The sequence below is a fragment of the Euprymna scolopes genome, chromosome 18 (genome assembly GCF_053919585.1).
Source record: "Euprymna scolopes isolate OS-2025 chromosome 18, ASM5391958v1, whole genome shotgun sequence".
Taxonomy (NCBI): domain Eukaryota; kingdom Metazoa; phylum Mollusca; class Cephalopoda; order Sepiida; family Sepiolidae; genus Euprymna; species Euprymna scolopes.
In genome coordinates this window covers 3744272-4032629 of record NC_136499.1, presented here as the reverse complement: position 1 = coordinate 4032629, position 288358 = coordinate 3744272, and the positions used below count along the sequence as shown (strand labels likewise).

General features: G+C 35.0%; 1 protein-coding gene and 1 long non-coding RNA gene across 3 annotated transcripts; both read left to right on the top strand.

The window, feature by feature from the left end:
- The first annotated feature begins 56963 nt into the window (after positions 1–56963).
- On the top strand, positions 56964–57425 carry LOC145297927 (mediator of RNA polymerase II transcription subunit 19-like). Its single transcript, XM_080144267.1, has one exon. It carries the CDS (start codon positions 56964–56966, stop codon positions 57423–57425), a length of 462 nt encoding a protein of 153 aa, XP_080000393.1.
- Positions 57426–72451: 15026 nt separating this feature from the next.
- Positions 72452–250797, top strand: LOC145297485 (uncharacterized). Of its 2 annotated transcripts, XR_013870253.1 has the most exons (4): positions 72452–72663; positions 172507–172658; positions 235325–235373; positions 250384–250797. It is a non-coding gene; the product is annotated as an uncharacterized LOC145297485 (long non-coding RNA). The 2 variants fall into 2 exon arrangements; XR_013870252.1 differs by lacking the exon at positions 172507–172658.
- Positions 250798–288358: the final 37561 nt, after the last annotated feature.

The window sequence follows — 288358 nt, the reverse complement described above, 5'->3', positions numbered from 1 at the left end:
TACATATTTCTCTTGTTTATCTCTCATCATCATCATCATGACGGGCTCCTTGTTCGGATCAATGTGACTCTTCCCTCCAGAGTTTCCTGTTTTCCATCAGCTGCCTCAGATCTTCAAGTTCACAGTTGGCGTCGTGTGCTATTTGCTGGATGTATGTGAATCTAAGTTGTCCTTTGCTTACGCGTCTGTGTCGTGGAGTCCATAGCAATACATCACTCACTAATTCATCCTTGCTCCTCAGACAATGACCAGCAAATCGCAGGCGTTTTTCTCTGATAGTATTAGATATGGCAGGAAGGTTACCATAAAGTTGCTGCTTCGTGGGATGATTTTGCCAAGATATATTTAATACTGTTTGTAGCATATGGATGTATGTGCCATCTAGTTTTCTTTCCAATCTTTTGGTGAGTGCCCAGGTTGTAGCACCGTAAACAAGGACAGACTCTACCACTGCCCTGAAGAACTGCCTTTTCAGTTTGTTAGTTTATCCCGAAGTCCATACTGAATGCAGCCCATCCAATGCGGCCCATGCTTTTGAGATGCGAATTTCGATATCTCTCTCTGCGGAAGCTATGTTACTGCCCAGATATGTAAACTCAGCGACTTCTTTCAGTGTTGATCCAACCAGAGCGCTTATCTCTCCTTTCATATTGAAAGTCATAAACTTTGTCTTATCCGCATTAATATGGAGACCAATGTCATTTGCAATATCGTCTGCGTAATCTGCATCAGTTATGTGTGCTGATTGATGACGTCTGTTTCTGGATTCATTTAGGGTGAAGCCTAGCATGTTATCAACAGAGGTATGAAATACAAAGTCAAGACAGACAATGAAAAGAAAAGGAGCAGAGTATATTTTACACAACCTAACATAACAGGTGCATTTGAGAGGTTTTATAACCTCGCAAGTCGAAATGCCCGACATATAAAATCGACAGTAGGTTCTTTGATATCACAGAAGCGCATTCAAAATGAATATTTCTATTTAAAGCACAACTGCACCATAATACTTGATTTTTTCATTTTAAACTTTAATTCAAGTCATTATCACTGCACAAGCATTAAAGCCAGGAATATGAAATCAACAGTAGGTTCTTTGATATGACAAGGCGCGTTCGAAAGGAATGTTTCTGTTTAGAGCACAATTAAAACAATTCACAACAAAAATTTCAACTTTGATGTTTTCTCTCAGCTGTCAAACACAACTCATTGTCCTTCATAATTCATCACTTTTAATTGTATCTGATTGTATATTCATTTTTGTACTATTATTATTTTTTATTTTTTTGTAAGGACTCGGATAAATATATGCGCAGGCTTGGCGTCTATATTAAAAGCACCCTCCCTTTAACTAGAGAGCAATGTCTGGAATCGGATGACCAGACTTTTAAGTATATTTGACTATCCTTTCATAACTGTGTTAGTTACTTATATTTTCTCTAATATTTTCCCTCAAGTCAGGACTACTCTAATCGATCATGTCCCTGATAGTATAGATGTAGCACTCTCCTTGGATACTAACACCCAAATACATGTGTTTGGTGACTTTAATATCCACCATAAAAATTGGCTTGGTTTCTCAGATTACACAGATGCAGCTGGACACTCTACTTATAGCTTCTCTGTAGCCCATTCCCTCACACAGACAGTTATGCTCTCAACCCGCCTCCCAGGTAGTGAGTACCTGTCAGTTTCACTTCTAGACCTACTCTTTATCACAGTACCTGAGGATTATGTAATGCCTACATTCTACTCGGAAATACAGACCACCTAGTTGTATCAGTAGACATTGCACTCAAATCCTAACTCCAAGGTAAGGAGCTATTGCTCAAAACAATGAGGTACTACAAAAGAACTGACTGGGAAGCCATCAGAGAACCTATCATGAACCAATATCTTCTCTCTTCCTGCTGAACAGTGTGCTAATAAGACAACTGAATGGTGCAAAGCAGGCATTGAAGCACATGTCCGCATAGAAGCAAGCCCCACTCATTCTCATGGTTCACTACAGATTGTGCAGCTTCCATTGCACAAAGACAGCATTCACTCCACCGGTTGGTACTGCAAATGTAAATTGGTAGTCAAATGCAAATAGGCAAAAATTTATAGATGCTAGAAATTATTCTAAGAAAGTAATAACTACAACCAAAAGAAAACATGCTGAGATAACCAGAGAATGCAAAAAACCGCAGAAGATAGGAAATAGTGATTTCTGAAAAATTTATTTAATTTTGAATTTGAACTGTTATCATTTATTTCCTACACTTTTGCAAGCAAAATCCGATCCCGCATTTTGCTAAATCCTACACTCTGATGAGAAGGAAAGTATTTCTTTGAAACTCTGCGGATTAAGGACTATCCACTTATTTTGTGCTTCCTTTTTAAAAATTAAATATGTTTTTAACTCTTGTTCAAAGTGTTTTTTAACATGTTTTATTAACTAGCTGTTCTCTTATATATATATATATATATATATATATATATATATATATATATATATATATATATATATATATATATATATATATATAGTAATAGGAGCAAAATTCACAAGATAAGAGAAAAATCTTTTCAAATTCAAAAGTGTAGAAATATAAATAAAGAAGTATATATTCATAGAACAACAATCTGATCCATATTTAAAACGCTCAATATCAGTGATTGAGCCTGATATAAGTAGAAAAGGTCAAGATATTGTAGAATTAAATTTACAATATTTTATTCAAAACAAGGAATACAAAATAAAGGTGAAAGGTTTCTTATTCCATGGAGTTTCAAAAAAAAGCTCTTCTCCTCAGAGAAAAAAGTTAGCAAAAGGTAAATAAAGATAAGTACTTATTTTTGCTGGTTAGTTCAATTTTTGAAAACATTCGAGAAAGGAAATTGAAAGAAAAGTATAAAGTTATGGATAAAATGAAAGGAAATACTCAGCAAAGTCCAATATGTATGGTTTTAAATATCCAGTGATATCCAAAAGTTCGCAATAGGTGGTGCGATTAGTGAGTTCAAAAAGAGTTCCGTAAGATATTCTTTAGAATTTCTTTTAAAAATATCCGGGGTTAAAGAAGGAATGAAAAGTCTGTGTAAAAAAATCCTATGGTCGTCAGAGCATTCACCATTAAAGTACTTGTAGAACAGGCAGAGAGATGCAACATTTCGTCGATGGGACAGACGTTGAAACTTAGATGACAGTTCAGAACATATCAGTTTGGCGACTCTCTTTTGAAACCTGTCCAAGAGTGAGATGCACCAACTCAAATGTGACAACAATACTCCATACATGGGCGAATGGTGGCCTTATAGAGGTACAGGATACTTTCAGGTGTAACTAGCTTTCTAGTATGGTAGAGAGAGCCCATCTTCTTTGCAGCAGCCTTGACAATCTTCTCAATGTATCTGTTCCAACTCATGTTCCCTGTGAACGTTAGGGCGAGGAGTTTAAAAGAAGTACTTTCAGATAATACATCTTTAACCATTGCTATTAGTGGTTGAGAAGGTTTCTTGTAATTATTGAAGGAAACATGCTTAGTCTTGGCAGCATTGTATGTGACCATCCATTTTTGTCCCCATTCCACTACAGATCTTATGTTTCTGTCATTTTCTTAGATATCTGTTCATTTTTTTCCCCCTCATGGCTGGTATAGAGTGTTGTGTCATCAGCAAATATACTCAGCTCACAGACAATTTTATGAATATTAGGAATAATAAAGGTCCAAGGATAAACCCCTGAGGTACTCTCACATATATCTCATATTGTTTAGATGTACGATCGTCAAGGACAATCTGGATTCTTCTCTTACTTAAGAAAGATTTAATTATGTTAAGTATTCGTCCAGTGATATTGTATGATCTGATTTTCCTGAAAAGACAATCATGCCATGCCCTGTAAAAATCCTTAGATATATCTAGGGCTACCGCTTTACCCTCCCCTGCGTTGTCCAGTGTATGGTATATACGTTCATAGATTACAGTTAGGATATCTGCTGTAGAACAGGCTTGCCTTACTCCATATTGTTGGTCGGACAGAAGTTTAACATCTGTAAGGTGATGGACTAGAGCTTGGTTAATTATGGACTCAAATATTTTGGCGAAAAGTGAGAGGAGGCTAATGGGGTGATAATTTAATGGGTCAGTTCTTTTGCCAGAATTCTTGAAAACTAGTACCACAGAAGCAGTTTTCCAGCAGTCAGGAAAGCAAGATTCGTTAAGGCATTTGTAAAGTTTGGAGAGAATTGGAGCAACCTCGGCAGAGCATTTTTTTAATAGCACAGCTGGGATGAGATCAGGTCCACATACTGTTGAGGTTTCAGAGTTTTTATAATATCATGCACCTGAGAAGGGGTGATTTTCGGATCATTTAGTGTAGTGTCTGTCCGCAACTGAAAGTTAAGGAGGGAGTGGTTTCCTAGGTTCAATGTGGATTTTGAGGCAAACCAACTAGCTTGTTGCCGTGCAAACAACCTCATGATTGTTTGATAGTGGGGGAATCGTTGACTGCCCATTATTTACTACACTGTTGTAGATTTTCCAAAAATCACGGGTTCCTAATTTCTGTGCTTTGATATGTTTTTTGGTGGTTTCAGTAAATTCTCTCTTAGCTGTCGCTATTTCTTTCTTACAATCACTTCTAGCTTCTATAACCTTTTGTTCTATAAACTTCTGTTTGTTTGAACTGGCTTTATGTTGGTTGAATCTGTGGTATGCATGCTGCCTTTGAGCAATGGTAGCTGTGCAAGTAGAAGTAAATCATAGGGGAGAGTGAGGCTTGCTATAGAATTTCTTGTCGTTTTGAGCAATGAGTTTTCAGTTTGGGGTCGAGAATTTAGGGCCATTTCTGCCGTTATCACAGCATGATCACCATTCTCTAGTGGGCTGTGGGCATTCGTTACACAATCATTGGGAACTGTGGTCAGAAATAGATCTAGAAGTGAGGCATGTTGATCTTACTGGTCCGGGAAACGTATCAGAAAACATAATCGTTTCTGATAGGGAATGAGATATAGAGAAGCTATGTGTTATGCTACCAGTTGCATCTGTGTAAGCAAAGAATCCAAGCCAATTACTGTGGTGGACATTGAAGTCACCAAATACATGTACTTGTGCACTAGTATCGAGGGAGAGTGCTGTATCTATGCTGTCTGAGACTTGGTTTATTAGGGTACAGTCCTGGGTCGAGGGAGAGCAGTAGAGAAAATATAAGGAGTTAATGTTATGTTTCATATAAAGTCTAAAGCACATAAAGGCCTGGTCGTCTGATTTTAGTTTTTTTTCTCAAGTCAAGGGGAGAGTGTTTCGAATATAGACTCCAAGTTCGTGCATATATCTGTCTGAGTCCTTATGGAAAAGTGGAAAATAACCAGGCATGTTAGAGTGGTTAGAGGGGATGGATGAGTGTAAGTTAGTTTCACAGTGCTAAGATACCCGGAGTGTTTGCTAAAAGAAATATTCATAAATGAATACCTGATAAAATTGTCTCTGAGATGGGTATATTTGCCGATGACACCACGCTCTATAGCAGGCACGTGGAGAAAACTAATGAGCACATATCTAAGGTAATAGCTGAAATCCTAGAGAGAAGACCTTCAGTCTGTAGTGGAATGGGCTAAAAAAATGGACGGTAACGTTCAACGCTGCCATAACAAAGCTCATGTCCTTTAATAATCACATGAAACCTTACCAACCACCAATAGCTATGGCTAGAGATACTTTACGTGAAAGCACTTCGTTCAAGCTCCTTGGCTTAACGTTCACAGGAAACATGAGTTGGAATAGATACATCGAGATTATTGCCAAGGCTGCTGCAAAGAAGGTGGGCTCTCTCACTCTACCATGCTAGAAAGTTATTTACGCCTGAAAGTATCCTGTACCTCTACAAAGCCACCATTCGCCCATGTATGGAGTATTGCTATCACATTTGGGCTGGTGCATCTGCTATTAGTTTCTCGTTCCTGAATAGAGTCCAAAAAAGAGTCGCCAATCTAATAGGTCCTGAACTATCATCTAAGCTTCAGCCCCTGTCCAATCACCGAAATGTTGCATCTCTCTACCTGTTTTACAAGTATTTCAATGGTGAATGCTCTGACGAACTACAAGCCCTTGTACCCCCTCGACGAAAATACCCCCGACAAACCCGACAAGCAGCAAAGTCCCACCCCTAAACAGTTGAGATCCCTAGATGTAACAAAGCCTTCTACTCTAATAGTTTCTTCCCCAGAAATGCAGGACTTTGGAATTCTCCTCCAGTTTCCTGCTTCCCCAACTGTACTGTCATGCAGAAGTTCAAGTTTAATGTGAACAGACATCTTGATGCTAAACTCCCTATATAGTATCCCTGCAACTTAGGTCACTGATAGTAGCCCCCTACACCAAGGTGGCAATGTGCCTTGTTTGGGGTGAAAATGTAAAAAAAAATAAATAAATAAAGTATGGAAATCTCCAATCAAGAAAGAAACCAAGACCAAGGTCTCCAAAGCCTGCATAGAGTCGATCCTTTTGTACGGCTCAGAATTATGAACGCTAAGCATATCACGCTGAAAACATCTCGAGAGTAATTATACAAGAATGCTTCGAATCACCTACAACATATCCTGGAAAAGTCATCTCACAAACAAGTCATTGTATGGTTCCCTACCTTGCGTTTCCAATATTGTGAAACGGAGACGTCTAGCACTTGCCAGTCATATTAGTCGCCATGATGAAACGGCAGGAAAGCTCATACTTTGGACTTCAGATGCAAAAAAGGAGTTGGACGTCCATATGTAACACTGAAATCCATTATTGAAGAGGAAACTGGTCTGGCAGGAACTGAGCTGGTTGCTGCAATGGCCGACCGAGAACTCTGCCAATCGGAATTTGTTCACGTTTCACCTGCACCCATTAGTATTGGCTGAAACAACAACAACAACAACAACAACAACAACAACAACAACAGTGGAGAACTCAGGAATATACAACTTGTCTAGCTGAAAAGCTGATATTGAGAAAGGGAAGGAGGGTCTCATTTTAAAATAACAACCCTGTTATTTCCTAGGCAGAAATCTACCGATGTAGCAAATTATGTCCAAGTGAGATAAGTGTATCCCAACAGAACTTTTGTTTAACAAATTTCGGTGCAACTCCACTATAATAGCGAAATTCGGAAAATGAAAAAAATAATTTAAAAAACAAAACAATGGTATCTTTTTACTTTTTTGTGTCAATTTCAACTAAAAACAATCATATCTACTTAATTGACATGTATATTATAATTAAATATTACTGAGTTACTAAATAAAAACAAATTTTCGATCTATCATAAAAAACCTCGCCATATTTCTTTGGCAACACGTGGTATAATAACAAGGAAAGTAAAAATGAATGCTAAAAACAAGACAAGTAACTTATATTTATGATTGTTAATGCACAATTTATTTTTAAAAAATTCTCTAGATTTGGCAATATTTACGTGCCATTTACCTTCTCTTGAAATTCACCAGTGTTTTTTTATTTTTAAACATTTTAAACATATTATTTTTGCTAATTTTCGTCTAAAAAATGTTTTCTTTAATAATTTTTTTGACCTGATTGTTTTTCGTAATTTTTGGATGTATTCATTACTTTAATATGGCATTAAGTAGAGACCATTGGTTTGCTTTGAAATTCAATGTTAAAAACTTCGAATTTCGCTATAATAGTGTAGTCGCACTCAAATTTATTCAAGTTAACTTCAACATCAAGTCAATGTCTTCCTGCTTGGATCCTGCATAATGTATGAGACAAAATCTATAGATTAGTTGCCCAATGTCGCCACAACACATTAAAGATGGCTGCCAATATAAGAAAGAGTTTAAATAGATTATTGCCAGCAAGTGTAAGTATTGATCTAGATTTTAACAAATTTACAATCATGTTTAGATCGCTGACAAAGCCAGCATTTTTTATATGTGATGATAGATGTTATTGCTAAATAACAAAAATATGTGATGATAGATGTTATTGCTAAATAACAAAAATATGTGATGATAGATGTTATTGCTAAATAACAAAAATATGTGATGATAGATGTTATTGCTAAATAACAAAAATCACTTTGAATGGATTATGTCCTTGGGCTTATATTTCAAACTCGCTCTTTTTATATATAAAGTTATGTGTGTTTGTATATTTGTATGTACAGGATTTGTATACGGCATAATCATGTTGACACACCGGTTCTCGTCTCGTCAGATCACTGAAGTTAAGCAACGTTGAGCCTGGCTAGTACCAGACGGGTGACGATTTGGGGATTATAGGTGCTGTATATGCTTTCTGCTTATCTCGGCATTGTTTCCAGTCGTCCTGAAGCTCCACTTGCCACTGGTATTTAACATTGTCGCCTCAGGAGAGGTGTGGTTGGAGATTGTGCACCTCTTGTCACAAAAATTTCATGCGGAGGCACCCTTACAGTGGGTATCCATAGTCTGTCAAGACTGAATGAAGCCACCATGTACAGAATGAATTTCTAAATCAATTAACCGATCATTATAAATTTTGGAACACAACTGTTAGGCGTAAATGTGAGTTATATTTAATTTAGTTTTATATGAAAGGAGTAAAAAGGAGCTGAAAGACTTTCATGAAAATATAAGTACAATTTTACTTTCTGTGAAGTATTTTAAAAGTATTTTAGGGGCTATGGATGCAACCTTGCATTTGAAAATTTAAATATATCAGATTTTCACTGAATTTCATCCATAGTCATTTGATATCAACTCAACAAAATTCTCTGAATTTCAATTTCTTTTCAAGACACCTTAAGCAAAATCATTAAATTTTAGACAATTTCATGAATCAAAATCCTGTAATGGACTTTGATCAGAATTGGAATAATGATTATGAAACATACGATTTAGTTTTATTATGTCTTGGTTGTAATCTTTGTAAGGAGGCATGAAAGTGATGTAAAGCAATTCAGGTTAGGGACTTTTTTTTACATATCCTGGAACGGCTAATTCTTCTAGCTTATATCAATCTATATATCTATAAAAGTGAGAATGTGCGTGTGTGTGTGTGTGTGTGTGTGTGTGTGTGTGTGTGTGTGTGAGGACAACTCGTTATCTATGTACAAAACGAATCTTTGATCTACAAACTTGAAATTTGGTATATAAGGTATTCAGACATGTGGAAAACTTTTTAATCGGTTTTCATCCAAAGAAAAGGCTTCTAAGGGGTCAAAATTAAAAAATTGGTGTGTGAGGGGCGAGTCATCGGATTTTTATCTGTTTGTCAACTGTTTCACAACTGTGCATGCATGAGTGGTTCACATGACAGCTTCTTTATGTTAAGAATAAGCAGGTTTAAAAACACTTTTTAAAGATGTGGCAAGCTGGCCTAATGGTAATCGTAATGGACTCACTGTCTGAAGGTTTCGGTTTCGATCTCAGCTCGAGTATTTTTTTTTTTTACTTACAAGAAGAGAACTGAAAGTGAAAGTAAAAAAAAAAATGATTTTTTTGTCTGTCATGTTACATAATGAGTCATACTTAAACGTCAGAGGTGACATTCAAGGATAAGAGGTAACCAAGAACAGAAGTCGATGAAACTTTTGGGCGGAGATTTTTTTTTTTTTTACTTACAAGAAGAGAACTGAAAGTGAAAGTAAAAAAAAAAAATGATTTTTTTGTCTGTCATGTTACATAATGAGTCATACTTAAACGTCAGAGGTGACATTCAAGGATAAGAGGTAACCAAGAACAGAAGTCGATGAAACTTTTGGGCGGAGATTTTTTTTTTTTTTACTTACAAGAAGAGAACTGAAAGTGAAAGTAAAAAAAAAAAATGATTTTTTTGTCTGTCATGTTACATAATGAGTCATACTTAAACGTCAGAGGTGACATTCAAGGATAAGAGGTAACCAAGAACAGAAGTCGATGAAACTTTTGGGCGGAGATTTTTTTTTTTTTTACTTACAAGAAGAGAACTGAAAGTGAAAGTAAAAAAAAAAAATGATTTTTTTGTCTGTCATGTTACATAATGAGTCATACTTAAACGTCAGAGGTGACATTCAAGGATAAGAGGTAACCAAGAACAGAAGTCGATGAAACTTTTGGGCGGAGATTTTCTTTCTCTTTTCTGGTGACACTTAAAACAGAACAATCGTGTCTAGGACACTGTCCCCAATGGGGAGCAGAAATGCACTATGTAGCTAAGATATAGCGAGACAAGTTATCCGTCTGTTTCTCTCTGTCTCGTTCTGTCTCATCAATCAAACAACATTATACATAAAACCGTAAGACGGGGTAAATGTAGTAACCAGGGGCCAGAAAAACATTGTATTTCACATCATAACCTGAAAAAACTGTATCCTAGGGCCACCGTATTCCGAGGTTCTACTGTATAAGAGATAATCTGTCGTATGTCTCAGTTGGAAGCATAAGTAAAATAAAATCCGTTTCTTTTGTGTCGTAAATTTGTTAATTTAGCAAATATCAAATGATATTTATTTGGTTATAAAAAGTAATTTGTATTTATTTTCCTTTATTCTAGGACAACGTTTTCTACTTAAAGAGGGTAAGTTAAAATTTTCTAATAAAACCGATTCTATCAAGCATATGTGCACAGTGTGATGATGTATGAAAGTGGAATCTGACCAGTGAGGGTTAAGGACATGCGTTGCATGGAGAGAAATGAGATAATACATAGACGTATAATGTTAGTATTAAAGACAGGCTTAGTTCTGATGACTTCAGAGGAAAATTAAAACTAAATTGTATAGGGAGATGTATGTAAAAGAAGATACTTCAATTGAAAGAATGAGCTAGTTATTGCATTAGTAAGTAAATCGGATGTTCAACTGATAATGATGATGATGATTCAAAGTGAAACATGTTTTTCTGCTGGAGATGATGTGCAGGAAAAGGAAGACTTGAGAAACTTAACATAGACAGGTACTTCAACTCTATATTTAAATTTTGTGTTGATATGTTGAAATGAAGAGGATAAATTTTCACTTTCCAAAGAAATTTTATGTTTTGCATTCATATAACAATTTTTATTAAATCGATCCAAATAAAATATTTTCAGAACACTTACCATGTAACAGAGCGTGTATGAGCACATGGGAAAATATCAGCAGGAGCTGTAGGATAGATGGCTTGCGAAGATAAAAAAAAGCACATATGCAAATTAGGAAGTGTGTGCGAACTTGTACACCATGTTGTCGACAGAAGAAAAAGTGCGGTTGAAAAAGATGGACGTGTAAAGTCGAAGACAAGAAATGGTGTCTACAGCTGGAGTGTAGTGGAGCAGAAAGTAAAACGTTTGCCAAGAGAGATAGATATGTGGCCCTGCAGTGGCAACAAGAGACTTTTTAAGCTGTTGTTGAGATGGTGGGGTTTTATTAATCTCGTGGTAGATGAAATGAACAGTTAGAAAAACCAAGAAGTAAGCATTGTTTGAAATGTAATGATAATAAATAATGATTTGCTAAAACAGAAAGAAAAAGCAGAGTCAGATTTATTATTTTTTTTGTTTTTGTTTGGTTGTTCCTTTTCGACAGTGCTGAATAGTGTGGGTGTCTGAGAGAGGTTTGAAGTGTCATGAACACGATTCAAGTGTAACGGCCACGTTACAATTCTAGCACTATATTATTCAAATGATTTTATGTTGAGCTCAAGTTCTAGCAACAACTTTATATTCTCGTTTTTATTGTGTTCTTAGATTTTCATGATTTCCTTTTATTCTTTATTTGTGTCATCCTCTCACTTTTCTCTTATGTTTACACCCACCCTCTATTTCCCTCTTTCCACCACCTCTTGTCTAATTTGCCCTTCTTTTCACCATCTAAAACATTCAAAGTGCAAACAAGTAAACAAGATTATCAGATTTTGCATTATATAGATTTAATATGTTAGCCTATAAATGAGTTATCAACAAATATACTCTTTTTCTCGAGAGTAATAAATCTATTTCATTATTACTCCATCTACATACCATGAAATGAAGTTTTTCCTCCTTTCTCTGGGATTCGTTGATTAATATATTTAACTGCCTGAACCCTAATCCACAGCAGTCTCTTACATCTCAATAGCAAACTGCCTTGTCCGGATTGAATTTTTAAAAAAATAAAGAAAGTAATAAAAAATAAAAAAATAAAAAATTCAATAAATTTAACATGATACAAATGTGAAAAATAAATATTATTTAATGAATATTAGTTTTGAAGGTTCACAATTTTTGTGATGATTATAAAACTAACATTATATGTCATTTTTATACAAAAAAGACATTAAATTCAACTTTATAAATATGCAGTGTGGTTGTATGGTCTGCACTGTGTAGGTCAGCAAGCGATAGAATGTGGATTGAATAATTAATAGGTTTGCTCTGAGGCTCCATTATGAAAATGGTATAGATTTGTGTGTATGTGTGTGAGAGAGTGAGAGGGAGAGAGAGAGAGAGAGAGAGGGGGGGGTCAGGGGTAAAAATAATATGGGTGTTTATCAGGCTAGACGGTAGGCTGGCCAGGCCAGGTGTGATTGTGTTTAAGCATACTTTTTGTTCAAGTGGGAATTAGGGCAGCTCCATAAAGTCTGAAGGAAAACACAATCATAACCTTAATTTTGATCTAAAATTTTGATTGTATAATACTGAATCTAGGCTTGCTGATTGCTATTTTTGTATATATATATATATATATATATATATATATATATATATATATATATACTAGCATTTCAGCCCAGCGTTGCCCAGGTTGTTTGGATGTGTATGTTGAACAAAAAAAGAAAAGAAAAAGTGGTAGTAGGAAGGCAGGCTCGAACCCGTACCGTAAAGGAGGAAAAGAACGGGGAAAAAATCTGATGTCTTTGCTGTTACGACCACCGCCAAACCGGAAATGACGTAAATTTAAATTAAGGTTAGACAATCGAAAGGAGAGTATGACTTTAAAAAATATTGGAAAAAAAAAGCAACCGCCCCCGTGTAGAAAACTGCCCAGTTGAAGGTGAAGAAATTAATGTTTTTAGCCAATTTTTCGATATTTGTCGTATGAAAGGTCGAATTCAAAACGATACTGATCTTGGTAAAATTCGTCGTCTCTGTCGAAAGTTTTAGGCAGACATGCAAACATACATACATACATACATACATTTATATATTGGTAACTAAAGATTTTCGACCCAAACCGATTAAAATACTTGCCCTATCTCTGAATACCATTTATGTAAAATTTAAAATGTTTAGATCAGAAATTGTCTGAGTAATTTGGTAGAGACAGCAGAGGTAAAACCTTTTTAAACTTTGACCCCTATTATGACCCCTTAACATTTACTGTTTTGGGGTCAAATCAAGTTATTAAGTTAAATCCATGTCCAAGAGCCTATATCTAAAATTTCAAGTGTTTAGACCCAAAATTGTCAGAGGAGTTTGGTAGAGCTCTCAAAGGTCAAATCGTTGAACTTTGACCCCTTAACAGCCAAATTTCTGGCCCAAAACCAATTCCAAAGATTTTCCCAAATCTCAGTATCCTGTATATCAAATTTCGAGTCTATAGACTTCAAATTGACAGAGTTATTGTGTAGACACGTTCACTTTCATATATATATATACTAGCATTTCAGCCCGGCGTTGCTCGGGTGTTTGAATGTGTAAGTTGAGCAAAAAAAAAAAAAAGTGGTAGTAGGAAGGCAGGCTCGAACCCGTACCGCGAAGGAGGAAAAGAACGGGGTAAAACCTAACGTTTATGCTGTTACAACCACCGCCAAACCGGAAGCGACATTTTTTAAAATTAAGGCTAGACAATCTAGAGAGGATAACTTTAAAAAATATCGGCGAAAAAAGTGACCCCCCCCCTGTAGAAAAGTGCCTAGTTGAAGGGGAAGATATTAATGTTTTTAGCCAATTTTTCGATATTTGTCGTATGAGAGGTCGAACTTTAAAACGATACTGATCTTGGTAAAATCCTTTGCCTCTATTGAAAGTTTAAGGCAGACATGCAAACAGACATACATACATACATTTATATATTGTTAACTAAAGATTTTCGACCCAAACCAATTAAAAAGCTTGCCCTATCTCTGAATACTCTTTATGTAAAATTTCAAATATTTAGACCAGAAATTGTCTGAGTAATTTGGAAGAGACCGCAGAGGTCATTTTTTTTAAACTTTGACCCCTATTATGACCCCTTAAAATTTATTATTTTGTGCTCAAATCAAGTTATTAAGTTAGATCCATGTCCAAGGAACCTATATCTAAAATTTCAGGTGTGTAGATCCCAAATTGTCGGAGGAGTTTGGTAAAGTTCTCAAAGGTCAAATCGTTGAACTTTGACCCCTTAATCGCCAAATTTCTGGCAAAAAACCGATCACATCGATTTTCCCAAATCTCAGTATCCTGTATATCAAATTTCAAGTCTGTAGACTAAAAATTGACAGAGTTATTGCATAGGGAAATGTACACAGCCACACACACAGACAGACACAGACAGACACGTTCACTTTTATACATATATATAGTAATTTATAAAATATATATGGCGATTAACCTACACTGAATATTCGGCGTTTCATCCACTCTAGGATTCCTCAGGCTTATGCGCGAATTCCGTGGTTGTTTATCGTTTTTAAATAGTCCTTTTCTATTGAGGATTTAGTTAGCCAATCAGCTTTCTAGTATCCACCGCGCCCCTTCCTATCAGCCAATGGGCATGCATTTTATCGGACAAAGGATGCTCGACTGTTTCAGGAGCTAAGTATATATAAAAACGATAAACAACCACAGAATTTGCGCATAAGCCTAAGGAATCCTAGAGTGGATGAAACGCCGAATATTCAGTGTAGCTTAATCGCCATATATATTTTATAAATTACTAACTAGCTCTACCTACGTATTGAGCACTTTTGAAGTAAATACTTAAAGTTTACGCATAAATCTATACTTTCGTATATTAATTTTATGTGAGTAAATGAAGTATATATATATATATATATATATATATATAACTACTTCATATATATTGAAATTGATTTTTCAATATTTTTCCATGAATCTTTGTTAATTTTAACTGAAAATTTCTATTTTGCAGATCATTATCATTATAATATATAATAATAAATGTAAAAATTAATCCTAAACATGGTAAAACCGCATCTTGGTGAAGATATAAAAAACCGAATTGCAGGATTAAAGCAGTCTAAAATGACTTACAAGCAGATTTTTTATATTTTAAGAAAAGAAAATGTGAAAACATTTCTCTCTGTAGTGAAGCGAATTGGTCAAAGATTTGAAGTCGAATGCTTGGTAAAAGGGAAATCTGGATATGGTCGCCCTAGAGCATTCACTTTGAAGGACGACCACAGGCTTAAATTAACTGTTTTGAAGGATTGAAAGAAAACTTATGTTGACAATAGCAAAGAATTCAAAACAGGGGCTAGAAATTCTCTTTCTAAATATGCAATATCTAGATGAATGAAAGAAATGGGATTTTCTTCTAAAAGGTGTGCAAAGAAGCCATTTTTATCTAAGAAGAACATCAATGATAGAAAGAGATTTTTCTCGTATTATGGCAAGAAAGATACAGACTGGTTCAGGAATGTTTTCTGGTCAGATGAATCAAGATTTTGTCTTGTTATTGATGCTCCTGATGCCCCCAAAGAACTGGAGAAAGATTTACACTAAGTTGCATAAAAATGACAGTTAAACACCGGAATGGAGGGATAATGATATGGGGAACTTTTACTGCAGCAGGAGTTGGGGAACTTATTAGATGTGAGAAGTCAATCAATGCAAAGGAATACATTTGAATATTAGAAACAGGACTGTTACGAAGTATCCAGAAGCTAGGAATATCCCAGAACATTATTTTTCAACATGATAATGCCCCTGCACAAACTGCTAAAGTAAAAAAAATGGTTTTCTGATAATTAAATTAATGTGATGTTTAGGCCAGGTCAAAGCCCCGATTTAAACCCAATCGAGAATATTTAGTCCATAATATCTCGTGCATTGGCTGGAAGAACTTTTTCAAACAATGACAAACTGTGGGAAGCTGTGCAAAGCGAATAGAATAGCATCTCCTCTTCACAGTGTTCCACTTTGGTTGAGAGCATGTCTAAAAGGATTGATCTTTTAAAGAAATCAAAAGGGAATGCAATTCCATCCTAAGCATTTATTAAAGTAAATGTCTTGTTCTGTGTTATTAGTCTCATTTAAGTTTCCTTGTTCAATATAGCATTTAGTGCGATAAAATGTATAAAATTTGTTTGCCCCATTTTTTTTGCTCATGAGTATATATATATATATATATATATATATATATATATATATATATATATAATCCGAGGTTATTATTTTCCAGAGGTAAAGTAACCAATGAAGTTTAACGAGGTTAATACAAGAGTGCTTAATACCAAAGTAGAGCAGGGTATACTCTTTATTTGTTTTTACATAAGCAGTAATATGTTGCTACACAATTATGAGCATATTTCAGTCAGCTAGTTACTAGTAACTAGAAACCTCTTCAAGCAATGCAACGTATACGAAAGCAAATATTGCAAACTTTGCTTTCATATAATTTGTAATGCCTGAAAGGTCTCTAGTTACTAAGAACTAGCTGACCGAAACATGTGTGTAGCAACATAATTCTGCTTATGTAAAAACAAATAGAAAGTATATATATATATATATATATATATATATATATATATATATATATAGTATATATATATATATATGCATGTTTCATTCAACAGCAATGATAATTCCTGTTTGTTTTCCTTGCAATTTGTCTTTTCCACTTGGTGGGCCAATGTTTGAAAGCTCTGTTCCAGTGTAAAAAGAAATTCGTCATAGCTGGGAACGTTTTCAACTCTCATGAGTCGTCTTCAAGCGCATGATGAATTAAAAGATTGCATTTAGTGAATTTGTTGAAAAAGTCAATTAAAATCATTTGAAAGCACTTAAGCATATCCTCTCCTCCTTCACATTGAGCCTGATTGATGGTTGATTTGTTTATGCAAATGAGTAGGGATTTCACAATTAGGAGGCACAGGTTATATGTGAGACAGCTAATACAGCAGTGTTTTTCTTAATATGTTTCTAAATTCGGTTTGGGGGTGTCATGTGCTACAAAGTGCTAGTGAGACACATTCTCCTGTAGCACATTTGAAAACACACACGGTATTACTAGTTTTTAGTAAATTGTCGTTGGGTGTTAGGTAATTATGCATTAATAAGTTAGTCATTTTGGATTTTTTAAAAATAAATGATAAATTCCAGTTTTTAGTTTTTTTTTATGGGGAAATGTGTTTATACACAATATTTTTTTATTATTTTTTCGTCGATTTTTTAATTAGGATGCATTTGGTTACAATAGAATAGGTTATTATTATTAAAAAAAATTTTTTTTTGTTAATAGTGTTTTTTTGTAATGGCAACTAAAATGTGTTTAATTTGTTGATGGACGATATAATTTGGAGAGTTGTTAATAAGGGTACCCCTCCACTATAGAGGTCCCTACATACTAAAAAGCCTCCTACTCAAATAGTTTCTTCATTCAGACTGCCAGATTTTGGAATTTCTTCTCTATTTCCTGCTTCCCTGACTGTACTGACTTGCAGAAATTTAAATGTAATGTGAGCAGACATCTTGCTACACAACTTCCCACAAGCCCGTATTATGCATGATCCTAAATAGTAGCTCCTTACGTTTCAAGGGACAATACACCTTGTTTGAGTAAGTAAAGGAAAAGCAAACAGTTATTTTTATTAGGAAATATATTTAATTATCTGATAAACAATGCATTCAAACATTTATATTTAGTCCTAATAATTATTTTTTGTTTATTAAAATGGTTGTTTCATTGTGTTTTTAATTGCATAGGATCCAATACAGAATGTTTTCAAGTAATATGATTTTATTCAGTTTGCAAATAAAAAATACCACAGTATATTTTGTTGTGAGAGCATAAATTTTTAGTTGTCTTTTTTAGTTGCGAAAGCAATAGATTTTTTAAGCTAGTTGTCTTATTTTAAAACGTATATAATAAAAATTATGTTAAAAATAATAAACTAAAATATAAATAGAAAAGGTCAAAGTCAAGAATATATTTGCATGGTATTAGAAATATGATTGGAGTTGATGTATTTGTTTAAATGTTATCCAGGTACTCCAAACGTATAAGTTTTAAGCACTAGGAATTACAGAATGGAATTCCCTGAATCTAGAATTTAGCGGCGCAATTATGGAATGTTTTGCCTCTTTTACACTAAGGACATGGTGTAAAAGAGTAAAAAATGCATATGGAGGGAATATGACTGCTACTTTCTTTTTGGACGACGTATTTGGAGAAGCAGACATCTCGGAAATCTAATATATGAAAGGCTATATGTCTGTTTGTCTGTCTTTTCAAACTCTATCTCCTCCGAAACTAAAAGACACAGAGCGGCGCTAGGGGCCTCAAATGATAGGATTTTTTATGGGCCGTTCTTTTATGGGTCTTTAGTCGGTTAAAATTGTTTTTAAGGGATCAAAAATGGGTAAAAATTAAAAGTCTTTATACATTTTGTTCATTCATCTTAGTTAATTTTTGATTTTTAATCGATTTATATGCATGTCATGTTAGTACAGTGGTAACGTCGCCAGCTTCGAATGCTACAGTTTCGGTTTCGATTCTAACTGATGGGACCTAAATACTTTTTTTTTTTTACTTTTGAAATCACAACTCTATAATATATACAAAATCTGGACAAAAACAAATAAAATATTTAAGCATATTTTACAACCGGGTAAAACCAGATGCCTCCCTCCCCCACTAGTCTACTATATATATCTATAAAAATGAGAATGTGTGTGTATGTGAGGACACTTCTCAACCTATTTACTCAACGAATTTTTTATCTACAGACTTGAAATTTGGTATATTAGAGATTTAGACATGCGGAAAACTTATTAATCCACAAAAGAAGGGCTGCTAAGGGGTCAACATTGAAACATTGGTACGTGGGGGTCGTCGGATTTTTATCTATTTGTCAACTGTTTCACGAATGTGCATGAGAGGCCGGAAAGTATGACAACTTCTTTATGTTAAGAATAAGTTGGTTTATAAAACGCTATTTGTAGATAATTTCAAGCTGGGTACTGATTATTGTACTTGACACACTGTCTTCAGGTTTTGGTTTCGATCTCAGCTCGAGTATTTATTTTTTACTTACAAGAAGTGAACTATTTAGAAAAAAACATAATATTCACATGCACATGTTTCAGTTTCTTTACAGTTTTTACGCCATGTTTTTAAAGGAATATAACGTTACGTTTAACACCGGGCAACGCCAGGTACATTGTCTAATAGTGTAATAAATTTTGTAAATATAAAAATATGTAGGAATATTTTCGTGAAACATGCTTAAGGAAATGCTGTGAGTGATAAGTGGAAAGACATTTGCATTGGAAATCTTTGGTTATTTTCCTGTTGTGACTGCAGGTTCATGGGGAAAAATTATTTTATTACAATTTTCTGCTCACGAAAAATTAGCTTATCATCATTATTCATCTATTGCTTTCAGATATAACATAAACCGATTCAAGTGCTTTTCCTAGTAAATACACGCATGGGTTGACAACATTGTAACTGTTCGTATTATTATAATTAGCATACCACAATAATGAGATGATATGATGATAAAATGCAAAAATTAATTAACTCGTTTTAATTAAGCTCTTAAATGATGTGAAAGTATTATCCAGTGAAGAAATCGAGACACAACACAAATCAGTTATTTGCAATTTCATGATGAGTGAAATTTACGAGGTAAAAAGAACGTTTATTACCAGGACAGAGGTGCGGAAGCTGAATAAAAAATATGCTAAACATTAGTTTACACATCAAGTGATGGAACGTTCTACACACTGTAAACTTAATACAGTATATAAGCAAAATATTATTAATTCAAAGACGTTTAAATTATTTACATATTTATATATATAAAAGCGAAAATGTGTGTATGTATGTATGTATGTAATGTATGTTTGTTTGTATGTATGTATGTATGTGTGTTTGTGTGTCCGCTAAAAACTTTCGACAAACAGAACAAAAATTCACAAACTTGGTATCATATTGAAGCCCCATCTTTCGCCCGAAAAATATCGAAAGATTGGCCAAAAACGTTAAATGTTTCACCCCGAAATCAACAATTTTCGACAGGGGGAAGTCAACAAAAACAGTCCTCTCATGACGACGACCGGTTCTACGCATGCGTCAGATGACATCATGACCTGATTTACTTTAAATAATTGAAGAACTGACTAAATTTCATGTACGTCGCGTTAGCTCAGTTGGTTAGCGCGTTGGGTCATTATCTAAACGTTTTGGGTTCGAATTGTGGTGTGAGATGTCTTTTTTTCTTTTTTCGATTTTTTAAATTTAAATATTGAACCAGTGTTATTTAAGCCATTTTTCACGTAACGTTCCTTTTTCTGTTTTTTTTTTGTTTTTTTTGATACAGTGGTAACGTCACCATAACATATCCACCCCCGACCGCACACCCAAAAACACCCGGGTACCCACCGATTTTTTAAGTTTTAATATCGAAACAGGCTTATTTAAGCCATTTTTCACGTGTTTTTTTTTAACGTTCGTTTTTCTGTTTTCTTTTTTGTTTTTGTTTTTCAGATTTTTACATTTAACAGCGTTCGTTTGCCTTACGTTAGTTTATTTGTGTTTTTTTTTTCGATGTTTTGATTACCCCCCCCCCCGCTTAAGTTTTAACGTTTGTTTTTATGTTTTCTTTTTTTACTTCGCTTATAACAAACAAACCTGGTCATTGACCTCATTTGCTGAATAGCTATTGCTTACCTCGTCGTCGTCGTCGTCACGTTCGCACAAAATCTTAACTCTATGACTTCCGTGCGGGCACCTGTCAATTTTGTTCTTACTTAAATAAATTCAAACATCTTTCAGTAACTCATTCTGGCTGGCAGAACGGTTCATGTTTTTTTTCACATTTTATTTTCAAACTTCGCCTCAGGGCTTCGGGTTCGATCCTACCAACTTACCCAAACTTTTTACCCCCTACAGTTTCTTTTTTATTTAAGAGCACACACACCTCGAAACACCCAGGCAACGCCGGATACCCCCGCTAGTCTATAATATAAAAGCGAAAATGTGTGTATGTATATTCGATTTTTGTGTATGTCCAAGAAAGGCTTTTTTCAGAGAAGCGGTCGGTCGGCTCGCAACTTCTTAAAACTTTCATGTCACATAGAAATCATAATATCTCAGAGTTAACAATGGAGCTCGCCTGTCTATTTAATTTTCTCAACTTCGGGAAGATAAATATTCAACATTTGTCGCTCGCCACATGTGGATTAGTCTTTTTCCTATAATAAAAGCGACACTTATTCTGGCGGTATTTTTCCGGTGGCGATCGCCGGAAATGTCCAAAAGCCATCAGCTTTGATCAATGTGGAAATATTTTCCTTATATCAAACAATTGCTATTCAATTTGGACAAGGGGAGCTCGTCCCCCACCCCCACCAACATCTTGGGAAAATAAAAATAAAAAAAGGCGTTCCCGCAGTAAATAAAATATTATCCCGCAGTCATTAAAACGTGCACCTACCAAATCTAAGTAATTAAATAAATTCAAACGCGTTTCCGTTAGTATCTCGCGGTGGGCCAATGGTTAACGTCGCACTCTTTTTTTCACACTTTAATTTCCAACTTCGCCTCAAGGGTGCGGGTTCGATCCTCATACTCACCTACCAAAACTTTTTTTATTTTACCCCCCCCCCCCCGGAGTTTTGATTTACCTAAAACCACACACACCTCCAAACACCCGCTAGTCTTATATAAATAAATATTTTTTGCGTCTGTCAGTCAAATTTTACTTTTGATTCTTCTGAAATACGTTTGAATTATTTATACATTTAACAAAATAAGTTTGACAAGTGAAAATCAAGAAAAAAGCTATATACATGCATTATATTATTGAGGTCTTTTAGGATGGATTCATTCAGAAATCAAAAATGACCAGAATCGAACTATAATAGCAGCGAATTCTGTTGACAACTGTCTAGTTTATACGGAGTTGTTTACATAGTCTGTCAACGGCTACTCTATAAACCTGTAGAACTTTCCAGAATATAATTTTTCTAAATCTAGAAGGTTTTATATATGTAAAGTTTGTGTATAATTGAAAGGAACTAAGTGGCTACCAAATTAATACAGTATTTAGTATAAGATAATACTATTTGATAAGACAGCAAGAACTCGTTTGGCTATAACAACAGCAAGTAACTTTCCCCTTTCTCTCTCTTTCTTTCTCTCTCTCTGTCTCTGTCTTTCTCTCTCTCTCTCTCTCTCTCTCTCTCTCTCTCTCTCTCTCTCTCTCTCTGAACAACACCAAACGAAACTTCCATGAACAAAATTTCTTTTCTAGAATATCTCATCTGTGAAATAAAATACAACCGACTGCAACATGGTTGTTTTCAAGTCTAACGTAAATAAATACCTCTTAAGCTACCCCTTGAATAATCGATTCCACTTAAGTAATCTGTCCATTCCACAGACTGTTTCCAGGCATCTCATGGTAACGATAATCGTTCAACTGACAATCTCTTTAATTCTTATCCTCAAGTGGCTTTTGGGCCTTGATAAGTGGTGACCCATAAGTGCAAAAATAGAAAAATAGTTTCACAGTAATTTTTACTCATGAAACTCACCTCTTCTGTTAAAGTTTTCTATACGATAAGTAATAACTGAACATGTGTCTACCTTCGATATCGTTAAGGATTGGGGAATTGCATGAAAATAAGTACAAAAGAAGTCATCTATGCTGATCTTATCAGATACACTCCATGGTCTTTTTATCTGTTGCTAATGTATGCCAAATCATGTCTAAAAATGTAATTTTTTTTTTCAATTTTCTTTTGTTCTAGCTGGGGATAGGACATCTTACCAGATGCCAGACATTCACCCACTATCTCATACATTGCAACCGAGGGATCTTTTTAAGATTCTAACCAATCCTGTAATTGCTATTGTTTGTATCTCTTTTACACTTGTTTCACCGGATATATTTACCAGGTAGTTTTTTTAAATTCTTTTTCATGAGTTCAGCTGCTCCATAATTACTAAAATGATGGAAATCTTCCTAAGATTCCAGTTTCTTTTCATGTGTTTATGTGCTTAGCAAAAGCAAATGCACTCACTAATTTTGTTTAGGCGTAATCAGATTTTACATCACTAAAGTTAAGTGACATGTAACTTGACCAGCACTAGATAGGTGACCATTTTGAAATACCACATGATTAAGACGTCGATAACACCCTGCAGAAAACTGCCAAAACAACGTCGTCATCTCTTAACGGGATGCACATGCGACTAGGAATCGCTTGTGACTTTAATATTTCTAAGAATTCTTTTAAGAAAGCAGGCTAAACACACCCAGGGTGAATACCGCACTAGGTACCGGTACATTCATTACCTCATGACAATAAAGGGATCGAGCATATTTATTTTTCCAGATAACCTATCACATCTTATTGTAGTTTACATAAACAGCCGGGAAAAGCTGAATGAAAACTTTGTGATCTCAAAATGAAAACGAAGCGACGTTATCAAACATGGGAAATTGACGGAGAAAATATGTATTTTTTGACGAAGACGCCATTAAACTCGAAGAATTAATGAAACAATATTTAAATCAAGAAAAAAAAAAACTAATCAGATAATTTTATAATATCAGAAAAATATTTGTCTTTTAATGAAGAAAACATAATGAAAAACTGTTAGCAAAATTATTTTCTTTTACCGAAAATTTTTACTGGTACAGCTTTTGAATCAGACCGATTAGATAATGATTACTGTGTTTTTTTTTGTTTTGTTTTTTTACATTTAGGGTTAGATTTAAAAATACAACAGCAGTTTCTTACATATTTTTAGAGTTAAGAGTTAGAGTTACAGTTTCAAATTTTTTTTTTTTTCATTTTGCAAAGTTTTTCTAATTTTCTGTTGAAATTGTTGCAGACGAATTTATGCGATTCACTTGCTTCTTAGTTAAAAATTGTCACCTGCTATCTCGCAATTTGATTGGCTTCCGAGTGTTTATGACAAAATGTCGGTTTTAGCATGGGCCAAAACCCTGTACCAATACCGTCATTTCGTATTGCGTTGATACCTAAAGATATTTTCTTTCATCTCTATTTAAAGACAGTTTCATGGTTCCAATTTTTTTTTACGCTAATGGAAAAACGCCGTCTTTTTATGTTTTTTTTTTTATGTTTAAACTGTATTTAAATTAGTATTGTATTGTATTATAATTTTTAAAAACTGTACTTAAATAACGTTGGGTAGGTGAAAACGCGTCATTTTGTGTGCGAATTTTGAAGAACAATATTCAAAACTGTGGGCAAATGATGGGCTAACTTACCAAAGTATAGCAACTGTGGCTGAGGAGGCTTTTTTGTGTTTAAGACGAACAATAGTTTGATGGATATTTATATTAATAGTTCATCTCTCTCTCTCTCTCTCTCTCTCTCTCTATATATATATATATATATATATATATATATATATATTGTCACGACCTGGTTAATGGATGACCGAATTGATTGGCAATCAGATCGAGACACATAAATTTATTTTATTTGATATCCAATGGCTCATCACTTATCTTCGGTTAATCGTCGGATGTCGGATCAACCAGCGAAATATATCATTAAGGGGAATGGAACAGCAGAGCAATGAATGACGAAACAAACACTCAATCAAAGTTTAAAATTCAATAAAGACTTTTATATACAACAAGGAAGAAGAAGAAGAAGCCACGATAAAAAGAATGAGCGAGATAGACGTATCTTTGGAATGTTTGCCAGATGTATGCGACATGCAATTACAATATAATATGTAGAAAAGTTTGTGGATAAGAAAAGATATTGGCATGAGATAGGCCAAACTTAGCTGTTTTGTCCGTTAGGGTAAAAACGGATCATAAGTTCACAAACACGATAACCAAAAAAAAAAGTTGAGATGGCGAAAGTCTATCTTTTCCTCGAATCATAATTCCAAAGAAGAATAAATGTTGAGTTCAAGCGGCAATACGGTATTTGAATAATAATCCGCAATTCAATTAAGTCAAATCTCAATCTTCGATGAGGTTCGATTCTCGGAGATAATGTTTACACACCGGGCTGGGCCACTTTTTTTACGCCAACTGCTGTACATCTTCCTATTTTCCAATCCCCTCGTGGTCCGCTTTCCCGCCTCAAATGTTCGCTGTCTGGTTGCCATGACGACGTATTTCCGTTCGTTACAGCGATTGTCACACCCAACCTCTTCCCCACTTCCCCCGGCCAAGTGACTGCCACGACATATCTTCACAGAGAGAGGAGGTTGCCTGGCTGATTAGATCTTAGGAAGAGAGAGATAGCGAGATATATAGAGAGTAAGTATTAACGCCAGATAGATAGATAGAGAGGTAGAGAGATTGAATGCTCGCTTTGCTCTGACGTCACAATATATATATATATATATATAAATGCAAAATATGTGTTAGTGTGTGCACATTTTTTGTATGTCCGGCAAAGTCTTTTTTCGAGTGGACGGGGGGGGGGTCTTGGGGCGGTACTGTTTCTTAGAACTTTTTATATACTAGCTAGATTATAATATCTATGATTTATGAAACGAGGTCGCATCTATCTTTTATTTGAGCGACTTTTACATACTATTTTCATGATATTTTTTATTTTCCGTGTGTTTCTTTGGCGTTTCCGTATAAAAAAGCAATACTGAATCCGTAGAAAACAATCTCCCTTGCCAGGTACTTCCAGAAAAGCAATAAGCTTTGATCAATGCTGGGAAAACCAGTCATATCAGAAAATTGCTATTCATTTGGACACTCCCTTTTCTGGGGAGCTGGTTTTCCCCAACATCTTGGGGGAAACGCAGAAACTGGCTTGCAGCCAAAGTTAAGTGTGTGATTTCATTCCCCTATGGCGTGATGTTTGACCTCATTAAATTTACGCACCTGTCACTTATCTTTTTAATCGTTTAATTTCAACCATTCTCATTCAACTGCCCTCTTAGCGTCGAGGTAAGTTATCACACTTTTTCTTTTCCACCTTTGCTTCAAGGGTTCGAGCCTACATGCTTCTCAAAACTTTTTTCTTTTACACCAACAAACACCCGGGCAATGCTGGGCACCCCCACTAGTCTATAATATAAAAGCGAAAATGTGTGTGTGTTTGTGTGTGCATGCATTTTTTTTTGTATGTCTGGCAAAGGTTTTGGGTGGGGGGGCACCCGGAGGATCACTCATTCTTACAACTTTTTATATACTTGCTGGATCATAATATCTTTGATTTATGAAACAAGGTCATTTATATCTTTTATTTGAGCGACTTTTATGTTATAAAATTTGCGCTGTGATTTCATTTCTGTATGGCGTGATGTTTGACCTAGAAAACAACGCATTGACATTCGTTTAACCACCTGCTTTTTTAAACGTTTAATTTCACCCATTCTCACTTCTCTGCTCACTTAGCCTCGCGGTAATGTGTCACACTTTTTTTCCACCTTAGCCTCAAGGCTTCGGGTTCGAGTCTACCTCCCTACCAAACCTTTTTTTTTTTTTCTCTTTTACACCTATAAACATCCAGGCAAAGCCGGGCACCCCTGCTAGTATAATATATAAAAGGCAAAATGGGCGCAAGTGTTTGCATCGGGGTTCTCACGTCGGTTAGATTCAGTGAGAAGTTTTCACATACTTCCCAGATTGTAATAACTCAGATTCACAAATGAACACTGTCTCTATCTTTTTTGATCGAGTTAAACAAAATTCCCACCGTGTCATCGTCTGTTTGTTTGGCTTTTTTGTATAAAGCAAAACTGTTCGAACGCAAGCAACAGAAAGCAAGAAGGTATCTGTTCTGATGCTTCACTTAAGTAATTGGTCCATGTAGGGGAAACCCTTCATACTAAGACAATTACTATTTATTTGGATACTGCCAAAGTGACCCCTTTAAGGGAGAGCTGGTTTTCATCCATGTTAAAAACGATTTTGTGTCTAATTTGCTTTCGTGGGGAAGCAAATAAATACTTTACTTGACCCTCGGCCAGATTTAAAAGCAACGTTCATTTCTGTGCATGCGTGGCGACTCCTATGATTCTTAACTTAATTACCAACTCATTCAATTCACTATCCTCTTTGGCATAATGGTTAGCAGTGAAGACTAATTACTCTACGTTTTTTAGTTTGATCCCACCTCTCTTTTTTTATTTCTTTATTTCCTCTTGTGCCAATGTCCTCCACCTGGACAAAAACACACACTTCCAAACACCCGGGCAATGCTAGGCACCCAGCCTAGTCTAATATATAAAAGGCAAAATGTATGTGTGTTTGTACTTTCGACAGAGGCGACTGATCTGCCGAAACTGGTATCGTTTTAAACTTCAAGCCTTCGAACGACAATATGGAAAAATTGGCCCCAAACCTTAGTTCCTTCACCTAAACTCGCCCGTTTTGTACAAGGAGGGGTCGGTTTTTTGCATCGCCATTTTAGAAAGTCATCGTCTTCTTTTCGATTGACTATGCTTAGTTTCAACATTTTCCACTTCCAGTCGGACCATGGAGACATTGGCTAAGATGTCACTTTTTTTTTTTAACCATTTTTTCTTTCTTTCGCATTACGGGTTCGAGCCTGCCTGCCTACTACCACTTTTTTTTTTAACACCTCTGCCTACTGTTGTTTTGATTCGCACCCCCACTACTACCACTTTTTTTATCAGGGTTCCTTACTACACCATCTACACACAGCCGGGCACCCCCGTTACTGTTGTTTTGCGCCCCCCCTCAGGGGTCCTTACTGTTGTATATTGGTTTATATTGGAGGAGATGATATATTAAAACGTGTCATGTGTTATCTAGTGGATGTAAGATATTGTTCTTTTAACAGACAGATAATAAACGTATAGATCGTATGTATGTTGTTTAGCCACGAGGACATGATATTGACGTGTAAATCGAGTCATGTTGTATCAGACTTATCACACGGCATATCATGTTGTATCAGACTTATTACACGGCATATCACACGGCATATTTTTACAGTTCATATATAAGAAGAATAATATATGCTTCATACTTTTTTCTTGAAGAGTTCTTCTCTGTCTTTCCGCTGCTCCGTGACGAACCATGAAGCGATCACCATCCAATTGAGACATCTGTTCTTATTTGTGAAACCATTAAAACAACTCTTTATATTTTTATATTATAAATTTATCACAGTTGTCTCAAATGGTTTTCACAGGATCTGCAGTTAGTCTACATTTTCTGTTCATACACCCCTCTCCTAGCTGTCTGTCTACCCCTGTCTAGACGTCTGTCCGCTCTGGTGGTCAATCTTTAACTCTCTCAATCTCTCCAAAACTAACTACATCATGTGTTCTCTTACGTCACCTAATTACGTGTCTCATACCAATCTAATCCACAACTAGTTATTTGTTTATTCAAAACCCCAAAATAATGTTAGCATATATTTTCTATTTTCACATTCCTTTTGCGATTCACACGTCTATGCACAGTGTTAAGTAATCATTTTTTTTATATAACAAAACATATTTAAACATAACCATTATTGTTTTTTATTTTTCTTTCTGTTTTTTTTTTATATATAGAAAAAATCTTCACATTTTATTTAATGGATTTTATTGTAGCGATACGCCAGAGACATTAAAATGGATCGATAAGGAGCATTTCATTTATGCGTACATTTGTCGTATCCTGTAGAAGTAAAAAATAAAACTGTGCCTCTTCGCGCGGACGTAGGACAAGGCAATACCGCGTGACACGGTGTCCATTTTCTGTCCAATCAACACTCAAAGAAAACACTTTCTAAACCTTTTGTCACATCAGGCACATTTATGGAGAAAAATTATTACATTACTGGAACTAACTTAGTATAACAAATTTTATTTCCTTTTGTTAAAAAAAAGAAGAAACATTTTTCTCTAAAGAAAACATGATTGCCTCAGTCGGAGGAAGAGTTTAATTTCTTCCTCTCTTGGGTACAGATCTTTTACTCAAGTTCTATCAGACTCTATTTAAGAAATACATATAAAGTCCTCACGACTATTCCTGGTTCTAAAACCTTACATTTATTTCCAAGAAACTGTTTCCAAGAACTATGAACATCTCATAAATCATTTAATGACTTAATCTTTCTCTTGCGTGTTGGCACGGCAGATGCATAAAAATACAACAAAAAATTATTTATCTTTATTGTTAAATACAACTTTATTATAGATGTTAAAGTTCGTTTGACTATTATGCAGAATCTAACACTTTTATTGTTTTTGCTTATGGTGAGGTGTGAACGATTTTTATCCATGTGCACGTCGCTGATATGAGGCTAGCATTGATGAGGATCGGTCATTCCTCTTTACCAGCTATTACGCTCACTCCCCTTACCACTACACTAGCAGTGTCAGAAACTGATCTTAAGAATGCATAAAAAAAAATTGAATAATTCTACCTCCTATATTTACAAGCTTAGAACTACTTGAAAAATGTAATTCAAGCCCTATTCTTTTTTTCAATTAAAGGAGCAAAGACCAAATTTTCAACAAATAACAGGTTTAATAGCAAATTATGCAATATTTGTTTTTTTAAATCGGTTTTCTTTAAAAAAAGATTTGAAGAAAATCAACGAAATTTTACTTACTTCAGTTATAAAAAATCGATATAAATTCGAAAAAATCACTTACCTATAAAAATACTATTGAATGTTTAGTTCCATTCTTCATTGTTCAAAATTTATCCATATTTATATTTTAAATTCCATTTATCTTTAAAAGATAAATGGAATTTATAATATAAATATGGATAAAATTAAAATAAAAGAATTTTTTAAACGACTGCATTTTTACGTCTTTATCGAAAAACCGGAAGTAGCCGTTTGTTCTTGTTTAGAACTACAGATGGCCAGAAGGCAGTAAAAACCAAACGTTCGCATTAGCCGTCTAGCCTTGTGCCTGAAGACATATGTGTTCCTATAGTATAAAAATAGTCAAATTTTACTTATAAGTTTTTGCCTTAAAAAAACACTCAAGGAATTTTTTTTCTTTTCTCAAAGAAATACATAAATTTTTGATTTATTATATTTTCATTCTTCTTTATCGAGTGAAATTTTTTTTTTAAATATCTAAAGAAAGAAAACATTGAATGAAATAGAAAAAATTGTCGTCAACGTCCATTACTTACTGGACAATATAAGCAGAACATAGGCTTCCAATTAAAAAAATCAACGTGGTTTTTTAAAAAAAAGGTTTTACACTTTGGACTTTACAGGTAAATTTCGAAAAAACACTTCTTTTTTTTGTTTTAATTTACAATATATAATTTATTGATCTTTTATCTTCAATTTGTGATACATAAAACTTTGGTGAGTAAATTAATTATTAAAATTTTAATAGACATTTCAAAATGGAGGGGTGAATAAAAAAAAAAACGTTTGTCTAAAATATTATTAAAAAACGTTTGTCTAAAATATTATGTTCGATGTATTGGAAAGAGCATAAAATTTCACATTGACCCTTAAAATATCGTAAAAATTTAACCAATAGAAAAATGTTGATAGATTTTTAAAGTTTAAAAATTGAAAAAAAAATTAACTCGTAAAATTTAATTGATTTCATTACGTAAAAAAATGGCTGCATGAAGGCGCGCCGGCACTTTGTAAACACTGTTTTTTAAAAAATAAAAAATAATATTTCTATTATTTTTTAAACAACTTTAATAGTTTATTTTGAAAGTATATTCCATAAAGAAAATAAACAACCCACTTTTAAAAGAGAAATTATGAGGGTTTTTTTTTTTTAATATTTTATTCGCAGTTTCGTGTTAGGAGTGTCAAAAATTCCCCCCAAATTCTGATACACCTACCAATACACTGGTGACTCCTCATCAGAATTTGGCAAAGCAAGCAGGAAATAACGAACATAGAATGAAAGGTTCACACACTCGCAACTGACACTTTTATTTTGGGGAGCGAATCATGATATTCATCGATACCAACTATCATGAGATTGCGCATTGAAGTATCAACGGCCCAGAGATCTCCACAGCGAACTAATCAAACTCTTACAATGGATCCCGCCGTTAAACATCACTATGAATCATTCAATGACTAACCATTTTTTCTATTGTGCGACGACATTACCAAACGATATCGGCTGACCAGAACACTTGCTCAGCCCAAAAATGGAAAACGCCACAGTTTCATCGAAGTCGACTATGCTTTCATTGGTTAATATCCCGCCTTTTTGAATAGACGATCCCGCGCTTTGGTTTCTCAACTCAAAGAAGAAAAGAAACGACCACTCAGAAAAAGAAAGGAAAAACGAACGAAACCGATTTTTCTTTCCCAAGCATCTAATACATCAGTAAATCAACCACGTGCATCCACAGATCTTTTTTTACGTAATAACGATACTGATCTAAAAAAAAAAAAAAAAATTACCGATTTTTGCGAATAATCGCTCAAAAATCGAAAATTAAACAACACGGTTTTTCTACGAATCAAACTCTGAAAACAGCCAATTTGCGCCAAAAACATGGATGTCTTATGGATCAACATTCCTGTAGCCAGCACGTTGGAAAGTATGTAAAAATAACATTAGAAACAAATGTTCTGTCATTTTTAGCATTCTCTTTTAGCCAACAGACAATTTACTTAAAATAATTGTTTGTACTTTTCACATGAAATTATCGTAATACTTGACATATCGTTTACTTTGAAAGGAAAATATTTATCTTTTTAAATTAAACAATGAACAACAATTATTTGATAAATGTTTACTAATATATATTTTAGTATAATAAAACATTTTTATTTTATATTTATGCTCTTTTTGTTAGACAATCGAGCATTTGTGCACAAATAATTTTTTTTAAATTTAAAGAATTTCTATGAATTGCCAATCTCTTTTAAGAATCTCAAATGTTTTTAAAGTGAATATTGCAACTTTTAAGATGCTCAAGACAATCAAGCAATAGGAGAGAAAGGACAAATGCAAGAATTAAGTGGAATATAGAAATAACCAGTTTATCTCTCCAAGGGGAACATTTACCAATTTGCTGTGTCAAGTACAAGATGCCTTCAATAAGTTTCCAGATTTTTTTTGTACAGCCATTTAAAATTGTTGTAGACTCTTGAAAATTCAGTGTTATTGCTAAACATCTCATGAAATGACTAACCAATGTTTATGATTTCAGGTTCAAAAGAAAAGCTAAAACAGAAATTGGAATACACCCCACTAAAGCTTGTTTGTCACTGCTGTTGAATTTCAAAAATGCAATCTGGACGTGCAGATAGTTTAAAAGAACGATATGCAAGAAAATTCTATTTTAAACTTTGAAAAAATGCCACAGAAACGTATGAAATGCTTCAGATTGCTTTTCAACCATCTTGTATGAATCGAGCATCAGTTTTTTTAGTGGCATAAGAGATTCAAGGTAGTGTGTGAGGAATGATGAGAGTTGTGGGAAGAGTAAGGAAGTCAGAACACCATTGATTTATCAAATAAAAACTTGCGTGGATATCGACCGTCATGTGCCTATAGAGATATTAAGTGCACAGTTTGATGTCAGTGTCGGAACTGTACACACAATTATTCACAAGCAATTGAAGATGCAAAAGATATGTGCGAAGTTTGTCCCAAGGGTGCTCAGAGAAGATCATCCTTGTCACAGACTGTTTGACCAAGATGGGCATCAAGACACCCTCCCTATAGTTCAAACCTTGCTCTCTGTGACTATTGGTTATTTCCTAAGCTCAAAAAAAATCTTAGAGGCTGTCATTATGAGACAATTGAGGAGATGAAAGAGGCTATGACAAGGATTATTGACATGCTGACACAATAGGATTTTCTTGGGGCCTTCCAGAAGTTGTTGGAACGGTTCAACAAGAGCATTGCAGCCGGAGGAGATTACTTCGAAGCAAACTAGAGATTCATGTGTGCATTATCAATAAAAGTGCCCATATGAAAAAGTCTGGAAACGTACCTGGTCGATTTGCTTTTCCAATGATGCTGTTTGAAATATTGACACTGGACAAGTGGAGTTAGTTAATAGCTTGATGGAGTTGTTGGAATATGAACAGGAGCAGCTGATTGACAATGACACTAGTCATCAATGAAACGAAGTTTCAGCAACCATGACTATAAAGGCTGATTATGTACAGTTAGTGCAGTTCCTGTTGCTAGACCGAAACAAAATTAGTTCAGTAATTTAATATAGCCTCGTAACATAGTGCAATTGAATAACAGATCAGTGAACTGAATGAGAAATGGTCCTATTTCCCTGAGGTTCAAGGATTGATCGAGTTAACGACTGGACCAGCGAAGCTAGTTAATAGCTTGGTTCAGTAGTTCAATGTAGCTTTGGAATATATTCGAAACAGGGTATCAAATAAACGCTGTGTACATAATGTTATTTACATCATGTATGAGAGAAGCACATGAAAACTAAGCTTAACACGCAAATAATGAACAATGCCGCTTTAATAAAAGCCTTAAGCTCTCATAATATGAAAGTAGGAATCATAATTACATGAGTGAAATGAAAACAGGATACAACAGTCAAAATAAATGTTAAAAGTAAAAACAAAAGTAACAAACGTAAAAAAGGTAGAGTGGCTAATATGTATTTATGTAAAAATATAATTATGTATCTGAAATGAGATACAGGTATAGATGTCGTAAACTAATTACAAAATAAGATTAATAAAATACATGAGCAAAACAAATGCCGCTTGCAACATCATTCTTAGACAACATTCTAATTAGTTGATAAAAATCAAATTAGTTTTCTGAGTTTAGGATATTCATGTAAATAAAAAATAATTTTATTCCTTTAAGACAGAATTCTTTATCTAAAATCTGACACAGGCATGTGAAAATGTTTTGTTTAATAATTTCGTAAACAATGTGCACTTTTTAGGTCATAAACAAGAAAATGCCTCCATTCTAAAAATCGTTTTTGAAAAGAAACTTGCAAAGAACATAGAATGAAGAATGGAACAAATGGTCTTGTCAATGTCAAATTCTTATCTTACATAATTTTCTCATGAAAAGCTTGTGAATAAGAATAAATAAAATAATCAAACAATTTGTCAGATGCAATGCTCTGCATGCCTTATGTCGCGAATCCAGCTATTTTTTTTTCACATGTATACAACTGCAGTAATTGTCATCTCCTAAACTGAAGAGAACGTAAGGTCAAAACACATGTGTCTGTAGATTTAAAAATAATTGTTTATGTTTATTTTAAAAAATATAATAGCTATAAGGCCCCTTTAAGAAAAAGATTAGCACTATTTAGGTAATTAAGAATAAGTGGTCAGCCGAAGTGCAATGCGATGTTCGGACTTTCTGTTGTTGAATATTATCTGACTGTATTCCTATACTAATTACTGGTAAATTAGTGGTTGAATATACAGAGTCAAAAGTTTACTTTGTGACTGGGTTCGAATCCCCTGACTGGAAGTAATTATCATCTTCTACTCATGAGAAGGTAAGTTCGAAACCTTTTTTCTGTAGGTTTAAAAATAATTCTTTATATATATATATATATATATATATATATATATATATATATATATATATAATGATCCCTTACTATTTACGGGGTTACATTCCCTCCCTGTGAATATGTGAATAGCAAAAAACTGAAAATATTGGATTTAAAACGTTTATGTATGAGACTATACATGGTACTAAATGATTCTCTAACACTTTCTAAAGATACTCTTATTCTTATTAATATTGTAATAATGTAGTAATGCTGCATGCAGTTATGTATTTCAATGATGTTCACATTGTACCTACTTGCTAAACGTATCGATGGCGCCTCTCAGAATATTTACAGTTGAGTATTAAAGCCTGGAATATTTTGTTTGTCGCTGTCTGGCGTGCATATCATCCAAATTAATAATTGTTTTTTTTTTTTTTGTGTTTGAAATTCTTCAAACCTTACTGGCATACAAAATGTCCAGATTTTAGAGGTTCAAAATTTACTCGCTATATTCCAAACAAAATCTCCAGAGAAAATAGATACATTACCATACTGTTTTCCTAGCATTCCTTTTTATGACATTATGACGTTTTCCCATGTATACCGACATACGAGGCAATAGGTTTAAGAGTCTAACCTGCCAATATGCAGAACCGCGAATGGGAACAGATGAAGTTATAATATATACATAAACATATATATGTGCATATATATATATATATATATATATATATATATATATATATATATATATGTTTAGAGGTACAGAATTTAAATAAAGTTTTAAATATAATGGGCGGAAGTCTCTCGAGAGCTCTTTCAGCTATCATCTCATCAGGAGAAAATCGATAGCATAAAAATAATACTATGTCGAAAGTAAAAAGTTCTGATGGGGAACTATTCAATGTGCCAAAAATTACGGGGACACTAAAATAAAGTTTATTAACGTTTAAAAACGATTAAAATAATGGCACAACGAGGGGAAAAACGGGACAAAAGATTCACAGTTCACCAAAAGAGAAACAATGTGTTAGATGTTTCTTTCTGCCGGCACAAAGAAGGTTTCTGCACCGCGATAGAGACAGACTCCAAAATCTTGAAATGGTTTCTGGAGTCCGCTCTATGTAGCACCTCGAACCATTCAATTTTATATCTATCGGCACAGCACGGGTTGTCAACCAAATGCTGGCCAATAGCAGAGTCCAAGGCTTCAGAAGGAGGGAGACTACCAGACCCCATCCTCCCTTGTCTGATCTTCGATGGAACATGCTGGTTTATACGAGTCAAAAAATACAAGGATGTTCGCCCAACATAACCAGCATCGCACTGACATTTGAATTGATATACAATATTGCTATTTTGGATGTAAGACAAACTATCCTTGCGAAAAGAAGGAAATGCAGGTCTCGTAGTATTTACCAAATGCAAGGACACAGAATAAAAGCAGTCACAAATACTTCTGCGAATCTGTTTGAAAGTCTGTTACTCTTTTCCCCAATCCACGGTAATTTTAAATAAACCGGGCATTTCAAAGGTCCAAACTTTTTAGGGGATTTAAAATCCGCAACCTTTTTGAAAATACAGTCATCAATAAGGTCAACAGGATAATCATGATTGATGAATATTTCCCTGATCTTATCGAGTTCGGCGTCCAATCTGTTAGGTGAACAAATCATCAGGGCTCTATGTACCAAAGTATTAATTAAGCCGACCTTACGTGATTTTGGTACAAAAGACAACCAGTTTACATATAGGCCAGTAAATGTCGGCTTCCTATAAATTGTAGTGAGAAAGCCCCCCCCCCTTGAACGTTTGACAAGAACATCCAAGAAGGGAAGCGAATTGTCCTTCTCACTTTCTATAGTGAACTTTAGAGCTCCATGCAAAGAATTCAACCATCAAAAAATATCGACGCTTCACTTTGCGATGGAAAAACAGCAAAAGGGTCGTCAACATATCTGAAATATGTAGTGGGTTTTGTTATAAAATTAAACAAAACGGATTCATTGTACCTGACGAAAATATCCGCTAAAGTTGGGGCCAACGGACTCCCCATTGAAACTCCGTCAACCTGACAGTACATAATATCACAATAATATAGTTATTGTGATATTATGTACTGTCAGGTTGACGGGGTTTCATGTCTATAACATTAAAGGGACTGTTCACAAGACATATACAGATTTCAAAACATTGAAAGGGACAATACCTTCTCGTACGATAGTTTCCATTCAGCCGGCTCTTGGTTCACCCGTTTGGACCACTGAACCTGGAATAAAAATCTTCAACAAAAAAGACCAACACAGAATCATCGATAAAATGATATTTACACTTCTTTATCCCCGATAATCCGTTTCTTCTCGAAGTTGCAAGCACAGTTCTTATTCACATTTCCAATCTGTTGGATTCGACTTGCACCCTGATCGTTCAGAGAACCAAACTTATCTTGCCAGCTCCAAAAACACAGTTCGTCTAATTAATTCAATCTTCACGTATCAATCTAACATCTACGTCATCTTAAATGACCTCTATGTTAGACTGCTAGAGGTCAGACTTATTTTTAAATTATTTTTATTAATTTAATTGTTTATACCGTTTCTCTAAACATTATCTTTCTAGTTTATATTTATATAAACATTTATTTCAACTAGAATTTAATTTCAAACAACGAATTTATCCTAGGCTAGCAAGGTTATCTGGCATCGTTCGGCATTGCTTATGCTACAATGTGGATGCATCTAAAAATGCTATTTTAAACAATGCAATCAACAGAACTTTTAAAAGTGCACCTAAAGTTCACATAATCAATATGCATCGAGTGCCTATGTTTATTACCCATCGGAATAAAGCTGATAACACCCAGAAATGAAGCGGGAAGAATCGTGTACAAACCTTGGTTGAATATTTATCAAGACATCATTTAATGCTAATCCTCTCAGACAACTTCTCATCTTATGCAAAGCTATTAATGCTGAGAACATTTCAAATTCAAAACATTAACGTATGGAATAACTTGGTGAAACAATAATGTTCTTGAAGACATTATATGAACTGCCATCCATTATCTGCTGACAGCTAATATTCTGTAACGATAAACAATGCATATTCATAAATAATTATTTGCTTCTGGTACATATTATTGATCTACTTTGTTAACTACCGAATGGATCTGACGTTGTGTAAAATACAATGAAAGATGAAACTATGTCCCAAAGCCTAGCTGGAGTCCGAACGCGGTACCCCCGTAATAATAATAAAGGGTTGGGTTCGAGACTCCTAACAAACGGTTCCCCAGTTCGATACAAAACACCTGACGAAGGCCAGAGGGCAAAACGGCCAAAACGTTGTGACAATAACAACCAAGATGAGGAAGTCAGTCCGACAATCTCAATCAATGAAAACACCTCATCTCCAAAAAAAAAAAAAAATACAGACAATTATTATACAGATCTCATCTCTACTATTATATGAAAGTCACTTTGTGTGTGTCTGTGTGAGAGTTCATTCCTCTTAGGTTCCGAAACAATAAGAGATGTTGCGAGTTTGTCTCTGATGTATCGTTATTTTCATGGAAAGTGTTCAACTGAGCTTCAATCTATGGTCCCCCCTCGCAAAACTTTCACAAGAAACACTCGTCTAGCTGTAAACACTATCAATAATTTCCCCCACTCTTTATCTGTGCCTAAACCTAAACGTAGATTCCATGAACAAAGCTTCTTTCTTAGAACTGCACGCCTGTGGAATTGTCTTCCGTTTTCCTGCTTTCCGGCTGACTACAATATGGTTGTGTTCAAGTCTAAAGTAAATAAGTTCTTGATGAGCCGTTCCATATAAGTTATTAAATTTACCAAATTTTCATTACTAATGATTACTATATTGACCAATTTCTACTGTACACTCTTTAACCCTTATCCTTGAGTGGCCTCTGGGCCTTGATAATGTGGTGACGCCTTTGTAAAAAAAAAAAAAAAAAAAAAAAAAAAAAAAAAAATTGAGCAAGTCACACACAAAGGTAATTCAATATCTGGCAGCTATGTTTCGTACAGAAATTCATTGAAAAAAATCTTAAAAATAGTTTTCCTCTCTTATAGATAAAAAAAAAAAGAATTTTTACAGAGGAATATTTTACGTTAAACCGGCCAAAGGAAATGATAAAATCTCAGTAAATCATGTATTCTTAAAAAAAGAAAAAATAGATTTATTATAATCTGGAGATATAGCTTAGTGGCAGAGCCTTTGACTACAGTTCGAATGATCCCCTGTTCAAGCCCAGGTGTACCTCATCATTTTATTTTAATTTTTTCTTATTAATGAGTTCAATTTACGATAAAAGAATAGGTACTATTTAAAATCGTTGCAAATCATTTCTTCGTTTGTATATTTTAAGACTAAACATTAATCAGAAGTGACTTTTCCAGGGTATTCACCATCAAGCCCAACTATGAGCTGATGTGATATTGTAAACAAACACAGACAGAATTTGATGAACGACATTATTATTATTTTAATTTTATAAATTTATGCAAATATGTTGCAAAGAAAAAAGAGTACACAAAACCTCAGCTCACTGCAGCAGCGTCGTCCGTCGGTACTTTCCATAGACTCGTTTTCACGTCTATCCCATCTGCTCCAGCAGCCTGTTTTTATAAAAGACAGAGTCCTCCAAATTTGCATATGTGCGCGAGAGCACATGAGATTCTGTGAGACTGCATTGTTATATAAGGCCGCAGGCGCCATCTTGGACCCTTTTCAGCATCATGATGCTGCATCGGCAAAGCGCACACCGAGGCCGTTTAAGAGGTAAGCCTGTGTCCCCACAATTTTCGCCACCCTCCCACCTGATATCATCATCACAGAGAGGGCAGGAATGTGGTGGCCTTTTTCTTCCGGTGTTTCTTTGGAGAAGGAGACTTTGTCCTCGCCTGTGCTTTCGTCCTTGGTTTCAGGGTCGGTGAACCAAAAGCTGCTAATCTCAGGATCACTGTCTGACGAAGTTGACATAACCCAGAATGATGGTTCACTAGTCTCGGATCCAGTCTCGCTCTCATCACTTAGTGGCGGCTGAGCTTGTGATTTCAATCGAAGATCCTTGATGTGACGGGGCACCTCGTCAACCCGCACCAATTGCAGTGTGTGGTGCACTTGCACCACACACTACGGAACCCAGACATGATTCCCCCTCTTTGATACTCTCTCTTGTTGTACATCCCTTCTTAGCTGAGATGGTCTTGACGGTCCTGTGGTTTCTCTCAATAATTCCATTCTAGGCACATGGGTGCACCGAAATCGCAGTGGTATATCCCAGCTGTCTGTGAACTGTTTGTTGTTTTTAAAAATAAAAAAAAAGAAAGGTAAAGTCTAGGAGGATTGACCTCCCAGAAATATTTCCTTTATTTTGTCCTTCAGTCCTTCCTTTATTTCGCCCTTTAGTCCTAGTATTCCATGAGTGATGTTCCTGACAAAGGTAAGAATTGCTGTTTTTTGAGTAAAAATTTATGCATCTAATACTTATTGTTAGTTAGTCTTTAAAGTAGGAAATTTTTTAGCTTTTTACATCAAGTGGCTTCATATCTTGTCTGGAGCGATTTTTATAAAAAGTTCAGAGAACCAAGTTCATCAGCTCAAAAATGGCTCAGAATTGATATTTTCTGTGTCAGAATCCATCTATCTATCTATCTATCTATCTATCTAATACATTGTTGGTTAGTTTTTTACTTTAAAGTAGTATTTTTTCAGCTTCTTATATCAAGTGGTGTCATGCCTTGTTTGGGGCAATTTTTATAAAAAAATTTTTTTTTCATGCACAGAACCAAAGTCATCTATTAAAACTCTGTTGAAGTGACTGTCGAGGACATATCTGTATCCTTGACTAATATAAATAACACAAAGTCAGATTGACCTTTGGTTGATTTGTATTTGATAAAAGTGTTTCAAGCTTTAAATTCTTCATTTATTATGCAAAACATATTGCTCTTTATTATAAATTAATCTGAAAGATTTCTGATAATATCATTAGAAGAAGTCATAAGATTAGCAAAAACATGATGCCAATTGAAATTCTGATGATAATGATGCTTCAACCAGACAGATAACATCTGCCAATTATTAAATCTATCTTAAAAAATCTTTATTGGAAAAGAAATCACAAGAAAGAAGTAATTGAGATGTCGAAATAAAAAAAGATTGCATGAAAAAGATATTTGATTAAAATATGGCAAATGCTCGAAAAGGAGGACATTTTGGTGAGTAACCATGGTGATTGTGAGTTACTTCATCAAAGTTATCGTAATTGAATTACAGGAGATGCAAATTTGTTATGGGACAAGGATGAAGGAAAATTTCTGTAAGACACGATATCTATTTATTCATACAGACATTTGCTATGACAAAAATACTTTTTTAGCAATAATTATTATTATTAAGCGAATGATAGCTTTTTGCCTTAAAAATATCAGATCTTGTTGAAATCGAGGGGTAAATTACTTGAAGAATACACCATTTTTATGACTTTTGAGGGTTTCGAATTTTACATAGATTGTGCAGGTACTAGTTTGTTTACACATACTTTATATGGTTTGTTGAATAAATCTTCACCAGCAGGATCATGTTAATTCTATTCTTCTTGGAAGGTCGGTAGTACTTCGTGAACAGTAGTCTGAGATGCTGGAAATTTTCTGTCTCTATGTCTATCCTTGCGGCCATGTCACTAGTAAGGGTGCTGGAGGTAAACGTTTTCATCTGGGCTGACGTTAACCGCCTGATAGTCAAGGACCCGAACCTTGGATTAACCACTAAGGAGGCTGTCCTATCAGCAGGTGCAAAGTACTGGGGCTGCTGTATTGTTATTTGGTGAATGGATTCTGGACTATGCAGTAGTCTCTGGTGGGGCCTCTCGATGCCATACTAGTGGGAAATTGTTACGGCTTTACCTTATAATGTGCTGCAAAAAAAAACAAAAAAACTTCCCGTCTTTTCTCTCTTACTTTCCCTCTCTGTACTGCTCTAACCAAGTATGCTGACCTGTTCCACAAATCCCAAAATCCACAACATGAAATATCTAAAAAAAAAAAAAACACGAATAAACCTAGAACCCCATCCTCCAACGTAGATCCCTACTACCATGTCTCCTTCTTCAACGTCAAGGGTCTACGTTCCAACCTTCCAGAGGTTGAAACCCAATTACAGGAGACAAAACCAGACATATTCTTTCTAAGTGAAACTGGAATAGGGCCGACCAACTCCCTAGATGAGTTCATAATTAAAGGATACTCTAACTTAACATCTAAATCTGACCCCCAAGATCGCCATGGGCATGGAATATGTTCCTACATTAAAGATGGCTTCCCGTGTGGCAGGGATATCTCTAGAGAAGACCCTAATTTACCTTATATGTGCTTCCAAGTTGCACTTGCTTACACCACCGCATTTATATTTGCCCTCTATTGCCCCCACAACAGCGGAGTTACTATATTTAAGAGTATATCGGGGAAAATTGACCACATCCTGTCTGCTCATCCCGCAGCTAACATTCACATTTCCAGTGACTTCAATGTCCACAATGTGGAATGGCTGACCCACTCAAATAAGACTGATGATGAGGGAAGATTCTGTCATGATTTTGCCATTGCCTATGACCTCATTCAGATTGTTCGTGAGCCCACCCGTATGCCCGATACTACCGGTCAGTACGCAAGCCTTCTAGACCTTTTTCTCTCAACATCCCCTGAGCTATGCTCATCAACCACTCTGTTGTATCAATTAAAAATGAAATATAATAAGTCTACAGACGTACCTCTCCACTGTACTGTATACTGATACTCTATGGCTGACTGGGATAGCTTCCGTATATTCATATCTGATCTACCTCTCCATTCCATGTTTAAAAAGGATGTGTCCTCTATAGTATCAGACCAGACCGAATTGTTACTTGTAGGCATAGACGAATTCATACCATCCAAAAAATTCCAGCAAAAACCTAACAGCCAGCCATGATTCTCCCCTGAATGTGCTGCTGCCATCGCACACAGAAATCACTTTTTCCATAGCTACCAACGTAATAGATGCACTGGGACTAAAGCTGCTTTCAGGACCGCCAGCAACCACTGTAAAAGAGTAATAAAAAACGCAAGAGAGCTATATGCTCAATCCCTTAAATCCAAAGTAGCTGAGCAGCGGCTTGGTTCCCACTAATTCTGGCAAATAGCAAATAGGATCCTGAACAGAAGCGTGCATTCTATCCCAACCATTATCAATGAACCAGAGGTTATCTCGTCAGCATCAGACAAGGCCAAACTATTTGCCAAAAGCTTTGCGGCAAATTCTGCCCTATGCCTATGCGACGAAGGCCATCAACTCCCCGTATTTCCTCCTACAACACACAACACGCTAGGTAACATACAAATATCTGTGCGTGAGGTCGCCAAGCTAATCAAGAACCTTGATTCCAGTAAAGCAACTGGCCCTGATGGTATTCCAATTATAGTGTTAAAAAAGGTACAACCAGAACTTGCCCCCATACTTACCAAACTGCTTAAGCGTTGCCTTAAGGAGAAGTGCTTTCCCACACCCTGGAAAACCTCATCAGTATGCCCTGTATTTAAAAATTCAAGTGATAAGTCATCTCCCTCTCAATACAGACCAATAAGTCTCCTGAGTTTCATGAGTAAGTTGCTGGAATCCATATTAAATAGAGAAGTAGTCAACCACCTCAGCAGAAATAACCTTCTTAGTGACACGCAATATGGTTTCCGCTCTGCTAGATCTACAGCAGACGTGCTAACGGTTATATCTCATAGAATTAGCGGATCTCTCGACAAAGGCTTCATTTCTAGGGCAATTGCTCTTGACATATCAAAGGCCTTTGACAAGGTATGGCATAAAGGCCTACTTCACAAGATTTCCAGCAACGGTATAACTGGAAATGTTTTCTCTATCATTAAATCATTCTTCTCTGATAGGCTCATAAGAGTAGTGGTGGGCAGAAATCAGACACACGGTATTATTGCTGACGTCCCTCAGGGGTCCATCCTGGGCCCAACTCTCTTCTTGATCTACATCAATGACCTCCCAAAACACATACTAAAATCTTTCGTTGACATCTATGCTGATGACACGACCATCTATGGCGACACATCAAAGGCCGTAAATGACAATGTTCTCTCTGATTCTCTCTCCTCAGATCTTGAGCGCATGGTACAGTGGGGGAAGATGTGGCTGGTTACCTTTAATGCATCTAAGACCAAGCCCCTATCATTACATCATAAACGATCTAATCCCCATCTGGCATCGATTGAAATAAATGGCTCTCTTCTAGGGGGGGGGGCCCATGTTTTGATAAGCATCTGGGTTTGACCTTTACTCCTGATCTGAAATGGAACACATGCATCAAGTCTGTTGCTAAGGTCGCTGGGAAAATGCTGGGATCCTTCTACTGCTCTAGAAAATATCTCACTAATGATTCAATTCTCTATCTATATAAAAGTTAAGTACGTCCAAGGATGGAGTACTGCTGCCACATCTGGGCAGGAGCTGCTAAAAACAGCCTATCCTGCCTTGACAGAGTACAAAATAGACTTCGTGGTTGGTGAGGGATGCCCTTTTCTCTTCCCTGCAACCCTTTTCCCACAGAAGAGACGTTGCGAGCCTGTCTCTGTTTTATCGTTATTTCCATGGCAAATGCTTGTCTGAGTTCCATTCTCTGGTCCTCCCTCACCAATCTTTCACGATAAACACCCGTCTAGCTGAAACCACTGTCAATAATTTTCCCCACTCTTTATCCGTGCCTAAATCAAAATGTAAATTCCATGAACAAAGCTTCTTTCTTAGAATTGCACGCCTGTGGAACTCTCTGCCGCTTGCCTGTTCCCCCACCCGACTTCAACTTGGATATCTTCAAGTCCAACACAAACAAATACCTGATGAACCGCCCCCTTAAGTAATGATACCTTATCAAATCTCCAGTATTAACTATTACTACGATACTATCCCATTGATTCCTGTACACACAATAATCCTTATCCCCGAGTGGCTCCTGGGCCTTGATAAGTGGTGATCACCATGTAAAAAAAAAAAAAAAAAAGTAGTAATTTTTATCCAATCATACGGCTTATTTATAAGTGTGATTCTTATGACGGTTATCATATTCACAATATTTGGATGGGTGTACTCTCCTGCCTTTTGCAAGTGCCTTTCTTCATGATATGTTCCACAAAAGGGATATATTCGTTTGAAGTAGCTGGGTGGTCTTGGTTATGTATTTGAGTAATAATATAATAAGTTGCACCACTGAATAAATGTTTGTAGTCGGAACTGGTATTCTTTAGTGTGAAGCTTCTGGGTACCTTTCAATGTCTCTCTTAGGCCACTTTTTCTGTTGGTATTTATGGCTTAACCAGCCATCATATTCTTGCAAGGAGGAAAACCCCAGATGTACTGATCTGGATACTTCATTCAATTAGAACATATCCATAATTCTTTATATGAGAAACAATATTCAAAATAGTTTGGGTTCTTCAGTGATATCTCTTAAGAGTCAGACCCTTCATGGAAGAGAGTAAGACTTAAGACATGGAATATAAAAGTAAAACATTTTGAAAGTAAATCTGGAGAAGCAACAGCTGTAGTCCAAGGAGACAGTATAAAACCAAATAGAACCAATCATGTATTGAAAGGAAAAGGATCTCACCAACTCAATTAAATAGCATACAGGCTGCGGCTGGTGTTTGAGAACATCACTTATTTTACCAATTCTTTCCTGTATATTAACTCTTACTTATTTTTACAAACAATCAATCATCGGAGATAATAAACTAACACATGAAATGAAAAGGCATGTAATAGTTGCAATAATGGTAGAACACAGCGATTTGCAAATTGAACAATTTCTTAAAGGCGCACGATCGTTTGTTTTTAAAGTTCGCAAAGAGTTACAAGATAATGATGACCAAATTTCTCCTGTTGCTAAAACATAAAAAGCACCAGCAACTCTCTGACACGTTACAACACACAAGTTTATTCAACAAGTTCAGAATATCATTGATGAGAGCCTCCAGAAGTCAATGAGGCCAATTGCACAAGATCTCAGTGTTTCGAATTCGAATTCAGAATTCGAAGGACTGTCCATGTGATAAAAAGAGGCCAATTTATGTCCGAGACCACAAAAGAAAATGGTTTAGTGGGATCCAAGAGACTTTAAAACAAACTGAAAAAACATCCTGCTGAACAAGACATGCTTTGTTTTTTTGTTTTTTTTTTTCAAATAAAAAGAACTTTGACCAGAACTGAAAGGTAAACAAGAAATGACAGATGGCTATGCGCTGACCCCTCCGAATTTCCAAGAGTCATGCACACAAAATTTCCTGCAACTGTTATGGTTTTGGGGGTTGTTAGCAATGAAGAACATGTGATGTCACTATGTTTCTTTCCAGAATGACTAAGAGTCAATTCTGCTGACTACATTGATGTCCTGGACACTGTTGTTAAGCCAGATATTGATAGAGTAAGAAATGGAAAGCCACATATTTTCAAACAAGACTCTGCACCATAACGTAAGGCTCAAACCACTTCAGAATGGTTATCAGAACATTTTTATGATCATATTACCTTCAATTTGTGGCTTCCAAGCTCTCTAGACTTTAATCTGTTGGATTATTACATGTGGGGCGTTGTTGAGAGAGATGTTAATAGACATCCTTACAACACCAAAGATTCTCTGAAATGTTTTGTTGTTTGTATTTTTATTATCCTTAAAATGTAATAAATGTTCTCAAACATTGGACGCACCCTGTATATATAGAGAGAGCAATATTGGAATGCAGGATTTTCTGCAAAAAACGATCCCTAATGATAACGTTCCATGTTGAATGTCACCAACGGAAGATATGTTCACAAGAAAAATCAAGAATATTTTCAACAGGCTGTTAGCAATTGATCAGAAACCGGAATGGAAGAAAAATAAAAAATGAACGTTTTCAAATCAGAGAAAAGGTTTATTTAAAGATATCAGATCATTTTGAGAAATTGGGATTGTAGATTCCAAAATTGGGGATATGCAAAATTGAGGATATGATGAAAGGACCAAAATTTACCGACAAGAGAAATTTCACCCAAAACTAAAAAAGATATTTCAATAGTGTAAACAACACTCAGAATCAATCAGAGAATCAATGGGCGTTGTATTTGACATGTTCGAGTTACCAGTCCTATAAATAATTTATCAAAGGCAAAAGGCAAAGAGGACAAGTAAAACACAGATTTCATGGAAGTCAACCTCAAGAGAGAAAAATATTGACTTCCTAGGCTAAAACAGTGTATGTGGAGGTTATAGTGTAAATATACTTACACTTGAACATTGGGGTACGCTCCCCCTCGGTAGTGTGCTATGTCAATAGCTAGTCTCGTCCAGTTCGTTAAAACTCCAATTTCCCCAGGATTATGTATATTTGGGGCAGGATCGATCGATTGACACCGAACACAGTTATTTACTATCATCTGAATTTCTTCCCGTTAATTCAGCTATGTTAATGTGATTAAAGTCATCACTTTTCCTCAGCCAAGTTGCATCTTCTGCCACCACACCGCCAATCTCGACAACCACGCCAGTTGCAACATTGCTTGCATCACACCACACGACTCCTGTGCTCACTTCAGGTATGTGCCAAGCGCCATTAACAGGGTCTTCTTTTTTCACCTCAGCTAGAACCTCCTGCATCACTTTAATGGTTTTGCAATCAACTTTTTCTTCCCAATCCATTCCATTTGCTCTTCTTTTCACATAACTGCATGCTAATCGCAGCTATCCAGCAATTGGATAGTGCCCCAATAATTTACCACAGATCGAAAATAGCTCCCGCCTACTAATTTCTCCTCCCATCTCTGGGATCTCGTTGCCTCTCCTGAACATTAGTACACCCATCTTATTTTTCATAAGCTTAAGGCCCAGTGCCCCTCCTCCGTCCAGGGATTCCGGAGATTTTGCTGCTAACCCAAACCCCTTCAAATGTTCCACAACTTCCTGTGTCGATATTTTCGTTACGTCTACCATTATATCATCAATGTATGAATCAGTGGCCTCTTTCGTCCTACTTCCTTTCTTTAATACTGTTTTTAAAATGGCTGCCATAATCTTTGGTGCGACATTAAGTCTGAATCCTAATCGTGTTAGGCAATAGGTTTTTCCTTTATAACAGACCAGCTGGTACTGCCATAGTTCCTTTGCCACATGTAGTTGCAGGTAGGCAGACTTAAGGTCCACTATTGCGGTCCCTCCTACCAACTGTCTCCACTTTCTTATCTTTTCATCACACACATCTATTATGTCGCTCCCTGTATGACACGCCACAAAACGGTTCAACTCACGAAAGTCGAACACTGGCCTAACTTTCCCTTTTGTGGCCTGAAATACTGCCATCAATGGCAACACGCCTTTTCTTTCTCCTTTCCATCGTAACAGAATACCATCCGATATCCATCTTTCCACCTCTTTCTCGAATTCTAATTTCTTATTGCCTTCCAGAGAGTTTTTATAATATTGGACTTTGTTCTGCAATACTGGAGGCTCTCCCTTCCATGTCCATCTTACTGTCCATTTATCTCCATCGAAGTTTGCTTCAAAGTCTTTATCCTCGATTTTGCAAACATTCAGCTGATGGGCAGCCACGGCACATTGCATATCTCCAAACTTCACTTTGGCTTTCTTTATAGTTACACCTCCCAGCTCATTAATCACGTCCATTCCAATTATGATGTCGATCCCATCAACGATGTGATTCATCAAGATTGCCCTCACCTTTACGTGCATTCCACAGACTTTTATCTCCACTTGTCTGTCTCCTTTACATTCTATATTCCTCCCATCAACTGCTTTCACTGTACCGCTCCTTCCATATCCCTTCAAAAGTTTGGAATTGATTAAAGTAGTGGTGCACCCAGTATCGACAAGTGCAGTCATTACAGAATCATTCACCTCTACTTCTATTATAGGAAGAGGCCAGTATCGCGCCTTCATTTCATTGCTAGGGTAGCTTGCGGCGCAGAAGCTCTCCCTTGCCCGTTTCCCTGAATCTGAGGACAATATCTCGCAATGTGGCCAAATTTTCCACAATTGTAGCATGTTGCCCTGGCCCTAGGGATCTCTGTGCAATTTTTTTTTAGGTGCGGTCTTTGACATCTAAAGCACTGAAGGCTTGATTCTTTCTTTCCCTTATTAGTCTCATTAGTTTGCGCACTTGCAGCCAATGTCCGAGTTTCTACGACCCTTTTGCTGACTAAAAGCCGTGCAGTCGGTATCAGTTTGCTGACATCCATTCTCTCTATGTTCGGTAGCTGCTGTAATGCCACAGATACATCGTCTGGGAATCCAGTTATGAATGCCAGTTTAGCTGTATGTTCCAGCCCTCTTCCCAGATATCCCGCCAGTCCAGCCAATCTTTTGATTTTATTAGCATAAACATCCACCGATTCTCCTGTCCACTTGAATCGTTGCAGTTTTTCGTATGCCTCAAAAGGCCCCTCAGTGAAGGCGGTCACGAGTCTCATCTCTATCAGTTCTGCATCTTCTTGTTATGCATTATTCATCTCAAGATAGAGAGCGAGTGCATCTCCCTGCAAAAAAAGTGGAATAAAACTGGCAAGATCTGGCACATGTTGAAGCTTAGCCACCAGTTTTACTTTCTTTATCCATCCGGCTACATCACCTTCTCCACTAAAAGGTGGTATCACATCTTTTCCCAATCTCAACATCCCAGATTCCATGATCTGTTCTTAGCTGAAATAGCTTGTGGTTAAATACAATGACCCCACAACTCAATCTTCACTCTTCAATCCTGCAGTCCAATGCACTTCTGACAGCAATTGCTTCTGCCAAACAAAAAAGACACCCTCTCTCCCAAATACAGGCTTTTTATAGGACAAAACCGTCCAAAATTATTTGCATACTCTTCCCATGATCTCTAGTCTATAAATAGACGCAGTAGCCATTCTCTTCTTCTTCTTTCTTCTTTCACTCTCTGAAGCGGGCGTTGCCAGTGGTAAAAGGTTTGCACGATTTTTTTTTTTTCTTTTTTTTACTACACACCAACATGTTGTAGAAATCTGGAAGTGTAGCAAGGAGATGCACAACTTTGTCTTATTCGTGTATCAGAGAGGCGGTAGCACTCTCTATATAGGGATGGCCCGTACACGCCTATATACGCCTACAAAACAAAACTATCCAAATCTCAACTAAAATCAACTTATAAGTTTCAAAAAGCACATATTCTTACAGAGAAGCGTCTGACGAATCCAGCGAGTGTCAGAACGTCGGTTAAAATGTCAAAAGAGAGCAAAAAAAAGGGTACAAAAATGGCCAATTGTTGTTCTTTCTTCTTTCTTCTTCTGCTTTCTTCTTTCTTTTGAGACGATGTATCTCGATATACGAACGGTCTCTGACAACAGTTCAAGCATCAATCGACTGCTCTTTACACGGAGAAGTGCAGTGACCCATCGCTTTTTAGCTAACACCATAATTAAATAAGATTACGTGTAATAACGAGTTTTAAACACTATATACCCAATGTAGACAGACCACTTCGAACACGGAACTTCTCTCAAAAGGGACAGCTCCAAATAATACACCGGATGCTCACAGACGTTCCAGTTTGCCAGTGGCCTATATTTCGTGGACGCTGAATATTTGAGGTGAACGTTAAGGTTTTTTCTTTAAACAGTAACCCACCAGCGTTAATGAAACCACGAAATGTTTATCTCAGTTGATCAAAATTGTTATAAGAGTAACCTATCAGCAAGTACGACGTCAAAAAACAATGTTATAAAAACAAATAATTCTTCAGATTTTGGACTGTAAAATATGTACAAAATGTCAATGCTGTGACCAGGATTCGAACCTAGGTTAACACGGCCACAACGTGGGGTCCTAACCTCTAGACGATCACGGCTAACACTGACGTCTGTCGCTCTTGGCAGAAAGATACATGACTACTGTCAAACTATTGAAAAATAAGGAGGAAACTTGAAATTCTCACGCATGCGCAAAATACACTATAGCAACCATTGTTAAATGCAGCTGAATCTCTTCGCTCGCTAAGAAAAGTAGATCATACCAGTTCTTCTAAGAACTCACCAAACGCCAAAGGAAATAAGTTAAATTAACCGCAAAAGAAACTGCAAGAAAGTCATCTTCTAAGAACTCACTGGAAGCTGACCAAAAAGAATCAAAATCCAAGCCCTAGCCACAAAAATAACCAGATATTGTGGCTACTATACACAATCTACTAATAAAAACAAGTAAGTTTTCTAAAATAAACTACAATAAATTAACCAAGTAACCTCACACTGTCACTGATTAGGACTTCATATAAAGATAACAACTACACTATTGGTGTATATACCGTTCCGCACTTTAACTATTGGTGACGGGGCAGTATCTCAATTCTACGAGAGTTGTCTTGCTATAAGATAAGTGATATTATAGTAAGATACACATAAGTGTTATATGTTTACATTTAATAAAAAATGCCAAAGTCAGCACGTAGTAAAAAAGCTCAGAGAAATATAGACTATGAAAAAAACAAAGTCAAGGTATTATCTGAGCAAAAAGAATACTATCAGAAAAATGCTGAAATAATAAAAATTAAGTATCATGCAAATCTTGAGGCAAAGAAGGCTGCCTCACGTGCTGACTCAAAAGCACGGTATAACAGGGATCCCGAGGGGAAAAAAACTGCCTCACGTGCTCTTTATAACAAAGAACCAGAAAAAAGAAGGCTGCCTCACGTGCTGACTCAAAAGCACGGTATAACAGGGATTCTGAGGAGAAAAAAGCTGCCTCACGTGCTCTTTATAACAAAGAACCAGAAAAAAAGAAGGCTGCCTCCCGTGCTGACTCAAAAGCACGGTATAACAGGGATCCCAAGGGGAAAAAAGCTGCCTCATGCACAAACTATTATAAATATAAATATCAAAAACTGCCAAAACGCCAAAGAATCAACCAAGAAAAATTTAATAGTGAAGGTATGAACATTTTAGAACTTTATAATACTCTAACTGTTTTATCAGAGAGGCGGTAGCACTCTCTATGTAATATAGAACCGATGGAGGACCAAGAGGCAACTCCTAAGGCCCAAAACCCAAAGACCTAAAACCCAGCAGGAAGCGACCTGCTACTAATGGAGGCGGCAAAAAAAAGACAATACTATCATGAATGTAAGTTTAAAAATAAGACTGTAAGTAAAAATACTAATTAACAAGAATAAAAAAGCATTGGAAATGCAAAAGGATATAGGGATGGTATGCCAAAAAGTATACAAACAAGATAGCTATGAATGGCTAGGCACATGGAAATAGAATTGCATCCAAAGTATAGCCCTATAGCTTTTTACAACCGTAATGATGGCACGGAATGAAGATTGGAGAAAAGCTATAGGGCTATACTTTGGATGCAATTTTATTTCCATGTGCCTAGCCATTCATAGCTATCTTGTTTGTATACTTTTTGGCATACCATCCCTATATCCTTTTGCATTTCCAATGCTTTTTTATTCTTGTTAAGTCGCCAATGACTGCCAAACTCATCAAATATCTCAACCATAGTTTTGATGTGTTCATTAACAGAGTCACCCTCTTTTAATTTAAGGGAATATAATTTTCTTCTTAACGCTAATTTGTTAGCCCACGTTTTCTTTTGAGATTGATCAGCCAATTTCTTCCAAACGATCATGGAATAAGTCGGATCTTCAATTAAATATAACAGTGACGTTTTCACTGAGAGAACAATTGTAGCTAATGCACGGTCGCTCCTTAACATATTCGTCATGTGTGCTGGAACAGCAAGGCTCTGTTGCTATGTCTCCTGATAAAACTGGTATTTGGATATGTTCACTTTAAAAGTTAATGGAACAATTTCAACTATTATTGCTAATTAAAAACTATGTCATTCAAGAATGAAACTTCTTTTTTATAAATAGAAACAACTTGCTTTTTTTTTTTTTTTTTTAACTTTGTTTCACCTGAAACAAGGCACATTGCTACCGAGACAGACGTAAGGGGTTACTGTAAATTATGGACCAGATTTATAGTGAGCATCCTAAGTGGGGAGTTGTGCAGCAAGATATTTGGAATACTGTTGCCATAGCTGGGCAGGAGCTGCCAAAAACAGCCTATCATGCCTTGACAGAGTACAAAATAGACTTCATGGTTTAGTGGGGGATGCTCTTTTCTCTACCCTGCAACCCCCCTCCCACAGAAGAGACGTTGCGAGCCTATCCTTGTTTTATCGTTATTTTCATGGCAGGTGCTCGTCTGAACTCCAATCCCTGGTCCCCCCTCGCCAATCTTTCACGAAAAACACCCGTCTAGCTGAATCCACTGTGAAAAATTTCCCCCACTCTATATCTGTGCCTAAATCAAAATGCGGATTCCATGAACAAAGCTTCTTTCTTAGAACTGCACGCCTGTGGAACTCTGTTCCGTCTGCCTGCTTCCCTCCGGACTACAACTTGGATGTCTTCAAGTCTAATGTTAACAAATTCCTGATGAACTGCCCCCTTAAGTAAACACTTCATCAAATCTCCACACTAACGTAATGTACTTGCAATAACCCTTATCCCTGAGTGGCCTTGTAAAAAAAAAAAAACATGACATTTAAATTTCTGCATGTTGATACAGTCGGGAAAAATTAAACAGAGAGGGAATGCCAAAGGCAAGTGGGCCGAGAAAAGAAACTACTTGAATAAAAAAAAGTTTTTTTTTAGACTTTTATAGTGAAAAGGTGGAATTTTGCTGCTGGTTGGGTTGGTCGGGAGGTATTTACGTTGCAGGGGTACGAGTGCAGCAGACCCGTCAGGACATATTCTATGGAAATACTAGAAAAACAAACACAGGGATGCAACATTGCAGTGATGGGACAGGGGCTGGTGTTTGCTAGTGCAGGTAGGTTAGAGACTCCTTTTGGGCCCTTCCACAGACACAATTTGTAACCCCCCACCCTCAAATGATCAACAAAAATTAATAATACTAATAAATGAATGATCCTCTGTGTTAATGTTGCCTGGATTATCTGTGTATAATTGCATATGTTACGTTATTTATTAAAATAAAAATATTCTGTTGTGTTCAATCTTCAATTTGAAATATTTGCTTTATATCAATTTTCTGTGACTTATTTGAAGTATTTTTTTTTATTGTTATTCAGATTTGATTCATTGGAGAATAGGAAGGCCTGCAGTAATAACATTTTAAGTAAAAACTAATAATTTTAATTAATTTAATGTTAACAAATCGACAATTGTTTACCTGGATTATGAAGATCAAAATCCAACTTAAAACCAGTTTTATGAACGGATGCTTCAGAGTGACATTTGGGTACTTATTCAGAATATGGACCATACTTTTTTATTTTTTTTTTTAGATATGATTTTCAAGTCCAAGTCAATTTTTACGGTATCTTTTGTTTATTAAATCGTTAGGTGAAAGTACAGAATAGTTACAAAACGCCTTCCCCTCCCATGTTAAGAACGGTATTATTTCAGCACAGTTCGTATTCTATATAAGTACCGATATTTAAGTTGATTGCTTATATAAAGCAGTTTAAACTGGAAACGGACATATTTTTCCCCCGAGTGAAAAAAGTTCTATATCTCCGTTCTCATTTGTTTGATAAACAAAAATGGGGTTTGTATTACAATACACAGAGGTACGAAAAAGTGGGAAATTTTTTAAAATATATAACAAATAAATATTAAAAAATGTTATGAAAGGCAAGATAAGTTATTCTTCTACCTACCTGGACAAGTTTTTAGTGATTTTTACTCACTTTAAAACGTTTAATCAGTTTAAAAATCATACAGTGTTTATCGATATATGTGAACAAGACAAATGGCGGCGAGCTCTCTGTTGAATATGTTAAGTTTGGGAAAATGAGTTAAAACTAAAAAATTATACAAAATACTGTTAGGAACCTACTCAATATATGTTACCGTGACATAGACTGACATATATTCGGTTTCTAATTGTATTTTGTATAATTTTTTTTAGTTTTAACTATGCCAATAAACACTATGAATTTTAAACCGATTAAACGTTATAAAGTGAGTAAAACCACTAAAAAACCTTTCCAGATAGGCAGAAGAATAACTTATCTTGCCTTTGATAACATTTTTTTTTTTTTTTTACATTTTCACCCTAAACAAGGCACGTTGCCACTTTGATGTAGGGGGCTACAATCGGGGACCTAAGCTACAGGGATACTTTGTAGGGAGTTGGGCAGCAAGATGTCGGTTCACGTTACACTTGAACTTCTGCATGTCCGTACAGTTGGGGAAGCAGGGACCAGGAAGGGAATTCCAAAGTCTAGCAGTTCTGGGGAAGAAACTACTGGAGTAGAAAGCTCTCTTACATCTAGGGATCTCTACTGTGTAGGGGTGGGATTTAGCTGCTTGTTGAGTTTGTCGGGGGTAATTACGTCGAGGGGGTATAAGTGCTTGCAGTTCGTCAGAGCATTCGCCATTAAAATACTTGTAGAACAGGCAGAGGGATGCAACATTTCGCTGATGGGACAGAGGCTGAAGCCTAGATGACAGTTCAGCACCTATCAGGTTGGTAACTCTCTTTTGAACCTTGTCTAGGAGCGAGAGACTAGTAGCAGATGCACCAGCCCAAATATGACAATAATACTCCATACATGGGCGAATGGTGGCCTTATAGAGGTACAGGATACTTTCAGGCATTAGTAGCTTTCTAGCATGGTAGAGAGAACCTACCTTTCTTTGCAACGTTCCAGGAAATGCTCTCAATGTAATTGTTCCAACTCATGTTTCCTGTGAACATTAGGCCGAGGAGTTTAAAAGAAGTACTTTCAAATAATGAGTATTTGGCCATTTATATTTTATAATTTTGACCATTTTTTCATACCTCTGTGTATTGTAATACAAACCCAAAAAACACGAACATAAAGATCCAACGTCCATATTGAATAAACTTTAATATAAATCTCACCTGTGTTTAAATGTGTGCATGTATGTATGTATGTCTACCAAAAACTTTCGACAGAGGCGACTGATTTTCACAAAATTGGTATCGTTTTGAAGCTTGGCCCTTCGGATGACAAATTTTGCTAAAAACATTAATTCCTTTATTCTCAACTGGGCACTTTTCTACAAGGAAGGGTCTGGTTTTTCGCCGATATTTTCGAAAGTCATCCCCCTCTTTTCGATTGACTTGCCTTAATTTAAACATTTGTCACTTCCGGTTTGGCGATGGGCGCAACAACAAAGACGTCACATTTTTTTTTCACGTTTTTTTTTCTTCCTTTGCGATACGGGTTCGAGCCTGCCTACTGCCACATTTTTTTTTCTTGCTCAACACACACCTACAAACATCCGGGAAATGCTGGGCACACAGGATAGTCTATTATATAAACCTCACCTGTTTGTTTAAATGTATGTATGTATGTATGTCTGCCTGCCTAAAACTTTCGACAGAGGTGATGGATTTTCACGAGATGGGTATCGGTTTGAAGCTTGACCCTTTGGACAACAAATATCGAAAAATTGGCTTAAAACATTAATTCCTTCACCTTAACTGGACACTTTTCTACAAGGAGGGGTCGCGAAAGTCATCCCCTCTTTTCAATTGATTAGTCTTAATTTAAACCTTCGCCACTTTCGGCAAATACGTCACGTTTTTTTTTTTTTTTTTTCATGTTCTTTTTCTTCTTCGTGCTACAGGTTCAAGCCTGCCTGCCTAATACCACTTTTTTTCTTTTTTTTTTTTTTGCCCAACACACACCTCCAAACACCCGGACAAGTCTATAATATAAATCTCGCCTGTTTATTTAAATGTATTTATGTATGTATGTTTGTATGTCTGCCTAAAACTTTTGACAGAGGCGATGGATTTTCATGAGATTGGCAGGATTTTGAAGCTCAATGTCTCGGACGACAAATATCGAAAAATTGGTCAAAAACAATAATTCCATCACCCTAAACTGGGCAGTTTTCTACAAGAAAGGGTCGATTTTTTGCGAACCATTTTGCAAATCATTGTATCGGTTGGACTGAGTCTGCCTTATTTTAACATTCCGAACTTCTAATCGCCCCATAGAGCCGCGGTAAGACGTCAGATTTTCTTTCACTTTCTTTTCCACCTTCGCGTCATGGGGTCGAGCCTGTCTGCCTACTACTACTTTTTTTTTTTTACTTAACACACACCTCCAAACACCCGGGCAACACCTGGCACCCAGGCTAGTAATAAATAATAATAGCTTATTTTTTCAACTTCAAACGAAGAAAAGAAAAAACGCGATTTTAGATTTACACCCCCTGAAAAAAAAGAAGGTATTTAAAACAATCAAGCTTTTATTAAATCATTTCGTTTTAAGCCACACAAAAAATTACTTGACCTAAGACAAATTCGTTATCTTAACTTTTAAGTGATCCGTTCATAATGTCTTCCGAGCCCCAATATAAATACAATTTTCAACAATATTCGCTGAAGATTTCCGACAATGAGCCTCTTTCCTCCTCATCAATTTCTTCTCCAGACCGGCCTCCCCTAATAACGAGGATTGTCGGAATAAGAAATGTACCAAGAATTCTAATAGAAAAACCCTTTTACTTGGTGAGGTCTCTTCCCGCTGAAGCTAAAATAACAGGGAGCACCAATTTGCTAGCATATCATGGCTTTTCTAATTCCGACATAAAATTAAAAAAGAAAGTGTACACTCAAGAAAAACTTAGTCATTTCCTGCCGAAATTGCTCGGCAAAGACATTAACAAGCCGGCTGTTAAAGGTGATAAGTCTTCCTTGCGTTCGATTGTTGAAAAACCACCGGCTTCAAGACAAGAACTGATTCCCCTTTCAGCTCGACAAAAAGCTGGCTGGATTCCATCTACAACTCTCAGATGAAATTTTCGATAAGATCAAAACTGGCTTTTATCTTGCTTCGCATCTCTTCCTCATTTTACTAGTTCTTGAGTCTTAATTTCTTTCACTCGAAAAACGAACATGTTATACGCAGCTGGGCCATTTATGCTTATCTGATGCGGTATGAGTGCATGAGAATTAATGTTTTCATTAGGCTTAGGAACAAAATGGAACGTCGAGAGTTCTTGAATAAAGTACAGAATAGTTAACAATTGAAAATATGTACACATGTATGTATAACAAACTCATTAGGATTGATATTTACCAAACCGTACTGTTTTAATGATACTCGAAAATCAATAATAATTGCTTAACTTTATTAAACGTGAGCAATTAAGTGTTGTTTACGTAGGGGTTTTGTTGGAGGAGGACACTTATACTTAAGTTTTTTTTATCTGTTTTTACTATTTTTGCAGCATTACAGGTAGTTTATCATCTTTGCCACCATTTTTAATTTTAGTTGTCAAAAAAAAACAAAACTTCAAAGTAAAACTTTGAAACTTTAGTTTCCACACGATAAACATATACAAGTGCGGTACATGATTTAATTGTATATTACATTTGCTATCATTTTTTTTTTTTTTTTTTTGTATTTTTCTCATAACTTTACAACTGATAACTGTTTTAGATTTTTCAAAGTGTACAATCAACTTTGCTTGAATTGAAAGCAAACGTCCAGTGTATCTGGTCATATATCCAATGTTGACCATTGTGCTCCTAAATCAATATAACGCGCGCACCTGTCATCAACGAAGAGAACGATGAATTTCCTCACAGCATTTTACTATTTGTATTTTAACGAATTTGCGCGGCTATAAATTGAAAATTGAATCTAAATATTTTAACTTTTTTTGTAGACATTTAACTTGTAAAATATATGGGTTGACTTTAATTTGGTCCATCTTGTCATTTCTATTTCAAAGATTTTGCCCTTCAGTCACATTTTTAACCGTTATTGCGTTTGCATTTTAAGAATCTCATTTGGGGGTGGCTAAAATATGACGGAGCTCTTAAAATGCAAACATATGATTTGTTTGGAAATAGTACCCTGCGTAAGTGCCAAAAATTAAATACCCCTCCCCCGAAAGAGAAAAAAAAAACCTGAAAAGTAAACCAAGATTTTCTGCACAAAAAAAAAAAAAAAAAAAAAAAAAAAAAAAAAACACAATTTTCTTAAGTGTGCGCAGAAAAAAAATCATAGAACATGAAACCGGGAATTTCACAACGAGACTTACTCCTCACCAAGAACCCATCGCTATCTTGATTCAAATACTCTCGTAAAAACTGGATTTTTGAGATCAAATAAAGATCATTAAAGCCTATTGAGCCAGATAGGTATAAAAGTAACTTTTATTGCTTATGGTCACTTTTTTCTCGTATAGTCGTTTGTTAGCTTCTCTTCTAAACGCTCTAACTATTTTTATACCTGAATTATTGAATTAATTGTAAATACCCCCCCCCCACACACACACACAAATGACCGGAAATTGAAACCGAAATCTTGATCTTCATTCTGGGTTTTCACAAACTAACCTATTTGGACTTTCTTATAAATAAGCGCTTAAAACATTACCTTAACAAAATAATGGGTATGTTTTACTGTCCAGTTCTTCGAAAAAGTGTTAAAAAAACAAATATATAAACAATGTTACCAAAGGCAAGATAAGTTACTCTTTTACCCAACTGGGTAGGTTTTTAGTGTTTTTACTAAAATGTAAAATGCTTAATCGGCGTAAAACAAGCAACCCCAAAGGGTGTGCGACCACAAGAAAAAGTTGCCACAATGTATTTGTTACGTGGCCATTTTATTCTTGTGGTCGTGTACCCTTTGAAAACACTTGTTTTTCGAGTCGAATATAACATTATTAAGTAAAACACTAAAATTCTACCTAGTTAGGTAGAAGAGTAACTGATGCCTTTAGTAACATTTATTTTTCAATTTTTTTTTTACCACCTTTTTGAAGGACTGTGGACAGTAAAACATACCCAAAATGTTATTTAATTATTGGAATTATTTGAGATGAGTAATTTGTATATTTATTCGGGGCCCGTGGCACAGTGAATAGAAACCTTGAATCTCTACGGTTCCAGGTGAGCATTGTATGAGAATAGCAGTTTCAATCCTACCCAAAGCCGGCCAAAGGATTAGTTGGCCAAAAACGTGGTGAGACAACAACAACTATGGAAAGCAGTAATTGCTGGGGATACAGTTAAGAGATTCGGCATTCCTATCCCGTCGCGGTTGACCACTTGACGAAGTCCAGAGAAATAGTTCGCCAAAAACGTCGTAAAACAACTATAAAGATTCGAATAATAGTCCGCAAATAAAAAATAAATGTACCCAAAATAATTATAGCTTTTGCTTGACGTTGTAGATTTGATTGGTGATCACGCATATTAATCTACCAGAGTCATTGCTTGATAATACGCCATAGACGGGGTCAGCCAATTTGGTTATCCCATCCAAATTATGTTTCACAATTTCTTGTTTCATTTCAATAGTATCATAAAATAAGAATATTCGTAAACTAATTTTGTAAAATAACTGTGTATTGAAACACATTTTCACAGAAAGATTAAAAAAAAAATGCAAATAAACATAAAAACAAGTCTACTAATATATATATATATATATATATTAGCTAAAAAGTCAGTATTTTATCAAAATATTTCGCGGAAATGAAACTAGCAAAAAATCGTGGAACGTAATTGGGTGAAATAAACTTTTAAAAAATCATATTGAAATGAAAGAAACAAGAAATCGTGGAGTGTAATTTGGCCGGGGTCATCTATTCAACGTCTATTTCCTAGCAGTGGTTCGAGTAGGTTAATATGCCTGACCACCTTATAATTTACATGCTTCAAAACCTGAATTGAAATATTTTAATTGAAAAAAAAAGTTTTTTTTTTTTTTTTTTTTTTTAACTTTCGTTTCGCCTCAACACTCGCTTTTTAAAATGACGACTTTGGAAGGTTTTCGGGTATGCTGAAAATGAATATCACATTGAAATTTGTTGCAGACAAGTAGTTTCCTGAATATTGTTTATTATCCAATGTAATCCGTTGTTTTCACTGGTTGCCATGTTTTCCCCAACCGAACAAGTACTAATGTGCATGCGTGTAACAACATACCTCATCCTCCTCATTAAGAATGGCGAATGCCACTGACATTTATTAAGTAATACAAAATGGCTTAATATCCAGAAAACGTAAGTTCCAAACATTTTAATAACACGTAGAAACCGTTCAAACCTTGGGGGAGGGACTTAAAATTTATTTCACAATTTTCACTTTTTTTCTTTATAAGATTTGCCTTGAAAAGATTTTACTGTTAAAATATTATTTCCTTATATTTTTAAAGTTATTAACACACACAAAAACGTATTCTTTTTTCGTCTTTTTCTACGGATTATCGATTGGACATTAATCTACCCTATTATAAAAATAAATATATAAAATTTCAGAAAAGCAAAAATTTCAATTTTTATAAGGGGTGCTTGGTTTCTAATACAACATTCCAGTAAACCGATCCCCCATATTGGAACCACTGAATGAGAATATGCACATCGTTATTATAAAGGATTTTCCAGTTATTAATGATATTAAAGCCTTTATTCTCCAATGTATTCCGTGTTGTTTTCACTGGTCGCTATGTTTGTTTTCGCGCACGCACATTCAAATCTAAAAGTAGACTTTTATTTCTAAGACGTAAACTACGTTGGGTTGGGTTGTAAAAATACCGAGTATTTATTGGTTTCTTTCTATGTGAACTTCCAAAGATTTTTCTTTTTTTTTCTTTAATTATTTTGAAAAAAAAAAAAAAGATTTATCATTTATTTGATCTGCTTCATCGGCCACCCAAGGCACTCAAGCGTGTGTGATATTCACCCCCTCGTCCCACTAACTTAGACAGCCATTAACCAAAACCAAAAATTTCTGTTGGATTTTTTTTTTTTTTGGGGGGGGGGGATAAATAACGCTACATATATAGAGGCGATAGATCGTATTTTTTTGGTACTAATGCAGAGAGTGATCCGCGCTATTTTTTAAATCGTATTTTCACGTTTAATTAAAGGTTTTTTTTTATTCAATTGTAAGATTAAAGTACAGAATAGGTACAAAACACCCTCCCCTCCTCATGTTAAGAATGGCTTTTTAAATAATTCATTATTTCAGTACGGATCACTCTCTGCATGAGTACCGAAAATTCATTGAAATTCCAGAAACTGGGGACATAACAGAAAGCATATTTTAGATTACATCGTAATGGCGGCCAACATCGCTAGCTGATATCGAAAGACTTTTTTTTTACTAAAAACATAATAGCAGTTGTTCTACTCGATGAATTTTCGTAATCTTTGGATATATTATCATTTTCGACATGACAATTCAGTAAGTATTTAAAAATATCGATCTGCCGCCTCTTTTTAGAAGCACCGAAATAACAATTAATCCTAACGTTTGGTGCATTTTGAAACTCGCGTTAGTCCTATCGTATTAGGGGGGGGCATTAAAAGTTTGCATTGGATAGCAAGTCGGACATATCCTGCCTCGAATATATAAAATGTATTTTAGGAAAAATCCTCCACTCTAAATGAAAAGTAATTTTCATTATTTATTCATGATTTTTTTCCAACTATATATATTCATGTTGACATATTTTCCATAGTTTTTATAGCCTATCCAAAAACTAGATAATAGTCAAGATTAGAAGCGGATAAATATTTTTCCCCCAAAATGCGATGCAGCCAATAATTTTATTTATCTATATTTAGAGATATATAGTGAATGTTTTGATTTAAAATCAAGTTAGTTGAAACAAAACCCTTAACACGATTAATTAGTTCATAGCTCATCCTAGCAAATATGGCGTCATGTTGGAAATATGCCGAGAATAGCATATTTACTCATTTGAAAAGTGTTTTTTTCTTCAGACGTCATGCGTAATACTAAATTAATTATAACTCCAAAACGTCCAGCATACCAAAATCTTAAAAAAAAAAAACAGAAAACCTTTATACCGCTTTTTAAAAAGATCTTAATCTGTCTTTAATCTTGACTTTTTTTTATCCCAAAATGTCTAACCATTTCAAGATATATTCATAAACGTGATGAAAATTTAGTCAAAATAAAATTCCAGGAATTCTAACATAAAAGCAGGTGAAAATAAATAAACAAAAAATAACTGTTACTTAAAACAATAAAAATTACTTTTCTACCTAGATGGATCACCTTTTTCGTGTTTTCAAGTATTTAAAAACGCTTTTGATATTTAATTTTTGCATTAAAAATGAGACATAAACTTTGCAATTGCCACCGTTGATTTTCCGGAAATAATTAGTTTGTTGTTTTTCGTCTTTTTTTATTTTTTTTTTTACAACAATTAACTGTTCAAAACGGAATAAAATGTACTCTTCTATCTAAAAAAAAAAAGAAAAGAAAATAACTAAAATCGACACTGGGCGCAGTCGGCGGCGGTGACAATCGCAAAATCTAAGTCTAAATTTGAAAGGAAAATTAAACAGAAATAAAAACGTTTTAAAAGTAGAATGATTCAGATAGATAGATAGATACATTATTCGTTGACTTATATTTTTACCTCTTTTTTTTCTATTGGAAATTCTTGACGATTGACAACTATCCTTTCACAACTTTTTTAATAAAATATTATTCTGATTGTTTTTAAAGTGTGCACAATAGGTGAAGCAATGAAGCATACTGTGTTCTCCGTTTATCTCTGCATTGTTTCCAGTCGTTCTGGACTTCTTGCCTCTGGATTCAAGCAGTGTCTATTTAGGAGAGGTGTGGTTAGAAATTGCGCAACTCTTGAGTCACTATTACTCGTGCAGCAATCCTTACAGAAGGTATCCATTGTTTTTCGAGACTAAATGGAGGCATCGATTAGCTGAAGAAAATCAACAAAGGCAACCAGCAGTATAGATTCAATAACAGTTGTTATATATATTTTTTTATTATCGGAACTTGGAATTGCCCGGGATCAATAACTTAGCCCTTGAAATGTTTAAAAAAAATTTAAATCTTATTTTTTACTTTTTTCATGCTGGCATTTCATGAAGCTTTCAACCTTTTGCTTTCCTATGATTGGAATTTGAGACATGCATGGATTCATTAATGTAATCACTTGTCCATATGGATTTGTCAAAAGGTAAACCAAATTACTGTTCATTTCAGAGGTTATATAGGATTTTTTAAACTTTTTTTCACTGCAACTGTCGATGTTTGTTGACTAGCTTACGACATCAAACCCGAGTTACATCTCTATAAAAGGTTCAAAGTTATTGATTAATATGTTACACTTAAGTCCTCTCTTGCCAAATGGAAGTGCAATGAATGACCTATGATTAGACAGACCTATGATGTGAAATGTGACCAAGCCAACGCATTATATTTGCGAAATTAACTGAAAGTATTACATTTGTCCAGCATAGATGTTATCCTAAGGATGAATCTGTTACACAAGTATAGCCATGTAAAACTTTCATCCTCTTGGATAAACAATTAAAGATGTCTTGAATCGAAGGAAGTTTGGCTGTCCAAGGAAAACAATTCAGAAGTTAAACATTTAGTCAGAATGTATGTGGCAGACATCAGGTATTTGAAAAGCCGGCTAGAGTGGGAAGAGATATTTTTGGTTGTGGCATTAAATGAAAGAGATGAAATAATAGATGTCATAATTAAAACAAAAATTGCTGCTGAAATATTTTCATTAATAAAACAAAAACGTATCCAGTTTGAAAGTAAAATTTTAAAAAAATCAGATTTAAAACAAAAAGTAAACAATTTAAACTGATATTTAGAATTTTTTTATATTCATTGATAAAAATAGATTTCATTCATTAAAGCAATGTTAACTGTTTGTACTATTTTTCTTTTAAATAAAAATTTTGTCAACGAAAAAGTTTTTTAATGTCTCTAAATTTTAAATATTTTTAAAATCATGTATTTGGTTTATATATTTCATATGGGGGCAAAAAAAAGATTTATTTTACAATTTTTTTTTTTTTTGTAATTATATTTTTTAATAACCGATTGATGAAGATAAACTTTTTTCCAAAGACTAAACCAAATGAATTTGGGAAAGAAAAACAAGCGACAACAGCTTAAGTAGTAAAGGCCAAGATTAAAAATAGTTAATGATTACTAATGATTACTATATTGTCCAATTGACTACTGTACACTCTTTAACACTCATCCTCGAGTGGCCTCTAAGCCTTGATAAGTGGTTATGCCTATGTAAAAAGAAAAAAAAACCTTAGGACCTCTGACGGAACAAGAGCATGCTACCCCCATGAAGTAAATAAAGCATTCTGCTCAAAATTTCTTCCCAATTCCCGAGTTTGACAGAAACATTCCAGAGTTCAACAAGATACACCTGAAGAAGGTCGGAGGTTAAATCGACCGAAATGTTGTGAAAATCACACTCAAGATGAGAACAGTATTCCGATGAATCCAAATAATACGAATAAACAATTCTTATCTCAAAAATTCAGAACCGTCAGAACAATCAGTATCTAGAAATTATGACAAATGTTAATGATTTAACTGATACTATAATACTTGTGATACTACTTCCCTGACTGTATTGACATGCAAAATTCAAATGTAATGTGAACAGACATCTCGCTGCCCAACTCCATAAATAGTGTCCCTGCAAATCTGGTCCTAATAATAGCCCCTCACGATTAAGTGCCCCAGTGCCTTGTTTGAGGTGAAATGACAATTAAAAAAAATGAATAAACCTATTATTATACACAATTAAAAGTATGGTCTTGGATATGACCTTTAAACAATATCCGATGGTGAGGCCCCAGCTTGCGGGCTTTGAGGAGTGTGGAGCCACCCTTTAATTGTCATTGCTCCCAGGTCCACTCTGACCCGGAGTGGTAGTACCTGTTAGGGTTCCAACTATGGGTTAAATAGAAATCGACTTTGAAAAAAAATATTCTATTAAAAAAAATGTCTTCAAAATAACTGGATTCGGCATTAAATAACCTGAAAAGGCTTGATATGCTATAAAACAACCAACCAATTAAAAGTATAGAATACCTTAAAAAAATAATTACAGGAGATAGGATTAATAGATAAGCTGGATCAAAAATGTGTATTCTATTTGAGGATTTGATTTCATGTCAGAAAACTAATATCAGAAAACTGAACAAGTGTACCATATAAATAGTTTAACTACAATTCATTAATTCTGTTTATGTACCATGTCCCTTAAGAAAGAAATATATATATCCTATATTTTTTAGCCTGTTAAAAACAAGCAAGTTAGTGCTCATTGACTTAGAATTAGTGCTGTATTCAAATTCGATGGTTGAATATACTTTTCTTTGTGCTCATTTTGGCATTAAATCCCTATTAATTCCTATTACTTCTTAACTGTGCATTGAACAAATACCATAATATTGAATTCGCTGAACCTTGTTATATAACAAAGATCAATAAATTTTTTTTTAGCCAGATCACACCAGTAGTTTCTGAGAAAAAATTGTAGAGTAAATGTGGTATTGTGATGACTTATCCCTATTAATCCACACGTTTTGGTATTACTGCTAATCTTTGTCGGTGCAATGGGTGCCACAAAACAGAACATTATATATATATATATATATATATATATATATATATATATATATATATATATAAAAGAAAATTTGAAAAGTTGAAAATGTTGAGAAATGATAAAATCATTTTTTTTTATTTACTTTTTTTTTTTTTGGTGTTGTTATTAAATTCCAAATTTTCACCAATAACATGGCTTTATCAAGGAGATATCAGTCCGATTGAGTTTTTTTTTCTTCTTCATAATGATGTAATGAGGAGTCGTAACCTCCAGAAATTACAATAAAGAATATCATAAAGAATAAAATTTGGATTCATCTCATTGTTTAAGTCGTCCAACTCAGTCAGATAATGTAATCGCAAATTACACGTTGCGTTTCTGTCGACTGATTATACTTCATATATAAGATCTTTATTTTAACAGAGAAGGGAGGCACAAAGAAAAAACTCTATTTTAAATGGAAATATTAGTTATTCTTAGACATTACGGTCGAGGTTATTTGGTTGTCATTATTTGTGAGGAAGAAATTTTAGGTTACATATTAAAAGTTTTTTTTTTAACTATTATCACTGCATTTGAAGTAAATATATTTGGTTGTCAATTGTGCCCGCGTGTGTGTAGGTGGGGTAGAGAGAGGGATGGGGATATGTAATGAGTGTGCATCAGACTACATGCTGAAGAAGAGGGTGGGAGCAAGCCTAACAAACGGATCAACCAGGCCAGCCACTTATGACGGCTATAAAAATTCCTATGAACGGTAAATTCAAAAGATTGAAGAGCTAATTTTCCTACTTTTAAAAAAGAAGAGTCATGACCTGGATCTAAACTGTTTTTTTTTACTTTTTATTATTTATTTATTTTTTTTAAGAGTTGTTGCAAACAATGTTCAGTTTTAGTCTGAAGCATAAAAATTGTTTGCTAGATCATAAGGGACTATTATCTATTCATTAATATGCAGTCATCTATATACTTTTCTATCGTCTGACCTCGTACATTTGTAAACATTACATTGTCATATGCACCTATATACTTGCAGAAAAAGAATATGGAGGAGTGAAACATTTAGTGAGAGGGGTGCATACAGATTGGAGTAGGAGGAGAGTTATTTATCCAATAATGCCTCCTACGTTTTATTTCGCCCAAATGGATCAGAGGAGATTGCAACTTGCTTTGTTATGATAACTGAACTTATGCATTCATAGCATGAAAGTTTCATCTCTCTGTTGGTGCGAAATTCTAAGAAAGCAATCTCTGTCACAGACGTTCGTCAGAAACACAGATGCGCCATTGAATTCTTGGAAAACGTGCATTGAGAATAGTGGTGACTATGAAAAAAATAAATTCCAGAGCACAAAAAGTCACTCGTTTTAAATGGTATCATTCCTGCTGTCGTAGTTCTTCAACATTTTAGTTAAAAAGTAGGAGGTTTTACTTTTAGAACAACCCTTGTATATATATATATATATATATATATATATATATATATATATATATATATATATATATATAAAATGGGAATATCCGCCCCAGGATAAAATTCTCTGAACAAACTCGCTTAACACCACTTTTATGTTCCTGTACGCTGATTAAAATCAAGATATAATGATACTATACCTTATGCCTAGAATTCTTATTCAAATTTACATTAAATTCCATTACATGATTTTGATTCCAGAAAATGGTTAAAAATTTTTACTTTAGCTTAAGGAGTCTAAAGAAGAATTCGAAATTCAGGGAATCTTATTTAATTAGTGTTTAATGATGATAGATCAAATTTCTCCTAAAATCCCTTAAAATAAACGAAATTGTAATTTGATGAGCATTCATTAATGTCTTATACTTACTTAAAATGTTTGTGAAATTAAACAATATCTGAATTTTCACAAAGGAGTTCGGCCACCTTTTGTTCTTTTCATAAAAGTAAATGAAAAAAATATAGCACACATTATCCATCATTACATCTAGCAGCTATTGTTCAAAAGTCACAATGATCAGTTAGTGGAGTATACTTAACACCTGTGGCATAAATGTGAGCCCAATCCAATCTATTACAACTGACACAACCTCAGTGAGTGAAGGTACTAATTCTAGCTTACACAATCTCTTATCCGGCCACAACTGTACATTTCTTTTCCTAACTGCGTTTGCTGCACCAACCACCACGTTCTTCCAAAACACATGATCTTCAGTCTTTTCTCTCGAGTTATCGTACTCATTGATGCTCTTTAGATGTCTCTTGTACACGTCTTTGTAGTTTAGTTGTGGTGCTCCAGCTTTTCTTTGAGCCTTCATTTAGTTCTCCATGGAAAATATTTTTTGGTAGTCTGCTGCTCTCCATACATATGACATGTCCCATTCACCTTAGCAGACACTTAGTGATCATTTCCTCAACACTGGGCATTCCTGCCCTTTACTGGATTTGGAAATTTGATACATGGTCTTTCCATGAGATGTTCATTAGTTAGCAAAGATGTCTCTTTTGCAGCTTTTTCAGTCTCTTTATGTGCTGTCTTTCAGAGGATCCAAATTCCCGAGCTGCACAGAAGTGTTGGAATCACAATCACTTTTATCTTGTTTTTCAGATGGATTCCTCTCTCATCCCACAGACGGCTTTCCAGTTTCCTGAATGCTGAAGCTGCAGATTGAATTATTTCTGCATATATAGTTCCGTTGTTGGAGATGGTATTGCACTAGTAGGTGAACTTGTCTACTTTGATCAGTGGGATGCCATTTAGGAAAATTTCTTGAAGATTTAACTTATGGATTTCTTGGATTAGAAGTACGAGTTGAAGTAAATTCTATACATAGAAATACATAAATCTATAAATATATGCACGTCCCTAACTTTATATAAACAGAGGTATGCACAAAACTGAACATTGGTAGTATATATAAGGCTAAGAATTTATCAGTGCGATTTTGATTCAGGTCAAAGTAACAACAAAGGTAGACTAGAGAAATAACAAACATGGAGAAGGAAAAGGGGCCGAGACAAAGAAAAGAAATCACCCAATAGGCGTCGTATGAAACAAGACAGTGAGGACGGAAGAAATTTATTAGTGATAGGACGATTGCAATGTTTTTTCCGATTCCGATGCAATTATCGAATCCGATTCTGATTTTTTATAAATCTCTAAATATTTAACTATAGGGTTGTTATTTTTCCCCAATTACCATAAAACACATGTTAAATGTGTAGATATTTTATCAAACATACAAATACACTTGTGGAGGATGATCTATAGATTTAATTGTTACTGGTAGTTTAAAATCAATAAATATTTATTATTTTATCATTGCTATTAGTAATAGAAAATTTTGCTTTAAACAAAATCAAATAAAAAAAAAGACAATAAAAAGAATCGTTTTTGGCATTGGAAAATAGACACAAATTTTTCCGATTCCAGATTCTGATTCCAATCAATCATCCCAACACTAGAATGTATGAGCTGAAAAAAAGATTTATGTTTTTTCTATTTTTCTATTTACATAATAGATATCTGTATTTATCAGCAACTAGCCTGGGTGCCCGACGTTGTCCGGGTGTTTGGAGGTGTGTGTCGAGCAAAAAGGAAAAAACAGTTGTAGTAGGCAGGCAGGCCCGAACCCTAACCGTGAAGGAGGAAAAGAATGTGAAAAATCAATGTGACATCTTTGCTGTTGCGCCCATCGCCAAACCGGAAGTGACGTAGGTTTAAATTAAGGCTAGATAATCGAAAAGAGCTAATGACATTCGAAATTATCAGCGAAAAAGCGACCCCTCCCTTTAGAAAACTGCTCAGTTGAAGGTGAAGAAATTAATGTTCTGGGCCAATTTTTCGATATTTGTCGTCCGAAGGGTTCATCTTAAAAATCGTACCAATCTCGTGAAAATCTATCGCCTCTGTTGAAAGTTTTAGACAAACATACATACACACATACATTTAAACAGACAGGTGAGATTTATATTATAGACTAGTGGGAGTACTTGGCGTTGCCCAGATGTTTGGAGGTGTAAAAGAAAAAAAAAAGTTTTGGTAGGTAGGAATGCTTAAACCCGAACCCTTGAGGTTAGTAGGCTGATGACTTACCGCCACACTATTGCAAAACTCATTAATGTTCTGTAGGGCAGGGGACAAAACCAATGAAATCCATTATAGAACAACCAAACAAAACCAAACACTAAAAACTAGCGATTGAAGATTATTTTTCACCACTTATCAAGGCCTAAAGGCCACTCGAGGATAAGGGTTAAAGAATGTATAGTAATTAATTGGACAATATAGTAATCATTAGTAATGGAAATTCGGTAAATTTGTTAACCTAAGTGGAACGGCTCATCAAGAACTTGTTTATGTTGGACTTTAAGACAACCATACTGTATTCAGCTGGAAAGCAGGAAAACGCAAGACAGTTCAACAGGCGTGCAGTTCTCAGAAAAAAAGCTTTGTTCATGGAATTTACGTTTAGGTTTAGGCACAGATAAAGAGTGGGGGTATTATTGATAGTGTTTTCAGCTAGACGAGTGTGTCTTGTGAAAGTTTGGCAAAGGGGGACCATAGATTGGAGCTCAGTCAAGCACTTGCCATGAAAATAACTATAAAGCAGAGACAAACTCGCAACATCTCTTCTGTGAGAAAGAGGTTGCAGGGAAAAGAAAAGGACATCCCCTACGAGGCTACAAAGTCTATTTTGAACTCTATCAAGGCAGGATAAGTCCTTTTTAGCAGCTCCTACCCAGATGTGGCAACAGTACTCCATTGTTGGACGTACCTGGCTCTTATATAGATAGAAAATTGCATCAGCAGTGAAATACCTGCTGGATCGATTGAAGGATCCCACCATTTTTCCAGCGAGCTTGGCAATGGATTTAATTTCAGATCAGGAGTAAAGGTCAAGCCCAGAAGCTTGTCAAAACATGAGGCCTCCCTAAGACGAGAGCCATCCATTTGAATTGATGCCAGTTGGGGATCGAGCGTTGATGATATAAAGATAGAAGCTTGGTTTTAGATACATTAAAAGTAACCAGCCACCTCTTTCCCCATTATAACACATGCTCAAAATCAGAGGAGAGAGAATCGGGGTTGTTTACGTTCTTTGATGTGCTACCATATATGGTAGTGTCATCAGCATAAATTTCTACGAATGATGTAAGGATGTGATTTGAAAGATCATTAATGTAGATCAGTAAGAGAGTTGGGCCCAAAATGGACCTCTGAGGGATTCCAGCATTAGTACTGTGAGCTTCTGATTTCTGCCCATCATCCACTACTCTTCTGACCATATCAGAGAAAAATGATTTAATAATTGAGAAAACATTTCCAGCTATACCATAGCTGGAAATCTTGTGAAGTAAACCTGTATGCCATACCCTATCAAAGGCCTTTGATATGTCAAGAGCAACTGCCCTAGAAAGGTTGCCTCCATCGAGAGATTCACTAATCCCATGAGATATAACTGTAAGCACATCTGCTGTAGATCTAACAGAACAGAAACCATATTATGTGTCACTAAGAAGGTTATTTTTGCTGAGATGGTTGATTACTTCTCTATTTAACACAGATTCCAGCAACTTGGTCATGATGCACACTAGACTTATTGGCTTGTACTGAGAGGAAGATAAGCAATCACCTGAATTTTTAAATACAGGGCATACTGATGAGATTTTCCAGGGTGATGGGAAGCAATTCTCCTTTAGACAATGCTTAAACAGCTTTGTAAGTATGGGCACTAATTTTGGTTGAAGTTTTTTGAGTACTATAATTGGAATAACATCAGGGGCGGTTGCTTTACTGGAATCAAGGTTTTTGATTAGCTTGGCAACAACACGTTCAGATATTTGTATATCGCATAGTGTGTTTTTTGATGCAGGAGGAAATATTGGGGATTGGCGGCCTTGGTCGCAAAGTTCTTGGCAAAGAGTTTGGCATTGTCTGATGCTGATGAGATTACCTCAGGTTCATTGATGATAGTTGGAATAGAGCACATGCTTCTGTTCAGGATTCTGTTTGCTATTTGCCAAAACTGGTGGGAACCAAGCTGCTGCTCAGCTACTTTGGACTTGATGGACTGAGCATACGACTCTCTTGAAGAATAAAATCCTTCTACAAAATAACTGGATGCAACATGAATACTATTTCCAAAATAACTAGATTTAGCATTAAATAACCCTGAAAGGCTTAATATGCCATGAACAACCAAACCAAACCAAACTCTACAAATAAATACTTGAAGATATAAAAAACTTGAAATATAAAAACTGTTTCCAAAATGACTGGATTCGGCATTAAGTGGCCCGAAAGAGAAGGGGTTGATATGCCGGAAACCAAAACAACCAAACCAAAACAACCTTGATTATTAATGATTCTCTTCATTTTCAGAATTGTCAGTGTTTGGAAACAATATTCATTTTTTTTTTTCATTATTTTTGTCAACAGGAAAGGCGGTGCGATTCATTGTGAGGAGCGTTTACGATTGATGATGGGACAAGATGGCGGTTCTCACTTTACAATTGATGCAAAAAAAAAAACACACACACACAGACAATGCTACAATGTGGATCTGTTGAGCAGCACAAATAGAAGAATCAATAATGTCCGCCTTTTTCAAAAACAATATTACAGCAGTGTTGCCATGGCAACCATGTATGTAAAGGTAAGTGATTTGTTCCTTTTCTTTTTCTGCTTCTTTTTGGTTTCAGAATATTGACAGATTGTCAGCAAATATTTTTATTTTGTTGTTTCAGTATTTTTTTATTTCTATATCATTATTATCAATTGAAAGCCGCACAAAAATTCATTTCTATTCGATATTCCCTGGACCTGGCCATCGAACTGCATTGAACACTCTTTACTTTTCTTTTTTTATTTTACACTTAGTAACCCCAAATAATGGATATTGCCTCTTGGACGTCAGGAATTTCTGTTTGGGATCATGTCTACAAAGGCTATGTGAGAGATTGTCTGTCCACATTACATTTACACTTTTATGTGTTAATACAGTCAGGGAAGCAGGAAATAGGGAAGGAATTCCAAAGTCTAGCAGTCTGTGGGAAGAAACTATTAGAGTAGAAGGTTTTCCTTACGGCACAATCACGTTGACACACCGTTTCTCATTTGGTCACCAAAATTAAACAACATTGAGCCTGGTCGGTATGACATGGGTAATCAATTTGGGAATTGCATGTACTATATGTAGGAGGATATGGAAACCTCCCTGCAAAAGTTGCAAAAACCTAAAGTCATCATCTCCCCTAATGGAGATATTCATGCGACTGGGGACCACTTGTGAATTTCATACTCCCATGGAACTTCCTCCTTTAGAGGAAGTCAGATAAACTAGCATACTATCCACCAGACGTGTTAATAGTATAAGAGAGGAGAATGAAACCCAAAAACCTCCAACGGTCTGCCTACCATACATATGAGGCATCTCCGAAAAGATTCAGAGAATATGTGCCCCTTACAACATCAGGACGGTATTCAAAAGCGAGTCAACACTCAGACGACACCTGGTATGAGTGAAGCCCCGCATGGATGAGAACATGACCAAAAACTGCATATACTCCATCCCATGAGTTGCAGAAAGGTTTACAAGGGTGAAACATGCCGCCCCCTTAAAGTAAGGGTGGAAGAACACCGAAAAGTGGTAACTAAAGGGGAGACGGAAAAATCGGGTATAGCCAACCATGTCTGGATGGAGAGCCCCCTATGGGATGAAGTAAAAATAATAAACAGAGAGACCCACTGGAAAGTGAGAAAACTTAAAGAAACAGCTCACATGCTCGGACATAACAACCTACTGAGTAAACCAAGCATAGAGCTGAATGCAATTTGGACACTTCTGATAGAGAGAGAAAACCTTGAATAACAACATAGGTTTAAGATTAACAAAAACCAACCAAGAATTGTTCTAGTGACATATGGCCGAGTGGTCCTAGACGTTGTATCGAAGTTTACAGTTACCCAAAAGGTGCTGAGTTCAATCCTGAACGAAGGCAGTGAAAAAAGTAACTTTAAAAACAGAGAATCAGCAACTATGTCCCAAAGCCTAGCTGGAGTCCGAACACGGTACCCCCGTAATAATAATAAAGGGTTGGGTTCGAGACTCCTAACAAACGGTTCCCCAGTTCGATACAAAACACCTGACAAAGGCTGGAGGGCAAGACGGCCGAAACGTTGTGACAATAACAACCAAGATGAGGGAGTCAGTCCGACAATCTCAATCAATGAAAACACCTCATCTCAAAAATACAGACAATTACTAGCATAAGATTAGTGGCGTTTCCATTATTTCTGGCATCCAGGGACTTCAAACAGTGAATAGGTGGACAAGCTGTCTGTCTTCTATCTTCAATCCATCTTTGCCAGGCCTTTCTACTTTCTTTTTTATTCTTCTTTCTTAAATTTTTTTCTTATACTATCAAATACTCGACCCAAACTTGTTCCATATATGATACAAAACTGTATCTAGTAATCAGACCCAGTGTTTTTGAGCTTTGAGTTTATCATGAATATATTACAGCTTAGTCCACTCTGGCTTTCAATGATAATAACCGTCTCATCGTCAAATAGGATATATCATTTACAAAATATTCATTTCATATGAAAAAAATATGCTTACAAAACAAATTGAACTCATCTAAAAACGGATATGTCGGTAATTATAAAGGCTGATAGCAATGCAGAAAACCCGAAACGATAAAAAAAGTATTAAAAAAAACAAACACTCGAAAACCATATTTGGATTACGAATGTTCAGAAAATCTAAAAATCTAAAGTGCATATAAAAACTACGTTTACAGAATTATTTGAAGATTTTATAATATTTGGAGCATAAAAACTTTTAGCAAAAAATATTGAATTAAGCTTTGAATGGCGTAAAAAATACACACTAAAAACTTAAATATGCTGTAAATTAAAATAACCTTGTATAGTTTCCGTTATTTCTTCTAGTTGAGATTCATTTATTTGAGGTGTTTTGATGGATACTAAGTTTGTCTACAAAGCAATGAGATTTTTATTCTTCAGGTTAGTAACACTTGTTAACAACACATGATTTGTATTGATAGTTCTTTCCTGTTCAATGACCTTTGGATTTGAAGTTACATTCTGCCGTAAAATAAAAGTCTCTCTTGAGAAAATTTGCAGATAATCCACACAGGACAAAAAAAAAAAAAAAAAAAAAAAAATTAGAATGGAACAGATCTTCACAAAATACTGAAATGCCAGAACATCGGTTCACACGAAACAAACTTTTTTTTTTTATTGAAATGCAGTTAAACGTTGCTAAACATTGCTTGTCATAAACACATTTACTCACTCAGCGAAGTCACGTTGAAACTTGTCCAGTTGTTATTGTAACGAACCACATCCGCTTAACCAATAAACATATGTCGTTATTTAAACACACACACACACACACACACACACACACACACACACACATTCAGAAAATGTCGAATCTGGGTTTAAAGTAGATATTTTCTCTTTTCATGTTACAGAAAATGGCACCTTGATTTAAGATCATCAGCATAATTTTTCATTGCAATATTTAATGATTCATAAACGAGTTTTCAGCTGTAAACAAAGTTTCTTCCCCTTTCCCGTTTTCTCCCCTCATTTTTTTTTTATCTCCTATCAATCATAATGATAACATATCAAAAATTAAAAAAAATATATATATACATCTGGTTAAAAAACGGATAACACGTGAGCCTGTCTCTGCTCTATCACTATTTTCATGGAAAGTCCTCGACTGAACTCTAATCTATGGTCTCTCCTTGCCAAACTTTCACAAAAAACACTTGACTAGCCACAACCATATATATGATTCCCCCCACTCTCTATCTGTGCCTGCTTTTTTCCTAGAACTGCCCGCTTTTGGAACACTGTTCCGCAGGCCTACTTTCCAGTTGAATACAATATGGTAGCCTTCAAATCCAATGTAAACAAGTTCTTGTTGAGCCGTCCCCATAAATAATCAAAATCTACCCAATTTACACCATTAGCGATTACTACACTACACCTTACATTCATTACTCCTTATCCTCGAGTGGCATTCGGGCCTTGATAAGTAGTGACTCTTAAGTAAAAAAAAATACTAAAACGAGAAACTTCTTACTTTTATAAATAGTATGTGTCTAAGAACTTACAATTGGTTGATGGATTTAATTAAAAATTTAATCGTAATAAGTTAGAAATTATACCCTCCCCAGAGTTCCCAAATAGTTAAATGATCTTTATAATTCGTGTAAACTTACTTCCGACTAGATCCAAATATGGAAACCTTACAGTGCAGAGCGACCCCCTTCTTAGTCCTACCAAAACATGCGTACTGTCATAGAAGGCGTTCTTATTTCTTTCTTCCTCTTGTCTGTTGACCCCATCGAACTGCCAAACAAATAAAATACTTTGAACTCACTTTTTTTTTGAGAGACACTTTTATTTCCGGTTCAGGCTGTTCATTTTACACAATAAATTTTCACGGAACTGTCACCGGCTCGCGAAAATTTTATGTCGTCTGCTCTCTGTTCCTGCTGTTCATGTCGTCACGTCTTTCCCACTCCTCTCTCTCTCTCTCTCTCTCTCTCTCTTACTGCCGCTGCTATCTCTGCGTGACGTCACCAGTCCTGCTAACTCCCACTGCTTCTCTCTCTATTTCACTGCAGCTACTGCTGTCTACGTGACATTATGGTATACATGGTGACTTTTACACCTGAAGAAGGTAAGAAACGTTGTGCAAATAACACTCAAGATGAGAACAAATGTCTGAATTATCTAAACAATATAAAAGTTCAAAGCATTGCACATTTTCTGTAGTTCATTTAATCTACAATAAACAATCTGAACCTTTTATTGTCAAAGTTAAATCAACATTGTATTCTGCATTTTGATTTAAATTGGTAGTAAATTAAAATCATCCATGACTGTTCAAACTTAGAACTTTTTAGAAGATTAAAAATGGAATGTATTACTATAGTTTATTTTTTTCACGGTCGTGACATGCATAAGTAACTGATTTTAAGTGTATTTCTATTAAATAGTGATAAAGTGGTTGATTAAGTGGGAAATGTTTGTACCATAATGCATTGGGTGGCATACATATACAATTAAAGATAAAACAGAATCTGTTCTGGGTATGACATGAAAGTGCATTCGATATTATACATCAACATCTACATCATTAACTATTTATGATCTTAATTATGATGTAGATGATTAAAAAATATGTATTGTTAATTTTAATCAGCTTAAAGCTAATGACACTATGATTGTATTCAAAGTGGAAAAATTATGAAGTTTGAAGCATATGTTCCCACATGGAAGTTCTATAGCAAATTGATTTTATTGTTTTTATTAATCTCATTTACTAACTTGTTTAAAAAATATCATGATCATGATGTTTATAATCATCATTAATGCCAACATTAAGTGTTGATATGTGCTGAATGGTTTTTACAAATCGACTTTCAAGCTAATCAATCTCTGTCCTGGTCTGTTTATCTCTCATTCTTTCAAATCCACCCTTCTCACTTCCTCCCATGTTTTTCTTGTTCTTCCCTATGAACTGATCCTAGTTACCTCAGTTGTCCTACATCTACATCAACCCAAAACTATCATTCTTTCAACATGGCTGTACCATACACATGTATTTTATCCAGATTCAATCTTCCCCTGAAGTCATCAGATTTAAGCTTGTCTTTAAGACTCACATTATACACTCATTATATCATTCATTTTTTTTTTACAAATTCACCACTTATCAAGGCCCGGAAACCACTCGAGGATAAGGGTTAAAGAGTGTGGGAATAGGAAAATGTCGTAGTAATCATTAGTACTGGAAATTTGGTAAATTAGATTACTTAAGGAGATGACTCATCAAAAACTTGTTCATGTTGGACTTGAACACGACCATATTGTATTCAGTTAGAAAGCAGAAAAACGGAACAGAAAACGGACATTCTCATATCATTTTTCACCATGCAACATATGTCCTCAACCATCACTAGCCATCTATCGCTTTCATACAGAATTACACTCCATACACATGACTGATAGACTCTTCCCGAGAAAATTCAATGGATTAATAGATTTAGGTTTTGGAATCGGCTTTAATAATGCATATGAAGATCGAGGGTAAATATTTTCTTTCGTGCTGAGTTAAAAATCCTTTTCAGTTAAATCACATCTTATTCTTTTCTCTTGTAAAGTCATGTCAATAGATTAAATCTCAACAGCGAATAGAACAAAAGGGCTGTCCACACGTTTTTGCTGTCAAATTATTCTCGACAATTGCTAAATGTCAAAATGTTAAATGTTCACACAGCTAGTCCTTCTGACAGAACTCATTTTGGGCAATCACATTTATCTGAAACATGTCAGGTTTTCAGAAAAATGATTTCTTCCATTTGAAATAAGATCGTTAAAAAGAAAGCAAATAGATGTTGCACATAATTAATTCTTTCTTCCTCTGAACACAAGCTGATATGCAATTTGAATATTCGTATTATTTGCATTATTCACACTACTGTTTTCATCTTGAATGTTGTTCGCTCAATGTTTTAGTTGATGTAGCCTCCAACCTTTTTCAGGGGGTATCTTAGCGAACTCGGGAATCTTTCTGTCAAACTTATGACTCGAAATTTTGAACAGAACTCTTTATTTAATCCATGGAGGTAGCATAACACTCAAGATGAGAATATTAGTCCGAAGGATTCAAATAATCAATCCTTATCTAAAAAATTTAGAAATCTGATGCAATTTGAAGTTTTCTAAAGTTTTAGTAATAATCCATATAATAACTGTGCTTGTTCCTCTCTTAGCTTTAGTCTTTTTAATAAGTATCTACTGTTTTCGGGATAATCATTTTTCATGCTTGTAAGCTCCTTATATCAAGTGACTTCATATCTTGTCTGGAGCGATTTTCATAAAAGCAAAAAAAAAAATCAAGTTAGATTTTATCATGAAAGTGGTAGTTGTGTAGTGTGTACGAACATGAATTGTGGACTTTGTGTGCAGTGTTCATTTTCTTGATACTGTTGTATAACTTTCACAAACATAAATTCTTCATATTTTATGTGCATGACATAAATAAATATGAAACTTATTTTTTGTCTCAGTCGTTTATTTACTTATAATTTACAAACAAATAACATATTTCCACTTCGATTCAATTTTTTTCTACAAAATATTACTAATAAGTTTCTTACCTAAAACTTGTTTCATTAAATTAACATGGTAAAAATCAGTTGTCGTCTGCTTCTTGTTTACATTTAAAAATACTGCATTAATACTACTACTGAGTTGAAATGAATTTAATTTAACACATGTGATTGGCAGTGTGATGACTGCCAATGAAGCGGAGGGAAAGCAACCAGAATAATTTAAGAATTTTAGATGATAACTGCACAGTTTTATTTTTACACATCTTTCTTTTACAAATTTTGGCTTATAACTTTCTTAGTTAAAGCTTCTTGATTAAATCAACTTAAAAATCAGTTGTCGTTTGTTTCTCATTTATTTGTACAAAGAAGACTGTATTAATACTGCTACTGCATCGTGTTTGAATAGGCAACATCTCTTTCATTTTACCCATGCACATCAGAAGTGTTATGTTCTTGCTTAGTAACTACATGAGAAACAAGCAGAATTATTACAATGAAGGAATCAACATGGAATTTCTACAGGATATTTTTAGTATATATTAATATGCATAACCGCTACTAACTATATAATAATATCTGTCTTCAATGTTCATACATGTATCAGCAAAAGATTGTCATACTATGCACTCAATAAAAGCCATACAGACACCTGCATGCAGACGGTGTAGATGAAGAAGATATAAACATGTAGTAAGGGATACGCTTATAGATAACCGACGGAAGAGAGCAATTAACCTGTGTCCATCATCATCATTATATCATAGGAATCTGAAGACTCTTTTATTAGTATTGGTTTCTCTGACATTTTTCTTGAGTTGTAAGCCATGTTTAGTTTCAGAACAATTTCCGATAGGTTAGTTTTTCTATACAAGTCGTGTAGATGACAAATTCTTAGTAGACAGCTGTTCTGTACAGGCCCAGACTTTATAGTTTTGCAGCCAAAGAACAAAAGATCATTCTCTTGTTGACACGAAAAAAAAAAAAAAGAAAAAACATATGCAAGGTTGCTAAATAGGTTTAATTTATATGGAGCAAGTCTGGTTGTTAGCAGAATGTGAATTAAATATTGCAACAGAATTCTTTCCGGAAAGACATCGACTACTTACACGAGAACCACATGAAGTTTGCCAACATTCTAAGTTAAAGTAATTTTTGTAGAACAAACTAAATTCGAACTTGAAACATCCACATTGTGAGTCCGTGTCTTTAACCACTTGACCATCGTCACTTCCCATTAAGTTGTGTTGAAGCAGAAGTACAGAAGCGGAAAAGTATTATTTCATTATATTTAATTAAAAGCAAAACAAATATGTAATAAGTAGATAATATTAAAGTCTATTTTCGTTAATTGCGGAATTTCCATTGACCTTTAATTAATATTAATAGTATTAATAATTATCCTGTAAATGTGTTAAAAGGTTTTATAACCACAGAGATCATTATCAAACTCCTCTGCAGCAGTAACAAAAAAAAAATATCTATATCATTGTGGCAAAGAAAATGACACTGCTCGTCATAAAAGACTTTGCTCTTCTCTGTTGTCTACAAAACAAAAAAGGTAACATAAAAGTCTGCGATATTTCTATAAACGTGGAATATGCTAATTCTCATCCATGACGACTGGCTTCTTGTGGTAAAAACTTTATAAGGGTACTGCTTATACCCTCATTCCAATCGAACAAAAAACTAATTAATGAACTGATTAGAAAGGTGAAAATGTTCGGTTTATATCGATCCGGAATCTCATTGATTGATTGTCTAAGTGAATTATTTGCATAAACGAATACGGCTCACTTCATTGTCCGGAAGTTTGTCTACAATAACATTTTTTCCAAGGGGGGGGGCATCACTTATCAAGGCCTGAAGGCCACTTGAGAGTAAAGGTTGATGAGTGTAGGGTAGTCATCAGGACAATGGCGTAGTAATCGATAGTAGTGGGAATTTGGTATAATTTAATTATTTAAAAGAACAGCTCAGCAAGAACTTTTTTACATTGGACTTGAAAACACCCATATTGTAGTCAGCTGGAAAGCAGGTCAGTAAAACAGAGTTTCACAGGCGGGTAGTTCCAAGAAAGAAGCTTTGTTCATGAAATCCACGTTTAGATTTAGGCACAGATAGAGAGTGGGGGGAAATTGTTGATAGTGTTTGTCGAGTGTAGTGGTTTTTTTTTGTAGAAGTGTATGGTTATTTTCTTCTGTGGGAAAGAAGTTGCAGGGAAAGAAAAAGGCATCAACCACCAGGTTCTAAAGCCGGTTTTGAACTCTGTCAAGGCAGGATAGGAACTCATAGCAGTTCCTGTCCTGATGTGGCAACAGTACTCCATTCTAGGACATACTTTCCCTTGTAGATACTTCACACAAGTCAGTTGGACTTCAATCACTAGAGGTGGGTATAGTGAGCGATTGATCCTTCGTATCAACTCCACTATCTTTCTTTTATAAAAATATATGGTATATTCACTTTGACACGCTGGTTCTTGCTAGATTTCTGAGATTAAAAAATATTCAGTCCGATCAGTACCAGATGGATGACCAATTTGGGAATACTCAGTGCTATATATAGGGACGTCGATACTTCCCTGCAAGAGTTGCAAAAACCTAACATCATCTTCCCTAATGGGGATATACTACATGTGTGACGTGACTATCTCCGGAAGCAGTAGTGCTACCCATTGGGGGAGGTTGAGACTCCTGAAACATTGGAGAATACCGGGCAGATATGCTTGTTTTATTTTTTAAGTATTATTGTATGCCCGGACAACAGCAGCCGACCCTGCTGAAAGGAAGAGTTAAGTTATAAATTTTATTATTTTTATGAAACCGACATGTAAATTTTATTGTTTGATGGAAAACTGGCAACTTATGTCACCTTGAGAATAGGTAACGGAAATTGAGGTTATGAGCTTAACCTTTTGGGGCCTGAGAAAGCAGCGGACAGCAGGCGCACACACAGGGAATCGGCGATTCCCCGGAGATGACATACTTACCGGTGATTGGTCTAGGCGGTAACAAAATCTACCCCTGACTTGACTACATAAGCGAGTCCCCGCGCTAAAATTGGCAGTTGAAACACAGTTGGAGCTGAGATTTGAGTGAATCTAATACTAATCAAAGAGTCGTCATCCCCCTCCTCTTCCTGGACTATCACCACCGCAAAACTGAGAGTAATTAAATCTAATTGGGACTCTGTCGATTTTTGTTAAATCAACATCTGAACAATTGTATATTAGTTATATTTTGTACATCTATCTTGAATTAACCAGTAGAATAGATATATCCGAGTCTTTCTTTTATGTGCATGAAACTGATTCATTTCCAGTGTGACATATCAATGAGGCAGCGGCCTATCAACTCGAAGGTGAAGTAATTCCAACCAGATCGACTGAGTTCCCTGCGAAGGACGAGCATAGGTCACATTGGGGTCTGTGACTGAGGATTGACTCGTGTGTGACGAAGGAGATCCCTATTAGGGATCACTGATCATGCGACTGGGGACTGCTTATGAATTTCTTCTCCCATGAAACTTCTTCCTGTTGGAGAAGTAGGTTAAACTCGCATTAGGTTTAGTGCCACAGTTTGGTTTTATTTTTCAAACTGAAAATATTCAAGAAAATGAAATTATTAAAATGTCACCAAGGTGACATCTCTCACAATTTATGCAAAACATAAAAATGCCCTAAAACGGTAACTGCTTGGAGTCACGTGTTCAAATTTTCAGGATTTTTTAGTTTTTATGAAGTCCATCTGTGGTGCAGGTTCCAACAAAATCTAAGCATATAGTTTTCAAACCCATAAATCTCTGGATGATTTGATATAAAATTTACCCACATATATTGTGTACATATATTTATAATCTATTCCAGTCAATTTTTGAGAAGTGGTTCTATCACTCTACAAGTTGTGACTTCGATTTTTTTTTCAGTTTACAACCTTCAAATTCTCGATTTATTGTCTGCCACGTTCATTTTTATTATTATTTTAACACAATAATTTATAGATTGGTGCTTGAGATGGGGATCAAGAATTCTTGCAGATTAGCAAGTATCAATGTTGCACTGCAGTCCTCTAAAAATATGTATGTATTTATTTTCTTACAGTAGATATTATTCCTATATATGTTTCTCGAAATAATATAATTGGATGCAGTTGTGATACGCATAGATAATATTAAATATCAAACAAATTCTCATATATTATGTGCTAGTGACAAAAAAAGCAAAGCATGGCTTATCCTTAAGTAAGTCTGTAAATATAGATCATATGCCTATATCTCGCTTCCATTCAGCATATTCCTCTTCATTTACCAAAAACAGGTGTTTTGTAAATGAGACCATTCTTCTTTTGTTGAACAAAACAGTTTCTTATCACACACACAAAAAGTTTGGCTACCAATGTTCATTTACTTTTTACATAACTCCAATGACAGATACACGGCCGTTTATCCATCTTTGTTTTTCTATCATTGAATCTACAATAACAAGTAAGGGAGACCACTCTAAGAACTTAGCACAAATAACAGAACCCCTTTTTTCTTAAGACAAAGGGAGACAACTTAACATATTATTATATTATATTATTAAGTATATCTACCTGGCATTGACTGAAATTCAATCAAGTCATTCTTATTTGATTGCACAATAAGGTAGGTAAATCTTATTAAAGGCTTCAATTTTCAATATAAGTCTGCACTGATTTTAGGCGATTAGTGCAAGTGAGTCTACACTGTTGTTAAAGCGTGTTCATTTTAGTTGAGTCCAATTGTTGTGATCGATAGTGCACTATGGTCGAAGTCATATGTGCAAGTGGATTTGCATGGTTGTCGAAATGTAACGTTTTTGAATGCGTCTGCAGATTTAAAGAGACAAGTACAAGTGGCTCTATACTGGCATTGTGGCATTGTAAGGTTTGTGACTGAGTCTGTATTTAAAGAGACAAGTTGGCCTGTATTGATGTTGGGCTGCGTTGTTTGAGTTGATTCGTTCTCATATTGTAGAGTTGAATGCTTAATTACTGCAGATGAAGCTGTAGTCGTTTTAAACTGGTGCAACTTTTACCATAGTGTTGTTAGTGATGATTTTGTAGGTTGAATTACCGGGCATTTTTGTTGCTGAATGAAGGTTTGGTTGTTGTGTCGTTGATGGAGAGTGTTGAAGGCTGATGTTGGTAGTGTCGTCGCCCATTTTAGGTTGAGATGGAAGTTCTCTATTTTGAGTTTGAAAGGCTTTCAGTATAGATCTGAGTTCGTTCAGTTTAGCCTTTGACTCTTGCAACTCGTTGTAATTCGCCGAGGTTTCAAAGAGGTCGTTGGTAGCAGTAGTATCCATAATCAGCTTTGGGAAAGAGAGAGAAATAAAAAGATTCTAGGTAAGCATTGTCTGAAGATAGCGGTTTCAATCCTACCCAAAAGCAGGAGCCAGAGGATTAGTTGGCCAAAACGTGGTAAAACAACAATTATGGAAGGCAGTAGTTACTGGGGATAAGTTACAAAACTTAGCCTTCCAATCCCGTCAGGGTTAATCACTTAAAGAAGGTCAGAGAATGAGTTGACTGAAACGTGGTGAAACAACAATATCTATGATATAAAAAAAGGTTTACTTCTCCTTTTCCCATCAATAATTACCGTCTTTCCCATTCCTCCTATTCTAAAAGAAAAGCCCTGTTCAATTGGACAAGGCGTTTCTACATGGCCAATCAATGGCAACTCTATTTATCGTACGGAATGCGAAAAACCCCTGTTCTTCCTCTTTTTCGAATTGGATGCCCCACTGTCAATAAATAAGAACCTTCTTCTCCTTTACTGAATGTGACTATCTATTTGAACATTTTAAGAACCGTCAATTCATGGACGTAAAAGGATTTTCTGTAATTATAGTTGGACTTCAAAAGCCGCAAACACAATCAATTTTGCAAGGACTTTCTTTGTTATTGTTCTATTTAATTCAATACAAATAGTATCCTTATCTTAGTCGTGTGTATGTATTTTATACATATTTTTAAGCATCTATAATATAAATCTCACCTGTCTGTCTGTCTGTCTGTCTGTATGTCTGTCTGTATGTATGTATGTATGCCTAAAACTTTCGACAGAGGCGACGGATTTTCACGAGATTGGTATCGTTTTGAAGCCGACTCTTCGGATGACAAATATCGAAAAAAATTGGCTAAAAAACATTAATTCCTTCACCATCAACTGGCCACTTTTCTACAAGAAGGGGGGTTGCTTTTTCGCCGATATTTTCGAAAGCCATCCCCTCTTTTCGATTGACTAGCCTTAAATTAAACCTTCGCCACTTCCGGTTTGGCGATGGACGCAACGTCAAAGACGTCTCGTCTTTTTTTTTTTTCACGTTCTTTTCCTCCTTCGCGGTACAGGTTCGAGCCTGCCTGCCTACTACCACTTTTTTTTTTTTTTTTTGCTCAACACACACCTCCAAACATCCAGGCAAGCCGGGCACCAGGCTAGTTAATATATATGAGAACTTTATGTAAACATACCGCACACGCGGCGAGAAAAAAAAATCATTGTCCTTAAATAAGGACAAACTTCTCAGGTGTAACTTTAAGTAATATATTTGTTTCTAAAAACCAAACCATTTTTAAATGTCCCTGTGACGGGCGAAAAAACGTCGTTTTAAAGAATAATGACTCGTTTCTAAAAAAACATCCTTTTAGTTATTAATTAATGTCACGAAAAAAAAGATCGTTTTTAAAGAAGAATACTTTGATTCTAAAAAAAAAACAAATATTTTTAATCGTCCGTGCAAACCTTTATCTTTAAATAAGGACAAAAATCCCACGTATGACTTTAGGAATACATTTGTTTCTAAATACAAACCATTTTTAAATGTCCGTGTGACGGAAAAAATTAACGTTGTCTTAAAAAATGAATACTTTGTTTCTAAAAACAAATCTTTTTTAATGGCCCTTGTGATGAGAAAAAATAGCGCAAAATATATTTTGTCTATTTCACACTCCACGCATTAAAAGGGTAGTTATCCTACGTAACCTTTTATTTCTAAAATTTATTGTTAAGAAAATATGATAATTCTCAACGACTTTATCTGATTAAAGACAGAAACTGTTCTTATTTTTTATTTTTATTTATTTTTTTTTACAAAAGAATCACCATTTATCAAGGCCCAGAGGCCACGCGAGGTTAATGGGTATATTTTTCGTATCCTTTGAAGATTTGAAGCGAATTAGTATCACGCTTTGAAATTTAAAACAAAAACCATCAACCTCACGCACCCACGCACACAGGAGGGCATCTTTTCAAATATTCCGAGAGTTCACGAGTGCCTTTACACATTTCAACACCTTGAAGTCTTCCATTTTTTATAGTTCACACCTTTCAGATGTCCTCTTTCTTTCTTTCTTTTTTTCATTAAAAAAAGAGGACATCTGAAAGTGTGAACTATAAAATGGAAGACTTCAAGTCATTGAAATGTGTAAAGATACTCGTGAAATCTGGGAATATTTGAAAAGATGACATTGTCCTTAATATTGAAATGTTAGAACGACGCGAAGAATTAACAAAAAAGAACGGAGAAGCCATCATTAAAGAGCTGCAAATGGAAGTTCGTTCTTTAAATGATAAAATTAAAAGACTGTGTATTAAGGCTGATCTTGACTTAAAATAGTGTGGATTTGTGGAAGAGCAAAGGAAGGAGGATTGGTTTTCGAACTAGTACCGATGATCGTCTCACTGACATTGAAAATTCTATTCAAGAAATCACTCCATCGGAAAAAACTGAAATTGCCCCTGTACTTTTGTTTTCGTCTCTAAATTGCAGTGTACAACTTTTAGTGGAATCAATCCTTCCAAGTTCGAGTTCAAAAATGTTATCCCTCAATTTTAAAACTGCATTGAGAAGATATTTAAGCGATGATGCTTTGCAATTGGATTCACATCTAATCCTGGAAGATGAAAATTATACTGTAGCTGTGGACCTGCTAATCAAGGAATTCTTAGATGTTCCCTTTATTTTGAATGAGATTTTCAAGCAGATCTGTTCCGCTTCTCCTCAATATGTAGTAATCCCTTACGGGTCTCACTTTGTTTTTATTCGTTTGCACTACCGCGATTAAGACTTTAGCTGGACCTAACTCTACTTCTGGATATAACACCAACCATCCATTTTTCAGCCAGAAATATAGTTCTTTTTCAGATTCGGCTCGAAATCGCTTGGCCGTGCGGTCGGGGTACATTCCATTATTCAATTGCCCATCTGGCTATTTCCATGCAGCAGTCCATTCTTTCTTTTGTTTGTCAAATACAGCAATGAAGTCTGGCTCATCAAAGTTATTCACAGCACACTTAGCTATTCCTGCAAATTATATTTTGTTGGCATATACGTCAACGCGTTCTCCAGTCCACTTGGCTTATTTAAGTTTCGAATACGCAGTCGGCAAAAGCCTTCTTTAACTAGGCTTCAATCAAGTTGATGTTCGTGCAAAGACCTTCATCCATCTCTAGATAGATGTGGAGCGCATCTCCCGCCAAATATAACGGTAGAAGGTTAACCACATCATCTATTTGCTGTAGTTTTGCAACAAGTCGCACCTCTTGGAGCCAGGCTACCGCGTCTCTATTGCCGTAGAAGGGCCTTATTATATCACTGGTGTGCTTTACTTTTGCCATGTCCAGCAACTCTTTTTTTTTTTTTTTTTTTTTACATTTTCACCCCAAACAAGGCACATTGCCACTTTGGTGTAGGGGGCTACTATCAGGGGAAACATATACTGGGGTACTATGTAGGGATTTGGGCAGCGAGATGTTGGTTCACGTTGCACTTGAACTTATGCATGTCAGTACAGTTGGGGAAGCAGTGACCTGGAATGGAATTCCAAAGTCTAGCAGTTCTGGGGAAGAAACTACTGGAGTAGAAAGATCTTTTACATCTAGGGATCTCTACAGTGTGGGGGTGGGATTTTGCAGCTTGTCGGGTCTGTCGAGGGTGTTTACGTCGTGGGGGCACAAGTGCTTGCAGTTCATCAGGGCATTCACCATTATAATACTTGTAGAACAGGCAGAGGGATGCAACGTTTCGACGACGGGACAGAGGCTGAAGCTTAGATGCCAGTTTAGGGCCTATCAAATTTGCGACTCTCTTTTGAACCCTGTCAAGGAGCGAGAGACTAGTAGCCGATGCACCAGCCCAAATATGACAGCAATACTCCATACATGGGCGAATAGTGGCCTTGTAGAGGTACAGGATACTTTCGGGTGTTAGACGTTTTCTAGCACGGTAGAGAGAGCCCACCTTCCTCGCAGCGGCCCTGGCAATGCTCTCGATGTAATTGTTCCAACTCATGTTTCCTGTGAACGTTAGGCCAAGGAGCTTGAGAGACGTACTCTCAGATAAAGAGTCGTTGGCCATTGCTATTGGTGGTAGAGAAGGTTTCTTTTAATTATTGAATGAAACCAGTTTTGTCTTGCCGGCATTGAACGTGACCATCCATTTTTGTCCCCATTCCACTACAGATTGGAGGTCATCCTCTAGTGTTTCTGCCATTTCCTTAGATATGTGTTCGTTTGTTCTCCTGTCGTGCCTGCTATAGAGTGTGGTGTCATCAGCATATATACCCATCTCAGAGGCAATTTTGTCGGGGAGGTCATTTATGAATATCAGGAACAGCAGAGGTCCAAGGATAGATCCCTGGGGCACTCCCGCATTTATATCATATTGTTTAGATGTACAACCGTCGAGGACAACCTGGATCCTTCTCCTATCCAAGAGGGATTTAATTATGTTAAGTATTCTACCAGTGATACCGTATGATCTAATCTTCCTGAGGAGACCCTCATGCCATACCCTGTCAAAAGCCTTAGATATATCTAAAGCTACCGCTCTGCCCTCTCCCGCTTTGTCCAGTGAATGGTATATGCGTTCAGAGATTACAGTGAGGATGTCTGCCGTGGAACGGGCTTGTCTAAATCCATATTGTTGGTCGGTCAGAAGTTTAGCATCTGTAAGGTGCTGGACTAGAGCATGGTTAATTAAGGTCTCAAATATTTTGGCCTAAAAGTGGGAGGAGGCTAATAGGGCGATAATTTAATAGGTCAGTACTTTCGCCAGAATTCTTGAATACTGGTACCACAGAAGCAGTTTTCCAACAGCCCGGAAAGCAAGATTCATTAAGGCATTTGTTGTAGAGTTTGGAGAGAACTGGAGCTACTTCGGCTGAGCACTTTTTAAATAGCACAGCTGGGATGAGGTCGGGTCCACATGCTTTTGAAGTGTCAAGGTTTTTTTATGATAGCATGCACCTGAGCAGGGGTGATTATTAGATCGTCAAGCGTGGCGTCTGTCCGCATAGGAAATTGAGGTAGGGGGTGGTTTAGAGGGTCCAGTGTGGAGTTTGAGGCAAACCGACTGGCAAGCATGTTAGCCTTCTCGGTTGCTGAGCAAACAACCTCGTGATTGTTGGTTAATGGGGGAATTGTTGATTGCCCATTATTTACTACACTGTTGTAGATTTTCCAGAAGTCACGAGTTCCTAGTTTTTGTGCTTCGATGCGTTTTTTAGTGGTTTCCGTAAATTCCCTCTTAGCTGTCGCTATTTCTTTCTTAACGTTACTTCTAGCTTCTATATACTTCTGTCTGTAAAGTGAAATGTTAAATAAATAAGTAAAAATTAGACGCCAAAATAGCTTGAATGAAACTAAGAGTTAAAAAAATAATAATAAATGTTCGTCGAAACTCTTTCTTGCCAAATCTCGACTTCAACTTCACCAACCGTTCTCACTGTCTTTCGCTCTCTCAACTGTCAAAAAAAAAAAAGAAAAAGAAGAAGTCTGCGCTGTGCTTTCTCCTTCGTTCTTTTCACGGCAGCTATTGTCCTCATATGCAAATTATTGCCATATGTATATTAATAGACCGTCTATATTTTAACTCGTAGTTTCATTCATTAGTTGGACTTCAAAAGCCACAAACACAATCAGTTTTGCAAGGACTCACTTTGTTATTGTTTTATTTAATTCAATACAGATATTATCCTTATCACAGACTTGTGTGTGTATTTTATACATCTTTTTCAGCATTAACTCCAACTTCAGTACGCGATAACCGAATCGCTTCCTGTCAAATCATTTTAATGAAAATGGGGATAACAGAGCGTATAAAGAATAAATGCACAAAATAAAAAGATGTTGTTTTTTTAATTATTTACTTTATTAAATTATCGTGTGTTGTTTGTTTTTATTTGTTGTTTTTTATACTTCCGTTTTGGGATGGTTTTGTTTTGAAAATTTGAATCTTTGTATTGAGTATTTGATTAAAGACGATATACGTTGTATTTTCGTTCTATTGGCGAAATAATTATTTTTAAAAATTCAGTGCATGGATGTTGTGACAAAATTTGAAGTTCATGTTTGCCGGTTGATAATTTGCATTTCATCATGAAGCTATGCCGTGTATTTTTTCATCTTTGTTTGCTGAATTAGGCGCTCGTTGTATTTTTAAAAAATATTTTTGCGGACGAATGATATGAGAGTTATAATTCTTGTAGCTTGTAGAAATAAATAGTATTTTATTTAGCTGGTTAGAAAGGATTTAATTTTTGTGTGTTGAGGAAAAATGGATTGCAAGTCTAGAATTACACCCAATTAAAAATCAAATTTTATGAAAAATCAAGAACTTGTATTTTTATCTGCTATGTTTAAAACATAAGGAGAGAATAACTTGATTAGAACAACCGAGATCAAAGTTAGCCCTGTAATGGCTACAATTTATTATTAAAATTTCTAAAATTTGCTTAAAATAGGTACGGGCATAATGAATGCCGATGCTTAAAATGTATAAACATTTCGACCCCTCCTTTTACTTAAAAAATCACCAAAAATCATGAAAGTAACCAATTTTAATGAAATTTTCAGTATTTATCAAATGATGATCGTGGAATATAATGAATTAATTATTTTTATTTGAATCCGAGTGGAAATGTATTACTTTGTTCAAACAGAAAACACCTTTACTAAAATTATAGTTTTCAGTAGTAAATAAAAAACGCAAGACTTTATTTTTGCTTTTTTATATAAATAAATCATCGTAATTTGTAATTTGTAACAATAAAAATAAAATAAAATAATTTTTATAGGAACATTACGAAAAAAGCCCCGAAATTCGTATTAATGAATTTTATATAACTTGAAGAAAAATGAATTTCTCGAACTACCGATATTACCATTGAATTAAGTATTGCGTATTTAATATTTTCACACAAAAAAAATTATAATTGCAAAAAATATTTCTACTGTTTTTTTTTTTAAATTACGGGTTTTGCATAATTTTTATATGCAAGATTTTAATAATGTTCTTGCTCGCAAGAATGTGAAACTTTCGGCGTAACATATTTTTTATATAATATTGAACAATAATTAAGAAAAAAAATTAATTTAAAAATAGGAACATAGAAAAATAATTAAATTAAAAAATGCAAAAATTAATACAAACGTTCAAAAAAGGAATGTACGGATGCGCGACTGGGGAAAAAAAACTTCCTCCCTTTTAATTACATGACGTCATTTTCACAGTCTTTCGACTGCCTGAAATTTTGGGCCTTCGTAATTTTCGTATTTACAAAATTTTAGTTTGTTGCGTTTTGTGAACGCCAGAATCACTCGGTTTGGGGCTAATTTATGTTTTGTACAAACAAGGTGTTTTTTTAATTTTAATTCAATATCATAGGACTTTACTAATTATCTTTGAAATAGACCCAGAAAACTAATATTTATCCTTTTAAAGGAGTTTTTACAATGAATTTATTTAACTTCAAAATTTAGCTGAATCGGGTAGCTCGACGTGAAAACATTTTCATAACTTTTTTTTTTCACATGTACAAATATTTTTTTCTTTTGTAAATTAACTTTAGTCCCTAATCTTTCAAATACAATCAAAAAGTAGTCGGAAACCTACAAAAAAATTATGATAAATCGGCTTTCAAAACGAGGTCCCCCATTTTGTCCGTCCATTTTTTGCCCGTACCTAGCTTAAAAATAATTTTCTTCAATTTTTTTTTAATTAATTTACGCCAATTTTGGAATATGGCATTTTCGTTATATGACGGGTATACATATGATAAAGATTTTTCTGTATTTTTTAAGAACCGAACAATATTGTCTCACTCTGTTTTTGTTGTTGAGGGCGGCATTTTATGCCTCTTTATTGTTCTTTGAAATCTAAAATTATATATCTAATATGTTACAAATTTGAAATAGGTGAATATATTTTGGTTTAATAATGTCGGTTTCAAGTGAGGGATTTCTGTTTTTGTTTTGCTTTTTTCTTCATTTTTTTTTTTTTCGTTTGGTTGTTTTTTTACCATTTTGATTCACGTGGCAGGAGAAAATGATGGCACCGAGAGGTTGTTTTTGTTTCACGCACGTGTTCACGCATAAAAGTAATGACTTTATGTAACTTTGTTTATTCTTTCAGCTCTCACTAAGTCGCTCTCCGACTCGTCTCCTAACTAACTCGAACCCATCTCAATATATAGAGAATCTCCTTTCTTGATGACGTCAGAGGCGCGGCAAAACAATGTGACTCCCCCACGTTTCAAATTACACGTGCGTTTTGCACATGCATCTACACGCCTCTGGTAAACAAAGACATTTTTTAACCTATTTTGTTAATAATTATTTCTAAACTCGTATTGTCCATTCTTTTAACTGGCATATTTAATATCCAGTTATTTCTAAAAGAATGAACAATCGACTGCAATTCCTAAATTAAATATCTATTATCTTTTTAACACTTGCCTACTGCGTTCGATTCTAACCTTTTCCAAATATCATTTTCAAACTTCTCTAGTTTGCTCTTTTACTTACTGGGGTCTGTTCCTTTCTACATAGCATATACATGTGTGTGTTTGTGTGTGTATTTGTGTCAAGCGAAGTCAAATTCCAATGACATGTTAATCAACCAACACATTTGCTGTAATATATTTTATTTTTTAAAATACTATTTTAAAAAGAAAAACATAGAAATATAAAAAATATATAAGTTTACCAATCCGTCTCTTCTCCAAGTTTTCTTTGTAACAAATTACATGCAATCGCCTATAAGTAAATAGAACAAAAAAAAAAAAAAACAATTACAAAAAAAAAAACAATCACAAAAAATACAAAATTGCCTGCATATTGTTTATATTGATGTTAGAACATTTTATTAATTCAATTATAATAGAACAATTAATGCTATTTTTTCTGCCTTGTGAGATTCATCACCGCCTCTTTCTCGTCCTCTTCCTTGTTTCATAAAACAATGACACGATAATTGATCAATCAAAATATCAATATAGTCGATGTAATCAATGAATTACATGTGATTTTAAAAAGTGATTAATAAAAAACAAAAGACCTTTCTTTTCATAATAGATGTTATTTCGTAGCATGTTATACAGCCATTTGTGTGTTCTTTTACATACAAGAAAATTCAGTGTACGCATTATTTCGATGCATCGAACTACTGTTCTCATCTTCAATGTCATTTTTACAACGTTTCGGTTGATGTAACCGCCGACCTTCTTGAATGTTGAAGGTTCAATCCTCAGTGTGGGCAACCAAAAAATACAATTGCGAATTACTTAGGACCTCTATCCAGTCTTGGCTAATGGAACAAAAGCATGCTACCCCCGTACAGTAAATAAAGGGTTCCGTTCGAAATTGTATCCAAATTCTCGAGTGTGATCAGATATATCTGAAAAAGGTCGGAGGTTATATCGACCGAAATGTTGTGAAAATGACGCTCAAGATGAGAAAAGTAGTTCGATGAATCCAAATAATGCAAATAACCAATCCTCATCTAAAAAAATCAGAAACGTAATTCAATGTACATTTCTAAGATCTTTATCATCTTATGCAAAAAGAAGATAATAATTTCAGGATTAACGTTGCAAAAACAGACAATGATATTAATGTATTAAAGACAGATACTTAACTGCTTTAGAGCTGAGTATTTTTATAGCTACTCTCTATATAACATGTTTGTCTAACATACGCACAGAATTCAATTTCCCCCACTCTATATCTGTGCCTAAATCAAAACGCGGATTCCCTGAACAAAGCTTCTTTCTTAGAACTGCACGCCTGTGGAACTCTGTTCCGTCTGTCTGCTTCCCACCGGACTACAACTTGGATGTCTTCAAGTCCAATGTTAACAAATTCCTAATGAACTGCCCCCTTAAGTAAACACTTCATCAAATCTCCACACTAACGTAATGTACTTGCAATAACCCTTATCCCTGAGTGGCTTCCGGGCCTTGATAAGTGGTGATCACTGTGTAAAAAAAAAAAAAAATTACTCTCGATTCCTCCACTTCCAATCTTCAGTAAATAAAACAGCCACGCATAGCGCGCATAGGTCATTGGCAAAAGAAAAAGAAAGAAAAAAAAAAGAGAGCGCAAATTTTCTCTTTCTTTTTCTTTTTTTTGGCCAATGATTTATGCGTGCTATATCTGGCTATTGGATTTGCTGAAAGTGGAAAGAGGGAAGCGAGAGTAAAATTGGGGTTCATGTATATGTATGTTAGAGGGAAGGAGGGAGCAACATTTTTTAATTGCTGTCACTTTGCTAAAAGTTCTTTTTTTTATTTCATCTATGTATTTATTTTATCTATAATTTTAAAATTTTGCTTTTTATTTTATATTGATTTTCATTTTATTTTACTTTTTTATTAATTTTAAAAAATTCTTCAAGCATATTAGCTTTTCATTTTTTTTTTTTTTTTTTTTTTTTTTTTTTTTACATTTTCACCCCAAACAAGGCAAATTGCCACTTTGGTGTAGGGGGCTACTATCAGGGGCAACAACTACTGGGGTACTATGTAGGGATTTGGGCAGCAAGATGTCGGTTCACGTTACACTTGAACTTCTGCACGTCAGTACTGTTGGGGAAGCAGGGACCTGGAATGGAATTCCAGAGTCTAGCGGTTCTGGGGAAGAAACTATTGGAGTAAAAAGATCTTTTACATCTAGGGATCTCTACAGTGTGGGGGTGGGATTTAGCAGCCTGTCGGGTTTGTCGAGGGTGCTCACGTCGTGGGGACACAAGTGATTGCAGTTCGTCAGAGCATTCACCACTAAAATACTTGTAGAAAAGGCAGAGGGATGCAACATTTCGTCGATGGGACAGAGGCTGAAGCTTAGATGCCAGTTCAGGGCCTATCAGGTTTCGACTCTCTTTTGAACCTTGTCAAGGAGCGAGAGACTAGTAGCAGATGCACCAGCCCAGATGTGGCAGCAGTACTCCATACATGGGCGAATGGTGGCCTTATAGAGGTACAGGATACTTTCGGGTGTTAGTAGTTTTCTAGCACGGTAGAGAGAGCCCACCTTTCTTGCAGCGGCCCTGGCAATGCCTTCAATGTAATTGTTCCAACTCATGTTTCCTGTGAACGTTAGGCCAAGGAGGTTGAAAGATGGGCTCTCAGATAAAGAGTTGTTGGCCATTGCTATGGGTGGTAGAGAGGGTTTCTTGTAATTATTGAATGAAACTAGTTTAGTCTTGGCAGCATTGAACGCGACCAACCACTTTTGTCCCCATTCCACTACAGATTGGAGGTCTTCCTCTAGTGTTTCTGCCATTTCTTTAGAAATGTGTTCATTCGTCTTCCTGTCGTGCCTGCCATAGAGTGTAGTGTCATCAGCATATATAAGTTAAAACATACATTAATTTGCATAGAATTTTTGTTTATCTCATTTATATATTAGTGGCCTGGCAAGGCCACCGGGGAAACAACCAAGCAAGGAAAAACCCTAAGCAAAATCCATCCCAAAGCAGCAAAACTGAGGCTAACCTGCCAGGACACTAGTATATATATATATATATATATGTATATCTATCTATATGTATGTGTGTATGTCTATATATGTATATGTACGTATGTATGTGTGTCTGTGGGTATATATATATGCTTATATTTGCACTTATGTTTAGGTTTGACAGGTGGATATACAAGTAATCATTATGTAAATACTTCAAATTAACCACGCCTGGGCGACCACATACCCAGCCCCACATTTAAATCAACTCTCCCCTATATATATATATATATATAACCACAGTATATAAAGCACTCACTTAAACATCAATTCCAACTCAACAAACAACAAAAACACATCCATAGATCGCCTCCAAACAGAAATATATGTATTTTAAATAAAATTTAAACAAACACAAACTAGATCAAACTACGACAACAAACGTATTTAACTGACTTATCTCAACTAACCGAGTCACCTTTAAAATATACACTAAAAATTGAAAGAACCCAACCTTAAAGTCACTTAATTAAGTAACCCTCCAAACATTCCATATTTTCACACTATGACTCGTCTCTATCTCCACCTCATCAGCTCACTCATCCCCACAGCAAAAACAGCACACCCACGCCCTATCACGCACACTCCCCATTGAAAATCATAAGAATATCCATTTCCCACTTGAACTTAAAATCAAGAGGTCAACCCTTTTAAAGAATACTAAAACACAATTCCATTAAGAACTTGTATGCTCGCCCAACTTTAACCCTCCCCCTCTCTCTTTATCCTCTCTATTTCACCCAATTCTCCTCTTTCCTTCACCTAAAAGGCATCCCTCATCCACTATAAACAAGAAAACGAACTATCTTTCTAAGAGACTTACACCTCAAGCAAGCCGTTCCAACGTACGTTCCAAATATCATCTCCAGGATTATTTTGCTATCTTTGGTATTTTGATGACTATACTATTGGTTCCAAGGTCCATTGCACACTTAACTCAATGCTCAAATTCTATTACTTATGGGGATAATTACAATGGAATGGTATATCCACCCAATTTCAGATATACTCTGTCAACACCGAGAAAGCATTTTGACTACAGCAACCAACACACAATCAACGCAACAACGAATAAGGCTGCCCGGTATACTTTTCGAAATATCAATAAGGAGCAGTACGCTTTCGCTGTATGGGAATATCACTTTCTCCAATGGGCTTATTTTCTGCCCACCTGGATTTATAACCCCGAAAGACATTGGACTCCTTCAGATAATGGACTAACCAGGTTGTCTCAAAATTTTCTATATATAATTATCCATAACCACTCAAAAAACTATTTTCAATAATTGTGCTTAAAAGCAAAATAGCGTCCATTCGCAGCTGAACATTTTGCTAAATGCGTTTCATTTCCTCTGATGATATGAGTCATTGTTGAAAATCCATGGATTAAGGAAATTAAAATAACCTCTTCTATATATTCCTTTTGTCAAGCCATAAATTCTTAAATCGAATATATGTCTCTATATGTTTTTTTCTTTCAGAATTAAAAATTTAACCAGGAAACTTATATTGCTCTATTCTTAAATATTGAGCTTTTCCTTTTTGGCTAGGATCTCCTTGAAAGTATTACTTCAAGTAATATCTATCAGAATTTTTCATCTGAATTCTATCAGTGTCTTATCTCGCTTATATATATATATATATATATATATATATATATAAATGTAGGCTAATTTGGGCATATTTTATTGATTTGAAAATATAGGTTCTTTTTTACCAATTGTCATAAAATTTTAACCATAGAATAGTATTATAATCTTCAAAAAGCTTGCAAATTATTATGCAGTTCTGTCCCACAGAACCAAGGATATGAGCATTTCAATATTCAATTTGGCTATGCTATATATATACAAATGTAGGCAAATTTGAGCATATTTTATTGGTTTGAAAATATATACACAGTTTTTTTTTTTGCCAATTGTCATAAACGCCTAAGCTCTATTTGTTTATATAAAGAGCATTGCTTTGTGCGCTATTTCGCTACCCAATATGTTCAGTATATGTTTGCACTTGTTTGTGTGTGTTAGTGTGTATATGGGTGGATGTGAGAAGAAGAAAAACTAAAAAGTCAGAACAAATAAATATTATCGATACCAGGAATAAATTATGTAATATTGTAATCGACCATAAAGCAGGGAAACATAAAAAATCTGTGTAATTCTTATTGAAGTGAAGCCACCGAGAAGTTTTATATGAATATTAATGTCTCTTCCTCTACTTCACAATTTTTTTCTATCCGTTTCAATCTTAAAACTTTTAAGTCGGTCTATCGTTGAACTGCGACCACATATGTGCAGCTTTTATTCCTACGTTTATCATTCAAACTTGGTGCACACTATATATAAGGAGTGTCGAGTTATTCTCAGGTTCTATCTAATATGGCGTACATGGCAATAACATTTTAGTAAAAACTTATCAATCAAAACTACTGAATTAAATTGAGTAACCATTTCATGTATTCAACATGATTTGAATTGAACTGATTTGAATGTTTTGGAATTTTTGTTTGATTTTTTACTCATGAGTTGTCACTTATGAAAACCTAAAATCACTCAAGAATAAAAGTTAATGAGATAGATAGATTGTCAGTTGAATGATGAATAATATTATGAGAGGATAAAAAATGATGAATGGAATTAACAAAATTTTAATATTTATGAAGACAGTTTATGTGAACATTGAATAAGAAGACAGCCATGTTGTAATCAGCAAGGAAGCAGTCACAGAGGCAATTTTGTCGGGGAGGTCATTTATGAATATCAGAAGCAGTAGAGGTCCAAGGATAGGGCACTCTCGCATTTATATCATATTGTTTAGACCATCGAGGACAACCTGGATTTTTCTCTTATCTAAGAAGGATTTAATTATGTTAAGTATTCTACCAGTGATACCTTATGATCTAATTTTCCTGAGGAGACCCTCATGCCATACCCTGTCAAAAGCCTTAGATATATCTAAAGCTACCGCTCTGCCCTTCCCCGCTTTGTCCAGTGAATGGTATATATGTTCAGAGATTACAGTTAGAATGTCTGCTGTGGAACGGGCTTGTCTAAATCCATATTGTTGGTCAGTCAGAAGTTTAGCATCTGTAAGGTGATGAACTAGAACATGGTTAATTAAGGTCTCAAATATTTTGGCAAAAAGTGGGAGGAGGCTAATGGGGTGATAATTTAATGGGTCAGCACTTTCGCCAGAATTCTTGAATACTGGTACCACAGAAGCAGTTTTCCAACAGCCCGGAAAGCAAGATTCATTAAGGCATTTGTTGTAGAGTTTGGAGAGAACTGGAGCTACTTCGGCTGAGCACTTTTTTAATAGCACAGCTGGGATGAGATCAGGTCCACATGCTTTTGAAGTGTCAAGGTTTTTTATGATAGCATGCTCCTGAGCAGGGGTGATTTTCAGATCGTCTAGCGTGGCATCTGTCCGCATAGGAAAGTCAGGTAGGGGGTGGTTGGAAGGGTCCAGTGTGGAGTTTGAGGCAAACCGACTGGCAAGCATGTTAGCCTTTTCACTTGCTGAGCAAACAACCTCGTCATTGTTGGTTAGTGGGGGAATTGTTGATTGCCCATTATTTACTACACTGTTGCAGTTTTTCCAGAAGTCACAAGTTCCTAGTTTTTGTGCTTCGATGCATTTTTTGATAGTTTCAGTAAATTCTCTCTTAGCTGTCGCTATTTCTTTCTTAACATTACTTCTAGCTTTTATGTACTTCTGTCTGTTTGAACTGGACTTATGTCGGTTAAATCTGCGGTATGCATGCTGCCTTTGAGCAATGGCAGTTGCGCAAGTTGAAGTAAACCATTGGGGAGAGTGGGGCTTGCTATAAAATTTCCGCATGGGAACATGCGCTTCGATTGCAGTTTTGAACCATTCAGTGGTCTTGTTTGCGCACTGTTCCACAGGAAGAGAAAAAATATTTCCCCATGGGGCATCTCTGATAAGATTTCTGATGGCTTCCCAGTCAACCTTTTTATAATATCTCGTTGTTTTAAGCAATGGCTCTTCAGTTTTGGGTCTAGAGTTTAGGGCGATTTCAACCATAATCACTGCATGATCAACGTTCCCAAGTGGGCTGTCGGCATTCGTTATACAATCATCAGTAACTGTGGTCAAAAACAGATCTAAAAGTGATGCGTGTTGTTCTTCCTGGTCAGGGAAACGGGTTGGAAATGTAACAATTTGTGATAGGAAGTGAGATATAGAGAAGCTATGAGTTGTGCTGCCCGCTGCATCCGTGTAAGTAGAGAATCCAAGCCAGTTTTTGTGGTGGACATTAAAGTCACCAAATACATGTACTTGTGCGCTAGTGTCGAGATTTTACAATTTTGCCTAATCTTAGTCACATAGAAAAAGAAAGCAAAGTTTTTTTTTCCATTTTTTTTTTTACAAGGTGGTCACCACTTATCAAAGCCCGAAAGCCACTCGGGGATAAGGGTCATTGCGTATGCAATACGTTAGTGTTGCATTGTCTGTCTCTCTATAATGATTTATCTGTTTATCGCTCACGTATGTATAATCATATTTGTTGCACTTCTACGAAGATGTGTGTAGCTAAATAAATATATACACTCTAGCTTGTTCCAGCCATTTGACAATTAAAAACACAGACGGTTTCATAACAAAACTATTTTTTAATTTAATTATTATTTTGCTTGCAGTGGTTGTCAGATGAATCGAGCCAGGGTGAAAGGTGAGAGGGTTGACAAGCTAATGACGTAACAATCGTGCGTCTCTTTCCATCTCTCACTTTCTTTCCTCTTTGTACGGCGAACTGCCTGCTTTCATTGATAAATTCTTTCTTTGTTCCATCAGAGGTCAGTATATGTGTGTATAAGTCCTGGCATGGTATTTTCTTTGTTTCATCAGAGGTCAATATGTGTGTCAAAGTCCGACGTGGTATTTTTTTTTTTTTTTGTTCTCTGCTAATCTGAAATTTGTATGTATGCACAATCTCCAAGTTCCATTGTGGTAGAAATGAGTTATTTCTGTGAATGTCTTACAGGAGCTTAGTTGATCACCATCCATGGAAATGATAATAGAGTATAGAAAGACTATTATCCTTTACTAGATTTCAAAGTCGAATTTGTACTCTGCCTTACTGTTATATATTGAGATCATGCGCCCGTAAATAGCAATTGAGTTAATTTGTATGAATTTCGGTGAGGGTCAGATTAGTACTTGTAAGAATAACCTGGCAGAAAATGGAAATATATCCAGCTGCATGTGGCATGATTGAAGTGGGTGTCAAAGGTTAGCTATTCAGACAAAATGCGCTAGAAATGCAGGTGTTAAATGAGCTGACGATAAAGATGACGGCATGTGTTTGAGGAAACTGAACAAAGCTTATAAGCAGTCCCTTGTCAGGAGCGGTACAGATGAAATGTGTTCGACAATGTAAAAATCTAAGTGAATGTTGCCCCGAAACTCTGCCTGTGCCTTGCCATCGTTAAGATAAGAAAATAAAGTAAATATGTACTTAGTTACATACTCTCTCTCCCCAAGAACGACCTTTCTCTCTAAATAAAACCTTGAAAATTTCACAAGGTTTTATTGTGTTTTCATGCACGAGTGGTTATTCATCTTTAGTTAAACAGAAGGTCAATAACTCCGAGAGGATCACAGCATACACATAAAAAAAAGTGACAATCAAAAAAATGAAAGACCAGCACGTGCGCATGTATGTACAAAAATATCGTTCTATGGTTTTCCTGATTGCTCACGAGCCACAACATACATGTGCAAAAACATGTAATTACATTAATATACCATATGCAAGTTTTTATTTAATGTTAAAATCTTGCATCAGCAATGAAGAGTGGTCTAAGCAAGACATCCACAGATGTGAAAGCAGTACTCCACATTAAATATGCGACAAAATTTATATCCATATAAAGTGTCCATCAAATTCTATTATCATTCTTATTATAATATCCTTCTACTCAAATTTGATAGAAGATGCTGCCAAGTTTGCTGCAAAGAAAGTAGGCTCTCTCTCTACCGGGCTAGAAAACTTCTCACATCTGCCAGTATGTTATTTATTTATTTATTATTTACATAGGAGTTACTACTTATCAAGGCCCTGATGTCACTCGAGGATAAGAGTTAATGAGTGTACAATAGTCAATGGGACAATATCATAGTAATCATTAGTAGTAGAAATTTGGTAAATTAGATTACTTAAGGGGAACGGCTCATCAAGAATTTGTTTACATATGACTTGAAGATAACCAAACTCTAGTCAGCTGGAAAGCAGAGAAATAGAAGAGAGTTCCACAGGCGTGCAGTTCTCAGGAAGAAGCTTTGTTCATGAAATCTACGTTTACATTTAGGCACAGATAAAGAGTGGGGAAAATTATTGGTAGTGGTAGCAGCTAGATAAGTGTTTTTCGTGAAAGTTTGACGAGGGGGACCATAGATGGAGATCAAATGAGCACTTGCCAAGGAAATAACGATAAAGCAGAGACAGGTTCACAACGTCTCTTCTGTGGAAAAGAGGTTGCAGGGACGAGAAAAGGCATTCCCCATTAGGCTACAAAGTCTGTTTTGAACTTTGTCAAGGCAGGATAAGGTCTTTCTAGCAGCTTCTTCCCAGCTATGGCAACAGTACTTCATCTTTGGACATACCTGGCTCTTATACAGGTAGAGAATTGTATCAGCAGTGAGATATCTACTGGAGTGGTAGGACGATCCCACCATTTTTCCAGCCACCTTGGCAACGGATTTGATGTACATATTCCATTTTAGATCAGGAGTAAAGGTCAAGCAAAGAAGCTTGTCAAAACATGGAGCCTCCTCAAAACGAGAGTCATTCATTCCAATTGATGCCAGATAGGGATCAGAGCATTGATAGTGTAAAGATTTTGCCTAATCTTAGTCACATAGAGAAAGAAAGCAAAGTTCTTTTCCCTTCAGTGTAGAGGTTTCTAGATGGCGAAACATTTTCTGCTCTAATAGCTTTCTTCCTCAGACTGCTTGTCTTTAGAATTCTCTCTCTGCTCCTTGTTTTCTAGGCCATGCCAACATGCAAAAATAAGTGTAGTGTGAACAAGCATCTTGCAACCCAACTCCCCATCTAAGTTTACCCTCATAAATGTGATTTCTATCACAGTAAGTCTTTACTTTAGTGACAACATTCCTTGTTTGGAGATGAACAAAAGAAAAAGAAATTCTTAACTCGGTGCTTAAATGATTGAACATCTTTTATTTCTACTTTCATGACCTCCTCTCATTTTCATATTATATTTCTTCTTCAAAGATTTTGCTAACATAAAAGTGTTCCTTCATCAGATTTATTATACATATTACCAATCAATCAATAACAGCTCCTTGTAACCATGACAACGTAACCAAAATAAACACATAAAACTAAAATGGTTTTGTGCGCAAGAGTTTATCCTCCTTTTTTTTTTTTTGTTGTTGTTTAATATTTAAACTTGCCGAAGGGATCATTGTTGTATATTATTTAGTAGTAATATGCCTTTGAAAATAAGTGTAGGTATGATTTGACAAATGAATATGGAAAACTTAGCTTTGGTTAAGATAGTTTGATTGGTTTAGTCATGTGACATAAGGGGGGGCTGAAGCTAGATGCGTTACAGTTTTGGTTTTACTTAAGAAACAATTAAATGATAAATCAGGCTAGATAGGAGCTTTATTTAAACTCTTCATGTTCATCTGTAGATAGCCATGCTATATATTAGGGATCCTACGTCAATAGTGATTAAGTTAGCTAGTGTAAATTTTGACAGGGGTTACACTGAGTGCATGTCAGGATAACCCAGATCTATAAAACAGGATTATTCTTAAGATTGAATGAAAGATGGGTGATGTAAAATTGAAGCAGGGAATAGAGGTCAGAAAGCCGCATTGCGTCAATGTTTCCAATTACGGCATATCAACCATTTTGGTTTTTTTATAAAAACGAAACAGAACGTACCTTTTATAGCCTGCTCTCTTGCCCTTTGGCTATGTCCCCGAAAAGATTGTGTCTTGCCATCCATCGCATCAGGAACAAAAGCTCTCTCAGTGCATAGCAACAGATTCAATCTCATTTCTTTCTGGACAAATGGGTTTTATCCAGTCACCATAGTATTCTACGGTTGAAGTTGCGTCATTGTTTCTCTTCTTTAGAAGGAGGGTGAGGGGGGTCTCTATTTTGTTATAGTTTTAGCTGCCATTTATTCCTATCTCGTCGTCTTCACAAGATGTCTGCCAATCCGATCTGCTCTCTTTGACTCTCCAAAACATACTCTTTCTAACTCGTATCAATCTTCTCCGAACGTCATGTTCCACAAATCGTTCTGTGACGTCGCGATCCACATCACGCCATGTCAATAATAGCTCTACATGTTCGACCCGTCTCTCTAATTTTGTTATAAACAAACAACCTGCCTGTGCTAATAATTTTTAATCTAAAAACAATAAGTTCAAATTTCTAATTCTATATACTGCACTGACCACAACTGCCAGTCCGCCTATGGTCAGCCTATTATATGACAAGACGTTATAGACAAAACAGAGAGACGACGAAGAATGACGTCACGTTTTCGAATGGAGAGAAAACTAACGTTTTTTTTTAGCTCAGTCTCTCTGAGAAACCGAGTGAATGAGAGACTACAAATAATGTAAGAAGCTTGTAATCCAAGGCGAATGTTATCCTAATCTCTGTTCGTATGCGTCACTTATTTCAGTAAGTTAGAAAGTTAAGGTTAAAAAGTAAATAACTAGATAAGATAACATTAGTCTCTTTCTCTCTCCTAGGTCAATTCTCTCCAAATAAAACCTTGAAGAAAACTCGGCGAATGTCTTCTTGTGTATTTCATGCGTGAAAAATTGTACTCGTCTTAATTAAAGAGATGAGATGATCCACGGCCACGCACGAAATGTTGCAAAGAGAAATAGTGGCGTTAGACAAGGTGATAAAAGACCCCGCATATATGTATAAAGGCATTTATTTTGTTTGTTACAACCAGACGCAACTAATAGTACAGGAAAATGGATTCATAGTTAAAATGAAATGTTGACATTTATTTGTTCGTGTATCAACATGCGTGATCTGTCTGTTCGAGGAAAAAGTATTCAGATTACGTAATCATTCCTAGACCGCAAGAAAGAAAAATGAACAACATACTTGGGAAACATAACATTTGGATTTTTCTTATTTATTTTCTGAAAAATTATCATTTTTTTTTTTATTTCTTGTGAAGTCGTTATGTATTATTTCACCCCTTTCCTTTTTGTAATACTTTTTCGTATCAATAAAGGTTTAAAAAATATATTAGCATTTAACTGGACTCATGTGAATTAAATAGTATAACTGTTTTCCTTTCATCTCTTTTTTTTTTTTTTTAAATCATCAATTAATCTTTGTCTGCCGTGGGCGTAACTATATTTTATAAAAGAAAGATTAAAGATAATTTTTCTGTCAATATTATTTTAGTTTTCGGATATAATTTATGTTTCAGACTTTTTTAGATAAGGATCGATAATTTTTTATTATTTGGATTAGCCAGACTACTGTTAACATCTTAATCGTTATATTCACAATATTTCGGCTGTTACAACCTCCGGCATTCTTCAGGTATGTATTGTCAAACGCAGGAATCTTTATCTCAAACCCAAGAATTTGTACAAATTTCGAATAGAACCTTTTATTTAATCCACGGAGGTAACATTTCTATCCGGTCATGGCTGATAGAAATTATCAGCCATGACCGAATAGAAGTCTTAATTAATTTGTAATTATATTCTTAGTATCGGCCATATTAAGGATTGAACCATCAACCCTACAGATTACTGACACTTACTACTGATTATAACTTAACACTTTTATCTATTGCGTCACAAGTCTTTATTGTGAAATAAAGATGTTTTTAAAGCATAAATATATATTCATTCTTTGAAATATTAGAATTTAACAAGAAAATAACTGACATCTGACGTAATCTTTTACCTGTATGGATGGTTCTACTCAAAACTTGTTGGTCGTTCTTTTTCATCAAATCTTTCCTGGAGTTCATATATTAAATCCATTGCTTTTTCTGTTTCTCATAAAGAAAAGATGATGCTAGTTTTTTTCTCAACTCTATCAGTATATTCATTCGACTGAGCTCCAATATATAGTCGTCTTCTCCACAGTAAAGCATTCACACAAAAAAAACATTGTCTAGTTACACTCACTACAAAGAACTTTCCCTTATTCCATTGTGCATCAAAAACCAAATGGAGTTTCTATGATCAGATTTTCTTTCCAAGAACTTCCCATCTACAATGCAATCTCATCCATCCTATACTACATAGTTGTTTATGTTAAAGAGCATCTCTCCCCCCTCTCTGGCTTTCTTACTCTTTCTATTTTCTCTCTGTGTGTCTCTATTAGAGAATAGAGAAAGAGAGAGGGAGAGGGAGAGAGAGAGAGAGAGAGAGGTGAATAACGTGGACAGTGGACACGTTTGCAAAAGAAGGGTCAGCTGACCAGATGACGTGGTATCATGTGATGAGGTTAGCTGATTCTTTCTTGGCAGTTGGTTTCGGGAGTTGAATAAGACAGACGGCTTTTCAGCTGTCCCCCCCCTGGGCTGGGGAGGACGCTTACGTGTATCATCAAACAAGCAAGGTTCACCTCCATTCTGTGTCGACCTTTGGAAGGTGAATAAAAACTATAAAACCATTTCATCGTCTTGGAGTGAATTCTTCATCCAACAGGCCAGCTCCCCTCCAAGAGACAATGAAAACCAGAGGAACAACTGACGACACATGAATAAAGGTATGTTAAGAAATACATGTACACAAGCACACACTCACGGAGACATCAAAAATAAAACCATTAGAAACTAGACGATCACGTACACGAATCTCCTTGACAAAATCTCCTTTATGACCCCACCGAATATATAACATATTCGTTTTGGTGCTCGTGACTAAGTCGCATCACCGATGCGATAATCGAACCTGTGTTTAAGAAAATACAATGTGGAAGCATGGAGATTTAGTGTCAAGAAAAAAGAAATAGACTAAAAAAAAAAAAAAAAAAAAAAAGGACAAGAAAAAACAATAAAATGTATGGAAAAAAAAAGAAAAAGAAAGAACAGTAAAAAAAAAAAAAATAGAAATCAACACACACACAACGTAGGGTCCATTAAAACACTAGGCGAATTAGAAAAATAATTAAGAAAAAAAAAAGAAAAAAAAGAAAAGCAATACACACGTACAACCTTTTCACGAAGAAAGAAAAGGAAGACATACAGACACACAGATGTAAAACTTTATATATAGAAAATAGTTAAAAAAAAATATTTATCGTATTGGGAATTAGCTCGATATGAACGAAGAAAAATATCACTTAATGTCAAAATTAGAAGGGAAAACGAAAAATGACCTTATTTTGTAAATTTTTAACAACGGCCAGTGAGAAAACCAAAAAGAAACGAGCCTTACCACAAAGATAAACATGTCAATCAAAAATATGTGTTATGAATATTTCGTGTCATTTTTAAATTGTGAACTAAATGTAACTTTTAATGAAAAACAATATGTACTTTTGATGAAAAACAATGGATAGGTTCTGAAATGTGATTTTTTTTTTTCCTTTTTTCACTAATTGAACGATTTTATTTCTTAGGAATTTTTTTTTTTCTTACATGGACAATTTTAGTTCTATCGAGTTGTCTGAGACTTTATAAGTGAGTCGTTTTATTTTATTTTAGAAACGACTGTATTTTAATTGTAAATGTTTAGGTATTTTTTTGTAAACGACTGTGGTTTTTCTTTAATTTTGAATTATGTGGAATGGTAAAAGATGATGCACTATGCAGCCGACCTACTTGCTGACGTGGACAAAATTTTGTTGTTTGGATTTTTGTTATTGCTAAGATGGGACTTTGTGATTGCTTATAGGATATTTTTGTATTTTTTTTAATTTATTATCTTTATGTAATTGATGTGTTCTAAAATGGTATTGTGCAGGATTTTCTTACTCTGTGACATGTATTTTTTTTTCGCAGAATGGGGAGGTGGAATCTTGCTTGTGGGGTCTATGGAAAGAAGGATTAATAAAAGAAAAAATGTGTTTTTAATTAATTAAATAGTAATAATAAAATAGGGAGAAAGAAATAAGATTTAAACAGTGTAATAAATGATTTAAAAAAAAAAAAAAAAGTTTCGGAAGAGTCAAAGGTTCAGTCGGTATTAATTTCAATTTTCGAAAAGTAGAATAAATGTTCTATTCGACATGAGTGACGTTTTGACCACATAAGTAAGGTAAAAAAAAAAAAAAAAAAAGGATAAATATAGGGTTAAATAAACTATATGAAGAAATGAAAGAAAAAAGTGGGGCGTGAATGGAATTTAATTTCTGTGGCAAGCATGTTAGAATTTTGGAGAGGTGTTGAATTACATGGGTAGTTATTAATTTCATTATTCTCGGGAAATGATTCGAATTTTATTTTTTTTTATCGTGATTTCTGTTGATTTCGAGTAGAATCAACATGGAGCAAGTTTGAGTACTTCATGTGTGGAAATCCGATGTTTTCCGTGAAGCTATGTGTCTTCAAGGCAGGTTGCGCTTACCGACTTTGGAAAAAAAAAAAAGAAAGTTTTTTCTGACATAGCAGTGAACGGAATGTATTCTGTCCAGCGTGAGCGGATCTAGTTGTAATCAACTTCAGGGAGCAAATGAAATGCCCTCTGACATGGTGTAAGGGGCAGAGGGGGTGCAATGGCTGACGTGGCCATTATGTTACGAATCGCTCAAGAGAAGATGAATGAAATATGTATGCAAGTACTTAGGAAAATAAAATGTTACCATATTGAGAATTAAAGGTACCAAAATTAAAAAAAAAACATGCTGGGTGAATTTAATTGGTATTATTAAATTAAATTATTTTGGAATAGATTTGGTTGGTTTAGTTATATTTTAGGGACGTTTAGCGCGTAGTTGCATTTTTTTTTCATGAGAATTACAAGGCGATTAGGCTGTAGAAAGCAGTTTTTTCTGTTGTTTTATTTTTTTTTATAAGCCACGGTATTGTCACAAATTAGAAAATTTGGCAGGGGAAATACTATTTTAGAGTAATGAGAACCCTGTTAAAACAATACTAGTGGTTCCAGTGAGTTGGAAGATGCCACGTAGGCCCAAGCAACGGCAATAAGTCTTGTCCAACAAAAGTCTGGCGTGCGAGGTCGCGATAATTCCTCAGGGTACGGAGCGACTGGACAGTCGGTACCAAGCCTAATCACGGGGAGATAGAAGAAAGGGAAAGATGCAGATTACGTAAGGGACAAGATAGAGCCTTATTATTTTTTTTATTTTTTTAGAGGAATGTGTGAGGGATATCTGGGTTGGAATCTTGGGACTTGCTGGGAATGCGGAAAAATCACAAAGGGAAAACTACTTAGTTAGAAATCGATGGCGCATTAGTTAGGGAGTGATGATTCCGTATCTTGTCGGGTTCCAGGAACTCAAACAGGCTCCGAGTGAATCAGTGTGAAGGCGTATCTTGACTTAGACCAACCAAGGGAGTTAGTAGAAGAGCTTTGTGAAGTCCCGAAGTAGTAGATTGAATAGAACAAAGCTCCAGTAATAGGACCACTCAGAGAAAGACGTCAGGGCATTACAGTAAAGGAAAAAAAAAAACAAACTGGGACTTAGGCCTATGCTGAAAGTCGAGAACGCGAGTGGGATGGTTGGGTCGGTAGAGCATCAGACTTTTAATCTGAGGGTCTGGGGTTCGAGTCCCCATGCGATAAAGCTACCACCAACATGGAGCATCCGACGTTCTGGTCGTAATTGCGATATGCTGGCCCCATTTCGAAAAAGTGATCGAAAATGGAGTCTCCATTTGTTTGGCCAAGTGGTCCAAATAAAGAGCAGAGTCAGTGGAAAATATCCAACAATGCGACCGCCTAGACAAGATGTATATCTGCAAAGCTGTATCTTTGTCTAACTTGGAAGCAAGTTAATGTCTAGGAGGGACTTTCGAGAAGCAGCAGAAGGGTTGATAGTGTTGTAGAAGAGTACTGGTGCCTGATCTTTCTTGGAAAAGGGGTGAGTCCGGAAAGTGAAAAAATAAAGATGTACTTCGGACATAATAATTTTTTTTTAGTTAGTTAGTTATTAAAAATGTATGGCTTGCCATACATTTTGATAAAAAAGGGGTGGAGGAATGTTAAAGAGCATCTCTCCCCCCTCTCTGGCTTTCTTACTCTTTCTATTTTCTCTCTGTGTGTCTCTATTAGAGAATAGAGAAAGAGAGAGGGAGAGGGAGAGAGAGAGAGAGAGAGAGGTGAATAACGTGGACAGTGGACACGTTTGCAAAAGAAGGGTCAGCTGACCAGATGACGTGGTATCATGTGATGAGGTTAGCTGATTCTTTCTTGGCAGTTGGTTTCGGGAGTTGAATAAGACAGACGGCTTTTCAGCTGTCCCCCCCCTGGGCTGGGGAGGACGCTTACGTGTATCATCAAACAAGCAAGGTTCACCTCCATTCTGTGTCGACCTTTGGAAGGTGAATAAAAACTATAAAACCATTTCATCGTCTTGGAGTGAATTCTTCATCCAACAGGCCAGCTCCCCTCCAAGAGACAATGAAAACCAGAGGAACAACTGACGACACATGAATAAAGGTATGTTAAGAAATACATGTACACAAGCACACACTCACGGAGACATCAAAAATAAAACCATTAGAAACTAGACGATCACGTACACGAATCTCCTTGACAAAATCTCCTTTATGACCCCACCGAATATATAACATTTACATCAAATACTTGTCAATCTGTTCTCTTAAGTAATCAAATTATGTCCATCTTACTCATCATTCCTAATCCTCTCATAATATTTTTCATCATTCAACTGACAATCTTATTGACCTTTATCCTTAAGTGGCTTTTGGCCTTGGGAAGTGGTGATTTATTATCAGTACTTAGATGGTTAACTAATAGGTGCTATAAATTTGAAAATGAAATTGGGACTAAATGTGCTTTCTCTAATAATCATGGGAAGGTATGAACCCATTTGTCCTATTTATAGGTTAAGTAGTAGAGTAAACTAGACTCTAAAACCTTAGTAGAGCATGTAGTCTCAGAAAAGGAAAACTACAATAACATAAGTCCATTTTTCACTTATTCCAGCATTGCTTCTGGTCGTTTTGGATTTCTTCTTGCCACCGGACTTAAGCAATTCTGGATAAGAAGTGCAGATCTTGTTTTAATTGAAACTCCTCATCACATGAGTACACTTTTAGAGATTCACTTTTTAGAGACAGAAGAATGAAAACAAATCTAACTATCCAACAGTCAAGTTCAATAACAACAAATACTTGTCAATCTGTCCTCTTAAATAATAAAATTATGTCCATCCTACCCATCATTCATAATCCTCTCGTAATACTTTTCATCATTCAGCTGATAATATTATTAACCTTTATACTTGAGTGGTTTTGGCGTTGGTAAGTGGTGATTTATTATCAGTACTTAGATGGGTTACCATTTGAGAGGAATAGGTGCCATAAATTTGGAAATAAAATATGGTATATGTTTTCAGAAGTTGCTATTATTTATCTCACACGTCAAATTGTAAATATTAAAACACACAACTCATTACTGATGAATTAATCTAACTAATAAAAACGAAATACCTCAACATATGCTTTAATTTAGTTGTGTTAGTATTTGTAGCTTCCCCATTTTATTAAAACTATTTTAATGCTTGAGAAAATGATGGACATAGAGACAGAAGAAGGTGAACAAATCCAAGTATCCAACAGTCAAGTCCAATATTAACAAATACTTTTCGATCTGTCGTCTTAAATAACCAAATTATATCCATCCCACCCATCATTACTAATTCTCCTATTATATTGTTCATCATTCAACTGACAATCTTATTAACCTTTTATCCTTGAGTGACTCTTGGCCTTGGTAAGTATTAACCCATTAGTATTTTTTAAAGTCTAACCACTAAACAAAGCCTCCTAAAAATGTTTGAGTATCTATAAAATTGCATTTTCAATAATTACAATACGATCACCTAAAAACATCTTTTATTACCAAGATGATTTTGAGTCAGAATTTTTTATGCATGCATGCAGCAGGGCAGCCCTGCTATTTTTAAAAGCGTCGGCAATTATGGCTGTCCAAATTGTAAAGCCATAGTAATCTCTGAAAGACAAGTAAAGACGGCAGCTTCCTGTTGCTTTCCGTTTTGATTTGTAAGTTAAACGCACCCCCAGATACTAACCCGGAAATTTCTACGACTCTGCACACTACATACAGTGCCTAGCCTTCCCAAGTAGTCACTCATCTGGTACTGGGCAGGCTCATCGTTGCTTAACTTCGGTGATCTGGAGAGAACCGGTGTGTCTAGGTGATTGTGCCGATTTTTTATTGGCAAAGCTAACAATTCAGAAAAGTTTTTAAACTCCAAATCTTTTTGTTTTCGTTTCGAAGAACAATTTTTAAATGCACAGCAGTGTTTCCAATGCGAACGCAAATTTTCTTTGATTATTATTATCTTTTTACATTTTTTTTTTTTTTTTTTATTATCAGTTTGATTTGTAATTTCCCGTTTATAAATAGAAGGGAATTAAATCTTCGACATTTCACCGAAATAGAATCTACAATAAGAAATCAAGTAATAAGAAATTTACAAAACACGACAACTTGAATATAAATGAGAAAATAAATGATTAAAAACATAAGAATGAAAATATTTAATGACACTTAATAAAGATGCGTCTATTTAAAAAGCTAAATTGCAAATCAGATTTAAAAAATGAAAATATTGAATTTAATACAAGTAATTATCTTCATGGAGAAAATTAATTTATGAAGAAGATCGAATCAGCTTAACTCATCTACTCAATTTGAAGGTCAAGATTAAAAGAAACATTAAGGGCAAGGTCAGGTAATAAGCAATCGATGGATAGATGAATTTTTAGAGAAGAGATGTCTGCATCCACAAAACTCTTATCAGACATATTTCTGTTCAGAAACAAATTTGATGTGAAACCCAGATAAAGCAAGTGTGTGCGATTACAAAATGAAGTCACAATCAATACACAGTTTAAGTTTGTTGTATTTCAGGCTCTTTCTGACGTTTAATCCAGATTAAACGTCTGTTTGATGTTGATGACTGAATAATGTATTAATTAAAGATCGCAAAGAATAAAAATCATTTAATAATGACTTGTTTTAGAAATGTTTTAGATGAGGATGTATTATTTAAATTAGTTGGATTATTCAAACTACTGTTTTCATCTTGGTTGCTATTTTCAAAACGTTTTAGCCGATGTAACCTCCAACTTTCCTCAGGGGCATCTTTTCAAACTCAAAAATCTTTATGTCATACTTGTAAACTTAAATGGAATTTCGAGCTGAATCCTTTATTTAATCCACGAGGGTAGATTGTCCTCATTCCTCCAACTATGACTGATGAAAAAAATAATATTTTATTCTTAGTTATAATCACCTGGAGTGAGGATTGAACCTTCAACCTCTAGAAGACTATCACTTAGAAGTGATTGTTACTAGGCATCTTTATCCATTGTACCACATGTAAACAATTCTAGTTGGAATTTTGTAAACTTTATTTTGTTTGACATGCCTATCATTTTTACTTATTACGGTATACGTTCATCATATATATATATATATATATATATAATATATATATATATATATATATATATATATATATATATATATATATATTCATTTATGTTGATTATTTTCCAATTATAGTTCACATTTTATTTATACATATCCTTTAATATATCAAGCTCAATGTAATTACAGATCATATAACAAATTTATTCCTTTAAGTACATTGACATGCATCAGTCTTGACAGCACGAGTTAATGGCAGAATATATTCATTGATAGATATGATAATTAAACGAAGGATTTTGCGCTTACAAAACACGTGCTGTCAAGAACTGTGCATGTCAACGTACTTAAAGGAATAAATTGTAAGATCGACAACATCTTGAAATTTGAAATATAGACGTTTGTAATTTTTTGTTGTTGTATATATATACATATATATATATACATATATATATATACATATATATATATACATATATATATACATACACATATATATATGTATACATACATATATATACATATTTATACATATATATACATATACATACATATATACATATATATGTATATACATATATATATACACACATATATATATATACATATATATATACAGATATATATATATATACATACATATATATGTATATATATACATACATATATATGCATACATATATATATACACACATACATATATACATATATACATATATATATGCATATATATATATGCATATATGTATACATACTAGCAAATGTGCCCGTCGTTGACTGGGTTCAAAAACAGCATACAGAAAATGGACTCTGATTTATGAAAGTATGATAGGCTATGAAAACGAAGGGTTGTAAAGAGATATCTTCGAATTTGGGGATATCAAAACCAAAGCAAAATATGATGAAAGTAAAAATAAAGATAAACCCCATAATTTATTATACCATACCTGTTCACACTGAAACACTTATCACAATATTCTGTGGATCTATATTAAAAAACCTTGTTAAACTTTGTGATATATTTCCATTCTATGGAGGTCAGGCGCGAACGAACACCCCATAATTTTATTATACCATATTTCTTCAAACTGAAACATAATTATCAAAGTATACTTACGCAGATAGATATGAAAAGTCTTTATTAAAGTTTGTGCCTATTTCCATTATATGGAGGCCAGGCACGAACGCAGACCCCACAATTTTATTATACCATCCCTATTTAAGTTAAAACATACTTATCAAAGTATTCTTATATACATCTATATCAAAAACACTTGTAAACGTTTTTTTTTTAATTTTAAAATTTTTTATTTCCATACTTTGTGGACCAGGCGCGAACGCAGACCCTACAATTTTAATGAACCACGGTTCTTCTAGATCAAACATACCCATTCCTCTGTCTCGATACATCTTCTATCATTATATGTAATCAGTTTTTTAAAATAGTCAACCATATAGGAGCCTATTCGTGACCAGACCCCCCCCCACACACACATTCAGCTTTATATTTTATATATATATATACTAGCATGGGTGTCCGGCGTTGCCCGGGTGTTTGGAGGTGTATGCCCCCCCCCCAAAAAAAAAGGTCAATTTTTTAAAACTTTGACCTCTATTATGACTTCTTAACATTTATTGTTCTGGGCTCAAATTAAGTTATTAAGTCTGATCCATGTCCAAGGAATCTATATTTTAAATTTCAAGTGTCTAGATCCAAAATTGTCGGAGGAGATTGGTAGAGTTCTCAAAGGTCAAATCGTTGAACTTTGACCCCTTGACAACCAAATTTCTGGCCGAAAACCGATCACATCGATTTGCCCTAATCTTAGTACCCTGTATATCAAATTTCGAGTCTGTAGACTTTAAATTGACAGAGTTATTGCGTAGGGAAATGTAGAGTTCTCAAAGGTCAAATCGTTGAACTGTGACCCCTTAACAACAAATTTCTGGTTGAAAGCGATTCCAAAGATTTTACCAAATCTCAGTACCCTGTATGTCTAATTTCGAGTCTGCAGACTAAAAATTAACAGAGTTATTGCGAAGGAATATGTACAAAGACACACACACACACACACACACACACACACACACACGTTCATATACTAGCGCCTAGTTGAAGCGGAAAATATTAATGTTTTTAGCCAATTTTTCGATATTTGTCGCATGAAAGATCAAACTTTAAAACGATACTGATCTTGGTAAAATCCGTCGCCGTTATTGAAAGTTTAAGGCAGACATGCAAACAGACATACATACATACATTTGTATATTGGTAACTAAAAATTTTCGATTCAAACTGATGAAAAAGCTTGTCCTATCTCTGAATACCCTTTATGTAAAATTTCAAACATTTAGACAAAAAAATTGTCTGAGTAATTTGGAAGAGACCGCAGAGGTCCATTTTTTTTAACTTAAAACCCTATTATGACCCCTTAAAATTCATTGTTTTGGGCTCAAATCAAGTTATTAAGTTAAATCCATGTCCAAGGAACCTATATCTAAAATTTCAAGTGTTTAGACCCAAAAATTTCGGAGGAGTTTGGTAGAGCTCTCAAAAGTCAAATCGTTGAACTTTGACCCCTTAATCGCCAAATTTCTGGCCGAAAACCAATCACATCGATTTTCCCAAATATAAGTACCCTGTATATCAAATGTCGAGTCTGTAGACTAAAAATTGACAGAGTTATTGCGTAGAGAAATGTACACAGACACACAGATACACAGACACGTTCACTTTTATAGATATACTAGCATGGGTGCCCGGCGTTGCCCGGGTGTTTAGAGGTGTATGCTGAGCCAAAAAAAAAGGGGGTAATTTTTTAAACTTTGATCCCTATTATGACCCCTGAAAATTTATTGTTTTGGCCTCAAATCAAGTTATTACATTAGATCCATGTCCACGGAACCTATATCTAAAATTTCAAGGGTGTAGACCCAAAATTGTCGGAGGAGTTTGGTAGAGTTCTTAAAGGTCAAATCGTTGAAATTTGACCCCTTAACAGCCAAATTTCTGGCTGACACCCGTCACATCGATTTTCCCAAATCTCAGTACCCGGCATTTCAAATTTCGAGTCTATAGACTAAAAATTGACAGAGTTATTGTGTAGGGAAATGTACACAGACAGACACACAGACAGACAGACAGACAGACAGACAGACAGACACGTTCACTTTTATAGATATATAGATATATATATAGGTCATTTCATATGCTACTGGTACCATGTAAGCCAGTATTACCTGTTTTATGGTCGGGTCACCGGCGACTAAACTGGTTCCCCCACCAGACTTCTTTTGTGAGGAGGGTGGTTAGTCTCCCTGAAGGATTAAAAACAAGACCATCAAAGGGCGAATGAACCCTTTTTCAGGGTCAACGGCCAACTAGCACCGTGTGTTTGTCTGTATGTATGTGTGTGTTGGGGTGGAAAGGGCTCCCATAAGCCGTGGTCGAGGCAACCTTTCTAGGAGAAGCAAATCTCATTTAAAAAACCATAAAGCGAGAGACCATTACTCGCATTAAGCTGGTCTGCAGTTTAATTTGTTGCTGGCTATCTTGCTCGTGTTTGTTGCTGCATCTTAACATTTGAACTGAGAGAGAGACTTAGCTGACGTACAAAGCTAAGACTCAACATCATCAGTGTATAGATACTCCCTCAGGCATTTGTCTATTAAAATGGTCCTGTGGCGATGGAAGTTATTTTTGGGCTCATGGACTTTAAGTGTCTGAGGGAGTTGCACTCGTCTGACAAGACGTTGCAATCAATCAATCATATATATATATACTAGCAGTTCATCCCGACTTTGCACAGGCCCTATGTTTTGTTCATTACTTGATGTGCATATGTATATATATATATTAAAAAGTTTGACTCATGTCCAGGTAACCATTTTTTTTTTTTTACATGGGGGTCACCACTTATCAAGGCCCGAAGGCCACTCAGGGATAAGGGTTATTGCGTGTACAGTAATCAATGAGATAGTATTGTAGTAATCATTAGTATTGGGGGTTTTGATAGAGTGTCTTACTTAAGTGAGGGGGCGGTTTGTCAGGAGTTTGTTTATGTTGGACTTGCAGACGTCCAAGTTGTAGTCAGGTGGGAAACAGGCAAGCGGCAAAGAGTTCCACTGGTGTACAGTTCTAAGAAAGAAGCTTTGCTCATGGAATCTACGTTTGGATTTAGGCACAGATAAAGAGTGGGGAAAATTATTGACAGTAGTTTCAGTCAGACGGGTATTTCTCGTGAAAGATTGGCAAGGGGGGACGAGGGATTGAAGCTCAGACGAGCACCTGCCATGGAAATAACGATAAAACAAAGACAGGCTTGCAACGTCTCTTCTGTGGGAGAGGGATTGCAGGGAAGAGAAAAGGGCATCCCCTACTAAGCCACGAAGTCTATTTTGGACGTACTTGGCTTTTATATAGATAGAGAATTATATTAGTAGTGAGATATCTTCTGGAGCGGTAGAAGGCTCCCACCATTTTCCCAGCGTCCCTGGCAACAGACATGATGTACATGTTCCATTTCAGATCAGGAGTAAAGGTCAAACCCAGAAGCTTGTCAAAACATAGAGCCTCCCCAAGACGAGAGCCATCCATTTCAATTGATGTCAGATGGTGATCAGAGCGTTGACGATGTAAAGATAGAAGCTTGGTTTTGGATGCATTAAAAGTGACCAGCCACCTCTTCCCCCATTGTACCATGCACTCAAGATCAGAGGAGAGAGAATTAGAGAGAACTTTGTTATTTACAGCCTTTAATGTGTTGCCATAGATGGTCGTGTCATCAGTGTAGATGTCAACGAATGATTTAAGTATGTGTTTTGGGAGATCATTGATGTAGATCAGGAAGAGAGTTGGGCCTAGGATGGACTCCTGGGGGACTCCAGCATTAATACTGTGGACCTCTGATTTCTGCCCATCAACCACTACCCTTATGAACCTATCAGAGAGAAATGATTTTATGATTGAGAAAACATTTCCAGTAATACCGTAGCTGGAAATCTTGTGAAGTAGGCCCTTATGCCATACCTTATCGAAGGCCTTCGATATGTCAAGAGCAATTGCCTTGGAAAGGAAACCTTTTTCAAGAGATTCATTAATCCTATGAGATATAACCGTTAGCACATCTGCTGTAGATCTTGCAGAACGGAAACCATATTGCGTGTCACTAAGAAGGTTGTTTCTGTTGAGGTGGTTGACTACAGTCTGTTAAATCCAAAGTAGCTGATCAGCGGCTTGGTTCCCACCAGTTTTGGCAAATAACAAATAGGATCCTGAACAGAAGTGTGCGTTCTATCCCAACCATTTTCAATGGACCAGAGGTCATCTCGTCAGCGTCAGAAAAGGCCAAACTATTTGCCAAGAACTTTGCAGCTAATTCTACCCTATGCGACGAAGGCCATCAACTCCCCATATTTCCTCCTATAACACTGAACATGCTAGGTAACATACAAATATCTGTGCATGAGGTCGCCAAGCTAATCAAGAACCCTGATTCCAGTAAAGCAACTGGCCCTGACGGCATCCCAATTATAGTGTTAAAAAAGCTTCAACCAGAACTTGCTCCCATACTTACAAAACTGTTTAAGCGTTGCCTTAAGGAGAAGTGCTTTCCGACTCCCTGGAAGACCTCATCAGTTTGCCCTGTATTTAAGAATTCAGGTGATAAGTCATCTCCCTCTCAGTGCAGATCAATAAGTCTCCTGTGTGTTATGAGTAAGTTGCTGGAATCCATATTAAATAGAGAAATAGTAAACCACCTCAGCAGAAACAATCTTCTTAGTGACACACAATATGGTTTCCGTTCTGCAAGATCTACCGTAGATGTGCTAACGGTTATATCTCACAGGATTAGTGAATCTCTTGACAAAGGCTTCCTTTCTAGGGCAATTGCTCTTGACATATCGAAGGCCTTCGACAAGGTATAGCATAAGGGCCTACTTCACAAGATTTCCAGCTACAGTATAACTAGAAATGTTTTCTCAATCATTAAATCATTTCTCTCCGATAGGCTCATAAGAGTAGTGGTCGATGGACAAAAAACAGAGGCCTGTAGTATTGATGCTGGAGTCCCTTAAGGGTCAATCCTGGGCCCAACTCTCTTCCTGATCTACATCAATGACCTCCCTAAACACATACTTTCATTCGTTGCCATCTATACCGCTGACACAACCATCTATGCCAACACATCAAAGGCCGTAAATGACAAAGTTCTTTCTGATTCTCTCTCCTCTGATCTCGAGCGCGTGGTTCAGTGGGGGAAGTCGTGGCTGGTTACCTTTAATGCATCTAAAACCAAACTCCTATCTTTACATCATCAACGCTCTGATCCCCATCTGACATCAATTGAAATGGATGGCTCTCATCTAGGAGAAGCCCCGTGTTTTGACAAGCTTCTGGGTTTGTCCTTTACTCCTGATCTGAAATGGAACACATACATCAAGTCTGTTGCCAAGGTCACTGGAAAGATGGTGGGATCCTTCTACTGCTCCAGAAGTTATCTCACTACTGATGCAATTCTCTATCTATATAAAAGCCAAGTACGTCCAAGGATGAAATACTGCTGCCATATCTGGGCAGGAGCTGCTAAAAACAGCCTATCCTGCCTTGACAGAGTACAAAATAGACTTCGTGGCTTAGTGGGGGATGCCCTTTTCTCTACCCTGCAACCTCTCTCCCACAGAAGAGATGTTGCGAGCCTATCCTCGTTTTATCGTTATTTCCATGACAGGTGCTCATCTGAACTCCAATCTCTGGTCTCCCCTTGCAAATCTTTCACGAAAAACACCTGTCTAGCTGAATCCACTGTGAAAAATTTCCCCCACTCTTTATCTGTGCCTAAATCAAAACGTGGATTCCATGAACAAAGCTTCTTTCTTAGAACTGCACGCCTGTGGAACTCTGTTCCGTCTGCCTGCTTCCCACCTGGCTACAACTTGGATGTCTTCAAGTCCAACGTTAACAAATTCCTAATTAACCACCCTCTTAAGTAAACACTTCATTAAATTTCCACACTAACGTACTGTACTTGCAATAACCCTTATGCCTGAGTGGCTTCCGGGCCTTGATAAGTGGTGACCACCGTGTAAAAAAAAAAAAAAAAGAACTTCTTTATTTAATATGGATTCAAACAACTTACTCATGACACACAGGAGACTTATTGGTCTGTACTGAGAGGGAGATGACTTTTCACCTGAATTCTTAAATACAGGGCATACTGATGAGGTTTTCTAGGATGTTGGAAAGCACTTCTTCTTAAGGCAATGCTTAAACAGTTTTGTAAGTATGGGGGCAAGTTCTGGTTGGAGCTTTTTCAGGTTCTTGATTAGCTTGGCGACATCATGCACAGATATTTGTATGTTGCACAGCGTGTTGTCTGTTATAGGGGGAAATACGGGGGTTTGATGGCCTTGGTTGTATAGGGTAGAATTAGTTGCAAAGTTCTTGGCAAATAGTTTGGCCTTGTCTGATGCTGACGAGATGACCTCAGGTCCATTGATGATAGTTGGGATAGAACGCACACTTCTGTTCAAGATCCTGTTTGCTATTTGTCAGAACTGGTGGGAACCAAGCCGCTGCTCAGCTACTTTGGATTTAACAGACTGAGCATATAGCTCTCTTGCATGTTTTATTACTCTTTTGCAGTGGTTTCTGGCAGTCCTGAAAGCAGCTTTAGTCTCAGTACATCTATTACGTTGGTAGCTATGGAAAAAGTGATTTCTGTGCGCGATGGCAGCAGCACATTCAGGGAAGAACTATGGCTGGCTGTAAAGTTTTTGTTAGAATTCTTTGGATGGTATGAATTGGTCTATGCCTACAATTAACCATTCAGTCAGGTTTGATACTATAGAGGACACATCCTTTTTAAACATGGAATGCAGAGGTAGGTCAGATATGAATGTATGGAAGCTATCCCAGTCAGCCATAGAGTATCGATATACAGTACGGTGGAGAGGTACGTCTGAAGAATTATTACATTTCATTTTTATCTTAACTGCTACAACAGAGTGGTCAGAGGATCCCAGAGGAGATAGAACGGAACATGAACACAGCTCAGGGGAAGTTGTGAGGAAAAGGTCGAGAAGGCTTGCATATTGACCGGGTGTATCGTGCACACGGGTGGGTTCGTGAACAATCTGAGTGAGATCCTAGGCAATGGCAAAATCATGACAAAACCTCCCCTCATCATCGGTTTTATTTTAGTGGGTCAGTCATTCCACATTATGGACATTGAAGTCTCCGCAAATGTGAATGTTAGCCGAAGGATGAGCAGATAGGATATGGTCAATTTTCTCAGATATGTTCTTAAAGATAGTAACCCCACTGTTGTGGGGGCGATAGAGGGCAAATATAAATGCAGTGGTGTAAGCTAGTGCAACCTGAAAGCACATATAAGGTAAATTAGGGTCTTCTCTGGAGATATCCCTACCACATGGAAAGCCATCTTTGATGTAGGCACATATTCCATGCCCATGGCGATCTTGGAGGTCAGATTTAGATGTTAAGTTGGAGTATTCTTTAATTATAAATTCGTCTAGAGAAGTGGTTGGCTCTATGCCAGTTTCACTTAGAAAGAATATGTCCGGTTTCATCTCCTGTAATTCTGTTTCAACCTCTGGAAGGTAGACCCCTGATGTTGGAGAAGGAGACCTGGTAGTAGGGGTCTACGTTGGTGGATGGGGTTCTAGGTTTATTCGTGTTTCTTTTTTGGAGATTTGTCATGATTGAGGTTTTGGGGCTTGTAGAACAGGTCGGTAGACTTGGTTGGAGCAGGACAGAGAGGAAAAATAAGAGAGAAAAAGACAAAAAAAATTTTTTTTTTGTAGCACATGATAAGGTAAAGCCGTAACAATTACCCACTAGTATGGCATTGAGAGGCTCTACCAGAGACTACTGTATGGTCCAGAATCCATTCACCAAATGGCAATACAGCATCCCCGGTACTTTGCACCTGCTGATAGGACAGCCTCCTTAGTGGTTAATCCAAGGTTCGGGTCCCTGACTATCAGGCGGGTAACGTCAGCCCAGATGAAACGTTTACCTCCAGCACCTTTACCAGTGACATGACCACAAGGATATACATAGAAACAGAAATTTTCCGACATCTCAGGCGACCTTTTACAAAGTACTACCGACCTAGAAGGCAGTTTTTACTTCACCCTTTGTCAGAAAAATCACTCATTGGAAATGAGGACTGAAGGACAAAAAAGGAGAAGCGAGAGTTACCAGAACTACTGATAACACATCCACATGCATTATCTACTCTCCATTGAAAAAAAGATAAATAAATATATAAACTAAAATAAAAATAATAAAGGTGAGAAGGACTTATTAATATCTACTTAGTATAAGTCCGTTGCCCCATTCACGGCTTAGGATAGTACTTGAAGATAGTCTCCCCTCCCATGTTAATGCATGAATACTTTTTGTCTTTATCTAGGTCGAGCTGGGATGTTTAACCGTTCCAGCTCCACCCCATAATAAATATGCTATAATGGAACTTTTATCAAATTGAAAAAGTCTGGTTATTTTTAACTCGTTTAAAAAGCTGGTTAAGAAGTAATACGTTTAGGGTTTTGTATTAACTTTAGCTAGAAGTAATGGATACTTAAGAAAAGAAAAAACTACAAAAAAAGCCGCATGTTTTTGAGTTCAGATAATATGCAGATATAATTTGGAAAATGTTCAATTTCATGGGAGACTTTTTTTTTTTTCGTTTTAAATATAAGAAAAAGTATTGGTTTATAATAGTATTTTTGACAAAAAAAGATTTAGGAGAAAGATAAGAAAACAAGACAAATATTCAGGATTAAAATCAAACCTGTAATAAGGAAAAATAAAAAAATAAAAAACTAGATATGTTAGTGTCTTTAGATTAGTAGGCTGCAAAAGTTACGGCCAGAAAAGTTTCTACATTTACAAGTGTTTAGACCCAAATTTTTGGAGTTTTGTAGAGTTTGCAAAGATCAACTCTGTAAACCTTGACCTGATTAAAAGCTTGCTGCATGTCTAAATACCCTTTATGTAAAATTTCAAATGTTTAGACTCAAAATTAGTTGAATAATTTGCTAGAGACCGCAAAGGTCAAATCTTTTGAAGTTTGACCTCTTGGCAGACAAATTCTCGACCAAAAACCGATTAAAAAGCTTGTGCGAGGTCTGAATACACTTTATGTAAAATTTCAAATGTTTAGACCAAAAATTGGCTGAGTAATTTGGTAGAGACCGCAGAGGTCAAATTTTTTTAAATTTTCACCCCAATATTGACCCCATAACATTTATTGTTTTGGGCTCAAATCAAATGAAAAAGTTTGATCCATGTCCAAGTAACCTATATCTAAAATCTCAAGTGTTTAGAGCCAAAATTGACGGAGGACTTTGGTAGAGTTTTCAAAGGTCAAATCGTTGACCTTTGACACTTGACAGCCAAATTTCTGGCCGAAAACCAATTAAAAAGATTTTCCCAAATCTCAATACTCCTTATGTCAAATCTTGAGTCTGTAGACTGAAAATTGAAATTGGTAGGAAAATGTACACACGCAGACAGACACACACTCCAAAACACACACACACACACACATACACAAACAATTTCACTTATATATATATATATATATATGTATGTGTATATATATATATATATATATATATATATATATATATATATATATATATCTTCTGATGAGTTAAGGGCATAATAGATTCACTGATTGATATAATAATTAAGTGACTGATTTTGCGCTACGAAACAGTGTCAAGAATTGTATAAGTCAACTGAATTAAAGGAATAAATTATAAGATGGTCAACATCATGAATTTTGGAATATAACTTTTTGTCATTTATTCTCTCTTTCTCTCTCTCTCATATATATATATATCACTTAACAACTCATTAGAGACAAATATATGTTCCTCAAAAATTGTTAGGAAGGTTTTATGCGGAATTAAAAAGTATTTGGATAAGAGAAAAAGATAAAAAGAAAATGGAGATGTGTAAAATCTGCAAAAACATAAATTAAAAAAAACTTATTGTAATGTTTATAGACACCCTCCCCCCAAAATATTGAATTCAAAAAACACAAGTGGGAAAATGTCTTACATCAGCATACTGGATTTCAAAAATTGTGTATATATATATATATATATATATATATATATATATATATATATATATATATATATATATATACACTTGTGCCCGATATTATTCATACCCCCCCTTGAAAATTGAGTTTATTAGGTGTAACTTTGTAAGAATTTATTGTTTACGTCCATATTGATTCATATTCTTAATAAACCTCTTCTGATCATTTTCGTCATTTTAGAATCTCGGGATACTTGTAATAAAAGAAATATACAGCTATTTATAAAATCTGCAATGTTCAAAAATAATCATACCCCCTTATTTTTTCACTATTAATCGAGTTTCTGACTGTTTGTTTTCTGTTTGATTCTTATTTTGAATGCTTTTATACAACCTTTGATTAATTTCATTTCGTTTTTTTGCATTTTTCAGAAATTAAAATGATATCAACTGAAAACCAATGAAAGAATAAAAATTATTAGAACGAGGAAGAAAAAAGAGCTCAGTAATGATCTTAGGACTAAAATTGTGAATTCACATAAGGATGGTTTAGGTTACAAGTCAATTTCCAAGAAATTCGAGGTCCCTACAGCAACAGTACAGAGCATAATCAAAAAATTCCAGAGCCACCACACAACAAACAACTTGATTGGTAGAGGAAGGAAAGGGAAACTGTCTGCTAGAGCCACCAGGAATATTGTAAGAAGTGTTAATGCAAATCCAACCACCACTACTAAGGACATTTTAGAAAATCTGGAGTCTTCTGGCATAAAAATATCAAGGCAAACATTGCAAAGGACTCTGCATGAAAATGGTCTGAAAGGAAGAAGACCACGAAGGACTCCATTGCACACCGGAAAACACATTGCAGCACGTCTAAAGTTTGCTAGGACCCATGTGAATTCTCCAGAGTCCGTTTTCTCAAGTATTTTGTGGACTGACGAAACAAAAATTGAATTGTTTGGCCATATGGATGAAAAAAGGAGAAGCTTACAACCCAAAGAACACCATACCCACGGTGAAACATGGTGGTGGTAGCCTAATGTTTTGGGGCTCCTTTTCGGCTAGTGGCCCAGGTAGTTTGATCAAGATAGATGGAACCATGTAGAAGGAGCAATATTTGGAGATACTCCAGAAAAACATTAGCCAGGATGCGGAGAAGCTCCATTTAGGACCAAACTGGGTCCTTCAACAGGATAATGATCCAAAACATACTGCCAGAATAGTCAAGAAATGGTTTGAGGATAATCAAATTAATGTTTTGAAATGGCCTAGCCAGAGTCCCGACCTGCACCCTATCGAAAACCTCTGGCACATATTGAAAACTGAGGTTAAAAAGCGGAAACCTAGAAATTTGAGGGATTTGGAGAACTACTGCATTGAAGAATGGTCAGAAATCAGTGTTGATGCTTATAAAACCTTGTTGATAAATATCCCAAACGGTTACAGGCAGTTATTAAGAATAAAGGGCATGCTATTGACTATTAGTAAGAGAGGTATGAATAATTTTGAACTAGTGCCATTATTGTTTTTCTTTGTATAATGTTTCAAACTTGCATAATTTATTTATTTGTTGAGTTTAAATTAAATGCTTATGCTTGATTTATTGTTTGAAATCCCTTTAATATTGTCTACCTTCTGGTTTGAGCAATATTCTTATAGAAATCTCAAAGATCCGAGGGGTATGAATAATATCGGGCACAAGTGTATATATATTGAAGTAAATACTTAAAGTTTACGCATAAATTTATACTTTCGTATATTAATTTTATGTGAGTAAATTAAGTAGTTATATATATATATATATATAACCACTTATAGTTTAATTAAAATAAGTAAAATAACAATTTTCAAGGGAATGTCAATCCAGCGCCCCCTTCCCACCTACCTTCCTATTCCTGACAACCGCATCCCTAACCTAAACTCCCCAACAGTCGACTGTGAGCGCCCCATCTGCACCCCCTCCCCTCCTCTTTCACATCATCCTTCTACTTCTCTCCTTCAAAATTTAACCCTTACAAGCCTGCTAACAACTTGTGTGACCAAGATACACCAAGTCATTTCACTGAATAAGCTAGAACGTAAATAAATTAAACAAATAAATGAATAATACATAGCAGCAGAAACAAAAAAAAATAATAAAGACAACGAAATAGACATAGAATATACAAAATTTTTTAAAAAGCCTACGCTAAAGCAACAAGTTATAAACTAAAAAAATATATAAATATATACAAAAAATTTTATAAAAAAAGGAACAAAAAATATGTTAATTACCTAAACACGCCATACATATAACCCCCCTCCTTACATTTTCTCTGAGGCTCCACACAGTCATTGGATATTGTCGCAGACATAACAAGTAAGACATTTGTATCTAATACAACTGAATAAATATATGTATATATAGAGATATATGTATGTACATATTGATTTGTAAATCGCCACTTGTTTTCGTATTCTCTCACCAATACCGACTACATCTCATCCCTTGCATTGTGATAGCCTTCTAAATCTCTACTACATATATATATATATATATATATATATATATATATATATATATATATATATATATATGTATATATATATCTGTCTGCATCTATGCAATGCTTACGATTTCTGTACTCACCCGAATTTGGTGTTTAATAGTTCTTAATTCCCTTCATTCCTGTGGCAGTTGTTTGGTGGTCCTGAGGTAGACAGCTAATGATGCAAAAGGTGGTTTCGTAATTGGGTTCATGACTGGCAGGAATTGTTACCCTACACTGATGATTGCGTAAGCAAAACGCTCGAGTACATATAGGCAGAAATGAATAATTATTTAATTTATATATATATATATATATATATATATATATATATATAGTAATTTATAAAATATATATGGCGATTAAGCTACACTGAATATTCCGCGTTCCATGTACTCTAGTACATTCAAGAATAAAAAACACCGTATGAAAACAACACTAGTGAATAAATACTGGGAACTCAAAGAAAGTGGACATTCGCCGGTAGTCGAATGGAAAATAATAAGACAAGCTACCACGTGTAGGGAACTAGGCGACCTATGTAGATTATGCCTTCATTAAAAATTTGCTATCCTGTACTTTAAAGAATCCCAACATCTATTAAACTGTAGAAGAGAAATAGCAAACAACTGTGTTCACAAGATAAAATTTACTCTAGGATAGCGGTACAAAATAGTTTTAAAACTAACAAAAACAATAGAAAATAAACAAACAAATAAATTAAATAAACATGAATATACATAAACGATCACACATATATGTATGTATATATATATGTATATATATGAACAAATGATTAATAAAACATGTTAAAAAACATCTTGAAAAAGAGTTAAAAACATATTTAATTTTAAAAAGGAAGCACAAGATAAGTGGATAGTCCTTAATCCGCAGAGTCTCGAAGAAATACTCTCCTTCTCATTAGAGGGCAGGAATTAGCAAAATGCGGGATCAGATTTTGCATGTAAAAGTATTTAATGCAACCACAAGTAAGTTACAGATCTTACTTGGTTAAAAAAAAGGTGAGCTAAGGGGAATAGGAGGTAAAAGAAAAAATGATAAAAAGATTTCACATGAATGGATAGTCCGGTGAAGGATAAAAAATCCAAGAATTGTAAAATCCAAATACGGTCGAATTAAAAACTTCCAATCCAACAGGTAAGTTTCAAAAGAATCGCGTAACTGGAAGATGGTCCAAAATGATCCAAAAGGCAGAATTCCTTGGAAAAAATCACAAATGGAATGAGTTCAAAATCATCAAAAGAAAAGTTTAAACACGTCTGCCAAGGCCGGAAGAATCAAGTAAATTAAGATTTAAAAAAAAAAACGGTGAAAGTTTAAATTTGAAAAAGCAAGGTCAAAATGACCCAGACAAAAAGCGCAAAAGTTAGCGTTAATAATTAGGTCAACTTAAATACGGACGTGAAAGTCCCAGAATGAAATTAAGAAACACGAGTCAGTGAAACAGGTAAATGGCTGTTTATGAAATGGAGCGTCTATTATATTAAGAAGAGTAAAAAAAGTGAATAAGTAAATAAAAAAATAAAACAATAAAAAAATAAAAAATAAATTAATAAAAATGAAAATAAATAAATTAAAAATTAAAAAGTTAAAAAAAAGAAAAATTAAAAAACCTATACATACATATATACACACACATATGCATATATATATATATATATATATATACATATACATATATATATATATATATATATATACATATACATATATATATATATATACATATATATATATATGCACATACATACACATATATATATATACATACATACACATACATACATACAGATACACAAATGCACGCATATATATACATACATACACACATGCATATACATATATATACATATATGCATACATATACAATAACACACACACATATATACACACATATATATATACAAACGCACACACACGTATGCATACATATATACATATCCAAAAACATATACAACATAAACACAAATACATACATACATACATACATACATACAATTTAAGGGGAGGGAATGGCCGGTATCTACAAACTCCGGAATAAGGCAAATAAATGTGTATGTAAATGCATATAGTAAAATATAAGTAAACAAATACATAGAATAAAAATGAGTAGGCTGATGCATATATTTAATTAGTAGGTATACTTATACAATAAAACGGAGACAGCTGATGGGAAACCGGCCAAAGAAATAAAGAAAAACAAATAAGATTAAAAATATAAAAAGCTTAGAAGGTAAGATAAAAAAAAAAATTATGGGAAAAGATATATATTTGAAGGGTTAACTTAATAGCTATGTAATTTCAAATTTACCATATTTAAATTTGGACATATGTTTGCAATAGGAGATCACTTCGTTTTTAGAGTTTATTATATTACTACTTTGAGGGGGGTGATAATAGTTATAGCTTCAGATGTACAGAGGTGACAAGACTTAGATCCTGGAGTATAAGTATATACTTTTTTTAGGATGGTCCATTTAATTGAAAAGTGGATATTGGCAGAATTAAGCTTTTTAACCAGTGTAGTTAGAGAAGTTCCCTGGTTATTATTTGAATTTTGGTTATTGAAAGAAAAAGTGTGGTTTGAAATTCTTTTCTTTATTAAAGTTGAAGTAGCACCAATATATGTATATGTTTTATTAATAGCTCGGGGTCGAGAATTAATATTAATTTGTTGATTTATACTGGGAAGAGAATCTAAATTTTGTTCATTTTGATGAACAGAGGGTAGGAAAATGATTGTAGCAGGATTGTTTTGGAGGGGATAATTAGTGTTGTCAGTGTTAGGATGGCTGCTATGAAAAATATTATTATTATTATTATTATTATTATAGCTGCTGGTAGGATTGAAAATAGAGGGGCTGGTTGATTCGTTTGTTGGATTAATGATTATATCAGAGGGAGGGTCGGAAGAAGGATAATTTGGTGACAAAATATTAGTGTCTCTTATGGGAGAATTTCGTGGGAGCTCTGTAATTGTGCATGAATATATTACATCTTTATGGATGCAATCATTATTGAGTGGGCAGAATGTTTGTTAATACAATTGCAGTTGCTTTTGGGTTGGATTGGGAAAGGGATTTTTTGGGCTGATTTAATTTTTTTGTTATTAGATGCTAAAATTAGGCATAGTAGAATAAGAAATTCTTATTGAATTTTTATCAAAAATTGAACTATATCTGTGTTGGTATTAGAAAGAGTTTTCTACAATATTGAAGAATTCTTTAGGTATATTGGTTTTAACATTTACGCTAAATGGAGGATTAAACCAAATATTTTTCTTTCTCCTAGTGCGACAGGGTGGGTTAGAAGTATTACGATTAGCATGTTGGTTCGGATTATATTTGTGGAGTGGACCATTGCTATTGATAGCAGCAGATCTTGTTATTTGAACTGGTTTCTTGCGAGTCATAGTGTGTGTGATTACAGATTTAAGACGGCCTACAGGTGGAGCATAATGGTTATATTGAATCTTTTCATTGTATCCTGAATTTCTTAAGGCATTATTGAAGAAAGTAGCATTTTGATTAAAGGTTTTTTATCGGCTGAGGGCGTAGAAATTCTTCTAGAGACGGATGGTACTATAGATTTTATAATTGAATTGGGGTGGTTAGAAGATTTATGGACGTATAAAAGCGTAAGGTTGGGTTTATGATAGGAGCTGTAAGTTTCGGTATTAAGATTAAGTGTAATATCTAGAAAATTTGAAGTTTTTTTTATTTGGTTCAATAATTATAGAAAGGCCAAAATTGTTAAAAAAGTTATGTAATTTTTTAATTGTATTATTGTACTCTCTTGGCCTGGCTGCTGTTGTAAATAGAGCATCGTCTCTATAAAGCCCCCCCTTGGATATGTTTAAAGTGGTATTTAAGTTCTTTCAATAAGAAGAGTCCCACTAAATCTGTAACCTCAGCAGAGTCAGAAGGACCCATCAAGATGTCAAAATTATTGGGGGTATCTTTTCTAGTCCAAAACTTATTGTTAAATTGTATAAGGGATTTTCTGGCTAAATCTGGCTAGGAGAATTAATTTAATTTCCAAATGAGTTAAGTCAGAATTCCTTTTAGCAAGGTTAGAGCCTTATTTAAGAGGATCGGTGAAATTGATTGATAATAATTGTTGATGTTAAAGGTTATGAAGTTAAGGAGGTGTCTATTTTTAAGGGAAACAAACCAATTACAGAATTCGAATTTTGCCAAAGGGGGAAGCTAACTTTTTCTTTAATAGAGGGGATGATTCTATCTAAGATATGTATATATATGTGCATATATGTATGTACACACACACATATATATATATTTATATATAAACTAACATAAAAAAACACTAACCTAATTTTAAAACAGATCAAGAAACTAAATAGAGAACACACAAAGGAGCAGGTCAACCAGAGGTCAAATAGGCCTTTGTCCGATAAATGCATGCTCATTGGCTGATAGGAAGGGCGTGGTGGATACAAGAAAGCTGATTGGCTTACTAAAACCTCAATAGAAGATGAGCATATAAAAACGATAAACAACCGCAAAATTTGCGCATAAACCTGAAGAGTCCTAGAGTGGATGAAACGCAGAATATTCAGTGTAGCTTAATCGCCATATATATTTTATAAATTACTAACTAGCTCTACCTATGTATTGAGCACTTTTGAAGTAAATAATTAAAGTTTACGCATAAATCTATACTTATATTAATTTTATGTGAGTAAATTAAGTAGTTAATAAAAAAAGTAAAAAAACCCAACGATGCAATCCATCATGTTAGGATTTTAAAGAAAAGAATTGTTGTGTAGTATTGTTTATAAATATGTAATTCTGTTCTTGTGACTCATGCTGCAGTTTCTGCTTTGATCGGATGTGTAAAATGAGTTTTGAAGACAAGACTAGTTTTGATGACTTCAGAGTAAGATTAAATCTGGACAGTGTAGATACAGAACAGTAGATTTAGATAGTATAGCCACATTTTAAAAAAATTTTTTATTGCATGTTCACCTCAAACAAGGCATGTGCCACTTTGATGCAGGGATGCTATGTAGGGAGTTGAGTAGCAAGATGTCTGTTTACATTATACTTCAACTTCTGCATGTCAGTACAGTCGGGCAAGCAGGAACCCAAAGGGAATTCCAAAGTCTAGCAGTTCTGGGGAAGAAACTATTAGAGTAGAAGGTTTTCTGGCATCTGAGGATCTCTAGTGTGTATGGGGTGGGATTTTGCTGCTTGTCGGGTTTGTTGGGGGTATTTACGTCGAGGGAGTACAAGGGCTTGTAGTTCTTCAAAGCATCTACTATTAAAATATTTGTAAAACAGGCAGAAGGATGCAACACTTGATGGGAGAGAGGCTGAAATTTGACTTACAGTTTGGAACTTATCAGCTTGGTGACTCTCTTTTGGACCCTGTCCAGGAATAAGAAACTGGTAGCAGATGCACCAGCCCAAATGTGACAACAGTACTCCATACATGAGTGAATTGTGGCCTTGTAGAGGTACAGGATACTTTCAGGCGTAAGTAACTTTCTAAGTAACAGTAGAGAGAGCTCAGCTTCTTCTTCTTACCAATGCCCTCAATGTATCTGTTCAAACTTATGTTCCCTATGCACATGAAGGCGAGGAGTTTGAACAAAGTACTTTCAGGTAACCTATCATTAGATGGCTATTGGTGGTTTAAAGGTTAAAAGCATGGATGAGAGGTTTTTGGTTAGTCGATGTAGAACAGTGGAGGTAGCATGTTCATTTTACAGTGAAGGTCAAGGAAAACATGGGAAGAAATGATATAAATAGAATTTAAAATAGAAATTAACACATGGGGAGTAGTATACTATCGTTCTGTCAGCTATGTCTTAGTAGAAGTCCAAAATAAAATCTGCAAGGACTCATGACACAGTTGAATATGGTTGTGATCAAATGCTTGAACAAGAAAATAAATAAGAGATCTACACGAATGTTATTGTAAAAGCAAATAAACACAGATAACGGGAGTAGGGTTGAGGAGGGTTTATTCAACACGTGCGTACAGGTCGCGCCATATTTTCGAAAAGTCCCGTTTACACCGTCGCCGGTAGGGAAGTTAACTCTCTGTTGTGAAGAGTGTTCAAGGGACACAACTGGGTAGAGTTAACAATACTTCCCCCTTTTTCTTGTCTTCTAGATGACCACTGAAAAAGAAAGAAAAGAAAGAAAAGAAAAAAAAATTATTTTTAAATATCCGTTTCTTTGGGTTCAGATACGAACTCAAGTATCTTAAATGAAGGGACTCCCTTCTTGGTTAAGCAATCAGCTACCTGTCCATTGGTGGGTATCCAAGAGAACTCTGCTATTTCTTTTCTTTCCAGCATTTCTCTCAAAATAGCCATCTCAATACGAAGCCTTTTATCTAGTATTTGGGTGGATGAATGCACAGAGTCAAAGAGACAGGAATTGTCAGTTTTGCAGATTATTTTTATATTTTCGGGTTCATCCTTCAATTGCAGTATTTCTAATAGTAGTTTCCTATAAAACAGACAGGCCTCCGACATGTCAACCATGGCTAGGGTTTCAGCAGCCAGTGTGCTTTTGACCACTCTTCTAATGCGCTTGGACTGCCAGGTTATTGGTGTATATTTGTGGTTATTGCCAACTAAAAAGATTATGTAACCACCTTGAGATCCTCCGTCTGTCAGGTTGGCGAATGAGGCATCACTGTAGGCAACAATCTTGAGATGACTGAGATCTCCTAAGTCAGGAATATCTACCTGGGATTTTTCTTTCTTGGCTTTCTTTACTACTCTATTGGCATGTTTTATACATTCCACATTACTTTGTTTGAGGATGGAGCTTAATGCACTGACATCGTAGCTGAGATCAGGTCTGGTCTGGGTAGCCAGCCAGTTAAGTTGGCCGATAACTTTCCTGATTTCAGAAATTTCCGCTGTGGATATTTTGTCATTAATATTCCTGCCATTTTCCACTGGGATATATTTCAATTTCTTTACGTACTCATTCTGTCCAAGTTTAATATTTTCCCTATTCTGTTTAATGTCTAATCCTATGTACTGAAACTCTGCAGTTTCTTCAGATTTAACTGCAAATATTTGATGGATTTTGTCAATAACTTTTCTATGAAAAATCTCTGACCCTGCAAAGCAAAAATCATCCACATGGGTAGCAATTATCCCTTGCAATTTGTTTTTGAAATGCCATGTAAATATAGCCTGATCATATTTTGAAGCTATAGCTCCTGACTTCATCAATTCCTCCCTGAGTGTGAGATACCAGGACCTAGAGGCATCGGTCAGGCCATATACACATTTGGAGAGTTTCCAAATATAGCCTTGGGGTACATTAGCTTCTTTGGGAGGATTCAGATAAACCTGTCTTTCCAACTTCTTGCTTTGCAGAAATGCTGTTTTGATATCCATGGATTTACATACCCAATGGTTGGATGCCATTATAGCTAATGCTACACGTAAACCTTCTTTGGAGCATGTGGGAGAATCATTTCTTAGATTCTCAGCATCTTTATCCTGAAAACCTCGGGCGACAAGTCTGGCCTTGAATGTTTGGGAATTTTTGCTTGTGTAAATCCATCTGGTGGAAATTTTTGGTTGGCCCTGATCCGGTACTTGAACATAGACTTTATTTTTATCCCAGCTCTGAAGTTCCTTTTGTTTAGCTTCCTCTAGTTCCAGGCTATCGTCAGCAGAGGTGATCATTACTTCTTCCTCAGTGCAGGAATCATGGTGCTCTTCATTTTCTTCAGTCTCATCAGCTTGCCAATCGGAAACTCCATGTTCAAAGTCCAACCAAAATGCTTCACCCTGTTCCATAACTACATTCATCAAATGTTTATTTCTGCCAGTGGCTTTGCCTGCTCTACTTATGACATTTAACTTCTTCCAGTCTGATTCTGTGTCGTTGGCAAGCTTGCATTTTATGATTTGTCCAGGTTTGGGAAGTTTGACTTTCCTGGTGGTGGTGTCGCATTTATTGGTTATGTCTTGAGTCTCCATAGTAGGGCGTTGTTCAGTGTTGTCTGCCATTTCTAAATTTTCTTCTAAAATGTTCTCTTCGAAGTTTAACACTCTTGGGGATCCTTCAGACTCTTGTTGGGTGCTCAATTCCTCGTTGTTGCCCTCATTGTGAGTCTGGTATGTTTCGGGGTAGAAAGTTAAACGAGACGGATGTACTCTAACATAGGTGCCGCCATGCTTGACAAGCACCTGTTTGTTTTCACACCCTATGACTGTCCCAGGGCCAAGCCACCTATCACACAAGTTCCTATTGTAAAGAACAGCATCTCCATTTTTATAGGATTGGGTGATACCTGTTCTAACTTGGTGGCGGAGAGCTCGTCTAAGCTTTTCTGAAGATTCACTCGCTATGAAGTGTTTCCTGGCAGCATGCATAGCGTTAAGATTATTTGCCACAATTTCACTGGTAGAGACACCTTCTAGTGCAGGGAGTTTGTCATTAAGAAAACCAGGTAGGTTGGGATTTCTGCCAAAAACGAGTTGGTTGGGACTATATCCATGGACACTTTGAAGTGTATTTTTGGCACTTACTGCTCACGCGAGAGCCACCTCGAAACTGCAATTTGTTTCTTCTAGGGTTTTCTTCACCATTTCCCCTAAAATCCCATTGTGCCTTTCATTTAGCCCATTACTCCATGGGCTTTCAGCAGCAGTGGTACGAACGACGATATTCATATTTTGTGCCATGTCTCTAAACGCCTAGTTGTTGAATTCTCTACCATTGTCAGTGAGAATAAATCCAGGGGTACCAAAATAAATAATCCAATTTTTGAAAATAGTATTAATAATATCGGAGCTCTCTTTACCCGGAATTTTAGCTGCAACACTGTACCTAGTACCATGATCAATAAGGTGTAATACTTTGTTACCATTAATTTCTGTTATGTCCATGGCAATGCTCTCATTAAAATATGTTCCCAGTGAAAACCCCACGACAGGTCTGGGTTCAACCCTTTTGTATCTCATGCAAATTTCACAAGAATTGGGAATTTCCTGAAGTATCTTAATGAATTGCTTGTCTTTCATTCCGGTGCTCCTGACTAAGTCACATAGCTTTTTACCGCTAGGGTGACTAAATTGTCTATGAAGTTTGGTGGCGATTTTTATTTTTTCTTGCCTATTTTTGTTGGAAATTTCTTTGGTAAACAAAATATGTTTGAACTTACCTCGGTCTGGTGTAGGTCTTGTTATGGGAATGTGGTAGTGCCCTGAAGAAGTACATTGCAGTGGGATTTTTTTTCCAAACATGGTGACACTGTCGTTCTCGAAATTGAGGCTTGTGCCGGCTCTTTTCATCGACTTTTTGCTCAGTAAAAGCGGTATTTCGGCGTCCACCACGTCAGTGATAATACTGACTTCAATGCCAGCAATGACACATGGTAAAGTTGCTGTGTGAGTAGATTTAATGGTGTTCCCATCACCAAATTTGTAGCTTTTCCTTCCATCTCGAACTTTTATTTTTTGTTTTTCTGGTAGGGTTTCTAGAAAACACTCGAACCATTTTCTTCCACAAACTGTCCCAGACGCACCACTATCCAAGACAGCGGATCCGAGCGTTTCTCCCAAAAACGTGCTGGTGCTGCCATATTCTTCACGCTCGTTCATGAGGACGATGTTGGAAACGAGCAAGTGGCCTCCTTTATCGGTCTTGTCAATTTCATCATACGGACAGTCGCGAATCCAGTGGTATTTACACCCACACTTGAAACAAACACCGCTGCTGCTGCTGTCGCTTTCAACCTTGTGGTTTGAATTTCTTTTGATGTTGTTGTTGTTGTTGTTGTAGTGGGTTGAATTTTGGTTGCGACCCCTACCCCATCTGCCAGCCCCACGACTGGTGAGACTGGCTGTTTTATCACCGTGGCGGCGACCTCGACCACGACTACTGGTGTAGTGGTGAAAATAATGTCAGATTCGGTTTTCATAGCAACCGGAGGAGTTTTCGGCGGTGAATGAGTTTCAAAGTCATTAAGAATTTTTTTAATTGTCTAGACATTTCTCCGAGTGTTAGTTCTCGAACGGTGGCTTTTATTAAGCGTTCGTTTTCGGGGGTGAGGTTGGCGCTTTTGAGAGCTCTGAACGCTAGGACCGGCTCCGGAAGAATTATGTTGAATTCTTTCAATTTGGCAATGTGGCGTTCAAATTCAATTAGAAATGTATCTATTGCCATGCCGCTCTTTCTTCGGTGACTTTCGAATGCCTCGTACGCCCTAAATGCTGCCTGGTTTGCGTCTTCTAAAAAGAGGGTGTCCAACTTTTGATATACTATCTCCATTCCGTTTTTGGCATTGAGTAAAGTGATATCCAATTCAAGCAGCGCCTCTCTCGCTTTTCCTTCCAAGGACAAAAGCACGACGGGGGCCCGTTTTCTTTCATCTAAAGTAGTGGCTAGTTCCCATATGCGCATTTCTTTCTTCCAGGAATTATATTTTTCCGTGTTTATCGTTGGTAGGGGAATGTATTTAGAGGCCATGTTTTTTTTGTTTGTTAGTTTTGATACGCTCTGCTACCAATGTAGAAGCAAATAAACACAGATAACGGGAGTAGGGTTGAGGAGGGTTTATTCAACACGTGCGTACAGGTCGTGCCATATTTTCGAAAAGTCCCGTTTACACCGTCGCCGGTAGGGAAGTTAACTCTCTGTTGTGAAGAGTGTTCAAGGGACACAACTGGGTAGAGTTAACAGTTATGATCAGATTCTTACTGAACTGACAGCAAGATTTAACTATGTTTCATCGGCAAACTGTCTTAGCTGGACAATCGTTACCAGCAATTGTAGAAATCACTAAGGTGAAGTTGCAACAAAAATCAAATAGTCTCCGCAAATAATATTTGGGGGACTTAGATGTTTCTATATTGTTTATGGAAGTTCTTAATTTTCAGGGATTTTGCAACTTCTGATTTGCGTTGCTCAGAGCCTTACTAGAATGTCATCTAAGTAGGTTGTTGTAAATTTCTATAAATATTGAGGTAAGTTGTAAATTTCTATAAAAATCCATGTAGGTTGTTGTAAATTCCATAAATGTTAATCTAAGTTGCTGCAAATTCGATATAAATATTCAGGTAGGTTGTTGTAAATTCCAGACATATACAGGTATGTTGTTGTAAATTCCAGACATATACAGGTATGTTGTTGTAAATTCCAATAAATATTTAGGTAGGTTGTTGCGAATTTCTATAAATATTTAGGTTGATTATTGTAAATTACATAAATATTAATGCAGGTAGCTGCAAATTCCATAAATATACAGGTAGGTTGTTGTAAATTCCAGACATATATAGGTATGTTGCTGTAAATTCCAATAAATATTTAGGTAGGTTGTTGCGAATTTCTATAAATATTTAGGTTGATTATTGTAAATTACATAAATATTAATGCAGGTAGCTGCAAATTCCATAAATATACAGGTAGGTTGTTGTAAATTCCAGACATATATAGGTATGTTGCTGTAAATTCCAATAAATATTTAGGTAGGTTGTTGCGAATTTCTATAAATATTTAGGTTGATTATTGTAAATTACATAAATATTAATGCAGGTAGCTGCAAATTCCATAAATATACAGGTAGGTTGTTGTAAATTCCAGACATATATAGGTATGTTGCTGTAAATTCCAATAAATATTTAGGTAGGTTGTTGCGAATTTCTATAAATATTTAGGTTGATTATTGTAAATTACATAATTATTAATGCAGGTAGCTGCAAATTCCATAAATATACAGGTAGGTTGTTGTAAATTCCAGACATATATAGGTATGTTGCTGTAAATTCCAATAAATATTTAGGTAGGTTGTTGCGAATTTCTATAAATATTTAGGTTGATTATTGTAAATTACATAAATATTAATGCAGGTAGCTGCAAATTCTATAAATATACAGGTAGGTTGTTGTAAATTCCAGACATATATAGGTATGTTGCTGTAAATTCCAATAAATATTTAGGTAGGTTGTTGCGAATTTCTATAAATATTCAGGTTGATTATTGTAAATTACATAAATATTAATGCAGGTAGCTGTAAATTCCATAAATATACAGGTAGGTTGTTGTAAATTCCAGACATATATAGGTATGTTGCTGTAAATTCCAATAAATATTTAGGTAGGTTGTTGCGAATTTCTATAAATATTTAGGTTGATTATTGTAAATTACATAAATATTAATGCAGGTAGCCGCAAATTCCATAAATATACAGGTAGGTTGTTGTAAATCCAATAACTATATAGGAAGGTTGTCATAATATCTATACATATTTAGATATGTTGCTGTAAAGTCCAATTAATATTTAGGAAGGTTGTCACAATTCTATGAATATTTATATAGATTGTTGTAAATTCCTATAAATATTCAGGTAGGTTGTTGTAAATTCCATGAATAGTTAGGTTGATTGTTGTAAATTCCATAAATATTAATGCAGGTTGCCGAAAATTCTATAAATATATAGGTAGGGTGTCATAAATTCCATACAGATTTAAATTGTTGTTGTTATAAATTCCATAAATATATATGTAATTTGTAAATTATTATAAATATATAGGTAGGTTGTTGTAAATTGCATAAATGTTAATCTAGGTTGCTGCAAATTCGATAAATATAAATATTCAGGTACGTTGTTGTAAATTCCATAAATATATACGAAGGGTGTGCAATAAGTAATGCCCCTGACCCATTTCCCATAGCAGTAGAGCAACGAAACTTGGCACAGTTATTAGTCTTTCTCTACATAAGAACCACACAAAGTTATGCATTTCTCCCATCGTTTGATGCAGCTCTGTTTTTGCTCTATCTAATCGTTTAAATTAAAATCGTTTTAAAACAATTCTGTCTTCTTTTCAGAACGTTGAATACAAGATGGAAAAAAGCAAATTCTCACAATTTTCTTATTTCAATTCAAGCTAGGCCGAAAAGCTGCTGAAACAACTCGTGATATCAACGAAGCATTTGGCCCAGGATCTACTGAACGCACAGTGAAACAAAAGGTGAAAGCACAATGGTGGTTTAAGAAATTTTGTGGTGGTGAGAGAGTCTTGAAGATGATTAGTGTAGTGGTCGGCCATCGGATGTTGACAACAATCAGTTAAGAGCCTTAGTCGAAATCAATTCACGCACAACTGTTCGAGAACTTGCTTCTGAATTAGACATAACATATATGATAATTTCCAACCACTTAAGCGAGATTGGAAAGATAAAAATCTTGATAAATGGGTGCCTCATGAATTGAACGTCAACCAAAAGAAATGCCGTCATACAACACGATTTACCTGTTTCTCGACTGAGTTGTGACTTATGATGAAAAGTGGGTTCTTTACAAAAACTGATGATGCTCAGCTTAGTGGCTAGATGCCATCAAAGCTCCACAACACTTCTCAAAGCCAGTTACACCAAAAGGTTCGTTTAGTGGTCTGTGACCGGTTGCATCAATTGAAGTTTTTTGAATGCAGGCGAAACCATTACGGAGAAAAAGCAGTGTCAACAAATGGATAAAATACAACAGAAATTTCGACAACAACACCCAACATTAGTCAACAAAAAAGACCCAATTCTCCTCCACAACAATGCCTGATCATACGCTGCTAAACCGCCTTGCAGAAGTTGAATGAATTAAACTACAAAACTCTACCTCATCCGCCATACTCTCCAGACCTCTCATCTATTGACTACCACTTTTTCAAGCATTTCGACAACTTTCTATATGAGAAATGCGGCAAAAACCTAAGCAATATCAAAAACGCCTTCAGCGACTTAATCACCTCCAGAACGCAAGATTTTTACATTACTGGCATAAATACACTTGTTTTGCATTGGCAAAAGTGTATTGATTCTGATTATGCTTATTTCGATCATTAACTTTTGTTTGAGTGAAGATATGTTCATCTGAATTTAAAAGTTAAAAACCGCCAGAACTTTCTTGCCAACCTGATATTAAAACGATGCAGTCCTTATCCATTGTGATATTGTATTGGTGAATCAACTCATTAAAATCTAAAATCTTGGTCATTATTCCTACTTACTCTTTAGAACATGACTTCCAGTCAATTTTGAAATTATATCAGTTTTTCTGACGAAGGTGTCCATCATAATCAATCAGTCACAACTTCCTTCATTTATTATTGAATAATCCGGAAGCCGATATGTTGCCTCTTTCCAGACATAAATCTCGACTGTTTATTATCACAGGACATACATTGCAATCAGTGCTTTCCGTATCGGAGCCAATCGTAAGTGATGGCAGCAGACCATAAATCTTTGAAATGTATTTGCTTTTCTTTAACAAAGACTTGTCGTTGGTGTTGAGTCGATGTTTCCTCATAATTTATGCCTTGCTTGAAGCACACATTTCGAATAAGATTGATTCTCTACTGAACAAAGCCAACAAGAGATCAAATGAACCAATCACATGTGACTGAACCATTGTTAGTTAATTAGAGATCTTGTGTCAAATCGAACCAACAGTATTAGATAACAAATTAGACAAGCACTGAAAAATGGCAAAGTGAGTTTGGCTTTTAGATGCGTTCTTAATTTTTTATGATAGATTTCTTTATTGTTTGTTTGTTTGTTTGTGTTTTTTTTTGCACAGTCAGTCTGTCGTGCCTCATATTATTACGTTACGTTTAAGTTTTTTAAAATAAATTTTAATATTTAAAAAAAAAAGTGAGTTTTGTTTCTAGATAGGTTCTTACATATTTACGATATATTTTGAGTTTGTTTTACAGCCACAGAGATAAAAAAAATTGTAAAAAAAAACAAACAAATATATACCAAATAAATGTTATCAAAGGCAAGATAAGTTACTCTTCTACCTAACTGCTTCAATTCGAGTAATAAATATGATATGTCACAGAGTGGACGAATATTGTAGTTAAAACAGATTTCTTAGTGTAAGATTTGTGTACCATTAGATGTTTCTTCCAAATGTTTCTGCCAGCCGGTATTTATAGCTTAACCAACCAATCATAATATTGATTTGGGTTGGTTGTTTTGTTTTACGGCATAGAAAGACCCAAATGTACTTATATTCATTATATCACCCCCCCCCCCCGCTTCCTGAGCTAAATTTTCCCTTAAAGTTTAGCGTTAATATTTTCTCTTTTTAAGGTCTATATACTTTTTTTCTGTCTTTTCTTACTCAAGTCTTGCCGTGGTGAGCTTTGACCCATTGGTATTTCTGACCTCAAGTTTAGGGATATCTCAGTTGAGGAATTCTGACTTATTGGACAGAAGTTTCAAACAAGTCATATAGTATTTCCATTGGTATCTGTTCAGTACTTTCCGTGACCTCAGTAGTATGCCTGGGTCTTAACAGATTCTAATGCCTTTACCTGGAAATTTGTTTGCTTTTATGTCATACATGACGTGCCCAATTCTTTTGGTCACTATTCCTCTTTCCCAAAAAATTATCCCAGCCCTAAAGTTTTTCTTTTATTGAGGGTGTCTTCGCCAGAATAGGCAACAGTTTATCAAATGCAGAGCATATTTTCCTTGCGATAGCAGTGACGTCATATTCAGGTTTGGTGGGATTCTGTAAATTGACAAAAATTTTTGAATACTTCTTTTATTTGTGTCCACGCCTTAATTCTTCTTCTGAGCTCGTTTGAATGTGTCTGCAAATTTTTTCTGCCATTCCGTTAGATCTTACATGGTAAACTGGTGTTGTCCCGTGCTCAATGATTTACAGTATTCCTTAACTTTTTTTTCCCATGAACTGGGTTCCATTGTTGTTGACTGAAATTCTTACATATTCCCTACATACAGCGCCTGGAATTCCCAAATTGGTCACCCATTTTAGTAATGACCAGGCTCAACATTGCTTAACTTTGGTGATCTAACAGGGACCGGTGTGTCAATGTGATTATGCCGTACTACTAAAGTGAATCCCTTTCTGCTAGTTGGCATCCTCTACATTGTTTCACCATTTCTATGTCCTGGTTTATCCTAGGCCAATATTTGTAACCTCTAATTAACGATTTCATTTGTGAAATCCTCAGATGGCCTGTGTGAAGTTTTTTGAGTACTCTCTTCTATGGAGTAACCGGCATTTACTACTCATGAGAATATAGCAATATGCAGTCACATATAGAAGAAGATGACACACTATTTTCCTTTTTATATTTCTCATTTCACCAGACTTTTTTTTTTCATTTTACTAATGAAATCATTATACTCTGCTGTTTTATTTTACATCCTCTAGCTTGACAGAAAATTCACACCTGACAATTTATTTTCGTCTCTTAGCACCACTATTACCGTTTTTTTTTTTTTTTTTTTTTTTTTGAGTGGTTCCAGATATTTAGGTATCAGTCTTGATAACTCATCGATGTGACCTATCCTTTTTGATTTTTACATATTCTATTTTAAAATTTTTACATATTCTATTTTAAAATTTTTACATATTCTATTTTAAAATTTTTATATATTCTATTTTAAAATTATAAATCAATAGAATTACACCTCAGCGTTGTAGTCGATTTGTAGTGTGCATTAGTATACCTTTTTGAACTAAAAATTGTTATCAGCAGTTTGTGGTCTATTTGCAGAATAAACTCTCTTCCATATAAAAATCTGTGATTGTGTTGATTTTACAGTGAAAATTATTGCTAAACTCTCTTTTTCAACTGATAATTTCACTCCACAAGCAGCAAGGTTCTCGAGGCATGTGCTATTGACTTTATAGATTCATCCTTGAATTTGTAAAGCAGTGCAACACCTAGACCCTCATTGCTAGCATCCGCCACTGCAGGAACGTGCAGAGGGGGGGTGCTAGAAATACCAATTACCTATCTTATAGGTATCAGTAATGTTTTTGACCCTTGAACCACTCCAACTGGTTTCTTGCACAGGAATACAGCATTCTGTGATCCACTTAGATCAGGGTTTCCCAACCTTTTTCGGCAAACGTCCCCCTAGAACACTCGACCCCCTACTACCGCCCCCTCCCAACATGCATCCTTACATAATAATATTAGTAGTTGTTGTATTACATAATTAAAGTTAAAATAAATAATTAAATATTCATATTGTATATTCAACAAAATTCTACACTGTCGATCAAATGGGAACAGTAACAACTATAAATCAAATGGGTTGATTAATATATCAAACAATTTGTTGTGAAGGAACATAACTGGCTATACACCGGTTACAAACTGTATATATATATTGGACTGTTTGGCAGACAGGGGAGACAAGCAGTCGCAGTAAGACGGATAGTCTTACGTGTTGATTATCAGACTTTCTTCCCCATACTTGTTACTATGTACTTCTATTTACCTTAGGCGAGCAGCCTTACGTTTCTGTATTATAAATAAACCCCATTACACATACCACTCGGTGTAACTCACGTTTGTCTTTATTTCCTAAGTATTTAGGAATATAACAATGGCGACGAAAGGATGTTCTTTCTCTTAACAGAGATAAATTACCGTACCAAGGACTGTGTACAATGCAAGGATTTTTTGTTTTACGAAAAAAACAAACTACACAAGGATTTTTGACCACGTGCGTCAATGAATTTAAAAATTTTTCCTACCTAAAGTAGCGAAAAGTACGGATTTTTCTTCGTAAAGAACTCACAAGAAATTATAGAAACATGTTCAAGGTAAAGTGGAATTTATATTTATTTTGACAAGTAAAAAAAAAAAAAAAAAAAAATGGTCGCAAGTTGAATTCGAAACTACACTAAAGGATTACGAGTTTCGAAAGAAAAAATATAAATACAACGACTATTGTACCATTTTATGCCACGTGGGAACGGCAGCCATATATTTTTTTTTTTGGAAAATTAATTGTTTGTTATTGCCTTTATATAAATAATTGGAACTATTTGTCGTGGGAAGTAAGAAATATTTTGTGTATGAACTTACGTTGTTGAAAAAAAAAGAAAAAAAAGAATTATTTTACAAAGCCTGTTGAATTACTATGGATGAACTTTGTTGAAACGTGTTGTGTCTGCATATTGCTACTAATTTACGATATACGTAAATTTACGATTTTTCTTTGGAATTATTGTGTAGAATTCGAAAAGACATTTTTGTACTAGAAGCTAACATGGAACAATTAGCAGAGTTAACTAAGGCTCTAGCCCTTAGCATCCAGGAACAGACAAAAATGACTCAACAATTTTTAGCGCAACAACAACAACAACAACAAATTCAACAACAACAGCTACAGCAACAGCTGCAACAACAACAAGAAAGAACACAAAAAACTTTAGAGGCACAACAAGAACAAACAAACATACTACAACGACAAATGTCGACACAGCAAAAGAATTTAGAAAAGCTAATTCTAACGTCGACCGGGAAGAAGACTAATTTTTCTGCCGAGGGTATTTCAAATTCACTAACGGAATTTCGTTACTCCCCGGATACTGGTGTTACTTTCCCTGCATACTACAGAAGATACGAAACAATTTTTACGAAAAGATGTTTAGACTGGACCGATGAGGAAAAAGTTACCCTGCTACTACAAAAACTGGGTACTGATGAAAACACCAAGTATGCAAATCTAATTCTACCAAAAAAACCGGAGGAGGTTTCGTTCGAGGAAACAATTAGTACCTTGTCGAAAATATTTGATAAAAGGGATAGCCTATTTCACTCTAGATACAAATGTTTGAACATTCAGAAGGCAGAAGCTGAAGACTATCTAGAATATGCTTGCACTGTGAACTGTTTATGCGAATCATTTAAATTGAATGAAATTTCCGCAGACCAATTTAAATGTTTAATCTTTGTACAAGGTCTCACAGCACCAAGGGACAAAGATATACGTTCACGGATCCTAACAATTATGGAGGCGGATCCTAACATAACATTGCAAAAAGTCACTGAAGAGTGTCAACGTCTGATTAACATAAAGAAAGACAACACTCGCATTGAAGAGAAAAATATTTTTAAGGTGCAGCAAGTAAAAAGGCAAGGGACCACAAGAAAGTCCAGGTTCCAAGAACACAGGATCCTTAAAGGATACAAAGACCCAAAGCTAAAGTGTAAATGTTGTGGTAGTTTAAGACACAACAATAAGACATGCTGGTTTAGGAACAAAATATGTTATGAATGTGGTCTCAGAGGTCACAAGGGAACATACTGTGCCCAGAAGAAAAGACAAGGGACCGATAATGTAAATACGCTTCGCATGAATAAAGAAAAAAGCTGCGAAAGACGGAAATATGTTGATGTTCGGATAAATGGACATCTGGTTACATTGCTTCTGGATAGCGGTGCAGATATTAGTATTATAAATGAAGATATATGGAAAAGGATAGGTCGACCTGAATTAACGAAAACCAGAAAGACGGCGAGAAGTGTGTGCGGCAAAAGATTAGAGTTCAAGGGAGAATTAAAATGCAAAGTGACATTCGCTAACCAGACTCATAAATCCAAAGTGTACGTCGTACCAGGAAAGAATACATGCCTGTTTGGGGTAGATTGGATTGTCCTGTTTAATTTATGGGAGAAACCCATAAATTCGTTTTGTAACGTTTTAACTGCAGAAAAAGCAAACCAAAGGGAAGACTTCCTGAAGGATTTGAAAACTGAATTTCCCAATGTTTTTGCCGAAGGACTAGGACTCTGTATTAAGACAGAGGCAAAATTTGAATTAAAGAAAAATGCCACTCCAGTATTCAAACCTAAAAGGAATGTGCCTTTTTCAGCGATGGACGCAATCGAAAAAGAGTTGGATAGACTTCAACAACTGGAAGTCATTGAAAAAGTTAACCACACAGATTGGGCAAGTCCAACCGTGTATGTAAAGAAAAAAAATAACAGAATAAGGGTCTGTGGAGATTTTTCAACGGGTTTAAATGACCATAATTATCCCCTTCCGTCCGCAGAAGATCTGTTCTCTAAGCTTAACGGAGGAAAAATTTTTTCTAAGATAGACCTCTCAGATGCTTACTTGCAAATTAAGATCAGCGATGAATGCTCCAAATACTTAGGCATAAATACTCATAAGGGCATTTTTAAGATAAAGAGGCTTCCTTTTGGATTAAAGGTTGCTCCTGCTATTTTCCAGCAAATTATGGACACGATGCTGGCAGGGTTGGAATTTTCAATGGCCTACCTTGACGATATCCTAATTAAAAGTGAAAATTTGCAAGATCATAAGAAGCATGTGAAAGAAGTATTCAAAAGAATACAGGAATTTGGTTTTAAATTGAGCCCAGAAAAATGCGATTTTTTTATGAAAAAAATTAAATATCTAGGTCAAATAATCGACAAAGAGGGTCGAAGACCGGATCCACAAAGGACTGAAGCAATTGAAAAGATGCCTGCTCCAGATTCAGTGACAAAATTAAAATCGTTTTTGGGATTAGTTCAATACTATGCAATTTACATCCCTAACATACATAATTTAAGAGCTCCTCTTAACGAGTTACTGAAAAAGGGTGTTAAATGGAACTGGAATAAGGAATGTGAATCTGCTTTCCAAAATATCAAAAGATGTCTACTGTCAGACTTAGCATTGGCACATTTCAATCCAGAAAAGGAACTAATACTAGCAACGGACGCCAGTGATTACGGTGTTGGCGCTGTATTACTTCACAAGTATGAGGATGGTAGGACAAAAGCTATCGCCCATGCTTCAAGAACGTTGGTTGCAGCGGAGAAAAATTACAGCCAAATTGAAAAAGAGGCGCTGTCGATAATATTTGGAATTACAAAGTACAATCGATTTCTCCATGGACGATCTTTTATTTTGCAAACCGACCATAAACCCCTACTTACCATATTTGGATCAAAGAAAGGCATTCCCACACATACTGCGAATCGATTACAGCGATGGGCTGTAACCCTCTTAAACTATCAGTTTAAGATGGAACATGTATCCTCAAAAAAGTTAGGACACGCAGATGCATTATCACGGTTGATCCCTAAAAGAAGCGAAAGTTTCGAAGAAACGGTAATTGCTGCGCTTAAAGACGAAAGTGAATGTACAAGTTCAATGTGTAATATGATACGTGAACTTCCGGTAACTTTCGAAAAAATAAAAAAAGAGGCAGTAAATGACATTTTCATTAAGAAAATGAAAAATCAATTGGGATGGATAAAAAAAAATAAAAAGGTAGATCAAACAACGCCTTTTTCCATCTGTGAAGATGTGCTCATGTATGGTGAGAGGATCGTAATTCCACTAACGTTACAGAGGAAAATTCTGAAGGAATTTCATACAGGTCATCCGGGCATTTCGAGAATGAAATCCATTATGAGAGGATATGTGTACTGGCCTGGTATGGACAAGGAAGTTGAAAAATGTGTCAAGACATGCAGAGGATGTCAATTAGCAGCTCGAGATCCTCCAGTAAAAACGACGCCATGGCCAAAGACGGACCTACCCTGGTCACGTCTGCATATTGATTATGCGGGACCTATAAATGGTTATTTTTACTTGATTATTGTAGATTCTTTTTCAAAATGGCCAGAAATATTTAAGTTTAGACATCCAACAGCAAAAAACACTGTGAGTGCGCTTAATGAAATTTTTAGCCGTTTTGGAGTGCCAAAAACCTTAGTGAGCGATAGTGGAACAGCATTTACTGCTCATGAATTCAAAGAATTCTGTGACTCACTAAATATTCTACATATGACAACACCTGTGTACCATCCACGATCGAATGGGTTGGCCGAAAAATTTGTAGATACGTTTAAAAGGGCACTTAAGAAAAATCTTACTACGGACACAGACGAACAATGTATTCAAACATTTTTAGCAATTTACAGGGTGACACCAAATCCTAATAATAATGTCAATTCTTCCCCGGCTGAGCTAATGTTTGCAAGAAAGATAAGATCTGTCTTCGATAGGCTGCTACCAGAGAAAAAGAAAGTTTTCAAAAAAGAAAACCTTAATACCAAGTGCTTCTCCCCAGGTGAAAATGTATATTTCAAAAATTTTCAAAATGGACGAAATCAGTGGGTTGAAGGTATTATCAAAAAAAGGATTGGGAGCATGGTCTATACCATCCAAGGATTAAGTTTTGTCTGCAAAAGACACAGAAATCAAATACGTCCCAGACTGTCTCCAAATGTGGAAGAGACACCAATGGAAACATTGTGCGATATTTTTGATATACCAAAACCAGCGTGTGTACCGCAAACAATGAATATTTCGCCTGAACCGACCATACGGGCTGGACAGAAACCTTTACCCCGGGTAACGCTGACCAGAAGGAAAAGCGCAAGAAAGAGAAAAGTTACCAGGAGATTAAGCCCTGACCCTAAAAGGAAGAGGTATTAAGCTAAAATCAGGAAGATTTCAGCTTCAGGGGGAGGTGTTGTGAAGGAACATAACTGGCTATACACCGGTTACAAACTGTATATATATATTGGACTGTTTGGCAGACAGGGGAGACAAGCAGTCGCAGTAAGACGGATAGTCTTACGTGTTGATTATCAGACTTTCTTCCCCATACTTGTTACTATGTACTTCTATTTACCTTAGGCGAGCAGCCTTACGTTTCTGTATTATAAATAAACCCCATTACACATACCACTCGGTGTAACTCACGTTTGTCTTTATTTCCTAAGTATTTAGGAATATAACACAATTGCTAATACAATAATCAATAATCAATAAAAATCAAAATAATAATCACAGAATCACCAATCAATGCGCAGATTGTTGTTGATGATCAACAATAAGTTTTGGAATATTTGGTTCCATATTTGATAGAAAAAGTTTTAGATCACCACGTTTCATTACATCCATTCGGTTTCGATTCCTAGGCAATGTTGCCAACTGAGATTTTAAAAACACGCTAGATCAGGGAAAAGAAATTTCCAGAAAATCGCTAGATTTTTAACTTTTGCCATCTGAAATTCCCAAAAAACCCTAATTCAAAACAAAAAAAAATCTCTCAAAAAAGAAAAACAATAGATTTTAACTTCATACCATTCATAAAATATTACGAATATACAAAATATTCTGTGTTTTCTTACAATGTAGTTTTGTAATTATATTGAAGCGGTTAGCTCTCCAGAAGGCTTCCAAATTTTATTAGCTAGTTTTATCTGTTTTCCAGACTAATCTTTAATGTCTGTATAACTCTAATTCTGACTCACAATGTCATAAAACCACACAAAATCACTTTAAAAAGTAAAACATGCAGAATTTATCTCTCATAGCAAAAAAAAAAGAAGAAAAAAAGCTTAACAGTCTTGAATCATTAACCGTTAAAAAGTCTTGGAAATAAAGGTGTTACTTTACATTAAATTAGCAGCACTTCATACCATCATTCACAATCAAGTATATTTTTTTCTGCTCGGAATATTTCAAAAATGAAAAAAGAATTACGATTTAAATATTTGCCAATTTTACAATATCTTTTATTTTCGGTTTATTTGTATTATTTTTTATTTTTCCAAATAAAATAAAAGTTAAAGTATAGTAACTGGTGTGATACTATACTTTCTCTTTTCTATCTTTGATCAATGAAGGAGAAATCCGTTAAGATTGAGAATTGAAAAAAAAAAATGTTGCCTTAATTCTGAGTGCCTCTTTTTGGGGCTAGCAGGATTTTCACTACATTAAAATCCTATCATGGTGTCTAACTGTGCATCGTATGAAGGCAAGTATATATATTTTTTTTACATGTGGAAAACCTTCTGTTTTTAATGTTTGCTCAAAAGTAAACACAATAAACTATGCTGCATCTTAGAAAAGGTGAAATAATAAACGTAGTAAAAAATAAGTAAACTCATGAATGTTGCCTCTTTGGGGGGGGGGAGCAAGTAAGTAGGAACAACACTGTTATTCGTTAAAATGTAGAGTAGATAATAGTCGAGAAATTGCAAACAATAACAAAAATCAACAAATGCCTTATACCAAATGCAGTAAAATTCAAGTATCTTTTATGCATGCTGAAATTGTGTTTACGTTTTTTATTTCATTTCTTTTAACTGTCTTTGCAACTAATAACTCGTTGCTTGTCACTTAATATTGGGGATATTTTTCTTGAAAAATTGTAAAAAAAAACTAACTCTGAATTTGGGAGTGCAACTCGAACTTAGGGTTAATTATAGAATAAGTCATTTGTTTACAACTTTTCAGGAATGTTCCACCTGTTGAGCAATAAGCAGCCATTTGTTTATTTTTTTAGCCATTTGTTTATTTTTTTTATTTAGTGTGTTTATTTTTTTATTTAGTGTGTAAAAACAACTTTGAACAACATATTTTATAATTAGAAAAACATAATTTTAGCACGTTAAATCAGTAGATAATTAAATTCTACTGCCTTTGGTATATACTTTTTTGCTGTTGTTGCTTTTTTTTTACAATTTTTTACTGTTAACTTTTCTGCACTTTTACCAAGTGAATAAATACTTTTAAATTAAAGAGGTTGCGTGGATCGTATTTTATTTATAGAAGTTACAATGCCCCCCACAAAAAAAAACATACTTGGAAAAATCGATTTTATAGCAAGTTTAAAAATGGTTAATCGGAAAAAAATGGTGAAAAAACAAATAGTCAATAAATAATTGTTATGAAGGTTAATAAAAGCTAGTTTTTACTTACCTAAATAAGTTTAGTTTATATTTTCAAGTATTGTTAAGCGCTTTTCTTTATTTTTTAAATCTTAAATTGCGGGTGTGCAGGCGTCAAATATCTCCAGATTTTCTCGAAAAAAAAACCATTAGCCGCTAGATCAAAATTTTACCCGCTAGACTGCAAACGAAATTTCCAGATCTAGTGGGAAAACTGCTAAATTGGCAACACTGTTTCCAGGACACATTCGATAGATGAGAAAGACTTGTTGAAAATGTGAATCAGAAATCAGATTCAGGAAACACGTAAAGAGCTTTCTTAACATTATAGAGTGTGATTCTTGAATTCATTTTTCCATTCCAATTAAAAATGTGTGATGTAATCAATTTCCACATGAATTGTGAATCCCAAAGAAAATGGGTTGAGAAACACCTAATCTTATTCGAAGTTCTCAGTTTTTCACCGACCCCCTAAAGGATCTCAGGGATCCTCTGTACGATAAATTTATCCATCGCCCACCTGAAGTATGTAACGTCATCTGGTGGGTGGTACGGACCCCATCGGGAAACCCTGACTTAGAGCAACAACTAATTCATTTAAATGGTTCATTCATTCAAGGTCGTATACTGGGATCAATGGACTTGTTCCGGTTGTTCCGGTTGTGCATTGATTTTGTTTGGGGTGTACTTTTACATTTGTTTGTAACAGTTGTGCTCTGGCCGATAGTTTACTCCATCTGTTGCCAATAAATAATATCCATGTTAATATCAATATTTTTATAAGTTAATTTCTTTTAAGCAATAAAGAGCTTTTTTTTTTTTTTTTTTTTTTACAAGGGTGTCACCACTTATCAAGGCCCAGAGGCCACTCGAGGATAAGGGTTAATAGGTATACATTAGTCATTGTGATTTTAGCATAGTAAACAGTGGGAATTTTGAAACTTGGATTACTTAGGGGGGACGATTCAATTAGAACTTGTTCACATTGGACTTTTCCTTTTTTTTTTTCATAGGTATCAACTCATTATCAAGGCCAAGAGGCCACTCAAGGATAAGGGTTAAAGAGTGTACAGTAGAAATTGGACAATATAATAATCATTAGTAATGAAAATTTGTTAAATTTGATAACTTATATGGAACGGCTCATCAAGAACTTATTTACGTTAGACTTGAAGACAACCATATTGTAGTCAGCCGGAAAGCAGGAAAACGGAAGACAATTCCACAGGCGTGCAGTTCTAATAAAAAAGCTTTGTTCATGGAATCTACGTTTAGGTTTAGGCACAGATAAAGAGTGGGGGGAATTATTGATAGTGTTTACAGCTAGACGAGTGTTTCTTGTGAAAGTTTGGCGAGGGGGGACCATAGATTGAAGCTCAGTCGAACACTTTCTATGAAAATAACGATACATCAGAGACAAACTCGCAACATCTCTTCTGTGAGATAGAGGTTGCAAGGAAGAGAAAAGGACATCTCCTACGAGGCTACGAAGTCTATTTTGAACTCTATCAAGGCAGGCCAAGTCCTTTCTAGCAGCTCCTGCCCAGATGTGGCAACAGTATTCCATCCTTGGACGTACCTGGCTCTTATATAGATAGAGAATTGCATCAGCAGTGAGATATCTACTGGATCGATAGAAAGATCCCACCATTTTTCCAGCGGCCTTGGCAACAGATTTGATGTACGTGTTCCATTTAAGATCAGGAGTAATGGTGAAGCCCAGAAGCTTGTCAAAACTTGAGGCCTCCTGAAGACGAGAGCCATTCATTTCAATTGATGCCAGATGTGGATCAGAATGTTGATGATGTAAAGAGAGAAGCTTGGTTTTAGATGCATTAAAAGTAACCAGCCACTCCTTTCCCCATTGTACTACATGCTCAAGATCAGAGGAGAGAGAATTGGAGAGAACTTGGTCGTTTACTGTCTTAGATGTGCTACCATAAATGGTAGTGTCGTCAGCATAAATGTCTACAAATGATGTAAGGATGTGATTTGGAAGATCATTAATGTAGATCAGGAAAAGAGTTGGGCCCAGGATGGACCCCTGAGGGACACCGGCATTAATACTGTGGGCTTCTGATTTTTGCCCATCAACTACTACTCTTATGAACCTATCAGAAAGAAATGATTTAATAATTGAGAAGACATTTCCAGCTATACCATAGCTAGAGATCTTATGAAGTAAACCTTTATGCCATACCCTATCAAAGGCCTTAGATATGTCAAGAGCAATTGCCCTAGAAAGGTTGCCTCCGTCGAGAGATTTGCTAATCCTATGAGATATAACTGTAAGCACATCTGCTGTAGATCTAGCAGAACGGAAACCATATTGAGTGTCACTAAGAAGGTTATTTTTGTTGAGATGGTTGATTACTTCTGTATTTAACACAGACTCCAGCAACTTACTCATGACGCACAGGAGACTTATTGGCCTGTACTGAGAGGGGGATGAGCGATCACCTGAATTCTTAAATACAGGGCATACAGATGAAATTTTCCAGGGAGATGGGAAACTATTCTCCTTAAGACAACGTTTAAATAGTTTTGTAAGTATGGGCGCTAGTTCAGGTTGGAGTTTTTTTGAGTACTATAATTGGAATACCGTCAGGGCCAGTTGCTTTACTGGAATCAAGGTTTTTGATTAGCTTGGCAACATCACGTACAGATATACGTATATCACATAGTGTGTTTTCAGATACAGGAGGAAATATTGGGGGTTGGCGGCCTTGATCGCAAAAGGTAGAATTAGCTGCAAAATTCTTGACAAAGAGTTTGGCTTTGTCTGATGCTAACGAGATTACCTCAGGTCCATTGATGATAGTTGGAATGGAGCGTACACTTCTGTTCAGAATTCTGTTTGCTATTTGCCAAAACTAGTGGGAACCAAGCCGCTGCTCAGCTACTTTGGACTTAACAGATTGAGCATACAACCATCTTGCGCTCTTTATTACTTTCTTACAATGGTTGCTGGCAGTCCTGAAAGCGGCTTTAGTTTCCATACATCTGTTACGTTGGAAACAGTGGAAAAAGTGATTTCTGTGCGCAATGGCAGCAGCACATTCTGGAGAGAACCATGGCTGGCTGTTAGGTTTTTGCTGAAACTTTTTCGAGGGTATGAAACGATCAATACCTACAATTAACCATTCCGTCAGGTCTAATACTATAGAGGAAGCATCCTTTTTAAATATGGAATGCAGAGGTAGATCAGTTATAAATGTACGGAAGCTATCCCAGTCAGCCTTAGTGTATCGATATACTGTACGATGGAGAGGTACGTCTGGGGACTTATTACATTTCATTTTTATCTTAATTGATACAACAGAGTGGTCGGAAGATCCAAGAGGCGACAGAACAGAAACTGAACATAGTTCAGGGCAAGTGAGAAAAAGGTCTAGTAGGCTCGCATACTGGCCGACATTGTCGGGCACACGGGTGGGTTCCTGAACAATCTGAGTGAGGTCATAGGCAATGGAGAAATCATGACAGAACCTCCCCTCATCATCGGTCTTGTTTGAGTGGGTCAACCATTCGACGTTGTGAACATTGAAATCTCCACATACGTTAATGTTAGCTGAAGGATAAGCAGATAGGACTTGGTCAATTTTCTCAGATATGCTTTTAAATATAGTAACTCCGCTGTTGTGGGGGCGATAGAGAGTAAATAAAAATGCCGTAGTGTGAGCTAAAGCAACCCGGAAGCACATATAGGGTAAGTAAAATGTAAAATTCATGTATACTTCAAGATTATCTCAACATTGAGAATAATTACTCTGCAAAACTTTAAATCATGTATTTCTATATTTATTAAATTATAATAAAATATTTAATATAAAAACATTTTCGTTAAAAAAAATTTTAAGTATAGAAAAATGTTATATTGTAACAGTTTAGAATTTTTCAAAAGAACTAAAGAAAAATGCTAAAAATACTTGAGTATTTTTCTTTTAATAATGACTGACCAATTATCAAAACTAAACACTACTCAAAGTTACAACATCGATTTTAAACTTTATTAAAACAAGAAAGGGAGCACCTCCCCAGATATAGCCGTAGCACACCATTTTAGGATGTATATAGATAGAGGATGACATCAGGTGTCAAATAGTTTTTAGAGCAGTAAAATGATCCAACCATTTTTCCAACAACTCTGGTTAAACTACTTCCTGTATATGATTTGATTTTGCAGGGAAAATCATAACTTACTTGGCACGCATGTGTGTGTGTGTGTGTGTGTGTGTGTGTGTGTGTGTGTGTGTGCTTTAAAGGATCAGTCGTGTAACAAAAAAAAGGAAAGAAAGGCTAAAATGTCAACACCCAGTTGACAATCACGTTAGCAAAACAGACTATTGCCGTTTCTATGCAAATGAGACAGGCGAATAAAAACAGACGTGAAGCAAACAGATGGACGAATTGGAAGAAGGCGTGCTACGTACGTAGTCGTGTGCAGGTCAACTTGAAACAGTGTCGAATTTTGGAGTTGGAAGTTTTGACAACAAAGTGTTTTGGAGATAGAGGTTTTGACAACAGAATGTCAAGTTTTGGAATTGGAAGTTTTGAGAGCAGTGGGTCGAATTTACCCGATAAATTGTTAGCTTAATCATAGATTTCAAATTTAAATGCAATCTTTCAAATTCATTTTTATTCGTGCAGGAAATCTTTATTTACAGGCATCTCCATGAATACAAAGTTAAACACAAGGTTAATTTTTAATATGGGAAAATTTACCTGAGGCACTCTGGATTGCAACAACAATAAAATGGATTTCTCCTTCACTGACTGCAAACAGAATAGATTATAATAAATGTATTATTAAAACAGATACTACACTTTTCTCCTTGCAAAAAAGAATAAGAAGCAAGTTTAGCCTATCTAAAACTCTTGAGTGAATCCAACTAAACATTAAAAACTTATTTACGAGTATTATAAGTACACTGTGTTCATAAATCATTGTTTTTTTTTATCAGCATGCACTATGCATGCATAATACCACCAATCCATCTCCCATAAAGCGAATGGTTGTTGTTCAAAACCTGACCCCATCTTTCTCTCTCTCTCTCTCTCTCTCTCTCTTTCTCTCTCTCTCTCTCTCTCTCGTAGTTCTTGATATAATAAAGTAAGATTTTCTCAGCTTATCTACACTGTGTTTCTGGCACTTCCTATCTAATAATAATAACCTGATATACAGCCTTAACTCTAATTTTTATCTTCTAATGGAAAATTCTATTTCCTTGCTTAAACTAACTTTATGTGGAATTTTCCGTTTTTTGCCATATTTTTTTCACACTCAAATTCAATATTGCCATGCATAGACACAAACACGTAACTCATCAATATGGTTGTTGATATGATTAGTATTCATTAACTTTAGTAAGAATCAGGGAAATCTTTCAGAAGAGATCGTGCTCTACTGTGCTAGAAAATCACTTACACCAAAAAGTAACCTATATCTTTACAAAGTCACAATTTATCCACGTATGAAGTATTGTTTCTAATTCTGAGCTGGTGCATCTACCACTAGGCTCTCACTCTTAGACTGTACTAATCTGCTGAAGTTTAAATGTAATGTGAACAGACACCAATGTACCTTGTTTGGGATGAAAAAGAGAGAGAAAACAAGGATTATACCAAACACACAAAGCATTATTGATTCGCATAGACGGATCTTATCTGCTAGAGGAAACGCTTTTTGTATACGATTCTAATATTTATCGTTCTTATCGATTCTTACAATGTCTCCTGAAAGAAGATGAATAAAACAAGACCTTGGGAAAGATACTTCCATTGTAATCATCATATTTGCAAAAAGATAAAAATCCAACCAGTTGGGTCAAAATAAGAAGACATTTTTTTATATCTTTTATAGAAATCTATTAAGTAAACGAGTATTGGTGTCACAAAAATATGAATAAAAAGAAGAAATAGGGATTTTTCTTCGTCATAACGGCAAAATCCAAGAGTTAGCAAAAAATAATTTTGCCATGGTTATTTGTAACATGTGACGCAAACATAAGGGCAATAACTTATTTCTCCCGAATTGGTTTAAATTTTTTGAAAGTTTTGCTATGATGTCCACTTTTCAGTCCATACGTAAGCAAAACGTGCAAATATCTCCGAAAACTATTTTTTTTAGTAATTAATTTTCTACCTTGTCAGTTTTTGTAATTTTTTTTTTTTTTGATATTTTCATTACTACGACATGACAAGTAGATACCATTGGTTTTACTTGAAATTCAATATTTCGATTTTCGAATTTCGCTATTATAATGAAGAAGAACTAAGAAATATTAGTAATCACTATCTTCAATCTCTTAGCAATTTTCTCCATTGATTTTTTTCAAGTACTGTAATGATTGCACCATGGGTCCTCCCGCAAGGATCTGTGGCACAGTGATTACAGTACTTGAAAAAATCGATTGTAAAAAGTGATATTCTCCTGAAGGTTGAAAGTTCAATCCTCAGTGTGGGCGCCCCAAAAAAAGACAATTGTGACTGACGGAACAAGAGCATGCTACTTCTGTGTTGTGTAAATAAAGGGTTCCGTTCGAAATTCCGTCCAAATTCCTGAGTTTGACAGATACATTCCAGAGTTCAACAAGATACACCTAAAGAAGGTCGGAGGTTACATCGACCGAAACATTGGGAAAACCACACTCAAGATGAGAACAGTAGAGCAACGATGAATCCAAATTATACAACTAACCAATCCTCATCTCAAAAATTCAGAAATGTCATATCGATATCTTTCTTTTTTCAACCATTACAATTTCTTTTACTCGGTTATGCTTCTGTTCCGATGACTACAATACACACATTAACCCTTATCCTCGAGTGGCCTTCGGGCTTTGATATGTGGCAACCCCTTTATATATAACAAAAGAAAAACAACTCTAGTAATAATTATTATAAGTGGTTGGACATGGTACACAATGGTATACAATTCTGCAGTTTAATATTTTTTATTTATTTTTACTTTTTTTTTTTTTAAATAATTTTGGAATAATATTACATATTAAGTTACTTAGTAATATACATACATATTACTCTAAATCTACAAAGGGGAGATTTCTGAAAACGTGCTTCCATTTTTACAAACACAAGGCAAGAGAAAGATCTGACTAGCTTATTCTGCTATCGACTTCCTGTGGCGTCATTTCCTCTAACACGTTAGCTAAAATCCTACTAGAAATTTCCTATAGGTAATCTAATTTCAAAATCAAAATTTATTTTTCTTCGTCACTACCAACTGTATTACTACTCTTCTGTTGGTTTATCATACTTAAGTTTACAATAGCATTTTTTCTGAAGCATGAATGTCTTAAATGATCACATTCAATGCTGCTAAGATCAAGCTTCTTTCTTTTAATAACTACAAGACAAGAAACCTGCTAAATAATTAATAGCCATGGCTAATGGCTTGGTGGGGAATGCCCTTTTCTCTTCCTTGCAACTTCTCTCCCACAGAAGAGACGTTGCGAGCCTGTCTCTGTTTTATCGTTATTTCCATGGCAAGTGCTCGTCTGAGCTCCATTCTCTGGTCCCCCCCTCGCCAATCTTTCACAATAAACACCCGACTTGCTGAAACCACTGTCAATAATTTTCCCCATTCTTTATCCGTGCTTAAATCAAAACGTAGATTCCATGAACAAAGCTTCTTTCTTAGAACTGCACGCCTGTGGAACTCTCTGCCGCTTGCCTGTTCCTCCCCACCCCACCCCAACTTCAAAATGGATGTCTTCAAGTCCAACACAAACAAATTCCTGATGAACCGCCCCCTTAAGTAATGACACTTTATCAAATCTCCAATACTAACTATTACTGCGATACTATCCCATTGATTACTGTATACACAATAACCCTTATCCTCGAGTGGCTTCTGGGCCTTGATAAGTGATGACCTCCATGGAAAAAAAAAAAAAATGATACATTACCTAAAAGGACGTCGTTCAAACTCCTCGACTTAATGTTCACGAGGAACATGAGTTGGAACAGATACACTGAGGGCATTGCCAAGGCTGCTACAAACTAAGTGAGCTCTCTCTACCGTGCTAGAAAGTTAGTTACGCCTGACAGTATCCTGTACATCTAGAAGGTCCCCATTCACCCATGTATGGAGTATTGTTGCCACATTTGAGCTGGTGCATCTGCTACTAGTCTCTTCCTCTTGGATAGTGTTCAAAAGGGAGCCGCCAACATAATAAGCCCCGCACTGTTGGCTAGGCTTTAACCACTGCCCCATCGACAAAATGTTGCATCTGCATGTTTTACAAGTATTTTAATGGCAGGTGCTCCGACAAACTATAAGCCCTTGTCTCCCTTTCGATGTAAATACTCCTGCCAAACATGACAAGCAGCCTAATCCCACTCCTACACAGTAGAAATTCCTAGATGTAAGAAAGCCTTCTACTCTAATAGTTTCTTCCATAGGATTGCTAGACTTCGGAATTCCCTTCCGGGTTCCTGTTTCTCTGGCTGTACTGACATGCAGAAGTTCAAGTGTAATCTAAACAGACATCTTGCTGCTCAACTCTCTACATAATACCCTTGCAAATTATGTCTCAAATAGTAGTGCCCTACATCAAAGTAGAATGTTTTCTTGTTTGGGGTGAAAATGCAATTAAAAGTAAAAATGGCAGGAGGATTTAACAATCAAGGAAAACTTGAAAGTAAATGATTAAGATGAAAACTGCACAAAATGGGATTTAGAGACAGGTGACTTGGTTAACCGTAAGAAGTGGAGAATGAGCTTTCGTAAAATCAGAAAACGTTTGACTCCTGAACAAGGAAAAAGTGACGTTAAATGAATAGAAAATTGAATTAACGCATCTTCTTTCAGATGTGACTTTCAGTCAGTGTTTTGTTCGTCTGTCACACTTAAGTTTGAAATACTATTTTCGTCATTAAACGCTCAGATAGAATCTTATTTTATATGCATCCAAACATCTCTGTAAAGGTTCATGCATGTCAGTACGCCTTTTAATGATAGTAAGACTAAGCTGCTCTCTTTTAACAATTACAAGAAGCCTCTCCAACCATTAATATCCATGACAGATAACACCCTACCTGAGAATTCTTCCTTCATACTCCTCGGCTTAACATTCACAGGAAATATGAACTGGAACAAGTACATTGAGGACATTGTGCAAGCCGCATGGAGTATTCTTGCTACGTCTGGGTTGGTGCATCTACCACTAGTCTCTCCCTCTTGATAGGGTCCAAAAAAGGGTCTTCAATCTAATAGATCCCACTTTGTCAACTAAGCTTCAACCTCTGTCCCATCGCCGCAATGTTGCATCATTGTTATTATTATTATTATTATTATTATTATTATTATTATTATTATTATTTTACGTATCTACATAAAATTCTATTTGTCTATTTTCAGTATTTACTTCGACAGTACTCAATACTTGAGTAGAACTAGGTAGTAGATTTAAAAAATATATATAGCAATTAAGCTACACAGAATTTTCTGCGTTTCAAGTGATGGTGGTGGCGAGATGATGATGATGATGTCATCGTCTCTTTGAGAATGTCCACTTATCATTTCCATAAAAAGAAAATATTGTTGTAAAAATGTTTTATTCTATTAATGCAATAACCAGCTGTTTCAAACACCATACGGTAAAATAGTTGAATTAACCTGAACGATAACATATTTGTTAAAACAGAGTTTGAGGACATCAACCAAAAAAAAAAGAACAACTTTGATGCATGCAAAGACATTCGGTCCATATTTTCTTCTCGTATTCAGTTTGGTAATCTGGGATTATTATAGCATGTCTGCGGTTTTCTCTAGTCATCTTCATCGTTGTAATATGTCAGCTTGTATCTCCATGACTGAAGTTTTAAGTGAATTGAATTACTTAGGCAGCAAAAGGCAAAAACGTTGTTTTCTTGGGATTTATTCTGTGTGATTCTTAATCTTATGAATTATTGTTGTTGCAACATTTTTGTGTGTGCATGTGTGTTTTTTTGTAAGTTTGTGTGTGTGTTTTTTGTATGTGTTTGTACGTGTGTACGTTTGTGTTTGTTTGCTTATGTGTGTATATACTTATATGTGTTTGTATGTGTTTATGTGTATTTGTGTTTGTTTATGTGTGTGTATGCTTATATGTTTGTGTGTGTTTGTTTATATGCGTGTATGCTTATATGTATTTGTGTGTGTGTGGTTTTGTGTGTTTGTTTGTGTGTGTTTGTGTGTATTGGTGCATGTTTTTGTGTGCGTTTGTGTGTGTGTTTGTGTTTTTGTGTTCGTGTGTTTGTGTGTGTGTTTCTGTGTACTTGCTTGTGTGTGTGCATGTGTGTTTGTGTGGGTTTTTTGTGTGTGTTTGTGTGTGCATCTGTGTGTGTTTGCATGAATGTGTTTGTGCATTTATGGGTATGTGTATTTTTGTGTGTTTGTGTGTGTTTGTGTGATAGAAAGACAATGAAAGAAAGACATGTATGAAATCATCATTTAAGGCAAATGTCACCAAAATATTTTTAAAAGGCAAAATTAACAATATGTTTAAGTTTTGCAAGCGAAAAAACCACAACCAAAGATATCATTTGGCTATCAATATTAGGTAGGTTTCTATCAATATTTTGTTTCACTTTCGATTTTGGAGCGATTATCAAGACTCCAAAGATGACAGCCTCATGTCCGTCATCTTGTTGTACTTTTAACTTAGCAACTCGGCACTACTTGTGTTTCAAAGTAAATAAACGCTTTAAAATCACTCCAGACAAGACATGAAGCTACTTAATGTTAGGATCTAGCATAATTAATCAAATCTATTTGTGATAGAAAATTATTTTATGGAAATATTAGATGAATAGACATAAATTAAGCTAAATTAACTCAAGGTGAGACCAATAATAATCCAAATAATATGAACCGTCAATCCTCATCTCAAAAATTCAGAAACAAAAGTTAATTTGAGAAAATATAATAATGTTTCCAAAATTGGGAAAACATGCAATAGATAATCTTTTGCCTCATTCTCTTCGTAGATACTCGACCTCCATATGGATCGCACAACAACACCCACTAATTTTCTCTTACTCGCTCTTCATTTAACATCCATTTCTTCATTCATTCATGGATCAATTTCCACGTATATAACATTCTTTTTTTTTTTTTACAATAATGCTTTTTTACACCACAAATTGGAGTCGTTTTAATCGAAATATTGTTTCAACTTTATAGATGAGTTTGTGTTTTTATTTTTACTAACCTGCTGCCATGCATATCCACTATTCCATATGCTAAACATTCCAAAAATAATGTATATACAATCTTGTTTATTATGACTTTAAATAACTATAAAAAATGTATATGACCTCATTTCGTGTATGTACTTGCCGGTAGTGATGATATTCAATGTAGACTTATGTTGTTGTTGTTGTTGTTGTTTTTTTTTATGTTTTCTGTGCGAAATCAATACATTGACTCACTCCTCAATAAGTTGGAATAAAAGAAGCTTCCTTTCAAATCAATCGTTTTATGAACAAATGATATATCTGTTAAAGGAGTTAAGTTAAGGAGTTTACTCCAATAACCTTACAAACGGATTTTCCTTTACGATAGGGGTTAGAACTGAAGCAGTATACTTAATATGTACAATACGTGCGTACTAAACTAAACTATCTTTGCTACCTATATATAATCGCCTATACTGAATCCTCATCAGCTCACAAATTTCTGTATCCTCAGACTCTTAATTTCTCAAATCTTATATCACCAAGACATCCTTCTGAATAGATACAAGAATTCTCCTGAGCAGTTCAACATCCAGTGATCATATATCTAATCCTCATGAAATTGCTTATATCACTTTGAATATTACCTAAAATTTTCATTCTATCCCTAAGCTAAGTAGAACACCTCATAATACTCTATTCAACTACTTTTAAAATTAGATAAACCCAGTTACAATATTAGAAGTGCTTCGTCCCTGACCTAGACTACAGACTTGTACAATAAATCATGAAACTATTGTACCTATAATTCCTCTCAAAACTGCAAAATACCGCTGCTTGTATACTAAGTACATCCTATAGATACTTTACCTCCAAGATGACTGCCTTGTCTGTTTTGCATGACAAACCTTTTTCTTTTTTACTTAAATTTTCTCTCTCCTGATCACTAACAAATCAAACTGCTCTATTTCCCAAGTTGCCACTAAATCTAATCCGTTTCACGTAACTTAGAGGGGTTCTTGCTCTCCGCCCTTGACCCTAACAGACTCGTAAATCGATGACCATTAACACCTAAAGATTTCTTAGGCATGCTCCTGATTATAACTCCTAACCCATAACTAAGCTTCTAAGTAAATGCTTACTAGCCATAGTCCTATACATAGACTTAAAGTAATCTATAATGAACAGCAACCTTTAATATCTCTTTGTTAAGAGATAGTATTGCAATGATTATTACACAAACTAAACCGGTACTCATTGAAATACAAACTTCCGGATATTAAGAGAAAGGCGAAGTCATCCTCCTCCGTTGAAGTCTGAAGGCAACTTACTCTAATTTTCTAAATTTCTATGCATTCGTATACAATGAAACATACTACTTATCCATCCATCTATATTTAACTATACTTACAGAATACGCAATAACCTATATCTATCAGGCATAACTGTACTCCATATCAAATGTTCTCTTGTATCTATACTGAGCATATATCTTATCTTTCAGTCATATTAAATATTCAGTTTGAGCACCAAATCATAATTTCTATTAGCAAGTAAATCATACTTTAACACTTTATCCTAATCCTAAACTTACTAAACCATATCTAACCATACATTCCTAAACTTACTAAACCATATCTAACCATACATTCCTAAACTTACTAAACCATATCTAACCATACATTCCTAAACTTACAAAACTATATCTAACCATACATTAACTCGTCTCTCTCAATACAATGCTGTTACAAATATAGTTGCTTCCACTGCATGAATTTTTACCTATACCCTCTCCCAGTAAAAATGAAAATGGAAAGCATAGTAATGTCCTTTTTTAACCACGTTTGAGAAGTGAAAATTTTCTGTAGAAGTTAACCTAAATACCCGATTTTTTCAGGAGATATTAACCTAAATAACCAATCAATATTAACTACCCATGCGGGGTCGCAGAAATACCTGGATTATGACCCAGGCGCTGGGCAAACCCTCTTGGAGCTGATGGACCCGTAGATCTTCCCAGGTCATCCGTCTAGGAGAAGGAAAACTCTGAAGCTAAACCGGGGGGGGGGGGGCCTCTTCGGTCCTGGACGACAACCTTCCTAGAGCTGGTGACTCAAACAAATCACTGGTTGGCAAACCTAAACTGCTTAAGGAGGAGATAGGCTCTGTCTATTGCCTGGCTTTCATACTCCTTCTTTGCCTATTGGCCAGGCGTAGAAGTACTATCACAGGGACTCGTCTGAATCACCCAGTGGTTGACCTTGTTTCCTGACTAAGGCAATGAACGCCGCTTTTCCCCGCTCTCGCCACCGCCACATCCCATCCCCCTAAACTGGACACAGTGGGGTGCTTCAGTGCCATATATGACGGTGCAGTTGGACTGGGCTGGCTTTGTCAAATGGATTGAGGGTACCGGATTGACAGTTCCTGGCTGCTGTTTCCGAGCCCTAACTCTTTAGTAGCGCTTAGAGCGGTTGCTCCATCAACAGTTGTATAATATCGGGATGTTTGTAGTGCCATGTCGCACATGGAAAGGGACCCTGCACTCATCCCCGGTGGGCTTTCCTGAGGCCACAAAGCTGTGGGTGAGGACAGCTGATGGTCTACTTGTATTGCATGTCTAGTATTCTGCAAAACCACTTGTCCAGCATCCCCTCACTCACTCACTCACCCTAACTGAAACTTTTAAATTAAATAAAATGAAATGACAACTCAAGCAAAAGTTACGTTTAAACCAGGTCCAAACTCAAAGAAAACCAACCTGCCTCCTCCCTTGAGGCTTGCATTTATGAATATCTGCGGGCTTAGAACTAACTTAGATGATGTTGAGTCATTTCTCCTTGTAAACACTCCAGATATCTTAGCATTAAGTGAAACTAACCTTCACTTCTCCATTTCCTCTAACCACTTTAACATGCCTGGTTATCTCCCACTCTACCGTAAGGACTCAGACAGACATATGCATGGGCTTGGAGTCTATATTCGTAGCATCCTCCCCCTGACTAGAGAAATAAAACTAGAATCAGACGACCAGGCTTTTATGTGCTTCAGACTAAATATGCAACATAATATTAGCTACTTTTATTTTCTCTCTCGCTCTCCCTCAACCCAAGACTGTACCCTAATAAACAAAGTCTCAGACAGCATAGATATAGCACTCTCCCTCGATGCTAGCGCACAAGTACATGTATTTGGTGACTTCAATATCCACCACAGTAACTGGCTAGGATTCTCTAATCACACAGACGTAGCTGGTAGCACAACACATAGCTTCTCTATATCCCATTCCCTATCCCAAATGGTTACATTTCTGACACGTTTCCCAGACCAGCAAGATCAACATCCCTCACTTCTAGATCTCTTTCTGACAACGGTTCCCGATGATTGTACAACAAATGCCCACAGCCCACTCGGGAATGCTGACCAGGCTGTGATAATGGTAGAAATCAGCCTAAATTCTTGCCCTAAAACTGAAGACCCACTACTCAAAACAACGAGGTATTACAAAAAGGCTGATTGGGAAGCCATCAGGGAACTCATCAGAGATGCTCCATTGCAAAATATCTTTACTCTTCCAGCGGAACAGTGTGCAATTAAGACCACTGAATGGTTCAAAACTGCAATTGAAGCACATGTTCCCGCACAGAAATTCTATAGCAAGCCCCACTCTCCCCAATGGTTTACTTCTACTTGTGCAGCTGCCATTTGTCAAAGGCAGCATGTGTTCCACAGATTCAACTGACATGTCCATCTCAAATAAACAGAGGTATATAGAAGCTAGAAATAATTGTAAGAGAGTGATAGAGACAGCTAAGACAGATTACTCTGAAGCCACCAGAAAACGCATCGAAGCACAGAAATTAGGAACCTGGGATTTTTGGAAAATTTACAACAGCGTAGTAAATAATGGGCAGTCAACTATTCCCCCACTATCAAACAATCATGAGGTTCCTTGCACAGCAACTGACAAGGCTAATCTGCTTGCCAGTCGGTTTGCCTCAAACTGCACACTGAACCCTGTACACCACTCCCTTCCTGATTTTCCTTTGCGAACAGACGCCACACTAGATGATTTGAAAATCACCCCTTCTCAGGTACATGCTATTATAAAAACCTAGACATTTCAAAAGCATGTGGACTAGATCTCATCCTAGCTGTGCTATTAAAAAAATGCTCTGCCGAGGTTGCTCCAGTTCTCTCCAAACTTTACAATAAATGCCTTACCGAATCTTGCTTTCCCAACTGCTGGAAAACCGCTTCTGTGGTACCAGTCTTCAAGAATTCTGGTGAAAGAACTGACCCACTAAATTATCGCCCCATTAGCCTCCTCCCGCTTTTTGCCAAAATATTTGAGTCCTTAGTTAATCAAGCCCTAGTCCAGCACCTAACAGCTGCTAAACTCCTGACTGACAAACAATATGAATTCAGGCAAGCCCATTCAACAACAGATATCTTAACTGTAGTTTCTGAACGTATATATTCATTGGACAAAACAGGGGATGGTAGAGTGGTAGCCCTTGATATATCTAAGGCTTTTGACGGGGTATGACACGATGGTCTTCTAAGGAAAATTAGATCATATGGAATCACTGGAAGAATTCATAATGTATTTAAATCCTTCTTAAGTAAGAGAAAAATCCAAATTGTCCTCGACGGTCATACATCTAAGCAATATGACATAAATGCGGGAGTACCTCAGGGGTCTATCCTTGGACCTTTATTATTCCTGATATTCATAAATGACCTCCCTGATAAAATTATATCGGAGATGGGTATATTTGCCGATGACACCACTCTCTATAACAGATATGAGGGGAAAACAAATGAACACATATCCAAAGAAGTGGCAGAAACACTAGAGGATGACCTCCAATCTGTAGTGGAATGGGGACAAAAATGGATGGTCGCATTCAATGCTGCTAAGACTAAGCTTGTTTCCTTCAATAACTACAAGAAACCTTCTCTACCACCAATAGCAATGGCCAAGAACACATTGCCTGAAAGTACTTTGTTTAAACTCCTCAGTCTAACGTTTACAGGGAATATGAACTGGAATAGATACATTGAGAGCATTTCCAAGGCTGCTGCAAGGAAGGTTGGCTCCCTCTACCGTGCTAGAAAACTACTTATGCCTGAAAGTATCCTGTACCTCTATAAGGCCACCATTCTCCCATGTATGGAGTACTGTTGTCACATCTGGGCTGGTGCATCTGCTGCTTGTCTCTCACTCCTGGACAGGGTTCAAAAGAGAGTCGCCAACCTGATAGGTCCTGAACTGTCATCTAGGCTTCAGCCTCTGTCCCATCGATGAGATGTTGCATCCCTCTGCCTGTTCTACAAATACTTTAATGGTGAATGCTCTGACGAACTGCAAACACTTGTACCTCCCTGATGTAACTACCCCCGACAAACCCGACAAGCTGGTAAGTCTCATCCCTTTACAGCTGTACTGATATGCAGAAGTTCAAGTGTAATGTGAACAAACATCTTTCTACTCATCTCCCTTCATAATGCCCTGCAAATTATGTCCCTGATAGTAGCCCCCTGCTTCAAAGTGGCACTGTGCCTTGTTTGGGGTGAAAATTTGAATAAAAACAAAAAAGAAAAAAAAAAGAGTTCTTCAAATGATGAAGAAACTTGATTAAACTACGAGGTACCTTCAATAAGTTTCAGACTTTTTTGTACTGGCATTTAAAATCGTTGTAAACTCTTGAAAATTCAGTTTGTTATTGCTATACATCTTATGAGATGACTGAGAAATGTTTATGATTTCACGTTCAAATGAAAAGCTACAACAGGAATTGGAATATATCCCACTAAAGGCTGTTTGTCACATTTGATGAATTTAAAAAATGCAATCTGGACATGAGAACACTTTATAAGAAAAAATTGTGTTTTAAACTTTGAAAAAATTACACAGAAACGTATGGAATGCTTAAGATTGCTTTTGAACCATCTTGCATGAATCGAGCATCAGTTTTTGAGTGGCATAAGAGATTAAAGGAGGCAGGAAGTCTGTGAGGGATGATGAGAGGTGTGGGAGGAATAAGGAAGTTAGAACATCGCAGCTGATTGGCCAAATAAAGAATTTCATGGATAAGGACCGTTGTGTGACAATGAGTGGACAGTTTGGTGTCAGTGTGGTAACTAGACACAATTATTCATGAGGAACTGAAGATGCAGAAGATTTGCACGAATGCATCAGTCCACAACTCCATCCTTGTCACAGATTATTTGACCAAGATGGGCATGAAGACAGTTCCTTACCCTCTCTATAGTCCAGAGCTTGCTCCCTGTGATTTGTTTGTTATGCCTAATCCTAAGGAAAACCTTAAAATCTGTTGTTATGAGACAATTGAGGAGATAAAAAAGGCTGTAAAGAGGGTCATTGACACACTCACACAAGAAGACTCCCATGAGGCCTTTCAGAAGTTGTTGGAATGGTACAACAAGTGCATTGCAGCCGGAGGAGATTACTTTGAAAGGGACTAGAGTTTCATGTGTGTACTATGAATAATAGTGCGCATACAAAAAAGTCTGGAAACTTATTGAAGGCACCTCATATTAAAAACTAGTGCTTGTTTTGCTTACTCAACAGATGACATTGACAGCAGTTCAAAATTGTGAATCCAAAAATGATCGCTCAATATTAAACATAGAATTGACTTTGCTGGTAGCTGAAGTCCAAATGTTTTCATTTCATTATGATTGAAAAGATCCACTCCTGGCATCAAATTCTGAATTTTGTTTAATTTTACTTCATTCAAAGTTCTCAGGACTGAAGGGGGCCCCGTCCTGGGGCTGTCATTTGATCTCTATATGATACATAGATATTCGATTATTCTATTAAAGTTCTTTCTTACCTCTCAAACACCGAGTTAGTAAATGTTGCAATATTTTTTATATAAAAGTGGGGTAGGATTGAAGAAAATTGGAAGGTTCTACTAATAGACACTGGCGATAGGAATTGACCAATCAAATGGAGCCATGTTTTGCTTGCAACCAATCAGAAACCGGAATCACTCAATAAAACATAGCAAATATTTTATATTTACACATAATTTTTACTCTTCATCTTTTATAGTTCAAGACTTATACAGATTAGCTACCCACCAAAAACTCTGCTTTTTATCTCAAGACTTATACAGATTAGCTACCCATCAGAAACTCTTGTTAAAAAAATTTATTTTTGCATTTTCACCCCAAACAAAGCACAGTGCCACTTTGATGTAGGGGCTACTATCTGGGACATCATTTTCAGGAATACTATGTAGGGAGTTGAGCAGCAAGATATGTGTTTGCATGACACTTGAACTTCTGCATGTCAGTACAGTCAGGGAAGTAGGAAATCGGAAGGAAATTTCAAAGTCCAGTAGTTCTAGGAAAGAAACTATTAGAGTAGAAGACTTTCTTAGATCTGCAGATCTCTACTGTGTAGGGGTGGGACTTTGCTGCTTGTCAGGTTTGTCGGGGGGTATTCATGTTGAGGAGGGACAAGGGCTTGTAGTTTGTTGGAGCATCCACCATTAAAATACTTGTAGAACAGGCAGAGGGATGCAACATTTCGTCGATGGGACAGCGGTTGAAGCGTAGCTGTTAGTGCAGGACCTATCGGGTTGGCGACTCTCTTTTGAACTCTGTCTAAGAGGAAGAGACTAGTAGCAGATACACTGACTCAAATGTGGCAACAATACTCCATACATGGGCGAATGAGGCCTTGTAGATGTACAGGTAGGTGTATCAGAATTTTTGTAGGAATTTTTGACATCCCTAACACGAAACTGCTAATAAAATATTAAAAAACTCGTAATTTCTCTTTTAAAGGTGGGTTGTTTATTTTCTTTATGGATTATACTTCCAAAATAAACTATTAAAGTTGTATAAAAAGTATTAGAAATAATATTTTTTTATTTTTTAAAAAACAGTAATGAAATTAATTGAATGTTACGAGTTCAGTATTTTTCAATTTTTAAACTTTAAAAATCTATCAACATTTTTCTATTGATTCTACGATATTTCCAGGGTCAATGTGAAATTTTATGCTCTTTCCAATAAATCGAATATAATATTTTAGACAAACGTTTTTTTTTTTTTATTTACGCCCCCTATCTTGCAATATCTATTAAAAAGTAAATAATTTATGTGCCAAATTTTTTTATATCACAAATTGAAGATAAAAGATCAATAAATAATATATTCAAATTTAAAACAAAAAAAAGAAGTTTTTTGGAAATTTACCTGCAAAGTCCGAAGTTTAAAACCTTTTTTATTTAAAAAAAACACGTTGTTTGTATTTTTTTTTTTTTAATGAAACCTTGGTCCTTGCCCCTTTAATTGAAAAAAAAAATAGGGTTTGAATTACATTTTTCGAGTAGTTATAAGCTTGGAAAGACAGGGGGTCGAATTATTCAATATTTTTCACGAAGTTTCTGACACACCTAATGTACAGAATACTCTCAGGCGTAAGTAACTTTTTAACATGGTAGAGAGAAACCACCTTCTTTGTAGCAGCCTTGGCAATGCTCTCAATGTATCTGTTTCAACTCATGTTTCCCATGAACGTTAAGCCAAGGAGTTTGAACAAAGAGGTTATTTATGAATATCAAAAATAATAAAGGACCAACGATCGACCCCTGAGGTACACCCACATTTATATCATATTGTTTTGGCATACGACCATCGAGGACAACCTGGATTCTTCTGTTATCTAAGAAGGATTTAATTATGTTAAATATTCGTCCATTAATACCATGTGATCTGATTTTCATGAGAAGACTATCATGCTATACCTTGTCAAAGACTTTAGATATATCTAGGGCTACTGTTCTAGCCTTCTATGCTTTATCAAGTGCATAGTATATACGTTCAGTGATTACAGTTAGGATATCTGCAGTAAAGCGGACAGAAGTTTAGCAGCTGTGAGGTGGTGGACTAGACATTGATTAATTATGAACTCAAATATTTTGACGAAAAAAAGGGAGAGGGTTAATGGTGCAATTTACTGGGTCAGTTTTTTTTTTTTGCCAGAATTCTTGTAAACTGGTACCACAGAAGCAATTTTCCAACAGTCAGGAAAACAAGATTCAATAAGGTATTTGTTGAAACGTTTGGAGAGAACTGGAGCAACCTCAGCAGAGCATTTTTTTATAGTACAGAAAGGATGAGATCAGGTCCACATTCTTTAGAGGTTTCTAGTTTTTTTTATTATATCATGTACTTGAGAAGGGGTCACTTTCAGATCATCTTATGTGGTTTCTGTCTACAGAAGAAAATCTGGGAGGGAGTTGGTTGGTGGGTCCAAAGCAGAGTTAGAGGCAAACCGATGGGCAAGCAGATTAGCCTTCTCGGTGGCCGTGCAAATGACTTCAAGATTGTTGGATAGTGAGGGAATTCTGGATTGCCTATTATTTACTACACTGTTATAGATTTTCCAGGATTCACGAGTTCCTAATTTCTACACGTCAATGCGTTTTCTGATGGTTTCGGTATATTCTTTCTTGGCTGTGGCTATTTCCTTCTTACAATTACTTCTAGCTTCTATATACTTTTGTTTATTTGTACTGGATTTATGTCGGATAAATTTGGTGAATTTCAGGTGCTGTATGTAGGACGTTCATACCTCTCTGCAAGAGTTACAAAAACCTAATGTTGTCATCTTCCCTAACATATGCAACTGGGGACCGCTTGTGAATTTCATACTCCCATGGAACTTCCTCCTTTGGAAGAAGCCAGTTAAACCCGTATAAGGTTAGTGCCGTTTCCATTTTTTCCCCCCATGTATGCGTGTGTGTGTGTGTTTTGTCTATGGAAAAATATATTTATGTATATTATAGGAAAATTTCCCAGCAATGTTCAATATTTACATTTAACAACAAAGTGTATAAATATGTAAACAATGGTATTTTAAATTCCAAAGATTTTAATCATATTTTTACAAATTAAAACAAGAACAATGTAAATATGGATAATTGTTTCCAGGAATAAACGTATTATTTTTTTTGTCACTTGGGTACTTTGATGTTATATTGACTAGCATATAGAATTATCAGATTTTTCGTTCATGAAGCTCATCAGAAGATTATTAGATCTTTTCAGGAAAAAATAGATAACAAGAAAAGAAAGTCATGAATTTCCTACATGAAAACAGTTCCTTAAAGGAACCAGATATTTCTAATTTTTACAGATTCAAGCTTGAAGTCAAAATCCCTAATTCCTACAAAAACGTCATGTAGACATGAAATCTTTAAACTACACAGGAGATTCATCTTGAACACAATATTTTTACGCATGTAGTTAGCAACATATCAGTTCGTTTATTCCTTTAAACAAAAATAAATATTGCATTTGTTGCAATCAATTTTGTAAAAGTCATCAGGCCAATGTCAACAACATTGGGGTTTGTTTTTAGGTTCTGGTCGGTGGTATGATGGGTTAAATCTGTTATTAACATGCTAGAAAGAAACTGAATAAAAATGCATGATTAGTCATCGCTTATTAAAGCTCAGAGGCCACTCGAGGATAAGGATTAATAAGTGTCAACGTGATGATCAGTTGGAAATTGGGTAGTAATTGATTATTTAAAAGGCCAGTTCAATAAAAACTTGCTTATGTTGAACTTGAAAATGGCTATGTCATAGTTAGCTTGGAAGCAGTCCCACGGTATTGTGCCACGGTGGATGTTTTTCTTCTTCCTTGTAGCAAATGTATGCGACACTATCGCATTTTTGTTTCAGACAGAGAAAAAAATCAAGACAGATTTCACCAGCTAGATCTGTATGATTAGAGTAGGGCAGCCATTTAGAATGATGAATAAAGTCACCAAAAACAGAGATGCAGCTTGATGGATGAAGTTGTAATGCATTATCAGTATTGCTTGACATAGCATCAAGAATAGAGCAGTTACAAATGCATGGAAGCGTCTAAATGGACAAGAGACAAAAACCATGAATAGCAGTCATTGTCAGAAGGTGAATGATACAATAAGAATAAATAGGAAGTGAAGTGTAGCAAAGACAATCTAAGACGGATAGAAGGACACCCATTAGATTCAAGACTGGAGACACATGATATGGGGAGATCCTTGTGAAGAAAAACAGCAAGGTCATGTAATTGCATAGAAGAGTCCAAGCGCATAATAGGCAAATAACCACGTATCAATCGTTACTATCAATAGATTAAACTCACAAAGAGCAAAGATATGTGGAGATTTGCAAAAGAGAAAAAACTTTAGTGCATGTCAAGATAACCTTAATCTGCAAACAGAATCGTTCTGAAAGACAAGTGACAGCGCAGAGGTCAAACATTGTAGGCGAAACAGGAGTCAAATGATGATAAATGATGAATTGTCATGTTTGCAGCATTAGATGGGACAGAGACTATGAAAAGAAGCGGAGAGCACATAAAAGACCAACATCTATAAACACCCACACACGTATGTATAAAGACATTTATTTGGTTCATTGATTGCTCATTAATGAAAACATTACACTACGTTACTCATATTAGGGACAGCTAAAGTAAAGTTGCATCATCATATGCCTGTTCATGTCATCTATAAAGCTTAAGATTTTTCTTACTTTTGAGATGAAAGTTCAGTTTATATAACAAGAAACAGATGAATAGAATCAGATTTGTTATCTTGTATGGGTGATTGTAGTGATAGGGTTGGGGGTCAAGTAATTCTTAAATTGAAATTCTTTTTAGTGCCTCAAAGCCATTTGTCTACAAAATAATCAAGCTGATTTTTCAGGATGGGGAAGGAGGGATCAAATTGAGACGTTCCAAATAATTAATGGAATTTCTAAATGCGGAACACAAATTCTTTTAATAGCTCTTCTGGAAATTTATTGGCAAGAAACATTTTAAAATTTAAATCTATCAAACAATTAGATTTTCTTTTCTAATAGAGTAATATCATTTTGGAACGAATTACCTAATAAAGTCGAAATAGCATTAGTGTAGAACATTTTAAGAAGTAACTGAATTAATTAAAAAATAATGGGAAAAAATATTTTACAAAGACGTTTTCTAAATTTATTCTACGAAGTAGTTAACCAAATTAGATATGTATTATTAAATATTGTGGCACTGTATATATATATATATATATATATATATATATATATATATATATATATATATATATATATATGAACAAATGATTAATAAAACATGTTAAAAGACATCTTGAAAAAGAGTTAAAAATATATTTAATTTTAAAAAGGAAGCACAAGATAAGTGGGTAGCAAACTCGCTACATCATCCACCTGCTGAAGTTGTGCGACAAGTCTCACTTTTTTCAGCCACGCTACAACGTTTCCCTCGCCACAGAACGGCTTGATAATATCGCTGCTTATCCGCACCTTCGCCATAGTCGGGCCGAAATAGCTTGAAACAAAAATGTAGTAGGCAAAACAAAAAAATATATACAACTAAAAACAGACGGAACAAAAACTCGCTTCTCGCAGACACGTGGGTCGTAACAAGCACAATCTACTCGCCAGAATCACCTACACACAATGTGCAGAACGCCCCCTCTCCTTTCCAGTGTCCTGCCTTTATAGCGGCCGGGAACGAAATATTTGCATAATCTCGCGAGAGCAGACGTTATTCAACGATAATCACATTGGGTAAACGCTAATAAAAGCCCATGGACGCCATCTTGGAACTCTCTCTTTCGCTCAACCCAAAACAGACGTATCCGAGGTAAGCTCTATTTCTCATTTTGGTTACTGCTAATTCTGCTACACATGAGTTGTCCCAAATTGTCATCTACCCTAAACGCTTTCCTGATAATGCCCTTCATCAACCATCCTTATTTGACTCTTTTCTCACTTGTGTTCCTGAATCCTGTTCTGTTTTCTATTCTCCTCCATCAGGTTCTTCTGATCATGTTTATGAAGGCAGCTCTTTATTTAATTGCTGAGAACGTAATGTGGATTGAAGTCAGCAAATGCTATTCCTTAATGCAAACAGTATTATGCATTAACTAGTGAACGTATGACCTCCAAAATCCGTTAGGTGGAGAAAATAGCAGTTGGTGTGTAATACATCGTTTTGAATATTGTATTTTGGCATAAGATGAACATCACCCCCTTAAAAGAGGAGAAGCAGGGCAGCACTTAGATGCTTTGGTTTTACTACACATCAATCTTTTTTGGAGTTGATGTGTGTTGAAATTTATTACTTATAGAAACGAGTAATTAAACACAAGTTTTTGTTTTTAATATGACCGTTTTGTCTCAAGAGACAATGGATACTCCCTGTAAGAGTGCCTGTGCAAGAATGGTTCAGTCATTTGTTCTGTTTAACATTATAAAGCCACACCGTTTTGGTTGTAATTCGCATTTGTATTTTGAGTGTCGCATGCACTGAGGATTGAACCTTCAACCTCCAAAACAGTGTAACTTTTACAATGGAATTTTGCCAAGAACTCTATCCACTATGCCATGAATCCACAAGGACCCGTGATGTAGTGGATAGAATACTTGATAGATAGAGTGGATAGAGTACGCCAGGGCTGTCAGAAGAAGAACATGCTACCCACATGGATTAAATAAAGGGTTATGTTCAAAATTCCATACATATTCCCGAGTTTGACAGTTTCAGTGGATTTATATCTAGGAAACTACAGCGATGCAATTATTACAGAACACTGTTATATAAAAACCAATTGTGCTTGTCTTACAAGTACTTCCATACACTTCAATAAACTTACTGCATTTATATCCCCTCAAAGTAAATATCTCTAACAAACTCGACTAATAGTAAAATCCCACCCCTCATTTTAAAGGTCGATCAGGTGCTGGAAAAATAATTCTACTCTAACAACTTCTTTTCTCAGACCGCTTTCCTTTGGGATTCCTTTCCCTGCTCTGCCAGCATGCAGTAATTTAAATGTAAAGTGAACAAATATCTTGCTGCACAACTCCCCACTTAGGATGCCCCCTAAAAATCTGGCTTCTAATCACAATAGACCTTTACGTCTCATGGACAAAAGAGTTAATATAATTTAAATAAAAGAAAAGAAAACATTTTCAAAGTGAGTTTAAAAAACCGCCATTATTTCCTGAACAATGTTTTTGTTTTGACGTTTTGTTTTGGTCTCTATGTCATGAATGATTGGAAAACTCCATCATAATTGTGGACTGCTTTCTTCTTCTTCTTCTTCTTCTTCTTCTTCTTCTTCTTCTTCTTCTTCTTCTTTATCTCATTAATGAAGCTGATCGGATGACACACTCTGATTTGTTACATGAATTCATGACAATTGTTCAAGTGAATTAGAAAATTATCATTTCTTTAAACCAAGATTGTTTTTGTATGTTGTTTAATCCTCAACGTTCAATTCTTGAAGAACTACTTGAAATGAAAATGTGTTGATTTGTCGGAAGTATTAGTTGGACGATATTATTGATTGAGGGGGGAGGGGGAGTAGATTTCTTTTCTTTCTTTATCTTTGTCTTTCTTCATAATTTTATTCACCGCCATTTTATTTTTGTCTAACTTTCTTCCTCTACTTCTCTCCCTTTTCACACCCTCTTTATCTCTCTCCCCCCTCTCTGTCTCTCTTTCATTCCCTTGCTCTTTCGCCTCAGACAATATTGTTCAAAATGTTCGCCCTCCCCTCCACACACACCTTAACATTTAACGTTTTTACTCTTTTTTTTTATCATTATTTCATCAATTTCCACCTACCCTACTTTCCAACGTTATCAAAGACTCAACCTCTATCTGCCTAACCAGATTATGGGTTTGATCTTAAACTACATCGAGTGATTCATATTATTTGAATTCTTCAAACTACTGTTTTCTTATTGAGTGGTATTTTCACAATGTCTTGGTCGATGTAACCTACGACCTTCAGCAGGTGTATCGTCGAACTCAGGAAACTTTTTGTCGAACCGAAGATCTGCACAGCATTTCGAACAAAACCGTTTATGGGGTAGAATGCGCCTGCAAGGACATGTGACGTTGTTGATAAAGTAGTTGGTAAAATTCAGTCATAAAAATTACACTTTTTTGGAGGTTGAAGGTTCAATCCTCAGTGCGGGCGACACTTAAAATATAATTGCAAAATACTTAGGTCTTCTACCAAGTCATGACTAACAGAACAAGTTCATGTTACCCCCATGGATTAAATATAGGGTTTCATTAAAAAATTTGCGCAGATTTCCAAGTTCGACAGTAAGATTTCCAAGTTATACAAATACTTATGAAGAAGGTCGAAGGTTACATCAACTGGAACGTTCTGAAAATAACATTTAAGATGATAACAATAGGTCAAAGAATTTAAATAGTACGAATAATTAATCTTTATTTCAAAAATTCATAATCGTACATAGAGTGATAATACCCAATTTCTAAGCTCTTCAGGATGTGGAGTTTCTCCTTATTTACCATTTCTCCCAGATCCACTGTGATTCGAAGTGGTAGTCCCGCTCATAGTCCGAATTATGGATTAAATATAATTAGATACTATTTGTTTACAAAATACATATTAATAAAATACATCTGCAAAAAAACTATAAATATTTGAAGATAATGAGAACTTGAAGAACAAGGCTCATTTGGCATAATACCGAATGGAACGATAATGTTGTCGCCTTAAAGAAAACACCATTACTGCTTTATTTTAAAACTTTTATTGAAAAAAAATCAATTCAAGTCAATCGATTATGTAGTAGAGCTGACATCTATTCAATGTAACTGCTTTCAGGCTCAGTCACTGCCTCGATATAGGTTTGGAACTGGGAGCATGCCTTTTCCACAAGCGCCAGCAGGAGCTCAGCGAATACTGCTGCCACGCTCAGGGGTCTGCCAACGACCACCTGATTGCACCAGGGGTATCCACCACACTCTTTAGCACATCCAGGTACACTTTGGTGTTCACTTTCAAACTGACTTCGAAGATGTGAAGTGGCATGATGTGGCCCTCACTTAAAACCACACAAGAGACCATGACCATGGCTGGAAATTTTGTTTTTATCACCAGAGCATGTTCCTGTTATTCCTGACAATCCAGCGATGCATTTTGAGAGTGCTGGCAATGGTCCTGTTGTCATAACTTGGATCGGTAGAGAGCATGAGTTGTACAGTGGCGCATCTCCGATCTTGCTCATTGAACATTATGTCACGTTTAGACATGATAAAACGCTCCTATCACTCTTGAGATTTGCACACAAATAGTCAGCTAGTTAATGGTCTGCAATAAAAAAAAAAAAAGAAAAAACCGCTTTTCATTAAATGGAAATAAAATAATGTCGTCTTTTCTAGGGCGACAATTTTATCATTCCATGTTGTAGTAAACGCGGGATATAAGGGTTCAATACTTGGCTAAGCCATACCAAAGGCTTAAAACATGATACTTAATGCTCCCTTGTTAAACTCGGCATTATAAGGTGAGGATCAAGGGAAAGTGGAGTAATCCTGGGAAAATAATGGCACTCTCTCCTACTCCTACACTTCGATGTAGTATCTCTCTCTCTCTCTCTCTCTCTCTCTCTCTCTCTCTCTCTCTCTCTCTCTCGTTTAGATTTTCTTTTGTTGCTCTTTTTTGTTTTCATTTTAGCATCTGACTTCCTACCAGTTTTCACTTTCACTGTCCCAGCTCTCTCTCTCTCTTTCCCCTCGCTTTCTCTCTTTCTCTCTCTCTCTCTCTCTTTCTCTCTCTCTCTCTCTCTCTTTCACTCTTTCTCATTCTGCTTTTCTCTGTTTTTCTTTTTGTTATAGTTTTTGTTTTATTTCCCTCCTCCTATTTTTATATTTTCCCTTTACTTTCTTTCTAAGTTTGTACATATATTTTTGTTCCTCCACTGCTTTATTAAATTTTACTGTTTCTCTCTTTCTTCTTCATTCTTTTCATTTTCATTTATAGTTTCCTTTCTCTCTTTTCTTTTCTTCTTTTCTTTATCACTCTCTTTCTAATTTCCCTCTATCTTTATCTTCATTTTTTTTCTCTCTATCTCTCTAAATCTTCTTTCATTCGTTCTTAATCTCCTTTTTTCTTTTCCTCCCTATCTTTTTCATTGGTTTCATTCTCTCTTTCCCCCTTTCCCACTTCTTCACCATGTTTTTCTTTCTTTTTCTCGTTCTTTTATCAATAAGAATTAATGGAATGGTGGTTATTTCTGGCTTCCAAACTACTTCGGTCACGGTTGTTCAACCTTCACTTCCATCCAGATTCGTTGCACTCTGATAATATTTCGCATTGCACACACACAGACATGCATTTTCTGACGGAACATCAATATGCATTTAACACAACACAAATGCTTGTCTACACATGAATATCTATAAATCAATAGCAATTTTGTATACTCATCGAATCGAAGAGGGTATTAATGTTGCTCACTGGTTGGGGGTCACCATTGAAGATGCTTCAGATAACGAGAACACTTATAGAAAGAGAAAAGCAAACACCATCATTCAATATCTTATCAATCACATGATTCTATTGATGGCATTGGTTTCTGTTGTGGTCTTCGTAAGAAAAAAACTCAACTTGTTATTTAGTGGAAACCAAATATATTCAACAGAAAGAGAAATACAACAAATAAAGAGTGATGGGACGATTACAATATTTTTTCCCGATTTCGATACAATTACCGATTCTGATTTAAATTTCCGATTCTGATATAATTACCAATTCCGATGGCGATTCTTTTTTTAATCAATAAATATTTTGCGATACGGCTGTTTTTTCTTGCAGTGGAGGGAGAGGAGAAATAGTCGTAAATATCTAATATGTACACACATTTGTGGAAACATAAAAATATACTTGTTGGTAGTAGGTATATACAGATTTTAGGTTTACTGGTGGTTTAAAAAGATATGAATATGTATTATTTTATTATTAATACAAGTAATGGAAAATTAAGTTCTAAACAAAGATAAAGATGAAGCAATTAAAGAATCGTTTTTGGCATCGGAAAAAAGGCAAAAAAAAATTTCCAATTCTGATATCGATTCCGAAACCCCCAAAGTTAAGATTTTTCAAATTCCCAATTCTGATTCCGATTAATTATACCAACATTAATGATTATAGATTAGTCTGACTGCCACATATGCATGACTCATGCAGAACTTGTGCAACGCTGAGAAATATATTACTCTGGTCTTTATAGTGAGTGAAAATGTTCATTATTATCCACAGAGTTGATACATCACAACAGTTTCCTCAATAACTTTCTCATTAGAATTCTTTTCTAGAAAGACATCAGGTAGTTATGAGAGGGACCACATGAAGGTTGCCAACATCTTAAATGAAAGTGTTTCTGTAGAACGGCAATGACCAAGATCTCTCTGATTTCCTCTCTTCTGACCTTGAGTCCATGGTGCAATGGAGAAAAAAGTGGCTGGTTAATTTTAATGCATCTAAACGCAAGCCTTTCTCTTTCCATCATCAACGCACTGATCCCCATCTGTCCACAACTGAAATGAATGGCTCTCATCTTGGGGAAGTACCATATTTTGACAAGTTTCTAGAACTGACCTTCACTACTGATCTGGAATGAAACACATACATGAAATTCATTTATTCATTGCGGACCATTATCCTCATCTTTTAGTTCTTGTTTCATGACGTTTCGACCAACTATTCCTCTGACATTCATCGGGTGGGTACCGTGATGGGATAGGAACTCTAAATCTCCTAACTACATCCTCAGCAATTGCTGCCTTCCATAATTGTGAGACAACAAAAATAATCGTCTCGTTACAACCACTATCAACAATATCCCCCACTCTCTGTTTGTGCCTAAATATAAACGTAGATTCCATGAACAAATCTATTTTGAAGCCCAAGAAAGCAAACAGGGTTATCTGCTCCTACATTTAGGTGCGCGCACATGCATTGAAACGTGATTTGTTTGTTGAACTGAAATATTTGAAAATCATATCATTATTATAAAAAGAATTGTGAAAAAAAAACCTCCGTCATACAGTTTTTACTTTCTTAAATTTAAAGGGTATTTTTAATAGTAACTATAAATAACTATATATTGAATTCAAAGAAAGCTATTTTCTAAATAAAAATATTGAACTAAAAATAAAAAAACTAAACCTTAAAATCACTTACGAGAACCACGCAATAAGTGAAAACAAACATTATATTCCACGAGTTTCTTCCTCCTTATAACTTATTTAACCAAACATGTCTGCCTTTAGTACTAAATAGAGAACCCTCACCGAATAAGAATCGAGAGGTTCCCTCAAAGCATAGTGTGAACAAATAATGGAGATAAATTTGAACCTTATTTAGAGGACCTCAAAACCTGGAGCAATATAGCAAGTGGCACCCCTCATAGAAGTTTCACAGCTGATGCACAAGAAGTCAATGGGAAAAAATTCTCAGCAAAGAAAAAGGTTATTAACCTAAAAGTGCTGCTCTGGTTTATAAGTATTCAAGCCCCAATTATTAGTGGTGTCTTCATTAAAGAAGAGGCACATAGTATAGACGAAATATTTGAAAGACTCCGACAATACTATGATTATCACAATTTCGGAACGAACATCATGAACATGTTCAATTTCTAATGCAGTGCCACTGAAACAAGAGAGGCTCTCTGGGAAAGGTGCTACTCGTTCATGGAAGATAGTCTCATTACAAAAGCTTCAGCTATCAAACATTGCAGAGCAAAACTAGAGAACAATGAACGCCTAACTCCTACTTTACAGAATATCACAGTGATGATTTGGCTTGATGCAATCCACCGAGACCTACTCTCCATTGTTAAACAAAGATTTGCCATCACCTTAACGGATTCTACACTGTATTCTATTACGACGGTGATCAGTGATGCAATACTGTCCCTGCTACAAAAAATAGATGATAGAGAGGGCAACATATCATACTCTAGTTCCAGTTATAGAAGGAAAAGACCAGTGAAACCAGGAAATCAGAGTCACCTAGGAAACAGACCAAAATGTTGCCTCTGCGATGCTGCCTATAGACCAGGGGCAGAAACTCACTATTTCCAAAACTACCTTTTTATGCCAGCCTCAGACAGAAAAATTCTTTGGTTGAAAATTGGAGATATCGAAATCATATCAGAAACAGGAAGATGACGAAGGCTTGGAGTGTTGTAGATCCGATAGTAGCAGGGTTCAAATCAAAAGACTCAAAAGTCCCAAAGTCAACAGATAAGACATTATATCGTCAACATCTATGGAGGTAGAAGTAGACAAAGAAGATGCGGGCATTACACTAAATACCGACACAGAAAGTAACCTAATTAGAAAGAGTGAAGTAAAATACCTCAATCTGAACATCTTACCTACCATCTACAAGGCCAACATGGCAGAAGGTGTCTCTCCCATGGAAATAGCAGGTGAGGTTCACTTTAATGTTTCCAGAAAATATCCTGTCACAAAACAAACACACCCCTTCCATTCTGATGAACTTGTGATAAAAGATTTAAATTGTGCAATTTTGGGTGGCATGCCATTCATGGATAGAAATGATATTTATCTTCGTGCAAACACAAACTGTGTATACCTGGGTGATTTCGGTGGAGCCCAGACACACTGATAACCATAATGATTGCGTCCAATAAAAAATAACCAGAATACGACAAAATAACCCTCACAAACAATTCAACCATACCCATACTTATGAAGTATTATGAACAAATATGTCAGATATGCTATACTACTGAAATGCCCCTTACTCATACTTCGAAGCCACCTTCACTGATTCTTGCCTCTGAGATTGGTGGAAATTTCTGTGGACCCTTTAAACATCCTCAATCAAAATGAAAAGATCATCTTTCATGCGACAAATAAAAAGTACACTCAAGTATTTTCACTAACACTAGGGTGCTACAATGAAAAATCTGGTAATTTTCAACATAGAATTAATATGAGTACATCACTACCATCACAAAGAAAGAGATGCATTCCTATGTATAACCGAGTGAATCTAGAACTCTTCCAAACAAAGATTGATGAATTATATGAGCAGGGTATCTTCATGCGACTAGAAGACATAGCCATCATTTCAGAATATGTAAGTCCTTAATTTTCCATTGCAAAATTTTCAGGAGGCCATCGACTAGTAACTGCATTTACAAAATTGGGCCAATATACCAAACCACAACCTGCTCTCATGCCTAAAGTTGATGATATCATCAAACATATCAATCAGTTCAAATACATCATAAAAAATGATTTAAAACAAGCATATTTTCAGATACCCTTGACCAAATCATCAATGAAATATATAGGTGTCTGTACCCCCTTCTGTGGAGTATATATCTATATGAAAGCAGTGATGGGTTTCCCAGGCTCCGAATCCGCTTTAGAACAATTAATGTCCAAAGTCTTTGGCGATTTGATGATTTTATTGATGATGGTGTTTAACAGTATATGGGAATAATTTAAGATTATCCCCATCAAAACTATTTGTTATCCGACATAAACAGAAATCCTAGATTGAGAGTGGACCAAGGGAACACTGAAGGCTTCAAGCCATCGTCTGAATATTTTGGCTGCCTGTGATCCCCCTGAAATCATCAAAAACATGAGATCATTCAAAGGAATCTATGATTTGCTGAGTAAAGCACTCAGATTTTTTAGCACCTCTAGATAACGTTTGCAGAATCCAATGGATGTCAGACCTGGAGGAGGCATTCTTCAAAGCATAAGAACACCTTAAGCAAGCTAAAATCATAACCTTACCTATCAGAGAGGACCAACTATAAATAATCATGGATGCAACTACGACTTCTGCCGGTTTAGCAGCATCCCTTTTCATCTTGAGAGGAAGTTTATTCAATGCTCATTACACATCTAACCATATCCCATATACCAGAAAAAAATAATATATCAGATTTATCAATGCCCTGGAGGCATGAGTAGTTAGAGAAATCACTGTAAAAGACATATTAGCTGGTCATTGTCCCATCCCATACATGACTCGTAACACATGGATCCAGGCTCAACAAAACTGCTCGGACTTACAACAAGTGTATAGACTACTACGCGATGGCAGAACTCTATCCAAGAAGAAGAAAGGTTTAACAACTGTTAAAAGGTATTTACACAGCTGTAAACTCTCATCAACCCCGGCAGATGGGTTAATCAAAGTAACACAGAAGGAAACCTTGCACCTTGCTAGACAGAGAATCGTCATTCCTCAAGGAGTATTAGATGGACTTTTAGTCACTCTACATCATGCCAGTAAACACTAGTTAAAGCAGATCTTTAATATGGGATTCTATGCATTGGATGTGGATAAAACCATCAGTCGTACCATAAATAGTTGCCACACTTGCATGTCACTAAAGCAAATACCAAGCCAATTCAAGAAATAATCATCAACAAAACCACCAGATAAAATTGGGAGCTGGTATACTAGTGATGTCGTAAAACGTGAAGGATAACGGGTGACGAAGTAAAGATCAGGGTCGATGGCACTTCGGGATTTCAAGCCCTCTCACCGATAGTTTACTGGAATCATTCTATATTAAAATAGTGATTGGAGAGATAAACTTGATTATGTAGTAGAGCTAACATATATTCAATGTAGCCACCTTCAGCCTGAATCACCATCTCCATAAGGGTCCAAAACTGGAAACATGCCTTTTCCACAAGCGCCGGTGGGAGCTCGGCAAATACACACTGGATGGCGGCGATCAGGTTGGCTTTAGTATTGTGGGAAGGCATGTTGGTGATGTTTGCGATGTATGAAGAAACAAAGTAGGGGGAGGAGAGGGGCCAGTGAGAGAAGGATACAAAGTCGTAGCACTCCTTCTGAAACCAAGCCTGGGTCTCTTTCAGCTTGTGGGCCGGTACCGAGTCCTGCTGCCATACTCAGGGTCTGCCACCCGATTGCATCAAGTGATCACCACACTCTTCAGCACATCCAGGCACAGTTTGGTGTTGACTTTCAAGCCGACTTCGATGTGAAGGGGCATGATGTGACCCTCACTTGAAACCACACCGAAGACCATAACCGTGGCAAGAAACTTTTTTTTTCCTTTGTTTTATCACCCTGGGCATGTCACTGTTATCCGTGGCAATCCAGCAATGCATTTTGAGAGTGTTGGCAATGGTCCTGTTGTCATAACTTGGATCGGTTGAGAGCATGAGTTGTGCAGCAACGCATCTCTGATCTCGTTGAACATTGTGTCACTTTCAGACACGAAAGAATTCCTATCGCTCTTGGGATTTGTATACAACTGACCAACTAATCAGTCTGCAATAAAAAAAGAAAACCGGTTTTCATCAAACAGAAATGGAATCATGTCGTCTTTTCTAAAGCGCCAATTTTTTCATTTCACTCTGTATATGTTTGATTTAATTAGTTTACTTGTGCTACTGAATTTCTCATTTGTGTGCAATGAGTGTTAATGGGTTTTTGATCATGGGGCTGATACTGTTGTTAGTTCGATATGTTTGGTTGATGCGTGTGATGCTGATGTTTCGTGTCTGCTTCCGAGTTTCACATACATAAAAAATATAACAAATATATTTTTTCATCAGAAATTTAAGCGGAAATCAAAGTTGCGTGAGTCTATTGAAGATAAATAAATGAATTGTTTTGATGTAGAGTCATTCCGGTGACAATTTGATTAGTCTTTCGATTGTCTTAGTTTTTTTTTTTTTCACCCGTAACAAAGCAAGTGCCACTTCGATGTAAGGAGCTACTATCTGGAACATAAATTGAAGAGATACTATGTAGGGAGTTGAGCAGCAAGATGTCTGTTTACATTACACTTGAACATGTCAGTACAGTCGGGGAAGCAGGGACCCAGAAGGGAATTCCAAAGTCTAGCAGTTCTGGAAAAGAAACTATTAGAGTAGAAGGCTTTTTGACATCTGGGGATCTCTACTGTGTATGGGGTGGGATTTTGCTGATTGTCATGTTTGTCGGAAGTATTTACATCAAGAGGGTAGAAAATTGCATCGGACATTCTAAAATGCTGATTGGTTAATTATTGTGCAAGCATTTTGTTTGTACATACACATTGTCATTTACTGTAAATGTAGTCAAACTGATAACATCTCCAATGCAATCTTGACAAATAAAAGACTATGGTTAACAAGTGTTGGTAGAATTTAAAAATTTGTGGCAAAATCTTTGGTAGATGATGGTATAATGCAGTTAAACATTGTTGATAAAATCCAAGTAGTGTGAGAATTTTTTCAATATAAACTGTAAACTGTAACTGTAGAATACAAAAAGATCATGGTTAACCAGTATTGGTAGAACCCGTGGTATTATAAAATCTCCGGTCAGTGATAGCAAAATACATAGAAAAGGTCATTAGCAAGTGGTAGTAAGTCAAGAAAAGGGTGGTAAACTATCCAACTGATGGTAGTGGAATAAAAGGAGGGTGGTAAACGAGTTAATCAGTGTTGGTAGAACTCTAGGTATTATAATATCTCCGGTAGTAATAGTAGAACGCAAGAAATGGGCTATTATTACCCAGTGGTGATAGTAGACAAGAAAAAAGTGGTAAATTATCTGAAGGAAATTGAGATTTAAAAATAAAAAAATATTTGTCCAAACTCTTTTTTGCCAACTCCCCCCTTCAACTATAATCTTCACCGACCGTTCCCCCTCTCTCTCTCTCTCTCTCTCTCTCTCTCTCTCTCTCTTTCTCTCAGGTGTCCAAAAGAAGACTACCCTGTGCTTTAGCTTCATTCTTTTTCACAGCAATCATTGTCCTCACATGCAAATTAATGCTATATGTATATTAATAAACTATCTCTCGACGAAAGTTTTTCATTTCTTGATTCCGTCACCAGACAGGATAGACAGAGGCGTCGTCGCTTGCGTAAGTCACATTTTGCTTTATTTTCGGTACACTATCCAACTGGTGGAAGTATAATATAAGAAAGGTGGTAAACGTGTTAACCAGTGGTAATGGAATGCAAAAACGGAAATGATGATAAAATAACAAATCCGAAAGAGATGTAATGTAAAATGCCTCTGTGTAAATGTTTATTTCCTTTTGTGCTTTTTTTAATGCCATTTACACAGGCTAATATGAAACCATGTTATCTTTGATGCTATTCCAATTTTGAAGTGACACTTCAAATAGAAAAAAACATCTATTAATCACTAGAATTGGCGCACTTGCCCATTCATCTTTCTTTCCCCCATCTTACTCCTCCCTTTACCGTTTCTTCTTTCCACGCACCTGCTCCCCCTTCCTCTCGTCTTTTACCCTCTTCTCTCTTCAATCTTCTGTTTCCATTCTATTCTCAACAAAACTGTTTCTCACTCTGTATGGGCAGTAATTTCCAACATTGGACACATTTGAAAATTGACAACGACCAGTTTAGTTTTATATGCATCTACATACTTAGAAACGAAGCTTTGTCTGTCGGTCAGTTGATGGTTCAGTCTGTCTGTCACGCTTGCATTTAAAATAACATTTTCCTCTCTGAGTGACCAGATTGAACGAAATCAGTGAGCATAAGTAGTTTATGAAATGTGGTGCATCCTAAAAAGTTTTGTTTGTCAATCTGTCACACTAATTTGAAATAGCAGTTTATCGCTAAACACATTGCCCTTTTTTGACGCATTAACGCATCTCTAGAAGAGGCTTTGTCCTTTTGTCAGTCATATATTTTTTTTTACTCATGTTCACCCCAAACAAAGCATATTGCCACTTGGACGTAAAGAGCTGGTAACCAAGTTTACAGGGAGCTGTGTATGGAGATGAGCGAGATGCCGCTTTACTTTACATTTAAACTTCTACATCTTAGTACAATCAGGGAAGCAGAAAACAGGGAGGGAATTTCAAAGTCTAGCAGTCCAAGGGAACAAGCTATAGGAGTAGACGGCTTTCTGGCATCTAGGGGTTTCTACAGTGAAGAGGTGGGATTTTGTTGCTGAATGGGTTTGTTGGGGGTATGTAGGTCGAAGGAGTACAAGTGTGAGTTCATCAGAGCACATTCCATTAAAATACTTGTAAAATAGGCACTGAGATGCAATATTGTGGTGATGGGACATTGAGATGCAACATTCTCTATCCGTGTTTCTACTCTGGAAGAAGCTATCATTATAGGTCAAGACGATGCCTACCATGTTCAGACTGAAATTGATCTTGGACAAATATTCAAAATGTATATAATTCTAAATATCTTTTGTTTTTTTACATGACTTGTTGCATTCTGCTATTTCTGTTACTAAATTTGATTTGATTTAAAACAACATTTTCAACACTAACTTGAATGCATATATGTGTTAAGAACATCCGTTCTGTCTTTTCTTTTTTTTTTTCATGCTTCACTTCAAGTAGAAATATTGTGAAATATTGTAGTCTAGAATGCTACCAAAGGCAAAATAAGTTGCTCTTTTGTTATTAAGCACTTAAAAAATTAGAACAAACCTGTTTGTGTGTAAAAGATTGAAGAAAAAAGAAAAAAAATGGCTACCTTTTCTCTTTATATGCTTCTGATAATGTCACCTAACATGCAAATGGAATACTTCCGCTTGGATATCAAAAGCCTGATTTTTCAGAGACTGCGTTAATTTTGGATTTGGATGTTGTCAGCAGTTCGTCGTGTTCTAGAGTTGAGTTTTGACAGTAGAGTGTCGAGTTTTGAAGTTGAGTTTTTGATAGCAGAGCATCGAGATTTGGATATGAGTGTTACAAGAAAAGGTTCCCCTTTTCTTGTAAGAAAAACATTAGACCGAGATTCGAACTTTGTAAGCTTTCAGAAATAGATTCAGAAATGGAATGTGGAATTTCGCATTGTTCAGTTTCACATAAAATAGTTTAGATATGTGGTTGTAAAAGGAATTTTGATTGTTCAATTCTTTTTATGAAAATGAATTAAAATAAGGTCAGCTAGAAATTAAAGAACACTGCAATTTAAATATGTTGAAAAATAGGTTAGGAAAAAAATAGGAATGAGAATTCTTTGTCTGCAGAAATGGTTTGGAAACGTGTTGAACCAGGCATGTTAAGGCCACGTGGGTCGATCACGTTTTTGGACACACATATGACGTCATGGCAGAAATGAATTCTCAATATAGCTAGAGTCGAGGATGAGTTAGAGAGAGTTGGAGACGAAGATAGGAGAAAGAGCTGACATGGTCAGAGGAGGGTCCCTTTAGAAGCGAAGGTTAGAAAGTTTTTAACATGTAGAAACAACTTTGAATTCCTGGATATCATCATCATTTCGACCGGTCAAATGGAATAAAAGAACATCATCATATTTTTGTAACTGCCGTTTTCATGTCGTCTTTCTACAACAAAGGTGATGTGTAATCATCTTTAATGAACTTTGAATAACTCATCATAAGTAATGTGTTCCCCTCTCTATCATAAGTAATGACTGTCACTCCTCTTGTGATATAAGAACTGATCACCCTCTCTCGCAGTCGCTATGTTATAAGAAATTACAGAACTGTATAAATGTCTCCCCCCTCTGTAATATCTGGTATAAATGCCTCTCTCTTCTCCCCATCATCAAGTTGTATTACATGTCTCCTACGTAACATGGTGGGCTCTCTCTACCGTGCTAGAAAACTTTTAACACCCGAAAGTATCCTGTACCTCTATAAGGCCACTATTCGCCCATGTATGGAGTATTGCTGTCATATTTGGGCCGGTGCATCGGCTACTAGTCTCTCGCTCCTTGACAGGGTTCAAAAGAGAGTCGCAAATCTGATAGGCCCTAAACTGGCATCTAAACTTCAGCCTCTGTCCCATCGTCGAAACGTTGCATCCCTCTGCCTGTTCTACAAGTATTATAATGGTGAATGCTCTGAAGAACTGCAAGCACTTGTGCCCCCACGACATGAACACCCTCGACAGACCCGACAAGCTGCAAAATCCCACCCCCACACTGTAGAGATCCCTAGATGTAAAAGATCTTTCTACTCCAGTAGTTTCTTCCCCAGAACTGCTAGACTTTGGAATTCCATTCCAGGTCACTGCTTCCCCAACTGTACTGACATGCATAAGTTCAAGTGCAACGTGAACCAACATCTCGCTGCCCTAATCCCTACATAGTACCCCAGTAGATGTTTCCCCTGATAGTAGCCCCCTACACCAAAGTGGCAATGTGCCTTGTTTGGGGTGAAAATGTAATAAAAAAAAACAAAAAAAAACATGAGTTGTGACAGCAGAACATCGAGATTTGAAATAGAGAGTTTTTCATCCGTGTGTCGAGATTTAACATTTGATTGTTTTAACCACAAATATTTAATATGAATTCTTGATTTTCTGTTTGTTGATTTAGTAGATTTTATGTGTAGTGCGTGGGCGGGTTGGCTTATTATGTGCATATCCGCTACCCACATCTTCTTTTCATATCCGGGTTTTAAATTGACATTAATGCTATCTTATTATTATCAATGTTTTTTTTTTTTTTTTTTTGTCTCCATTTCTTTATTTGCAAATGCTCACTTTTTTTTAGTTTCTCTCCGTTTTCCTCTTATATTATTTATTCTCCACTCTTTTCTTATATTTTTTTAGATGCGTACTTGAATCTCTATAAGAGGCACTGTCCGTCAGTTCGTCATGCTTCCATTTGTAATAGCATTTGCTTTGTTTTAAAATATGCCCACGCATTTTAGAGGTATCCTTGTCCATTAGTTTGAAATAGCATTTTAATCACGACCAAGCAATCAGAGTGAACGGACACTTTTGAAGAACAAACCCAATATTGTTTAATTCTCTTTGTTTTGGCAAAACTCAACTGACAACATATAACAAGAATCGTATATGGAATAAACAAAATAAATTTTATTATTATTAAAAAGGCTTAACCAACATAAGGAGTGAACACATCGTAGGCAATGGCGGAAACCCTAGAGGATGACTTCCAGTCTGTAGTGGAATGGGGACACAAATGGATAGTAACATTTAATGCTGCTAAGACTAAGCTTCTTTCCTTTAATAACTAATCTCAGCCACTAATCATGCATTACCTGAAAGTACTTCGTTCAAACTCCTCGGCTTAACGTTCGCGGGGAACATAAGTTAGAACAGATACATGGAGGGCATTGCCAAGAAAATGGGCTCTCTCTACCGTGCTAGAAAGTTACTTACACCTGAGAGTTTCCTGTACCTCTACAAGGCCACCATTCGGCCATGTATTGAGTATTGTTGCCACATTTGAGATGGTGCATCTGTTACTAGTTTCTCACTATCAAATAGGCTTCAAAAGAGAGTCGCCAACATAATAAGCCCTACACTGTCAACTAGGCTTCAACCACTGTCCAATCAACGAAATGTTGCATCCCTCTGCCTGTTTTACACGTATTTTAATGGTAGGTGCTCTGACGAACTACAAGCCCTTGTACCCCCTCGATGTAAATACTCACAACAAATCCGACAAGCAGCAAAATCTCACCCTTATACAGTAGAAATCCGCAGATGTGAGAAAATCTTCGACTCTAATAGTTTCTTCATTAGGACTGCTACACTTTGAAATTCCCTTCCGGGTTCCTGCTTCCCTGACTGTACTGACATGCAGAAGTTCAAGCGAAATGTGATCAGATATCTTGCTGTTCAACTCCCTACATAGTATCTCTGAAAATCATGTCCCAGATAGTAGACCCCCCCCCCACATCAAAGTGGCACTGTACCTTGTTTGGGGTGAAAATGCAACAAGAAGTGAAGACGTTGTACGTTTTATGATGAACTGAATTGTTAAGAATTATTTTTGGAAGAATCACATGGATTTAATGTCAAGACGAAATGCTGATGAGTTGTGATTAGAATCAAAACAAAAGATGGTTGGGAATTGCAAATAACGCAATCACAAATTGGTTTTATGCATTTAGCAGACATCAGGGGTTTTTTATGTTTTTTTTTTGTTTTTTTTTTATATGAAGTTTGAGTTCGGAAGGCATGGGATATCTTGAAATTATTTGAACACTGTCATATTTTTTTTTTTACTTTCATGAATAAACCCTTTCTGTCTCTTTTTGTCTGTCTGTCTGTCTGTCTGTCTGTCTGTCTGTCTCTCTCTCTCCAATAATTCACTCTCTGCTTCTCTCCCTCTTTTTGCCTTTCTCTCTTTCTGCACCACTTTCTGCCTCTCTCTACCCCCTCTTTCTCCCTCTTCCCTCCTTTTGTCTGTCTGTCTCTCTCTCTCTCTCCCTGCATTTGTCCCTTAAAATCTATCTCACATTGATAATTCCGACACAAAAATGAATAATGATAGTTAAGTAATGACTATTAATATCTGCATGGTACGATTGTACCTTCTTTAGAAATACAACCACCTAAAATGATCACAGCTAAAGAAAAAAATCAATCAGAATGTACATTTGTATCTTAATGCACACACAAAAACTTATTAGCAGTATATTAGCAGATATCCCAAAGTAAAGTTTAAGCTATTTCTGTGATTAAATGCCTTAAAAATTGGTACAAACCTGTTTTTATGTAGCCTGTAGTGTCTGTTGGCAGAACAGAAAAAAAATGACTGCTGCTTCTCTTTATATGTTTGCTATCTTGTCACTTGATATTCAAATGAAATGCTTCCGGGTTTGAATAAACAGCCTGATTTTTCAAAAACTAATTCAGTTTGGATTCGGATGTTGGAATAGCAAGTTTTCACTCTCTGACTGCCAGTTGAAAAGAAACTCTCTGACGTTTATCCCACGTAGATTGCTTCTATGCATATTTGAATCTTAAATAATTTCGTATAGAATAAAGAGTATGACCCCCAAAAATATGTGCTATAAAATACGAAATATACAAAGCAAAATATGCGGAATTCAAAATATATAAAAAGTACAGAATAGATAATGTAATCAAGTTAGATGATTACATGATTATCGGTAAAAAATCAATTTATGGAAGTACAGTATAAATATGGTGGTCTTTAAAACAGATGCCAAAAATTAATATTGAAGATTTTGAACTGATCTGCATGATATCAGCATGGTTTGGTATGGTTTTCTATTCAAAATCATGCATATTAAATGCAAATTGTTTCTCCTCCACAGAATAATTCTCAGCAACCAAATCCTCAATAACAAGCTGCAATAATTCAAAAGAATCCATGCTAAACCTTTTAATTTTTATTTAGTAGAATTATGGTCTGGTAGTCATGTAATATTTTCTTGCTATGTTTGTCTACCTTCTTTATACTTCAAACACTCTTAGTAATTTGACTTGAGACAACTCTCAGCATAAAACAATATATATATATATATATATATATATATATATATATATATATATATATATATATATATATATATATAAATTTAATACTTACAGTCACTAGTGTTTCATCCTTTCAGCAATCCTCAGTGCAGGGAGTTATGATTACAGCCAGTCGAGAGATTCAAACCTGACCACAAAGCCGTCTCTGACTCCATTAGCAAGGAACACGTTAGCTGTGAGAAATAAAGTTGAAATTAACATTTATAAGTGTAAATGTCAAGACAGCCGAGAGTGATCCTATGATTATAACATCATAATTTGTGCATGTGAGCTTAAGTGACTGAAATTGCATTTCAACTTTGAGTGCTAAACAATAAGAAATAAATACCGAGTTCTTAAAGGAGCTGACATGATATATATATATATATATATATATATATATATATATATATATGCATGTATATATGTATATATATGCATGTATATATGTATATATATATATGCATGTATATATGCATATATATATGTATATGTATATATATGCATATATTTATGCATATATATGCATATATATATGTATATGTATATATGCATGTATATATGTATATATATGCATATGTATATGTATATATATATATGTATATATATGCATATATATATATATATATGTATATATATGTATGCATATATATCTATATATATACACATATATGTATATATCTGTATATATATATGTATATATATACATATATGCATATATATATGTATATATATGCATATATATGTATATATTTCATTTTTCAATTTCATTTTTATTTTTTATTTTTACTACTCGCCTGAGGATGACCAATGGAAGTCAAACACGTTCGCGATTATGGGAAATTTCTTTTTTCACTCGGAAAAAACGTTCGAAAAATGGTCCGACAAAGAGAAAAGGAGGATTACAAGAAAAACAAGCAAGAGTTGTCTGTGCTATTTAATGAAACGTGCATAAAAGAAAAAATGCTGCCTAAATTTACTAATATATATATATATATATATAATTTGGGAAGTTTTTCAACCGTTAAAACTACATTAAACAACCTTTAATCCCAAGTCCTTTGTTGTAAAACTTATTTATCAGTAAGTTAATTAATCTCTTGCAGTCACTGTATTAATTTGCTTCATGAGTTTTTATATTATTGTAGGGATCATGAGTCGTTTATCATGATAAAACTATTTCAGAGATTTAAAAATAAAGCAGTATTTTATCTCATGGCTCATCAGCAGTTTTAATCAAACACTGCCTCCCTTAAAAAAAGAACAGAACAAAAACGTTCTGGATATCAAATCTAATGTTTTGCTCCAGGTGTAACAGATGGCGTATCAGCGCATGTAAAAATATCAGCAGCAGCCAATGGATAAGTAGTTAGCAAAGGTAGTAGCAACAGCAACAATATCAGCCGTTTGAGCACTATGCAAATTAGTGTTTGCATGTGGCAATAAAAGTGTGCATGTGGCAATAAAAAAAAAAAATGACTCCATGTGATTAGGCAAGCGAAGCAAAGTCCACGCCCGAGAAGATGGACGTGTAAAGTTAAAAGTGAGAAATGGCTGGCTAATGCCAGCATGAGGTTGGAGAAGAAAAGTCTATGCTTTGCAAGATGGACATGAGGTCCTGTGATGGTGACGAGAGACTTTCAAGCTGGTGTTGAGACGGCGGGGTTTTATTAATTTCATGGCAGACGAAATGAACAGTTCAAAAAACAAGAAGCAAGGATTGTTTGGAAAGTAATGATAATAAATGTCTTTTGCTAAAACAAAAAAAAAAGCAGAGTCGGATTTATTTATTTTGTTTGTTTGTTCTTTGTGACGGCACCTACGTTACACAGGTTAATTATTTTACTAAAATCTTAATGTTATTAAATTTATGTTTCTCTCGCCTACATCATTCGTTTTTGTCTCTTCAAAGAAGTGTCTATTATTTAGAAAACTGCTGTAATTTTTTTAAATGAATCCATTATACAACTTATCCTATCCCCCTTTTTTGGTTATTTATATTTTTTAAAAATATATTTACATTATTATTTACGTTATATTATCTTTAAATTCATTACAGTTTATTAAAAAATATATAAATATTTTTTAAAATATGAATATATATACAGTTTTTTAAATTTTTTGTTTATACATACACACATGCACACAATATATATATATATATATATATATATATATATATATATATATATATATATATATATATATATATATATATATATATACTTGAGGCTGATGGTAAACCCAAAATCTTTACAAACCTCTGATAACTTGTCCATAATCATCTTTGCGTTGAGACGTCTCAGGTCAAAAAGTTTAGCTGATGTGCAAAACCGAAACCTCACTCCAATATCGCAATTGTTAAAAGCATGCACCAGCATCACAGCGAGATATATGGAAAATAATATCGGAGAAAGTATATCACATTGTTTCACACCGTTTTCATCTGAAAATTGGATCAGACAGAGATCCATTAAAATTTACTTGGGTTTTCATATTATGGTGTAACTGCTGAAGCAACTCCACAAAACTAGTAGAACAACCTAATTTCCTACTAATCTTCCAGAATGCATTGCGATCGATGGTATCAAAAGCTTTTGTCAGATCAACAGAACCTTGATACAAAGGCACTCGATGCTCCATACATTTTTCCATTAGCTGTCGCTCAGAGAATATCATGTCCATTGAGCTGCGGACAGATCTAAAACCACATTGATTCTCTGGGATGACAGAGGGACAAATCCATTTCAGAAAACGATTTAACAACATCTTTGCTAAAACCTTTCCCACTGCTTCAAGCAAGCTAATGCCTCTATAATCACCACACTTGAATTTTGACCCCTTTCCTTTATAAATTGGCATCAATATTGCATGAATCCAATCTTGAGGGATAGTATTACCATGCCAAACAGCAAGGATAAGTGCATGGACTGCGTTGATAACGCTATCACCTCACAATAGCAATAATTCAACAGGTATTCCATCAACTGCTTGTGCTTTTCTCTTATTAATCTCTGTTAATGTGGTTTCAATCTCTTCAATGTTGCGATCAGTTGTCATCTCACCAACGACCTCCTTTTGAGGGAGACTATCAATAATTATATCACTTACTTCAGACGAATTATCAAAAAGATCTCGAAAATTTTCTATCAATCGTTCCATCATCCCCTCAACTTTGTTGAAAAGGGCAGAACCACCTTTGGATTTCGCAGGTATCAATGTTAGAGGCTGCGACTCAAAAGTTTGTTTGATTTTGTAATACATATCTTTTGAATTTTTGTCAGTCATAACCTGTCTAAATGTCCGGTGACATTTTGGCCAACCACTTGTTCTTCATTCAACATGTCTCACGGTGTATTTTTAATTTTGCTTCTTTATACACTTTTTCTGCAGTTATTTTAGCTGATCCATTAGAACACAAACTGGTGATTGTAGAATCATTTTTTTATTACATTTTTTTTTATTTCAATTTCACCCCAAACAAGGTACATTGCCACTTTGCTGTAGGGGGCTACTATCAGGAACATAAGCTACAGGGGTACTGTGTAGGGAGTTGGGCAGCAAGATGTCTGTTCACATTACACTTGAACTTCTGCATGTCAGTACAGTTGGGGAAGCAGGAACTCGGAAGGGAATTCCAAAGTCCAGAGGTTCTAGGGAAGAAACTACTGGAATAGAAGGCTCTCTTACATCTAGGGATCTCAACTGTGAAGGGATGGGATTTTGCTGCTTGCCGGGTTTGTCGGGGGTATTTACGTTGAGGGGGTACAAGTGCTTGCAGTTCGTCAGAGCATTCACCATTAAAATACTTGTAGAACAGGCAGAGGGATGCAACATTTCGTCAATGGGACAGAGGCTGAAGCTTAGATGACAGTTCAGAACCTATCAGGTTGGCGACTCTTTATTGAACCTTGTCTAGGAGCAAGAGACTAGTATCAAATTCACCAGCCAAAATATGACAGCAATACTCCATACATGGGCGAATAGTGGCCTTATAGAGGTACAGAATACTTTCGGGCATTAGTAGCTTTCTAGCACGGTAGAAAGAGCCTACCTTCTTTGCAGCGGTCCTAGCAATACTCTCAATGTTATTGTTCCAACTCACGTTTCCTGTGAACGTTAGGCCAAGGAGTTAAAAAAATGTACTTTCAGATAAAGAGTCTTTGATGATTGCTATTGGTGGTAGAGAAGGTTTCTTGTAATTATTGAAGGAAACAAGTTTAGTTTTGGCAGCATTGAATGCGGCCATCCATTTTTGTCCCCATTCCACTACAGATCGGAGATCATCCTCTAGTGTTTCTGCCATTTCTTTGGATATGTGTTCATTTGTTTTCCTATCATGTCTGTTATAGAGCGTGGTGTCATCAGCATATATACCCATCTCATAGACAATTTTGTCAGGGAGGTCATTTATGAATATTAGGAATAATAGAGGTCCAAGGATAGACCCTTGAGGCACTCCCGCATTTATATCATATTGTTTAGATGTACGACCGTCGAGGACAACCTGGATTTTTCTCTTATCTAAGAAGGCTTTAATTATCTTAAGTATTCTTCCAGTGATACCGTATGATCTAATTTTCCTGAGAAGACCTTAATGCCATAACCTGTCAAAAGCCTTAGATCTATCTAGAGCTACCACTCAACCCTCCCCTGCTTTGTCCAGTGAATATGTTCAGAGATTATAGTTAGGATGTCTGCTGTGGAATGGGCTTGCCTAAATCCATATTGTTGGTCGATCAGAAGTTTCGCATCTGTAAGGTGATAGACTAGGGCTTGGTTAATTATGGACTCAAATATTTTGGCGAAAAGTGGGAGGAGGCTAATGGGGCGATAATTTAATGGGTCACTTCTTTCGCCAGAATTCTTGAAAACTGGTACCACAGAAGCAGTTTTCCAGCAGGCAGGAAAGCAAGATTCATTAACGCATTTGTTGTAAAGTTTAGAGAGAAATGGAGCTACTTTGGCAGAGCACTTTTTTAATAGCACAGCCGGGATGAGATCAGGTCCACATGCTTTTGAAGTGCCAAGATTTTTTATGATAGCATGCACCTGAGAAGGGGTGATTTTCAGATCGTCTCGTGTGGCATCTCTCCACAAAGGAAAGTCGGGGAAGGGGTGGTTAGTAGGGTGCAGTGTGGAGTTGGAGGCAAACCAAATGGCAAGCATGGTAGCCTTCTTGGTTGCTGAGCAAACAACGTCATGATTGTTGGATAGTGGGGGAATTGTTGATTGCCCATTATTTACTACACTGTTGTAGATTTTTCAGAAGTCACAAGTTCCTAATTTTTGTGTTTCGATGCGGTTTTTGGTGGTTTCAGTAAATTATCTCTTACCTGTCACTATTTCTTTCTTACAGTTACTTCTGGCTTCTATAGACTTCTGTCTGTTTGAACTGGACTTATGTTGGTTAAATCTGTGGTACGTATGCTGCCTTTGCGCAAGGCAGCTGCGCAAGTAGAAGTAAACCACTGGGGAGAGTGAGACTTGCTATAAAATTTCCACGTGGGAACATGCGCTTCAATTGCCATTTTAAACCATTCAGTGGTCTCATTTGTGCACTGTTCAACAGGAAGTGAAAAGATATTTTGCCATGAGGCATCTCTGATGAGATTTCTGATGGCTTCCCAGTCAGTCTTTTTATAATATCTTGTTGTTTTGAGCAATGGCTCTTCAGTTTTGGCCCTAGTGTTTAGGGCGATTTCAACCATTATCACTGCATGATCAGCGTTCCCAAGTGAGCTGTGGGCATTCATTGCACAATCATCAGGAACTGTGGTCAGAAACAGATCTAAAAGTGATGTGTTATTCTTGCTGGTTTGGGAAATGGGGTTGGAAACGTAACCGTCTGTAATAGAGAATGAGATATAGAGAAGCTATGTGTTGTGCTACCAGCTGCATCTGTGTAAGTAGAAAATCCAAGCCAGTTTCTGTGGTGGACATTGAAGTCACCAAATACATGCACTTGTGCACTAATGTCGAGAGAAAGTGCTTTATCTATGCTGTCAGAGACTTTGTTTATTAGGGTACAGTCCTGAGTCGAGTAGAGAAAATAAAAGTAATTTAATGTTATGTTGCATGTTAAGTCTAAAGCACATAAAGGCTTGATCGTCCGATTCTAGTGTTGTTTCTCTTGTCAAGGGGAGGGTGCTTCGAATATAGACTCCAAGCCCGTTCATATGTCTGTCAGAGTCCTTATGGCAGAGTTGGAGATATCTGGGCATGTTAAAGTTGTTAGAGGGGATGGAGGAGTGTACGGTAGTCTCCATTAGTGCTAAGCTATCTGGGGTGTTTGTTAGGAGAAATGCTTCTACATCATTTAAATTACGAATGTTCGTAAATAAAACCAAAACAAAGTCAAGTATCTGCAGAATGTCTTCTTGGTTCTTCTCTTTTCTCTCTCCCAACGTTCGAACACAGCATATAATAACAAAACTCTAAAGCACGACTGACAGCACTGACTTCTGCCAACAGTCTGCCCCTCCTCTTAACAACACAGGCTTTTTATATCGCAAAATTGTTCACCTCTATTTGCATATTCTTCTAACTCACGTGATCACTACTCTATAAATAAGAGTCTTGACCGTTTCTTTTCTTTCTTTTTATTTATTTTTGGTGACCGACCCGCACGTGGTCTTTCCAGGTAAGTCACGCATTTCTCCACACTCCCCCCTGATCTCATGATCACAAACAGGACATGCGGGCAATCGTCGTTGGCGGGTACTCCTTCGAAGAATTGGGGGCAGCACTTCCTCATTGCTGTTTTCTTCATTACCACCATCATTACTACCAGTCTGTTCCATTATCCCGTCTCGTGGTTCCATAGGCGGTGTCTCACAATCAGGGCAGGGGGCAGTATCCGTCTTTGTCGGGTACTTCTCCGAAGAATCGGAGGCGTCATCTCCTCGGTATGCTCCATCATCCCTTCTCGCGGGGTTTCGCAATCACGGGGGGTGGGCAGTATTCGTCTCTGTCGAGTATTTCGATGAGGCATTACTTCCTTGTGTCCATCGCTCTCCTCACTATTGTCATCAGTATGTCCCATCATTCCCTCATCTGGTTCTGTTGGTGGTGTTTCTATGCTCACCTGAAGGGGCAGTAAGTGATCAGGATCATCTCTGAACGGTGTGTGATCCTCCTCATCGTCCTCAGAATCAGAAGAGGTATAACAAGGGCGGATATCTTTTACGTGACGTGGTATGCCACCAATCAACATGGTCTGAGGACTTATGATTTCGTCTATTTTTCCCCGGAAAAATTTCGTAGTGCACCCAGCATTTGGGGGTTTTATCCAAACAAGGTCTCCCACCTGATATGGTGTATTGACAACACTCACCACTGATGGTATGGCATCAACTCCTTTCACACGCTGTTCATATTGGTAAATCCCATTGGCTGGTGCAGTTGCTGGTGTTGCATTGTCCTTGGGTGTTATATTATACCAGTACACAGCTTCTGGAATAGAGCACTGCGTCCTGGCTGCAATTCTTTTGATGGTGCGGTGACACCGTTCTGCTATACCATTACCCTCGGGATAATATGCACACCGATAATGCATTTTAATCCCCCATTCGTGCACGAATTTCTGAAATTCTTGACATCGAAATGTGGCGGCATTATCAGTCAGAATTTCAATCGGGGCACCACGTTCAAAAAAGACGGCTCTCAACTGTTGTATAATGCTGGCTGCATCCTGTCGTGTCAACAGGCGCCATATTGTGAAACGCGTCGGGCCACAATCCGTCATGGTCAAAAAATGTTTGTCCCCATAATGTGTTATGTCCATCCCTACTCGCTGCCAGTTGCCCTCCACCTCGAGCTTCCCTTTTTGCCATTGGGATGGTGCCGGATCAATTCTCTGACACTCTTCACACGAACGTATGGCTGCTTTCACTGATGCTTTTGTAGTTGCAGGGCATACTCTTCGGACAAAATATGCAGTCCTCTGAATTCCAGGATGTCCAATCTGCTGGTGTATCATACGGATCTGGTCAGGTGTTAATTGATCCGTTACAGTCGCGCATGTTTGTTGTTGAAGATCGGATCCCTGCCTCATTGCATCGATCCACCTCTTTGGTACTCGAGTCAAGCTATCAGCCAAATTCTGCATCGACGAGACTAACGTAATGTCTACCTGCAAGCTGTATTCGTCAACTAGACGCTTAATTATTGCTAGTCTCCTTCGTACTAGCATTTCACTTGCAGCTCTAGTTTTAACTCGAGCCTTTCCAGTCAAGGTGTCGGTTAACCAATGGTAAACACACAATGAGTCAGTGTGGAGATGCACAACATTAGTCTGCCATTGCAATGCGAGATTAAGACCTTTTAACGTGGCATCAAGTTCTGCCAAATTTATATGTTGGGCATCATTTTTCGGACGAAGCCAGCATGCATCTTCCACAACAACACCTAGTTGCTCCAACACGACACCTGTAGCCAACGAACTTGCGTCAACCCATGCATTTAGTTCGTTTCCAGACACTTGCCACTCACCCCGGGCAGGGTCATTCCTATGCACTCTGGACAACATTTCAGCCATCATTTGTTGGAGAGAATCATCATCCGCAACATCGTCCCATCCTTTTGTTACTGTAGTCACTCGTCTTTTCACCACTCCTGTTGCCGATCGGAGCCATCCACAGACAGGTAGATGTCCTACCAATTTACCACAGATAGAAAACACAGTACGTCTTGTTAATACATTGGGTAACTTTGGAAGTGGGCTCCCTCGTTTCCATCGCAACGTATTACCCTCCTCCCAGACCTCGAGGCCTAGCACGGGCACTCCATCCTTTAGGCGCTTAGGGTCTTTGCTTATTAACCCAAACGCTTTCAGTTTTATTCGAACTGCATCCGCAGACATTATGTCCTCATTAACATAGATGTCATCTATGTAGGCTGAAGCAGCTTTTGCTGTGGTCTCATCCTGCATCAAAACAGTTTTAATAATGGTTGTCATAATCAAGGGTGCTACGTTTAGGCCAAAACCCAAACGTGTCAAACAATATAGTTTTCCCTTGAGTAGTACTGTCTGAAACGGCCATAATGACTCATGGACACGTATCTGCAGGTAGGCCCTCTTTAGATCCAGAAGTGCTACATTGCTCCCTTTTTGACGCCACTCTCTCAGTTTAGCAGCGCACACATCTGCGTTTCCGGTAAACGCATCAACATGCCGATTCAGCTCTCGGTAATCCATTACGGGACGAATTTTTTCTTTGGTAGGTTGTTCAACAGCCATGAGCGGAATTAATCCCTTGGGTGGTCCCAGACGTTCCTGTGGGTATGGTATTAACCAACCATTGTCAATCCACATCTGAAGTTCTTCTTCATATGCGGCCCTATTCTTGGTAGAAACTGCATACTCTGGAATCGTGTTGCACAGCCGATCTGGTTCCTGGCCCATGGCCCACTTCCACTTTGCAGTCCACACTCTTTCGTTGTCATCAAATGTAGCACAGAAGTCCTTTTCTTCAATCGACATGGCTGCACAGACGTCTTTCCCTTCTCCAAGCCTGATACCTCTAGCTGCTGTGATTGTAACGCCTCCTAGTGCTTGTATTGCATCAATTCCAAGCAACATGTCGTAGCCAAGGGGTTTCTCCTGCATCACCAGAACGTCAACTTTAGCTGTGTCACCCTTCTCAGTGCAGATTGTGACTGTCCCTTCACCACAACATACCCGTGATAAGCCATTGATGGTCATAACGCCGACTGGGTTCCTCCGCCACACCGGACAGCAATGGGCACTAACTATAGACCGGGAACACCCCATGTCTATAAGTACTGAACACTGCACATCATCAAGTTTAACGCTAATGACAGGCAATCCTGTGTTTATTGGTTGGCAGGGGGCAAGGGTAGCGATAGTACCTTGCCCCCAACTTCGTTTCCCGAACAGTTGCGAGATATGTGCCCAAACTTATTGCAGCGATAGCATTGCACTGGTCTCTTTGATTGTGGATATACACCTCTCCTATCACTCCGGAACTCTTTAGCAAAATGATTGGCCTCCCCACATTTATAGCACACTGGGGTGGCATGCTTATTACTATCTGGAAGAGAGTCCACATTACCTCCATGTCGAAAACGAGCTGCTGCTGCAATTGGTTCCTGTTCCTTACAGATGTTTCGAGCTCGGGCCAATAACTCATCAGTTGACAATTCATCGATTCTTGATGATGCCCGCAACAGTTTACTGACCTCCTCGGGTAGGCCTACCAAAAAAGCACAGCTTAATATTTTATCGTTGACCCCACCAAACGGTACAGATAATTTTCGCAGGTCGGCTAGGTACACGTCGACTGTTTCCTTGGGTTGAAGTGTCCGGCTCGTGAACTGTTGCCACGCAACAAATGGATCTGTACCAAACGCTGTATACAGGCTCTGCTTGATTTCATCCCAGTCTGGTTCATCCCCGAGTTGTTGGTAGACTGCATAGGCCCCTCCGGTTAGCCTCAAAGGGATAACTGTGGCTGGTTCTTTAATTTTGCACAGTTTACAGATTTTCTCTGCCTTTTCAATCCATTCAACGACAGCCGGTCCAGTGGTAGATCCGTCGAACTCGGGTATTAAGCGAATGTCGAATCTGTCCATTGTTAGTAACCGCACACCAAGCGCCGAAATAGCTTAAAACCAACACAAAGTCAAGTATCTGCAGAATGTCTTCTTGGTTCCTCCTCTTCTCTTTTCTCTCTCCCAACGTTCGAACACAGCATATAATAACAAAACTCTAAAGCACGACTGACAGCACTGACTTCTGCCAACAGTCTGCCCCTCCTATTAACAACACAGGCTTTTTATATCGCAAAATCGTTCACCTCTATTTGCATATTCTTCTAACTCACGTGATCACTACTCTATAAATAAGAGTCTTGACCGTTTCTTTTCTTTCTTTTTATTTATTTTTGGTGACCGACCCGCACGTGGTCTTTCCAGGTAAGTCACGCATTTCTCCACAGTAAATGTAAGCCTCAAAGGAGGAGACAATTTGGTTATCTTTGAGTTTTGTCCTGGTTTAAGCGTAATTTTAGATTGTACTGTCATTTTTTTTTTAAGAGTTTCGGTTTAGGTAAGAGGTGCTGAACAAGTGGTTATGGAGAATACCAGACATGCAACACAAGTAGACCATTAGTTGACCTTCCATCTACTAGGATTGTGGCCTCAGGAAAGCCCACTGGGGATGAGTGCAGGGTCCCTTTCCATGTGCGACATGGCACTACAAACATCTCGATATTAATCAATTGTTGATGGAGCAGCCGCTCTAAGTGCTACCAAAGAGTTAGGGCGCCTGTACTACCAGTTAGAAACAGCAGCCAGGAACTGTCAATCCAGTACCCTCAACCAATCAGACGATGGTCAACCCAATCTACTTGCACTAGTATTATGGCATTCAAGCACTTAGTTTAGAGGGATGGGATGTGTCGGGAGTGGGGAAAATGGCGTTTATTGCCCTAGTCAGGAAACAAGATCGACCACTGAGTGTTTCTTTCAAAACCCTTTGATTCGACCTCTACGCCTGGCTAATAGGCAAAGAAGGAATATGGAAGCCGTGCGATAGACAGTGCCTATCTACTCCTTAAGCAGTTTAAGTTTGCAGACCAGTAATTTGTTTGAGTCACCAGCTCTAGGAAGGTTGTCATCCAAGACTGGAGAGACCTCCCTCCCCTTAGGTTTAGCTTCAGAGTTTTCCTTCTCCTAGATGGATGACTTGGAAAGAACAACGTGTCCATCAGCACTGAGAGGGTTTGCCCCACGCCTGGGTCCTAATCCAGGTATTTCTGCAACCCCCGCATGGGTAGTTAATGTTACTGTGTTAGTTTGTAAAGGTTATATATCTGCTGAAAAATTACACCTCACAAAGTGATTAAGGGACATTGCTATTTCATTGTTACTGGAGGAGAGGGTGAGTAAAAGTTCATGCAGTGGAAGCAGCTATATTTGCAATAGGTTTTTTGGAAGGGGTTAATATATGGTTTAATATTTTCCTTTAAATTTATAATTAAAAAAAAATATTTTCTTATTTTTATGTTGACTTAGGAATAGGATAACGCGTTACATAATGGCTTGATATTAAGAATTAATTAAAATGTGTTGCCCAAGCTCCGGATATTTTAGATAGCAGGAGGGTTAAGATGTATATTCAATGTAGATACAAGTAACATCATTTTTGATATGAAGTACAATACAGTACAGGTATAATTGGAAGTAAATCATAATCTATGGCGTGTTCAGTATGTATAATGAAGTAAATAGATATATGGGCAGATTTCTAGTAGATGCGAATATATGGAAGTTGTAGGTACTAAGTATGTTTTTACTTCTAATGAAGATATCTTCAGCTTTCGTTTAAAAATCAGGAAGTATCTTGCATTACAGAGTATCGGTTCAGTTTTTGTATTTAACATTGCAAGACTAAGGAAGAGACAGCTATTGCTATGTAATGTAGATAGCTGTAAATCTAAGTACAGACTATAGCTAGTAAGTATCTACCTGGATAAGAATAAACTTTCATCGAATCAATCCCTATGTTTAATTTTCTTAAAGCCAAGAATTTCAGCTCCTTTGCTATATACTTGTGAGTTGAATCGTTTCCAAATTCCATCAAATGAGATATTGATAAATGATGTCCTAAGATTTTCACATGTTTCCTTATTTTGTAACTTGGAGATCTCGCTGCGTTTAGACACTTGTACTCTATTGGCTCTGACCTTTTTTCCTTATACACAACATAATTTTAACACAAACAAGTTTGTGATCAGTGTCACAGTCTGCACCCCGCATAACTCTTACAGTACACATATCCGGAAGATCACGCTTGTGCAAGATGACATAATCAAGAATAAGACGATATTTTGATCTAGGGTGTATCCAAATTACCTTGCGAATGAGTTTTTGTTGGTAGAAAGTGTTACATAATGCAAGATTATGTTCAGTGCATAGCTGCAAAGAAAGAATACCATTATCATTTGCCTTACCGAGGCCATATTTTCCTAAGACATCCCAGGTGGTGTGATCACTTCCAACCTGTGCATGGAAGTTTCCAAACAACAAAATCTTATCTGCTTTTGGTATCCCTTTGATACAATTCCTTAGATCTTGATAAAACTCCATTTTGACATCTTTCCTACTATCCAAAGTAAGGGCATATACTAAGATTACTGGCATGTAACGATCACAAGCTAAAGGTGCCTTCAGTAACATCATGCGATCACTAATTCAACAAGGTTCACAAGGTTGCTCTAGTAACGTGTCATGTTGAGTCATTCGGGATTGTGTCTAATCATCGGAGGTGTTCGAGTTCGAATCAATTGTGTTGTTTAGGATCGTGTTAAATCGTCGGAGGTGTTTGTGTTTGAATCAAAAGAGTGGTTTAGGATCGTGTCGAATTGTTAGATGTGTTTGTATTTGAATCAAAAGAGTTGGGACCGTGTTGAATCGTTGGAGGTGTTTGTATTTGAATCAACTTTGTTTGGGATGTCGTGTCGAATTGTTGGAGGTGTTCAGTTTTGAATCGACAGTGTTGTTCGAGAACATGTCGTGTTAAATCAATGGAGGTGTTCAGGTTCGAATTGACAGAATTGTTCAGGATCGTGTTGAGTCATATGAACAAAATTGTTCGGTACCATGCTGCCACATGTTATATATATATATTTTTTTAATATAGTTTTCTGTTCTTTATATAGTCTGCCTGAAGACCTTCTAGATCTGAAACCAGTTGTATTTCAATTAATTTGACCTATGGAATACACACGTCTCTTAAAGAAAATATTTTATATATTCATGAAAGAATTTGGCATCTTTTTCTTAACAAAAGAATGTTCATGTCTTTTCCATTGACTTATAAAATTTTTAACTTTTCTATCAGTATACTTATTGTTGTGGTGTGTCCATCATGATAAACTCTTCTACTTCTTATAAAGACCAGGAGAATATGTCTTCCATTCAAGTAATGCACAAGTCATACACACTTGGCAATCGGACTGACTTATACCCACACTCTTTATTTGTGTATTTACTTTACTGTTCAATATATTTTGTTTCCATTAATTACTTAATTTCCACCCTATGGATAATGACAAACTTTTCTACTTACTATAAAGACCGGAAGAATATGTTTCTGTGTTAGCACACAAGTTATGCACAGGTCAGGCACAATTGGCAGTCGAACTGACGTATAACCAAACTCTTTATTTGTTGTATTGTCTTTTATGTTTAATATATAGGGTGTTCCAAAAGTCTTGGGCACATTTTGACATTGAATATCTCGAGAACTATTAAGGATATAAAAGCGCATCTGGTATATTCAGAAAACTTGTGTTTTTTATGAAATGTTCAAAGATGTTCAATGCAAGCACCATTAGTCAAACGACACACATCAAGCCAATAGTCCAATTCTTGCCAAATACACCTCAGCATTGCATTGTCAATGGTAGCAACAGCTTCTGTTGTTCAGGTCTTCAGCACATCCATGTCTCTTAGACTGGGAGGCACATAGACCAGTCCTTTCACAAATCCCCATACAAAAAAAATAAATCGCAAGGTGTGAGATCTGAAGATCCGGGAGACACGTTGACCAAGTGTCCATGATTCAGTTTTTGCAAATTTAAGCACACAAAACATCTTTTCTGGTTGCATGAACGCCATTACTAGATCTGAAAAAAATGAAACAAAAAAATCAATAACTTTACAAAAAACGTAATGCATTTAACTTCAAAATGGCACCACTTTTATCTGACTATCATTCATAAACAGATATGAGGATTTGAAATGCGCCCAAGATTTTTGGAACACTGTATATTGTCTCCACTAACAAGCAAGTTGTGTCTTTTTTTCTGACCTTTATGGAAACATAACATTTATCAATTATCTCAATGAGTTATTTTTTACTATAACAAAAATCGGATATAAACTATCATCAGCAAGCAAGAATGATACCTATTAACAGACAAGGTTCAAAAGAGAGCCGCAAACTTGATAGGCCCTGAACTGGGATCTAAGCTTCAGCCTCTGTCACATCGACGAAATGTTGCATTCCTCTACCTATTCTACAAGTATTTTAGTGGTGAATGCTCTGACGAACTGCAAGCACTTGTGCCCCCATGACGTGAGCACCCTCGACAAACCCGACAGGCTGCTAAATCCCACCCCCACAGTAGAGATCCCTAGATGTAAAAGATCTTTCTACTCCAATAGTTTCTTCCCCAGAACCGCTAGACTTTGGAATTCCATTCCAGGTCCCTGCTTCCCTAACAGTACTGACGTGCAGAAGTTCAAGTGTAATGTGAACCGACATCTTGCTGCCCAAATCCCTACATAGTACCCCAGTAGTTTTTGCCCCTGTGGCAATTTACCTTGTTTGGGGTGAAAATGTAATAAAAAAAAATACAGAAAGGAGAGTGTTTCGTTGCGATTGTGCTATACAAGTTTAAAAATGTATCCCCATAGCCAGATATTATTGATATAATAAACATTCAACTAAATTCTTACAAAAGAAATTACAAATCTATAACACTGTACTACCAACTTCATCCATTTAGATATTTTTGAGAAATTTGGCAATTTGACAGTTTTCAGAAGTATTTGAACTATGCATGCCAGGAAAAATAATTCAATTTTCTAATGCTTTTAAAAATGACCTCAACCTTGTTTCTGAATTTTGGACATGACAAGTGATGACTTTGATTATTTGCATTTCTGATTATTATATTATATACTAGCATTCAGCCCGGCGTTGCCCGGGTGTTTGGATGTGTATGTTGAGCAAAAAAAGAAAAAAAGTGGTAGTAGGAAGGCAGGCTCGAACCCGTACCGCAAAGGAGGAAAAGAACGGGGGAAAGCCTAACGTTTATGCTGTTACGACCACCGCCAAACCGGAAGCGACATTTTTTTAAATTAAGGCTAGACAATCTAAAGGAGAGGATAACTTTCAAAAATATCGGCGAAAAAAATGACCCCCCCCCCCTGTAGAAAAGTGCCTAGCTGAAGGGAAAGAGATTAATGTTTTTAGCCAATTTTTCGATATTTGTCATATGAAAGGTCGAACTTTAAAACGATACTGATCTTGGTAAAATCCGTCGCCTCTATTGAAAGTTTAAGGCAGACATGCAAACAGACTTACATACATACATTTATATATTGGTAACTGAAAATTTTCGACCCAAACTGATGAAAAAGCTTGCCCTATCTCTGAATACCCTTTATCAAATATTTAGACCAGAAATTGTCTGAGTAATTTGGAAGAGACCGCAGAGATCAATTTTTTTTTAACTTTGACCCCTATTATGACCCCTTAAAATTTATTGTTTTGGGCTCAAATCAAGTTATTAAGTTAGATCCATGTCCAAGGAACCTATATCTAAATTTTCAAGTGCGTAGACCCAAAATTGTCGGAGGAGTTTGGTAGAGTTCTCAAAAGTCAAATCGTTGAACTTTGACCCCTTAATCGCCAAATTTCTGGCCAAAAACCGATCACATCGATTTTCTCAAATCTCAGTATCCTGTATATCAAATTTCGAGTCTGTAGACTAAAAATTGACAGAGTCATTGCGTAGGGAAATGTACACAGACACACAGACACGTTCACTTTTATATATATATAGATAGAGTCTTGGAAGTTTCTTTAAAACTTTTAAAACTATAAACAAAAAATGTTCTTCATTGGTAAATTATTTTGTCAGTAAATCAATCAATTTCCTGCATCGCTTACTAGTTTTATTTACATGAACAAACAATTGTACCAATGTTTTTAAAGGGATCATCAGTTGTTTACCATAAAACACTGTTTTGGGGATTTAAAAACAAAACAGTACATTAAATCATGGGTCCTCCCTTAAAACACATAAAATATGTTTGATACTGGATCTATTTTTTTTCCTCCAGATAAATTACGCTAACTAATTCATGCCAGAAGATATATGTATATATATACACTAGCAAAAGTACCCGTTGTTGACTGGGTTCAAAAACAGCCTACAGAAAATGGACTGATTTATAAAAGTACTAGCGAGGGGTACCCGGCGTTGCCCGGGTGTTTGTAGGTGTTTGTGGTGTTAAATGAAAAAGAACCCGGGGGGTGAGGGTAGGATCGAAGCCGAAGCCCTGAGGCGAAGTTTGAAAATAAAATCGGCCAGTCAGAATGAAGCATTGTTATAAGGGAATAAGTGAAAGATGTTTGAAAGTCGTCGAGCGTTACGACGACGACGATGACGATGTAAGCATTGTTATAAGCGAAGTAAGAAAAGAAAACAACGTTTTAATTAAGTGGGGGGTTAATCAAAACATAAAAAAAAACACAAAGAAACTAACGAAAGGCAAACGAACGATGAAAACAGAAAAACGAACACATGAAAAATGGCTTGAATAAGCCTGTTTCGTTATTAAAATTTTAAAAATTGGTGGGTACCCGGGTGTTTTGGGGTATCGTTAAGAATAAGCAAAGTAAAAAAAAAAAAAAACAGGAAAACGAACGTTACGTGAAAAATGGCTTAAATAATACAGGGTTCGATATTTAAATTTAAAAAATCGAAAAAATAAAAAAATATCTCACACCACGATTCGAACCCAAAACGTTTAGATAATGAACCAAGGCCTTAACTACCTGAGCTAAAGCGACGTATATGAAATTTGTTCGTTTTTTCAACTATTTAAAGTGAATCAGGTCACGACGTCATGACGTCATCTGACGCATGCGTTGCGAGGGGGGGCCTCGTCGAAAATTGTCGATTTCGGGGTGAAAAAGTTAACGTTTCTCTCTCTCTCTCTCCCTCTCTCTCTCTCTCTCTCTGTTTGCGTCTCTCTCTGTTTCCGTCTCTCTCTCTCTCTCTCTCTCTCTCTCTCTCTCTCTCTCTCTCTCTCTTCGTCTTCCTTACTCTAAAGAGTGTTACTAAAAAAGAAAATGGCGTCTGGCTGTTTTTTTTTGTAAAAACTTTGATCGTTAATATTTTTGTAAGCGTATTTTTTTTTACTTCACATTTTTGGCTTGTTATTTTTCGTTTAACTATCATATCTGACTATTTATAACGTGCTAATAACTTTGGTAACGTTGTCATAGCATAGAAGTTCATAGTTTAGCTTGTGTGAGGGTAAAAAAATTTTTACTGACAACAACAATGTTTTTAAATTCAGACTGCCATTACAGCTTGCTGACGTCAAGATCACGTGACATGACTCAATGGGTTTTAAATACAAGTTGACCCAAAATAAACGGCCCCGTGTACACTTTATGTAGAAGAGTTGGCGCCCGTATTTTTTGGGGCAGTTATAAATCGATTTAAAAATATGTAATGTTTACCATTAAAATGTCACTTCCCCCCGAGCAGAAAATCGATCAGTTGACGCACTTCTGATGGTCCTTTTAGGCCAATTTTTCTATATTTGTTGTCCGGAAGGTGGGGCTTTCATATGAGACGAAGTTTGTGAATTTTTGTTCCGTCGGTCAAAAGTTTTTAGCAGACACACAAACATACATACATACATACATACATTTTCGCTTTTATATATATAGATGATAGGTTATGGAAAGGAAGGGTTGTAAAGAGATAGTTCCGAATTTGAGGGTATCAAAACCAAAGCAAAATATGATGAAAGTAAAAATAAAATAGATAAACCCCATAATTTATTATACCATACCTGTTCACACTGAAACACTTATCACAATATTCTGTGGATCTATATTAAAAAACCTTGTTAAACTTTGTGACATATTTCCATTCTATGGAGGTCATGCGCGAACGAACACCTCATAATTTTATTATACCATATTTCTTCAAACTGAAACATAATTATCAAAGTATACTTACGCAGATAGATATGAAAAGTCTTTATTAAAGTTTGTGCCTATTTCAATTCTATGGAGGCCAGGCGCGAACGCAGATCCCACAATTTTATTATACCATCTCTATTTATCACATCCTTACATCATTCAAGTATTTTTATGTACATCTATATCAAAAACACTTATAAACGTATTTTTAAAATTTTTTAATTTTTTATTTCCATACTTTGTGGACCAGGCGCGAACACACACCCCACAATTTTAATGAACCACCATTCTGCAGGATCAAACATACCCATTCCTGTGTCTCGATACATCTTCTATCATTATATGTGATCAGTTTTTTAAAATAGTCAAACATATAAGAGCCTATTCGTAACCACACACACACACACACACACACACACACACAGCTTTATATTATAGATACACTAGCAGGTCGCCCGGCATTGCCGGTCGTAAAATATGCTTAAGTATAATATTTTGATTAATGCAGATTTCATATTTATTATTATATTATTTGAAATCAAAATATAGTTATGATTTGAAACGTTTTAAAAAAAAAATGACTCGTGTGTCACCACCGAGAATCGAAACCAAAATGTTTTATTTACTTTTTTTGTTTTAGAACAGGTAAAGGCTGAGTTAGACCTATAGACTGCAATTGAAAATACAGCAGCAACATTTCTAAATAGCCAAACATTTTTAATAAATAGAAAATACATTTCATAACAATATAAAAGGGTTTTAATATTTTCATATTTTTTAATATTTTAATGCGTTTTTTTTAAATATTTTGATAATTGTTTTTAATATTTTAATTGTTTTTATTATTTTAATGTGTTTTTAATATTTTAATAAGATTTTACTGAGAAAGATCTAGTTTTGACAAAAACTCTCTTGCAGGTAATATGAACACAGAAAACATGTGAATGTTGAAGATAATAACAAAAAATTTCCAACGTATTTCACACGAGTTTCATGTGTGAAAACAAAGGAGCATTTTCGAAGGACATTTGAAATGAGCTTTGTACAAAAAAGTTGAAAATGTCCGTATTTTTTCTTTTTTTTTTTTTTTTTTGGATAAATTTCTCATTTTTAATCAATTTTTATCTAAAAATACTTTTTTTTATATAAACAACAGACGACAGTTTGGAATATTCACATTAAAATTATATTAATATCTATTATCAAAATACCTTTTATTGCTATTTTCATTAAAAATAATAAAGATATTTGTTTGTTTTCGTATATGAAGAAAAAATATGCACACACATACACGATGGTAAGAAACCAAGATTCGTAATACTTGGATCTAGCGTTCAAATCGTCTGACCTGCAGTACAATTATGTAAGGATGCACTAATTAGTCGGCAGGTAATCGGTAATCAGTCTGATTGGCCGCTTTGCCGATTAATTGATAATCGGCTGATTAATCAGTAATCGACCAATTAATTACTTTTTTCTTTCCTATTAAATTTAAACCATTTCATCAATGCCAAGTGACTCATTAGATAACTTTGACATATTGTCACAGTAACTGCCAATTTAACTTGACATTTTTTAAGTGTTTGGCTGCTATTATGGCATTTTTCTTTTTTTTTTTCTTTATTAAATGAAATTACAAAATACAAATACAATTTTCATTTCTTAAATGAATATAATTAAACAACTAGATAAGATAAAAAGAAATTACAAACAGACTGGAAAGTACAAATTCCAATTCTTAAGTGAATAACTATAAACTGAAATTCTGCTTCGCCTCGAATATACTCTAGTGCTTATCTCTGCTCTGCACCTGCGGCTGCTCTACTTCCTCTTCTATTCTTGCTGGCTGCTTCCTATGTCCTCATTATCTCATCAGCATTTAAAGTTGAATACTCTTAAGTTATTAATGTATGAATATTAGAGTCTCTCTATCCTCGTAGATGCATACGCATTACCATCTGTACTAAAGAGCCTCTCATTCTCCACGGATGAAGGTGGTGTGCTTAAATACTTTGAAGTCAGTTTACTCAGCAATAATAAGGTCTCCTGTGTCTTTTTCCACCACTGAAATGAATCATCATCTTTTGCGAGTAGTGGCAAAGCTACATAATGATCAAGTTCTCTTGTGGACAAATTAAGCTGATCCTGTATTGCAGCTAATTTGCTAATTACTAATGAAGAGTGATTAAAGTGAGAAATTATATTTCTGTTAATTGTAATGATTGTTTTAACAGCTTGTTGGGAAAATAATGAGTCATTTATTGAGAGTTGCAATGTATGTATGAAGCATATTAGTGACTAAATTCCCTAACACCAACAACCATCGCAACTGAATCCTACAAGATTAAGAAAACTTTATTGGAAATTTTATACTGATTCAGAACATTGTGCAATTCCTTTGAATTATGGATAATTCAGGGGAGGAGAGGGTCATTGCACTTGACATTTTAAAGGCATTCAATGGAGTGTGGCATTCTGATTTTCTACATAAACTTTGAGGCTTTGGCATAGGTCGTAAAGTTCTTGACATTGTTATATCTTTTCTTTCTGATTAAAGCTTGCGAGTAAATCTGAATGGAGTATCTTCATTCCCTCCCCCCTGTCAATGCTTGTGTTACTCAGGACTCTATTCTAGGTCCAACACTGTTTCTTCTCTACAGAAATGACCTTCTAGAAAATATTATTCAGAAAATTAAAATTTTGCTGATGACACTATCCTCTATTCTGCTATTGCTTCTTGTCCATCTTTCTCGGTTCAGTTGAAATATGCAGCTGATCCAGAAGTTGATCTGGGTTCTATTATGGATTGGGGTAAGAAATGGCTTGTTTCGTTTAATCATGTGAAAACGCAGCTATTGTCTTTCAATCACATGCATGTCTCTTTTCTTCCTGAAATTCTTATGGATGGCTCTGCTCTCGATGAGAAATTGTCTCTAAAACTTCTTTTTTCTCATTAAATCTCTCTTTCATTTCATATATTAAATCCATTGCTTTTTCTGTTTCTCATAAAATTGGTTTATCCCTACTGCTCTGAACACCTAGTTCAAAAAAATTTCCATATGCTTACTTCTATTTGCCTCAAACTCAGTCCAGTCGCAAAAGACTACACGTTAGCAGTGTGCCAAGCCTGTTATTTGAAAATACAGTGTAAACGCTGCATGTCCCTTCAGTGAAAAAGGAAGTTTGTCTTCCTTTACAATATAATTGAATTAATATTAGCAGCATTTATGACAACAAAATTTGTTGTTAACTCGGCATTAGAAAACCTGTTAATTGGACGATTAATCAGTAATTGGTCAATTTGTGTATTGGTGCATCCCCACAATTACGTAATTGTGTACTAATGAGCGAAAGAATATAAAACATATAAATATGTAGATATTAAACATATAGGGCGTCCAAAAAGTCACTGAAGGATTTTGAACTTAAATAGATTCTTTTTGATGAAATCTTTCTGTAATTTTAAAACAATTGGACTACGACATTGGTAAATTAAAAATAAATGCAAAATTCAAACAATCTTTATTTATGAGAAATAAGTCTTTTAAATTTTGCCCATTTTCAGCTTCGCATATTTGTGCTCTCTACCAAACAGACTTGATTAGCCCCGACTTTTTCTTGTGTTGATATCTAAAAGAAAGAGTCTATGTAAACAAACCCTGCAAGAATTCAAGAAAAACATAGGGAACGAAATAAGGGAGTTAAATCGCAATCTAGAGATTCTGCAATCTTTCATGAGTAATGATCTAGCTTTTGCATATTTTTTTAAACATTCGTTTTAATTAATTCCCTATTAGTTTTTAAATTTCCTATTAATTCCCTATTAGTTTTTAAATTTGCTATTAATTCCCTATTAGTTTTTAAATTTCCTATTAATTCCCTATTAGTTTTTAAATTTGCTATTAATTCCCTATTAGTTTTTAAATTTGCTATTAATTCCCTATTAGTTTTTAAATTTCCTATTAATTCCCTATTAGTTTTTAAATTTGCTATTAATTCCCTATTAGTTTTTAAATTTCCTATTAATTCCCTATTAGTTTTTAAATTTCCTATTAATTCCCTATTAGTTTTTAAATTTCCTATTAATTCCCTATTAGTTTTTAAATTTCCTATTAATTCCCTATTAGTTTTTAAATTTCCTATTAATTCCCTATTAGTTTTTAAATTTGCTATTAATTCCCTATTAGTTTTTAAATTTCCTATTAATTCCCTATTAGTTTTTAAATTTCCTATTAATTCCCTATTAGTTTTTAAATTTCCTATTAATTCCCTATTAGTTTTTAAATTTCCTATTAATTCCCTATTAGTTTTTAAATTTCCTATTAATTCCCTATTAGTTTTAAAATTTCCTATTAATTCCCTATTAGTTTTTAAATTTCCTATTAATTCCCTATTAGTTTTTAAATTTCCTATTAATTCCCTATTAGTTTTTAAATTTCCTATTAATTCCCTATTAGTTTTTAAATTTCCTATTAATTCCCTATTAGTTTTTAAATTTGCTATTAATTCCCTATTAGTTTTTACATTTCCTATTGATTCCCTATTAGTTTTTAAATTTGCTATTAATTCCCGATTAGTTTTTAAATTTCCTATTAATTCCCTATTAGTTTTTAAATTTGCTATTAATTCCCTATTAGTTTTTACATTTCCTATTAATTCCCTATTAGTTTTTAAATTTCCTATTAATTCCCTATTAGTTTTTAAATTTCCTATTAATTCCCTATTAGTTTTCTTATGGGATGACCATCTTTAACTATTACATGTAATTATATTCATGCATGATTTATACTTGCGTAATATTTGCGTAAAAAAGGTTATAGCAAACACAAACACTTTTCTATAAATATTTATGTATGCATATATATTTGTTTATATTTGTTTAAAAAATTTTGCCTACCAAACTCCTCTGTCAGTTTTTTGTCTACAGATATGAAACTTAATATATAGGGTATTCGAACCCATGTAAAACTTTATATTTTGGTTTTAACCAGGGAAAATCGGTACAAAAGTGTGAAAATTAAAGAAATTAAATTTGCCAGGTGATATTCAAATGACGGCATTTTAAATATGCATGCGTAACACAGTAGCTATTGGTTCCTGTTTTAATTTTTAGCTTTGCAACAAACATGTCTTCATAGGTCGGTCATTAACGTTAAAGAAAAACATAAATTGTAAGCTAAATGTTTTGGTTTGGATTCTCGGTGGCAGCGCACAAGTCATTTTTTTTTTAACTTTTTAAATCATTACTATATACTGAGTACAATATAATATGATAATAAACATTAAATCTGCATTAATTAAAATATCATATTTAAGCATATTTTATGACCACACAATGCCGGGAGGCCTGCTATTACACACATATATGCATATATCTACATATATAAATATATATGCATACACATACATATTATATATACATATATATATATATATATATATATATATATATATATATATATATATATATAGTACTTGTTTATTGTTATATAAACATGCTCACATCCCGCTGCTACAAATAGCCACTTGTTTCAATCAAACAACAGATATCATCAGGCAGCGACTTGACTATTCAAAAGTTCAATGAATAACCTAAAATAAGTGGCTATTTGTAGCAGCGGGATGTGAGCATGTTTATATAACAATAAACAAGTACTATCAGCTCTTTTTATTGAGCACTATCTAACAACCTCGTTGAATTCATTAGTCCATTACTTTTGAATACAAAAAAACCCGAGTATATATATATATATATATATATATATATATATATATATATATATATATATATATATATATATATAGTATAATATAATATATATATATACACAGATAAGTATATATACATACCCCCCACATATATATAAGTAAATTCTTGGTACAGCAAAATGGAAGAAGAAATTTCAGAGGAAACATAATTTAATTTAAATCAAAAAGATCAAAGAAACAAAAAAAACGGGCAGGTGGAATTGTTAAAATTTTTTCCTTAAGGCCTTATCGTCTGACCCTCTAAGAGAAAACGTCAGAATGATAAATTAAAAGCTAAGAATCGAACGAGGAAAGAGGGAAATTGGTTTCAGTTGGAAAACCAGTGAGAGAAAAAAAAAAAAAAGTAATAATTTGATTCTCACTGTTCAGGTGGTTTTAAATCAGTAAATATTTCCAACTGATGTTTCAAAATCTTTTGTCTATACAGGCTAGGTCGAGAGTTATTAATGACTAACACCTCAATGATATTGAGATGATAGTTCGACCTAGCACTGTATAAAACAGAAAACCAACTATCGGAATATTGGTCAGAACACCTATTTATACTAATCAGGTGATTACCGATGGCGGACTCATGAGCTATATAGTAAGTTATAAATATATATGGCAATTAAGCTACACAGAATATTCTGCGTTTCATCCATGCTAGGATTCATCAGGCTTATGCAAGGATTTTGTGATTGTCTTGCATTTTTATATACGACACTAGATACCTACGCTCCCCGCCAAAACAGCACACACAAAGGAACAAGTGAACTGGAGGTCAACTGGGCCTTTTTCCTGTAAATGCTTGCTCATTGGCTGATTAGGAATGGTGCGGTGGAAACTAGAAAGCTGATTAGCTAACTAAAAACTCAATAGAATGTGCATATATAAAAACGCAAGGCAACCACAAAATCCTCGCATAAGCCTGATGAATCCTAGCATGGATGAAATGCGGAATATTCTGTGTAGCTTAATTGCCATATATATTTTATAACTTACTACCTAGCTCTACCTTCGTATTGAGCGCTGTTGAAGTAAATACTTAAAGTTTACGCATAAATTTATGCTTTCATATATTAATTTATGTGATTAAACAAAGTAATCATATATATATATATATATATGATGGAACTATTCCAAAATTTTTCCCGATTCTGATCCAATTACCAATTCTGATCTAAATTTCCGATTCTGATTCGATTCCGTTTCCGATTTTTTTAATATTATAAATATTTAATTGGAGAATTGTTGGGTTTTTTTTGTAACTTTTCAAATTATTACATACACTCCCAGGTAATTTCCGGGTATATTTTTTCTCAAAAATTTTTTCCTTATGTAATGTATTGCAAATTGAAAGACAACAAAAAGCTCATTTTGATTTTGAACAAAGGCAAATTGTATCAGTTTGTCGTTAGTGTACAAGATGCTACTTGAAAGATTTCATAAATAGTTGATGATTGGTAGGTAAAATGAGAAAATGATGTAAGAACAAAATATTAACCATTGTTACGAACGGATTTCTAAATAATATTAATGTTACTATTTAGAAAACCATTTTTAACATGGAGAGGGCATTGGGCTTCGTTAACTATTATGTACCTCCCTTCTATGAATGTTTTAAATTTATTTTAATTATATAAATTTGGTGGGTTATCAAATTGATTTGCTTTGCTGTAAAAAAAAAACAAAAAAAGAAAAACGAGATGCAATTAATAACAACTAGCGGGACCTGTAGAAATTCCGCGGCGGACTCATCCATATGTACTATATTGATGTTGGTATTTATGGCGTAAATAGATATGTTCTGATATTATTGTAACTCTTGTTAAAACTGCAAAAGTATTTATCTAAGCTAACAGGGACGCCTGGCGTAGACAGGTCGTAAATATGCTTAAATATGATATTTTAATTCTTGCAGATTTCGTATAAATTATTATAGAGTTAATGTTCTATCGATTTTTATATATTATAAAGTTGCGCTTTCGAAAATAAAGTGGAGTGGGATTTAACTGCTTGTCGGGTTTGTCAGGGGTATTTATGTCGAGGGGGCACAAGTGCTTGCAGTTCGTCAGCGCATTCACCGTTAAAGTACTTGTAGAAAAGGCAGAGGGATGCAACATTTCGTCGATGAGACAGGGGCTGAAGTTTAGATGATAGTTCAGAACCTATCAGATTGGCGACTCTCTTTTGAAACTTGTCTAGGAGTGAGAGACTAGTGGTAGATGCACCAGCCCAAATATGACAACAATACTCCATACATGGGCGAATGGTTGCCTTATAGGGGTATAGGATACTTTCGGGCGTTAGTATCTTTGTAGCACGGTAGAGAGAACCTACCTTCTTCGCAGTGGTCCTGGCGATACACTCGATGTAATTGTTCCAACTCATGTATCCTGAGAGCGTTAGGCCGAGGAGTTTAAAGGATGTAGTTTCAGATAAAAAGTCATTGCCCATTGCTATTGGTGGTAGAGAAGGTTTCTTGTAATTATTGAAGAAAACGAGTTTTGTCTTGCAAATATTATCATTCATTTATGTCCCCATTTCACTACAGATTGGAGGTCATCCTCTAGTGCTTCTGCCATTTCTTTAGATATGTGTTCATTTGTTTTCCTGTCGTGTCTGTTATAGAGTGTGGTGCCGTCAGCATATATACCCATCTCACGGGCAATTTTGTCAGGGAGGTCATTTATGAATATTAGGAATAACAGAGGTCCCAGGATAGACCCCTGAGGCACTCCCGCATTTATATTGTATTGTTTAGATGTACAACTGTCGAGGACAATCTGGATTTTTCTCGTATCTAAGAAGGATTTAATTATGTCATGTATTCTTCCAGTGATACCATATGATCTGATTTTCCTGAGAAGACCTACATACCATACCCTGTCAAAAGCCTTAGATATATCTAGAGCTACCGCTCTACCCTCCCCTGCTTTGTTCAGTGACTGGTATATATGTTCTGAGATTACAGTTAGGATGTCTGCTGTTGAACGGGCTTGTCTAAATCCATATTATTGGTCAGTCAGAAGTTTAGCATCTGTAAGGTGCTGGACTAGAGCTTGGTTAATTGTTGTCTCAAATATTTTGGCAAAAAGTGGGAGGAGGCTAATGGGGCGGTAATTTACTGGGTCAGTTCTTTTGCCAGAATTCGTGAAAACTGGTACCACAGAAGCAGTTTTCCAGCAGGCAGGAAAGCAAGATTCATTAAGGCATTTGTTGTAAAGTTTGGAGAGAACTGGAGCTACTTCGGTAGAGCACTTTTTTAATAGCACAGCCGGGATGAGATCAGGTCTACATGCTTTTGCAGTATCAAGATTTCTTATGATAGCATGTATCTGAGAAGGGGTGATTTTCAGATCGTCTAGTGTGGCGTCTGTCCGCAAAGGAAAGTCAGGGAGGGGGTTGTTGGCAGGGTCCAATGTGGAGTTTGAGGCAAACCGAATGGCAAGCATGTTAGACTTCTCAGTTAGCCTTCTCATGATAATTGGAAAGTGGGGGAATTATTGATTGCCCATTATTTACTACACTGTTGTAGATTTTCCAGAAGTCGCGGGTTCCTAATTTCTGTGCTTCGATGCGTTTTTTGGTGGTTTCAGTAAATTCTCTCTTAGCTGTCGCTATTTCTTTCTTAACGTTACCTCTGGCTTCTATATACTTTTGCCTGTTTGAACTGGACTTATGTTGGTTAAATCTGTGGTACGCATGCTACCTTTGCGCGATGGCGGCTGCACAAGTAGAAGTAAACCATTGGAGAAAGTGGGGCTTGCTATAAAATTTCCACATGGGAACATGTGCTTCAATTGCTGTTTTGAACCATTCAGTGGTCTCATGTGCGCACTGTTCAGCAGGAAGTGAAAAGATATTTTGCCATGGGGCATCTCTGATGGCTTCCAAGTCAGCCATTTTATAATATCTCGTCATTTTGAGCAGTGGCTCTTCAGTTTAAGCTCTAAATATATATATATATATTAGACATTAAGAGGAGATTATAGATAGATATATAAATACCCATTCACATACACATTTCACGATAAAGCTAGAACCCAGAATTAGATAGAATCGAGCAATTGCATCGACAACGGACATATAGGTTGTTCCGAAATCGTGTCTGGGGAGTTGGCTAATTTCAGTTAATGTTTGTAGATGTGATATCTACCGCGTGCATACCAGCAGTAAATATCTCAGTTGTATAGGATGCTTTGCTTTTCACATTATAGAATGTAGAACTGGATAAAAATATAAGAATTTAAAAAATCGAGGCATAGCCAATAGATTGCGCCGTGGCCCATATTGTTAGGTCGTCAGTCTTGCACACTTCATGCGTGCGACGACCTGAGTTCACGCCTATGTCGGAGCACGTCACTGATGAGATGTAGTACATCGAAACCCACTTTGGGTCTGCCGTTGTCCGTTGTCGATGCAATTGCTCGATTCTACCTAATTCTGGGTTCTAGCTTTATCCTGAAAAGTGTATGTGAACGGGTAGCTTTATCCTGAAAAGTGTATGTGAACGGGTAGTATATATATATATATATATATATATATATATATATATATATATATCTATAAACTAACCTATATGTCCGTTGTCGATGCAATTGCTCGATTCTATCTAATTCTGGGTTCTAGCTTTATCGTGAAATGTGTACGTGAACGGGTATTTATATATATCTATCTATAATCTCCTCTTAATGTCTAATATGTGTAGAAAAAGCAGTTCATCCTTCGTAGGGATGTGATGTCCCTCAACAAATAGGTTGTTCCGAAATCGTGTCTGGAGAGTCGGCTAATTTCAGTTAATGTTTGTAGATGTGATATTTACCGCGTGCATACCAGCAGTAACTATCTTAGTTGTATAGGACGTGTTGCTTGTCACATCGTAGAATGTAGAACTCGATAAAAATATAAGAATTTAAAAAATCGAGGAATAGGCAATACATTGCGCAATGGCCCATATGGTTAGGTCGTCAGTATTACACACTTCATGCGTGTGACGACCTGCGTTCGCGCCTATGTCGGAGCATGTCACTGATGAGATGCAGTACATCGAAACCCACCTTGGGTCTGCCGTTGTCCGTTTTCAATGCAATTGCTCGATTCTATCTAATTCTGGGTTCGAGCTTTATCGTGAAAAGTGTATGTGAACGGGTAGTTTATATATATATATATATATATATATATATATATATATATATATATATATATATATATATATATATACACGCATACATACACATACAATATCTGTTAAAAGCGTTTGAATATAGAGCCATTCTTTGTCTTTGTTGCTTGGGTTTCTGACTAAAACTCAAGAACACTACACAATAATTGTATTCTTGTGAGGATAGTCAGCAAAAATATGCAGTCCATTTCATTGTTGGCCGACAACATAAGTCAAAATCATCCAGTAATTAGTGAGACAAGACATGTTCTTAACGATAAGATTGGGAAATTTATATGGCAAGGGAGGCAACTCTTATTTCCTTATCAGTACACAAAACAATAAAGATCAGCTAACACGTACCTTTAACAGTTGCAGTTTTGATTTAATCATTAAATGCAGTAAAAGCAAATCTTCTATATATTACATTTCTCTTTAGCTTGTCTGTTTATTCCATATTTTCTTGGAAGATACTGGGCTGATGTGCTGAAATTATATATGAACCTTCGTTATAATAATGTGCAGTGAGCTAAGTAATATGGTATCTGTTTGACATCTGTTCGATGCAAAGTTAAGGATTAATAAGGATTAGTAGCTGATGCACAAATTAGAACAAAATTCAACCATCAATTTTGCATTAATCACTTATTCTAAGTCAATGGGCTATAACTTTTGCCCGTTTTGAACTTTTGCTAAAATGTTTAGTATTAGTTTATAATCATCTAAAATTATGTTCAGATTTTTATTTTATAATTAAACAAAAATTGAATTCACCTTGTTATATGAAGGTATTCCGAAATTAGTATGTTCCTTTATTTTTCTTGCTCAAAATCTGTAAAGCAATAAGTGTTCAAAACTGATTTCTTGCTAAAATAATTTTATTCATTAAAAAGCAAAACTGAAAATGAATAAAAGTATTTGAACATTTAATTTGATTTTCATTTTATTTCCATTAGACATTTACAAAAAAAAATAATTCTTAGAGATTTACGATACAAGAGTAAAATATCTGTTTAAGAAAAGTTTTATTTCCATCTTTAGATTAAATCGTGTTTAATACATTTAACGTTCTAACTTATTCCTTTCATCAAATTTTTTGTCAGTTAATCACTAAGAACCGCAATATAAGTTCTATCAAGCACAGATTTAATAAGTTTATATATTACCCAATTAATTACCAAAATTATTATTATCTGTTTACTTATTCTAGTATTACATAATTAATTATCCCATCATTATCTAATTAATTACTAACCTAATATTATTATTAAACTAATTAACCAAGTTCTTATGACTTGATTAATTTGACCAAATTATTTATTAACCAACTATTATTATTACCTAATTAATTACTCAATGTTTATTGTTACCTTATTACTTAATTATGATCTAATTAATTATCCAATTGTTATGACCTCATTAATTACTGGCATAAATTTCTCGGACTATGCTAATTTCTTATGTTTATGCTCATTAAATTTTGATTTTAATCCTGGACCAAGTTATTGTTGATAGTTGTATGTCAAAACAATATGGCATAAATACAGGTGTGCCTCAGGGATCGATCCTTGGACCTTTACTATTCCTGGTAGTCATAAATGATCTATCTGATAAAATTGTCTTTGAGATGGGTATATTTGCTGATGGCCCTCTGCTCTATCAGACACAAGTGAAAACGTAAGAACACATGTAAGGCAATGGCTGAAACCTTAGAGAAAATCTGTAGTAGAATAAGGATGGAAATGGATGGTAACATCCAATGTTAATAATTCAATAAACCTTCTCAACCTTCTTCTTGTCATGACTAATGATACATTACTTGAAAGCTCTTTGTTCAAACTCCTCAGCTTAACATTCACAGGCAACATGAATTGGAGCAAATACCTTAAGGACATTGCCAAGGCTGCTGCAAAGAAGGTGGGCTGTATCTACAATACTAGAAAAACCTCACACCTGAGAATATCCTGTATCTCTACATATCCACCATTCGCCTATGCATGGAGCAACATGGTTGCAACATCTGGGTTGGTGCATCTGTACCTAGTCCTTCGCTTTTAGACAGTGCCCAAAAAAGAGTCACCGACCTAATAGGGCCCGCACTGTCAATCAAACTCCAACCTCTGTCCCATCGCCACAATGTTGCATCCCTGTGCCTGTTTTACAAGTATTTTAATGGAATGTGTTCTGATGAACTTAAGTATTTTTGGCTGCTCAACGTAAATACCCTGCCTAATCCAACAAGCAGCAAAATTCCATCCCTACTTTGTAGAAATCCATAAAGCCTTCTACTCTAATAGTTTTTTCCCTCGAACATAGACTTTGGAATTCTCTTTCCAGATTCCTGCTTCTCTAATTGTACAGACACACACGCAGACATTCAAGTGTAATATGAACAGACATTTCACCTTTCAATTCCCTACATAGTGTCCCTGTAGATTTGGTCTCAAATAGTAGTCAGTTATGTCCAAGTGACACTGTGCTTTGTTTGGAATTAAATAACACTAAAAAAAAAAAAATTTTTTTAACTATTTTATGCAGAAATGGAAATAAAATAAAAATTTATTGGGCAATCAAAAACTTTTGAGCAAAACTGTTTTAACCATAAATGTTTAAATATGCAAGAAAAGTAGTTTTATTCATTTTAACATTTCATGGGCCATTTAAAGATTTACACCAGAGAAAAAAGAATAATTCAAAATATTAATTTAGCATGAAAAAATCTTAATTTTATTTTAGAATAGAAACTAAAACGATCATTTTATTAATTAATTAAATTATTTAAAAATATATATATATTAGAATTTTATTGATGACGATTGTTAATCTGATTATCTGGATCATTATAAGTCATCATTATAAAAATAGTAGTCTGAATAATAATAAAAATATAATACAAAACACAAATCCGAAATATTAGCATTCAGAGGCAGAAAATCTTATTAAGGCCAAAAGCTACTCAAAGATAGGGTTTAATGAGAAGGAATGATTGGCAATCAAAAGATGAGGGACACTATCAGAGTACTAAAATGAGTTTTAAACTTCATTTGATTACTCATGGGGTCGTTTATGATGAGAATTTGCTGACATTGAATTGAAAATGTCCAAGTTGTAATCAACAGGGAAGTAGTCCCACAGTAATGTGTTTCACAAATGAGATGTCTTTGGAAAGAAGCTCTGCCCATGAAAATTTCGAATGACATAGATACATAGAGGGATAAAAGAATTTTTTTTTTTTCATGGTGGTAAAAGTACGAGTTCTTGCTGTGAATGCCTTAAAATTTTAGCAATTTTCATGGAAATAACGATGAATCGAGAGAGAATGAAATAAGAGTCAGATTGACAATAACATTAAGACGATACATGTTAGAATAAACTATTATCAAACAATATTATTATTCTATGTGTGATAAGTCTGTATCTAATGACGAATTATAAATGGAAGAGTCCATTTATAATCATATTAATCTGAAAATTCTAATTTTGGCATTGGTTTCCCAGATATTTTTCTAGTCAAAATTTTTTCTAGAATGACAGCAGGTACTTACGGGAGGGACCACAAGAAAGTTGTTAATATTGTAATTTATTTCTCATCACAAATAAGTACATAATAAGGGTTTCTTGCTATTTTCCTCTTTCATATTTAATCTAGGTATAACCATCGAGAAACACACATAAAAAACTTTCTTTAATATTTTTGCCAAATACAAAAAATATAAAACAAAAACAGGGGGCAGAGACTTAAACGTACTCTTCCACTCAACTCTTCTACCCAACTCCCTTATTAACAAGCATTAGATACAAAAATATTTAAAATAAATTTTAAACAATATTATTATATTTTGTACCATGTAAATAGGTAGACAATTTTATTATAAATATTGTATTAAACATTTTATTATAATTTTATTATAATTAGCAATGATAAAGAATGTTAAATTATATTTTCTTACAGCTGTAAGAATTAAGCTCTAAATTATAAATAAAATTTATTATTCATGGGAGACAACTTATGGATAAAACTAGTTTGAGTTACTTCCCTTCATTTAAAAATAATCGTGCAATAAAATGTTTCCGTTTATTTATGGCATCATCACGTTGACACAGCTGTTCTCGTTAGATCACTGAAGTTAAGGGACCTTTAACCTGGTCATTATTAAATGGGTGACGATTTTGGAATACCAGGAATGACAATGACACCTACCCTGCAAAATTTAACGTCGCCAAATCGATTGTGAACTGACAACCACAACTAGTGGTAATCCTCTTTATATAATAATTCGCATACCATCCGGCGTTGCCTAGTCATAATATACGCTTAAATATGATATTTTCATTTATGAAGATTGCGTAATTTTTATAGAGCTAATTCTATATTGATTATTATATTGTACCTAATATATAATAATGATTTAAAAAGTTAAAAAAGACAAAAATATAACTTGAGTGCTATCAGCTAGAATCAAAACCAAAACATGTAGCTCTCCAGTCTAATTTGTTACCATATGAGTTTTGTAACATGAGTTTGTAACATGAGTTTTGTAACATGAGTTTGTAACATGAGTTTTGTAACATGAGTTTGTAACGTGAGTTTTGTAACATAAGTTTTGTAACATGAGTTTTGTAACATGAGTTTGTAACATGAGTTTGTAATCATTTAGTGATTAGGACTTCTGTTGTATAAACCAGTGTGTATCTTGGTCATAACAGCATCACTATAACCCGATTGTTTCCCGGGGAGTGTTTCTTGGTGTGCTTGTGTCATTAAGACGTTTCTGGAACGATTGTTCTGCCCTGGTATGGCACCAGCTCCCCATGTCCTTAACACAATAAAAACGATAGACATATGAATGATACAAATATCAAAGATGCATCACTAGGGTTGATTTGACGTCGACTACATCTGATGGTCTGGGTCTGGTCGTCTTTATGAGCAACATTCTATCATCATTGATGGCAGGGATCGCTTGCCAAAACTGAACAAAACAGCAACAAAGACATTTTTTTATAAAAATATAGAATTATTTATTCTACATTTGACAAGCATTTTAAATTTCGTGATTGTAAACCCACGGCTGTGGCGGACAGCAAAAACTGCTATGAGAGTCGTTGGTACGTGATCATCTTGGCCTCAACGGTTTAAAATAAATGTTCTCTCTTTAAAAGAGAGAGAAAAAGAGTCATAAGAAAGAGAAGAACGAACATAAGGGAGAGAGAAAAAGAGAAAAAGATAATCATGCATAGATTTTAAAACAAGTCGAATGTTGTTATTGTTTTCAATTTTGCTGTCGGTTAGACAAGTTTGACCTTTAAGCACTTGTGTTCTCTGATGGTTTTGACTTGGTCGAGTTTTATAAACAATTGTCATGCTTAACCATATGATTGACAACAGTTACTGAAGCCATCATGATTTTCAATAATAATGCCTTTCTTTTTTCGCCTCCCGACGAGCATAACGTTTTATTGATGTGGCAAGCCTTAGCTCTCTTAAAAAGGAGCTTCTTCATTGTGGCACAAGCTAAATCCATATGCATATCAAATTTTTAAAACACAATGTTGTTACACGTATTAATGTATATTTGCGCATGCGTAGAAGATTCTTGACCCCCTTAGTAGCTATTTTTATTGGCTAAAAAAAAAACAATCGAATTTGTTCCACAGATTTGAATCTCCTATATATAAAGTTTCAAGTCTGTAAACTAAAAACTGGCATAGTAGTTTGGTAGAGACCGTTCCATACACAGACAGACAAGGTTACTGTTATATATAGATAGATGTTTTTTTTTGGTGTAAGAAAAAAGAATAATCTTGTAGTGCACAGAAAGGGGCAATTTTAACAATTGCTAACAAAACAAAAAAGAACAAAACAAAAGGTTGGAAAAACAAAACAAATATGCAAGAAATAAATGTTACCAAATGCAAGATAAATTACTTTTTTACCTATCTAGATAAGTTTGTGTTTTAATTTGTTTGTAAGCGTTTTGTTTTATTGGAAAACAAAAGTAGTGTAAAGTTCATTGAGTTAGAATGAAAAGAAAATGGCGTCCTCTTTCCAGTTAAGTCTTGATAATCGTTTAAAAATTGAAAATTAAACAAAATACTTATAGAAACACACCAACCATGTCAAAATGTATTGTTCTACCAGTATTTTGTTTAAATTTCGATTTTTTAGTAATTATCGAGATTTATCATGACTGTAACAAGATCGCCATTTTTCTTTATTGTTTTAACTCAGCAGACTTGACATTACTTTTGTTTTTAAGTCAAAAAGCACTTTAAAATACGTTTAAAAATTTTTATCCCGATAGGTAAAATAGTAACTTATCTTGCCTTTGGTAACATTCATTTGTTGTGTATTTATTTTTGCACCCCTTTTTTTTGTTTTGTTTGGCTATTGTTAAAAATGCCCCCCTCACCCCAAAAAAAAAAAAAACAGAAAATAAATGTATGGCATAGTAAATAAGAGTATCTTATCTCAAATACTTAATGCAGTTACGCTTTATCCAAATCAAAATTAAACATGGCATCAAGGGAGATAATTCTCTCAAAATTTAATAAAGAAGTATTTTCTAAAAAAAAATGTGTGGAATTAATAAAAGCATTCAAACTTACTTGACGATGATGTGACGATAACGTACACACTTTATTAGTCCCAACACTAACTCTAAGTTTGTGATTGCAGTCAATATTCTAAATTGAACTTCGCTTCATAATTCAGGTGCTGGTGGTTATAAATGCTGGGATAAGAGTTTGGACTCCAAATTCGGCTTTTTATGTTACAAAGGTGGCAGTTGAATCTCTTAGAATTCCTAATGCCCAATGCAGTGATTCCCAAGCTTTTTAACATGGCAGCACACTATTGAGCTCTTTAAATTTCTGCAGCACACCTATCACAAAAAAAAATCAATATTTAAATGAATATTTAACAATGTTTACCAATGTTTATTATTTCAAAGTATAAAACAGTTTAAACAAATAATATATTATTCATTTTCTTTCTTTTTATAATTAAGCATCAACATCATGTAAGTTATAATGTATGAGTTAGTATTTATTAATGCAATCAATTCTGTTTAGAATGATATGAAAACTTTTTTTATAAAAATAAAGTGGAGAATCAGAACAGATACTACACTTTAATTTAAATTTGTTATTTTCCAAATAAATAGCAGTAACATTTTTAGTTTCAATTAAATTTTTGAAAGATTTCTCATTTTTGTAATAGGTTATCTAATAAATTTGTTAAGCCATATATCTATAATAAGTCACTAGGCCGGTTTTAGTTGAACAGAAGAGATTCCTGTTACAGTAGAATGCCGAGATACAGTGGCCCTAGGATACGTTTTTTTTTTAGGTTACAATGTGGAATACGATGTTTTTCCAGCCCCTGGTTACGGTATTTGCCCCACCTTACAGTGTTATTTATAATGTTATTTGATTATATACATATGTATTATATACTGTACTGTAGTTTGTTACTAATTTTTAATATGTACTGTATAAAATTTTGCTTAGGCTCCACTATACGGCAATTTCACCTTACAATCCCAGAATGGATTAATGCCGTATCCCAGGGTTCTACTGTACTTATAAACAATAATGTATTCTACTTTGATGTTAATTGTAGAATTGTAATTGTTCGAGTACTCACAAGTTACTTCCCTTGATCTGTGAAAAGATTTTAATGAGAAGTGGATGGATGGTAATGTTCAATGCCGCCAAGCATAAGCTCGTTTTCATTAATAATGGCTAAAGATACATTACTTAAAAGTACTTCGTTCAAACTCCTCAGCTTAACGTTTACAGGGAACTTGAGTCAGAACAGATACATCAAGAACATTGCCGTGGCTACTGCAAGGAAGGTGGGCTCTCTCTATCATGTTAGAAAGTTACTTACACCTGAAAGTATCTCTACAAGGCCACCAATCGCCCATGTATGGAGTATTGTTGTCACATTTGGGCTGGTGCATCTGCTACTAGTCTCTCACTCTTGGACAGGTTTCAAAAGAGAGTCGCCAACCTGATAGGTCCTGAACTGTCATCTAAGCTTCAGCCTCTGTCCCATCGATGAAATGTTGCAGTCCTCTGCCTGTTTTACAAGTATTTTAATGTTGGATGCTTCAAAGAACTACAAGCGCTTGTACCCCCTCGACATAAATACCCTGACAAACTCGACAAGCAGCAAAGTCCCGCCCCTACACAGTAGAGACCCCCAGATGTCAGAAAGCTTTCTACTTCAGAATTGCTAGACTTTGGGATAATTCCCTTCCGGGTTCCTGCTTCCCTGACTGTACTGACATGCAGAAGTTCAAGGGTAATGTGAACAGATATCTTGTTTCTCAACTCCCTACATAGTATCGCTGCAACTTATGTCCCTGATAGTAGCCCGCTACATCAAAGTGGCACTGTGTCTTGTTTGGGGTGAAAATGTAATAAAAAAAAAAATTTGACACATGAATAAAGTCTCTCCTTGTAATTATTACGAACGATACTTCAATAGATAATTTGAATCAACATGGTTGAAGACACTTACATTTGAATGCTTGCTCCTGTTGTCTCTGCTATTGATTTTAGTCTTTTAATGTGTATCAATTATGAAAGTATCAGGGAAGTTATAAAGAATGCAATGGAAGGTTTTTTGAGTTATACTGAAGATGATGCTGTGTTCTTTGATCTTATTGGAGACATTTAAATTATCAACTTTGATGCTGTAGAATACAAATATTTTATATTCATATTTTTTTGCTTTTAGTAACCTCGTGTTAGGTTTTTTTTTTAAGACATGGGTCGTCATTGTATGTGTATGTTGTTCTTTTGAATGAACACACAAGAGCCAAAAGAAAAAAGATAAAAATAGTAACAATCAAGATATAGTCTTTATATATATATATATATATATATATATATATATATATATATATATATATATATATATATATATATATATATATATATATATATATATAATTTCTCACAAACTTCTGGTCTTGATGAAGGAGAGACTAAAACTTGTTGCAATGGTTTCAAATGATCTGAAATAACAGCAACAGAAGATTTGATTCCAAATATTCTTCATATGTTATATCTCCCCTCTTTTGGAAAAAAAAGGTACGATTATGAATATCTTCAGTATCAAATAAGCCTTATACACTGTGAATTTTAGTTTGTATGAAAACCAAAGAAGGAAAATATAACATATGAGAAATATTTGGAATCAAGTCTCCCCTTGCTGTTATTTCAGATCATTTGAAACCATAGCAGCAAGTTTTTGTCTCCCCTCCATCAAAGCCAGAGGTTTTGGGGAAATATCAGATATTTTGTAATTTATATGCAAAACTAGGAAAACAAATGACAATGATTGAAGTATTTGTAAAGGTGCAGTATCTTTCCACCCATGAAAAATTCTTTAAAATTACTAGTTTTAGGTTTTAGAGGGTTGCTGAAAACAAAAATAACAGTAAAAATCCCAAGAAACGAGTAGTTTCCAAGATATAAAGAAATTATAAAGTGGGTAATAACATTTCTATATTAATTTAATGTAAAATGAACATCCACTTTATAACCAAGGTGGCCATAAAATGGGTGCTTATTTTACTTCAAATCAATATAGAAAAGTGATACCCCACTTCTTGAAACAGTAATATGCAATCTTAAGGACGAAGGTCACATAGCCCACTACAAAATTCAGGTAGATTTCAAACTTAAATAATTGCCCCCAAAAAGTGATATATCTCTATATGGATATAACTACTCTCAACGCCAAATTTAATATTGAAATGCGCATATCTTTAGTTCTATGGGCTAGAACTACATGAAAATTTGCAGGCTTTTAGAAGATTATGATACTATTCTATGGTGAAAATTATGACAATTGGTTAAAAAGACTCTATATTTTCAAATCAATAAAATATGCCCAAATTAGCATGCGTTTATATATATAGTGTCTTAGTAAGCCAGCTTTAGTTTTGCTGCTTTGAGAGTAATTTTGCTTTGGATTTTTTTGCTTGTTTGTCTCCCCTGTGGCCTTGCTCAGTCATCTCATAAAATATATAGCAATAACATACTGAATTTTCAAGAGACTACACACACACACACACACACACACACACACACACACACACACACACATATACATATATATATATATATATATATATATATATATATATATATATATATATATATATACAGGGTGCCCACAAAGTCTGGCTACTTAATGTAGCCAGACTTTGTGGACACCCTGTAGATTATGCAGCCAGACTTTGTGGACACCCTATAGATTATGTAGCCAGACTTTGTGGACACCCTTTATATATATATATATATATTCTCATAATTAAGAGATAGGTTTTATATGTGTATATGCACACATATATATATATATATATAGCCTGATGAATCCTCACAAGTATAAAGGTTGAAAAGTTTTGTATAGTTTAATTACTATATATATATTTTTTAACCTTATATATATATATATATATATATATATATATATATATATATATATATATATATTAAGAACAAGTAATTAATAAAACATGTTAAAGAACACTTTGAAAAAGAGTAAAAAATATATTTAATTTTAAAAAGGAAACACTAAATAAGTGGATAGTCCTTATTGCACGGAGTTTTGAAGAAATACTTTCCTTCTCATCAGAGGGTAGAATTTAGCAAAATGTGGGATCGGATTTTGTTTGCAAAAGTATTAAATGAAACTACAAGTAAGTCATAGATCTTACTTGATAACAAAAAGTGAAGCAGAGGGAATAGGGTGAATAAAAAGTGATTTCACGTGAATGGATATGTTGGAGAAGGGTAAAATATCCAATGACAGTAAAATCCAAAGATACAGAATCCAAGAAAGTTAAATTTCCATTCACACAAGTAAAATCCAAGAGAATCGTGTAATCGGAAGATGATCCAAAAGAAACCAAAAGGCAGAAATCCGTGGAATAATTCACAAATAGATACAAAGAAAAGGGAAAGAATTACAATATATTATTAAAAGCAAGATAAAATGTGCATAAAAAAAAAGGAATGGAAGAAATATACAGCTCGACTGTCGAAGCAAGGCTGAATTAAGGAAAATGAGTGAAGAAGAAGAAAGAACAAGGGAGGGGAAAAAAAAAGGTTGAATGGTGATTGGAATAAATTTAAAATAGAAAAACCAATGTCAAATGACCCAGACAAGATGACGTTAAATGCGCCAAGATTTTAAGCAAAAAAAGAGGTCAACTCAAATGTACAAGTTATTATTTAAGAATTAAATTATCAGCAGGAGTTTTTGAAGGAAACCAAATGAAATAAGAAGAAATATAAAATAAATACATACACATGTAAATACATACATACATTCGTACATATGAATACATACAATTACACACACACACACACACACACACACATATATATATGTGTGTGTATATATATATATGTGTGTGTGTATATGTATATATATATATATATATATATATATATATATATATATTCAACAAACACACCCACACACACCACACGCATACATACATACATACATACATACATACATATAAGTAAATAGATGAATAAATAAATAAATAAATAAAAAGTTTTTTTTTTAATTTTTCAGGGGAGAGAAAGGCCGGTATCTGCAAATTCCGGATAATGCAAGTAAATATGTAAGTAAATAAGTAAGTATGTAAGTAAGTATGTAAGTAAGTATGTAAGTAAATGCATATAGTAAAGTATAAGTAAACATATATGCAGAATATAAATGTGTAGGTAGAGGAATATTTAAACGCTAAAATGGAAATTGCAGATGAAAAACCGGCCAAACAAGGAAGAAATAAAGAATTACAATAAAAAAAATGATAAAGTTATAAAGTATTTAGAAAGTATGTAGAAAAAAAACGATAATGTTATAGAAAAGAATATATATATATATATATATATATATATATATATATATATATATATATATATATATATATAGTAATTTATAAAATATATATGGCGATTAAGCTACACTGAATATTCTGCGTTTCATCCACTATAGGATTCGTCAGGCTTATGCACGAATTCTGTGGTTGCTTCTTGTTTTTATATATGTTGAGGATTTCTAGTTAGCCAATCAGCTTTCTAGTATCCACCGCGCCCCTTCCTATCAGCCAATAGGCATGCATTTTATCGAACAGAGGATCTGTTTTAGAACTAGGTTAGTGGTTTAAGGTAGATCTTTTCCTTCTTTTTTTATATATATATATATATAAATATACCTATGTGTACACACATACATGCACACACATATATATATATATATATATATATATATATATACATATATGTGTGATCGTTTATGTATATTCATGTTTATTTAATTTATTTATTTGTTTGTTTTCTATTGTTATTGTTAGTTTTAAAGCTATTTTGTATCGCTATCCTAGAGTAAGTTTTATTTTGTGAACACAGTTGTTTGCTATTTCTCGTCTACAGTTTAATAGATTTTGAGGTTCTTTAAAGTACAGGATAGCAAATTTTTCATGGAGGCATAATTTACATGGGTCGTCTAAATGTCTGCACGTGGTAGCTTGTCTCATTATTTTCTACTAACTAGCTCTACCTACGTATTGAGCACTTTTGAAGTAAATACTTAAAGTTTACGCATAAATCTATACTTTCGTATATTAAATTTATGTGAGTAAATGAAGTAGTTATATATATATATATATATATATATATATATATATATATATATATTTTGAAAGGTTAAATTAATGGCTACGTAATTTCAAATTTACCATAATTAAATTTGGACTTATTTTTGCAGAAAGAGATCAGTTTGTTTTTAGAGCTTATTATATTACTACTTTGAGGGGAAGCAATTATAGTTATAGCTTCGGTTGTGCAGAGGCGACATGACTTAGAGCCTTACTTAACATTTTTTAGGATAGTCCATTTGATTGAGAAAGGGGTATTGTTAGAATTAAGTTTTTTTATTAAAGTGGTTTAAGAAGTTCCTTGGTTATTATTAGAATGTTGGTTGTTAAAAGAAAAAATGTGGTTTGATATTCTTTTTTTAATTAATGTTCAAGTAGCACCGATATATGTATGTACTTTATTAAAGCTCAAGGTCTGAAATTAATATTAATTTGCTGATTTGTATTAGGGAAATAGTTTGAATTTTGTCCATTGTGTTGAACAAAGGGCGGGACAATGATTGTACGAGGACTGTTTTGGAGGGGATAATGAGTGTTGTTAGTCTAAGGATAGCTGTTAGGAGAAATATTCTTCTTATTATTATTATTATCATTATTGTTATTACTAGTTGTATGATTATAGATGGAGGGGCTACTTGTGTGGTATATTGGATTAGTAACTATATCAGATGGAGAATAGGAAGAGGGATAACTAGAAGGCAAAATATTAGTGTCTGTTATGGGAGGATTGCGTGCGAGCTCTGTAATTGTGCATGAATATATAACATCTTTATGGATGCAATCATTATTGAGTGGGCAAGGATGTTTTTTATTACAATTACAGTTAGTTTTGGGTTTAATTGGGAAAGGGATTTTTTGGGCTGATTTAATTTTTTTGTTATTAGATGTTAAGATTCTTCGTGCTAAATTAGGCATAGTTGAATAAGAAATCCTCATTGAGTTTTTCTTGAAAATAGAACTATATCTATGTGGGTATTTGAAAAAGTTTTGTACAATATTGAATAATTCCTTAGGTATATTAGTTTTGACATTTACGCTAAATGGAGGATTAAACCAAATATTTTTCTTTCTCCTGGTGCGACTGGGTAGGTTAGAGGTATTATGATTAGTATTTTGGTTTGGATTATATATGTAGACTGATTCATTGCAATTGATAGCGGCAGATTTTGTTTTTTGAACTGGTTTCTTACGAGATATTGTGTGTGATTACAGATTTAAGGCGGCCACCAGGAGGAGCATAATGGTTGTATTTAATCTTTTCATTGTGTCCTGAGTTCCTTAAGGCATTATTGAAGAAAGTAGCATTTTGATTAAAAGTTTTTTATCAGCAGAAAGAGTAGAAATTCTTCTAGAGACAGATGGTACTATAGATTTTATAATTGAGTTGGGGTGGTTAGAAGATTTATGGACGTATAAAAGCGTAAGGTTTGGTTTGTGATAGAGGCTATAAGTCTCGGTGTTAAGATTAAGTGTAATGTCTAGAAAATTTGAAGTTTTTTGTTCGGTTTGATAATTATAGAAAGGCCAAAGTTATTAAAGAAGTTATGTAATTTTTTAATAGTTTTGTTGTACTCTCTTGGCCTGGCTGTTGTAGTGAAAAAGGCATCGTCTCTATAAAGGCCCCCTTGGATATGTTTAAAGTGGTATTTAAGTTCTTTCAATAAGAAGAGCCCCACTAAATGCGTAACTTCTGCAGAGTCAGAAGCACCCATGAAGATGTCAAAATTATTAGGGGTATCTTTTCTAGTCCAAAACTTATTGTTAAATTGTTTAAGGGACTTTCTCGCTAGGAGAATTAATTTAATTTCTAAATTAGTTAAGTCAGAATTTCTTTAGCAAAGATTAGAGCCTTATTTAAAATGATCGGAGAAATTGATTGATAATAATTTTGGATGTCAAATGTTATGAAGTTAAGGAGGTTTTTATTTTTAAGGGAGACAAACCAATTAATTACGGAATCTGAATTTAGCCAAAGAGGGAAATTAACTTTATCTTTAATAAGAGGGATGATTCTATCTAAGATGTTTTTGCTTACAGCACCTAAGTCAAATTTTAATGGACAGATTTATCTAATGGAGGGGTTGTCATAAAAATTAGGTTTATGATCATTGAGGTTAAATCTAGGGGTACCTGGAGCAATTATTTCAGTTATGTATATATATATATATATATATATATATATATATATATATATATATATATATATATTAAAAACTTTATATATATGTGTTAGATTCCAGTCAACATGACTTCATTAATTTCCTGACGGATCATTTGATTAACAAGTTAATACAAATAAAAAATTAAATATCTTGGGTTTTTTTGTCAGAAGGAAAAGTAAAAAAATCGGGTGCAAAACATGAAACAAAATATAAAAACAAAGATAACAAAACTCAGAGAATTTATGTAGGTTCTAGTTTTTACGTTTTTAGTGATCACATGTTTTTTTGTTTTTGTTTTTTTAAGATGTGCGGTCATCCTATTATGTGCTGTGTTCTCTTGAATTAATGCATAAAGCCGAAAGAAAATGAATGAAAATAGTAATGCTCAAGAAACAGTTGGATTTATATATTTATTTATTGATTATTTTTATTTTACTTATAAAACAATAAATAGATTACTGTTTTGTAAGTAAAACAAAAATAATTCATAAGTAAAATATTATTTGTTTATGTCCAAATAAAATATGGCCAATTTTCTAAGAAACAAGTGAAGCATGCATGGTCCTCCGTGAGTGCACAGTGAACGAGGCATAAAAAATGACTTCAGTTCAGTATTGCACCCCACCCATCACCACCATTTAGCCCCAAAAGTCCTTAAGGGACGTCAAATCCTGGCGAAAACATTTGTAAATTTGAGTTCTGCACATAAAGAAATCACTAAGTCCATCATTGCCCCTCCTCTCATTTAGCCCCAAAAGTTCGAAAGCCTTAATATATTTAAATTTGAGTTCAGCACCATGCAAAACTGCTAAATAGACATACACAGAAAAGTTTGGACAAATATGGTAAAATAGTTTTAAAAATGGAGTGTTTTTATTAGCCCTAAAAGAGAACCTGGAGCACACCCAAGAGTTATCGTGAAGTATAGACAAACAAAAATATATAGAAATCAGTTAGTTACAACTTTCCAGAAAGTTTTATAAAAATCTAAGCCATCAATTTTTTTTTAATAAGCACAAAAGTGTCAATTTTAGCCATTTTAACCTGATAGGCACCCCTGGAAAATCCGTTCTGTTTTTTTTTTTACTCATATCATGTTTATGTTTGTGCAAAATTTCAACCTATATACTCAATGAATATTTTTATCAATAGACTTGAAATTTGGTATATAAGGTATTCAGACATCCAGGAAAAGGGCTACTGCTGCTGCTGATACATTGCTTTGACGAGATCTGATTGGTTGGGGTTGAGTAACGATGTGAGAAGAAAGGGAGAGTGCTGATTTCTCACACACTGTTTAAGGAAGTCAAAGATTAAACATCCAATTTTATTAGGAGCGGCCCTCATAAAGAGTCATCACACCCCTAGTTATTTATTTATTATTTTTACTAGGTGTGCCAAGTCATAAACCGGGTGTCAGCATAAAAATCTAATAAAACTTTTGTTATTATTATTACTTTTATCACCAAAATAATTTCAAATAATGTTTAACTCTGAATAATTCAATACTCTTATTTATTGTCATTGAATAAGGTTACATTTCTGGAATATTTCAAATGTGAACTTTGTAATATAAGCCGTATGTGCTGAGGTGGATGAAATCACATCAAATGACCTAGTTTTATCCAATCAGGTTAAGAATTTAAAAATAAAAATGTTTACTTTAATTTCTTTATTTCTCACTCATTACAAACGAGTTGATTATTGTAGGGATTTAAAAATGTTTTTCGCATATTCCAATTCTTCTTGGTTTTTATGGATGTTCTGAGAATTTTTAGAAAAAACAAGATTATGTCATGTGGGAGGGGGGTAGTTCTCATCCACTGCAAAAACTTAGACACAGTGGTCAGAAAATGCGATTGAGAAGTCAACGCCCCAAAGAAGGGTCACACTGATCTGCAAAAAGTACCTGGGCAGCCCCGTCAGCATTCCTCGCTAAGGGAACACCAGATGATTAGCAATAAACTAACCCCTTCTCAAAGAGAAAAGGCAAAGCTTGTGTGGGTGGACCTCCTAGAACTGCATAGAACTGAACTTCCACCACAGGGATGGGATCATTACAGGAATGGTCTCATCTTCTGCTGACTTTGGGGAGAAAAGCGTTTTAAGTTCATTTTCTATATACTTTTATTTCTAGTTTATTATTCGTCCTATAGGTAGGATAAATCAAGACATTTGACAGAATGGATAACATGTTCGTTAATGAGTTCAATCTTTAGTCAAATCATACCCAAAGCTTAAAAAATGATACATTTATGAGACGAAGATCAAAGATAAGTGGAGTTCTGAGAAAGGAGTGGCGTCCTCCCCTACATCTTGGTGTAGTAGCTAATGAAAATGAAGCCTTTAGGTCACCCTCGACTATGGTCCATCATTTTACTTTTATTTTTTTTTTTTAAATAGGATATGTAAGAAAGATAAAGATTGGTTGGTCTATATTCCAATGGAAATTCTATGATGGGTTATGTAGCAAGAGACATAAAGATATTCCTAATTTTGAACAATTTTTCAAAAAAAGACACAAGTATATATAAAAAATAATTATAAATCTATAAAAAGTGAGAATGTGTGTGTGTATCTAGTATATCTATAAAAATGAGAATTTGTGTGTGTGTGTGTGTGTGTGTGTGAGAACACTTCTCAACCTATATGCTGAACGAATTCTTAATCTACAGATTTGGAATTTGGTATATAGGGTATTCAGACACGAGGAAATTTTTTAATTTGTTTTCATTCAGAAAACAAGGCTGCTAAGGGGTCAAATTTGAAAAAATTGGTACTTGGGAGTCATCGGATTTTTATCTGTTTGTCAACTGTTTCATGACTACACATGCGTGAATGGTTCATATGTTACGAATAAAAAGGTTTGAAAACACTTTTTAAAGAGTGTGTCAAGCTGGCCTAAGTAACGGTAAAAACTGGAGAATTTGAGATTTTTATTTTTAGCAAAAAGTCAAGATATTCACTGCTTTATCATAGTAGATGGGATTTGTGTTTTGTTTGAATAGAAACTCTAATAACCTGTTATCTTTCATTATAGATCACAGATAATGTTTGATTAGTATTATTTGCTGAAACTTTTTGCACGAGTTATTGATGTACGAATCACCATTTACAGTGACATGCACAAATCCTGGGAAATGTCTTCGAAGTGATTTAAAAAAAAATGTAATAAAAAATCAGATAGGTTTTTGCTCCGTTTCTCTTCTCATTGCAGAACTAAGACAACTCTTTTGATCTTGAAAGGCATTTTGTTACTCATTTTCTTGTCGAATCGTTTGCAATGCATCTTCAGAATCTCATTCTTCATTGCATCTGCAAGTGAATCTGTAGTAACCCTGCAGCTGGTAATAATCAAAACACAAACACAGTGGTAGTATAGTTAACAAAAAGTGATTTAGCAAAAGTATTTTACAAAAATACCCATCATGATTCTGGGGGCCATAACTGCCACATGAAATCATTTGCTATATTTTATCTCATAATTACTTGTTGCAAAGATTATATATTAGTATTAGAAAAAGAGGAAAAAATCAGCAAGATTTTAAAACAAACAATCTACTGATTGTTTGTTTCAAAATCTTGCTGATTCATTCCAAATGTGAAGAGATATTAAAAAGGTGCATCCCACACGTAGAAATATTATTTTGAAGGTCATTATTTTGAAGATCACATTTGTGTCATTCTCTCATTCTTATCTCGAGTAAAAGGAATTCTAACATATTTTAGCCTTTGAAGGTAATATCAACACAAACGTCGTGGTATGATTTTTTAAAACTGTTTTGGGTTTTCTTTTTTTTTTTTTACAAGGGAATCACCTCTTATCAAGGTTCAGAGGCCACTCGAGGATAAGGGTTAAAGAGTGTACAGTAGTCAAAAAGATAATATAGTAATCGTTAGAAGTGTAAATTTGATAAATTGAATTACTTAAGGGGAATGACTCATCAAGAACTTGTTTACATTGGACTTGAAGACAACCATATTGTAGTCAGCTGGAAAGCAGGTAAATGGAAGGGAGTTCCATAGGTGTGCAGTTCTAAGAAGAAAAGCTTTGTTCATGGAATCTACGTTTAGGTTTAGGCACAGATAAAGAGTGGGAGAAATTATTGATATAGTTTTCAGCCAAACGAGTGTTTCTCATGAATGTTTAGCAAGAGGGGGGGGACCATAGATTGGAGCCTAGACGAGCATTTGCCATGAAAATAACGATAAAACAAAGACAGGCTCACAACATCTCTTCTGTGAAAAAGAGGTTGCAGGGAAGAGAAAAGGGCATCCACCACAAGGCTACAAAGTCTATTCTGAACTCTGTCAAAGCAGAATAAGGTCTTCCTAGCAGCTCCTGGCCAGATGTGACAGCAATACTCCATCTTTGGACATACCTGGCTCTTATATAGGTAGAGAATCACATCAGCTGGTAGATATCCGAGATGCCCCATGGATCGATGTCTTCTCTCTTCCTGCTGAACAGTGTGCCAATAAGACAACTGAATGGTGCAAAGCAGGCATTGAAGCACATCTTCCCACATGGAAGCATTATAGCAAGCCCCACTCACCCCCATGTTTCATTGCAGATTGTGCATCTTCCATTGTATAAAGACAGCATACATGCCGCCGGTTTGTACATCATAAGTCAAATACAAATAGGCAAAAATTCGTAGATGCTAGAAATCATTGTAAGAGTGAAATAGCAACAGCATGCTGAAATAATCAGGGAATGCATTGAATCACAAAAGATAGGAACTCGTGATTTCTTGAAAATCTTTAATAGTGTAGTGAATAAAGGGCAATCAGTAATTCATCCACTGAAGAACAACCAGAAGGTTGCATGCATGGCAATGGAGAAGGTGGAACTGCTTGCCCAGCGATTTGCCTCCAACTCCACTTCAAAGCCAACAAATAACTCCCTCCCAGATTTTTCTATGTGAACATTAGATGATGTAAAAATCACCCCTTCTCATGTTCGCGATATCATAAAACCCTTAGATCCCTCAAAGGTGTGTGGGCCTGATCTCATCGCTGCTATACTAATTAAGAAATGTTCAGCCAAGATAGCCCTCATATTTTCCAAGCGCTACAATAAATGCTTTGCTGAATATTACTTCCCTAATAGCTGGACGATGTACAAGAATACTGGTGAAAGAACAGACCCTCTCAATTATCGCCCCATTAGTCTCCTCCCCCTCTTTGCTAAAATCTTTGAGACCTTAATTAATCAAGCACTAGTTCACCACCTTGCAAAAGCAAATCTTCTCTCCGATGAACAGTATGGATTCAGGCAATGTCGTTCTACTGCAGATATTTTCACAGTTATCTCTAAACGCATTTACCAAAGCCAGGGCTGTAGCCCTTGGTATATCCAAGGCCTTTGACAAAGTCTGGCACAAAGGGCTGCTAATGAAAATTAAATCATACGGTATAACTGGACGTAGACTAAATATAATTAGATTTTTCTTAGACAATAGAAGCATACAGGTTGTCATTGACAGACGTACAGCCAAGCAGCATAACATTAATGTGGGAGTGCCTCAGGGATCGATCCTTGGACCATTATTATTCCTGATATTCATAAACAACCTTCCTGATAATATTGTGTACAAGATGGGTATATTTGCTGATGATACAGCACTTTATAACATGCATGAGAGAAGAACGGATGTGCATAAATCTAAGACAATGGCAGAATCATTAGAAAATGACCTCCTAACTATAGTGGAATGGGGCCACAAATGGATGGTAACATTTAATGCTAGTAAAACTAAACTGCTCTCCTTTAACAATTACAAAAAGCCTCTCCAACCGCTTATATCCATGACAAATAGCACGCTACCTGAGAATTATACCTTCAAACTTCTCGGCCTAACATTTTAGCAATAAGATCCCACACCTTCACTGTTGAGGTCCCTAAATTCCAGAAAGCTTTCTATTCTAAGTTTCTTCTCTCGAACAGATAGACTTTAAAATTCCCTTCCTGCTGCCTGCTTCTCTGGTTGTACTGATATGCAGAAGTTTAAATGTAACATCAACAAATATCTTGTTAATCTTTCCTAGATATGGCCCAAAATAGTAACCTTCCTATGTCCAAGTGGCGATATGCTTTGTAAGGAGTGAATATGAGTAAAAAAAAACATAACAAAAGGGAGGTGATGGTGGTTCAGTGATTAACGACATAAACTGACGACTTGGGTGTTTTAAGTTTGAATCCATTCGTTCCACAAAAATCACTTTCATTTAGAATGTTGGCAACCTTCCTGACCTCCTTCTCGTAAGTACCCGCTCTCTTTCTAGAATGAATTCTGACTAAAAAATATCGAGGAAACCAATGCCAAAACAATGGAATCTTTGGATTCATATGATATGATGACATTTTTTATGACGTCACTTCATGCTTCAAAGATCAAACCTCTTAACCACACAAAATTGCTAGTCAGTATGCATTACTACTCGCCTGTTGAACCATGATAATAGATTCAGACACCCCAATCCATCACATCTTTATATTTTATAAAATCCAGATGATGATGATGATGATGGCATAACAGTTAGAGTGTTTGCTAATGTAATATGGATGTTACACCACTCGAACGGTGTTCGTTACAGTTCAAAACCTCTCTCGAAACCCCACCCCGTCTGCCACCGTCGAAAAGGAGCAAACAAACAAAAATAAATAAATCCTACTCGGCTTTTTTTTTTCTGTTTTAGCAAAAGGCATTTATTACATTACTTTCCAAACAATGCTTACTTCTTGGTTTTTTCTAACTGTTCATTTCGTCTGCCATGAGATTAACAACACCCTGCCGTTTCAACACCAGCTTAAAAGTCTCTCACCACCACCATGGGGCCGCATGTCCATCTCACCTGAAACATGTTTTTCTCTCCAATGACACTCTGGCCGTATCATCCACTTCTCATCTTTAACTTTACATATCTATCTTTTTCACCGTGCACTTTGCCCCACCCCCAACAACGTGCTGTCCTTTTTTTTATTTTATTTTGTTACGTAAGCCCGTGCACACTTCCTAATTTGCATATATGCTTTTTTGCGGCTGCTGCTGTTAATATCTTTGCAAGCCAGCTATCCTACAGTTTCTGCTGATATTTTCCCACACGCTCATATGCGTTCTGTTACACAAATGTGCAGGGAGATCGGGATTTAATTGTTCGTTGAATCAAATTAAGTTAAAATCATTTGAAATTAAAATCATATCAAAACTAAAAAATGGCAGAAATTCAAGAAAATATTGATAAAATCGTTAAAGGTAGAAAACTCTACTGAAACTTGATCTATTAAGAGTTTTAATTATGCTTAGTTTCCAGTCTTAGTCAATCATATGCATCAGTCAGTCAATTCAGAGTTAGTATGTGTCAGCCCTACAGAAGTGCTCGTCTAAACTCCAATCTATGGTCCCCCCTGGCCTGACTTTCACGAAAAACACTCATCTATCTAAAACCTCTATCAATAATTTCCCTCACTCTTTATCTTTGCCTAAATCTAAATGTAAATTCCATGAACAAAGTTTCTTTCTTAGAATTGCACGCCTGTGGAACTCTCTTCTGTTTATCTGCTTTCCAACTGACAATAATATGGTCGTCTTCAAGTCCAACGTAAACAAGTTCTTGATGAGCCGCCCCCTTAAGTAATCCAATTTACCAAATTTCCACTACTAACGATTACTACGATATTGTACTATTGGCTACCGTACACTCATTAATCCTCATCCTTGAGTAGCTCCAGGACCTTAATAAGTGGTGATTCCTATGTAAAAAAAAATTATATACAATGTTTATTATTATAGTTGATGACTGATTATGTATTGTTTATAGAGAGCGTGTACATCTTCATAAAAAGGGGCACAAGGCACTGCTGAAACCCAAACTCCAGCTGCCTTAAAAATACTAAACATTAGCCTCATTCAATCGGGGTGGTGGTGGTGGGGGGGGGAAGTAATCGACGTCTTCCCTGAAAAAACAAATATATTATTAGAGATAATAATTGAGTCGACAGTAAACGAGTTAATGTTGATGAAATGCTTCAGGGTTCCCAATCATGTGGCTTTGTGTAGTAAGTGTATCAGTATTGGTAGTAATAGTTGTATATGCATGAATTATTTTCACTGAGTTTTTTTAACGTTGACCTGATCTAATCTATGCCATCTAGATAGATAAACTGATAACAACAGAGAGATGAATTAAACTTTAAAGTGAAATTTAATCGTGCTTAGCTTAATTCGCAAATTCTTATAATTCAAGAAAACTCGATTACCTGTACATGTTAGCCAAGAAATTTTTCTTTTTTTTTTTTTATTCATCCACAAATTTCTGTAAGAGACTCCGTCTGTCCGTCCGTTGTTCAATTATTTCGGTTTTCACAATCCAGGTTAAAAAAAATAACATTTTTACATAAGTCTAAAACGCTCTGTCTTCATGTCACAGTAACGTTTGAACTCATATTTTCATCGCTAAAGGTTTCTTTGTCCATTTCCATTTCTTCTCATTCTAAAGAAATTTCTCAGGATTTGCAGATGACTAGAACGGAAAGTGAGCTTAGGAGAATTATTGATGGTTGAATAGAATTGAATCATTTGAAACAAGATGATTATGATGATTCCATATTAGATAATTTCAACAGGTTTTTGTCAGATTCCTGAAATATTTGGCTTTCAGAACACTTTGCTTTTTGCCATCTTGTCTTAAGAAAATTAATATTTATGAAAAAAAAAAAAAAAAAAAAAAAAAAAAAATATATATATATATATATATATATATATATATATATATATATATATATATATAATTATTTTTCATACCTTCGGACACTAGTGTTTGATGCTTACGTAATCATGAGTGTAGGAAATGAGAATTCCTGCTGATCATGAGATTCGAACCCAGTCACAAAGCCACCTTTTGCTCCATTTGCTGAACCTCTTTCTCAGTGCATCTAAATAGTTGCCACGGGAAGGAAAAGAAAGAGATTAACAACTATTACATTACATTAGACAATCTATAGGGTGGCCGAAAAGTCCCAGGACACTATACATGTATTTTTAATAAAACACAGCCCAGAAATATATGTTTCGACTGGGACTTTTCGGCCACCCTGTAGAGTGTTCGAACGAGCGGAAGTCGTGAATATTGCATAAAAGCTAGTTGACTGCCTTTTAGTTTTTTTTCCACAGAAAGTGCCCATCCTAAAGTATTCTTAAAAGGGGCTTGATAAGTTTAATATATATATTTACATACGCACTAGTATCTGTAAGTTTAACTTACAGATACTAGTGTGTGTGTAAATATATATATTATACACATGCATCCATACATACATACACACACATACATACACACATATACATACATACACATGCTACACACACATACATACATACACACACACATATATATATACACACTCACATACACTCATATATATATATATATATATATATATATACATACATCGGTACTTAGATTTTTATGCATCTTAATCTTATATAATTCTATATGCCAAATACCGGATCAAAAGTAAAAGTCTTGACATTTCTGTTCCAGTTTTTTTATGAAACTTTTTTTTTCATATCATGTTGGTGTTGTATCGCTGAAGGTGATTAAGTATAGTGTTGTTTTTAGTGAAATAATAATAGAATTGTCTCTACATTTAGTGATGAGAGAGGTGGTATTTTTATCAGTACTGTGGGAGAGCCATGCATTTAATAATAGATTTCTTTAACAGTTACAAGGTAAAAAACTGATATTCCCTTTTTTCATTTCATGATTTAATGTAAAGTGTTTCTACTTTATTGATGATATAGTTGAGTTTTGTTTTTTGCGTTTGTGAATTTTCCAGCATTAAATCAGTTTATACAAGTTCTAAGTCTGCATTATCCGAGAAAACTGCAGAAAAAAATATTATTACTCTCTCTCTCTCTCTCTCTCTCTCTCTCACTCTCTCTCTCTCTCTCTATATATATATATATATATATATATATATGTGTGTGTGTATGAGAATTTTCATAATGTGAGAGATAATATAATTATTTTCACAGTTCTCATTAAGTTCTTAATGAATTCTCAGTGGTTGGATGACCACACCTCTTGTTTGAGACAAAGTAGGTACATTCCATGGTCGGGTTTCCCTGTGATTTGCTTGATCTGTCTTAGCTAATAAACTTCCTTGTGTGTGGCCTGGTTGCTCCAGTGGCAAATGACTCGCCTCACACGCAACAGATTCAAGTTCAGATGTGTTCTGATGAGTCCAAATGAGGGCGAAACTCGAGTCTTGACTTTCTGGTTTGTTGGCTTTCATGGATGTTGATTGACTGAAAATAAATAAATAAATATATATATATATATATATATATATATATATATATATATATATATATATATATATATATATATATATATATATATATATATATAATAAGTTTCATCACTGCGCTTGTTTACTATAGTTACAAGATGTTTTATCAATTAATTGTAAAAATAAAAATGTAATGGTAGTCAATCATGAATAGTAGCTGTAAAAGTTATATGCTTTAAAATGTCTGCTGCTGTCCAGATGGTAAAGGTAGAATGGCTGCTCGTTATCACTCGTGACCTGTTGAAGGTTAGTGGACACAAAACGATGCAAGACTGTCATCCAAATGCAGTTAATATAAGCATGCTTCATCGTTAAAAATAATAAAGAAAACTCTTAAAAGAATCTAATCAACACTTATTTATAACTGTTTTATTATCATTCAAATAATCTTTTTAGAATTAAATATATTTTGGGGAAAAGGACAGAGTACTGTCCAAAATATTAAAAACCATACTACTTCTTCATTATTAGAATGAAATTCGAAAATCGAAAGATTGAATTTCAAGTAAAACCAATCATATCTACTTAATTGACATGTCGCAGTAATGGACATATCCAAAAATTACGAAAAATAATAGAATAGAAAATTAATTTTTAATGCAAATAGTTTTCGAAGACAATTAGCAAAAGTTAAGTTTTGTTAAGATTTTCAGTTTTCAAAAAATGTTTACCTCTCTTGTTACGATTAAAACTCTCTTTTCATTAATGATTAATTTTTTACCTTATTGTTTTTCGTAATTTTTGGATATGTTCATTAGTGCGACATGACAATTGGATACCATTGGTTTTACTTGAAATTCAATATTTTGAATTTTGCTATTATAACGAAGAAGCGCCCACATTTAAATTAACAATCATAATTTGCATGCTTTTATTTTTACTATGAGGTTATTTTTTTACTTTTTAAAATGTGAAAAATGCATAATTTGGAGTTGAGAAACACACACACACACACACACACACACACACATATATATATATATATATATATATATATATATATACAAAAAAATTCAATCAAAAATCCTGCTTGGTATGAACAGCTAGTATATGTATATATATATATACCAAGCAGGATTTTTGATTGAATTTTTTTGTTTGATTTTTTAAAAATTCTTTTCCAAAATCGACTAAATAACATAATAATTAGATTGAGGTATTAAAATACTATTTCTTTTTAAGAATAACAATTCAATAATGAAAAGATTTTTAAATTTGTAAAATCACCATTTGAAGCTTTTTATTTTTAATAAACATGAAAATTTAATAAAAGATTTGATGATGATGGATTGTTTGGACCTTTTAACATAGCCACATGCTTGAAATGAACGAATGTAAAATTTATTTATTATTAAGCAAGCTAAAAGAGTTGTTGATGATGATGGTCATCATCATCATCTTATGAATTCAATGATTCAATTGTTGATATTGGTTTTTCTGATATTCTTTCTAGAAAGACATCGCGTACTTATGGAAGGTGCCATGTGAAGGTTGCCAACATCCTAAGTGAATTGGATTCGAACTTGAAACACCAGATCATCAGTCCGTGTTGTTAATCACTTGATCACCATCATCTTTCAATTAACGATGTTACAATATTTGCCTAAACTGAGAAAATATGATAAAGATATAAAATTTTAGTTTTAAGAATTAAGAAATGATGATGCTGATGATGATGATGATGATGATGATTGTTGCCTTCAAATAATTTGATTGAAATATAAATTTCTCAGCGATAATTTCGTGTTTAATAATTCAATTCACACTTCAATAACTAAGAATTAAATTGTTTTGCTCACCGAATAAATAATCGATTACAATCAAAATAAAACAAACAAAAAATATGTAAAAAAAGAAGCAATGTATTTTTCCTTTCACCAAGGAAGATTTTGTGCGTTTTTTTAAATTTGAGAAATTTAAAAATTTATTTAAAAATATTTTACCTATACACTGTAAGTTTAAAATCCCTCATCCATGTTCACTGCTTAATGACAAAATAGGAGGTAAAAAATTAATGGTCATACAAAAATTGGTACTTGTGCATTTTTATTCTTTTTAACATTTTTTGTACTTTTTAAGAACTCCTAAACTTTTTCCAAACATACTTTTCATATAATTAATGTTTTATTTTGTGTTATTGTATTATTTTAGTGTATTTGTTTTCGCCTAAGAGTTATATGATAAGGTTTTCTTGATTTATCTTTACTTGTTCAGAAATGAAAAAAAAAATCAACAAGTATCGATTTTTATATGGCCATTAATTTTTGTCATAAAGCAATTTAAATTTTTGTATAGCCACTAAATGTTTCCTCATACTTTGTCATTAAGCAATTAAAATTTTTATATGGCCATTAATTTTTGTGTTCCTACTTTGTCATAAACCAATTAAAATTTTTGTATGACCATTACATTTTTCCTCCTACTTTGTCATTAAGCAATTAAAATTTTTGTATGGCCGTTAATTTTGTCCTCCTACTTTGTTATTAATCAATAAAAATTTGTGTATGGCCATTAATTATTGTCCTCCTACTTTGCCATTAAGCAATTAAAATTTTTGTGTGGTCATTAATTTTTGTCCTCCTACTTTGTCATTAAGCAATTAAAATTTTTGTGTGGTCATTAATTTTTATTCTCCTACTTTGTCATTAAGCAATTAAAATTTTTGTGTGGCCATTAATTTTTATTCTCCTACTTTGTCATTAAGCAATTAAAATGAATAAGAAAGGACTTTAAACGTACAGTGTATAGGTAAGAGTTTTTAAAATACATTTTTAAATTTCTCAAATTTTTCAAACTTTTTGTCAAATGTACAGACCAAATGACAATATCTGCTACTAGTCTGTTAATTTTATTTCAGTTTGAAATACAAGCCGGTGTTCTAAGTTGAATACCTGTTTGTGCAGCTATCAAATGCTGCCTATTTTTACACAAAGTGTTTGAACTGTTTCTTTCTAATGAGATGAATCGTTCTGCTAGTGACATTGAGACTTTTATTGGCATTCTCAAAACATCTCGGAAACTTTCACAACAATCTCCAATACTTAATTGTGTCTCTACATGTAACTTTGTGTCTCTCCGTGTAACTTCTCAGAGCATACTCGCATCCAGTGAGAATATGTTTGGAAAAAAAATATGTTTGAGGCTAGGAGTTTTCCTACACACTCTGCATCAGTCGGATTTACGAGGTGCCCTCAATAATTTTCCAAGCTTTTTTTCATGTGGGCACTTTCATTGATAGTAGACACATGAAACACTTGTCTCTTTCGAAGTAATCTTCTCCGGCTGCAATGCACTTGTTATACTGTTCCAACAACTTCTGGAAGGCCCATGGGAAGTCCTATTTTGTGAGCATATGAATGATCTTTGTCAAGCCTCTTTCCTCTCCACATTTGTCTCATAATGACAGCCTCTAATGTTTTCCTTGAGCTTAAGGAATGACCAAAAGTCACAGGGAGCAAGGTATGGACTACAGGGAGGGTGAAGAAGTTTTGATGCCCATCTTGATCAAACAGTCTGTGACAAGGATAATCTTCTCTGGGCACCCTTGGGACAAACTTTACATAAATCTTCCGCATCTTCAGTTGCTCATGAATAATTGTGTGCCAGTTCCCACACTGACATCAAACTGCGCACTTATTGTCTCTATAGACACATGACGGTTCTTATATATGAAATTCTTTATTTGGCCAATCAACTCTGGTGTTCTGACTTCTTTACTCCTCCCACACCTATCATCATCCCTCACGGACTTCCTGCCTTCTTTGAATCTCTTATGCCACTCAAAAAACTTATGCTTGATTTTTACAAGATGGTCCAAAAGCAGTCTGAAGCATTCCATACGTTTCTGTGGCATTTTTTCCAAGTTCAAAATATAATTTTATTGCATATCGTTCTTTTAAAATGTTCTCACATCCAGATTGCATTTTTGAAATTCATCAGCTAGGAAAATCAGGCCTTAGTTGGGTGTATTCCAATTCCTGCTGTAGCTGTTCATTTAAACATGAAATCATAAAAACTGGTTAGTCATCTCATAAGATGTATAGCAATAACATACTGGATTTTCAAGAGTCTATGACCATTTTCAATGCCTGTACAAAAAAGTCTGGCACCTCTTAGTTAACTGGTGAGATATCGTAGACCACTTTTATGAGAAAACCAAATTTTTTCAGCTCCATGTATTTGAAATCATGTTATTTCTTAGTCTTTTGCATTCTTCTACTTCATCCACGCACCATATTTACTTTGACCCACAGCTGTTGCAATGTGCGTGATTACCCCAAGATAATGCAACCATTTTCTTTTGCTTTGCAGAACATTCTTTGGGCCACCAAATTTGTGGGTGGAGACCTAGATTTGCTCTTCCATATGAACTCCAATCTCTGGTCCCCCCTCGCCAATCTTTTACGAAAAACACCCGTCTAGCTGAATCCACTGTCAAAAATTTTCCCCACTCTTTATCTGTGCCTAAATCAAAACGTAGATTCCATAAACAAAGCTTCTTTTTTAGAACTGCACGCCTGTGGAACTCTGTTCCGTCTGCCTGCTTCCCACCTGACTGCAACCTGGATGTCTTCAAGTTCAACATAAACAAATTCCTAATGAACCGCCACCTCAAGTAAACACTTCAATAAATCTCCACACTAACGTACTGTACTTGCAATAACCCTTATCCCTGAGTGGCTTCCGGGCCTTGATATGTGGTGACCACCGTGTAAAAAAAAAAATGACACAGCACCAATTTTCCTAATTTATATTCCACAACAAGTGATGACATTGGGAATTTTAGTTTCGCTGATCAACCATATAGTGTCATGTTTATCAAGGAATTAGGCACCGCTGAACAGTTTTTTCATAAATTTACTTATCAGGCTTCCAATCTCTCAACTTTTGTAAGTGCCACCTCATAAACTTGTATTGGCGACGAGAACTTGGGAAATAATTCAAAGTAAATACATCATAATTTGTATTTGTTTATGATGTTACACTTATCAATTGTGTCCGTCCTTTATCATTTTGATTAGGTCATGCCAACGATGTTGATTCGTTAAAGGTGGAGAATAATAATGATCAAAGCTCTTGACACATTTGTCGCAGATTGTAGTTATTTTGTTCCCATTGATGGAAAACCTTATTTCTTTGCATGATCCTGTAATTATGGATAAGCTATGACATTTTGATGGCTTTATTGTCACCGCAACCAATTTGAAGAGCTCCTGTAGGCGGTAACCATTTATTTTATGTGTTAGCTGGATTTTGCGACTAAGGTTACAACAACTATAAACATCTTCAAAGAAGGCATGGTTTTCTTATTAATGTTGTTTTCAGCACTATGCAATATCATCTCGATTACCAACACAAACAGTAGTGGAGGAATGCTACATCCCATGATAATACCAAGAGTCAACTTTTGCGAGTTAGTTCAATATTTATTCTTAGAAAATTTTATATTTGAAATACGCTAATATGAGATTTATAATATCTTCCGGAATCCAAAGAACTCTATTGCTTTCTCGAGTAGCTGATGTCTTACTGAACCATATACATTTTTCTAAGTCAAACCGAATAACATAATTGGCCAGTTTATTATTTTAAATCGTTTTTATTTGGTATATATATATATATATATATATATATATATATATATATATATATATATATATATATATATTTCCCCCAAATCTATGGCCTTGATAAAGGGGAGACTAAAACTTGTTTGAAATGATCTGAAATAACAGCAACGGGAGACTTGATTCCAAATATTTCCCATATGTTAGATCTCACCTCTTTTGGAAATAGAGTACGATTATGAATATCTCTAGTATCAAATAATCCTTATATACAGTGAAATTTACTTACTTTATGTATGAAAACCAAAGAGGGGAGATATAACATAGAAGAAATATTTGAAATCAAGTCTCCCCTTGCTGTTATTTCAGATCAATTGAGCAGCAAGTTTTAGTCTCCTCTCCACCAAGTCCAGAGGTTTGGGAGAAATATCAGATATTTTGTAACTCATATGCAAAACTAGGAAAACAAATGACTATAATTGAAACATTTTATGGTTGTAAAAAAGTGCCAAAAATAAGCTCTGGATGATGGATGATCCCCTTAATGTGCGACTTTAAGGGCAAATATTATATAGCCAACTACACAATTCAGGTCATTACGTTTCCAACGAGCCTTCATTTGTTAAATTCTGATCATTAGTCGCCGAGATTTGGAACTTATAAAATTGCCAAAAAGATGGTATATCTATATATATATATATATATTCGGTCACAGAGGAGACAACCAAGCCAAAAAAACTAAGGAAAATTCATACCAAAGCAGCAAAATTGAAACTGGCTTTCCAAGACAATATATATACAAATGTAGGTAAATTTGGGCATATTTTATTTGTTTGAAAATATAGGTTCTGTTTTTACCAATTGTCATAAAATTTTAACCATAGAATAGTATTATATTAAAAAAAAAAACAGCAAATTTTCATGTAATTTCCTCCCATAGAACCAAAGATATGAGCATTTTAATATTCAATTCGGTTACCAGTATAGATACATCCATATATATAAACTGTGTCAATCGCTTTATTGCAGACTAACAAAATATCAATATTTCACTAAATATACATCACCAAAAATATAAATAGTATCATCAAAAGACAGCTTTAAGGTTATTTCCCAAAATTTTATTCAAATTCATTCGATATTCACGAAGTTATGGCATTTTATTTATCAAGGAATTTATACTGTCCATAGCTTTATTGCAAATCTCTTACAATGCCAAAAACGAGCGATTGAAGGTTATCGAAAAACAAAGGATTGTTGCTAGACTCGCAGAGGGATTGTCCATCAATGATTTAGCCACTGCAATGGAAAGGGATCCAAGAATCTTGGCTTCATTCCTGAAAAACTCCAACACCAAATCCAGGAAGGATAAGGGCATTGGAGAACCCTTTCATATCGTGATATTCAGAAAATTCATAGAGAAGTTAACCAAAACCCAAACAGCATCAGTGCTGCCATTCTTGCCAGAGCTGGAATCGCTCCAATGCCCTTTATGAGCTTGCCACCATGTTCTCCAGACTTTAATCCCATTGAACATCTCTGGTCAATATTGAAGGAGGGGAGCAAATGTACTTCAAAGGATGCCCTGTGGATGAAAATAGTTTATGGCTTCAGCGCCATAACTCCTTTTCAGATCGGTGGTCAAAAAGTTGTTTAAAGTTATTTTAAAAAATGGTGAATATGTCGATAAATAATTCATTTGTTTGAGATTTAGCACCTAGGATGTGCTTTTGTTCATTATTCTTTGACTGAAAATATAATAAAAAATAAAGTTTTCATGATTAGACAGTGTATTTTTTGCCTTAAAACAACATTTTTAGAAATCTGCAATAAAGCGATGGAGAGTGAAAAATCTTTGATTAGGAAAAAAATGTCACAACTTCGTGAATATCACATGAATTTGAATACAATTTTGGTAAATACCTAACTTTAAAGCAGTCCTTTGATGATACAATTTTTTGTGGCGTATATTTAGTGAAAAATTGATATTTTACTAATCTGCAATAAAGTGATTGACATAGTTTATATAGATATTTACACCAAACCTCAAGTCTTAATGGAGGGGAGACTAAAACTTGCTGCTATGGTTTCAAATAATCTGAAATAAAAGTAAGGAGAGACTTGATTCCAAATATTTCTCATGCGTTATATCTCACCTCATTTGGAAATAGGGTACGATTATGAATATCTCCAGTATCAAATAATCCTTATACACTGTGAAATTTACCTTATGTATGAAAACCAAAGAGGGGAGATATAATATATAAGAAATGTTTGGAATCAAGTCTCTCCTTGCTGTTATTTCAGATCATTTGAAGCCATTTTCATGTAGTTTCATCGATAATTTACAGGTTTTTTGAAGATTATAATACTATTCTATGGTTAAAATTTTGTGACAATTGGTAAAAAAGAAACTGTATTTTCAAACGAATAAAATATGCCCAAATTTGCCTACATTTGTATATATAGTGTCCTGCAGGCCAGGTTCAGTTTTGCTGCTTCGGTTGTCTTCCCTGTGGAAAATGAAAAGAATTTTGTGTGTACATGTGTGTGTGTGTGAGAGAGAGAGAGAGAGAGAGAGAGAGAGAGAGAGAGAGAGAGAGAGGGGGGAAGAGAATTTGTTCCTTATGGATTCGGAAACAGCTTGGCCGATATTTTTTTATTTTACGCGAAGGTACTTAATGTGTCTGGGTGTGTTCTTACATAAGTTTTGTATCAGAATGCTCCTGATAAATATCGAAAACTGATAATCGAAAAAATCCGATTAAAGAAGGAAGTTTGCTTGTGAAAAAGTTAACATTTTTGTACAACAAGTGTTTTGAGAAATTTTATCATAGCACAAGCAGAAACGTCCGGCGCATAAAATCAACAATAGGTTCCTGTATAAAACAAGGGCATGCTCGAAATGAATGTTTCTTTTCAGAGCACAATTGAACCATGATATTTAACTTTTGAATTTTAATCTTTAAGTAAAGCCATTATTTACAAATAATTTTATAAAAAAAGTAGATTCTCTACAATGCAATGTAGACTACAATGTAATGTGGACTAAGTCACCACAGGAATTCATGTGAAGCTTCTTCTCGGTACACTGCGGGGTTAGGCAAGATCTCTCTGATTCTTTCTCCTCTGATCTTGGGCATGTGGTACAATGGAGAAAAAGGTGGCTGGTTAATTTTATGCATCTAAAACCAAGCTTCTCTCTTTCCATTATCAACACTCTGACACACATCTGCGGGGGTAGGCAATATCTCACATCTGGCCACTATTGTAATGAACCGCTCTTGCTTTGAGGACGCCCCATGTTTATACAAGTTTCTTGGTCTGACCTTCACTCCTGATCTGAAATGGAGCACGTACATCAAATCTGTTGCCAATGTCGCTGGAAAAATGGTTGGATCATTCCACCACTCTAGTAGATATCTCACTGCTGATGCAATTCTCTACCTGCTGTTCAGAGCATCTTATTCTGACTTGACAGAGTTCAAAACAAACTTTGTAATCTAGTAGGTAATGCCCTTTTTCTTCTCTGCAACCTCCTTCCCACAAAAGAGATATCGCAAGCCTGTCTCTGATCTATCATCATTTTTATTGCAAGCGTTCGACTGGGCTCCAGTCTTTCACAAAACATACTCATCTAGCCAAAATCACTATCAATACATTCCTCTACTCTCTATTGGTGCCTAAACCTAAACATGAATTCCATCAACAAAGCTTCTTTCCTAGAACTGCCCGTCTCTGGAACTCTATTCCGCTGGTCTGCTTTCCAGCTGACTACAATACTGTAGTCTTCAAGTCTAATGTAAACAAGTTCTTATTGAACCGTCCTCATAAATAATCTGATTATACCAAATTTCCACCACAACTGATTTTTACACTAATGTCCGAATTACTACAGTACACACATTAACCCTTATCCTCGAGTGGCCTCCAGACCTTGATATGTGATATTCTCTTTGTAAAAAAAAAGAAAGAAAGAAAGAGATGCAATGAACAACACTAAACCTATTACGCAATATATAAGAGTAAATTGATTCTCCACAAAATTTTACTTTGTTGGATTTATAAACAGTTGCTGGATTCTTTGCTTTCCGGAACCCTACCCTAACCACGCTGTTCTTAAGTCACTTAATGCAAATGATGTTGAAATGTGGGTGCAACAAGATGAGGAAACTACTGATCAATATCTTGAAGGCAGTAATGGTGATGAAAATAGCGACAGCTCCCATTCTCTTGACCCTAATGTAAATAACCAAGAACACTCTGATGAAGCAATATCATGGGATGATGCAGAAAAGTCTATGGAGAAGGTTATAAAATTTCTAGAAAAAAGTCCTTACTTTAATGACAACGATGTTTTGCAAACAATGTCACTCCGAAGAGATATAATGATAAAGAAGCTACAGAACCAAGAAATTGTAGATTTTCGTGATCGCTTACGGAATACAATGGCAGTGCCCGAGAGCTCAATCGATGAAAATAGAAACTGCAATGAGACTCATTCAATGAATAAATAAAAAAATTGTATTTTACATAAATGTATGATTTCGGTAGATGATAACTTAGGTAATAAATACTTAACAAGTAAGAGTAGATTTAGTTTATTTTCAATGTTTTTGTTCCTGGTAATAATATTTAACAATTCCTACTTGCAATATATCGTAAAGTCAACTTAATATATACTTGAAGTATCATATAGCAATGAATTTCATTTACTATTTCTTAATTCTTAGAAAATTAAAGTTAACTGCAGCACATTTTTTTATCACGAAACTTGAACAGCATCCGCTAATTTGAACGAAGCAGGTGTTCAAATTATAGGAGTTTTACTGTATTTATTTCTCTTATTTGCTTTTTTTTTATACCCTTTCCTTCTTTCTCCACTTTCTCATCTATCTTCCCTATCTTTTCCTTTCTTTTTTTTTTCACTTTTCCTTTTAAAGTATAAAATAAGATTAAACAACCAAATCCCAAAGATGATCTTCTACGGGGAACTGGACAATGGAACCCGCAGGGTAGGAGTTCAGAAGTTACAAACATGTAACGAAGCAATACCTGAAGGCGAAGAACATCAATGTTGAGAGTTGGGAAGAAGAAGCCAAAGAAAGGAGTGGTTGGCGGAACAGTCTCCACAAAGAGAAGGAAGAAATAGAGAGAAAGATTAGATAAGCCTTAATGCTGGGACACTATCGACGACACGACCTTGGCACCCACATATGAGGTACCTGTCACCGGACGTTTCACACAGAAAGAGGACTACGCCAATACTTAAGGATAAAGCACTGAGGCCCCAACTAGTCATCGTCAAGACTGACAGACTGCATGATGATGATGATGATGATGATATTAATTGAATCAAAAGATGCCGAAATATTTTTTAAATACAACTCTGCAAAACTATTACGCTTTTTTGGTGCAATCTCTATATATAAAGGGCAAAATGTGTATGTGTGTGTGTGTGTTTGTATGTCTAGCAAAAACTTCCGACAGACACATTGGAACTCAACCTTTCGGACGACAAATATCACAAAATTGACCAAAACATTAATTCCTTCACCCTCAACTGGGCAGTTTTCTACAGGGAGGAGTCGCTTTTTTCATCGTCTCCTTTCGATTAACTAGCCTTAATTTCAATGTTCGCGACTTCCGGTTTTGCGATGGAGGCATCGACTAAGACATTATGTTTTTTAACCTTCTTTTTCTCCTTCGCATTACGGGTCTGAGCCTGTCTGCCTAACTTTTTAACACCTCTCTCCACCCAAACTGCCTACTGTTGTTGTTTTGATCCCTTCTCCACTACTACCACTTTTTTCTTTTCGGGGTTCCTTACTACACCACCTCAATACACCTGGGCAATGCCAGGTACCCCCACTAATATGTAAACACAAAATGTGTGTGTGTGTGTTTGTATGTCTGCCAAAAACTTTTTTCAGCAGCATCGGATCGGATTGAAACTAGTACCATTTTAAAGAGCGATGTCTCAGTCGAATAATTGAAAATTAGGAAAAAAAAAAAAATCAATTATTTTGTATAGATATGATCGTTTAAAAGAAGGGAGGGTTGCAAAAAATCTTTCCTTTTTAATCGAGTTCAGCAAACACGCATGCGCGTCTAGCGTGCTTTCTTGAATAGAAAAAAAACACAACGTTATTTCGATGACGTCGTTGTGGAGGATATTGGAGCTGTGTCGTAAACTCAGGGTTTCACGTTCGTGCCCAGGTAACAGATTGTTTTTGTTTTTTGTTGTTGTTGCTGTTGTTGAAAGTTCTAACATATAAACAAGATTAATTATGTAATTATTTTTCGTTCTCTTCTTTATTTCCTGTTTTATCTATATCTTTTCCATACTCTTTTTTTATGCCTCACTCTTGTTCAATATTCTTACTAAAACACCTCTCCACACCCGGGCAACACCGGGTAACCCCGCTAGTTATTTTGAAAAGTAAGTGATGAGGATAATAATACAAATGATAATTTTCTCATCCCTAAAAGTCGGACAACCATTTTGTTTGAGTCAGATTTAAAATGTCATGGTTGAAGTGGACTTTATCTTTTTTTAGAGAAGCATTTAATGATTGCGTAAGTATTATAAAATGCCGATTGGCAAGTAAGTCAGAAACGATTTGAATCGAAGAATGGAAGGGTTGAAAAGCAGATTGGCTTTTAATATAAAAAAGACTTTTGGTGGCGCAGACTTTAATCAAGTAGAAAGAAAAAAGAGAGTAAGGGCGAAAGAGAAAGTGAGAGAGATAAAGTGAGGGCAAAAGGATGTGAGAAGGCGAAAAAGAGAGAAAAGCAAGAGAGAGAAAGAGAGAGAGCGAAAAGTGTGAAAGGGCAAAAGAGAGAGAGAGAGAGAGAGAGAGAGAGAGAGAGAGAGAGAGAGAGTGAATACGAAAAAGAGAGAAAGATGGAGAAGGAGAATTAGAGCCAAAGAGAGAGATAGAGAGAAAAAAGAGATTGATGGCGAAAGAGAGATAGACAGAGAGTGAACGCAAAAACGAGTGAGAGGAAAAGAGAGAAAGTGAGGGAGATAAAGAGAGAGAGACAGAGGGCGAAAGATAGAGAGAGAGAGAAGAGAAAAAGAGAGAAGAGAAAGAGAGTGAGAGCGAAAAAGACAGAGAGATGGCGAAATAGATAGATAGATAGAGAGAGAGAGAGACAGACAGACAGACAGACAGACAGACAGACAAACAGAGAGTCTCTGATGACACACATTTTCCGATCGTTGGAGACCTGAGGTCAACTTTCTTTCCATCTTGCTACTAATTAGAATGTCTAGCGATGACAGACAATTCGGTTGATACTCAATCTTAACAGGAGAGGAGGAGGGGAGAAAGGTTAGACACGTTTTTTAGTACAAATAATTATTACATCTAGAAAGTAAAGCTACTGATTTTGTATTATTGATATTTATTATTAAGTTAATTGTAGATGAACTTTAACTCCTTCGAATTTTTTTTCTTTCGTGAATGCGTTAGAGAAAAACGCAACTTGTATGTCGAGAAGAAAACAGCAGATAATAGAACGATGATAAAAATAAATGTGGAAATGAATGAGTGAAAAAGACTAAAATAAGACATGAGGTAAAGTGTTATAAAGTATGTTGTGGAGAAACAAGAAAAAGGGGGAGATGGTTAAGCAAGGTGCATGCGTGTTAAAATGTAAAAAAAAGTTAATTAGTGAAAGAATAGAATGGTCACCAGATAGCAGATGCTAAAATTTAATATGAATGGCGTTTTGTGAATGAAAAATTAAATAATGTTCAGTGAATAAGCGGATATGAGGGTTAGATATGTGTATGCTTTTGTTAGTGTCAGAAAAAATATGGATTATTAAAGTCTCAATTGAATTATTAAACACAAAATTATCGTTGAGAAATTTTTATTTCACTCAAATTTTTTAGAAGTTATTAATAATTTAGAAGCAACCAAATAATTTAGAAACAACTAAATAATTTAGAGGTAACTAAATTATTTAAAGGCAACACTCATCCTCACCATTATTTCTTAACTCTTAAAACTAGAATTTTGTATATTCATCATATTTTCTCAGTTTAGGCAAATATTGTAACATTGTTAATTGGAAGGTAACGGTGGTCAAGTGATTAACAACATACACTGACGACCTGGTGTTTCAAGTTCGAATCCAATTCGTTCCACAAAAATTGCTTTCTCTTAGGATGTTGGCAACCTTCACGTGGTCCCTTCCATAAATATTCGATGTTTCTCTAAAAAGAATTCTGACCAGAAAAAATATCAAGAAAACCAATGCCAACAATAGAAACTTCAAATTCATACGATATGATGATAATTATTATCATCAACAACGTTTTTAAAAAAAGTCAGTTTTCGCTTGCTTAATTAATAAATAAGTTTTACAGTCGTTCATTTCAAGCATTTGGCTGTGGCTATGTGTTGCGTGGGGGAGCAGTGTCTATTTATGTTGAGTCAATGTTCACTTTACGGCACATCAGCCCTTTTGATGGGTTTATAAAAACGAAGCAGAATGTACCTTTATATCTTCTTCGCATCACTTGACCGTGTCAGCTCACCTGGAACAAAGGCTCTCTCATGCTTATCAACAGACGCAAGTTTAATTTCTTTGGACAACTGAAACTTTATTCAGCCTCACAGTCAAATGTCACGCTTCTGTTCTCTGTTCATCCTTAGAAGGAGTGTGGGAATTTACTACCGATTCATCTGCCATACATCGCTATCTCTCGCTACTTCCACAAGAAGTCTTTCATCTTCTCAGGATAACTCGCAACTGTGGACGGTCGAGCTGAAGACTAAACTCGAACTTGAAATCTCTAAGCACGTATGCGTCCCCCCTTTTTATATTTGGGGATGAGGTGTTTGTGGGTGATGTCTGCAAATCAACATATCCACAGCACATCAGAGCAGTGTTACTGGGTTTGATAAGTTTTAACTTTTCAAACCCCATCGCACTCACTGCCATTTTGCACTGATTACGCTATTCATGTCACGGACTCCATAACATATGTGGAAAGGGCACCCCAAACAATCCGTAATCACCCGCCTACCTTTGTTCTATTAGTGAGAGTCATTTATTTCTGTTCGCCTGATGCCTGCTGTTTGCCAGATTCGTTAATGTGGAAATAGGTACGCATCAGATGAAGAAAAGCTGAGTGTTCCTTTCATTTGACCCCCTCCAATGTGAGCATGCGTTCTGACCTTCCACTAATGTCTGCTGCCGGCCTAGATTTGCGTTCGTTAGTTTATTTGTTCTGTTTTTATTGAGTTCTAACTTCATATAAATGCGCTACAAAAACCAACTCAAGCGCACCCTGGCTCTAACAAACGTTGACCCGCTTTCGTGGGAGGCAACTGCCAGAGACAGGAAGACGTGGAGAGGTGCAACACACTATGTCACCATGGACTTTGAGGAGAAGAGGAGAGAGAATGAAGAGGCTAGAAGGAGAAAAAGAGAGCGATGAGAACAATTCCGTCTGCCCCTACCCTCCCTTGCCAACACTGTCCACGACTCTTCCACCATAGATTCGGATTTAGCAGCCACATCACACATAAACATCCATCCCAAAGATAGGAGACTAGTGACAAATGACGGGACCCAATACTAGGAGCCAACGAACTTCACATATTTTTGTTTTAAATCATGCAGGGGGAGAGTAATTTTATTGAGTGAAAATTATGCTTGAGCAAAAAATGTGAAAATAATTGCTTTTGGAAGAGAAAAGAGGATAGGGCATTTAAAAGAATCGAAGAAAGAAAGAGAGTGGCTATTCGAGCTACTCGTTTTTTAACATTCATTCCAATCCCATTTTCCTTCACTACAGACTGACTGATAGACAAAATCTCATATAGAGATGAGTGAACATATTTAATAAATAAAGTTGGTCTATTTCTCTATTTTTGTCATTTATAGCTTTCTGCCCAGAAAATCAATATTTGATTCTGGTTTATCAGTTCATTTGATGGTTCGTTGTGACATTGTCATTAAGAAGAATAAAATGTAATTCAATTTCATTCCTCCCATAAAAATTAGAATTATTTTCGAACACACACCATCTCAAACACGTCAATACCAAGTTACCTTTGCTAAAACTTTTTTTTTTTTTTTTTTTTTTTTTTTTGCAAAAGAGAATTGTAAGTAAAAACTATTGGGCAATATTTTAAAATAAGATGCACCCACTCAGTTTGGCTGTAATAGTGACTAATAAGAGGGCCAATATATTAAATGAAAGCACTTTGTGACATGTTGCTACAGAGCCTAGCTTGGAGAAAGAACAAAAGAGCAACGAAGATATTCAAGTACTTATGCATATTTCTTCTTCTTCTTTCTTTTTTATTTTTGAAAAACAGAAAAGGTTCCAAATTGTTGTAATGTAAGTGTGTGTGTGTGTGTGTGTGTGTGTGTGTGTGTGTGTGTGTGTGTGTGTGTGTGTGTGTGTGTGTGGAGGGAGAGAGAGGACGGAGGAAGAGGGAAAGGGGGTACATGAGGATTAGTTCATGTGCAGTTGAAGGAGGGCAAACAAGTGCAGTTATTCATGAAGGTGAATAGAGCCGAGGAGGCAAGTACATACTTTGGTTGTCTTTCAGTTATTCTTTTGCAATTTCTTGCTTTCATTGAACAGAGACCAAAAAAAAAGGAAAAACTTTGAATCAATGTGATAAAAAGGCTAATCTCCCTAAGTAGTTATCATCATTATTATCAGACAAAGCCACAGGCTCAAACATGTACGTATATATATATATATATATATATATATATATATATATATATATATATATATATAAAGTCCCCTCTTTGAGTAGAACATTGTCGTAATGTATCTCACCCACTACTTAAATGGCTATAAAGTGAGGGTAGCTGTTTGTTTGTAAATAAACAAGCAGCTCGAGCACTGTAAAAGCGGTGGGCGAGTGTTTATTTAAATGGACATTTGTTGAGGTCATTTGTAAGCACTGATCCCATGGGCCAGTGAGTAGAACTGCTGACTATCAATGCGATGGTTGTAGGTTCAATCTCCAGCTGATGAGTTGTAATACAACGAAACAGTACTATATGTGGATGACTATATATATATATATATATATATATATATATATGGCACAATCACATTGACACTGGTTCTCGAGAGATCACCAAAGTTAAACAACGATGAACCTGGCCAGTACCAGTACCTTTCGGGAGGACTAGGCACTGTATGAAGCATGTTGAATCATAGAAATATCCAGGTTGATATCTAGAGGCGCATTTAATTCATTGGGGGTAAATGCAACCCCGAATAAAATCGCCTGGTGGGTAGGCCACAATGCGGTACTCCACATAATCTGCTTCAAGGTGTCTTCTTAAATCTGCATGTCAAGCGCATGTTTACCGCAGGAATTGGTGCCATCTGAAGGGTGCATAACATAAAGTTGTGCCTCATGGATAACCTAAAGCACGTTGAAGCTGTGGCTGGCACAATGTATGCTCATGCCCGAGTTCTGCCAACGATGATATATATATATATATATATATATATATATATATATATATATATATTATGTCTTCTGTTGGCGGGGTCGAATCTCTCAACTGGCATTAATCGTGACACCCTACACTGATGATTCCCGAAAGGATGAAACACTAGTGTCTGTAGTTATTTAATAATTATTATAGTAAATAATAATTTCAGCCCCTTTAAGAAACTTGTTTCTTATTGTTGAGCACTTTCAGTTGTATAAAGTCGGTCAACTTAGCTCTTATGCGCAGATTATCATATAATGATTAGATCACTCTGACTGACTTTAAAAGTGTTTAATAAGAATAAATGTTTAATTTCAACTGTATCTCTTGCGGTTGATGATAGCCAAATGGTTCGGGTCCTTGCTAATGAAGCCAAACATGTCTTCTATTGCCGGGGTTCGAATCTCTTGACTGGTATTAATCGTGACACTCTGAACTGATGATTCTCGAAAGAATGAAACATTAATGTCTGTAGGTATTTAATAATTATTATAGTAAATAATAAAAATAATAATAATATATATATATATATATATATATATATATATATATAAAGTAAAACTTAAATCCACATAACTTAAATATTACTGTCCCTAAAAAGTCAACGAAAACTAGACACACACACGCACACACACACACACACACACACACGCATATATAATTATTTATTTCTACTGTGAAGCAACTGCGCAGCCTACAAGAGCCATGACAGCCAACAAACCAGAAGTCCAGCTCATCATTTGATGAACTAAGCATTCAAAACCCGAGTACTCTGCCACTTGAGCAAACGTGCCACACACAAGAAAGCCTATTAACAGATCAAGCAAACCACGGTGAAATCCGACTATGTTTCAATATGTATTGATTATGGAAATAATTATATTATCTCTCACACTCTGAAAATTCTGCTACTAATTGCTCGCTAGGTAATCATGTTGGATGACATCGTTCAAGCAAGTGTAAAATTCCTACTTGTGAGACATCGGCTTATGTTCTCGTTAGTTGGATGACCACATCTCTTGTTTTAGACAAACTAGGTTCATACTAACATAATATTTAACTTACAGAAAAAAAAAGAACAACACCACCCTTCAATTTCTGATGATAGATTTTCTAAGATCTGAAATTAATAAGATACATTTCAATTAAAAAACGAGAGAAAAAAAAAAGATGCTGAAAGAACTCAAGAAGAAAAAAATCTTCGTTTTTTGTTTTTTCAAATTTATTAAAATGTTTGCATCTTCAAGTGTTTTCTTAAAACAGTTTATTTGTTCACTTTAAATTTTTAATTTTATAAATTTAAGAGCTTCTGCCAATTTTTTTTATGTATTTGTAGAGGGCTGGTGGTATAGAAAGAAATACATGTTCATCTCACGTCGGATCACCAATTTGTAGCAGGACTGGTGGATATATTATACATATCCCCCAGTCGTACAAAATAGAAAAAATGAATTGCTTTGAGGAAGGTACGAACAACGTCTCTATTGAAGTAAACAAACTAGAATTTATTTTGTGAAGAAACAAATGAAAGAAAAGGGTAGAGCACGTGTTTAGTTTAGCACTGTTAACTGGTGAGAAGGAAAGTCTATTGTTGTAGAGAGAGAGAGTGATAGAGAGAAAGTCAATCCAGTTTGGCGCGCGTCTCTCACTGTTAGCTGGTGAGAGGGAAAGTCTATTGTTGTAGAGAGAGAGAGTGAGAAAGTCAATCCAGTTCATGGAGATAGAAAGTGTGTAAGGTGTACGTACTGTTTGTTGGCTCTTGCCCCATACATAGTAGCAGAGGACGTGTCGTGTGCGGGCGCACGGGCCCCAAAATGGAGAGGTTGGTCCATCGACCGCTTAGCTCGGGAGCCGAATCGAAAGGAAGGAAACAGCTCAGGTCTCTTGCTTTTATAGTTTTTTCCGGTGGTCTTTTGTGCATGTGTGGATTTCCTTCAAACGGGAAGTGACGTTTCCCATGTGTGCGTACGTGTGCGTGTACATGTGTGTACGTTAGCATGTGTGTGTGTATGCACGTGAATGTGGGTGTATGTACGTGAACGTGAATATATCTATGTGTGTGTACGTGTGCACGTATGTGTATGACAAGAAAAATGGCTTGAGATGTGAACGCATGTTTTTGTGCGAGACTAGAAAGGGCTCGTACAATACTCCCCTTCCCAGGAAAAAAAAATATGCAGTGTAAATATTTAAAAAAAATTTTTTTAAAAGTAATGTTTTGGGCAATTGACTTTTTGTCCTGTTTTTTTTGCTGTTGGTGTGGTTGTTTAAAAAAAAACGGAGTGTGTTCATAAAAAAAGTATTTACTTACATGTGGAAAAGGCATTTACTCTTTTTTAGGTTGACATTTGTTTATTTTTTATTTGTGCTGACATGTGCAACGAGTTGCTTGGACAATGAAGTGAATTGTTCGTTTGGAAGGAAAATTTTTGTTCGTCTTGACGTTGTGTGTCCAGTTGACGGTGTCTTCGCAAGCGAGTCTGCGGTAGTGTGTGTACATTGTCTGTATAAGCGCTAGTTGCACATTCGTTCGTGTTGAACGGTGGGTGTCCAGTTGCCGGCTGTCAACAAAACTTCCAGTTGTGAGTTTATCAGTGTGAGTGGTGCATCTCAACTCGTATTGTTGATTCAACTTCTTCCTATGTGTTGATAGGGATGTCCTGTAATTGTTTCTTTGTTGTTGCATCTGCTGTGCGGGAGAGAATGTGTATAGGCCTATGTGATTTTGCTCCTTGCGTTTGTTGCAAGGTAATGTCAGGAAACCGTGAAAAATGTTTGTTGAGCTCAAATTTTTCTTTATATTCAGTATGAAGTCGACAGCTTCCTGTTTATTTTTCTGCCGAGTCTGACGAGAGGTTTCGTCATTGTAGTTCGTTGAGATTCTTGTTGGTAGTAGTTTACTTGTTTTTCTTTGTTGAAATGTTTGTTTTTTTTTGTTTATCAAATAAAGCGCGCGTCTCGCTCAAAACAATTAATTTAAAAAAAAGTAGGGTCACCATGCGTGTTCGTTTCACGTCAGTCGGTCGCCAGTTTGTTGCGGGACTTGTGGTATAGAAAGAAATGCGTGTTCTTCTCACGTCGAGTCACCAATTTGTAGCGGGACTGGTGGATATATTATACATATCCCCCAGTCGTACAAAATAGGAAAAATGAATTGCTTTGAGGAAGGAACGAACAATGCGTCTATTGAAGTAAACAAACTAGAATTTATTCCATGAAGAAACAAATGCGAGAAAAGGGTACAGCACGTGTTTAGTTTGGCACTGTTAACTGGTGAGAAGGAAAGTCTATTGTTTTAGAGAGAGAGAGAGAGAGAGACAGAGACAGAGAGAGAGAGAGAGAAAGTCAATCCAGTTTGGCGCGCGTCTCTCACTGTTAGCTGGTGAGAGGGAAAGTCTATTGTTGTAGAGAGAGAGAGAGAGAGAGAGAGAGAGAGAGAGAGAATGAGAAAGTCAATCCAGTTCATGGAGATAGAAAGTGTGTAAGGTGTACGTACTGCTTGTTGGCTCTTGCCCCACACATAGTAGCAGGGGACGTGTTGTGCGTGGGTGCACGTGCCCCGAAAGGGAGCAGTTGGTCTGTCGACCGCTTAGCTCGGGAGCCGAATCGAAAAGAAAGAAATAGCTCAGGTCTCTTGCTTTTATAGTTGTTTCCGGTGGTCTTTTGTGCATGTGTGGATTTCCTTTAAAGGAGAAGTGACGTTTCCCATGTGTGCGTACGTGTGCGCGTATGTGTGCGTACATGTGTGTATGTTAGCATGTGTGTGTGTGTATGCACGTGAATGTGGGTGTATGTACGTGAACGTGAATATATCTACGTGTATGTACGTGTGCGCGTATGTTTGTGTGCGCGTATGTGTATGACAAGAAAAATGGCTTGAGATGTGAACGCATGTTTTTGTGCGAGACTAGAAAGGGCTCGTACATATTAGTGATGCTACAATTCCAATATTTTCCCCGATTCTAATACAATTAGGGATTTTGTACTAAATTCCTGATTCCAATACAATTACCGATTCCGATTTTTTTTTTTTTTTTCGTTTTACATGGTGATCACCACTTATCAAGGTCTGGAATCCACTCGGGGATAAGGGTTATTGCGTGTACAGTAATCAATGGGATAGTATTGTAGTAATTGTTAGTATTGTAGATTTGATAAAGTGTCTTACCTAAGGGGGCGATTCATCATGAATTTGTTTATGTTGGACTTGAAGACATCCAAGTCGTAGTCAGGTAGGAAACAAGCAAACGGAAGAGAGTTCCACAGGCGTGCACTTCAAAGAAAGAAGCTTTGTTCAAGGATTCTACGTTTTGATTTAGGCACAGATAAAGAGTGGGGGAAATTACTGACAGTGGTTTTAGCTAGACGGGTGTTTATTGTGAAAGATTGGCAAGGGAAGACGAGAGATTGGAGCTCAGACGAGCACTTGCCATGGAAATAACGATAAAACAAACACAGGCTCGCAACGTCCCTACTGTGGGAGAGGGGTTGGGTTTTTTAGTCTAAATACTTGAAATTTTAGATGTAGGTTACTTGGACATGGATGAAACTTTTTAATTTGATTTGAGACGAAAACAATAAATGGTCAGTGGTCAAAATTGGGGTCAAAGTTTTAAAAAAAATGTCCTCTGCGGTCTCTACCAAATTACTCAGCCAATTTTTGGTCTAAACATTTGAAATTTTGCATAAAATGTATTCAGAAATGCAGAAGCTTTTTAATCAGTTTTTGGGCGAAAATCTGGCTACCAAGAGGTCAAAGTTGAAACAGTTGACCTTTGCAGACTCTACTAAACTCCTCCGTCAATTTTGGGTCTAAACACTTTAAATTTTAGATGTAGGTTACCTGGACATGAGTCAAACGTTTTAATATATATATACTTTTTAATATATATAAACCTGACGAATCCTAGCGGGGATAAAACGCGGAATATTCTGTGTAGGTTAACTGCAATATATATTTTTATAACTTACTATATATATATATATATATATATATATATATATATGCACATAAAGTTATGAACAGTACATAAAACCCGAGCAAAGTCGGCCTGAACGTCTAGTTAAATAAAAAAGACAATTAAAAGAATCGTTTTTGGCATCGGAAAATAGACATAATTTTTTCCGATATTTATAACCCCAAAATTCCGATTTTTCTTATTTCGATCAATCGTCCCAACACTAATATATACATTTGTATACTTTGGCAAGCAAGCATGTCTGATTGAACACGACTGAGTTCTTCTTTTTCCGATTTTGTTGGATAACTTTTCAATTCGCCGAGCGTTTTTTTTTTTTATTTCGGCTGGTATGTTGTATGTTATGGTGCCTAGTAATTGTTAAAATCAATACATTGAATATATGTATATATGTATATATATATATATATATATATATATATATATATATAAAAGTGAACGTGTCTGTGTGTTTGTCTCTGTGTGTGTTTGTGTACATTTTCCTACGCAATGCCTCTGTCAATTTTTAGTCTGCAGACTCGAAATTTGATATACAGGCTGCTGTGATTTGGGAAAATGGATGTGATCGGTTTTTGGCCAGAAATTTGGCGATTAAGGGGTCAAAGTTCAACGTTTTGACCTTTGAGAACTCTACCAAACTCCTCCAACAATTTTGGGTTTACGCACTTGAAATTTTAGATATAGGTTCCTTGGACATGGATCTAACTTAATAACTTGATTTGAGCCCAAAACAATAAATGTTAAGGGGTCATAATAGGGGTCAAAGTTAAAAAAAAAATTGACCTCTGCGGTCTGATCCAAATTACTCAAACAATTAAATTTTACATAAAGGGTATTCAGAGATAGGGCAAGCTTTTTCATCAGTTTGGGTCGAAAATTTTTAGTTACCAATATATAAATGTATGTATGTATGTATGTATGTATGTTTGCATGTCTGCCTTAAACTTTCAATAGAGGCGACGGATTTTCACAAGATCAGTATCGTTTTAAAGTTCGACCTTTCATACGACAAATATCGAAAAATTGGGGAAAAACATTAATATCTTCCCCTTCAACTAGGCACTTTTCTACAGGGGGGGGGGGTCACTTTTTTCGCCGATATTTTTAAAGTTATCCTCTCCTTTAGATTGTCTAGCCTTAATTTTAAAAAATGTCGCTTCCGTTTTGGCGGTGGTCATAACAGCATAAACGTTAGGTTTTACCCCGTTCTTTTCCTCCTTTGCGGTACGGGTTCGAACCTGCCTTCCTACTACCACTTTTTTTTTTTTTTGTTTTGTTCAACATACACACCCAAACACCCGGGCAACGCCGGGCTGAAATTCTAGTATATATATATATATATATATATATATATATATATATATATATATATATATATAAGCTGTATATACCCAGCGATGCCAGGTTGGAACATTGCCGGTTGAGAGTTTAGTTATATACTATTCAAGATGCATGGAATATCCCAACTTCTGACGATTTTCCTGAAAGTGGACCACATAGAATTTATGCAAGTATAAAATATGTAATGAGGTAACTTCTTTAATGTAGATTTCCTTTGAATAATTAGTATACATAGAAATTATTGTTGGAATAAAAATGCATAAAAGTTCGTTTTCAGTATAAAAATAAATTTGTGAAACAGCGTATCTTTTGTATATATTAATCAAATTGTGAACATCAAACAAACAAGAAAATGACTTCATGATGTATATGTGTGTGTATGATAAATTAAGAATAATTATTCAGTAATGAATTTCGTATATTTCTCAATACTAAAATTACTGTTGGTATGGAATTATATTTATAAGTGATTCGGCTTACATCGACATGTCAAAGTTTCGACCTATGCGGCCCTCCTAAGAATCAATGTGTTTGCATACTTACCCAGGAGAAGCAATAAATATATTGCTCTAGAAGTAGATATTGACAAGCTCAAGAGAAGGCGTAGTTAAGGAGATAAATTCTGAACGATTGGGTTATCAATCACACATAAAGTCTAAGTATGTACCACTTTAAACGGTATAATAAAATAACATTTTATCACTCCCTTCTTCTTCCCATGATTCTGTGGCCGTATCAGACCACCCAAACAATTAACACTCATATAATTTTGCTGGCCACCATGCAGAGCGGACTCATGCGCATGTGCCTATATTAACACACACACACACACACACACACACACACACACACACACACACACACACACACACACACACACACACACACACACCAGATTTTTTAGTTCGTTAAAAACTGTCAAAGGTTATAATCTAGTTAACTGAGTGAGTGCTTTATGCCAAATTGGTGGTTGAATATGGTTTAATTTGTGCTCATTTTTGCATTAAATACAAAACCTATTAATCCCTAACTGTGCATCAAATGGATACCATAATGTCATTCATTGCACCTTATCATAAAAAAAAGGTGTATACAAAACTTCAGCCAGATCAGCCAAGTAATTTTCGAGAAGAAATGGAACTTAAATGCTAATCTCTATAAATCCCAGTTGGTCTCTAACTCTGCACCGAACGGATAACATAATATTTAGTTGGCTACATCTTATCATCACAAAAGTCCATACAAAATTTCAGCTAGATCGGACCAGCATTTTCTGAGTAAAGGTGGAACGGAAAGACAGACAGACAGACAGACAGACATATAATATATATACACATGTTATTTGTTTTTGTTTTTGCGATATGTTTTGAAGGAATTCAATTATTTACGAAAGTGCATTTTTACCTATATATATATATATATATATATATATATATATATATATATATATATATATATATATAACGGTGTATACACATGAGTGCAGCGTGAGAAAGATTATGTGAAGAAATCGAAAGAGAGGGGAATCTTAAAAGCAAACAGATTTAAAATAAAATACATGAAAGGCAAGAAATAATAAAATCATAAAATACTGTTACTTGTTTATATCCTTTCCTGTTATTTTGTCCGTTGCATTAATTGTTAGTTAGTATTATTTCTGTTCTGTTAGATTGTCCGTTCCAATAACTCTTGACTTGTTATATTCATTTCCTGTTATTGTGTCCGTTGTATTAATTGTTACTTGTTTATATTACTTTCATACTGTTTTGTCTGTTAGTTTTGCTTTTCCTTAATTTCGCTTTCTCCGATTATTTTATATGCATAACTAGCATGGACACCCGGCGTTGCCCGGATCCACATGAATTCCGTTTGGACACACTTGTCCAAGCCTAAGGACAGTGAGCAGTTTTTCATTATCATATGTCAACTCCATCGTGGGCAACGTCGATACCCCCACAGCAATTTCAAAAACAAGATACGGTAATCCTACTTAAAAGCGGATAAAAACACGAAAATGTAATCGCCCCAAAAAAGAAGAAATACGTGAATAACCCCCCCCCCACGAAATATTTCGGCAGAAAGGATACAAAGAGAAAAAAAAAAAGTCCGCCGTAAGGGTGGGTGCCCAGCGTTGCCACCAAAAAATAAAAATAAGTAAATCAATAAAAAAAATCAATCAAAATAGCAGAGAGTGCCCGTGCGATCAAAAAAAAAAAAAATGAGCCGCGGTGGCTAGACTCGAACGTGAAACGCGAACCAAGAGAAGAAGGCAAAAACTTACGGGGAAACAAGTGCTTATGACGTCATACCGTTGCAAAATAAGACCTTTAAACAGTTTTAGTTTAATAGGCGTGAGTGACGTTCAGAAAAAGAGACGCGAAAAACGGACCTCCCTTCCATAAGTGGTCCAGTTGACTGTCATAGAATGAATTTTTTTTCTAATTTTCATATATTATGCATCCAGGGCATTACCTTTTTAGATGATACCAGTTTCAACCCGGCTGAATGCGGATGACGAAAGTTCTTAGCACACACACACACACACACACACACACACACACACACACACACACACACACACACACACACACACACACACACACACACACACATTGATTGTATTTGTCATTTGTTATCCGTTGCCTTAAAACTTAGTTTTCTATAAAATAGAAATAAAAAAAGTAATTCATTGTTTGAAACACGCGATAATAAATTAAGATTTAACTGTTAGAAAGACCAGACGAGTGTGAAATTGTTTTTAATAAATATTGCTTTTTAGTAAAAAAAAAAAAAAAAAAAATAGTTCGACAGACGCCAAAAAGCTGTAATTGGACAAACAAACATCATTTTGACTTAACTTCAAACATTTCAAGTCATGCCAAGGATTACCTCCGCCGTTGCATGAGGGAGGATGAAAAAGGAAAAAAAAGAATAAATATAAATAAAAAATAAAAGAACAACTGTCCAATTTCATAAAGATGAATATTTTATTATTTGAAAATTGAAAGAATATTTCTATTTAATTTTTAATAAACAGCAATATTTATTAAAACAATTTCACACTCATCTGATTCTTCTAACAGCTAAATCGTAATTTAGTTTTCGATGTTTGTTTTCCGTTTCTCTGTCCGTTATAATAACTGTTAGTTGTTATCTGATTAACTTTACGTATAAGTGCTGGGTGTTGTGTAAGAGCCGCTAGCGCTGATAGCAGCAGCATAACACATATGCAAATGACCAAGCCAGTGTGCAAAGTGACGTCACAGCTGAGAAGAGAAGAAAAAGAAAAAAGAGAAAGAAAACCGGGGAAGAAATTGCGTATCAGGGAAAATGAACGTTTGACTCGTAGTGGCAACAGATTTTTAACTACATAGCAAACAACATAAACTAAGCGACTTTTATAACGAAAGTCCACGGATTATTTTGGAAGAACATGAATAAATGTACTTCATGTTAACTGAAAAAGCCGTGTGGAATTTCTTCCTTTTCATTTTTGTTCGTTTGCGACTGATCTCCAAATACAACGTGTGTGTCCGCATTGAATACAACGTTACAGTTGTTATTCAATTATTCTCCGTTCCAACAACCGTCCGTTATTAATATTCTTTTCCTGTGGTTTTGTCCGTCGCATTAATTCTTACTTATTATTATTTGTTCCCCGTTACTTTGTCCGTAACAGTACATGTTGATGGTTGGTATTTGTTTCACATTACTTTGTCCGTTACAATAAATGTTGGTTATTATTTGTTTCATTTTACGTTGTCCGTTACAACACGTTTGGTTGTTGTTATTTGGTTCATATTTTTTTGGCCCCCTGACAAAAGGAGGGTGGACCTGTAAATTCACTCTTGTCCGTTCGTCTGTCCGCACTTTTCTCAATAACTACGCTTTGGATTTTTTCAAACATAAACATGATATGAGTAAAAAAGTAACAGAACGGATTTTCTACCAAAACTCCGATTGTCCCCCCCCCCATCCCTAGGGTTGCCTTTCGGGTTAAAATGGCTAAAATTGACACTTTTGTGTTTATTATAAAACAACCTTGGGTTTTTATAAAACTTTCTGAAAAGTTGTAACTAAGTGATTTCTATATAATTTTGTTTGTTTATATTTTGCGATAACTCTTGGATGTGCCACAGGGGCTCTTTTGGGGCTAATAAAAACACCACATTTTGGGGACTATTTTACCATATTTGTCCAAAATTTTCTGTGTATGTCTATTTAGCAGTTTTGCATGGTGCTGAACTCAAATTAAAATATGTTAAGGACTTGGGGACTTTTGGGGCTAAATAGGGGAGGGAAAATGATGGACTTAGTCATTTCTTTTTTTTTTGCATGGTGCAGAACTCAAATTTACATATGTTAAGGCCTAAAACTGCATCGTTTTATCATTTTCACCAGGATTTGACGCCTCCTGGGGAGTTTTGGGTCTAAATGGGGGAAGACAAATGCTGAACTTGGTCATTTTTTTTATGCCTCGTTCATTGTGGACTCATGGAGGACCATGCAGGCTTCACTTGTTCAATTTTTTTTATTCCATTTTCACCCCAAACAAGGCACAGTGCCACTTTAATGTAGGGGCTACTATCAAGGACATGTTGCAGGGAGATGAGCAGCAAGATGTCTGTTCACATTACATTTGAACTTCTGCATGTCAGTACAGCTGGGAAAGCAGAATTCCGGAAGGGAGTTCCAAAGTCTAGCAGTTCTGGGGAAGAAACTATTGGAGTAGAAAGCGTTTTTTACATCTAGGGGTCTCTACTGTATAGGGGTGAGATGTTGCTGCTTGTCGGGTTTGGGGGGGGGGGAATTTACGTCGAGGGTGTCCGTTATAATACATTTTGGAGGTTGTTATTCGTTCCATGTTACTTTGTTGCATCACTTGTGTTTTTTGTGTATCTGCTTTCGTATCTTTCCTGCAGCATCTTTTATATCAATTCATGTTTTAGACACGCGCATGTTTTCCCCTTAAGATAACGCGGTTTGTATTTTGTAAAGATGTATGTGCCAGCCTCTTTGATTACAATTTGAATTACTTTTTAACATATCGATTGTGTGTGTAATTCTTTTAATGTTTTTAAAATAAAATATTGTTGAAACCAAGGGTTAATAGTTCAATGCACTGTTTACTTCTTAAGGTAAACGGGGTTTGATTTTGAAAATGTATTTTCGATAGGGATTTTATTGTATACTTTGTTAAATATTCTTTACATATTCATTCTTCAAATCTATATATTAATATCCTAGTACCTTTAACGTATGTACGTGTGTCACGGTTTCTAGATTATAAATTATTTGATCGGTATATCCTATTTATTAAAAAAGAAGGATAGAGGGTAGTAACATACTACGAACATTAAATTAGTATATAGATATTACGAACATTAAATTAGTATATAGATATTACCAACATTAAATTAGTATATAGATATTACAAACATTAAATTAGTATATAGATATTACGAACATTAAATTAGTATATAGATATTAAAAACATTAAATTAGTATATAGATATTACATACATTAAATTAGTATATAGATATTACGAACATTAAATTAGTATATAGATATTACGAACATTAAATTAGTATATAGATATTACGAACATTAAATTAGTATATAGATATTACAAACATTAAATTAGTATATAGATATTACGAACATTAAATTAGTATATAGATATTACGAACATTAAATAAGTATATAGATATTACGAACATTAAATAAGTATATAGATATTACGAACATTAAATTAGTATATAGATATTAAAAACATTAAATTAGTATATAGATATTAAAAACATTAAATTAGTATATAGATATTAAAAACATTAAATTAGTATATAGATATTACGAACATTAAATTAGTATATAGATATTACAAACATTAAATTAGTATATAGATATTACGAACATTAAATAAGTATATAGATATTACAAACATTAAATTAGTATATAGATATTACGAACATTAAATTAGTATATAGATATTACAAACATTAAATTAGTATATAGATATTACAAACATTAAATTAGTATATAGATATTACAAACATTAAATTAGTATATAGATATTAAAAACATTAAATTAGTATATAGATATTAAAAACATTAAATTAGTATATAGATATTACAAACATTAAATTAGTATATAGATATTAAAAACATTAAATTAGTATATAGATATTACAAACATTAAATTAGTATATAGATATTAAAAACATTAAATTAGTATATAGATATTACGAACATTAAATTAGTATATAGATATTACAAACATTAAATTAGTATATAGATATTACAAACATTAAATTAGTATATAGATATTAAAAACATTAAATTAGTATATATATATTACGAACATTAAATTAGTATATAGATATTAAAAACATTAAATTAGTATATAGATATTAAAAACATTAAATTAGTATATAGATATTACGAACATTAAATTAGTATATAGATATTACAAACATTAAATTAGTATATAGATATTACAAACATTAAATTAGTATATAGATATTAAAAACATTAAATTAGTATATAGATATTACGAACATTAAATTAGTATATAGATATTACAAACATTAAATTAGTATATAGATATTACAAACATTAAATTAGTATATAGATATTAAAAACATTAAATTAGTATATAGATATTACAAACATTAAATTAGTATATAGATATTATAAACATTAAATTAGTATATAGATATTAAAAACATTAAATTAGTATATAGATATTACAAACATTAAATTAGTATATAGATATTAAAAACATTAAATTAGTATATAGATATTACAAACATTAAATTAGTATATAGATATTAAAAACATTAAATTAGTATATAGATATTACGAACATTAAATTAGTATATAGATATTACAAACATTAAATTAGTATATAGATATTACAAACATTAAATTAGTATATAGATATTAAAAACATTAAATTAGTATATAGATATTACAAACATTAAATTAGTATATAGATATTAAAAACATTAAATTAGTATATAGATATTACAAACATTAAATTAGTATATAGATATTAAAAACATTAAATTAGTATATAGATATTAAAAACATTAAATTAGTATATAGATATTACAAACATTAAATTAGTATATAGATATTAAAAACATTAAATTAGTATATAGATATTACAAACATTAAATTAGTATATAGATATTAAAAACATTAAATTAGTATATAGATATTACGAACATTAAATTAGTATATAGATATTACAAACATTAAATTAGTATATAGATATTACAAACATTAAATTAGTATATAGATATTAAAAACATTAAATTAGTATATATATATTACGAACATTAAATTAGTATATAGATATTACAGACATTAAATCAGTATATAGATATTAAAAACATTAAATTAGTATATAGATATTAAAAACATTAAATTAGTATATAGATATTAAAAACATTAAATTAGTATATAGATATTACGAACATTAAATTAGTATATAGATATTAAAAACATTAAATTAGTATATAGATATTAAAAACATTAAATTAGTATATAGATATTACGAACATTAAATTAGTATATAGATATTAAAAACATTAAATTAGTATATAGATATTAAAAACATTAAATTAGTATATAGATATTAAAAACATTAAATTAGTATATATATATTACGAACATTAAATAAGTATATAGATATTACAAACATTAAATTAGTATATAGATATTACGAACATTAAATTAGTATATAGATATTAAAAACATTAAATTAGTATATAGATATTACAAACATTAAATTAGTATATAGATATTACGAACATTAAATTAGTATATAGATATTACGAACATTAAATAAGTATATAGATATTACAAACATTAAATAAGTATATAGATATTACGAACATTAAATAAGTATATAGATATTACAAACATTAAATTAGTATATAGATATTACAAACATTAAATTAGTATATAGATATTACCAACATTAAATAAGTATATAGATATTACAAACATTAAATTAGTATATAGATATTAAAAACATTAAATTAGTATATAGATATTAAAAACATTAAATTAGTATATAGATATTACGAACATTAAATTAGTATATAGATATTAAAAACATTAAATTAGTATATAGATATTAAAAACATTAAATTAGTATATAGATATTACGAACATTAAATTAGTATATATATATTACGAACATTAAATAAGTATATAGATATTAAAAACATTAAATTAGTATATAGATATTACGAACATTAAATTAGTATATAGATATTACAAACATTAAATTAGTATATAGATATTACAAACATTAAATTAGTATATAGATATTACGAACATTAAATTAGTATATAGATATTACAAACATTAAATTAGTATATAGATATTACAAACATTAAATTTGTATATAGATATTACAAACATTAAATTAGTATATAGATATTACGAACATTAAATTAGTATATAGATATTACAAACATTAAATTAGTATATAGATATTACGAAGATTAAATAAGTATATAGATATTACAAACATTAAATTAGTATATAGATATTACGAACATTAAATTAGTATATAGATATTAAAAACATTAAATTAGTATATAGATATTAAAAACATTAAATTAGTATATAGATATTAAAAACATTAAATTAGTATATATATATTACGAACATTAAATAAGTATATAGATATTAAAAACATTAAATTAGTATATAGATATTACGAACATTAAATTAGTATATAGATATTACAAACATTAAATTAGTATATAGATATTACAAACATTAAATTAGTATATAGATATTACGAACATTAAATTAGTATATAGATATTACAAACATTAAATTAGTATATAGATATTACAAACATTAAATTTGTATATAGATATTACAAACATTAAATTAGTATATAGATATTACGAACATTAAATTAGTATATAGATATTACAAACATTAAATTAGTATATAGATATTACGAACATTAAATAAGTATATAGATATTACAAACATTAAATTAGTATATAGATATTAAAAACATTAAATTAGTATATATATATTACGAACATTAAATAAGTATATAGATATGACGAACATTAAATAAGTATATAGATATTACAAACATTAAATTAGTATATAGATATTACAAACATTAAATTAGTATATAGATATTACAAACATTAAATTAGTATATAGATATTACGAACATTAAATTAGTATATAGATATTAAAAACATTAAATTAGTATATAGATATTACAAACATTAAATAAGTATATAGATATTACAAACATTAAATTAGTATATAGATATTACAAACATTAAATTAGTATATAGATATTACAAACATTAAATTAGTATATAGATATGACGAACATTAAATTAGTATATAGATATTAAAAACATTAAATTAGTATATAGATATTACGAACATTAAATTAGTATATAGATATTACAAACATTAAATTAGTATATAGATATTAAAAACATTAAATTAGTATATATATATTACGAACATTAAATAAGTATATAGATATGACGAACATTAAATAAGTATATAGATATTACAAACATTAAATTAGTATATAGATATTAAAAACATTAAATTAGTATATAGATATTAAAAACATTAAATTAGTATATAGATATTACAAACATTTAATTAGTATATAGATATTACGAACATTAAATTAGTATATAGATATTACGAACATTAAATTAGTATATAGATATTACAAACATTAAATTAGTATATAGATATTACGAACATTAAATTAGTATATAGATATACGCTAATTTAATGCTTGTAGTATGTTATTACCTCTTATTATCCTTTTTAATAAATAGGATCTCCCGATCACCGAAGAAGCAATGTAAAAAAAAAAAAAAAAAAATTGAAATAAAAAAATGATGTCGCTTTTGGGCCGTACGTGAAACTAAATATACCTTCTTGATCTTCTGGCTAGGATCCAAGGGTAGTGTCTGTTCTGTCTAAAAATGATATAATGATATCGTGGGGTTCCCGTTCACGCCGGCCGTCCATACAATGCAAATATGTCACAGTGCATTAAGGATATCGGAGATAAACCGTAATAACCAGATATATTCTGACACTATATTAACCAGATTACTTAGATAAATACTTTTCCAATTTTAACAAAAGAGCTGCAATGATATCGTGGCGTTTCCATTCACGCTGAACGTCCATATAATGCCCAGCAATAATATATTACATATGAAATATGCTGCTATGGAATGTCCACAGGTCCCACTAGTATTGGATGAATAAGATAATTAAATAAAATATTTATTCGTTTTTAATTGTTTGCAAACTTGAATAATAAAGTGAAACGCCTGATTCTAGCTTTAAACTGCAACCTCATTAATAGGTTTTTCGTTTTGGCCCCATAATAATCTGAATATTTCAGATATCTTTTTTAATGCGACTATTCCTTTGCAAAAGGTAATGTTTATAAGTAGATGAAATCGGATATTTATTACGAGAACATCTGAAACAAATTGGTATTACTTCTTGAAAAAGTAAAGGCATTTTTGAAATATTAGCCATCTGGAAATAATAAAAAGTGATGAAACGGTAGCGCAGCAAGAAGGAAAAAGGCTTGCATTTTTAAGAGGTTAGATTATTTAATATTTTACAGTCGCAAAGTGAAGAAAGAAACGTGCTTGTATGATAGTCTACTGTCGGTCACTATTTATAAATGCAACCCTTACTTAAGTGCACCAAGCAACCATGCAGCAAACTTATTCAACAAATGTCTGCCTTCCATATTTTAATATCTCTACTAAAGTCGGAACCGCAACTGATCTTCCCACTTCAAATCCTTTCTATGTCACATGATTAAACTAAGCAACCACAGTCGAGTAAACGACGGTCCCTTCTATTCTATACAACCCCTTTCACACAAAGGAGATGCTGCTACCATCTTTCTACTGTTTCGTTACATTCATGGTAGGTGATCAACTGAACTCAAATCCCTGCCCCTCCGCCTTGTAAAACATTCACAGTAAGAACTCGCCTGACTAAACCACAGCAAAGAACTCTCCCCCTGTCTGTCTGTCTGTCTGTCTGTCTGTCTGTCTCTCTCTCTCTCTCTCTCAAATTAAAACCAAATGGATTTTCCATGAGCAAAGTTTCTTTCCTGGAACACCCTATTAAAAAATCTGATTTAAAAAGGAACAGTCCGATTTCGAACAAAGTTAACACCCTTATACAGCCTAACATCACAAGTGCATTTGAGAAGATTTATCATCGCACAAGACAAGGGCCTGGCATATAAAATCTACAGTAGGTTCTTTCATAAGAAAGGCACAACTGAACCATGATACTTGATTTTTGCATTTTAAACTTTAATTCAAGGCATTATATAAAAATATTTTTATAAAATCAACAGTATATACTGTATAGTACAATGTAGATTACAATGTATTCTGGACTAAGTCACTGTGGAGAAACATGTTAAGCTTCCTCCCAGTGCATTAAGGTGAGCAATTTGATTGAAAACTCGGCAATTTCGCTGATTTCAATGAGAATAAAGGCACACACACACATATATATATTGGTGGAACATTTGTTGATTTTCATTCAATTCAGGGCAATGTCGGGTCTTCTTTCTAATGCATATATATATATATATATATATACATGATATATACTTTCAGAGATTACTGTTAGGATACCTGTAGTAGAACACGCTTGCATAAATCAATATTGATGATCGGGCAGTATAATACAAATAAATTGCTCGGATGTAAACATGACTGCAAACATTTTCAAATCTCATGAGTTTCCATCAAGCATATGATGAGTTACAATACTAAAATTGGTGAATTAATACTGTTTTTTAAAGCATTTTAGTACACCGTCTCCTCCTTTTTATCGAGCTAGTGGATTTATTTTTTCGAATGAGTAAGACTTCGATGATAGGGTGGCAGAGATTGTAATTTGAGACAGTTCTATGCATGCATGCATGTATGTATGTATGTATGTATGTACGTATGTATGTATGTATGTATGTATGTATGTATGTATGCATGCATGTATGTATGTATTAGTGTTAGGGTAATTAGTTGCAATCGGGAATGGGAAAAATCTGAATATTTTCGGGTATCGAACTTGGAAAAATTTTATCCTAATTTCAGAATCCAAAACCGAGTCTTTTGTTTATTTTGATATTGTTTAAAACTTAATTTTCACAATGGTACAAAAGTGTAAAATATAGATGAAAATCTCACAATGGATTCGTCAAAATGTTGCCAAATTAAAAAAAAAAGTTTTATCTAGATTTGAAAGTAAAAGAGAATGTCATGTTAAATCCCCTCTCCCCCGCAAATGAAATTCTATTTTTTAGAAGAACTGATAATTGTATCAGAATTCGAAATTTTGAACAGAATCGGTAGTTGTATTGAAATCAGGAATCAGAATCATCTCATCACTAGTATATATATATATATATATATATATATATATATATATATATATATATATATATATATATATATATATATATATGTAATATACTGAGTTCGTGTAATTCAGTAAATTTTCATATACCAATGAGTTTTAAGCCAAAAAGAGTTTACTTCAGGATTAAGCTACAAAATTTTCATATTTCATAATTGAGCATTAATATACTGTGAAAGCAAAATCAAGACTTCAAAAAGGGTGCTGATGGCAAAAAAAAATGTATTTCATTTTACGTTACAATTGTTTCCATGTCCAGTCGAACAATTTCAAACATTATATCGTTTGAAAATTTTCCAAAACCAGCATTTCTTCAGATTTTATGAATAAAAACACTTTTGATAATAGAGCATTTCTGAAGAGAAGAAAAAAAGAAAATTCCCTTAACGGGAAAAGCATGTGAGAAACATTTACCTTTGCTGTAGCTACGGAAAAGCCCATTTAAATATTAATATATCGCCTAATTTTCGTATCCTTATTTAAGAACAGAGTCATGAGAAGTTTTCACAGAAAACCCTAAGCCATTTAAAAAAAATTTTTTTTTACATATCCCATTCGTTGCGTTCCTCAATTAGATCTCGCTGTTTCTTTATTTCCCAATAATTAATTTTTTATAAAAAGAGTTTTTTTTAATTTTTATTTCTACATTTATAGTATGGCCGTAACAGCCTTGCAATAGCGTTACGGTTAATTTTAGTTTCATATTAGTGGCAAGTAATGTTTACAGATTATCGTTACTATAGTAATTAGATTTAAGACCATTTTAGGTTTAAAGTTTAATTGAATATGAGAATAAATAAAAAGGCTGTATTATATATATAAATCCTTGTACAACATTTAGGGTGAGGTATTCTAATCTATTTATTATTATTTAATGTTTTAAAATTTATTGTCATTCTACTTGAATACGTTTTCATATTGTTTCTAAAGACAATTATGGAGAGAGATAATCCAATTATATTGTTAATTGCTACTAGTTAATTCTGTTGGAAACTGGGTCACTTTTTATTTCCTATAACAGCTAAAGGGAGATAATTCAGGCCGTTTGATGTTTTCGGTTCCTTGATTACTAGAAGGCGTCTATAATTTAATAATTAATTTAATCGGACAGATCCAGAACGTGCTACGATGACTTATTTAACAACTTAAGGATATAAATTATGTTTTTAATCTTAAAAAATTGGTTTTTAACCATAGATTTAACCCACATCTGTTATTAATCACTTATGCTGCTCATGTCTTATAATTCTTGTGTTGTATCCTTGGGTATCTAAATAAAACAGTATATACCCTCTAATTATTATTTTGACAGCAAAACCACCCAATAGCTACAAATGTGTTTCACTCTGATGAGAAAATGACTACTACTACATTTATGGGTAAAAACATTTAGAACAGGGATATATATATATATATATATATATATATATATATATATATATATATATATATATATATATGTGTGTATAGGGTCCCGATTTCGAATCTCACTAGATTCAACCACTCTAAGGAGTTGTAAATGACGAAACACATGTCAGTGGATAATTATATTTTAAACAATATATATGCCGCTCCTCATTTGGGGGTGCCAAATTGTTAAAAGGGAAAATTATTCCCAACTCGCATTTAGGTAAAAATGCACTTTTGTATAAATAAATGAATTCATTCAAAAGTATTGCAAACAAAAACAAATAAATAACATCTACATAAAATGCAATACACCAAGCAGTAGTTCGAGATAGCCCAGAGGTAGAAGTTTAGGCTTTTAACCATGGGTCTCCAATTTCGTATCTTGCTAGATTCAACCACTCTGATGAGTCGTAGATAACGAAACACGTGTTAGTGGATAACACAATTTAAAACTGTAAATTATACTTTACATAAATTTATTGTCTGATAGGATACTCAAAGAGGAAATATTAATTTTTTTTTATGTTGGAGTTTCAAAGAAATGCGTTCTTTCATTTTTAATACGTGTTTTAATTTTAATTTATTTTTTTATTTTCATTTCACTTCTTCATTTCACGAACTCTTTACACTATTTTTTTTTTTCATTCATGACTAGTTTTCATGTAATGCTGTTTCAATTTATGTAATATTCATTTGCTAATATCTTTCCTCTGATGAGAAGAACGTATTTCTTAAAAACTCTGCGGATTAAGAAAATTTTAACATTTCTTATTCGATTTCCCTATCAAACAATAAATTTATGTAAAATATAATTTACAGTCTTAAATTATGTCCTTCTATGAAAGCTCTATTTTCTATTTCTGTTGTATTGAGCTCTTTTATTTGATTGGGATTACTATATAAATATTAATATTTATATTCGCTTTAAGTTTACAGAAACGTTTGGTTTGTAAAATTTTTGCTTCTTGATTATATATATATATATATATATATATATATATATATATGTGTGTGTGTGTGTGTGTGTGTGTGTGTGTGCGTGTGTGTAGTGTGTGTGTACATATATATATATACAAGACAAAATGAAAAAACATTACATTTCGTATTTCATCGCACGTTTAAATGATAAGAACTTTTATTAACTAAATACAAGTAATGCTCTTTTACTTCAAAACTTTGAACTGTCAAAATGTGAAACCATAAAACTTCTGAAAAAAGGATAAAAAACAGAGATAGGAGAAAGAAAGGGGAACAATAAGGAAAAACTTTGAAAATATATAAAGGAATGTATCCAAATAAAACTAAAACAAGTCTTATCATAAAAAGATTCTGACCATAAAGTAAATAGTATGTCAATAAGACTTGTACAAAAAAATTAATATTTATTTTGTCTATTTGCTGTCATAGGTCTCTTATATCATCATCATCATCATCATCATCATCATCATCATCATCATCATCATCATCATCCGTTTAATGTTTGAAATCGACTTCTAAACGGACATATCTCTGATCAAGTCTTTCTTTCAAATACATTCTTGTTACTTTATCCCATGTCTTCCTGACCTTCTTCCTCTGCCAACCCACACTGCTACCTCAACTGTTCTTCCTCTACTAACCCGACCACTTTAATCCATTCTTTAAAGTGATCTAACCAACTAGAACTAATTTAGATGAAGTTGAATCCTTTCTCCTAGCAAACACCCCGGATATCTTGGCGCTAAATGAAACTAACATGCACTCCTCTACCCACCTCTAACCACTTTAACATGCCTAAGGACTCAGACAGACATATGCACGGACTCGGAATTTATATTTGTAACACCCTCCCCTTGACTAGAGAATCAAAACTAGTATCAAACGACCAGGCTTTCATGAGGGAGTGCTGTATCTATGCTGTCAGAGACTTGTTTGATTAGAGTACAGTCCTGGATTGAGAGAGAGAGAGAGAGAGAGAGAGAGAGAGAGAGAGAGAGAGAGAGAGAGAGAGAGCGGTAGAGAAAATATAAGTAACTAATGTTATGTTGCAGGTTAAGACTTAACCTGCAACATAACATTAGTTACTTATATTTTCTCTACTGCTCTCTCTCTCTCTCTCTCTCTCTCTCTCTCTCTCTCTCTCTCTCTCTCTCGATCCAGGACTGT

Coding starts and splice junctions, on each gene's coding strand:
- LOC145297927 (XM_080144267.1), top strand. CDS start 56,964: ATGTCTTCCGAGCCCCAATATAAATACAATTTTCAACAATATTCGCTG.